Source organism: Phalacrocorax carbo, chromosome 8, assembly GCF_963921805.1.
Source record: "Phalacrocorax carbo chromosome 8, bPhaCar2.1, whole genome shotgun sequence".
Taxonomy (NCBI): domain Eukaryota; kingdom Metazoa; phylum Chordata; class Aves; order Suliformes; family Phalacrocoracidae; genus Phalacrocorax; species Phalacrocorax carbo.
The window spans coordinates 61696-305488 of record NC_087520.1 but is presented as its reverse complement, the minus strand read 5'-3'; the positions used below and the strand labels follow the sequence as shown (position 1 = coordinate 305488).

The 243793-nt window shown below is 44.5% G+C and overlaps 5 protein-coding genes and 2 long non-coding RNA genes across 16 annotated transcripts; 5 read left to right on the top strand and 2 right to left on the bottom strand.

The window, feature by feature from the left end:
* Positions 1-1175: 1175 nt before the first annotated feature.
* Positions 1176-13016, bottom strand: GFRA3 (GDNF family receptor alpha 3). The gene is made up of 8 exons (XM_064458193.1): positions 12893-13016; positions 9184-9459; positions 8368-8460; positions 7595-7940; positions 7410-7519; positions 6199-6333; positions 5094-5224; positions 1176-4791 (listed from the first exon to the last, which is right to left on the bottom strand). The coding sequence occupies exons 1-8, from the start codon at positions 12933-12935 to the stop codon at positions 4657-4659; spliced, it is 1269 nt and encodes a 422-aa protein (XP_064314263.1). The 5' UTR covers positions 12936-13016; the 3' UTR covers positions 1176-4656.
* An 8982-nt stretch (positions 13017-21998) lies between these two features.
* On the bottom strand, positions 21999-24706 carry LOC135314624 (uncharacterized). Of its 3 annotated transcripts, none has more exons than XR_010374118.1 (4): positions 24316-24706; positions 23612-23723; positions 22760-22840; positions 21999-22616 (listed from the first exon to the last, which is right to left on the bottom strand). It is a non-coding gene; the product is annotated as an uncharacterized LOC135314624 (long non-coding RNA). The 3 variants fall into 3 exon arrangements; XR_010374117.1 differs by having other exon boundaries at positions 24330-24704; XR_010374119.1 differs by lacking the exon at positions 23612-23723 and having other exon boundaries at positions 24330-24694.
* Positions 24707-24934: 228 nt separating this feature from the next.
* On the top strand, positions 24935-42625 carry LOC104044146 (C-terminal-binding protein 2). Of its 6 annotated transcripts, none has more exons than XM_064458189.1 (11): positions 24935-25107; positions 29371-29562; positions 29970-30717; positions 31413-31567; positions 31660-31804; positions 34282-34488; positions 35112-35326; positions 36107-36237; positions 36434-36561; positions 37113-37233; positions 41927-42625. In XM_064458189.1, exons 3-11 carry the CDS (start codon positions 30129-30131, stop codon positions 41928-41930), a joined length of 1695 nt encoding a protein of 564 aa, XP_064314259.1. In that variant the 5' UTR covers positions 24935-25107; positions 29371-29562; positions 29970-30128; the 3' UTR covers positions 41931-42625. The 6 variants fall into 6 exon arrangements, with proteins under 6 accessions (XP_064314259.1, XP_064314257.1, XP_064314260.1 ...); XM_064458187.1 differs by lacking the exon at positions 41927-42625 and adding an exon at positions 38296-41712 and having other exon boundaries at positions 24936-25107; XM_064458190.1 differs by lacking the exon at positions 41927-42625 and adding an exon at positions 38296-41712 and having other exon boundaries at positions 24942-25107; positions 30643-30717.
* A 1257-nt stretch (positions 42626-43882) lies between these two features.
* On the top strand, positions 43883-119011 carry KDM3B (lysine demethylase 3B). 2 transcript variants are annotated; one of them, XM_064458186.1, is made up of 24 exons: positions 43885-44200; positions 64833-65000; positions 72210-72323; positions 72780-72885; positions 74451-74575; positions 76012-76080; positions 77007-77585; positions 80063-81308; positions 81695-81896; positions 83254-83468; positions 84314-84466; positions 86978-87085; positions 89902-90029; positions 90677-90956; positions 91963-92219; positions 94997-95263; positions 105458-105629; positions 108736-108826; positions 108914-109044; positions 113751-113870; positions 114375-114514; positions 114853-115029; positions 115567-115701; positions 117664-119011. In XM_064458186.1, the coding sequence occupies exons 1-24, from the start codon at positions 44030-44032 to the stop codon at positions 117742-117744; spliced, it is 5235 nt and encodes a 1744-aa protein (XP_064314256.1). In that variant the 5' UTR covers positions 43885-44029; the 3' UTR covers positions 117745-119011. The 2 variants fall into 2 exon arrangements, 1 of the variants encoding a protein (XP_064314256.1); XR_010374116.1 differs by lacking the exons at positions 105458-105629; positions 113751-113870; positions 114375-114514; ... (1 more) ...; positions 115567-115701; positions 117664-119011 and having other exon boundaries at positions 43883-44200; positions 108914-109043.
* A 5980-nt stretch (positions 119012-124991) lies between these two features.
* On the top strand, positions 124992-155287 carry REEP2 (receptor accessory protein 2). 2 transcript variants are annotated; one of them, XM_064458184.1, is made up of 9 exons: positions 124992-125199; positions 125547-125619; positions 132790-132866; positions 134064-134132; positions 134339-134459; positions 135023-135136; positions 135518-135665; positions 135968-136125; positions 141167-155287. In XM_064458184.1, exons 1-9 carry the CDS (start codon positions 125009-125011, stop codon positions 141239-141241), a joined length of 1026 nt encoding a protein of 341 aa, XP_064314254.1. In that variant the 5' UTR covers positions 124992-125008; the 3' UTR covers positions 141242-155287. The 2 variants fall into 2 exon arrangements, with proteins under 2 accessions (XP_064314254.1, XP_064314255.1); XM_064458185.1 differs by lacking the exon at positions 134064-134132.
* A 29208-nt stretch (positions 155288-184495) lies between these two features.
* Positions 184496-187533, top strand: EGR1 (early growth response 1). Its single transcript, XM_064458183.1, has 2 exons — positions 184496-184934; positions 185245-187533. Exons 1-2 carry the CDS (start codon positions 184700-184702, stop codon positions 186540-186542), a joined length of 1533 nt encoding a protein of 510 aa, XP_064314253.1. The 5' UTR covers positions 184496-184699; the 3' UTR covers positions 186543-187533.
* A 35060-nt stretch (positions 187534-222593) lies between these two features.
* Positions 222594-229595, top strand: LOC135314623 (uncharacterized). The gene is made up of 5 exons (XR_010374113.1): positions 222594-223603; positions 223862-223975; positions 224555-226814; positions 227062-227122; positions 227368-229595. It is a non-coding gene; the product is annotated as an uncharacterized LOC135314623 (long non-coding RNA).
* The last annotated feature ends 14198 nt before the right edge of the window (positions 229596-243793 follow it).

Here is a 243793-nt window from a genome sequence, read left to right as displayed (position 1 = left end):
TTGCTCTAAAAGCTTTAGCTCCAGAGCTCTAATATTAGGCTTTTGGCATTCATCCCTGTGTGTGAAAAGCAGTCGGTTTGTTTACCAGGAATTTAGATTCACATTACTGGGGGAATTAGCAGTGAGCTATTAGTCTGATACAAGCACTTAACAATTGCTGATCATCTCCTCCTAGCCTGGGGATAATGGAGGTGATCAGCTGTAAATGGAAAGCATGTGGGGCTATTTTCATGAAGGCACTTGGAGAAAGTGCTGCATCCCCTGACCTCTGCTAACCCTGGGGTTTGCAAGAAACCCAAACACCAAGTCACTTCCTGGAGGAGAGCTAATCACCTATAAGAAGAGCTTCCATTAGAGACTAAACCAAGCTCAGCCTCAACCGACCCTCCCTCATCTGAAAGAAGGTTTGGCCACAGAATCCCTGAGGTAGAAGCGATTAGCCTGCAATCGTATTTACCAGTATCTGTTTTGAAGGGGGAAGCAACTTGAGAATAGTGGCTGGTTTTGGTTCTGTAGCAGTGCTGAATGATCCTGTTGAGCTCAGTAGTGCTGGTTGGTTTCCTGCTTCTCCACTGTTGGCCCCAAAAGCTTTGGCTGGTTCATGGAGACCTCCAAGATTACTTTGAAAGTTTTCTTTCTTGTTCTTGTGCAAAGTTGCCTACCATTTTAGCAAATAGAGTGACTTTTGATTTTTAGGATGTATTGAAAAAGATCCTTTCATTTTTTATAGGTGCTGAACCTGTAGTGTTGTGTTGTGAACTCGAAGTTACCTTTTATTGTCGGCAGATTTTAAGAGGCATGCTAGGGATCTGTAGCCAGGAATTACCATTTGAAGGAAAGCTTAGCTTTTCTTCATCTGCAATGCATATTGTGCCCTCCTTTAAAAGGAAAACTTGCAGCCACTTGATTCTTAATGGAACATATGCGTTTCTTGGAGGCAGTAGGAATGATTTTAATGAGGCAAGGACACAATAATTTTGGATTTCCAAATTCAGGGCCACATCTGAAGTACCTGACAGTGGGCGATGTCTGTAAAAGTTGTTAAGATTGCTTTGTAAGAGATTCTGTCTAACTCTGTTCTTTAAATTTCTTTCCCATAATGCCTCCGGCAGTAGGAGACGACGAGTGTAGCTTCTGTTAAATGCAAAGGAAGGCAGGAGACTTTTAGAGTTGCAAGATAAATTTTATTAGAGAGATTTGGCATTATCTTACACTTTTAAAAATAATCTACATTACAACAATCAGAAGGTTCTCTCCTTGTATATGCTTGCTGAGAGCTCAATCATAAGACTGTTGGGATAGAGAATTTTTATTAGATACATTTTTGTATTTAGACCAAAGGTACTCATGGGATTTTATGTTCTAGTTTCTGGGGAATAGAAGCTGAGGGTTTCTTGTAAATTGATCTGCAATTTGGTTAGTTAAAACTGTTCTGAATGGGTTTACATAACTGTGCCAGTCTTCGAACATCGGTGGTGCTAACAGAACTGAACTGATACTGATAGTAGCATAACATTTCTAGCATAATTACACTTATGTGTGCCTGTATGCTGTGCAGTTGAATAACTGTGATACTTGGAGACCAAGCGTTACAAAAGGCTAGGTGAAAATGGGTTTGTACACATGGCAGTGTGAGTGCCTGTCAATGCAGGTGTATTTAGAGGTGAATTTTGTTTGCAGTTATTGATGCACAAGCCTGAGAGGCAGCCATGTATTAAAGGTGCGTATGTACATGCAAAAGGGACAGAAGACACTTGGAGAAAAACCCAAACTGAGATGTTTTGCTTTAATTTCAGTCTAGAGCTGGATTTTTCAGACTGTCAGGCATTTTCCTGTGTAATCCAGGACATGACAGGAGGCTGCAATCGCAATCAATAACCTTGTTAGTAGGGGTAAGGGGCTAAAGGTCTACTGTGCCCTGAATATGAACCACAAAATTCTAATACCTTTTTCCATATCAACCTGTCTTAGAGCACTGAAGTGGGGAAAGAAGAAGGATTGCAGTGCAGATGGGTGGAAGAGGAATGCAGTACAGTGTGTGTGTGGTATAGCCCGCTCAGGGAAACCTGCTCCATTTTCTCACAAATATCCTCACTGATTTGTGGAATATGGGAAAGAACAACATTTTTTTCTTCCCTGTCACTCTCCACTGAATTCTGGAGAGGTGCTGTTACACTACAGTCAAGAGTCTGACATGTTTCTAGTCCCACCATATGAAGGATGATGGTTGAATATAGATATTAGAATATAGTAACATGGACTCTGCTTTCATTAAAGAATGGTAGCAAACATATGGGAACAGTGCCGTCTCTTGATCCAAGTAGCCGTATTTCAGTAGGTAATCGGAAATACCGGCATTCATACTCCCCTTTATTAAAAAGACATTATATTTGTTCCTACTGCATGGAAATAAGATGTTGCTTCTCTGTGTGACAGAGGAGATGGTTCTGCTCCATGCAGCGATTTCCCTGCCCTACCTGCCCAGGAAGTAAAGAGAAGGCTGGAGTTTGAAATGGAAATATTACCACTGCAGAAGGACAGTTACCCTAATACACATGACTATGTGAGATTCTGTAATAAGGTGTCTGACAGTGACTGGGAGCCACAGCATATGACCTAGCTGGTGCTTCCCTGGCAATGGATAAAGCACAGGGTAAAAAGAAATACCCACCTGTTCTATGCATGGAGGAGCTGTTTTGAGCTGAGTTTCTAGCTATCCTGAAAGCGTAGGATGGCTGATGAGGCAACACTTGCACACAATTGATTGTAGACTATTAACCTGTGCTCAGAAATCGATATTCACTTAACACCACATTTTAACAGGCAAAGGCAGTACAAAATAACAGCAGTTACACAGTGCACACATTTAAATTCAGAATAAAAAGGTCATGAAATAGAGCTTGGCAGAAGAGATTGGGCAGGCAGGGTGGAAGGGGACAATGACAACCTGAATATGTGGAGAGGTACAAGGTAGTTGCAGCTCCCAGAGATTTGTGCAACTGACTATCCCAGTGGTTTTGTGGTCAATACAGCTTCAATGAGCTATATGCATTCTCTAAGCATCACTTAGAAGGTTCCTCCTGCGGCCAGGCAAGGTTATCCTTTGCTTGATAAGACCAAATTTACTGGGGTTGAGCACAGAAATCCATCTTAACCCACAAAACCCAAGTCTGTTGCTAGCCACGATAATGGATGATATTTGTATCTACCTATTTTGCAAGGGGCAAAACAGAAAGAAACAAGAATATATACATTGTAGTATCGTGGCCTTGATCTGGGATGGTTATTTTTCATATACATGCAAGAATGGATTTGAAAAGGGAACTGAAAGTAATCCAGAACTGGTGTTTACCAGGAACTTTATGTGTATGTTTATTGAGCTTTACTTGCAACCCACCCTGGAGTATGGACTTCCAGACTTCAGGATGGTATGTTGTACTCAATGTCTTGATAGGCTTGAGGAGTGGACCCATGTGACCCTCATGAAGTTCAACCAGGCCAAGTGCACCTGGGTTGGGACAATCCCTAAGATCAATACAGACAGAGGGATGAAGGCATTGAGAGCATCCCTGTGGAAAAGGACTTGGGGTTACTGATGGATGAAAAATTAGGTATGAGCCAGCAATGCACACCTGCAGCCCAGAAAGCCGTACCATATCCTGGGCTACATAAACAGAAGCGTGGTCAGCAGGTCAAGGGAGGTGATTCTCCCCCTCTACCCTACCCCACCCCACCTGGAGTCCTGCATCCAGCCCTGGGGTGCCCAGCACAAGACAGGCATGGCCCTGATGGAGAGGGTCCAGAGGAGGGTCATGAAAATGGTGAGAGGGCTGGAACACCTCTCCTATGAAGAAAGGCTGAGGCAGTTGGGCTTGTTCAGCCAGGAGAAGAGAAGGCTCCAGGGAGACCTTATTGTGGCCTTTCTATATATAAAGGGGGATTGTGAGAAAGACAGTGAGAGACTTTTTACCAGGGCCTGTAATGACAGGACAAGGAGCAACGGGTCTAAACTGAAAGAGGGTAGGTTTAGATTGGACATAAGGAAGAAATTCTTTACTCTGAGGCTGGTGAGACACTGGAACAGGTTGCCCAGAGAAGTTGTGGATGCCCCAACCCTATAAGTGTTGAAGGTCAGGTGGGATGAGGCTTTGAGGAACCTGGTCTAGTGAAAGATGTCCCTGTCAATGGCAGGGGGGTTGGAGTAGACAATCTTTAAAGGTCCCCTCCAACCCAAGCCATTCAATGATTGAGGCTGAGGCATATGCCTGAGGAAGGGTTCCAGAACATGGGGTGGTAGGACACACTGTGGCAGGTCCCCCCCTGCAGTCAGAAACAGAACCCTGTACAAGTTCTGACAGAACTTGGATCCTTGTTTTAAAATATTGTTCTGGACTATCAGCCTGACGCTTACTCAAAATGCTGACATGGCGGAAGCAGTGGTGGGTACCATATCTGCAGAGCCCAGGGCAAACCAACTGGGGCAAAGTGGGGCACAAGTTGCAGGGAGGTTTTCGGTGACTGCCATTCTGGGTTAAGGCTGTTCCATTCATCTTTTCGGGAAGTCTTCTGTTTCCCAAAGGTAAGCCATTAGTGGGAGGTGCCTGGATATGGAATTAGATTAATAATATGGGAAGGAAAGATGCCATTTGCACCAAGTTAACACGGGCTCAACAACAGGGGCAGGAACAGAGCCAGAGACGGCCAAGAAATAGCAGCTCCAGAATATACAGAGGAGGCCATAGGCATACTGCTGTGTTCGGAGATGTCTCGCTGTGTCTTCCCTTCAGCCACCTAGGAAACGAAAAAGAGGAAAAAATCCCAGTTAGACACATTTATGCTCAAACGTCTGGATGCAGAGCCTCCAGTTCTGAGCACTAATGTGAGACTATACAAAACTCCTGTGGCCAGGCAGCACAGCCTCTTATTTCTGCTTGTCTCTCAAAGGAATAGCTCAAAGCGGTCCAGGATTCCACATGCACGTGATATCCCTCACTTTGATGTCCAAAATCGCCCATCCAGATCCAAGGTTCTTCAACTGCTGTCTCTAGGCCGTGTGACTTGCTGCTTTGCAAAGGCAGCAAAGCAGTGCATACCTGGGACATTTCTGAAGCCAGAGATGTGCTGGCACTGTCTCCTTGGAAGCTTAGGGAGGATGAATAAAATAAGTCTTCCTGTCTCTCTAGAGTTGTCTGCTTCAGGTGCATTTGAGACCAAATGGTATTTTCTGCAAACAAAAGTAAAGCAAAAGTCTTACTGCGCTTTTCTTGTGCACACCTTGGAATCTAGTGAGCAGAAGCCCAGGGAAGCTATTTTAGGAAATGCACTCACAGGCTGTGTGACTTTGATTTAGAAAATACATATTCTGTGCTCAGTGACTGGCCTGTTAGTTTCTGGGTTTACTGGTGAGGTTCAGCAGACTGCAAAGCCAATTTGCACGGTACTTCAGGATCTTTGGGTCCCTCTGGGACTTTCACAGTTGTTTATTTTGTAAGGGACAGGTATGTAGTATCTCAGACGGGATGTTTAGGTTGTAAGTGTATCTATACTGCTGGGTGTAAGGCTTATCTATACAGCAGGAGGTAGGTTTAAATATTAATCGTTTATCTAATGATGCTGGTTTCTTTGATACCCTTTGGAAGCTTTTACAAGCATAAAATATTTAAATCTTATTAAGGTCTGTTGCTAAAATGCTAGGGAGATGAAAGAAATACAGACTTAGGATTGATTACATAGTTGTATGTAACAGGATTTTTGTAACTGCTATGCTGCTGAGTCTAATAACAGGGGCTGTGTCAGGAGCTGCTTTATCCTGCCCGAGTGAGGGCCAAAGGTGAGGGGAGGTGGGCAACCCAAACCCCATAACCCTGGTGCAGTGATGTGCTTACTCAGCAGCCTATGGCTACAGCATACCTGACCTCCCCTTGTGAGTGGTGTTTTTTTTTTTTTTTTTGCAACCCCCTTCATTTGAATGTTCTTTGGAAATAACTTCGTGGTGTTTGAGGTGAACAGAAGTGTTGGCAGAAAATACAGAAACACTTCTGAGAGCAGATCCAGGCTGGTCCCAGAGGTTGGACAGGCGATCACGGAGACACTGCAGAAGAACTATACGCAAGAGCAATGTAAAGTAGGCCCTCGAAATCAACAGGATATGAATTTCCCTACCCTGAGCTGTTTCTCTGTGGTATGATGGATGCTTACCAAGGCATTTGTTGTTCTCAAACATGCCGAGTATCTGGTCACACTTCTCCTTCTGGTTGCCGCTGCTCTCACACGTACACCACAGGGAGACCTCCACGCTGGCATTACTGACATAGTTAGGTGTCATGGGTGTGCCTGTCCCAAACCCCCAGAAACTGGAATCAGGATTTACTTCATCAGATGAAAGAAGCATCACGAGTCCTGTTATACTTAAGGGAATGCTGCCCTAGAGGCAGAAGCCTTCCGTTGTGATATGCATGTTACACAGAAGAGGTCAGGAGCCCTGCAAGGTGACGCAGGCCTGGTGAATCTATGTAAAGTCTGCTGAGCTGTGAGAAAGTGTGGAGATTGCTACCCCGACTCAGGAAATCTGATGGTGAGGTATACTGATAACTGAAGCTGGTGCAAGCATTAGATTGAAGGATGTGCAGCATCTGCAAGGACTCAACTGCAGTACTTGCATACGGCAGCAAAAGGCACTCTTCTTGTGTAGCTGCAACACTGTACGGCCAAATACCTTTTGCCAAACACATACTGCACACCTGTAGTGTGCCACTTGGTCAGAGTTCATTTAGCATAAAACCAGCAAAGACACCTGGAAAACGAGAAAGTATAGTGTAGATCTACAGCTTCTGAGCTATTGCTGCTCTTTACAGCTCTTCTTCTGAGCTACTCTGAAAAAGTATTAGCAGGCTGGCAGTGAATGTCTAAAACCAAGGACAACCTCCATTCTAATAGCTGGCAGTGCCAGGTTCTGGCTGGCTCTGAGAAGATAGTGTGTACAACAGTAACAAACCATCAGGAGTCTAAAAGGCAGAGAGGGAATGTCAGGTTTAACCGCTGCTGTGATGAGAGATAACTCCTGCAGCAGGGATGACTTAGTTCATACAGGCCCAGAGTGCCCTGTTGGTCAGGTATTTAGAGCACTTTGCAACAGCTGATGATGCAAACAGGCGTTCAGAAATCTCAGGCAAGTGCTGCTGATTTGACAGCAGAAGATGGGACAAAGTAGAGGGGTAAATGCCATGGAAGAGCTCCCTTTGGGCTTCATTAACCTCAGAAGCAAGAGGGAGCACTAGAGTCATATTCATTGGTATACTGAGCACTGCCTCCTGCAGGAGAGCAAGATGGTCCTTCACAGCATCAGAGTGTGCCTGCAAGTTTGTGGCCTGAAAGCATCCACCCTGTGTATTCCTGTGGATATCACTTACCAATCATGCCCATGTAAGCCTGCAGGCATGCAGCGTGGCTGTGCTGAGAGCAACCATCTGGAGACATATCTGCAGGTTGACAATTTTGCTGGAAGTCAGCCAGTCGGGATCTGTAGGAAGGAAAATGAGACTATCAGTGTCTATGCTGTTCTCTTCTCTTGGCTAATTGCTGCTGCTGGACCTACTTGCAGATATGGTCTTCTAAGCAGGAGTCCAGAAGCAAGAGGCAATTGGGTTTGACGTTAGATTGGAAGGAACAGTCGGGGACAATAGTCTTCCGGCGCCGTTCTCCACAAAGTTCATCTTGACATGGACAGAACAGGATCCTTTTGGTGAAATCCTCAGGGACTTTCTCAAAGAAATTCCTTAGCCCTCTGTGGCATTTGCGACGGTCACACATGTCCTCGCTTCCCGCTCCTTTGGTGCAGATAGAGGCGTAGTCTGTGCGCAGACGAACACACTTCTTGCTCAGATTACACACATGAGTTGCTTTCAGGCATGGATTTGTTGCATCTCCTGCTAACTGTGAGCCTATAAAGCCAAAAGAAACCCAGGAACAATGATGCAAGTCTCCAGAAGACTTTCTGTGTGGAAATAGGGGTAGCCCTTATTTGATGATCAGATTGGGAACATCAAAAAGAACAAAGAAAATTAGTCCTGCTACGTGCCTGTAGTATGTCATTGCAGTTATACTACTTAGAAAATCAGGGGTTTTTTCTGTTTATGTTAGGGACTTTGCTTCAGAAAATGCATCATTGTGGGTTACTCCCTGTTTCATGGGCCTCAATCTGTGGCTGTATTTACACTTGGTAGGGGAGACAAATTTAGGCAGGTATCCAGAGCAGGCATTCCTCTGATTAAATGGGCCATTACCGCAAATTGTTCTTCTTAATAATTTTCAGCCCACGAAAAGATAAGAAAGGGCAGCATTATATCATGTAATCATTACAATCCTTACCTGATAACAGAGCTGCCAGTTTATTATAATCTGTCTTCCAGTGTTCTTCATTTGCTGGATTCTCATAGGGAGAGGCCTCCAAATTGAAATAACCTAGGCAAGATACAAGATATTTTATGCAGTGAGAGAAACGTTTTGTGAACAGCTTTTTTTTTATTATTATTATTTTTTTCTCTTATTTGTCCCTGGCTGTTTCCTCAGGCTGGAGTTCAGAGATGCCCTGTCCTGCTCAAAGCCAAATGCCAAGAATGGTTCTGCTGGAGATGCAAAGGTGTTACTGTGTAAAAACAGCAATTACATTTTGTCATCAAATTTTCACTGGCTGGAATTTGGTCTATGTTGTCATTTGATTTTTCCTTTTTTTTTCCTGCCTCAATACTAGTGAGGAGATGTGTAGCACGGGCAGTCTTTAGCGGGAAGCCAAGTAGAAGCATCCCACTAATGCTGGAAAGAAGCAGCGTGCTCAAGGATGCCATTGCAGTGTGTGTCATAATCACACATCCATTCTCAGTAATGGACAGACATTGACCATTTTGAGGTGATTTTCACAGCAGTCTCTCCTCACAGCACTAAATCTAACTGCCTCAGAGTAGCTACCTTTGTCTCTCAGGGTCCCTGGTGATTCTGAAGGCACTGTCCCAGACCAGATCAGTTTTCTCTGCTTATCGAGCAGAGCAATAATGAATTCTCTTCTAGGAGCTGTGGTTCCAAAGCGATACCTGCAGTGTTGGGAAGTGGCCTTTTGCAGTTGTTTTCCAATGTGGGGCAGGGGTAAGCCTTACCAGTACCTTGTAAACTCATATTATTTCATCTCACCATCTGCCATGCTGGAGTGAACGGTCCAGAAAACACGTAAGCAGTGCTCCTGTCTCTTCATGCGCCGGTGACACTTGCAGTGCAGCAGAGAGCTGTTTCCGAGGTCTAGCTCTGCGTTTAGACACCTGACCCTACTATCATGATCCAGCGGAAGAAAGCGGGTCTGAGCCAGGGCGCAGTTTTCCAGGATCCTGTAGGTGGCATTGCAGGTAGAGTCCAAGAGGCACAACTGTTCTGCTGCTATGCAGTCGCTCCTCGGCAGAGCCAGGAGGTCTCCTGGACAGGTAGGGAAAAGATTGTTAGGATCGCAGCCCTGATGAATGCCACACAAGCACCTTGTCATTGCTCTGTGGGCATCCAATATTCAGTAAGGACTCCTCTCAGGAGGCAGAACTGCTGCGGGTCTTTCATATGGAGTAGTAAGGAACAAGAGCTGTCTCCATTTAGAAACAAAAGGATAAGTATTAATGTATGAAAGAGGTAACAAAAGGTTAAAGAAAAGTCTCAAACATAATTTTGTTTAATAAAACCTTTTTTTAAATCACCCTTAACTCTTTCAACTTGGCCAGGATCCGGGATGGCTCTGTATTTTATGGAGTAGTAAATCCCTGTGGAAACCTCAGGGTTGCTGAGCCTGCTTTGAAGAAGCTCTTCTATCTGGGTAATGAAAACCGCAGTGCAATAAGCACATAGTAACACCATACTGTGTGCTGTGAGTCAGCGCTGCTGCCATCGCTAAAGTATATGCTGGTCATTAAGCGATGAACTGAGAAAGCCATTTGTAGGGTGTAAAAACAACTACTTTACCGAGCTTGGAAACTTAAGAATGCGTATTTTTTTGCACAATAGAATAAATCCTTAATGTAAGATGCAAGTAGCTTCATATAGAAGTGCTGATATGCAATAAGTTTAAGTATTTAGAACCCAGTCTCTGAAATAGCTGCCAAAAAATGCTGGGATGCAGGCTTGGTCTGCCAGCTTTCATCTGCCGGTTGATTGTGAACTCTGACTATATCTGTGTCTGTCTGTATTTGTGTAACACATGCAATGATTTTATATATATATATACACACACACACATATACATATGCACCACCTAGAGGAAGTACTAAATAGTCTCACTTTAACAATATAATCTTTGAAACTAGACTTCTTTTTCAGCTTTTTAAATTTTTATATGGACTGTTGTCTCCTAAGGGTAATATGGGGGCAATACTTAGCATTATGCTGTCACAGGTAGGTGGATTCAGTGTGTACTCTTCCTTAATTTCTGTAGTGTTTGAATCTGTGTTTACAGTACAAGTACAGTGAAGACCTGGAACAAGACTGGTAATAATATTTATATATAGGCTAGTCTGTTTCTTTCCTTTAGGACAATATTGCTTGGCTGATTTTAGGAAATGACTGTACTGAGCCTTACATCTACCTTCAGTGTTCTCTGGGTACATGATCTTACCGATCATTCTCTTATTCAGCAGGTGCAGTAGTAGTATTTCAGTCTGCCTTCACTAGAGATCAGAAAAAAAATCTTGGTACAGGTCACACGACCTGGTATACCACCTTCTCCATCGAATTTGTTCTCTCACTTCCTTCACTTCTGCTGCCTTCATCAGTTTATCTCCTGTAAGCAGTAGGCTGCATAATTCTATGTTAGTCTGCTTCTCAAACTTTCTACTTTTCCTACAGTCCAGTAATACTATCTAGGCATGCCTGTCTCACTTGTACAAATTTCTTTGCTTCTCTAGCAACTTACTGTACTTTCTTGTTCATCTGGCTGTTATGTAGAGACCATATGACTTTGTAAGCTCCCTGAAAAGCAGGTATCTCATCAGAAATGCTTTGACCCTAGCACAGTGGGTTTTGGTTAGGCATTACACTTAGGCACAACCTTAATGAACATTACGAGTGTGATCACATACTGTAGGGTTGCAATCAGTGCAAATTCCCAATAGCAAATTGGTCCGTTCTCTCCAGTAGCTTTTGGAACCCTAAACCGTGTGAACTGATCTGCTCTACCAGGCCAGACCAAATTACCATCTCCCCCAGCATCCCACCTCCAACAGTGGCTTGCAGTAGCTGTTGTGGGAAGTTCATAAAAGGACAGGATGCTCTTTCTTAGCCTTAAGACTTACTTCTGCTCAGCAAGCACCTGAGCTTGAAGTGACATTTTAAAAGCTTTAAAGTGATATGATAGTTGCCAGGGTAAAGCAGAGCTGGGTGTAAGCGGATAGACTGTGTTTCTACCACAGGCCTGTACCAGATGCTTCAGGCAAAGATGCTGTAAACCTCAAATTTAACACAGTCCTCCTCTACAGACATCATTTAATAGCTATCCATTGTCTGAAGCCCTAATACTTGACAAGTTGTTTCATTTTTTAAAACCCATCTTAGTATTCCAGATAATAATGTGAACAAATGAGAAAGCTAATTCTTTCTTAGACCTATGGTCTAGGTTGCAGAACATGTTAAAGACGCACGTGTATGGGAGTCCTTCTGTAGTTTATTACGTTTTAACTTTTTTTTTAATCAAGTCACAGACTATGATTATTTATACCTTAGAAAAAAGTGATAAGTAATACAATATCCCTTTCATCTTCCTTTTCGCTCCACATCCTGTCATATACATACATGTATTATTTTTATGCCCCTGGTGCACCATGCTGTTGAAAGAGAGGAGGATTGCAGAAGGAAATACCTTTCCTTTATTAAGCACAGTTATCAAAGAAGCACTGGTATTTGGATATGGAAAATCATGGGAAATCTGCTGCAAGTGCCACTGAGGTCTCAGCGCAACAGCCTGTTTTTATAGAAGTCATTGTAATATTCAGCAGCTGCAGCTTTTTCTGAGTGTGAAGCACTGACATCCCATAGCCAGGGTCTGGGAATGCTTCAGAGCAGTTCCATAATTTCTGTGTTTCTAGTCACATCAGCCATGAAGACTGCATAAGAGATGAACTGGAAAGAGGAATAATACTTTCTATCCTCGGCTTTTGTGACTTGGCAGTAGTAGAAGGCAGAGTAGAACAGCTGCATCTCTGCAGGAGCTCCTCGGACTGGTCTTTGCAAACTAAGCCTCATCTCAGAAAACTATCGGCTTGAAGCATTTCAGAGAGGGAGCGCGTGGAGGGCAGGTATCAAGAAAAGCGCTACGCAGAGTCAGCGTGAGAGAGGTACAGCAAGGATCTGTTAAGGCAGGTCCAGCTAGAGCAGAAGCTCGCTTTGCCTGTCCTGCCGCGTTGAGGGATCGGCCCCTGGCGTGAGAGAGCCCGGCGCCCGCCGTCCCCCCGCCTCGAGCCTTGCCTCCGGGACAACCGTTTCCCCCCCCAGCGCGTCCCTCCACAGCCGCATTCGCAATTCACGTTTCAGCTCAAAGAAGCAGCGCGCCTTTCACGGTCTGAAAAGCGGGGTGCTCCGCGCCGCGTGTGCCCGGGGCCGCCGGAGCCGGCGGTCGGGGAAAGGAGAGGCGGGCAGCGGCCGGCAGCGCCGGGCTCGGGGGGCGCCGGCCGCCCGAACGCGAGCAGCGAGGGTACCCGGCGCCGCCGCAGCCGCCCGCGGCGGGCGCGGGACGCGGGTGGCCCCCGGCGCGGCGGCGCGGACCCGCTCGCCGACGGGGGGACCGGGGACGCGCCGCCCTGCCCCGCCACGCTCCGCAGCCCGACCGAGCCCGGCGCCCGCCCCGCCCGCCGCCCCGCGCTCCGGGCGCTGTTACCGGCTCGGGAGAGGAGCAGCCCCAGGAGCAGGGCGAGCCCCATGCTGCCGCCCGGCGCCGGCGGTGGTCGCTCCGAGCGCTGGGGCCGCAGCTCACATGCTGCGCACAGCCCGCCCGGCCCCGAGCGGCCCGCCCCGTCGCGCAGCGGGCGGCGAGCGCCGCCCCGCGGCCCGGCCCGGCGCGGGGGGCGGCCGTCGGGCGGGGCGGGCGGAGCGGCGGGGCAGCGCCTTGCAGCCGCCCCCGGGGCGGCCGGGGGAGCTGCTGGGGCCCGCGGCGCGGGCAGTGCGGGGACGCGCTTCCCGGGCGAGGCCTGCGAGGACGTTACGAAAGGGGCGCTTTTGAAAGGGGTTGTGGAAGACCTGCTTGGTTTTCGATTCGCAGTACAACCCAGGACTGAGGGTGAAGCTGCGATTGCTCAGGGCGGAGCGCCCACGGGGGTGTGCTTTGATAAAAGAAAGTAAGTCTTAAACAGAGGGAGTGTTCTTGGAGGGGACGGGCGCCGGCTACCTTTTGAATAAGTGATCTCGGTGCTTCTTCGGTCTGCAGGAGAGATGGGCGAACCTCTGGCTACTTCCTTTTGGCTTTATCGCGAAGGGTCTTGTTTCAGTATCTTACCCGTTGCTGGCTCTGCCTAGATTGAGCTATATGTCTGTGTCCAGGCTAAGCAACGCATTTCTGAGACTCTGCCTGGCGTTTAGGCAGCTGTGCTTCTTTTTTGAACAGATCCATCTTTTTAGTTAGCACCCTCAGGACAAATTAACCAATGCAAAAAAGTAACAATCCAACATGTGCGCATCAAACGTTACTATATGAAAATGAGGCAAACCTTTTGTAGGTTGATCGCTTGCACAAGTAGAGAGACCTACCGCATCTTCCCCAAAAGCCCAACAGAAAGAGCAGTAATTGTGCAAACACATCAAGTATTCACAATCCAATTCAGTGGTGCCTTCCTCCTCCTGGGTTTTGGAAAAGATTAGTCCTGCTTACTGCAGGGAGCTGCTGTGAGAAAATTCTTCTGAATGTGAACAAGTTGTCCACAACCACTGGAGGAATGAAAAATCATTCTCACCACGGCTCAAAGGCTAATCAAAGTCTAATGGTTGGAGGAGCTTGGAGAAAATGGTGGGTGGGACAGAGTGTTCTTAGCTTTGTAGTGAGCTGTTTGCAGTTACCATTCAGGAGGAGGAAGCAGAGAAGTTAGACTGAACTAAAGCCAGGAGCAAAGAGGTTTACTTATAATGACAACATGTGAAAAAAACAAGTGGGTTGGTCCTGTGAAATTCTCTATGGTTTTCGTGAGAAATTATAAGAATAAACAAGTGGAGCTGAAAGTTTTTAATCATGATCTCCGTTGTAACTGTGGCACGGTAGGGACCTGTTTGGATGATTACTATGGCTGGAATATTAATACAGTGGTCTGCAACTTGTGAGGAGTAACAGGCAGGAGAAGAACAGGAGAGGTTGCCCTCTATTTCAAGGATTTGTATACTTGCTTTGAGACTGTAGGAGAATCTTCTCTAAGCAATTTGACTGATTGTTAAAATGGAATGAAACTACACTACCATTTATGTTCCAGGATGCCTGGCTGTAAAACTACGCAGAATCATCCAGTGCACAGCAGCGGGAGGTTGTAGCTGCCCAGGCATCCATTACAGCAGTGCCGGTGGCACAGGAAGTTTGTGGAACATGTTACCTTCTTGGTACAGAAGGTGATGACAACTACAGGAGAGGAAGCTCTGCTGGACCTGATTGTAGCTGACAGGTACAGCTTTTTTGAGAATGTGAATGTAAAGGGAAATTTGGATGGTAGTGGTTGTCAGTCTTTGATCTTTAGTCTGTTGTTTCTATTTTGCTGTTTTTACACTTCTAAGCAAAGGCAGATTTCAGTAAACTCAGTGAATTGATAGTCAACATCTCACGGGAAAAAAAGCCTGAAAAAGATTAAACAGCGTATGTGCCTTGAGAAACGAAAGAACATAAACAATTAAACTTAACTACAAGCTCTAAGAAAATTCTGGAACACATAAACAATCTGTTAGTGTGTGGAAAATAACAGCCTTGCTATTTGTCTCCCAGATGGATTTGTCAAAGACCAATACAATTTCTTCTCCAACAGGATAACAACTTTTGTGGGGAGGGAAAAAAAAGAAGAGATAGTATGTACTGGGGATCTTTAGGAACACCTCTAGACAGCTCAGTCAGCTTGGTACAAGAGAATGCTTCAGAGGATCTTTCAAGTTGCTTTACAGATTGTTTCTCTGATTCTGTGATTACAAATCTTCACCAAAAGCCCACTGAAATGATTCATTAACTCAGCTTTGAATTATGCTTTGCAGTAGATAAAAAGGCAAAGGGAAAATTCTTCTTTCCATGTTAAAGCTGAACGCTGTAGCAGTGTTTTCAAGTTTGCCTTGGCAAGTGGCCAAGTAGAGGAACCTGACTCAATGTCTGGTGAAGGGCTGGCCAATTCACTACACTTCACTAGTCAGCACAGCCTATGACTGCAGCGAAATGGTCCCTGTCTTGATTTTTGCATACTTACATGTGTCTTTGCCTGGGACCCATGACGGACAAGGTTATTTGGTTATTCCCCTGCTGCACATGTGCAGAGCAGCACTGTAACCTCATTACAGGTCTCAGAGAGTTGGATAATTACCAATCTCTCATGACCAGAGCTTTCATCGCTCTTTCCTTTTGAAATTCTATAGGCCAACTCTGACCTATGGGGGTCATCTACCAGTGTAATGTATAATATCTCAAGAATCACTTTCTCTAATTCCATGCAAGGTCCAGGCCTTTGACCTTCTCAAAGAGCTGCAAGAACAGTGATCAGCTCTGATCTGATTGCTTCAGCTTTCAGCATGAGTTCCCTGGTTTATGTTATCTTTGTTGATCTTTGCAGGTTCATAAGGGTCCTGGGCTGATTTGGGGATAGCGATGTCAGCAGGTCCTGTGATGAAACAGGTATGTGACTAAGGCTTATAGCAAGTAAAGTCTTGTCAGATCTTCGCCAGTGTTTTGTTTTACCCAAAACTGAAATGTTAACCTTGTGCATCAAGGTTGCACAGGGGTTAAACACATGCAAAAACTGGACATCTTGTTCATTTCCCCCTTGCCCTGGCAGATTTGTCCATAGCGTCTTGTCAACACCTACTGCAGTAAGCACCATTCTGTTCATAAGGCTAAGCAGTACCTGGACAGTGTATGATCACTTAAGTAGTTAAACACATTCATTTAAACATAAGCTCGTGAAAATTGTTGCCATTTAACCATGAGCCCTGGAGGCACAGAGTTGCCCAAACTCCTCAAGGAAGCCAATTTGCATGCGAATTCCTTGAGTCCAGAGGTATGCAGTCACATTCATGTGGTCACACTCTTTTCATAGCCTGTAAAGAGAGCTTGCTTCTCAGCAGCTGATTGGAGGGTGTCATCCCTGCACATATATGAGTGATGAGCTGTTACTTCAAAAGAGCCGAGGGAAACATTCAGTGAAGTAGCCCCTCATGGTCAGGTAGGCAATCAGTTACCTTACAGAACCAGAGCCAACGTTATTACAGAGCTGCAGTTCATTTCTGCTGAATCTCATGAAGACAGAATTTGCGCTCTGAGTCTGGAGTGAACCATCTTCTGCTTTTATTCTCCGAGGTAAATGCTGCTCTTCCTGATGTGCACCGAGATTGAAGACAACAGCTGTATGCAAGGTGATCCGACATCAGGTTTGCATTGCCTGTTTCATCCTTATTTCATCCTCATGGAGGTTGTATGGTTTTGACTGTTACACTGAAATTCATCAGCCAAAGAGAGCAACCGCTTTTACAGCAGTTGTAGGCACTTTCTCTCCAAGCCAGTACACTACAGGCAGCAGGACCAGTATAGCTTTGCACATTTCCTCCCTTTACCACCCCATCGCCACTCCCTGGAATACTGCCTTACTTTGCTTTTCATTTTTGTTTTATCATTCATGAGTCTGGATCCTCTGGTCCTTGCAGTGCAGATCACAATCCATCTGCCTCTAATGGGAAATATTAGCACCAAACCGCATATTCCTGACATTCATTGGAGCCATCACAATTCATCATCTTCATATTGCTTTCAGGCTATGAAGTACTTGATACAGTGCATGCAAGTTTTTCCTTTAACACATTAAGAACTCATTCAGCAGATCTGGACACATGGCAGGCCACATCTATCTTATGTCTTATCATAGACTGTGTGAGGTGCACACAGTGGAACAAAGATTCCATTCACCATGCCGGTGCTGTTCCTTCGTTAGTTATTCCTCTCTTTGGTGGCAGGGAGATCCCTACAGTATCTGCAGGAGGGTAGTTTCTGTTTCCTCTTCTGTTCAAATTAACAGCAATGGACAGTCGTTTCCATTACTGGGGAGCCCTTCTGAACAAACCAGGAGCACAAATCATTAGCTTCCCTCTGAAATGACTGTATATCACTACATTAAAGCAAGCAGCATCTCCAGTGACATGCTAGGCGTTTCTTCTCTACATCTGCAACTGCCAGAGCCAGTGAAGTGTGGGTTTGACCCAGCAAATATTTTGTTTGCAGTATGTGCCGAGTTACTTAGATGTACCTTATTTTGTGTAGTACTCATGAAGATACAGCACACTGGTGCTTCTGCTGCATTTTGCAGGATTTGACCACTACAACCCTTCTCGAGTCAAGGCCAGAGCATGTTACTGCACAATACAGAAAATGCTGACGCTCTGACAGCTGAGCCTGGGGCATCTGTAAGGAGTACTATCAGAGTACTGCTGCAGGAGGCAGCACAGAGGAGGGCTGTGCAAACACTTCTCTGCCTGGGCTAATATTTACAGCACCACACTCCGCTCTTTACAGGGCTAGAGACAGACAGCAGACACAGCTCGTATTAACACCTGTACACTACAGAAATATTAACCTAATGCAAACAGCCCAGCAGAAGTTAATGTCTATATTCATAGAAAACCAAATAAAAACCCCTTTCATTTCCTAGCATGACTGCTAGTGGCCTAAACAGTCCTGGCTGCTCATTGCCGAAGAAGTTTCAGGAGTCTGACATCCAAAGCAGCTACCCATAGTTTTCTGCTTCAGTGTCCGTGGTATTTGGCCACTTCTGGCTCAGATAGTTTTATCCTTTTGTTCCTGTGAATAAAGCACTCAAAGCTGCTCCTGTATTTTAGCCTCAGTGTGGTTCACAGCAGGAAGATCAGAGACATTTAGGTGTCTGTCTGGATAGGGACGAAGTTATATAGCTTAATGGATAGACTCTGTCTTTGGTGAGAATAACTGTCTATAAGTCATCCTACAGGAAAAAGGAACTAGCAAATTTACGACGACAACTGTTTAGGCTGAGGAATTGACAAGCAGAACAACAGAGCTTCAATCCAGAGGGATGCTGAGAAATGAGCAGGCTGGGTCAAGAGGCACCTAGTGAAGGAGAGTGGTGGTCTGCAAGAGGGCACAGTTACCCCATGCGCCTGTTCCGGGTGGGGACTGACTGGCTGAGGAGCAGCCCCTCCGAAAGGACCTGGAAGTTGCCATGGATACCAGTAAACTCTGATCCTGAATAAGACAACCCACGCACCACACTGTATTTGGAAGAACATGACCAGAGACTGAAATAAACTATTCCTGTCTGCTTAGCAGTGGTGTGGCCACACCTGGACTGCTGTGTACAGTCCCCTACCCCTGAAGTTCAAGAGAGCTGTGGAGGAACAGGAGAGAATGTCTTGGAGGGCTCCCAAGATGGATCATCTGACCTGGAAAGAGGTTAACAGAGCTGGGCTTGTTTGCTTGGCAGAGGAGCTTCAGAGGCAATCTGTTATCGGCCTACAGCTACTTGAATGTGAGTTGCAAAGGCAGCAAACCCAAACTCATGTTGGCAATGGCAGGCGATATAAGAAGTGATGATGGCCCCAATTTGTAGCTTGGGTTGTTCAGGCTGGATACGATGAAAACTATTTTGCTAAGAAGTTGGTGCAGTTCTAGAACAGGTTATCCAGAGATGTGTTGGAGTCTGTATCCAAACTTGCAGAAAAAGCCACAGCGGACTTGGTCTTGCGTTGGTGGTAGTACTGCCTAGCACGCAGGTTTTGGATTAGAATTCCCTTCCCACCAACTAGAAAAGGCAATGGTTAGCGTGTGCATGCTTGGATGACAGATTCAGAAGCAATCCAAGTCATGAGCAGCTCAGAAGAAAAATTATTTGCAAAAGGAAAGCCGAAGTATTTCTTCAAGAAAAGAAAGGAGGAGCTCCTTGGAACAGCACTGCTCTATTACATTAAGTCTACATTTTTTCAGAGGCAAGAACATAGAAAAAGTAAGTAGCTTTAATAATGCATTACACTAGATTTTGATTCAAAGATATTTAAGGGATGCACTGTGAGCTCATTGTCCTGATCCTGATATATCTGTGATGCGTATTGTCAGAGCAGCTACTTGCTCTCTCCTTGTCTCAAGTGAAGCGAAATTAGGATGTGGATCGGGCAGTGGCAAGACAGACCCAGGCCTTCAGGGGTAGCAGCTGTTCAGGGGCATGTACTATATTGAACATGATAACAGACAGAAAAATAATGGAACTGAAAGCAAGATTTTACTGCTCTGTAGGCTGGCAAGGTACTTAAACAGGTATGAGAGCAATCAAGTTACCGAACATAAAATAGATTATTTCTCCTTGATTCAGTAGCAGCCTTGCAGCTGCCTTCCACTGTGAAATGGACTTGGTTTCCATTCATTCAAGCCATGAGACGGAGGACTTCCAAGGCACGTTACGCAGCAAAGATCAGCAGTCCCACCCTGTTGCCACCTTCGCTGCCTTTCAGTGCTGTGGAAGACAGAACCGGAGGCAGCAGGCTCCAGCTGCTTGCAGTGGGTTTTTATTTTAATCACTCCTGTACATTTTCTCCTCCTTGCTTGTAAAAGAGATGGGCACATCGCAAGGCAGCAGCACAGGGGCTGTTTACTTGGGATCTTATCAGCAGCATTAGGTGCTTTAGAGACTACCAGGAAAGACCCAGATACGAGCCGCTCCCACATGGCAGGACTTTGGACCACAACATAGAGCTGCTATGTCCAGATGGATGAGGCTTTCTCTACTGGGTCTGCCCCTGGCAACGAGGTTTCTAGGATATCTAATTTATTTGCCTGTCCTCAGAAACCCCCCTCTTCCCTCCTGTACCTCCTGTTCCTTTTAAGCATCCAGCAAAGTCCTTGCCTTAAGAGCTATCAGCAAAGATACTGTTGGCAGTACAGGAGGATACCTCACTCTGCTCAAAGAGGTTTTAACTGAGTTTTTTTTTATACAGAGGTGAAGGTCAGTCAGCATAAATGTAGAGGGAGACTCCATGTGCCATACGCAATGTGCTCCAGAACAATAAGGCTGTTTGGATAATAGGTGAGAAGGTGAGGCTTGCCTCTTGAGAGTCTGCATGCAAGCCAAACCGGTAAAGCTGTGCAATTTTTTTTTTTATTTTTAGTAGCAGTATATAGACACTGTTGTGTTGTTGTTGTTTTTATTTTAACTAACCCATGCTGAAGGGAAGCTGTGCCAATAGCTGAGGCACTATCACAGGTACGCTCATGCACCTCTTTCACCCCAACAATCTAGCTAATTTGTAATAAAATGGAATATGTTCTAGCTAGATCCCCAGGGCCCTGCTCGGTAGAAGGTCGCATGGTTGAGGAGGCAGGATAGCTGGGAGTAACACAAAGGAGTACAGCACCATCTCTTCTCAATGAACACACATCACAGGGGCTGCTATGCTGGAGTCTGTGGCCCACCTAATGCCCCGGGATGACAAAAAAAAAAATCCCCTCATGCAGGTCTAAGGCAGCTCAGGAACATTAGATATTCTGCAGGGCTCTGTGGTTTATGTTTGTGCTCTCTCTCAGGAGAGACCAATCCTGATCCCCTTTTCCTGGGAGCGAGATGTACTGGAAAAAGCCATTGGCTGCACCAGGCTGTGGCCGGGGTCCCTGGTGGTGCTGCAGGAGTGCCACCTGGTGGGTCCTGTCTTCACACCATGCCCAGAAGCCTGGGACAGAGCCTCACCAGTGCACGGCAGGGGTGCACTGTCGGTCACCTCACCTCTTATGCAGACACTGAGCAGTGTCTAGAAAACACGGCTAGGGACAGTGCTGTGTTTATTTCTACTATCTCCAGAGGACGTGCAGAAAAGGTGACATTCTTCCTAGCGAGCATGATCTTCAGGCTCTCTTGCTCTCAGGTTGGTTTTGTTAGCTAAGAACTGATAAATGGCCACAACTTATGAGCATCATAGCCGCCAAATTATTACTTCAAAGCGCAGGAGAAAGTTAGAACATACAAGGTTGGCAGATATCAATTCATTTTACTCTGGCAGCTAATAGAATTCTAACAGAAAAGCGGTATTTTCTTTTTTCACTATACTGTCATCACCCCCATTTCATGCCTTTTTAATTGTCAGGACCTCTGGTGACAGCTTAGCTGTAAAGCAGACAATACAAGCTCATTGTGTATGATGATTAACTCTCTATTGGCATCAGTATTTCTTTACCTTGATAATTCTCTTTCTTCTTACATACAGCCTCAGAACCCATGCCAAACTGCTGGCGTGGCAGAAAGTAGCAGGATAGAGTTCATCCTAGCCCTGGTCGCTCTCTGAAAACAGCCACCCTCAGCTGCCATAAAAACGTCCAAAAGGGAGAATTTGAGTAGCCTTCCCTTACAGAGAGCTATCTGCTAACTTCATCTGTTGGCTGGTGCTATATAAATGTATGTAAACCTATCAGATTTTCAGACTTGTCATCCCCACCTAGAGTCTAAACAGAGATACCAGCAATTCAATTACGCTGGACCAGTACTCAAGAAAAAAATTGTAGTTTAAAAGCTGCAGCTTGGGAAGACCATGGCTGACATGTCAGTAAGGGCTTAACAGACATGCGACAGAGAAGTTAACCTTCCGCAGTTCTCACTGTTGATCTTTATGGAAGCATAAAGACTTACTTGCTGGAGACTTATTTGCTGGGCATACCTGATCCTGCCTGGTGATAGGCTGAGAAATCATAGTTTTAGGTATCCATTAGCACCTGCATGCTTTACTTTCTTAACACTGAATTGCCATTGGGAAGAAGGTCCAGTGCTCAAACACTTTGGCCTGCTCCAACTCTTTATTTTACCAGTCAGAAGTGACAATTAACAACAAAATCCACAGCAATGTTTAGTACTGAAGAAAAACACGGAGACTCCTGTCTGAAGCAGGAGGGATGAGAGCTCAACCAATGACATATGCCGCCTTGCAGTCTTTAGGCAAGACAGCTTAAAAGCTGGTTTAGTCTTTAGTTAAAAAAGCCTGTTCTTTCCCTAGGCAGCTACAGTACTCTTTTATTTGTGGCTTTATGCTCAGCCAGTGTCTTGCAGAGGCAGTGCCAAGAATTTTTAAACAGACTTCCTAATTTGTCCTAGCAGTCTCAGCAGAACAAGGCAGGTTCCCGTTCTCTTTCTTTCGCCATCACAGTCTAGCTGTCATCAGGGAGTTGAACTCTGCTCTGGAAGACACAACTCTTTTAAGTGGTTTCTACTCCAGATATTGCTTTGGTTCTCACAGTTTCATGAGGCAAGTAATCTGGTCCTGCTTCCTTCACTCCAGTCTATGACTTGCTCTCGGTGCGGAATTTCAGCAGCTCTACTCTGAAGTAGAGCTGTAGTAGTCCAAAGGTGCATTGAACAATAGCTCAGAGGTTCACAGAGCTCCTGGTAAAGAGAGGGAAAATGCATAATGTCAAGTAGTTAATATTGGGAGAAGCTGGGCATGAAAGTAGATAGTTTATCGCAGGAGCCAGTATCACAGAATCATAGAATGCGCACAATCATTTTTTATCCATGCCAGAACTTACAGGTGAGACAGAAGCACAGTCCACTGGCTGAAACAAATTAGGAGTCAGGCAGTCCATGACTGTCTTTAGCCATGTCAGCTCCTGTGAGGAGAAAACAATCTTAGCTTTAGATAAAAAAATTATCAGCTTTCACAGACTAATTGGGAGGAAGGTCTTGGGAGCTCCACAGAACTGCCTATTATGTTATCAGTTCTCATGAGCTCAGTAATGGCCAAACCCAAAACTAAAACCTAATCAAACATGAAGAATAAACAACAAAACAGAGAAGAGCATTCTGCAAAGTCCTTCTAGGCCCTCTATGTCAAAGAATAGAACAGAGATGGAAGAGATACAGAGAACGGTGGCAAGGCTGATCAAAGTGTGAAATGGCTTCCTAGCAAGGAAGAGCTAAATACACTGACATTCTTCCGTCAAGAAGAAATGACGAGGAGGATCTGACAGAGGTCTGTGAAACCCTGAATGCCTTGGAGAGCATGAAATGGAAAGCTACACAGTTGCTTAATACAATACTGTAGGCACCAAAAGAAAACAAGTGTCAGGTTCGGAACGCATGAGATATGATGAAGCTTAGGAAGTCTTTCATGGGGCAGTATGAATGCTGTAAAATTTACATAGATTTGAAAAAAAAATTAAAGATGGAAACACTTATAGAAGAAGATCTTATCAAGGGTTATTACATACACAGATGCCACAGGCTGCTAAATGATGGAGAATTCTCTGGGGAAATACAAGTCCACGTTTCCCACCATTTTATACTCTTCCATAACGGATAGGAACTGGCTATACTGTGCCAGAGTATTCTAATGGTATTTTCTCTAATCCCTGCATCTTGCCCAGAGGTCTTCCTCTTACCTTCTACTCAGGAAAAAATTCTTTATAGCCTCCCTTCAGGACATACAGCTAAGGATAATGGAGCGCAAGGCAATAATTCGTGGCATGATTTTCTTCCCTAAGATAGCAGCACCTTTGAATGCCAAAAGAGCAGTCAGGGAAGGAATAACACTGTGGCATGAACAATTGTCCTTGCATTTTCTTTCTTTCCACCCCCAGAAATAGTCAACGTTAGGATTCACATGTTGGGACCCTGCTCGGAGGAGAATTCACAGTGGAGCACAAGGATCAGGCGCTTCCGTGGTATGGAAGGGAGGTGAAGCATCTCCAGGAAAAAGATGTGGACCGGAGCAGAACAAGTCACAAAAGGGTGCCACACTGGGACAGCAGCACCCATCTGAGAGACAGCGGGAATAATTCCTGGCTGGTGCTGGGGCCAGAAAGACGTACATGTCAGTGACTAAAACCCAACTCACACCAGCCGCCTGCTTGGAGTCGTTTGTAGGGTTGAGCTGTGGAGCAGAAGGATTGCCTGAAACCATGTCTTACAGAGTCCGCCCAAAAGGCCGTGCACTTGCAACAGATTTTTACGAAAGCGCAGGGAAAGCAGAGCTCAGACAGTGAACCGTCCTAAGGGGCACAACCCTTGCAGATCATAACCTGCACAGTGAAAAACTGTCCCCGTCAGGCACCGGGAGAGGAAGCCCGGCTGCCCGCTGGCTCACCGCGCCAGGCTCACCTGTGCTCCCGTCTCCCACCTTACATTTCAGGCTCTTAGAGAGACCGCTGGACCGCAGGCTGCGCGCAGGGGCAAAGCCAGGCTCCCTCGGGCGGGAGCAGGGACGGCAGCCCGGTGCCCGTCGCTCCAGCGGCGACACCTCCCCCCCCCCCCGCGGAGAGTCCGCCCAGCCCGCCGGGAGAGAGGGGAGACGTCAGGCGGCGGTCCCGGGACGGCGGCCCCCAGCCATGACCCGGGCACGGCGCTGGGGACTGCCCGGCGGCGCGGGGGGGGGGGCGAAGGCCGGCGGCCTCAGCAGCGGCCCGCACCGGCCGCGCGGGCTGAGGCGGGCGCCGCCTCGCGGTGGTTGGGCCGGCCGAGGGGCACGGTCGGAGAGTCACGTTCGGACTGGGTCGCAACCACGTCACTCAAGAGGGGCTTAGGCTCGTGGGCGGGACGTTGCCCTTACCAGAAGGGGCGGTGTATTTAGCGGGCCAATCACGCCCTAGTCGTAGGGGGCGGGGCCTGCGGCCGGTAGAGTGTGACCGCCCGCAGGCGCGGCACGGGGCGCGTCTGCGGGAGGGAGCTCGAGGAGACGCCCCGCCCCGCCCCGCCCCGCCCCGCCCCGCCCCGCCCCGCCCCGCCCCGCGGTGGTTCTGCCCGTGGGGCGCCTGCAATTCCTCCAGCACTTTTGGTAATCAATCACTCAATCTGCAGAGCCTCTTCAGTGAATAGACTTATTTCCTTTCACCTGTGACCGCCCTTGCTGTTGGAGCCCTCTTCCTCTGGTGTGGACGTGGTGAGGGTCCGTACGAGGACAGGCATGCCGCTGCAGGACCTCCCAAATTGGAGGTGTTTAGCAGTCCTGAGTGGACTTTTCTGTTGTGAATGTGATGGCTGGGTGGGGCTCTTTTTTTTGTTTTTCAATCATTGTAAACTGGTTGCATCCCTAGCGATGAGTTCCACTGTACAACTTGTTGGGGAGGGGATAAGCATTTGCTTGCCACTTGTTTGGAACCTGCCAGTTCTGTTTGATACTCATCCTTTGTTCTTCATTCAGTCTTTCCAGGCAATTCAAGATGCTGTAGAACTCTGTCTGCCCTGCCTCACTGTCTTTTCCAAACTTAATTAACTGTCTTAATCAATTTCACTGCTTTTTGGACAGAGCTGTTCCACAGCTTTCCTCATTCTCAGTGCCTTCTGTAGTGTTGTGAGTGTGCACATGCGCTTACAGAAGGTGATTGGGTGGTGTAACACCTGTTCTTATGCTTGCTTTCTGCATTGTTGGCAACTGACATTTGGGGGGACAGGGATGGGGGAAGAATGGTTGGTTCTTCTGTCATCTTTTATCTGCTACAGAGCCTTCAGAGATTGCTGGAGGTAGCAAACCTCTGCCTGCTGACTTAATGGGCTTTGGGTCAGGATCTGTACTTGTAGAGAAATAGAGCTAGGGGGAACAGGTAGAGGTCCTCTGGTCTATCATCCTCTGCCAAGGAAGACCAGAAGTTCTCCTGTTGTCAACCTGAGATACTCTCACTGTGTGAAAACAGCCGTACTGGGTCAAATGAAAATCCTTCTAACCAATATGCTGTTTCTGAAGGCACCTGTAAAATAGTTTTCATTTTCAGCACTTCCCTTTACTGTATTTGTTTGTTTAACGTATGTTCTTATTTGAATTCTCCCTAGTTGATGTGTGCTCCCAACACCTCTGGATAGCTTATGTTTTAAGCATTGTCTGTAGTTCATTCTTATGGATGATGTTCAGCAGTGGATGACCTGGGAAGAATAAAAGACAGCCTATGTAATGACACTACCCTAAAATGCTGCCCCAGCAGCTTGCCACTGAGAAGTATTAATTGCAAAGACCTTCACAGTGGTTTAATCCAGGTCGTGATTCCCTGACTTGACTACGATATCACATGAAGCAGCTTCGGAAGGCTCGCTAGAGTCAGGACAGATGATCTTTTCTGCTTCTCCCGTATAGATAAGGGCTGTTACTCTGAAAGAGAAAATAGATTAACTCTTGACAAACTGTGTTGGAGATGGTTAGTAGTCTTATTGACTTCCACAAACAACTTACATGTACCAGATTATTATTTTTTAAATTACAGGCAAATTCATTGGTTCATAACCCTTAGCCTGTCTTCTTGTCTGTTTCCAGTTAGGTAGGTTTGGGCCTCTTTCATGCTTCTGGTGTCTGACTCACCCTTCACAAATCTGTCATTGAGATATTTAAGGGTCATCAGACCCACAGAGCCTGAAAATACCACATTTTTCTAAGCACTTTCTACGCTTTTGTTGCTTTTAACTTTGCCGAACATTCTTACCTTGTTATTGTTTAACTGCCCTAGTCACCAGCTCAAAGTTCCCATTATTGCCACATTGCCTTTTGCTCACCAAACCCCAATGCACAGCAGGAGAAAGGCATGCAGATTTGTTAAAACAGACAGTGGTATATCTGAATGGAATTTGGGGACTATTGAAGAAAAGGGCCATGTTAAAAGTAGATCAATTGTGTGGACTTCAGATCAGGAACGAGGAATGTCTGTATAATAAATTTCTTGAATCTGTTCTTCAATAAACTAGCATCACTTTGCTTAGTGATGCTACTTCCCCTGTGCTTGTGCTAAGTTACGTAGTGGATTGTTGGGGTGAGTGACTTTTTCTCCTTTACCTGGAGCGATCCTAAAGTTAACATGTACTAGGATGTGGTAAAAGATCCATTTAGTTGATTAAGATTTTCCTCTACATTGGCTGGGGAGGAGGGTAGAAATAACTCATGATTTTGGGGCTTTCAGAGAGGCAAAGCTGGATCTTGTGTTGAAACTGGCTGTAGTCAGCAAACGTGTTTTCTTACACTGTGGTCAGGCGCAGCAAGGGATGTGTCTCTCTTGATCAGACTCTGCCAGAGACTCTGGAGTTTCCAGTGAACACAGTAAACAGTAAGAGCTGCAAGGGAGGCCGGGACAGACACTTCACTTAGTGCTGACCATGCTGATTCTGTGGATTTAAATTTTCTCATTTTCTGAAGCTACACTTGCTTGTGCTTGCTGTGCTTTTCTGACAAAAGGTATGTGATCTGGGATTTGTGGAAGGTACAGCCATGACATGCAAAGATGGGTCCCTGGGCATTAGGGGATTATGTGGGAGGAGGATATAAAAAGGGCTGTATTTTGCATCGCTGTTTCTACAGACAAAGAAGTAGGAGTGGCAGTGCCCCGAATAGCCAAGAGCAGGGGAGGCAAATGAATGACGGCTATATGTGAGATACTGGTAGTCATCCATGTTATTTTTCTTCCCCTGCTCCTTCATGGAGGTCACAAGAGAGGGAAAAAGCTTGCTTGTTGGGCAGGAGTTGGTTGACTAGAAGGTTACTTGTAGGCTAAGGGCTTGCTCTCCAGTTAGAAGACTGGCTTGAGCAAGTACTGAGTGGAGCAGAAATCTGCTCTTCCACAGCAGGCTGTGGTGACAATTGGCATGGCATGCTTCACTTACGGGCTCTGGGGCTGGCCATTGCTACTGTGTGGGACAGTGCAAGGGTTTTGGTCCTTCCTGAGATGTGCTGACTCTGTTTCTCTCCATAGCCTTTCCCTGATCACCTAAATGTGGCCTGTGATGGCAGCTCCTCCAACTCGTGACTGTTAATTTGTCTACATGGATTTTATCTGTTGTACCCACATCAGTCTTTTCCCACCCCCAACTCTTTTGTGTTTTTTTTTTGTTGTTGTTGTTTGGTTGGTTTTGGTTTTTTTACTGGTTTAAATAGTTATCAGAGATAAGGTCAATACAAACGTGCAATGGACTTGATCAGAGGTTAGTTTGCAAAGTGGATGTGTAAGTTTATGGAGTAAGGAGAAGTGCTGAGACCCTTTTCTGGCTGTAGGAAGCACAAGACTGAGACTTTCCTCTTGTTTCTTTTGTCTCAAGACTGTGTTTCACCGTATGTGTAGTCTTAACTCTCCTTGTCCCACCATGCATGATTTTGGCTTTTCTGTGGCATCAAACTTAGCTGCTGGACTATTTGCTATGTGACAGCTCTTCAAGGTGGCTCCTGTTGTTCCACAGCACAGGCATGTATGTCTTATGCTCTCATCTGTCACCCATATCCGGAACTGCAGCTTGCTCATCTTTGTCCAGCTGAGGGTTTGGTGATGTTAGCAGGCAGCCGAGATCATCGGCTTTTCAGCATGTTGCTGAAATAGGCTTCTTTAAAAACTGATGGTGCAGCAGAGAGGCTTTGTGAATTCTGGGAGTTGGGCAGAGCCTGTGGCATCTGCTGCACTTCGGTTTGGTGCATTCAGACTTGTGTCTTAGTAAAGTTCTTTGTGCGCAGTTTCATTTTTGAAGGAAAAAAGGGTAATGAAGGACGTGATCGCATCTCCTCTTTCACCTCCAAACTCTAAGTGGCATATATTAATGCTCTGCTAAGGGAAAAGCCAGTGAGTTTTGGATATCCAGAATGTAGGCTGGAGTGAGAAAGACTCGTCTGGTCTGTGTCCTCACCCACTTTGTCCCACCTGCTGAGGCTTGCTCCCTTTGTGTAATGCCCTTTGCTGCCTCACCTATCTCACAATGACTGCATCCTTTCTTGCTTGGTCATAAGGAAACTGTACCTGTTTAGGGCAATTTGTGTGAACAAGACAGACTCTGGGACCCATTTCTAAAAATAAATAGCTCCAGCTCTTCGTGGGCATTGGGTAACAGTAGTAACACAGTCTGTTGTGGGGGTAGCTGGTAACCTAGGAAAATAGCCTTCTCTGTGGTATTGTGCAGCTTGTTCGTACAAGTGTGAGCAATTGGGGTGACTAGCTAAGGGAGTTAACTCTGATGTCAGTCAGCACCCACTTGGGGTCAAACCTTTCTCCAGGAAAGGCAGTCAGCATGACGTACTCAGTGACAAGGTAAGTGCAGGATTACTAGATGGGATGCAAATATGCTGGAGGGGGTATTGTAGTGCTGATCCACTCACAGGACCATTGGACAAGTGTGGGAGATATGGCTGCGAAGGTGGCAAGACAGAAGTTGAGCTGTTTTGAATAGCTCCCTGTTTTGTCTCATGCAGAGCGAGCTTCCTGGGAAGACCTGAAGCCATATCCCAGGATCCACCTTCCAGGCAATGCAGGCTTTTGTAACCACCCTTCCTGGTTGACTCGTTGCAGCTAAGACACTGCTCTCCAAACGGCAAACTTGCATCTCAAACATCTGCTGAGGACTCTTTTACTTTGGAGGAGACTTTAGCTCCCTTTTCCAAGAGGTACCGCAGAGGCAGAGCAGAGCCAGGCTCAAAAAGCCTGTGTTCTCAGCTTTGGCGAGGCCCACAGTGTCTCTTTTCTGTGTGCACAAAGCAGTAGAACAGTCCCCCTTCCTTTAGCCTGGGCCTATGCTGGGAATCCCCTGTGGTCAAGTTTCGCAGAGTTGGAGACACCTTGGACCTTCACAGACTGCACTGCTGCTTTTCATTGCTGCTTTTCACTCTTACCCTTCCAAGACAGTTCGTGTGCCTCCATACCAGAAGTGGTGATACCAGTGACCTTAAGGGCACACAAGAGCATGTCACAGGTCCCTGCTGAACTTACAGTGGATGATCCACATGAGGTGGTGGGAGAGGGCTAAAGGGGCAGAAGCAGCAGGGTACTCTAGCTGCACTTTCTGTCTTCTCAGGAAGGCACAAGAAGCCATGTAGCTTCTCCCTTTTTTGTGAGCGTTCTGGTTGTCTGAAAGGATTTTTGGGGTTGCAGACCACCTCACCAATTCCCCGAGCAGCCGGGGCTGCTCTCTGCAGCGGTAGGTCTCTCCCCGCCCAGCATTCGCGCACCCCAAATGGCTGCGATGACCGAGAGCCCCGCCGCGCTCTGCCCCGGTCCGCACCCCCTCGCTACCCGGCGGCCCTCCGGAGGAGGGCAGCTCCCCGGGCGGGCTCGCAGCCCGGGCGGCCGCGGCGCTGCTTCCCGGCCCGCAGGGGCACGCCGCTCCTGCAGTACCCCGACGGCCCGGGGCCGGCTGTGGCCAAGAGCCAGGGCCCGGCGGCCCACGGGAGGACCGAGGGCCCCAGAGCAGCGGCGACCCGTTCGCTCCTGCCCTGCCCCGCCCCGCCGGGCCGGGCCAGCCCAGCGGCCGCCGCCGCACCTCCCTCCCTGCCGCGCCGCGAAGGTCTGTGGGGCGGCCGCGGGCCGGAAGCGGAAGCGAGCTGCGCCCGAAGCTGCGGCGCCTCTGTGGCGGCTGGGGCGCGGGGCTGCGGTCCGGCCCTTCCGCTTCCTCCCGGGAGCCGGCGGCGGGCGCGTCTGCGCGGGCGGCGGGAGCCGGCGGCGGCGAGTGACGGCGTGTCCCTCCGCAGCGCTGAGGGGCGGAGCGGCGCGGCCCATGGACCGGCACAAAGTGAAGCGGCAGAGGCTGGACCGCATCTGCGAAGGTGAGGCGGGGCGGGCACCCCCCCGGCGGCGCCGCGTGGGGCCACGCCCGGAGCGGCCCAGCGTCCGGGCGGCGGGCCCTCGTGCGGCGGGGACGCGGGCCCGGCCGCTGCTCTCGGGCTGAGGTGCCCGGCCCGGCGGCGGCGAGCGGAGCTGCCGGAGGCGGGCCTGGGCCATGCTGCTTGGGGTGGACTTCCACCTAGCGCTTGTGCAGCACTCCGCCTGCGGCCCTGCTGCTGGGGGGCGTCCGTGCCTCATCCTTGTAGAAGGGGGTGGGTGCTAGTGGCTGCTAGAGGCTCCGCGAACCTACGAGTCCTTCTGCTCGCTTAAGGAGGAAATAGACTTGGTGGCTCGGCGTGCTGAGGTGGGAGAGGGGGCAGGTTAACGGGGAGTAGGCCCGAGGTGGCTTTATAACTAGTTTCAGAAGCCTAGAGTAAGATGGCATGCTTCTGAGTAGACCATCTGTGTTATCTCATTAATGATAAAACACGTTTTATTTTTCTTTATATAGTGGTGGCAGAGGCATTTTTTCCCCCTAGCTTCATTTCCCCATGTTCGTTTCTTATTTATTTCTTGCTTTGACTAACGCCTTCCTAAATACTATAGAACTCTGACAGAACTAGTGACTTGTTGGACTAGCAAATGAGAGTTCCAGAATTCTTGTCTTTCATATAATCGTTTCTGACTTCCTTAATAGGCATACGGCCTCCTATTGTGAATGGCCCAATGCCAGCACGGCCACTGGTTGCGCTCCTGGATGGACGAGACTGCACGGTGGAGATGCCCATCTTGAAGGATGTTGCTACAGTGGCATTTTGTGATGCTCAGTCAACTCAGGAAATCCATGAAAAGGTGGGCAAGATGATGTGCAAGCATTTGGACATAGAGCTCTGCCTCTTAGAGTAACGAAAACAGAGATTGATTTGGACTGTTTTTTGTTGTAGGTGCTGAATGAGGCTGTAGGTGCACTGATGTATCACACCATTACCCTTTCTCGTCAGGATCTGGAGAAATTCAAAGCCCTCAGGGTCATTGTGCGTATTGGCAGTGGCTATGACAATGTTGACATCAAATCCGCTGCAGAATTAGGTATGATGACAGCATTAGGGCTCTGTTGCGATCAGAACTGAATGTGAAGTGGAACACTACTCATGTATTTCTGTTTCATAGCTGAGTGCATTTAAAACCTTTTATGTAAAAAGATTTGGAGCTGCTTAGTATCAGGCATCTTTAGGAAGCTGACCAATATTGCTGGTAGGTGGCTTGAAAGAAAGATTCTCAGTTCTCAGATTGCTCTGCTGTATGTGTCAGTGCCTTTGCTGTTGTTTGGGATTCAGAAACCTGAATACGGTGTCTAGATACTTCTGGTGAGGTGGCTTTGCGTTGTTTGTGGGGAAAGAATTGGGCAAACTCTGATGTCTGAAAATAGCGTACGAATGCTGACGCAGGATAAACCCACTATAAATGCTTGATTAGTCAGTTCTCCTGTTAATTTTTTACATGCAGGTAGGTTCTGATTCAACACTTCATTACTGATCCCTTGAGAGCCCTAGGTGTGAGATCACTGTGATCTCTGGATTAGGTGACGAAAAGCTGCTATTCATTAAACATACAGCAGTGAGACTGCTGGACCTCGTAGTCTCCTAGGTGAGGTGGATCATCTAAGTACCTGCCCCTTCTTTTTTACATTTTTCTCTGTGATTTGAAACCTTTCTTCATGTAATGCAGATCTGATTAAGGGTAAATCAAATGCAGGCATTAATATATAAAATTAAAACAGGCATTACAGTTTCCAGATCTCTAAAAACAGATGAATTGCAAGTAAATGAAGAATGCATATTTGTCTAGTGCTTGAATTAGGTCTAAAGAATATTCTTATTTGAATGATTCAGCTGAATAGTCTCAAGCGTACCTGGCAAGGTCTTTGGCTCTCATCCAGCCATTAAGTTTTTTGGGCTGAGTTTGGAACCTAATCTACTCTTAGGGTTCTCTGCTTAAAGTCACCATCCATATCTTTGGTTCATTCAGATTCAAAGCTTTCCCTTTCCGCCCCAACTCCACACTCATTAACCCAAGGAGAAATGGGTCAAAGTTCTTCCATCATCAGACTGCTGCTTGCCACTTTTGCTTTGGAGTGATAGTACGATGACCCTTACACATGGCCAGATTTGCTTTTTCGTGGACAATTAATGATTATTTTCATGCTTAGCCAGGCCCTTTAATTCATTCTGAGGTAAGATACTGTTCCTGATGTGTTCTGAACCTTCAAATCAGACCAAAGGGCGGTGTTTGCGTTTTCTTACATCTAGGTATAATATTGCATGTAAACACAAATTTGTGTCTGGCTGTGTAAGAGATGAATGCACGTGGCTTGTCTGAGTTGGTTGAATGAGATGGTAACCAGTGAGATGAAAAGAAGTTGGGCTTCCCTATTTCCTCTTCTCACGTCCTCCAAGCCGTGTGGCATTATGGCACAATTGCAAATGATTTGATAGAGAAAAGGAATCAGATATCTGGGATTGTGTGTGGCCATTGCTCTCCTAGCTCTCTCGGGAGAGCGTGGTTTGAGTTAAGTCTAATGTCTCCTCTGTTACTACAAAAGAGTGATGCATTGCTGAATTTTATGTGCCTCCAATCATTGCCTAGATTTTATTCTTAGTTTTTAGGTAGGTGGTGGAGTTTTGAGGAGGGAGTTTCCTTTCCTTGGTTTGGCAGGTGGCTAGGGTTACGTTTGGGAAGAGACCATTTTTTCATCTAGTTATTTCATCTAGTTATTTCTTGGCTGGTTTGTTGAATGAAGGATAGTGGTACATTGCCAGCCCACCCTGCCTTTTTTTTTTTTAATAGACTGCTCACATTTTACTACAGTGTTCCGTCTTTCCCTTTCCTGACAGTAATTTGTGCTTCCAGGACTTTAACTCTGTTTGCATTAGTAATCTACCTGACAGTTCTAGCCATGGGTTTTATGGTCCCTTGTGGTTGTATGCTATTCTAGAGTTGGGAGTGTTATGTGTTGTTATTTTTAAGTGTAACTTCAAATGGATTTAGAGAGGCTCCTGTGGCTTCTCTCTGTGTTTAATGAGTTAGTTAACTTATTGTTGCTCCTGGAGAAGCTGATGCTTGCAGTGAGCATCTGGACTGTGAGGCATGAAAAAGCTCAACAATCTGTCTTAATGCTTCTACAGTCTGCCTGTTAATCTGTCAGGAGTACCTCTGGAACAAGTGCATCTTTTTGGATGCTGATCTTCTAAAACAGTTTCTTGCATCACTTTTATGACCCAGTTTTCTCATTTCAGCCTGTTTTTGGTTTTTTTTTTTTTCTTTTTTTTCTGGTGAGTGTGTCAACCAAATGGATATTTGTAAGGGAGGAATGGTATTTCCTTGGGGTTACAGAGCTGGCTGGTCACAGCTATGTTGCTGTAGAATGAGTTGCTGAAATGAATCCTGTGATTCTTGGCAGTAGTTCTAGAGCACTGAATTATCTTTCAGCACTTAAGCCTGAAGAGCTCTGTGTTGGTTTATTGTTGCGATGCTAAAAATCTTATATGACCTCTATGGCTTTGTAGGCATTGCAGTTTGCAACATCCCTTCCTCCTCAGTAGAGGAGACTGCTGACTCCACCCTCTGCCACATCTTGAACCTCTATCGCCGTGTTACTTGGCTACATCAGGCTATGCGAGAAGGGAATCGAGCCTCGAGTGTAGAACAGATTAGAGAGGTGGCTGGAGGCGCTGTGCGTATCCGTGGGGAGACTTTGGGCATCATTGGACTAGGTAAGTAATGGGAATTGTTAGATTGAAAAGTGAAGTGTGAAAGTTTTTGGGAACCTAAGAGTCACAGGCTGAAAAAAAAGATAATTTTACAGCTGTTCATTGTGAAACACTGACTCATAAGGAATGCTAGTGCCCTATTCTGTGATGCTGGATATCTTCAAGAGTGGGGTCTATGTCATGGGATTGGGAATTTTTTTTTTTTTTTTGGTATTCAAATGGCTAGAAGAATTGGAACATTCAGGCAGCTCTTCTCTGTGACTGTTTCCCTGTGTGCTAGGCTCTGTATCAGTAACAAGGCCACTTGAAAGCTACCAATTCCTTCTCCAAGTTCTTGTAATCAGATTATTACTGCCTCTGACTCAGAGTGCAGATTTGGTTTGAAAAACAGAGTTCCTTCTAGGCTAAGCTCTGGCTATTGCATGGGGAAGGACTAGAATTGGCCACATGGGATCAGCACTGAATAACCTCCTCTGGATCCTTATGGCAATCCTAGGGGTTTCCAGGGCTGCAGTACCTTGGGCCCTGGCAGTAAACTCCAGCGTAGGCTCCCAGTCTACCCCAGTATCTTGTCTTTAAAGTTTGTTTTACCTTTCCTTGATGATTGTGGGTTTTCTTTTGTGAAGGCCGAGTTGGACAGGCAGTGGCTCTGCGAGCCAAGTCCTTTGGCTTCAACGTGATTTTCTATGATCCCTATCTGCCGGATGGAGTGGAGCGATCCTTGGGTTTACAACGAGTAGGAACCCTGCAGGATCTACTAATGCACAGCGATTGCATCACATTGCACTGCAGCCTGAATGAACATAACCATCACCTCATCAATGACTTCACTATTAAACAGGTGCAGCAGGAGCTTGATTTCCCCCACAGAGCACTGTGGAAATGAATGCAAACAGAAACTGCTGCTTTCACAGAGGCTGAGAGCGTGTGAATCCTGCTGCCTCTGTCGTGTGCCTCCTGCTGCCTTTGGAGGCTGGGAGCGTGTGGATCCGGGTGCCTGTGCTTTGTGCTGTATAGCATTTCATGTTAAGAGAAGAATAGGGTTGGCTTTTTCTGCCAAGTAGTTTAATTTATAAAGAGTGTTTTAGGTGATTCAATAATTTCAAATTATCTTTAAAATGCATAATTGACTGGGCCAGTTAGAGCCAGGTGTGGTGTGGCTGGGACTGTGTAAGTTTCTTTACACAGCTCTGCCAAAGCCTCTCTGTCCAAGCCCACTGCAAAGTCAGTCTCGGGCTCTACTCCACTAGTCTATGGATTCTTTTCAGTCCTTTCATGAGAAACACCTGGACCTTGTCCAGTTTTGTATAGCTGGATATTTGATTCATGTCCTTTTTCTTTTTTTAATGTAGTAGGATGAATATGGAGTGCAGAACTTGAGAGTTCCACTTTTGCCCTTGTTGTCTTGTGGTTTTGTTTGTTCATTTTTAAAGCAAATTTCACAAGCATTGCTTGCAGGCATTTCCCCTGTGGTTAGCTTTGCAGTGAGAGCACTCCTAGTTCGTCCAGGTCTCATCTAATCACTGCAGGCTCCTGCTCATTTCCAGTAGACTTCCCAAGATTCACTTAGCTTCCATGAAAATGCTCATTCTCAATCCACTTAATATTTTTCTTCTTCCAGATGCGCCAGGGCTGCTTCTTAGTGAACACAGCCCGGGGAGGGCTAGTAGATGAGAAGGCCTTAGCGCAAGCCTTGAAAGAGGGGAGAATCAGAGGGACAGCTTTGGACGTGCATGAGTCTGAGCCTTTCAGGTAATGTTGTACATGCATGCCTGCTGTTATCCTGTGACTCACCTGTGCTGGATGATTCCTCCGGGATTTTTTGTTACTTGAGTTACAGTGATACCTGAGAGGACAGATGGGGTTATCACTTCTGGAGACTGGCAAGAAACCACTCTCTTTTTTTTTTTTTTTTTCTTTTTTTTTTTTTTTTCTTCACCCCCTACAGCTTTGCTCAGGGGCCCTTAAAAGATGCACCCAATGTGATCTGCACCCCTCACACTGCCTGGTACAGTGAGCAGGCTTCCATTGAATCCAGAGAAGATGCAGCTAAAGAGATCCGCAGAGCCATTACAGGTAATGACAAAGACTGTGTGCTCTGCAGCTGCTGTTGAATTAGTATTCTTTTGTTAGTTCACTGCAAGGATTTTGCTGATTTATTCTGAAAACCTAGACTCTGGAACTGGTTTCTGGAACTGGAGTGTAATTTGATAATTGTCTTTTTGCCTTCTGAGAATCTTGTAACTAATGCTGGAGTGGCACTGTCCCTCCTGGGAAAGCCCCTTGTACCTCTCCCAAGTCCTTCACAAAAATTCCTTGGACAGTTGTACTGTACACCTTTTTTCTGGAGTAGTACATATGTCTCTTGGGGCAGGTGAGGCTTGGCAATTGCAGTTTGTGGCCAGTAATTTCCACAAGATCACAGAAGTGAGAAGGAAGGATCAGTTTCTTGTCTTTTCCAGAGACCAGTTGTTCAGACAAGAGTCTCCTCTACCCAGTGTTGTTCTGTGGAGGTAGATGGAAAAGATGTTGTGCATTTCCTTTCTACTTTCCTTTGTAAATGCTTCAGCGAATGAGTCCCTCCTACTTCTGTCCTGTTTTTTTTGTCATTCTTGGTGCTCTTGCAGGTCACATACCTGATGCTTTGAGGAACTGTGTTAATAAGGAGTACTTGCTGTTAGCAGCTCAGTGGTCCAGTATTGATCCTGCAGCTGTCCACCCAGAACTCAATGGAGCTGCAGCTTACAGGTGAGATATGTAGGTTGTCCAGGTTACTGCTTCCAAGCATATCTTCCTACTGAAGCAGGCCAACATCCCTCTTTGGGTTTGAGAACTGCTTGTACCTGGAAGCAGGTATGTTTCTGTTCCTATATACTCTATCTATGAGCTCTTTCCAGAAACTTACAGCAGCACTTCTGAAGCTGTACCAAGATTTAACATTAACTTGGTCATACTGAGTTCCAGCTGCATACTGGTTAATTTTTCCAAATACTTGCAAGACCTGCCCAAGAGATATCTTAATATAAGAAAGCCTGCTGGGTGTCTGAAAAGAGGTCTGGATCTTAACATTTAGAAGTCATGCGTATATCATCAGGGCTGTATAACTTATCTGTAGCCTAAATATAGACTATTAAAGAGACATTGTCCAGTGGATTTGGGCAGTGGCCTAAATGGAGTGTATTTCAGTTTGTCTGTTACAGACCTGCCAAGTGATTGTGGGCAGATTGCTTCCCTTTTGTTTTTCTCCCATCTGCAAAGTAGGAAATAGTCTCTTCCCCTCTCTTGAGAGATCTACAGAGGTTTGGATATATTTATAGAGAAGGTACAGGGATGCAGAATGAAAGTAATGGAAGAATGTTTCATTAGCAATTCATAAGTATCACTCTCTTATTTCTCATCTTAAGTCTAGTTGTTTAATTAGTTCAGCTCCTTACTTCTATCTTAGATCTCAGTGAAGGATAACTGTCAGCTTGCGCTCCTCATGCTGATGGGGAGAGAACTTCCAGCCCTTCAGGGTACCTTCATACAGTGCCTCACGGTATTTTCCACTGGAGATAAACTTTGTACCTGTTTTCCAAATGTTTAGTATGTGACCTGAGACTGTGTCTGCCTGCCTGAGAACAGGTGTCATTTGGTATTAGGATATAACTGCTACTCTTCAGCTCTGCAGACTTTTCCTATGTTCTATCTCAGAGCGTTTCTGGTAGGAGGAGGGACTTCTATTCAGCAGGTGCCTGAGGGCACGGTTCCTTCCCCCTTGCGTAAGTCTGTTGGACAAGCTTGTAATTTCTATGTTTCTGTTGGTTTCAGGTTTCCTCCAGGAGTAGTGGGAGTAGCCACCCCTGGGCTACCAGAACCACCAGTAGTGGAAGGGATTGTAGCTCACGGGATCCCTTCTGTTTCTCACTCTGCACCGCGTACCCCTTCCCCAGGAGAGACGAGCAAACTGGAGGCAGACAGAGAGATTCCTGCTGACCAATAGCAGCATCTTTCTCTCCTGTCCTCTGGCAGTAGAAAAATGTAGGAGGGTAAAGGACCTTCTTTAACACCCTACAGAGACTGTTTCCTGTTCATACAGGATGGAAGAATGCATTTCATTACCGGCAAACTTTAGCTCTTGCCTTTATTTTGTAACCCTTTAGTTTTAATCTCAGTGAATCTTTCTCCTTCTCTGGGGCAGGGCAGCAGTGACCTTGCCTCCCCTCAGAAATACTTGGTTTAACCAGTGATTTTTCCTATATATCTGCCTCTGTTGTCTGTGTCAGGGAACTGTCCTTGTGCACTTGAAAATAGAAGTGGAGCTGCTTGATCAGGGATGGCCTTCAGTGTTCCTAACACCAAACTTCAGTGCACACTTTTCAGTTGTGACTTGTAGCTTAAATTTAATTTGGCTGAACCTCTGTAAGTGTAGCTATGGGGAATATTAGGAAAATACTAGTGAATTGGAGAAGTTGTGACTATTGTCTTTATTATGCCCTTGGTAGGATGCAGCCCAAGCTCAGCTCCGTGTGTTACTTTGCTTGTTTTAATTAAGGTTTCCTGTGAGAACAGACACAGCACAGGCGTTGCTAGTTCTTGACAATACAAAGTTTTGTCTATGCAGTACTAGGCCTGAAGTTAAAATAACAGTATCAAAGCCAGCCTTGTAAATAATTTGAAAGGGACTGAAATGCCATCATATGTGTTCTGGTAGCCACTGTGTTTGTGAGGCTTCAGAACAGTTTACCCTGGAGCCTGTGTAACTTGGGAGAAGGCAAGAGAATGCAGAAATGGGAAAAACTTGCACAGGGAGACAGCATGTAGCAATAACTTGCAGCTGCAGTTGCTGGTTCCTCACACACACGTACCTCGCAGTCTAACGGTGGTGTTTATTCACAAGGTACCTATCATGTTAGAATTCTAAGCTTTGTGCTACAGGTTTGGGTTTGTTTTTTTTTTTTTTTTCATAACTGCATGAACTAGAAGTAACGTACCAGTTCAGTGACACTTGCCTCTATGCTGATGGAGAAGGCAGCTTGTAAGAGTTGACCAAATTACTCTACTTTAGCTCTGCTATCATATACTGCATCTCCAATGGTGGGCAGGGCAAGACAGTGGTTTTTTTTACGTGCATAAGCTTTGTGATACTAAAGGAGAAAGAACAGTCTTAGCTTGTCACGTGAAGCCAAGGCAGGATTGTTGCTTTCAAGTCTTCTCCTGTTTCCCAAATGACTGAATATGAATCACTTCTTTGAGGGGTACGGAGTCTTCAGCAAAACAGGTTCCACAGGAGATTTTTCCTTAATTCCAAATCTTTCTTTAACTTAATCTTGTTACACTTTAGTTATAGCCTTTCTGGGCACCAGATGTAACAATTCCTGATTCATTTGTTCATGTTCTGTGGGTATATTAAAGTAGGTGCTATATGGGAGGCATGCCCTATGTCTGGGTTTGTCTGCCTCCCTTGATTCTTCCCTCTGTTGTGTGTTTGTGACTGGAAGCTGAACAGCTGGGAACAGACTGGAACTACACCTTGGGGTGTGGACAAATTCCTCTGTTTAAGCTGTTTATAGTTTGGGAAGCTGAGGAAAGCTTTTGGAGTCAATAAGCTTTCAGATATTTTTCCTTGGTTTTATTTTTTTCTCCAATACTGCCTTCATATAATGGCTTACTACTGATACAGTAAAGTGAATCATTCCTTCCCCCCCACCAATTCTAGACAGGAAAATAGGCAAGAAGTAAACTTCAGGTGTTTTCTTACAGATTTTACACTTTAACTGTTTAGCATTAGTGAGATTATGTTAGTTCTCTAGTCCTGAGTGTCTTTTTTGGTAAGGTATTTGTCTTGGTGAAGGTTCTTGGTTTCTGTGTTTTCATGGACAATGCTGATTCTACTTAAAATTCAAATACCTCCGTGGCTGCTCAGGTTTAGCAGATCAGACTGGGACTGGTGGTAGGCACAAGTTAGAGGAGAACTCTTCTGAGCAAAAGCCTAGAGCTCAGAAGCACTTTGATTACAGCTGTACCTAAAAATAACCAGCAGCACTTTCCTGACTTCTCTAATCTCTAGGAAATCTAAATTTTATAAGCTATTAGCTCAGAAAGCTGTTCTTCTGACAGGCAGATGGGGAAAAGTTTTCAGGGACTGAGAGCTCATCTTCTGTCTATTACTACATTAGGGAAGCAGTCTGTCAGTAACTTCTCTTTCCTTATTTTCTGCTGAAAATTCCAGCCCTGCTTAGAAGTTCAGGTCTGAGACTATTTTGTGGTAAGGGGCTGCTAGCTATGAGCTTTGTGAATACAGAGGATCAGAGTACGTTGACCTTGACTCCTCTAAAGCACAATGCAAAATAGATTTATTTTTTAAAAGAGGCAGTAATTTTTTTTCTTCTTAAATGCAAGTATCTCTCTAGACCAGGCAAATAACTGAGCAGAGGAAGTGAGGAAAGAGCTCATTTGGGGACAGTTGAGTTTCTCAAATCTTATTTTGGTGCCTAGATATACTGGTGACTAGTAAGCATAGGAATTAAATAACCGATGTCATGAGAAATATTTCCAGTTATGGGTACTGAGGAGTTGAAGCTGACAGCACTGATAGTGGCTCTGTTTTATCCAACACTATGTAGGCTTGTGATTGGATATGGAGGCAATTTTCCCTGATTAAAGCCACAGTAGAAAATGTTGAGATAAAAATGAACAGAACCCTTATCATGACCTCAAAGAAGGACTCTCTTTGTGCTTATAGGATTACTCTGCTTGTATGCCATTTGTACCTCTGCTTATAGACTGAACCTATTATCACCAGACGAAGGCTGTTCTGAACAGATAGCTCAAAGAAAAATTTACCAATACTTAAAGTACCCTGTGGTCTTCTCCATCCCGAGTGCCAAGCCCTTTGTTAGCACTCTCTCCTGTGTGATAGATGATTTGCAGCTCTCCCTCCCAAGCTTAGTGCAGTACACAGAAGTGGAAGGATTTTTGTTTTGTTTTGTTTTTTAATGCCTTCCTTCAGAACTAGCACAGAGCTTTAATCCCAAAGAACAGAGTCTCCCAGGGTGAGGCAGGAGTGCCCTAGCTGCACTAATCTGCTTACAGGAGGTGCTCACACTGTCCCAAGGTACATTGTTTGTCAGGGTCACTGCTGCTGACCAGCTTTTTTTATAGAGGACTCAGAGTTTCAGAAATATATTTTTGTAGACAATGACTAAACTGTGAAACATTGAAATAAAGCATGTAAAGAAAAACTTACAGCACTGTCCTCTGTACGGATGTTTTTCTCACTTCCGTTCTCTCCTGACTCATTAGAAAATGTTTGATTACTTCTTGGATATATTTTAATAAAGTTCTCTAAAGAACATGGCTGCTGTCTATGGAAGGGGTGGCCTTAGATAAAATATTGAAGGGGAGGGTTGAAAACCTGTACAGGTAGGTGTCTGTATCAGTCCCACTTTTCTCAAATTAGGTAAGTTGGATCTTCTACACAATCACGCCCTGGATCAGCCACTCTGGCAAATGACTTTCTTTGGATTCTGGAGCGTTGACCATCCATCAAGACTGTGAAGGTGGCAGACTGGTGAAGAAGCCATCTTCAATGGTTAAGGGACAGCTTTGAATGTAGCCTGATGTTTGCTTACGTTGACTTCTCACACACTGAAGTTGTGGTAACTAGTTCTGCAGCACTTTAAGTGTAACTTAAATATACACGTGTGAACAGCAGTAGCTGTCTTCACCCTTTTACAGTAAAACAGTCTTTGAAATTAATACACAAAATTAGCCCTTGAAACTAGTTTTTCTAACATACTATAAAAGTCAGTGCAACAGAATTAGCATAGAAAAGTCATTAGGTATTTCATAAATTTAACTTCATGTTTTATGGCCTATGCTCCCTGTGTTGATCATTAAGGAAAGTTAGGAACCCTCTTCCTATTCTGGGTGGTTTATATCACTATTTGTCTAGCTGGTGCTGTGTGTCTGCAATATTCAGCACCATGCTCAGGAGATGGGATATGGAAAATGCTGGCCTGTTCTATCATGGCATTTTCAGTGTTGGAGCTGGTGCAATGGGAAGGGGACATAGGACCACGTGGAATCTTTCACGTGGTGGTACTATTTCTAATATGTAGCTGACAATCTTACTGTTTCAGTAAAGAAACTTAAGGCATGAGGGCAAAGCCTGGTCTTCAACGAATGTAGTACTGATCTTGGAGTTACCACGGTGATTGCTTGGACACAAGACACAATGGCTCTGCTACCCTTCAGTAATGTTTTGTGTGTATTGGCTCCCAAGTTCTATGTCGTTGTTCAAAATACCAAAGGCAGACCCTGCCTCCAAAAAAAAAAAAAAAAAAAAAGTGTTTTAAAGCTTGTCTTGTCTTGCCAAATTGGGACTGAAATCACAATCTAAAGAGTACAGATAATGGGATGAAATTATGAAATACATTTCTGAGGATAGGCACATTGTACAAGCTGGTTTGGGCCTCATGTTACCCATTTCCCAGTACAGTAAACTGCATCTCTCTAACCAGAAAGTAATGGAGAAGGTCTGTCACCTACTTAGAACAACCTGGCACAATCCTTTTGAATGAATGAAAGTGAAAGCAAGGAGCCTGCCTTTGCTGCTGCTAATTCAGTGTCAAATGTGACTCTCCCAAAGTGATGAAACAGTACATGCACAAGAAGAAAATTACTTATTTCCACAAGAATATCCTTGTTCTGGTATGGAGTATAGCATCTGCGCCTCATTCCAGTTTCTACCAGTGCTACTGTGTCTTTACTGCACAAGCAGAAAAAAGATGTAAAGTTGCACATAATTTCTTTAACAGTTAAGGATTCTGAAATATTTTGTGGCTCAAGTATGTTGAAAAGGAGCAGGCTGAGGGCATTGGACTATTCTACATGAGAACCGTCCCAATGTATCAGCTAGTTATGACAGCCGCGCCCCGCCCGTCCTCATCGCACCCTAAATAAACGCCTTTTCAAAATCTGCCTCGCTGAAAAGCAAAGCCCTGTGAAGCGCTACTGCTGTTCTGGGGCCAACAGCTTTTACTCACGCCCACCTGAAACATTCAAAACGCGACTCGGATCCCCCATCTCACACTGTCATTGTACTGGTTTTTGTGCGCATTTACCTCGAAATTTAGGCAAGAACTCCTTAATTTCTGTGATAATTTCAGATTTTGACCTCGGCGTTACGGAGAGGCCCTGCCGCGGGAAGGCCCCTGCCCGGCTCCCCTGCGCGCCCGCCGCCGCCGAGCCCCCGCGCGGCGCCAGCACCCCGCCCGCCCGGCCGGCCGCGCCCCCGCCCCCGCCCCGCCCCGCCGCCCCCCGCGCCCGCCAGGGGCCCCGCGCGGGGGGCGGCGGGGCGGGGCGGGGCGGGGCGGCGCAGCGCGGGGCACTGTGGGGCAGAGGAAGCGGGGGGAGGCTGTGCGAGCGAGGTGCATGCCGGGATCGGGGCGGGCGGCGCTCGGAGGCCCAACGCGGGGCAGTCGCTTGCTCGGTGTCTCGGGGTGTCGGCGGCGACCGGTGGGCTCGGGCCGGCGGCGGAGGAGGCTCCTGCCCGTCGGGGATGGCGGACGCGGCGTCCTCCCCCGTGGGGAAGCGGCTCCTGCTGTTGCTGGCGGCGGGGCCGGGCGAGGGCGAGGCGGTGGGGCCGGAGCCGGGGCCTGCGCTGCCCTCCCGGGCCTGGCGGAGCGGCACGGTGCGGGCCATGAGTGGAGCCGTGCCCCAGGACCTGGCGGTGAGGCCCTGGCGGCGGGGGGGCTGGGGCGGCGGGCGGGGACGCCGCGGGTCGGGCCGCCCGCGTGGGCCGCGGCCTCCCGCCGCCGGCGCGGGCCGCTGCGGGGCCAGGGCTGCGGGGCGCCGCCTCCCCCGGGCGGGTCGCGGCGGCGCCGTGCTGGCGACCCGCGCCCTCCGCGCAGCACTGCCTGCCGCTCCCCGCCCGGCCTGCCGGTGCGCGCTCGGGGCCTGCGGCGGCGGAGCGGCCCTGCGCGCTGGCGGGGCGCGGGGCTGCTCGGGGTGGAGAGGGTCCCGCAGGTGCGGTGGCTGGGAGTCACTTACGGGCGGAACAGGCGTGCCCGGACGTCTGTGCTTTCTGATGCTGATCCGGCTGCGTGTAACTTCTAAGCGTTGTTTTTGTTGGGTTTTCTTGTTTGCTTCCCCCGCCTCCCCCACTCCCCCCGCGAAGGTATTAAGTATTCTCGATCATCCTTGTTCGAAGGTGTAATTTTGAGCAGATATTGTTTTATTCTGTCTTAGACTTTGTTTTCAGCTGAAGGAATGTATGCTTCGTGTAATGTGTGCGAACACTAGCGTTTGTTTGGTTTATTTCTAGTATAGCTCAGTGAGACCCTTGGGTGGAGGTCTTAAAAAGCGCTCTTAAAAGATATCCGTGCTGTTTTGCTTTGCACGTGTCAGTTCTGCAAGTATTTGCTGTAAGCGATGGTATGCTTCTGAGAACTGTGGCTAACTAATGTTAGGGGGAATGAGGCTCTGTGTCTGTGAAGAATTTTCTTAGCTCTCTTTGCTGAGCTTTTTTTAAAATTTGTTGTTGCTAAGGTAAGTTCTTTGGGTTTCTTTGCAGAGGTCCAACTTTGAGAAGTTTCTGTGGCTTCCTACAGTGATGCTCCTTTCTTTGGGCTTGTTTTAGAGCTGCAGCTAGGCTATCAGTAGGAAGTTTGAGCTGGTTTTAGCTTTGCAAAGCCAGGTGGCCTGGCAGCCTGTGTCTGTAGTTGAGAGCTGTAGTGATGCACTCTGGTTGCTCTCTTATTTGTTTAAGGAGAAGATAAAAAAAACATGGAGAAAGGGGATCTTCAAAAGGAAGATGGAGCAAGTGTTTAAGACTGAAATGTGAAAATGTATTGGGGCTAACTGAGACTGGTCTGGAGGGCTACTCTTGTAGTAGACTGAATGTGACCAGTGTATTGTCAGGTCTCTTGTATTATGGAATCATCCAGCCCAAATATGAGTATGATGTGGAGTGTTGCCTTTTTTTTTTTAAATCTCTGTACAACAAAAGGTAGTCACTTGCCTCCCGGTTAGTCATTGCTGTCCAACCATGTGACACCTGTTAGACTACCGTAACAAAGTAATAATTAACTTCTGTGCTTGATAGTATGGGAAGAATAGGGTTTTTTGGTGTGTGAATTCATTACTTTCATTGAGCACTGCAGTTCTCACCCAAATTCATTTCATCAATAACCTTCCACTTAGCACAGTTTCAGTGATGCAGCTGTCTCTAAACAGTATATTCTCCAAATCTGTACAAGAACTCTTCAATGTGAACTGTGTAAAATACTTGAGGCAGATTTTTTTGAGTTCTGTAATGTGGGATATTTAGTGTTGTCATGGAACCTTCCATGCATAATGAATACCGCTTTGACAACGATAATCATGTACCATCAGAAAAATAAGTCGTCTTTCTAAACTCATTCTGCCAGAAGAAGTGGCAAGTTGGCACCAAGCAGTTGACCGCAGTTCAGGAAATACTCATCTAACGTAAAGTAATAATGCGGACTAGGTTTGAGAAAGACTAGAAGAAAATCTCTTCTATTCTTTGGGCTACTTAAGTCTGTGCTTTCTCGTGGTATTCTGTAAGGATCGTTTCACTTACTAGCCTGTAGTCTGATCTTGAGCTTTTAGAAACACAACACTGCAGTTGAACATCTATACCTTTCCAAGGCAGAAAACTCAGGAATAGACAAGAACTTAAAGCATTTCAGAAAGCAAAGCAGCTGAAATAGCTGCCTTTTTTTTTTTTTAAAATACTGGAATTTCAGGAAACTTTTTTCTGGTGGGGTAAAGCCTCCGAAAAGGTTTTGCTTTTTTCCACTGAATAAATTTGGTTGTAAAGAGTAGCTCTTAAATAATCTTACTTTGATAAAATATGGAATAATCTAATTATTGTTAGTCCACAAAAAGATATATATAATGGTCAGTCCTAGTTGTGCCATCTTCAGAACACCCAGAACAAATCCTGAGGAAAAAATGTGCTGCTATTAGAAAAGAGATTTGCCTCTTCTAACTGGAAACCGGTCTTTACCTTTTTTCTCAAAATGTCTATTAGGACAGAATCATAAAAGAACTGTCAAGTTCTAGCTCAGTATTTTCCTAATGTTGTAAAAGGACATATTACATGTTAAAAGCAAAATAGCTCAATGTGTCATATGCAGGACAGTCCTGCTTATGCCTGTGTGGAAAACAAAAGTGCGAGATGACTATTTTAATGCATAGACAAGCTATTCAAATACTGTATAAGTAGGAGGCCTAGGACATAAGGTGTTTTGAGTAGGCCTGTTTTGGAATAATCCACATATGCTTCTTATGGTAGATGGTGGAGAAAGGGGTGGGTTTCCCCCATCCCTTTATGGATAGTAAGGTTATATCTTGCACAAGTTTTTTTTTTGTCTGAGTTTTTACTCTATTTACTGCACTAATCTGCACATATAGTTGAATGTATTCTGAAGACATTTTCATTTGTACATGATACATAGATGATACAGCTTAACGAAAACATGTAGTAATCTAAAGTATCTTATTCATAAGGGATTTCATGGAATATAGTTGATATTTAGAAATCATCTGAATTGTGGAATAAGCTTAATTTACTTTGCAAGTATCAGAACTGTTTGAGTTAACCATAAATACCAGGGTATTTCAACTAATCTTTCTAACAAGGTAACACTTGGAAAAAACATTGTCCTGTCTGGAGGCTGTATGTAGTAGGTGAGGGATGCTGGAACCCTACAATACTGGATTTAGGTTTATGGGCTCTCAAGCAGTTTTCAGATGCTACTTGAAAGTAATCTTGACAGTAGAGAAGCATGTGGGAAAATGCGTGTACACTGTTTGAAATCGGGCGTGTGGGGAGGTTCTTGCCAGCTGTGCGTATGTGTCTGCTGCGGGATTTCAGTTGTCTCTGATTGGGACTGAATGGGAAGTTTGTAGAGGCTTTCAAATGGCATTAGATATGGAAAGAGGAGTTTTCAGAAGGGGGTTGAAAGTGGGACTCCATGGAAGTGGTGTGAAGGTTTGCAACAAGCTGGGATTGTATAGTCTGGGATATCCAGATGGCTTTCTGTGCAACTGTACTCGTCTTCATTTCCCTCTGTCCTGCAGAGGTAATCATACTCCTGCATCATTCTTCCTGTCAGCAAGATTCTTGCATGAGTTTGTGTATTGAAAGAGTATATGAGGGGAATGGACTACAGAAAGTGGTCTAGGCTTTGTCTCACTCGTGAAGTAATGTCTCCTATTGCTGCTGTTGAAGGCAGAATACCAGGCCAGGTGGATGTTGGTAACACCAGTAGGCACATCTTTAATGCTTCCTGTTGTAAAAGAGATGTTTAAGAACCAACAGGATGTTGAATGTTTTTTCAAATAAATTTTTACTTCAAAGCAAGTAAAATAGAGTTATTTGAAGGGGAGCTGACTGCAGAAGTAGAGGATGTACATTTTCTCCAGTTACTCTGTGATACTTTATGGATGGCCTAAGTCCAAAGTACTATGAAAGCTTGTTATGCCACATTTTTTTTTTTTTTCTTCTGGTAGCCTTTCTGCCTTCCCGTGTGTGAAAGATAGACATGCACACTGAAAATTTTGCATTCATAAGGTGAGCAATGTCTTCTATGGCTCCACTGATTACATTTCTCAGGGCTCAGTAGGGTCATGAGGGATTCTATAACCATTTATACTACTGAAATGCAAGAGGAAGGAATGATACAAGGAGGGTGGAATACTTTTATATTTGTAGCTTATGTAAGTATAAGTTTACGTGATTTATTTCACACATAAAAAAAATCTTGGCTTCTTTGGCAGTGTAACTGCAGTAGAGGAAGCTCAGTGTGACTTGCAAAAATCTCAAAAGGATCTTGGCATATCTGAAGTGGTTATCAAGTTATAGATGAGGAATGGGTGGAGAGTCAAGCTAATGAGCCTTTCCAGTCTTGTGCCATCTCTGGTGTCGGTGTGTCATGCTCACTGAATAGCAAGGGGCAGGACAGATGGTGGCTGTGGGTGGAATTGGGAGGACTGATCTTGGCAGCGGTGTTATCAGGGCTGGCAGTGGGACTGGGATGTGAAGGGCTGTTCCTCCAAAATAAAAGTTCTGGAGAAGTAACAGTAACAAAATTTGTGTGGCATGGTATAAGAGTGGCTTATTAGCCTGTGCGCCTTTGGTTAAACCCTTTGCAGACTTGTCCTTACACAACACTAATTCCATGTCTACTGGGGCACCTTCTCACACTGTCCACCTTATCACCCTGCTGTCTTCCATGTTTCTGTTAATCAAGGCACTCTAAGTTCCTGTCTGTCTTTTTTCCTCCTCTTTTCCTTATTTGAGGATGCTTGTTAGAATTTCTTGACACCTGGTAGCAATTGTACATGTGCAGGAGTTTCAGTTGAATTGCTTTATTCCTGGGGATTATGGAAATGCCCACTTTGAATGTTTGCTGTCCTTATGTGGTGTTTTTGCAGTATTTCTGATATTTTAGGAAGTGTCACACTACTGAACATGTTCTATGCTGATCTGCAGTGTGCAGTAATTTCAATACATTTTAAACCTATTGGACTTCCACAAAATAAATATGTTTGAGGAAGTCTAGGCAGAAATCTGGAAGCTCTGCATGGAGAAGGTAAGCTTCTAAGACAGAGAAATGCTGCCTTTAATACAGCAGTCTTGAGTATTTTACATTTGTGTCAATGAAAGAGCAGCTGTACTGGGCAAGGTCAAAGGTCCACCTAGTCCCCTGGCCTATCCTGTCTTGCACTAGTCAGACGTGGGTGTCCCTGCGCAGCTGTGGAAGGAATTGAAATTGTTAAGCCTTCCATGAATAGGCTGCCAGGTGGGAGTTTTCTGAAATGGTGCTTAGCTGTAAAATCACACACAGCATGACTGCTATGTATATACATGTCACTGAAGGGCTATAAGGTAAGGTTTTTCCCGTCTGATAGTGGATGCTCACTGGCTTGTAAATACTGGATTGACTTTGGAGGGTCGGTCTCTTCTTCCTCCTGCATGGTGTTTGTTGCAGCAGAGTCAAAGATTTCAGAGTCCATAGTTCTGACTTAGTGAACCATGATTACTTGACTTGGGAAAATTGCCGCTCAAACAGGCTTACTGCTTAAAATGTATATTGAAGGAATCTCCTACTAGAGTTCATCCATCTTCTTTGTTTAGCGGTAATTGCATCTACAAGTTTTATTTATACTGATATAAGCGATACGAAAAATTTAGTGTTGTTGCATGTTAAATTCATAGGAGTATTCAGATCCAGCTTTTGCAGGTGAAAGCTGGAAAGCAACTGTGTACTGGCAAAGTCTGTCTGCAGGAAGTCCCTTATAAGTGTTTGCATTTGCAGATGAAGCTGTTTGCCTTTGAAGTTGAATGTTCCAAAATCAGACAGAAGAGATTTAGAGATTTCATGAAAATTATTTGCTTTGACCTTTTTGAATACTGTTTTGTAGTGTTGAAGTATAACAACAGAAACAAAGAAAAAAGGCTAGAAAAATAAAATATACTTTGGCAAGACGTTAGATTTTTCTTTTTTCCCCCCCATCATTGTCAAAACACAGCATATTTTTCCTGTGGCAGCTTATTTTCTTGGGTGGACAGCATTGACATAGTAAGTACAGTGCTTGCTTTTTACCAAATAAAATGCCATAAGCTGGGAAAGGAGAAACTATGTTTTATGCTCCATTTGGTGAATATATAGTCACTTCATTTAGCAGAATTCTTAGTTATGGCTACAGAAAGCAGTAGACTCGGTAAGAGCTGTGCGAATAGAGTAAAATTTAGCAAGTTGAATACTAGTCCATCTAATCATAGTTTAGGCCCCTCTCGACATGTTATTTTGATATGTTTTTCTCTAAGGCGACTGTATATGTCACACTTCAAATATAAGTAAAGGACTGAATCATGCATTTGTAATGGCAGTGGTTCAGCACTGTAACTGGTGAGGTTTTTGAGCTACCGGTTGGCAGCTGGGAGTCTGTTTTGCCATTCAAATGCCTGCAGAAAGTCGGGTTTCTGTAATGTCCATATGAAGATCTTTTCTCAGTTTGCAGCAGAGATACTAGAAGTTTGAAAGGCTGCTTTTGTTTGTGCTTCTAGGTGTGACTGCAGTGCACTGCCTGATGCAGGAATTCCTGTGGAATACTAGCAGTTGCACAGTTATTTCTGTCAGGTTTCCAGTGGAAGACTGATTGTTTCGTAGGAGGTGAAAACACACGGACTTGTGGATATGGAGCAACTTGTACTTGAAATGCAAGCGATTATGACAAAGTTGTTTGGGGTTTTTGTCTTAAGTTATTACTGTGTAATATCTCTCTGCTTTGATGGCAGTCTCTTTCCTAAACACTTTGGATGAAAAAGGTAGGATGGTTTTTAACTGAGCAACTGCTTCAAGAAATCTGTTTTGTAGTTTTAACTCCATACGGTACAAGGAATTTTTTTTTTCTGTAGGAAAACAATCTTCTCTGTGTAGTACGTATATACTTATTCCCTGGGCAACTTGTGTGTGCTGAGTAGCTGTTTTCTTTTGGCTGATGTTGTTCTGTGCTTCAGTGAATTCCTTGATTATTAATTAGACTGACCATTCTTGTTTTCCTTCAAGGTCTGTCTTGTGATTGTTCGCATTTCTAAGATTTTTCCAGGCACATATTTTGACCTCTCTCTGTTGCCACTATGTGCCTGATGTTTTTACAGAGCTCTGACTTTTTTAACCAACTTCCTAGCTGATGGTGGCTTCAAAAATATTTCTATATAGCCACATCATGTTCTTGCAGAAACATTTGGAGAAAAGCCTTTCCAAGAAGACTTAGCCAATGTAATGAAAGTTTGTGTATCATGTTTGTGTTTGTTTGTTGAATAGCTTTTTAACGCAGTCATAAAATACATTTGCTCGTACAGTAACTTCTCCCGATAGTGTTAGTGCTCTCTAAGTAGTCTTAATGCTTCCAGTTTCAACTGCTGATTACAGAACCAAAACAACACTCGGTTTTACCTCCATATAGTTGTTGTTCTGAGGTCACTGTACTTGTGACTCCAGTTACTCGTGCAATATCTCGTGCTTTCCTTGTGAAGCCACCAGTGTCTGCATCTAATAATTTGTGCTACCTCCTTTTGATTAGATGCTCTGTTTTTATCAAGGCAGCCAACTTCTCAATCAGTGCCAGACTTATATTCTTCTGTAGTTTCTAAGTATGTTTTATTTTGAAATTGTTCTTACTACAAGCTTATCTGTAGTTGGAAAAAGATCTTACCTTCTGTCGTCTTATCGATTAACTGGTCATGCTCTTCTGAGGTACTGCTGCTCGGTAGTGACTGCCATGTTGCCAGTACTCGCTGTTGGGAGTCCATTTTTAGTACCTCACCTGCGCTAGATGCTCTGTTTGCAAAGGACAAAGATGGGGAGGTTTTCTTGTATAGTCAAGGGGGTTTTCTGCAGTTTTTGCATGCTTGGGAGACCTTTTGCCTTCTTTCTGAAATTCCTCTAAAAAGCCACGGTTTTGTTGATATCCACCTTGTTCATTTTGACATCAGTAACTGTATTCAGAGATGAGTTTCATTTGTTAGAGTTGCTTAGGATGCTAAATGACATTGAGGTGGGTGTTTCTGGAGAGAGGCTGACAGTGTCTTAGACATGCTGCTAAAGAATAGCATCATTTTTTACTTAAGAAGAATAGCTTTGGTGTCTTATCTTCAGATTGTTGAGAATGTGGCATTAAGCTCCAGGCCAAAGCTTTTCTTTGAAATTGGGTTTCTTTTAACTATAGTCATGTGGCGTATCATCTAATAACCTAAAATAAATTTTTACTTTATCCAGTTTAATCTATAAAACACAGTAAAAATGAGATGTACTACTACTTTATCACTAATATTTTTTCAAGGAAAATGCCAAACTTGGAAAGCAAAGGAAAAAGAGTGAGGCAAACCAGAATTAGCAATTGGAATAGGACATTTTTAGAGGCTGTGATTGTGAGAACTTCCAAAAGCTCCTCAGCTTCTTCTCGGGCCTGCATAAGGTACCACTAGAGTTGAGGCCAGGAATGTGTGTAAAGAATTTGGATACTTTTTATGCCAGCTTTATTAGTGACATTATTACCTCTCTGCTTCAGTACTTGCCATTTTAAGGCTAATAGTTTTCATCCTGCTTTTACCATTCCCTTCACACTACTATAAATCCCAGCTTTCTTCATTTTCAGCTCAGTGCCGTTTAACACTTTGGATACTCTAGGTTAGATGCAGTAAGAGAAAGCCCTTCATATCATATGTAAGCTATGTACTTAAAACATTCTCTAACTTTTAACTCCTTCCATTTATTGCTGTTCTTTTTTTTTGCAGTCCCCTCCCCCAGCCCTCACCTGAAACTTATTCTAATATTTGGCAAACTGCTGGTATTGCCTTAATAGACTAATAGTTATCAAGTTCTTTCTTCTATTTTTAAATACAGGTTCTGTATTTACTCCTTGCCAATCATACAGGTACCAATTTTAAATTGTTTAAAAAAAAAAATCTTTCTATCAGACCTGCAATTCAAGGTGTTGCTTTTCCTTCAGAGTTCTGAGCTGGAGGTCCTCATTCTTTTCTTGCTGATAATTGGGTTGTAGAATACTTGGTATTAGGAACAGCCTCCTTGGATTTCTAGATGATTTGTTTTGCAAAATAGAAGATAACATCATCTCTACAGTCCAAATAGCTGCAGGAAGAAACAGTAATCAAAAAAGGTTGTCGAGCTATTGTTTCACTGAAATCAGTTTTTTGTGATATTTTGACTGGTATGCTGGCAGACATCAGCTAAAGATTCATTTTAGAAGAAAGAGCAGCAAAAAGCAGAGTGTTTGACAAAATGTATACATGTTTCCAAAGCAAATTTATTCTGTGAAACTCACACTTTCCAATAGCTCAAGTATTTCAAGTTACTAAGAGCAGAGGAAATTCAGAACTGTAGATTTTAGTATAAATTAAGGAAAAAAGGTGTCACCGTTTAAGGATAGGCCTGGGGCGTGGTGAATGAGTTCTTAGTGTACAAAATGGGTGGGTGCTGCTTCAAAAGGCAGTCTGTCTCTGGCAAGGAGGTCTCCAATGGCAGGAAGTTTCTGTAGGAATGCAAACATTTTCTGAAATAAAGTTCCTCTTAAAAAGCAAAGCATAGTGATTAACATATTTGGCTCTGATTTGGTATAAAATACACCACAATTACTGGATTCATTTCAGAGTGTGAGGGATGTTACATAAGGGGCTTGAGACATGGCCCGCATAAAGTGGTACTGTGGCCAGTGTGCATGGTGTGGAGTTTTGATTCAGTTGGCTTGATAGGCTCGTGTTGACCATGCAGCCACAGGGCTACAAGGTTAGATCCCAAATCTGACTTGGATAGCGTTTGTTATCCAAGAGGTACCTGGCACAGTCATTTTTCTTGTTTGGCGTGAACCAAAACTGTCCAAATCAGCTCGTATCTGGAAGCGTTCAGCTGCTTGACAGTTGTTGTGAGTCTTACCGGATAAAGTGGAAAAAAGCAGTGCAGCATGTGGGAGGGATAATAGTCTGGTACTTTATGTTCCTGCTCTTAATGTGTAAGACAAAACTTGTCGATGAAGACTTCAGTGGAAGTTTGGTCTGATGTTAAGTCAATAGAGTAGCTACCTACTATTAAAAAAAAAAAAGTAATTACCCTTCCTCTCTCTTGTGCGTGGTATTTCATTGGACCCTTAAGCAAACAGCATGAAGGAAGATTGCAGGAAATTAACAGTTCCTTGTGTGTGCTTAGTTTCCAGGCCACATGCTTCCTAAATGTACACACCATGGAGTCAACTGGGTTGCTTGTTCAAGGGGAAACAATGGGACTGTGCAGTGACAGTGGTGAGGCAATGTCCTGGCAATTGGAGTAACAGCAAGCTGCTAGAGTGTGAATTGATATTCATCTAAGTTGGTCTAAGGGTTTTTGCCCATCTAAATTTCTAAAGCACATGAACTACGTAAACTGACTACAAAGAACCTCCAGCATTTTTTCAAACCGCTGTTTTGAAAGTAACATCTTGAAGACACTTTGCATACAGAATTATAAATGCATGTGTTTGTTACTTGCTGTGTATCAGGAGAATAAAGCACTATGCTACTTGAAGACTTTTTCAGTTTTGAATTTTACACAACTGCTTTGCTTTGACTAATGTTCCAGTTTGTATGGTGGCTCAATCTCACAGGGAGGGGACAGAAGTATTGAGGCCACCCTCAAGCTTTTGCATTTAGATTGTATTAAGTGGGGTCTTTGGAGTTCCAGGATCAATGTAACTCTGCTTGTACTTCACCTTGTGTTGTAAACAAAATTGTACTTCAGTTTTGAGTAGTGTCTTGTTAAAACTATGAGGTACATGGGTTGAGGCCAAACAGATTGCTGTCACGTTCATATCTCTGATAGTTAAGGTGTGGACTGTCTCTGTCGCAGAGGCACTGACTGGGCTGATTGTACAGGGCTGTGAGTGTTGCTCGTTTTTGTTCAACAGGAGTGTGGTTAGTTGCAGCATGCTCTAAAATGACTGTGAACTGATGGTGGCACAGAGGGCCTTTCTGAAGATAGGGCCTTTCTGAAGATGAGGCTTCTTCCCTTGCATTTTGTGGTTTCTGTGTAGTTTCCAGCACTGATTTTGAGCTATAATATTCACGTTACTCAACACTTTCCTCCATATGTGTGGTCAGTGTTAGGGTCCTTACTAAGGACCTACTGAGTGATGCTCAAGCTGGAAATGCTATAATACTGAAAGAAATGAGATGCTGGGATACTGACAGAGTGCTGTGGTGGATTCTGTTTGTTTTGGCACTTTGTCATTCGTTCTTTCCTACCTACTTAACCTGACTCATCTAAATACATACCTTTTTGAGTCACATAAAGAGGTACTAGAAGACCAGTATTTTCAGGAATGGTTTTCTGTACTGTTTTTGCTGAAATATGTTTTGTGGGGTGTGGTGGTTTGGGGGTTTGGTTTTGTTTTTTTCCTTCTTTTAAAGCGCTTATCAAACCAGGTCCTGCCTGGAACTGTGTGGGGTTTTAGAATAATTACAGAATTTAACTATGGCATTCGTGTTTTGCAGTTGCTCCTAATTCCCCCTATCATTCTGTTACTTATTAGTCTTGAAATGTTTCTTTTTCTCCTTTGTTAAATTAAAGTTTTAAAAAAAACCAAACCCAAAGCAAAACATGCTCACTTCCCCCCCCACCCCCCCACCCCCCACCCCCCCCCCCCCCCCAAAAAAAAAAAAAAAGGAGAAAAACCAGAAAGGGAAACATTATCATCATTGTAGTGTCAAATGAACGAGTAAATATAGCATATCTGATAAATATGAGTTTATTTGGGTACTTTAAGATCTAAATTTTACTGTGGAGTTTGCCGTATGTTAATGTGGTGTCAGACCATTGTTCAGACTTCAGATATAATAGTCATAATGCCAGCCAAGAGAGATTTAAATTCTAGGAAGCTCTTTTGATTCAGTAGTTGTTTGAAATGGCTGCACAATTAATTATTTCTGTATTGGCATCAACAACTTGCTTGTAGGATGCCCTTCTGGAACGCTCTTTCAATGTTGATTTGGTTATCTGTCATTGTGTCGTGTCACTTTTTACTCTTATTTGTGTAAGTGATCATCTTTGAATAATAATGACGTCCCCCCATCTCTCTCATTCCATCCTGTTGCATCAAACCACCATTAATTCTACCAGTGCCATTCCTGACATGTTTCTGTAGCCTCTTTTTTTCCATCTCCACTGTACAGAGGTCTTTACAGTGTCCCTACATAGTCTTTTTATTGGTTCTGTTCTTGCAATCTGTCATTCAAGAAAGTTTTCTTACCAAAGTATTTCTAGTTCAATCTTAATCCAAATATTGTTTCATCTTTATAGTGACAGGCCAGATAGGATTATTTATTCTTTTTGGCAGGCCTTTAATGAAAAAAAGTGCTATTAATTCCCCTTTCAGTTGTCTTTTTTACTTACTAAAGCAACCTAGTTTAACCACTCCAAAGTTTGCTTTTCTAGACCTTTGATTGGTTTTGCTTTCTTTTGCTCTCTCCTGTCGTTGTGACCCAAACTCATCGTAAGTATTTTAGCAGAGGACTTACCGAGGATGAGTAGAGATAACTACTTCAGGTGTATTGTGCACTATACACCTGTTTATGTATGTGTCTATCCTTTTTTGAAACAGCATGAACGTATGTTTTGAAACAGCTGAACATATACCACCTCATGATCTATTATAATCTGCCCACTTCCCTCCCCCCCCCCCCCCCCCCCCCCCCCAAATAAAACTGATACCTGTCCTTTTGCTGGTAGTTTCTGCCTTCGTTTAGCACCTCATGCTTATATTTGGGACTGTGTTGTGCTCTGATCTGAGGCGGTTCCTCGAGTTTGTCAAGATAACTGAATTCTGTCTTCAAGTGTGCTTGCCGAGCTTTCCAGCATGTGATTGCACAAGCGACAGGACAAGACAAAATGGCCTCAAGCTGCGCCAGGGGAAGTTTAGGTTGGATATTAGGAAAAAATTCTTCACCGAAAGGGTTGTCAGGCATTGGCACAGGCTGCCCAGGGAGGTGGTGGAGTCTCCATCCCTGGAGGTATTTAAAAGATGGGTAGATGTGGTGCTTGAGGATATGGTTTAGTGGTGGACTTGGCAGTGATAGGTTAGCGGTTGGACTCGATGATCTTAAGGGTCTTTTCCAACCTTAATGATTCCATGATTCTATTATCCTTCTGCTGAATTTTGCTATCCTGGTGTCAGTTACTATGTTCAATGTCTGCTCTCAAACAATTTCATTTTTGGAACTAGAACAGATTCCTATGAAGACCCTCAGTCAAATGCTACCATTTTATCACAGAATAGTTGATTTTTGTACTCAGTGTATAGGTGAAATATTATAGGGGAGTGTTCCAAAGCCTGAAGTCAAGGTATAGACCTGGATTTCTCCACTTGGAAGACCTGGTGATCTTCAAGCAGAGAATGACAGGTCTTTAAGTATCTAATCTGTATCTACCTGTGAATGTGTTTAACTTTTATATGGGAAAATTACTGTTCGTTCTTTTGTAGCAATGGATAAACACAGCTTTTTCATATTTCTTTGGGAAGTCTTCAATAGCAAAGTGAGACAAAATTGTTTTGTGTCATATGTAACCGAAGATTATAAAAACTACATTTTGCAAAAAAGAAAGTGAATCACTCGCATCTGTTGAATACTCCAGATGCATTTGCTTCTCAGGATGCCATGCTTCATTGTGACTCTGTCCAACATCTTATAACAAAGAAATAGGCTACTAATTTCTGACTGGCAGCACTAAAAATGTATTTTGTGATGCCATCAGCTGACCAGAAAAAGTGAGGTAGGACAGTATGGTTGTCCTTGTTGTTTCATTTGGAAGTTTCTAAATAAGCTGCCAGCTTTGTCATTGGTAATATGTTTCTGGGTCATCGGTGCATCAAAACTAGGTGATACAGGACCAAATATCAAAGTCTGTTGAAATTCCCGTGAAGTACTCCTTTTCAGTGTTTGAGATCCATTAGGTTCACAGTTTTTGTGTGTTTAGCTTGCACTCTTGTAGGTATTTAATACAATGTGATATTAATATCTTATAGAAGTTAAAAAGTGAGAAAAGTTTGATTATTCAACAAAACATTTTATCAAATCAGATATGAGACAGACCTGTCATTTTAATAGTTTTGGTTTCATTTTCATGCTGTCTTCTCTATTTTGGCCAGCACTGCACTGAGGCTAGTAATCAGGTTAATTCCATGCCCTTTTTTATACCTGGCTCCTTAACTGTTGAAATTCTTGAAAGAAACACTTTTCTTTCCTAAGAAAATATTAAAAAGAAGTAAACTCTTTAAAAAAAACTCTAAAGTACTTGAAGGCAGGTATTTTGTTAAGGTCTTGCAGGGAAAAAAAAAAGTTACGGTTACCCGGAACCTGTTGATTCATAACCATGTTCATCTTTATTGGAGATTAAGTACTGTTGTAGATTACTGTGTACATTAAGTGATGACTCAGTTGATACCAATACTCATCTTCAGTTGCAAAACAGAAACACGGTAAATATTTGTGGCCATTTATTATCAGCTTGCTATGCTGTAAGGTAAGGGCCCTAGTAGAGTTATGATTTCTCTAGCTCCCGCTGTGTTAATACTATTTCTGCCCTAGATCCTGTCAAAAGCGTGTTTGTTTTTTTTTTGCTTAATTATCGTTGTGTTATAAGCATAGGAAAGTGCCAAGGATATATAAAAACTATATTTTCTAATTTTAGTAACACATTTAGTGTCTTCACTAAATATGTAGTGTTTTAGTATCAGCCTTGGAGCATAATTGTTATGTCTAATTGTGGCTTCTTTGTTATATGATAATATCTACTTTTTGTCTGGCTCGATACAAATTATTTCTGAGGAGGATTTTTCTCCTTAGGTGTTTTTATGTAACTTTCCTGGCTTTGGAAATTGGCTGCAATAAAACACCTAGTATGTGTATATATATATTTCAGATCGGGGTTTTTTTTTTTTTGCCTTTGCTTGTAAGAAATAGTTTGAAGCATGATTACTGAACTGGAAGCTAAAAGTTTTCTAAGCATCAGTGTGTAAATCATCTTTGTCTCACAGAATGGATTCTGAAATAATACTTTGATTGCATTGGAAAACTATTAGAAAACCACTGTAGTTTAATTTTTTAAATCTCATTTAATGGTGATACTAGCTGCATGAGATCTCGGGTGTGTTTCCCAAGTCGAATCCTCAGTATCTACCTTCCCTTCTTTCCTCTCCATATGTTGACAAGGTTGTTCCTTCTGCATCATGAGTAAGAGATCATGGACCAACTTGTTACCCAGTTTTACTTGGTAGTCTGCAACAGATTCCTACCAGTGCCTCCTTTCTGGGTATAAGTACTATTATTCCAATTTACAGATGGGGAAACTCAGCCAGTGAGACTAAATGGCTTGACCAAGGTCATGCAGGAAGCCTCTGATGAAGCAGGGAATTGAACCTGGGTCTCTGGCTACTGTCTAGCAACTGATGGACCATCCTTCCTTTCAAAACTAGGTAAAATTTAAGACCATTTTAAGGGATTTTTGAGCTTGTTTTTTTTTTTGCCATCTGCTTTTTATAACATATAAAACACTAAAATGTGAATATTTTGTTTTTCATAGATGGCATCTACATTAGAGCTTTGTGCAAATTCTAATGCAGTAAGCTGCAGTATTTTTTCTACTATAAATCATGTTTACAGCCTGTGTGTCATGTGATGAAAAAGACCAATATATGTCTTACCCACACTATGGTCTTCCTATTGGTGCTGCTTTTATAGTGGAACTGATGTTGGAAAACTTTAGTCTGATTCAAGTGGAATTTCCCCTATAGTTCTCCGTAGTGTATTAAGGCCTGATTGTTAGGGTCGTAGCTAGACGAGAATGTGTCTTCTGGAAGAAAAATGCTTTGGGGCAGTCTTTGTATCTCAGATAAAGCGGAGTGACAGTACTGCCTTCTAGTGTCACTTTTTATTGGGACAGGCAAAAAAAGGAGAGGTGGGGGAGGACTACAGGTGTGTATGTACCCTCTGTTTTTTGTGGTGGGGGGAAAAACCCTGCTTTTGTAGATAAAAAAAACAACAACCACCAAACCACAAACTGGCAAAACATGAAAATCTTTGATTTTCAAGTAGGTATTGCTTAGGGAACACATTTTTCCCTGTAGGAGAACTTGGGAAATCCCGCAGGTGGATTTTTGTCAAAGAAGCACCTTTTTGTTTTTTTGTTTTGTTTTGTTTTTTAAAAACCATGATACAGACATATCTGCAGTAATTGTATATCTAGTTGCTGTCATCAATACCACTGTTCAAAAGCACTGCTATTAACAAAGCACCATGGCTGTTTTTATCAATGGCTTGTCTAAACTGATTGTGAACAGAGTTAGGAGAGTCGGCAGAAGATACTGTCGGTAGATGTGACCATGTGAATTGTAGGGCCATTGATATATTTAAGAGGTAATTTATTCTGAAGAGCCAGGGCTTTAGCATACAGATGTTTCCCTCTTGACTTAGAGCTACACAATTTTCAAATTAAGATGAAGAAAAACACAGGAAATTCTCAGTTATAATGCAGCTGCTTTGCTTAAGGCTTCTGGGTTTTTAACAAAGATAGAATATTTCTGTTTACCGCTTTAAATATCAAAAGGAAATATGTTTAACCACTTGCAAGTCTGTCTCATCTGTCCTTGCTTTCCTTGCTTTAGGCATCTTTTTCTGGAATCCCTTAGTGTTTTTCTCCTAGAATCTAAGCATACTGGGCATCAGGTTATGAATATGCTGTAGTTATTTTCTGTAGTAATACAAAGTGGTATATGCACAAACACTTGGTGTGCTGTGCAAGTCAGCTTCTGTTTCTTGTGCACCCACTACACAAAGCAATTGCTGTTGCAGATTCTGGAAGCAGAAACTGAGAACACAGCTGCCTATATCAAGGCTTTCATCATTTTTGTTGCTGTGTGATCTGTTGGAAACTACTGACAATACCGATATCATGTGTGGTGTTGCATGGATCTGGAATGGCTGCCCTCTCTATCTGTGTAGGAAAACACTCTGCTGGGTATTGTCTTAGAAGTAGTAACACCTTTTCTTAATGGTTGTAAGTCAAAGTTTGTCAAGACTCCATTGCTTATGTTGATTATGCAAATATCGAAGTCATCACTATACAAGATAAAAAGACGGAAGAAAACTGAATGCTGAATGTAAAACATGTAAAACAAACTTGGCATGTCTTCTGTGTTTTGCAGGGGAGAGAGATGATCTTAATATGATAATATTGTCTTTTCTCTCCTTTTGACCCTGCTAGTGGGTCTGGGGTTTTAGAAAGGAAAACTATAAGGTGGGTTTTCTGGGTTAAGTGATGGAACAGAATAGTTCAGTTGGAAGGGACCTACAGTGATCGTCTGGTCCAACACCTGACCACTGCAGGGCTGACCAAAAGGTAAAGCCTGTTATTAAAGCCATTGTCCAAATGCCCCTTAAACAGTGACAGGCGTGGGGCACTGACCACCTCTCTAGGAAGCCTGTTCCAGTGTTTGACCACCCTCTCAGGAAAGAAGTGCTTCCTAATGTCCAGTCTAAACTTCCCCTGATGCAGCTTTGAGCCGTTCCCAGGCGTCCCGTCCCTGGGTCCCAGGGAGAAGAAAGAGCTCAGCACCTCCCTCTGCACGTGCCCTCCTTGGCAAGCTGCAGAGGGCGATGAGGTCGCCCCTCAGCCTCCTTCTCTCCAAACTAGACAAACCCAGAGTCCTCTGCCATTCCTCCCAGGACAGGCCTTCCAGCCCTTCAGCTGCTTTGTTGCCTTCCTCTGGCTGCAAGCGAGGACCTCCGCATCCTTCTCAAAAGGTGGGTCCCAGAAGGGCACGCAGTGCTCGGGGTGAGGCCGCACCAGTGCTAGGTGCAGCGGGATACTCCCTTCTCTGGGGTGGCTGGCTATGCTGTGTGTGGTGCTCCCCGGGATGCAGGTTGCCCTCTGGGCTGCCGGGGCACAGCGCTGGCTCCTGTGGAGCCTGCTGCTGACCAGCACCCCCAGATCCTGTTCTGCAGGGCGGCTCTCCAGCCACTCCTCTCCCAGTTCATACTTGTGTCAGGCATTATTCCTTCCCAGGGGCAGAATCCAGCATTTGTTCATGTTACATTTCATGCCACTGATGATTGCCTAGTGCTCCAATCTATCTAGATCCCTCTGCAAGGTTTCTTGTCCCTTAAGAGAGTCAGCAGCACCTCCCGGTTTGGTATCATCAACAAACTTGCTAATGGTGCATTAAACTCCTGCATCCAGATCGTTGATAAAAATAAACAGCGCTGGCCCTAGGATTGAGCCCTGAGGAGCAATGCTGATAACTGGTCACCAGCCAGATGTAGTCACTACAATCCTTTGAGCCCAGCTGTTCAGCCAGTTCTTCACCCAGCGCACTGTGAACCCGCTTATCTCGCAGTTGGACAACTTGTCCAGAAGGATGCTGTGAGGGACAGTATCTAAAGCCTTATTAAAATCCAGAAAAACTACCTCCACTGCATTCCTTAGTGGATGAAAGTGCCTGATCTTGTTGAAGGGCATAAATTAGTTAAACAGGACTTTCCCTTTGTGAACCCATGTTGACTGTGCCTGATGATTGCATTGTCCTCTAAATGTGTTTCGATAGCACCTGTGCAGTTATTCTCAATTTTTCCAGGTACTGTTGTTAGACTAACAGGTCTGTAGTTCCCTGGGTCTTCCCTCATGCCCTTCTTGTAAATTGGAGTAACATTGGCTAGCTCCCAGTCAGTGGGGACCTCTCCAGACTCCCAAGACCTTTGGTAGATGACTGGGAGTGTCCTGCTTTAACATCTGCTAGGATGTTACAGATGGCATTGCTAGTGCTTTGTATGATGGGTATGCAGTATTTGTCAGAATATTTAGTGAGCCTCTTAAATGTGGAACACCCATCTTGAAGTTCATCACAGGCTATTTCTTGTAGTATTTTTCCTTTTGCTTTATTTTTTTTTTTATTCTAAGACCAGGGAGTAATGTGTTAAATTTGCACCTAAAAGTACAGCTGTTTCACTTCCTCAATTTATAATGATTCGTAGAAATGTGAGGTGGCTTACAGGTTAAGACTGGAAGAAATATTTTTAGAGTCTTACTTCATGTGTGTCAGAAGGTAAACTGGCTTTTTTAAGTATCTGACTTGTTTAACCTAACAGGTATCCTTATTTATTTGGGACAGAGTGGTAAGCTGCACTTCATTGCTTGTTTGGATTTGCCTGCCTTTAGTGATCCTTGCCATCTAGTTTAAGGGGACGTGGTAGTGAGAGGTCCTGTCTGTGTAGGTACTTATAAAATCTCCCATCCTTTTCATCAAATTTTTAAATATCTTGTGAAAAGGCATATATTCCAAAGTCAGTATTATTCTAATAGTTCTTCTCGACAACCTTTTTTATATAACCTTTATGAGAATTATAACAAGATGATTACCTCACTAACAGTGTACATATAAACAATCCCATTTTGTTATTCTTACATGATAATCTTGTCTTTATGACACATTCTACTGGCAAAGTACCACAAATATAATAATAAGAAAGGTACAGGCTCACTGAAACTGAAAAGATGTTCAGTCCAATTTTCACTATATTGCTGGTTTGTTGAATTGAAGGAAGGATGTCTTGAAAGGTCTAGTCTTCTTTCTCTGCAGGGCAGCTTAAGCAGTAATGGAGTTCAAGTATTCATCAAGTGAGTTGCTTCATATCCTCTCCCTTTCCCCTTGGAGTTTGAGTTTTTGAGTCTGGGGGGAGGTACAGGGAAGAAGAATGTATGAGTGGTCTCCAATACCTCCTTTTAATAAGGATTACTGGTAAAGCAGAGCTGTCTGTCTCTGGTTAGTTCCCTGTTACCCACAGTGATCTCTTAATTATTATAAAACTCTGTTTTGACTGTCCAGCTTAAGGTGTTTCGTAACCGATTGGGAATTTCTTGCGGTTCATCTGACGTATTTGATTATATTTGTGTATATAAGTTCTGTTGATGAAAGATTGGAAGGTGACTGTTTTAACATGTAATACCCCTAGTTGTTAGGATGTGAAACGAGACTTGTAACCCACATTCCTGTTCTTAGCATTCTTGCCATGTAGTTTCTTATGGCTTTAACGTTCGTCCTTTGTGATGGGGGGAAAAAAAGAGGATGATATCTCAGAATAGTGATTTAAAATTGTAGTGCAGTTTATATTGTCACACTTGTAAGGAAAAGAAAAATCTAGTGAGTAGATCTTTCTGGATAATCTCATGCCATCCAAGATATTTGCATTTGGTTCCGAGGGCTTAATAGTATACAAGGCAACATAAACCTTCTCATCTAGAGTGGATTTCATAAACACAGACTTTCCTGGCTGAAGGATTTAATTATCTGAATTAAACATCGTTTAATTCACATAGTTAACCATAATGATTCAGGCTGTCTGTTGAAGTGCCAAGTAAGAGTCTAAATTCTTTAAAAAATCCCTGCATGAAAGAGGCTTACATTGGTCATCTGTTGTATTTTGAGATGAACAATTTTCACATCTTTAACTTTGTATGGGGAAATGCAGCATTCAGTGCCAGTGGTGTGTGTTTGGGGGTAAATAATTTTTCATCGCTTAGTAGTTGCTGTGAATTTGATTCCCATTTCTTTTGTAATGTTTGATGGCTATGTAGATCTGATGTTCTCAGTGTTCTCATTACAATACTTACCCTGATTTTTCTGACTAAAGCTGCTGTCTCCTTATCCATAGGGATTGTAGGAATCTACTTTTTTTCTATTTGGTGTCTGAAAAGAGCTGAAATGCCTTCTAAATTTTTTTTTTTAATCAGATCTTTGTGGAATTCGATGGCTGTAACTGGAAGCAACATGCCTGGGTGAAAGTCCATGCTGAAGAAGTTATAGTGTTGTTGCTGGAAGGATCATTGGTTTGGGCACCTCGAAATGATCCAGCTATGCTTCAGGGGACTCGAGTCTCACTGGCACAGTGGCCTGCACTGGTGAGTATTTGGCCAAAAGCTCTAATACCCTCAGAGGTTTGCATCAACGCTACTGTGAAATACAAGGCGTGAATATCATACAGGGCATCATTATGCAGGTACCAAAAATTGCTTGGGATGGATTTTTTTAAATGGTACATGGAAGAGCAGTAAACTGGGAGTGATAGTGCCTTTGGAAAGGCATGTGAGAGGCAGTATACTTCCAGTTCCTGCCGCAGAAACTGAAAGCTGTTACCTCACATAAATGAGGTGTTGTTTACCAGTGGGTCTCTGAAGAAATATGGTACATATCTGAAAATATTTTTCCATATTTTAGAACTTTGAGTGTCTTAGCCTTTTCTGAATTGTGAGAATAAGCCTCTTGGTCTTACTCTCTGGAGCTCTGTATGGTAAAGGTTGCTGCATTATTTTAGTAGATATTCCTGAAGGCACTTTGGGGAAGAGAATAGAGTGTGGGCTGTGCCTGACCTGTAAGCCATAAGTTGGGCACTCCTGATCCAAACTCAAAATTTTATTTCAGTGCTATTGTTAGCATTAGCTAACATGTCATGCAAAATTTTCTTCTGTTTCTTGAAGTGGTTGTCCTTATTGCTGTTTACATGGCGGTTACATGTCATGACACTCGAGAGCAAAGCCAGTGTGTTTTAGCTAGTATATCTGAATATACCCATTCTGCGAACATCCTGATGAGTAGCATATAGTGAAGAGCATTACTTACATCCTTCTTTCTTCTCTTAGTGGCTTCTGAGGAGGAAAGGTCATTATACGTGAGAACCCTACTGTCTAATTTTTATTACTTTGTCCTCCTTTTGTTTCTTTTCTCTTCCTGCAGTGCTTGGACTGCCTGGTATCCTACTCTCTGCTTTTTAATACTACATTTTGTGCATGGCCACCTTGAAATGTTTTTTTCTAGTCAAAGACTTTGTGCCTTGGTAGAATGTGAATTTAGTGTTTTAAATTGACACATGGGCTCAAAGCAACAGTTCAGCACTGCATCTTTCCCTGAGGGTTCCTTTATTGGAGTTGTCTTAAGGCAGAAGAAAACATGGCCTTTAGAGCAGAGATTCTGTATATAGTTTCTCCCATAGGTGGAGTTTTCCTTTCAGTGTATTTCCAACTTGTCTCCAAGAGTGAACTCCAGTTTAATTTAATCTGGGAAACTGTTTATACAGGATCGGTTTCTTCCAGATGATTCGCAGTTATCTTGCTATCTGAGTGATTTGGGGGTGCTACTGTAGTCCTCACACTGATTTTGTAATGAGTTGTGTCAGAACCTGTTAGAAGACTGTTACAAGCAAATATGGGTCCCACTAAGATCTGAGAGTGTTTCTGCTATAACTCAAGCCGTATCTGTAGACTTGCTGAAAAAATGTTTACATCCCCTGTACTCTGGACAGCCATGTGAGCACTCAAGCTTTCGCTAAGTACTAGAGTCCTATGCAAGTAACTGCATGGGTCATCCTTAGGGTTGTCAGGCCCCTGTGCTGGGAGATGGAGATGGACTTCATTCTGCATACTCAGTTGTTGAAGAGGTGGCAGTCACTGACCTGCTCCTTCACCTGGATGTTCACAAGTCCATGGCGCCAGATGGGATCCACACGAGGATACTGAGGGAGCTGGCAGAGGAGCTCGCCAAGCCACTCTCCATCATTTATCAGCAGCCCTGGTCAACCGGGGAGGTCCCAGATGACTGGAAGCTAGCGAATGTGACGCCCCTCTACAAGAAGGGTCGGAAGGAGGATCTGGGCAACTACAGGCCTGTCAGCCTGACCTTGGTGCCGGGAAAGGTCATGGAGCAGATCATCTTGAATGCCATTACGCAGCACATGCGGGACAACCAGGGGATCGGGCCCAGCCAGCATGGGTTTATGAAAGGGAGGTCCTGCCTCACTAACCTGGTCTCCTTCTATGATAAGGTGACCTGCTCAGTGGATGAGGGGAAGGCTGCGGACGTTGTCTCCTTGGACTTTAGTAAGGCCTTTGACACTGTCTCCCACAGCATTCTCCTGGAGCAGCTGGGTGCTGATGGCTTGGACAAGTGCACTCTGCGCTGGGTTAAACACTGGCTGGACCTGCTGGACTGCTGGGTCCTGCCCTTGGGTCACACCAACCCCAGGCAACGCTCCAGGCCTGGGGCAGAGGGGCTGGGAAGTGCCCGGCGGAGAAGGCCCTGGGGGTGCTGGCTGACAGCCGGCTGGGCATGAGCCAGCAGTGCCCGGGTGGCCAAGGAGGCCACCAGCCCCCGGGCTTGTGTCAGCCCTGGTGTGGCCAGCAGGAGCAGAGCAGCGATGGGGCCCCTGTGCTTGACACTGGTGAGGCCGCACCTTGAATACTGGGCTCAGGTTTGGGCCCCTCAATACAAGGACATCGAGGCACTGGAGCATGTCCAGAGAAGGGCAGCGAAGTTGGTGAAGGGTCTAGAGAACAAGTCTTATGAGGAGCGGCTGAGGGAGCTGTGATTGTTTAGTCTGGAGAAGAGGAGGCTGAGGGGAGACCTTATCGCTCTCTACAGCTATCTGAAAGGAGGTTGTAGCGAGGCGAGGGTCGGTCTCTTCTCCCTAGTAACAAGCGATAGGACGAGAGGAAATGGCCTCAAGCTGTGCCAGGGGAAGTTTAGGTTGGATATTAGGAAAAAATTCTTCACCGAAAGGGTTGTCAGGCATTGGCACAGGCTGCCCAGGGAGGTGGTGGAGTCTCCATCCCTGGAGGTATTTAAAAGATGGGTAGATGTGGTGCTTGAGGATATGGTTTAGTGGTGGACTTGGCAGTGATAGGTTAGTGGTTGGACTCGATCTTCAGGGTCTTTTCCAACCTTAATGATTCTATGATTCTATGAATACAGACTGGAGTTAGCCAAAGCACCAGAGTACATATGTGCAATGTGGACAATTCTGGGATGCCAACTACTTAGCTTTACAAAGTGGATGGCTTTTTTGCGGGTTTTGGTGTGGTTTTTTTGACATGTATCACTTATGAATGTTTATTCATCCTTCATTGTCTCTTTTGTAGTCCAGTTCACTTCTAGGAAATAGTTTTACATAAACCGAGAAAATAAAATTTTTATTCATACTGTTACATACAGGAGAATGGAGTGTGAACAACCTTGAGAGCTGTTAAGGAAAAATGTCATGAATACTTGTGTTAAAATCATGTAAGTGTGAGCGTGAGACAGGTAACACTTCTCAAAGACTCCAGTGGTTGGCAACTTCCTCCTCCATCAGCAAGTTACGTTAGAACGTTATCATTCTGATTCTCTCAGGTATTTTTAGCCATTTTTTGCCTGCAGCTTGAATATCAGTAGTACACCTGTTACGAACTTCAGTTTTGCACAAAACAGTAGCAAAAAAATCTCCCCTTTATTAATAAGCCTAAAAATTACTTAGACCTGACTTCTATATGGGAATAAGAATGCTCCTTTCAGGAGGCTGTACCCGAACTACATAGCGTGGTTTGAATCATTAACCAAAGCACTTTTTTTGGTGGGTTGGGTGTTTTTTTTTTTTTTAACCTGACCATCTGTCCTGGTTTTGGTGGGGATAGAGTTAATTTTTTTCCCTAGTAGCTGGTATAGTGCTGTGCTTTGGATTTAGCGTGAGAATGGTGTTGATAACATGCTGATGTTTTAGTTGTTGCTAAGTAGTGCTTATGCTAGTCAAGGATTTTTCGGTTTCTCATGCTCTACTGACTGAGAAAGCTGGCAATGAACAAGAAACTGGGAGCTGACCCAAACTGGCCAAAGAGATATTCCATAACATATGATGTCATGCTCAGCATATAAACTGGGGGAGTTGGCAGGGGGCTGGACTGCTGCTTAGGAACTGCCTGGGCATCGGTGGGCAAGTGGTGAGCAATTGCATTATGCATCACTTACTTTTATTATTATTTTAATTATTATTCCTTTCCTGTCCTATTAAACTGTCTTTACCTCAACTCATGATTTTTACTTTTTTTTTTTTTTTCTTCCCCCCATGATTCTCTCCCCCATCCCACTGGGTGGGGAGTGAGCGAGCAGGCTGTGTGGTGTTCAGCGGCCTCCCACATTAAACCACAAACATCCTTTTGGTGCTTTTGGGGCTTGAAGGGTTCGAGATAATGACAGATCTGACCAGAGCGTGTTAAAATTTATTATAAGCCTTCATTATATTACTTTAATAATTGCTGGTCACAATATTCATTCATTTGCTCTTGGAGCTGTTGTGCTTGTTCTCAAAGTTGTATAATGTAATACCTTGCCATATGCCCTCCTCTTGGTGCTGTTTATGACCTCTGGGAGTTGGATTGAAGTTACTGCTTTTCTGTACTGTGTAATGCTGGTTTATGATACTGTAAAATTATTATTCATGAGATTGTACTGAACACTGCTGTCATCCCCATACTTTGGGAGCCACCTCTTGGAAATTATTAGTAATTACACTTTTTAACTCTTCTCCTTGGAGAACCAGTCTATGGGGGAGACGGGGGGAGGACATGCTTTCGTCTGCTTCCTCACCTTCCCTTTCTCCTTCAGGCTAGTTACACCAGCTCCTGAGAATTCTGAATATCCTTGGGATGTCCAAACCAGCGCGATCCTATTGCTATGTCTCTTGAATATGGTTCAGGCCTTCTTCAGGGTTAAACATCTATTTAAGAATACCATCCAAATACTTACCCCCATGACGAGCAGTGCAGCTATTCCAACCCCAGCAACAGGCACTGTGGCTGAACCAGAGAACCAGTTTGTGCTGGTATCAGTAGCCCCGATACACAAGAAGAAATACACAAGAAAATTGCCTCGTTTATAAGGGATGAGGATGAACCAGGGCCATCACAAAAACAGGAGCAGGAAGAGGCAGAACCCGTAAATGAGGTGATAACCACCCGATCTATATCCCTGAGTGATATGCAAAAGGATTTCAGCCATCATCCAGGTGAGCGCATTGTCACCTGGGGATAACGGGACTAGTAGCCAGGAATTAAAGGGTAGGGAAGTCAAGCAGCTGGGATCCCTTTCTAGGGAAGGGGGCATTGACAAAGCAGTTGGAAAAGGGGCACAAGTCCTCAGCTTCTGGACGTGACTCTTGTCAGGCATGAAGGAAAGGTATGTCTTCAAGGAAGATGTTATATGTCAGCCAGGCAAGTGGACCACCATGGAGAGAGGTATCCAGTACCTGAGGGAATTGGCTGTGCTGGAGGTGATTTATGATGATGTGGACAACAAGCAGTTATCCAAAGACCCAGATGAAGTCAAGTGCACGCAACCCATGTGGCAGAAGTTTGTATGGAGCACACCATTTTCGTGTGCCAACTCACTGGCAGTAATGACCTGGAAAGACGGAGAGGGACCAACGGTGGATGAATTGGCTGGCCAACTCCAGCAATACAAAGAAAGTCTCCTCTTTTCCCTACAGGCCTGCATCACAGCTGTGGAAAGACTGTCCAAAAAACTATCCCGGGAATTCCATCAACTCAAAGAGGATATGTCCTTCTATCCACCTGTATGAACTGGTATCGCAGCCATTAGGAGTAAGCATTCTGCTACTCAAGAGAAAGAATATAGTAGATACAGGGTGGCCCACGGTGTGTGGTTTTACCTACGTGACCATGGAGAGGACATGAGGAAGTGGGATGGAAAAATATACCTCAACCCTAGAGGCCCAAGTTTGTGAGTTGCCAGGAAAAACAGTCACAAAAGGGGGTTCTCCCAGGAAAGTTGCTGCTCCAGTTTCCAGTGGGCAGTTCCCCAGACAGAGTAGAACAGCTGATCTTACTTCCAATCTTAATAAAGGGACTTTTGATTCGCATTCACAAGACAGTAACAAATACTATGACCAGGACTAGAGGGGCCCTGACTCCAGCCAGGTGGATGAAAGGGACAGCTGCTTTGCTGGACTGTGTGGATCTGATGGCCTGGCACATCAGACACACAGGAGTATGAGTGTCTAGTGAGTACCGGGTGCACAGTGCACCCTAATGCCATCAAGCTATACAGGGGCAGAACCCATCTGTATTTCTGGAGTGATGGGGGATCCCGAGGCCAGTGAGCCTAACTGGGAATGAGTGGCAAAAACACCCCATTGTGACTGCCCCAGAGGCTCCGTGCATGCTTGGCATAGACTATTTCACGAGAGGGTATTTCAAGGACCCGAAAGGGTACTGGGGGGCTTTTGGTATAGCTGCCTTGGAGATGGAGAGAATTAAACAGCTGTCCACCTTGCCTGGTCTCCCAAAGGACCCTTCTGTTGTGGGGCCACTGAAGGTCAAAGAACAACATGTGCCGATCACCACCATGACAGTGCACCGGTGGCAATATTGCATCAACCGAGACTCCCTGATTCCCATCCATGAGCTCATTGATCAACTGGAGAGCCAAGGAGTCATCAAGCAAGACCAGCTCACCCTTTAACAGTCCCATATGGCCAGTGCAGAAGTCTCATGAAGAGTGGAGGCTAACAGTAGACTATCGTGGCCTGAATGAAGTCACTCCACCATTGAGTGCTGCTGTGCCAGACATGCTAGGGCTTTGATACAGACTGGAGTCCAAGGCAGCCAAGTGGTATGCCACAACTGATATAGCTAATGCATTCTTCTCAATTCTTCTGGCAGCAGAGTGCAGGCCACAGTTTGCTTTCACTTGGTGCATCCAGTACACCTGGAATCGACTGCCCCAGGGGTGGAAATACAGCCCTGCCATTTGCCGTGGGCTGATCCAGACTGCACTGGGACAGGGTGGAGCTCCAGGACACCTGACACCATCATGTGGGGCAACACAGCAGAAGAGGTTTTTGAGAATGGGAAGAAAATAGTCCAAATCCTTCTGAAGGCTGCTTTTGCTATAAAGCAAAGTCAGGTTAAGGGACTGGCACAGGCCTACACAGGCTGTGTGGTGTTTAGCTGCATGCTGGATTAAACCACAACAGCATCAGAAGGCACTTGCCTGTGAGAAAACAAATACCGCACAAGGTGTTTTCAGTTCTGCTTTAAGTTCTAATGAAGAATTGGAGCCAATTTACTGTAATTCCTTCTTATAATATGCTACACTTGCATGAATTATTGGCTTAGACATAGTAAGTAATAATTTGCATTAAAACTCAGGCACTAGGTTGTGCAAGTTGAGATAGGAAACTTTTTCTTTTTTGTGATGCTTAAATAGCATGTGAAAACAACTATTGTTGGCCTGTATGTGTGCTCAGTCATTTTTATAACCTTTGGTTTTTTTGTTGTTCATCACAGACCTTCACTCCTCTAGTAGATAAGCTGGGTTTAGGCTCTGTGGTCCCAGTGGAGTTTCTTCTGGACAGACATTTACGTTTCCTGTCTGATGCTAGTGGATTACGTTTGTTTCAGGTATTTGAACTGTGTTCAGTTAAAATGCAAATTTAACTTTGTGCTGTGATTGTCAGACTTTTCTTTTTTTTTTTTACTGTTCCACTTCCCTATTCCTGTCTTCCTCCTTTAACTGCTCTGTCATGTATTTGCATTTGTTTCTCTGCTTTTCCAGGTGCTTACACTAACCTCCATCTGCATTCAAAAAGTCCTAGTTCCTCTCTGTACTGGGCAGTCGGAGAGCTAGCTGTCAGGCATTCTGTAGCTGATAATTGCAATGAAAGTTTTGCAACAGCTTTGCATAGCTAGTCCTTTTTTCTCTCCTGGCATGTTCAGTGATGCTTTTCTTTCTTTTACTTTTTTTATTGGTTTGTCAGTCTCTGAGAGCAGACCAAAAAGAGCTGTCCCTTAAAAAACTAATGATTCTATTACCTTAAAAGACTATACTTTCATGTTAAAACTGTATGTTGTTGGCAGATGGGAACAGAGAGTCAAAATCAGATTCTGCAGGAACAGCCTTCCCTAAGAGAATCTGTCAATGCATTGATCAGTGACCAGAAGCTTCAGGAGATATTTAGTAGAGGTGAGACTGTGGTTTTCTGTCTTAGAGCTACTTTGTTGTGGAACAGTTAGACTGTGCTGGGATTTGTAAGGAGAATAGTTAATAGTATCTGTTATGGTTTGATTTGGAAAGTCAATTTTCTGTTGTGTGGGTTTTTTTTGGTGTTTTGATGTGTTTTTTTTTTCCCCCAAGTTCTTTACAAAGATACATTATTTTGTCATGGATACAGGTAAGCAGTTGCTGAGATACAACCAGAAATACCTACTGGGAATGATGACTGAAGGTGTAGTTAAAGTAGGACGACATATTTTTGATAATGACCATGTATTTACAATTTCCCTTATTTTAAGTTTCAGTTTTCAATTTTTAAAATCTCTTGGTCTGTTCTATGGTTCTGTTCTGTGATTCTGGAAATTTAGAAGTGAAGTTACTCTGTAGTTGCTGAGCTTTAAAAAATTTATTTTGTTATGCCAAATTCAAATTTTGCCATTTTGATAATTAATACATGAATTGTTTAAGTTGAAAACATGGTGTGCCCATGGCTGCTCAGCGTAGAGTAAATACCTTAACTGTTGTCTGGATGGTGTATTAGGGTTAAGCCTGATACCAGCTTTTGTCGTTAGATGGGGATCTTCTAGTTCAAATGCTAAAATGATTTTCTACCCAGAGTTTGGGTTCATGGGCCAATTGGCCACCCTAGACATAGGCCCCTGTCTTACATTTGAAGGATGATGTAATTCTTAATGGGGATTTGGTGCCTTTTGGTTAAATAAAATGTTTTTTTGAAAAAAAAAAAAAAAAAAAAGGCTATGAGGATAATACTACTTACATGACCAAGTAGCTTCAGAATTGTCCAGTTTGAGCCTTCTTTTGAAGCACCTAGTTCAGGTTGTATCAGATACAGGCTGTTGGATCATGTGGATTTTGATGATCTGATATTAACTAAGTTTTTTTTTCTCTGGACTCTAGGGTAGGAGGAAAGCCCTGCATGCTGATGTGGAGAGTGAGGGCAGGATCAAAGGAAACCTTTCTGTAGATGATCCATTACCCATGCCCAAGAGCTAGGACTAGTTGGTTTAGAGACATCGGATACTTGTGCAGTTATATTAAATTTTCCACAGTTACAAATATGTTTCTACTCCAAACTGCATGCAGTTTATACTGGGATTTGATGCATCTGGACTGAGTCAGAATGCTATGACTGTCCTCTGGATTGATGCTTTATAATTACTGACCTGTAGGTTAGAAAATAGAAGAGTTTAGTTAGCAATGAGCCCATGTCTAGCTTGATTTTGTCAAAAGAGTGAGTTTGTTTAACCTTTCACTTTTTTACTTGTAAACTGTATGATTTTTTTCTTTACAATAGTTTTGAGTTACAGCAATGAGGGCTTATTGACTTTTTACAGGAGAATGCTTGGCTTATGCAGGATTTGCAGCAGAAGCCCTAGCATTTTTATTTCTTTCCAGCTGAAAGATGACACTTCAAGCCCCAATTATGTGCACAGAACTCTTCTTTATTGTATGGGTCTTCGTTAGTATGACTCAAAGCTTGTCTGGAAAATGTACTCAAGGTCCTTCTTTTCTAGGTCCTTACAGTGTCCAAGGCCAAAGAGTTAAGGTTTACCAACCAGAGGATGAAAATAGCTGGCTCTGTGGTGTTGTGAGCCATCAAGATCCAATAACTCGTCTTATGGAGGTGTCTGTGACTGAGGTAAAAATACAAAGCACTGCTTTGGTGTTTCTAAAATGCAGTTCCTCAATATCTATGGGAGAATGTCAGCTTTACCAAAACTTGTATTTTTGGTTCTTTGTTTCTTGCTTTAAAAGATGAGTAGTTATCCATGTTGCAATTCACAGAGCTTTTTTTTTTCCTGTTATGATGACTTTCCACAATAAATGGTGATGCACACTTCTATAAAGGAAGCTGTAAGAATTTCTTTGGAATTGAGTGCTATATGAAAGAATATTGGAAGTGGCTTTCTGGATGGGAGAGCGTGCTGATGTACGGAAACCTATCTTCCGGGTCTCTTATGTTGTGGTCTTCCTATGCCTTCTCTCAGCTTCTATATGACAGGCTGTACAAGTGGTTTGAAACAAGTGTAGCATAGAGGATGAAGTCTTAGTCTAAACAAAATTGATGTATTTTAGCTTAGGCTGTTTACTTTTGCCCTGTTCCTATCAGTAAACCTAGTAAGTGTTATAAACAGCACAGAAAGCTTGTGCACTGCTAAAGTTATCTGGTTTCTATTATACACTTCTGTGCAGTGTGACAGGTAGTTCAGTTTTACCAGCAGCCTGCTCCTAATGGCTTCCTTTTTCAGGAGCAACTGGGAACTGATCTGTGGTGCTGTGTGTAAATTACTGTAGCAGCAGCAATCGTCCTGGTTTTTTTGGTCCTGTCCCATGCCCCCCCACCCCTGTAGCCTTTTCCATGTACAGTAAAATACATGTGCAGAATGAATGCACTGAACATGCCCAGTAAGTCCTTTGTACACATACAGTAATCCTGTGTGCTGACTACTAGATCTATTGCTGTTGCACAGGAAAAAAAAGTATGCTATGTATGGTAAATAAGTACAGTACTTTGGAGAAGCACTGAAACTGTGGGGTATATGCTTTCAGCAGATACATGCCAGGAAACACCCAACTTACTGCATATCTACTATGAAATGAAAAGGTAGCCTCTGAGCACTGTTATAGAGATTGGTTATTCATTGCCTCTTTTGGGGAAAGGCTGGTGAGGATAGTTAGCATAAATTGATGTGCTTCCTTCCAGTAGTCTTCTCTACATCTGGCAGAGTGAATGTCCAGAAGGCTAGAACAATACTAATTCAAATTTGAGAGAGCTGTGTTTAATGCAATGAATGACTCTAGAGATACTCAGTAGAGTAAATATGCAAGGAAACAGCAGTAGGAATCAAATCTGGAAGTTTTTGAAATAGAGGAGGAGCAAAAGGATAGAAGGTAAACTGGAAGGCTGTAATATTACTAAGGAAGTGGGACAGAAAGAAAAGGCAAATAGGGGAGGGGCTGCAGAGTAACCCTATGTTTAAGGTCTCTTGTGTTGATACTCTATACTCTGATTTAAAAACTAACCTCCTCTTTTCTTCCTCCTACCTCCTCAATATCAATCTGCATAAAAACTAGAGTGGTGAAATAAAGTCGGTGGATCCTCGACTGATTCATGTGGTGATGGATAACACTTCTCCAAGTGAGGTACTGCAACAGTTCAGGTCTAGTATATACAGTGTGAAACTTCATGGAGATTTAGATATAAAACGTCTAAAACACGGAAGGAACTGAAAGCTGGTGCTGTGTTCATTGTGGGCTTTTGATGATGTAATTGGAAGAGGAAAATTTTCTTTACTGCTTTGAGAGATGGTCATAGCTTTCTTTAAACATTCTATTTTCTTTTCATTCAGGCCTGTTTTACTAAGGTCAGCATGGATCTTGGGGGATGTTCAATAAACATGGTGGTTGTGCTCCATTTTAAAGGGTAGTGCTCTGATAAAGGAGATCTCTGTGTACACTCCCTTTTTTTTTCTAACAGGATCACTCTGTGCTTCTTCACAGACCTTTTTAGGCATTTCTAAAAATTACTGCTTCTCTGAAGCAGGCTTGTATGCCTGTGGCATTTCATTGCTTCAGTTGAGAGGTTCCATGATTGGCGTTTGAACCTGTGTTTTTACCCTAGGCTAAACGGCAAGCTATCTCCTGTAGTTAAATATTGTAGGCCTTGGGTAGTAGACAGAAAGCGTGCCCTTCAAAAGAACTGTGGGGATTAGACTTGTAGCAAAAATCAGCATGCAGATAGCTTTCATACAGTAGCAAGAACTGTGTTGGAGTATGGCCCTGTTGCATGTTTCCCAACACTTGCCATGATGGGGTACAGCAAAGTATTTCAGCTAAAAATCTTATTGTGAAGATCCTGTTCTAGTACAAAAAAGACTAGGCTGCACTAATGCTTGTGTTCTGTGTTCACATAGTATCTTTCCTTAGATATCCCAAGATGTGATTAAAAGAAACGTTCCTTAGCTTAAGAGCAGTGTAATATAGTCTTTGTTCTAACAGAAAAAAAATGTTATTTGAACGGGCATTCCTGATTGTTCTCTTTAGTGTTTGTATGGTTTTGTCTATTATAGGGAGGGGGCCTAAAAGCAGCTAAATCGTCTAAAGGGAAAAAGAAGAAAGAAACTCTGGAGGGAAAGGATGGACGGAGGAGGAAAAACGCTTCAGATTCTGGGTGTGATCCTGCCACAAAGAAGCTAAAGGAGAGGGGTGAGGTGGATAGCAATGGTAGTGATGGAGGTGAGGCAAGCAGAGGTCCTTGGAAAGGAAGCTCCAATAGCGAAACGGGACTGGATCCAAGGGCCAAACAGTTGCCTTCATTCATTCCTCAGATTAATCGCAATATTCGCTTTGCCACTTACACCAAAGAGAATGGCCGAACACTAGTAGTCCAAGATGAGCCGGTTGGTGGTGACACACCACTGCCCTTCGCTCCATTTTCCTCTGTGGCTGGACAAGCATTACTAGTTGGATCTGGATGTAAAGAGGCAGGAAAATCTCTGGAACAAGTTGGACAAGGCACAGTGACTTCTGCAACTGCAGTTACTACAACTGCTTTGACACCGACGACTGTGAGAATCTCTGATACCAGTTTGCCAACTGTTACTGGACAGGAGAAATTGAAAACGGGCCGATCTCAAGCCCAGGGAGAGGTGAGTAGCTCATGATCCAGCACATTCAAGAAAGACGTACATATTTGCAACAGATATTTCGCAACATATTCCTGTTACAAAGTGTGTCCATGGAACTGAGAAAACTACCTTTTCTCTGATGAATCCCTCCCCTCACAAAGGAAACCCTTCTATTTCTGATCTAAAAAAAGAACTCAAAAGAAAAATAAGGTGTTTGGAGGAGGAGTTGTAAGAGAACTTCTTAGCACTCTTCCCTTTATTCAGCCTTAATTTGAGAAATGCAGCCTTAAAGTCACTTCAAGCACTGCACTTAATGTAATTAATTTTGTTTTGTCATACGGAAGATAACCTACTTAATCTTTCTTGCCTTTATATAAACAAATATGCATGAGAATGTGCACTGAGCTGAAAAATGTTCAGTTATTTTTAAGTTACTTTGGAGAGGGGGTGGAGGAGAAGCCTCAAAACCAGAAAAACAATTAGACTACTTTTAGAGGACCTTTTATAGATGCACAGCTTGTCTGTTACAGCGGTGGTATCTCCGTAGTAGAAAAATGAGCCAGTTGCATCATATACTATCTAGGGCTGAAAACGAAAATGATTAAAACATTTGAGGTGGGTAACTTTAGAATAAATTTTAATAAAGAGCTCAGTCTGGAAGTAGCTTGAAGACCTTTTAGTTGTGTCTGTCTTTTCGGGGTTGGGGGAGAAGTGGAAAAGTAGAAGGGAAACCCTGTGAAAAACAAAATAGGATGACTTTAAGTGATCAAATCAAATGAAGGCTTATAAAACAAAACAAAAATGAAACCTCACCTCAGTAAGTAGAGCAAAAATGAAGAAAGTTGTAGCCTACTGTATGAAAAAGGAGATACATTAGAGAGTCCAAGGTGATTACCAGGAGGTTAAATGGATTACTTTCATCTCTGTCTTTTGTATTAGCTAATGGAATGGGGGGAAAGGCGAGATGTTTACCTTGGGATAGAGAGTCCTAGATGGTAAGGTATAGTGGAGAATTAGAATTGTAGAAGACAGGAGTGTCACATAATTGAACAGTTATATAACAATATAATCTGCTTTCTTTTCTACCCCACCCACCTCACCCCAAAAATTCAGACTCAGGAGCAACTACAAATTGTGGAGATGAACAGCCAAAATTGTATATATCATCAATGGTATTATCATTTGGTTTAAATCACTATTAATAATCTGGCTTCAGAATTTCAGGTAGACCACTAGTCCATTTCAAACTGCGTTTTCCTTGAGGGAGGGAACCTGACGTAAATCAGTAAGAGTGTTGTAGATAGTTCACATGTGTTATTGCTTCAGATTGTCCACTTTTATCATAGTGTGATTTGGTCCCTGAGATTATGTAATAAGCTTGGTTTGCATTCATATTAATATGCTTTTTAAAACTGTTAGAACTCAGTTTGTGAAAATTACTTCAGCTCTAAAATGAAATATCTGAAAATCTAATATCTGGAAGAACTGTCATGGGGGATATTAATATGTTATTAAAGTTATTACAGCTGGAGTTTGACAATGAAGGACAAGCTAAACATTAGTTTGCAGTGACACTAATGACCAGAAAGATGTGTTGCGCAGAGGCTGTGGTTGTATTTAACATGGCCTTGGAAGAAAAGTGTATTAATCATTAATATTCCTCATGAGAAGATTTCTAAGTGGAAACTCAGAGAAAAGGAATAGAACTGATGAGTGAGTTGCAGAATATAATCAGTTACAGTAGGACTGTGCGAGTGGGAAAATCTGAATAAGTTGGGAAGAGAGCAAGTGAATATTCCGTATCACAGTTATGGGTCTAGTATAAATCTGCAAGTCAAAAAACTTCCCAGTATTTGAAGATTATAAAAATTAAGCCCTTTGTGCTTAACCTCTATTGAGTAATCCCCTGGAAGGCACCACTTCATAGGCATCTATCTACCTGTCAGCAGATGTGGCTTGCTATGAGCAGGAACAGTTTGTTCACTAACTTCTAGAGCACTTTCTTCATTTACTTAACTTTGCAAGCTAAGTTAATTGTTTCAAGGGTGCTGGTTAAGTAGGAGAAGCTTCTCAGGATGATCTTAGGGGAGGGTGAAAGATGGGAGATGATTGAAAAGCAGCTTCAATTAAGGTTCCCTTCTTGCTGATTTGAATTAAAACAATTAGCATTTTAAATAACTTGCTTTTCTGTGAATTAGTTCACCTTGTCTTGTGTCTCACTTTTGTCCTAAAGTGTGATAAGATATTAAGTGTTCACTTTCTCAATGTGTCTTTAGTATGTAATGGATATTGTTAGCTCATTAGTTTCAATAGCTGGTAAGCAGGAAAAATTAGTCTAGCAGAAGCTTTAAAGAAGTTTCTTTATTGTAAATAATTCTACTGGAAGTTTCTATTACAGGTGGATAAGTAGAATGCTAATTGTACAATTAGATGCACAAAAGTACTGCTGAATCAAATAAGAATCCTTAACAGGCTAATGCTTTTTCATTTTGTTTCAGAATTCCCGAAATTCACTTTTGGCTTCTTCTGGATTTGGAGTCTCTCTCCCAAGTGCTTCCCAGTCCTCGGTATTTGGGGGTGGAAGGAGCCAATCAAATGGAGTGGTGACTACAGAAAGCAAGCCTTCTGGATTTCCTTTTGGCTGTAGTACTGGACAAGAGGCTCAGAAAGATTCTGATCTGTCCAAGAACTTGTTTTTTCAATGCATGTCCCAAAATCTACCTTCCAGTAACTACTTCACAGTCATTTCAGAGAGCTTGACTGAAGATAACTCTAGTCGGGACTCATTCAAGCAGTGCACAGAGAGTGTGGGTGCTGGGATCTGTAAGGGTAAAATTCTTTCAGCGGACACTAAACCAGGAGCCCAGTCTGGCAGTTCTGTGGAGCGGAAGCTGCCTGTGGAATCTATGCCTACCCTTACTCCAGCCTTTTCACGAAGTCTGTTGAATGCTCGCACCCCAGATAGTCATGAAAACCTATTTTTACAGCCCCCCAAGCTATCAAGAGAGGAACCCTCAAACCCTTTCCTGGCATTTGCTGAGAAAGCAGAACTTAGTCCTTTCAGTGGCTTTGCATCTTCATCTCAGACAGGCGTTTCTGCTCCCTCTACACCTGTGGGCCATAAGGCCACTTCTGGCTGGCCAGAATCACTCACCTCTGCAGACTCATCTTTAGCTAAGAAGAAAACCTTGTTTATAACAACTGACTCCTCAAACATGATCTCCAGTACTCCTGGTTCAACAGTTGCTGCTGGTGTTCAGAGCCCTTCCACTGTAGGGAATGGCCGTTCCAGCTCACCAACCAGCAACCTGACACAGCCTATTGAGATGCCCACACTTTCCTCCAGTCCAACAGAAGAAAAACCAGCTGTTGGGCCTGGGCAGCAGGACAATCCTCTTCTGAAAACTTTTTCTAATGTGTTTGGCAGACATCCGCCTGGCTTTTTCTCTTCACAGGCAGAGTTTCCACAGGAGAACAAAGCACCTTTTGAAGCTGTGAAAAGGTTTTCTCTAGACGAGCGGAGCTTGACATCCAAACAGGACTCAGACTCCAGTACCAATAGTGACCTGTCAGATTTGAGTGACTCTGAAGACCAGTTGCAGGCCAAGGCTTGTATGAAGGGAATCCCGGACCACTTGATGGCAAAGCTAGGCCCCAATGCAGAGCGCAATGCTGAATTGCTGCTGGGGAAAGGAAAAGGGAAGCAAGCCCCAAAGGGCCGACCTCGCACCGCTCCCCTAAAAGGTGATGACTTGAACACAGGGTGTCTTGGAAGCACAAGGAGGTGGGATACTGGGATATCTCCTGTGCAATGAACTATGTGAACTAACCACAGGTGTAAACCTCATTTATGCTTAATAGGCAACACACAGGATATTTACAAGGCTAAAGCTTAATGCTTCCTTTACGTGAGTTAACATGTTCACTTTGAGAAATGTGTAAGCATATATTTGACAGGACAAAAGTGTGGTATGCTGGAGACTTGAACAATCTTACTGGTTTTGCATGGGAATGAGCGTACAGATCTCTGAAAATGCATATCCTTTTCAGGGGGGTCGGTATCATGTGGGGCCAGTATCACTTTTCTGTTGCAGTTAACTAATGGACTTTTACTTCTTTGCCTCACCCAGTTGGACAGTCTGTGCTGAAAGATATGAGTAAGGTGAGGAAGCTGAAGCAGTCAGGTGAGCCTTTTCTCCAGGATGGCTCTTGCATCAATGTAGCTCCACATCTGCACAAGTGCCGGGAGTGCCGTCTGGAGCGGTACCGCAAATTTAAGGAGCAAGAGCAGGATGACTCAACTGTGGCATGTCGCTTCTTCCATTTCCGGAGGTGCTCAAATTCTTCCTTCCTTCATATGTAGTCTATGTGCAGAGCTCGGACAGTGTCCAAGCACAAAGTAGTTCTGTTTTACTTATTTAATGTGCTTGGGTACAATAATGAAGATTTTGAGTGGTTTGCATTTCCCTGCATCACCTGACTGGAATTCCCTCGCTGGGGCGGGAAGAGCTACTGTTGGAAGATAAAGCTATATGATACTAAGTGAGCCTCCAGGTCCAGCCTGAGAAGGCTGAATTTGCTTTATTGGGTAGAATTTTCCTGTTGGATAGCAGTTTGTGTGTAATAATGGTTCTTTCCCTCTTTCATAAGGAGTTCAGAACAGAGAGAAAATTTTGGTTTGGTCCACAAGTAACTAAATGTTGCAGGCATGAGGCTAATGTTTGACTAAATTTTGCTGAGTACAGAACTGATTTTAGGAGTGGAATACTGCCTGTGTTTTATCCCTGTGTTTTGCGCACATCTTACGGTTCTCTGACCTGTCATGCTTTTCTTTGTCTTCCTTAGCACTTGCTAGAATAGGCAGTTATGCCTCTTTTTCTAAAAAGATGTTTGTTCACGTTCTTGGCATATAAAGGATGAAGTGATTTGTAGTATGTGCCACCCATCCAGTAAGGATTATAGCTGCTCCTTTTCCTGAACTTGTTAAAAATTAATCTAGCATTGAGATTAAAGACAAGATTGTTTTTGCTTGAAAATGAAGTTACGTTTAACATTGGCAGGGGACGTTCAGGGTTCTGTACCTTATGCTGTTATACCTGTTACCATACAAAGACTAGGAGAGACAACAGCTACTGATAAAACACTGTGACTCATCTTTGTGGGGAGCAGTGGCAAGAATAGTAGGCACGATAAAGATTTTTGGATGTCTTGTAATGTGAACTATTAGAACAGTTGCCAAGTGCTAGTGGCCCTATTCAGAACTGGAATACTGGTTTCCCAAAAGTTAGGAAATAACTTTCTCCTGAGTTAAAATAGAGAATGAGAACCATGCACAATTTTACAAGCAGTATTATGCTGCAGCCCAAATAAATTGAATTTTGTCAGCTCTTTCTATTAATAGTATATAGAACTGTGACATACCAAGCTGTAGTGATTTCCTGTATGTGGAATTTTGCAGCAACGCTTACTGGGACCTGGGGATTCATTGTAGTGGGTTTTGCAGCCATTGCCTTTGTGTGCCTTACTGTCTGTGTTATTTGGATTTGCATAATAATTGTACTGGCTGTAGAGTATAGCACTCTAGCTCAAGCCTTTTCTCCACTTTCTGGGTTTATGTTCTGACACAGATGGCATTGGAAGTTAAAGGTGGTTGAGCAGCTTCTCAATTACTCCATCCTGTTTTCTGCAGGCTGATATTTACACGGAAAGGTATTCTACGAGTAGAGGGTTTCTTGAATCCACAACAGAGTGACCCTGATGCCATGAGCCTATGGATTCCTTCCTCCTCCCCTGCAGAGGGGATTGATCTGGAAACTTCCAAATACATCCTGGCCAACGTTGGGGACCAGTTCTGCCAGCTTGTTATGTCAGAGAAGGAGGCAATGATGATGGTGGAGCCACATCGTAAGCTGGGCTTTTGACGTGTTTTTTGTCCATCATCTTTGTGTAATGTGTGTACAATGCAGTGGAATAGAGTTGGAAGTGTTACATAATTTTTGTTAAAATGCTTCTCCTTTTCTTCCAAAAAGAAGGCTACATTCACTTCTTTGGGGTGTGTGTAATTGTGGGACCAGCATTTGGGATTTTTCTTTTGGATCATTGCAACATTGCTACCAAGGAAGCTAACAGTAATTCTCCCAGACATCATTAAATTATTTTTTTCAATAAATAAATGCAGAAATCAACTGACACATGCTCCTAAGAAAATAGAAGTTAAGTCCAGAACACTTATCGTACTGAGCAGCTATGCTTTAATGAGCAGCTTGCCTTACACATTCCTATCCTGTTATGCTCCAGGGACATCACATAAAAGCTCAGGGTATTCTAGGGAGGGACCAGCACCTGTGTTCAGTCTGCAAGGACTCAGCTGAGCACCTAGTTGACAGTATAAGTTCATGTTATTTGTTCATAAAACCAGCAGAAGTTTTATAATCTTGCTGGAAGTTCTATAAGTGCTCCTTGAAATTATGTTACTACAGAACTCTTAAGTTGCTCCGTTTGCTTGTACTGTGTGCATTTTGGGACTTGACCTTAGCTGCTCTTAGAAATGGGGATTTTAATAGTGTCACAAGACTAGCAACTCAAAGAATGTGTCTCTGGATGTAAAAAGTATGTGTTTCTATACTCTGCCCTCAAATCATGTTTCTGTGAATTATTTCTTTTTTTAACGTTACTGTGATATTCTCAAATTAGGTGGGAGAAATGCAAAATGTCAAAGCAATTATTCCTAATGTTCCTTCTCTTTATAGAGAAAGTGGCATGGAAGCGAGCAGTACGTGGCGTGAGGGAAATGTGTGATGTATGTGAGACAACACTCTTCAATATTCATTGGGTTTGTCGCAAGTGTGGTTTTGGTGTCTGTTTGGACTGTTACCGGCTGAGGAAGAATCGTCCACGTAGTGGTGAGTACTGGGTTTTTTACCCCGCACTGTAATCTTTGAACTGGCTGGCTTTCAGTGGGGATAGCTTCTGGGAAGTTGCTGAAGGTTTTGTGGGAGAGTTAGTGAGTATCAGCCTGGGAGGCTGGAGGTTTGGAATTTTGGCACTACTGTCTTACATGCTGCTGGTCCATTCTTCATTTCCTTAGATACCTGTCTTTTATCTATTTGGTTAGAATTTGTTTATTAAAATTATAACATCAGCAGGCATAGGCCATGTACTGAAACAGACTACTATATAGTTCCAGCTTTTCCTTGGAGAGTATAAAAGAAAAATTAAGTAACATCCTAACAGTTCAGAACTATCACAAGATGAACTAGTAAGCAGACGTTGCAGAGAACTCTTTTCTGTAACAAGGAGTTAGACTGGAAAGTTTTCTTCTGTGTTTGATTCCTGGACACACTAGGGTTTGTAATTCAGGAAAGTTCAGTAAGTTCAATTTCTAACAAATAGAGGCACACTGTGTTTACAAAAGTGAATACCTGGTTGCTTTTCTGTGTATTTTACTGTATTGAGACTGCTTTGGTAGTGTGGATGCTCACAATGGACGATCTTAAGGGTAAGGCTATTACTGACGGTTGCATTGGCATACAGAGGAGATGTAGAAAATACTGGATGTGAGTGTGAGTACCACTGTTTGTTTATTCATGATAAAGGTGCCAGAGAACAGCGAATGCATTATAAAAGTAATGCATTTTTTAAAATAGATAAAAGTAATCTTTTTTTATACCACTGTTGCGGCTTAACCCCAGTAGGCAGCTAAGCACCATGCAGCTACTTGCTCACTCCCTTACGGCACTGGGACTGGGGAAGAGTAAAAGCAAGAGAGCTTGTGGGTCTAGATAAAAGTTCCTTAATAAGCAAAGGAGAAATAGAGAAAAATAAAACAGAACAAAGCAAGTGGTGCAAAGGCAATTACTCACCACCTCCCACAGGTTGACCTGTGCCCAGCAGTTTACCAAGCAAAAGATGTCTGGCTCCCTTAAACCCCCTCCTCTCTGTTTTTATTGCTGAGTGTGACATTGTATGGCATGGAACATCCCTTTGCTTAGTTTGGGTCATCTACCTGGTGGTGTTCCATCCTAAGCTCTTGTGCACCCCCAATCTCTACTCACTGGAGGAGGGTAGAGTGAGAAACAGAAGACCTAGACATTGTGCAAACACTGTTCAGCAACAGCTAAAACATTACCGTGTTATCAGCATTGTTTTGGTCACAAGTCTAAAACACAGCACCACACAAGCTGCTATGAATAAAATCAAGTCCATTCGAGCCAGACCCAGTATAATAATGAAGGCCATGAAATTCCTGCCAGAATACACCAGAAGACAACATAACAATCTTTATGATGTGGTTAACCAGGGTACAGTGGAAATAGTTGAAACTAGGTAGAATAGGGTTTATTGTGTCTGGCACTATACATGTTTGGAAGAAGCATTTAGGACTTAATGTGTCACTGACAGAATGTGGTATAAAGATGTCCATGATTCAAGGGCAATAGTCTCTTAACCCCTTTTCTTCTCACATCAGGGAAATAAATATGATAACCTTACCTGTGGCGGGTTAAAATGAAGAGATGTCCAGGGCGTATGAGAAGTTTTTACTCACTGGTGTACGGAGCGGGGTCAGCATTGAAAAGATGGATATTTTACAACATCAAATGATAGTGTGGGGGGTGGTGGTGTGTGTATGTGTGTGTATATATTATTGCTTATCAGTGATGTCTTCCTGAAAACAGTACTTTAATTATGGATTATTAATCAAGTCTGAAGTTTTGGAATGGACCAAAACGTAGAACCAAGGCATTACTTAAATACAATTACTTTTCTCAAGAGACTTCTGAAGTCCTATGCTGTAGAAACAACCTGTGCAGATGCCAGGTCTAAAGGACACTGAAATGAAGTTATATTGGATCCTTCTCATGTTCTACCCCACTCACCCTTTCCCCACTTCCATTTTTAAAGGAAGAGAATGGCATGCAGTTTATTAAGAGTTAGAAATTTGTCAGACTATTTTTCAAATTATTACTTTGCTACTTGTTAGCTTCTTAAGTAGATATACTGACAGGAGAACTTGGTTTCCTCTTCGTGGAACTGATCTGCAGGTACTTTTTGTTGAAAAATCTTGGTAAATGATGACAAGAAAAGATAAAATTATTCTGTAACTTAGGAAAGCATAACAAGAACGAGGGTATGATATTAAAAAACTAAGGCTAGAAGCCACAATTTTCAGGTGATTGACAATAACAAGCTACTAGGGATGAAAGGAATATTACTGTGGTAGTTTTACAGCAACTTCTTTGCCTCTTCAGATTGTATCTAATGGTCTGTATTTATAGCTTATTTCGGAGATCACCAGGTTAATCTCCTGCACTATAAAGAATCTAAAGAAACAACATTGATGTAGAAACATTCTGTATTGTAAAATTTTAGTAACTTTAGTACAAAATTTTACTTTTTTTGTGTGTTTATTCCAGAGACAGAGGAGATTGGTGATGAGGAAGTCTTCTCATGGCTGAAGTGTGCAAAGGGTCAGTCTCATGAACCAGAGAATCTTATGCCAACGCAGATCATTCCTGGTACAGGTAATGATTTAAGCCTAAAAGGAAGAATTCAAACTTTTTTCTCAATCCTGAGCAAGTAAGTGGAAAACATACTAAGATGGTTGATATTCTGGCTGTTACCTTTTCTAGCATGGATTCAGAGGAGACTTTCACTTGCTACAGCAGAAGGGTTATAGGGAAGGTAACCCAAGTAAGAGTAAGCTGTGGGTTTGAAGTGAACATGCTTCTGAAACTAGCTGTGCCGCCTTATGCTCAGCTGTTTTTAGTTGTATCAGTAAATTTGGTTAACTTGCAAGAAATACCTTTTCCTTTTGTTGCAGGGAGGGGAAAGTAAATGGTCAGTGCTGACCATTTATTTGACTGTTTACATAGCTGGTCCTAAAAAATCATAGAATCAAAGAATGGGTGGAAAGGACCTTTAAAGATCCACTAGTCCAAACACCCCTCCCCCACCCCCCCCACCCCCCAATATGCAGGGACATCTTTCACTAGACCAGGTTGCTCAAAGCCTTATCCCACCTGACCTTCCAACACTTGCAGGGTTGGGGCATCCACAACTTCTCTGGGCAACCTGTTCCAGTGTCTCACCAGCCTCATTGTAAAAAAAAATATTTCTTTTGTCCAATCTAAACCTACCCTCTCAGTTTAGAACCGTTGCTCCTTGTCCTGTCATTACAGGCCCTGGTAAAAGGTCTCTCTGTCTTTCTCACAATCCCCCTTTATATATAGAAAGGCCACAATAAGGTCTCCCTGGAGCCTTCTCTTCTCCTGGCTGAACAAGCCCAACTGCCTCAGCCTTTCTTCATAGGAGAGGTGTTCCAGCCCTCTCACCATTTTCATGACCCTCCTCTGGACCCTCTCCATCAGGGCCATGCCTGTCTTGTGCTGGGCACCCCAGGGCTGGATGCAGGACTCCAGGTGGGGTGGGGTAGGGTAGAGGGGGAGAATCACCTCCCTTGACCTGCTGACCACGCTTCTGTTTATGTAGCCCAGGATATGGTACGGCTTTCTGGGCTGCAAGTGCACATTACTGGCTCGTATCTAAATTTTCACCTACCAGTGTCCCCAGGTCCTTTTCCGCTGGGCTGCTCTCAATGCCTTCATCCCTCCGTCTGTATTGATCTTAGGGATTGTCCCAACCCAGGTGTGGGACCTGGTTTGTTGAACTTTGAGGTTGGCTTTTCTGATCCCATTCCTACACATCCAGGCAGCATCCCTATATTCTTCCCAGGGTACACGTTCCTGGTTCCACTGCCTATGCATTTTCTTTTTACATTTTAGTTTGACCAGGAGGTCCTTAATGACCCATGCCGCTCTGCTGCCTTCCTTGCTTGAGGTTTTGTTTTTTTTACACATGGGCATTGAGAGCTCTTGCACTCTTCTGAAAAATATTCTTAAAGAGTAGCAAGCTCTGTTCTGCTCCTTTGTCCCTGAGGGCAGTTTTCCAGGGGGTCCCATACACTAATTCATTAAGCAACTGAAAGTTTGATCTCCTAAAATTCAGCATCCGGACTCTAACTCTTCACCTGGCCCATATCCCTCAAGACTGTGAATTCTACCAGGGCATGTTCACTGCAGCCCAGGCTGCCACCAGTCTTGACATCTCTAATTAGCTCTTCCATTTTGGTGAGCAACAGGACCAATAACACTTCTCCTCTGCTCAGGCTGTCTTCTGGATTAAGAAATTATCCTTAACACACTGCAAAAGTCTCCTTGACTGCTTACAGCTTGCTGTGCTGCTTTTCCAGCAGGTGTCAAGGTGATGTAATTTCCCCATCAGAATCAGAGCCTGTGAGCATGATGGTTCCTGTAGTGGAAGTAAGAACACTTTGTCAATAGGCTCTCCTTGGTCAGGCAGTAAACACCAACAGAGAGGTTTCCTTTGTTGTCTTGGCCCCTAAATTTTACCCATAAGTGCTCAGCCTGTTCATCACTGTTTTTCAAAGACAGCTCTGTGTAGTCAATCCATTCTGTTACTCACCCCCCACCCCACCATGCTCCAGCTGTGCGATTTGTCCTGTCATGTTTCAGTGATACTGATTAGGTCATAGCTTTCTAATTTGCAACAGTGACTTCCACCTCCTCCTGCTTGTTACCCATGCTGCATGCATTGATATATAGAGGCACTTCAGCTGGGCTATCAACCTTGTCACCTCTTGAGAGGAACATGCCCAAATGCCTTTGAGGCGCCTCAACAGGCATTTCCCTGTTGGTTCCTAATACGTCAGCATCCCCTGGCTCTTCTCTGTTGCTCAAATCTCTGTCCCCTTCCCCCACTAAATCTAGTTTAAAGCTGTCCATGGAAGTCTGGCCAACTTGTTGGCAAAGACTCTCTTGCCCTGCTTGGGCAGGTGAATCTCATCAGCTCCCAAGAAACCTGGCTTCTCAAAGATTCATGATCATAAAAGCCAAAATTTTGAGTATGGCAGTGGCCACACAGCCAGGGATTCAGCTGTTCAATTCATCACCTCCTTGCTCTTGCTGGGAGGATCAAGGAGAGCACCACCTGTGCTCCAGATCCTTTTAACATTGCTCCATTGCTGGTTTTAAGTTGCCTCATTGCAGTGTCATTGGACAGTACATGGAACAGTAGGAGCAAATGATAACCTGTATGATTTGCCAGGTTTGACAGCCTCTGTGACATCATGAAGCTAGTATTAGCACAATTCTCCACACTACTCAGAGACAAGTGTCTTGTTATGGCTTGTGATCTTGAGGATACTTAGCAGTAACACCAAAAAAAACCAAAACCCACCCCTCTGAATATATATTATAGTTAAGGCCTTGTTTTTAGATTTCATTGTATGTGCTATTAAAGATTTTAACTTTATTTCCAGCGCTTTACAATATTGGAGACATGGTTCATGCAGCACGAGGCAAATGGGGTATTAAAGCCAATTGTCCATGTATTAACCGGCAGAATAAATCGGTGTTGAGACCGGCTGTCACTAATGGAATATCACAGGTATGTAATTTGAGGCTGAAATTACCTTGTTTGACATTACATTTTTAAGATCTATTAAAATGTTAGATCCTTTAGACTAATCTGTTGTAAAACACAAACTTTTTCTCCATGTGTATTCTGAGTGTTTTAGCTGAATAAAAATCACCTGGGATGTTTTTCAGGGATGTGTGCTGCAACTGTTATTTACCAAGTGACTATTTGGGCTAATACTCTTACATAGAAGTTGGGCAGGAAGCCATTTGTATTGATGCTGGATCTTAAACAGCAATGAGTAGCTTGCAACGTGTGTGTTTATTTTATTATGATTCCTGAATGTTACGCTGAATCTAGACTAGTTCTGTTACTGTTGACACAAAAAATCCTCCTGTTTTGGAAAAAAAGAGAGAAAGAAAAAAAAAGGCGTGCCTGGGCTTGTGTTAAAAGTTGACATGGAAAGAATTCACACCGCAATTCAAGTTCTGTTATACACAGAGAAGCTCCTGTACTCTGCTGCTACATAAACATAAAGGAACTCCACTGTGCGCTTAAAGCAAATGAACAAACAAAACCAACAAATACAATCTAATGCACTGGATAACTAAAATGTCTCTGAAGTTGAAGTCTTCCTTTCGTTCAACATTTAGCAGTTGTTTATATTTTTGTTTTAGCTTCCAACGGTAAATCCTAGTGCATCAGTCTCTGGAAACGAGAGCACCTTTTCCACTGGAGCAGGGACAACAGGAGTGGGGCAACTAGAAATGGACACTGTTCCAAAATCTGAAGCAACTGATAGTAGGATAGAAGAATCTGCAAAAACAGAGACATTACCAACCAGTAACACTGGTGAAATAAAGACTAACAGACCACTTTGTCCAGAAACAGCACCATCGTCAGCCTTACACTGGCTTGCAGATTTAGCAACGCAAAAAGCAAAAGAAGAAACAAAAGGTAAGCAGAAGACATGCCCTCTGGGGTTGGAATTAAAAGATAAATGATAACGTACTGCTTGGTTGCTATTCTTTGTGAAAGTCCCTAGCCCTAAATAGAAAAGAACGTGGTAATTTTTCTTCATTTGCCTCTTAGAACCAGTTTTCTTTTACAGGCTTAGGAATATGCAAAGCTGAAGGATGATATGGTTGAAGATGAAAATACTGTCTTGTCACTCCCAGTTTATTTCCGTGCTAGTTCTTGTATTTATTTTCCAAGTAATAAGCATCTGGCATCCTGATGTAAAGTGATAGTAATTAATTTCAGATGCAGCTCCATCACTCTATAACTATTGAAGTAAATAAAGCTGTTTTGTGTGCTATGTGCTATTTCCAAAGAATTGAGAGAATAGAGCCTACTTGGAGGGTCAGATGAAAACTTATAACTTCTTTAATACTCAACAGTTGGAGTGTGATTCTCAATGTGAAATAACTGTTTGCAGAATACACCTCCCATTTGTCAGAGGCAGCATGAATAACACAGGATTTATTCCTGTTCGTATGTCTAGCAGGAGCTACTTTATATGTCAACGTTAAATGTTTATGACACTCTCACTAGTTTTGCAGGGCTTAGCCACTGTAATATTTTGACTACAGTTAAAGTTTATTAAATATTTCATATTGAAACATTAATTCAAAAAGTCAAGAAAATGTCTTTTAATTCTCTTACAAAGCTGTGGTTTCTTGTGTATCAGACTTTCAGATCAGATCTACTGTGCTATTCAAAACCTTAACTAACAGCATATTATGGGTAAAATCTATCTGAAGTACATGACGTCTTTGATTCTCTTTGAGGTACCTCATTCACTGTTGCAGTAATAATTTACCTTTACCACAAGATTCCGTCAATATCCTATTTAATGCAAGAGCAAATAACTTCAGATAACTTTGTCATCATTTGAACTTTGCCTTTTTTCTTCCCTGTTTGTTTTTTTTTTTTTACCCCAATGTTGATATTTATCTTGCAGAATCAGGATCACTGAGGTCAGTGCTTAATAAAGAATCCCATTCACCCTTTGGATTGGATTCCTTCAACTCCAGTACAAAGGTTTCCCCACTAACCCCAAAGCTGTTTAATAGCCTCTTGTTGGGCCCAGTGACATCTAGCAACAAAGCTGAAGGCTCCAGCCTCAGAGATCTGCTACACACAGGCCCAGGAAAGCTTCCTCAGGTCCCATTAGACACAGGAATCCCCTTTCCTCCGGTCTTTTCTGCAGCTTCTACGGTAAATAATTTTATATTCCTTCAATAATGCCTGTTCTAGGAAACAACTTCATTATGATCTAACAGTTTTCATCTAAATGTTTTTATAGTATCTTATTCTTAAATGTTGAAACAAATACAGTATCTTACCACCCCGTAAAGTTCTAAAGAATTTTGATGTTAATTGTTAGTTTGTGGTTTGGCTTATTACTGCTGTGGAGAAGCTATTCCTTGCAAGAGACCAAGAGAGTGAGTTAAATATAGTCTTTACATTGTTTAATTGATACTCAGCATCCCTATAAAAGCTCACTTTAAATTCCGCATCTTTAAAAATATTGCAAGAGCATACCACAGAAAAAGACAAAAACCTATGAGCAAACCAGTTCCTTAAAAAAACCTTATGTATACTTGAAAGGCATTTAACATAGAATAAGAATTTAAGGTGTAGTTGCTATCTCTGAATGCTTATTCTGGAATAAGGATACTTTGTTTCTTGTTAACCTGTTTTGGAGGAAATAACCTTAGGAAAAAAAAAAACCTGAACAAATCAGTGATATTTGAAATGATTAAAAGCATTTAGATTGAGAAGGATAGATTCTATGGAATTTATCAAGGCTTAGCTCTTCTTGAAGAATACATTCTCCAAAAGCTGAGGCAGATAGAATGAGGAAGATGATGAAATGGCTTGTCTCATAGCAGAACCTTATTTCCCCCCCTCCCCTGCCCGTAGCAGGCTGGAAGGATGGAATCTTAATAGTTCATGTTGTTTGTTTTTGGTAGAGGGAACTGTACAGCTATATGGGAAAATTATGTCGCTGCTACAGGAGAGTGAATCCAACAATATTTACCCCCCACCCCCCCTCATCACTGAGTACAGGCAAACTTTTGATCACTTGTTTTAAAGCAAGTTATTCCCTCAAGGCTTGAGAGGGCCTGTCTCAACTTGTATCTCTGTCCCCGAAACTCTATGCATTCTCTCACCATGTCATATCAGATCTGTTGGGTAATTTTTCACTTTCTTGACTTCTGGTCTTCACAGAGTAATTTAGATTTGAAAGAATTTGTGGGGAAATCTGGTCTAACCCCACCACTTGAATGCCTGGATGCTTAATATAGAATGTATATGAACGAAACATACCCGAGAAACAACAGTGTTGTTGGTCAAATTGAGAGGAATAATAGCTGAACATCAGTCAGCATTGTGCCCTTGCAAACTGCCCTGGGCCACATCAGGAAGCTGGAGCTGGAGCACATCAAGGAACATGATTACTTCACTCAGCACTTGTTAGGCCACACCTGGAACAGTTTCCAGGTTTGGTCTCCCCAGTTGGAGAATGACACTGAAAAATTGGAGAGGGCCCAGTGGAGGACTGTGGAGAATGATTAAAATGCTGGAGAGCTTGACACATGAAGGGTTGAAGAAACTGGTTCTCTTCATCTTAGAGAAGAGAATGCTTTGGGGATCTTACCAATCTTACCATATTTAAAAGGTTGTTGTAGAGAATATGGAGGTATTCCTTTCACAAGGATGTACGGTAACAAGAGGCAATGAACACAAGTTGCTTCAGGGGAAATTCTATCTGGATATAAGAAAAAAGCCTTACTTTACATTCAAGCAGTGGAATAGGCTACCCAGAGAAGTGATATAATCTTCCCTGAGAAGTTATGGTTTGGCTTGACCCAGCCCAGGGTAACTTAACCTGATTTCAACAGAAAGTTATACTAAAGGGTCTCTAGGTCTTCCTTCTGACCTAGACTCTTCTATAATTCCATGAATATTTTTTACTGCATTAATATCGTCAGTTACAAATAGTGTTACCTTTTAGATTGATAGCTCTGCACATGGTTAATTTTCTGACTATTGAACTTTGGTTTTAAAGAAGATGGCAAAATTGTTCCAGTATTAGCTTTTTGCTGTTACTGTTCACTCAGCTTCCAGTCCATGGTTTTGTTTTGGGGTTTGGGGTTTTTTTGGGTTTTTTGGGGGGGGGCGGGGGGCAGGGCAGGGAGGTTTTTTTGGCAAGAATGAGAAGCTCTTTGCTACCAGAAACCTATCACACCCCTGCCCTCTCCCATAGATGTCTTGCAAATAATGGTCCAGCTAGTGTTTATCTTCTGCTGAATATATGAAATATATTTAGTGTCTTAAGTATCTTGCTACAGGCAAGGCCTATAGGCAAGCTTTCTTTTTTTTTTTTTTTTTTAGTTAAGAACACATTTTAAGGTTATGTTGTTAATATCTTCCAAATTTTAAATATCCATTGAGGGGTTTCAAATGTCTCTTGAGGAGCATGGACACCACAACCAGATAGGCTGCCTACTAATGGTTCTAATAACATTATACATACAGGAAGCACTTTCTCCTCTCTGTCAGTGTTTAATGTTCCTGTATTCATCAGCTTACCTGTGCCAGGGTTCAATTCACTTTCTCAGTAATGGAATGAGGAAAATGGGGAAATAGACTTGAGATATTAATGAAGTTAAGAAAAATATGAACCATTTTTACCATCAAAGTAGCAGCGTTTAGATCACTTAAGTTTTCTATTCCATGATTGTTTGCTGTAATATTTTTTTCTAGATAACCTGTAGCAGGTTATTTTACGTTATACTATCATAAAATAGGGGCATAGCTGTTTTTGTTCTTACTGGATACATGCCTGTCTCTGAGCTGATTTGTTTACTGTTGCCTGTGTTTCTTATAGCTTGGATATCTGTGATTAAAATCTGAATGAGAGCAGATATGCATTAATATGTATGCTGCTGCAGGACCAAACTTACCTCTGGATTTACATCTTCTAGGGGGCCAAAGGTAAAGCCAGCCTGCCTAACTTCTTAGACCATATCATTGCTTCTGTGGTGGAAAATAAGAAGACATCTGATGCTGCAAAACGAGCTAGTAATTTAGCTGACACACAGAGAGAGGTGAAGGAAATGGTAATGGGCTTAAATGTGCTGGATCCACACACTTCCCACTCTTGGCTGTGTGATGGCAGACTCCTTTGCCTTCATGATCCTAGCAACAAAAACAACTGGAAGATCTTCAGGGAGTGCTGGAAACAAGGCCAGGTGGGTGATAACAAATAGCCAGCCCTTATTGCTTATAAGTATCCTGAAATTTTAGCCTGTACATTAGTTATTGACAAGTCCATTCAAACTTTGGCTAATTGCTCCTGAGTGAATATGATGAATGAAGATTTCAACTGTAGCACTGTAAACAGGGGATACAGAGGCCCTGTCCCCCCTCCATGCTGTACTGACTCAAGCCCATGTGCCCTTGCACACTGAGCTTTTCTCAGCTTACCAGTAGGAGGGTGTTTGCTGTGACAGCCTTCTCAGTTGTGGTGTGGTTTGTGCTGAACATGCTCTACTACAGCCCAGTAGTGAATCCACTATGATTTCCTGAATGCATCCTAGTATCTACCCTGTACTTGATGCTTTATAGCCGTAGTAAAAGGTCCGTTCCTTCCAGTTGCAGCACATACAAGAACAAAAGTGCTGCATGTAGTACAGCCTACAGCCTGTGTGAACCCAAGTATTGTTTTGAACTCAGCATCTCACATATTGAGCACTCTCCTGAGTTGTCGGAGGGGTCATCAACCAGTTAGGCCTTCAGTCGAGACTCAACCTTAGACCTGCTGCCAGCATAGCTGCTTTTTCAGATCTCAATCCATAGTGCTACATCTTAGACTTCTCCAGAGAGTCATAAAGATTGGCCTGGTAAAACAAGATGAATCTTAAAAAATAGATGAGTGGCTGCTGCTGAAGAGGAAGTGCACCCATAGCTCTAACAGAATATGGTGTCCATCAGTGTTCAAACTGCGTTCTTGGCTCTTGGTTCTGCAGCTACTGGTGACACTGTTACCTTAAGCAACTACTCGGAATTGAGGCCATTGATGCTAGGCAGTTATGTTCCTCATCATCTTTTCTGGAGATGTCCTTGTTGTCAGCTGTTCTGTTGTTATTGTGCTAATGCTCTTGGCACTCACATTCCATACTTACTTGTGGTTGCTCACAAGACATGCATACTGCTGAGCTGTAGCGGACGAACAGATCAGGATGCATGTTCCTCTTTTGGCATCAGGGTCCATTCCTGCCAGAAGTACAGTACTTTTAAGCTCAACTTAACTGCACATTCTCTGGATCCCCTGGGCCTAACTAGCACGTAGCCACGAGAACTGCAGAGATTGTGGCACCACCAACCACAGAGTTACCAGTTCCTGTTTCTGACTCCCCTAGCCAGCTCTTAATAGGTGGAAGAGGCTACTGTGCAGCATACCCTTGCCTGTGTGACTAGAAACTTAGCTTGCTGCTGGTATTGCCAGCTTTCCCCCCAGCTGCAGTAGTCTTCCTGTCCTGATTTTTTAGAGTGCGCAGGGGTCTTGTCTTTTTTTTTTTTTAAACTGGTTGCCTCTTCCTGATTTATGAAGAATTTCAGATCATTCTTTTGCAGTGGTGTGGTGCCAGTCATCTGCCCAACTTGGCGAAGAGCTCCTTAGTTTCTAGTCAGTATACTCTCAAAATTTTCTCAGTCCTCTCTGTCAGCAAATACTGTCCCTCTGAGGAGGATCCTAAATATTTTGGGAGCTACTTAAAGAAGATGTGGTTGTCAGTTTCTCTGCAAGTGAGACTAGTTAATCACCAGGTGCAAGATGCTACACTTGGCTATGGGGTTCTTGACTATTAATGAGTCCTGAGAAATTACTTACAGAGTCTAGAGATGTGATTACCAATCTTCTGGCAGATGTGTAGCTTGCAGTGTGCATCACCTTCCAAGCTGGTACACACTCTGAGGCTCTGGCCGCAACTGTCATGCTCATGTACTATTTGTGACCCTCTATTTTAGACTTTGCCCCAAGATGTCTTACTGATGCTTTTGGATGCCTTTATTGTTCAGAGGACCCCTTGTATAGAATCATAGAATCATTAAGGTTGGAAAAGACCTCTGAGATCATCAAGTCCGACCATCAAACCAAAACCACCATGTCTCCGAAACCATGTCCCAAAGTGCCATGTCTACATGTTTTTTTTTTAACACCTCCAGGGATGGTGACTCCCCCACCTCTCTGGGCAGCCTGTTCCAATGCCTGACCGCTCTTCCAGTAAAGAAATTTTTCTTAATAGCCAATCTAAACCTCCCCTGATGCAAGCTGAGGCCATTTTCTCTCATCATATTCCTAGTTACTTTGGAGAAGAGACTAACACCCACCTCACTACAGCCCCTTTCAGATAGTTGCGGAGAGCGATAAGGTCTCCCTTCAGCCTCCTCTTCCCCAGACTAAACAACCCCAGCTCCCTCAGCCGCTCCTCATAAGACTTGCTCCCCAGACCCTTCCCCAGCTCCGTTGCCCTTCTCTGGACACGCTCCAGCACCTCGATGTCCTTCTTGTCCCAAGGGGCCCAAAACTGAACGCAGTATTCAAGGTGTGGCCTCACCAGTGCCGAGCACAGGGGGACCATCACCTCCCTGCTCCTACTGGCCACACCAGTGCTGACACAAGCCCGGGGGCTGGTGGCCTCCTTGGCCACCTGGGCACTCCTGGCTCATGTTCAGCCAGCTGTCAGCCAGCACCCCCAGGGCCTTCTCCGCCGGGCACTTTCCAGCCCCTCTGCCCCAGGCCTGGAGCGTTGCCTGCGATTGTTGTGACCCAAGTGCATGACCTGGCCCTTGGCCTTGTTGAAACCCATACAGCTGACCTCAACCCATTGATCCTGTCCAGACCCCTTGTCGTGGTTCAGCCTCAGCTGGCAACTAAACAGCACGCAGCCGCTCGCTCACTCCCCTCCACCCCTGTGGGATGGGGAAGAGAATCCGGAGAGCAAAAGAACTTGTGGGTTGAGATAAGCACAGTTTAATAATTACAATAAAATAATTATGTTAATATAATAAAATGGAAAAGGAAGGGAAAGAAAAAAAAGGAAAAAAACCACAAACACGAACGATACAACCGCTTACTACCCGCTGACCGATGCTGCCCCTCCCCGACCCACGATGGCTGCCTTCCTCCCTCAGCCAGCTCCTCCTAGTTAACATACTAGGCATGATGTTACATGATATGGAATATCCCTTTGGTCAGTTTGAATCCGCTCTATTAGCTGTGCCCCCTCCCCTCCTGGCTCCTTGTGCCCCCGGCAGAGCTTGGGAAGCTGGAAGTGTCCTTAAGTAGTACAAGCACTGCCCAGCAACAGCCAAAACATCTGTGTGTTATCTCAGCATGAAAACAATGTTAAGTTCAAAGCACAGCACTATGCCAGCTAAAGTGAAGAAAACTAACTCTATCCCAGCTAAAACCATGACACCCCTCTGCAGAGCCTTCCTGCCCTCAAACAGATCAACACTTCTACCCAATTTAGTGTCATCCGCAAATTTACTGAGGGTTCCCTCAATCCCCTCATCCAGATCATTGATGAAGATATTGAAGAGGACCGGCCCCAACACCGAGCCCTGGGGAACCCTGCTCATGACAGGCCATCAACTGGATTTAACTCTCTTCACTACTACTCTCTGGGCTTGGCCTTCCAGCCAGTTTTTTACGCAGTGAAGAGTCCACCCGTTCAAGCCATGAGCCGCCAGCTTCTCTAGGAGGATGCTGTGGGAGGCAGTGCCAAAGGCTTTGCTAAAGTCCAGGTAGACACATCCACAGCCTTTTCCTCACCCACTAGGTGGGTCACCCTGTCATAGAAGGAGATCAAGTTGGTCAGGTAGGACCTGCCTTTCATGAAGCCATGCTGGGTGGGCCTGACCCCCTGGCTGTCCTGCACAGGCATGGTGAGTGCACTCAAGATGAACCGTTCCATAACCTTCCCTGGTACCAAGGTCAGGCTGACAGGCCTGTAGTTCCCCGTATCCTCCTTTCCGGCCCTTCTTGTAGATGGGTGTCACATTGGCAACCCTCCAGTCATCTGGGACCTTCCCTGTTAAGCAGGACTGCTGAGAAATGGTGGAGAGCAGCTTGCCGAGCTCCTCCATCAGCTCTCTTGGTACTCTTGGGTGGATCCTATCTGGACCCATAGACTTGTGAGTGTCCAGGAGGCTCATCAGGTCATAAACTGCTTCCTCCTGGATTATTCTGTGATCAATCCCGGTCTTCCAGCTCAGGGGCCTGAATACCCTGTGGATAACTGGTCTGACTGCTAAAGACTGAAGCAAAGAAGTCATTGAGTACCTCAGCCTAGGCGAGTCCCTTGCTCATTCAAGGATTCTCCAGTGATATTGCCCTTACTTGAGTTTCCTGCTGAAATGTGGAAAGCAATCCAACTGAACTACTCCCACTACTGCATGAGGGAGAGCAGGTGACCCAGGCAGGCATTCCTGTCTTGACAAGGCATTTCTTCAAGCAGAGATTCTCTCAATAAACTCTGTGCTGTGACAGTTCTCCCTTGGCTGACATCCTCCTGTACATCCCAGTTGCACTTTAAAAAGTGAAGTCAAAGAATATTAATTCTACCATCATCCCCCAAATCATCTTCCCCTTCCCATTTTGTAGGCTGGAAAAGGTTAGTTGGAAAAAACCTTTTATCTACCGTCCCCAGCACAATAAATGTACACTGGACACTAGATCTGAGTGATATGAAGATCTTAACCATGGTAGCATCCCAAATTGTTAAAAGAGAAAATTATTTTTCCTTTAATAATTGGATAAAGAATGGCACTCTTACAGTATCATGCAGAAAAAGCAACATTTTTCAACTCCTCTGTCTTAGAAATTGTCAGAAATAAGTTAGAGTCTGTCTTATCCCAGAATTCACTGGCAGACCATAGGATTATTTCTTTCAGGAGCTGTTTTTCAAGGCCATTTTGCCTTCCTGAACATGGTGGTTGCTCATCTGGGGATACTGTCAGGATTCTCATTCAATAGCAGCCTGTTCTTTTCTGAGATTTCATACTAGGCTTTCTCTTTTTTGAGATACTGAGGATTTGGGGTGGTGTTAGGGGAAAACAAATAATAGCCTCCTGTAGTCAGAGAGCAGATCTATCAGGAAATGTCTACCAACCAAGTCCACTATCCTTTTTTCTCTTGCAACCCTACCTGTGCTCTTCACTAGAGAGAGCATTTTCTTTCTTCCATGAGAAATTCTTTCCTTAATAGCTGGAAGGGTTCTACTACGTTAAGTGGATTTTTTTTTTTTTTTTTTTAATTTTTGCATTCAAGTGGTCAAGTGAATACAACAGGGGTCAAATTTTGTCATTATTTTCCTGGACTGTAGAAGACTAATTTATCTATCAGCTTAAAGTCTACCTGGCTGCAGTTTCTGCCCATCTTGTGAAAGGTACTGTCATTTTACTCCTCATCCGTGATCCCTAGGTTATTGTAGAATATGATTAAAACCTTTCCATTGCCTTAATGTTATAATTCCTGCTGAGATCAGGGAATATATTTAAACTTGGTATCAGTATGTCTGCTCTGTCATCTTAGGGAGGTTTGCTGCTTGTCAGGGCCTCACATTTGGAACATAGTGGAAAGACTGCCAAAGCTTGTCTGTCCCTCAGACATTTATCCTCTGTTGCTCATCTGTATTGGCACGAACAATACTACTGGGGAGACTTGGACAGTATCAGAGTAGTGGTCAAGGTTATGGAGCCCAGGTGGTTTTCTTACTTCTGCCAGTGACGGGTAGAGGGGTGTGGACCAATTCTGCTTGTCAACCGTTGTTTGCGCAGCTGGTTTTAACAATCAGGAGTTTGGGTTTTATGAACATGGGAACCTCTTTGAAGATTGAGGACTGCTTGGAAGAGTGGGATCCATCTAAGCGGGGCAAAGCATCTTTGCCAACAGGCTGGCCAACCTGATTAGGAGAGTTATAAGCTAGGAACAGTAAGGGAGGGAGAGTATGGCCAGTGATCAAGAAAGGAGTTAGTTGATTGGGTTAACATGCAAGCAACGTGGGGTGATGTGGACAGGAGAAATCTCATAATCAAGAAAACAGGGATGAAAGATGTCTACCTCAAGCATATGCACATAAATAAGGATCTGTGTATGTCACAGAATTGTGAGGAAAGATCTCATACCATTTCTGGGAAATGAGCATGACTAGGTGCCTTTCTGAAGTGCCTGTACACTAATGCATACAGCACAAGAAAATAAACAGAAGGAATTAATGTGCAGTTGCACAGCCACAGTCTCATTGGTATGATGAAGAAGTGGTGGGATAGCTTGTGCTACTGTAGTATGGCAAGGGATAGGTACAGGCTGCTCAGGAAGGACAGTTCAGGAATGACAGGCTGGGAAGGTGAGGAGGAAGCATTGCTGGTTTTGTGAGGGAGCAGCTGGAATGCATGAAATGTCATAGGAATGGATGATGAGCCATTTGAGAACTTTAGGGCCAGGATTAGCAAGCAGGTTACAGTGGGCAACGTGGCAAGTATCTGCCACAGACCACCTGATCAAGAAGAAGCGATAAGGCCTTCTTCAGACACTGGAGGAGGCCCTGTGTTCACATTTCCTGGGCCTCATGGGGCCACCCTGATACCTGCTGGAGGAGCAACATAACAGGTCACAAGGACTCCTGAAGTTTTCTGGAGTGCATTGATGACAAGGTTCTGACACAGCCGATCAAAGAGCCAGCTAGGAAAGGGCACTCTGCTGGACCTCACACTTACACATAAAGAAGAACTGATTGTTAATGTGAAGGTAAGGGGCAGTTTTGGCTGCAGTGGTGGTGGGGTTTGTCTCAAGATCCTGAGAGGAGGGAGCAAAGCAAAAAAGCAAGATCACAAGCCTGGGGGGCTTCAGGAGAACAGACTTTCACCTTTTCAGTTATCTGCTTGGAAAACATGGGATATGGTCCTGAAGAGAAGAGGTGCTCAGGAATGCTGGTTGAATCATATTTAACCTGCCTCATAGCCTTCTGTGATGAGATGACTGGCTTGGTGGATGAGGGGAGAACACCGGATGCTTTTTTATCTTAACTTTAATAAGGCTTTTCACACTGTCATAATGTCATCAGACAAACTGTTGAAGTACAGACTAGATAAATGGACAGTGTGGTGGATTTAAAACTGACTGAAATGCCATGCTCAGAGGGTTGTGATCACTAGCATGAAGTCTAGCTGGAGGCCAGTCAGAAGTGGTATACCTTAGGGGATCAGTATTTGGTTGAGAACTATTTAACATTGTCATTAATGACCTAAAGGGCCCTGAGTTAATGCATGCTCAGCAAGTTTACAGACAATGCGAAACTGGGAGGAATGGCTGATACGCCAGATGGTTGTGCTGCTATTCAGAGGGACCTGGACAGGCTGGAGAGTTGGACCAAGAGGAATCTCATGATGTTCAGCAAGGGAAAACGTAAAGTCCTGCACCTCAGGAGGAATAACACCCTGCAGCAGTACATGCTGGGGGTCAGCCAGCTGGAAAGTAGCTTTGCCTGGAAGGACCTTGGGCTCCTAGTGGCCAAGGAGGTGACTGAGCCAAGAATGCGTCCTTGCTGCAAAGGGCAGCGGCATCCTGGGCTGCGTTAGGAAGAGTGTTGTCAGCAGGTCAAGGAAGCGCTCCTTCCCCTCTGCACTGGTAGAGGCTACACCTGGAGTACTGTCTCCAGTTCCGGGCTCCCCAGTACGAGAAGGATGTGGACTTACTGGAGTGAGTCCAGAGAAGGGCCACAAAGATGATTAAGGGACTGGAGCATCTGTCACATGAAGAGAGGCTGGGCGAGCTGGGACTGTTCAGCCTAGAGAAGAGAAGGCTTGGGGAAGTGTGGGGAGGAGATCCTGTCAATGTGTATAAATACCTGATGAGAGGGAATGAGGAAGAGGAAGGCAGACTCTTCTCAGCAGTGCCCACTGACAGGACAAGAGGCAATGGGCACAAATTAAAAACCAGAAAGTTCAACTTGAACACACGAAAACACTGCTTTTAGTGTGAGGGTGGTTCCTTCCAGCCTAAATGTTTCCATGGTTCTGTAGGGGTGTTTTGCCTTTTTGGTTTTTTTTGGGGTTTTTTTGTCCCCTGAAGTTGACAGGAGTAAAGTAACAACCCTTTTTTGTTTTCTTAAATCTCACTCTTCTGGAGTGAGGTTTCATTGCTGCCTTCTAGAACTTAAGGGCTATGTTGTGTTATATTTGAAAACCAAGGCCATTTCTGTTATCCCCAAAGTTGTTTGTTTGTTTGTTTGTTTTTCCCTCCATTCATTTCTGAATGAATACTTGTCCTCACTTAGGGAGTAAAATGGATACTAATCCTGTTAGAGGCCATCAGGGAATCTAAGTGTAGCAGTGGTTAATTACTGCAGTGTTTGTAAGCAATATAACTTTGGAGTTGCTTGTCTATAGCTCTGTAGGTATCTTTGCCTAATGCACTGATACTACAAGAACATCTAGGGGCATTTGTGGTGCCCAGAGTTGTACTGTGAATAAACCCAAGATCCACCTTCAGATCATTGTTAATGTATAGGGCACAGCTTGGATTTGATTCAAACTTGCATAGAAACGTGAACTGTCATTTGAACATAGGCAGCAGTTACCAAACCTAGAGTTCTTCAGGTGGCATAGGCCATGTGCAGGCTCACTTCATACCCTCTTTTCCTTTTCTCTTAAGTCTTGTAACTTTGGAGATGGTAGGATGAGAGGAACTGACAAGGTCTTGGCCAGTGTTGGGAGGATTGTCTGGTATACCTTTTCCTAGTATTGCTAGTTTAGCAAATGCCTTGAGCATTTATGAGAAGCAGCCACTTGGATCTCGGTGTGGAATGTATGTATATACGTGGTTAGCCTAAACATCTTAAAATCCCTTTTGCAAGTGGCCAGCCACTTTTCTACTACTTGGTTTTGTACTCAGGAATTAATGATGATCCATGATTATACATAAAGAATGAGCAAAATAGTTAAAAAATTCATATCAGGATATGAAAAATTCGTATGAGAAGGCTTTACTACAAATGCTGTTTCTAGTGGTAGCTGCATTTGTGCTTAAAAATAGGAGAGGTGGTGGGAATCAACACCCGCTGTACTTCTACAGGTGAATTGACCTTGGCTGGCTGCCAGACCCCTACCCAGCCACTCTCTCACTCCCCCTTCTCAACAGGATGGGGAGGAAATAAGGTGGAAAAGTTTGTGGGTCATGATAAAGACAGGGAGATCGCTTAGCGATTGCTGTCATGGGCAAAACAAATTCAACTCATGAAAAGGTAACTTAATTTATTGACAATTAAAAATAGAGTAGGATGGTGGGGAGCAAGGACAAACCTAAAAACACCTTACCCCCAGCCACCCCTCCTTCTTCCTAAAGGCTCAGCTTTATTCCATCATCCTTGACTTTTTGACCTCCTTGCCCCCTGGAGTGGCCCGGGGAGGGGGTGGAGAATAATGATGGTCGTGGTCAGTTCATAACACTTCATCTCCGCTGCTCCTTCCTCCTCACACCTTTCCCCTGCTTCAGTGTGGAGTCCCTCCCACAGGATACCATCCTTCACAAACTGCTCCAGCACGGGCCCTCTCCATGGGCTGCAGTCCTTCAGGAATAGACTGCTCCAGTGTGGGTCCCCAACGGGCCACAGTTTCTGCCAGAAAACTTGCTCCTGCATGGGCTTCTCTCCAAGGGCCACAGCTCCTGCTAGGAGCCTGTCCAGCATGAGCTCTCCATGGGCTGCAGCTTCCTTCAGGGCATCTCCCTGTGCTGCAGTGTGGGGTCCTCCATGGGCTGCAGTGTGGATATCTGCTCCATTGTGGTCCTCCAGAGGCTGCAGGGGGGGGATACCTGCTTTCACCATGGTCTCTTCCACAGACTGCAAGGGAATCTCTGGAGCACCTCCTCCCCCTCCTTCTTCACTGACCTTGCTGTCTGCAGAGCTTTCTCTTGCTTCCTTCCCCCTCTCCCTCCCCCCACCCCCTAGCAGCTGCAGAGCATTTTTTTACTCTTTCTTGTTATCACAGAGGTGCCACCAATGTCAGTTATGGGCTCAGCTTTGGCCAGTGATGGGTCTGTTGGAGCCAGGGGGAACCATACGTGTCCAGCATGGGGCAGCTCCCAGCCTCATCTCACAGAGCCCACCCCTGCTGCCAACACCTTGCTGTGTAGACGTAATACACTTGCCTTAGTAAGTCTAATACAATACCACTTCTAAGGCAACTGCACATGGCCGGGAACTCAAGTTTGCTTTGACTCTGGTTATTTGTTTGATGCACAAAAACCAGACATGGATGAAAATAGATTTGTGGTGTCTTTTGTATGATAGTAGCCAGGAGTCTCAGCTCTTAAGAAAGTTTGGCTGCATGTGTAAGAAATTTGGTTATGGTGGAGTAAGCATTCATCTTTGTATTCTCAGCCCGTGCTGGTATCTGGTGTCCATAAGAAGTTGAAGTCAGAGCTTTGGAAACCAGAAGCTTTCAGCCTGGAATTTGGAGATCAAGATGTAGATTTGGTGAACTGCAGGAACTGTGCCATAATTTCAGACGTGAAAGTGCGTGACTTCTGGGATGGCTTTGAGATAATATCTAGTAAGTAATATCTATGGCTGAATAGTTTAACTGAGCAGTCTGATTTGCTACCTTCATCTCCTCCTTTTCCACCTATTTTCTTAAAAACAAGCAAACAAAAAAATCCAAATAGCTCTCAGTCTCATCCAAAGAAGCCATTGCTCCTTAGATGTAGCACACCCTAGAAAATATTGGTGAAGATTAGGGCAGAGCTGCCCAAGAAAACTTCATCTGTACTACAGCGTGTTGGTGTGTCATCCCTTCATGTGTAAAAAGATGATCCATTTCGTGGGAAACTATTCTTTTTTTTTTAAAAAAAACTTTCCTCAGTGAAATTAATGCTCAGTTACCATTATTGAGACAGTAAGCGATTTGACTACCCTTACTTTCCTTCTAACCTCAACATTTCTTGTAAACTAAAGGGAACCTGCAGAGCTAAAACAGACTGAGGCTTTTGGTGATGAAATTCAGACTTGGTGGAATAAGTCAACTAAGTAAACTTGACATTGCAAGTTATTTTTATTGTAGATCATCTGTGAGTACAAATACACGTTTGAATGTATTATGAATAGCAATGCTATACGCATACCTCATGCGATAACACATTACTTAATGCTTGAGTTCTTCTTTGAGAAAATCTTTTGTCAAGGGTGGATGTGGAAGCTAACCAGTTAAAATTCCTGGGGGTATAACTGTTCAGATAAAGAGCTTCTGAGAAGCAGAGTGCTCTGTTTTAGATTGTATGTATTTAGGTCAGAGTGGTCTTATATTTACAGATGTTAGTTGAAACGGTTCGTTGCAACTTTGCTGATTTTAGTGTTGTGTATAAAAATGTTTTCTGTATTTATTGCTATGTGCACATAGCAGGAATGGTGAACTATTGGATGACTTAATGCAATGTTTGCTCAACAGCGAACAAAAGGATTTGTAGACCCAAGAATATTCCCTTCCCTAGTCATTTTCCAGTCAAAGATCTCCCAACTTTTGACTTGTTTTTATATGGTTCCAAGTACAGTCTTGTATTTTGTACTGTTAAATTTCATACTATTTCTGTTATTACTCAGAAATAAATGGCCTAGAAGGATATAATGATGTGGTCTTTCTGTGTATTAACGGTAATTGGGAAACTTCACAAACCTTCACTTTTGTGCTAGGGTCATTCATGAAAATAGTAAATTAGTGTGGGTTGATTTATCTTTGAGAAATGCAGTTTGATTCCAGCCAGATATGGTCCTTCCAGCAAAATCAGCTGCTGCCTTTCTTTTAGACAATGCCTTTACCACACTTTATATGAGAAATATTAGTGGTCTAGGTCAGAAAACCTGGTCACTTCTGCTAGCTTCTTTTAAATACATTTTATTTAGTGTTTTTCAGCCATGTGCAATCCCAAATTTAGAAGAGTATTATTTGCTACTAGTCCAGAGATTTCACCCACTAATTCATGAAAACTGCTTGCAAATTATACAATGACTCTGACTTCTCTGCATTACGTGAATTTTAGATTTCTCAATCTAAATCCGATTCTGGTTTTCTGCCCACCCCACTCTACATTAAGTTATTGAAGAGATGTAGAACAGCCACTGAATTTGGAGGTGGTGTTGAGATAACCCCTTAATTATTCTATATTATACTTTAGTTAATTTTTATTTTGTGCTGTTTACTTTTAATATCTTTTAGTTCTAAGTGGACTTTTGGCAGGTCTAACCCTTTGTTTTGATCCTTCTTAGACCTGCTTTTCTTTGCTGATCAGATGTTTTCTGGGCTTTGTCCAGTTTAGTGTAATTTGTCAGATCCGTATGTATTTCTCCAGGTAGCTCTGTCCTTCCTGAATAGCCTTTCTACAAGTTTCTTCTCCTTATTTGGAACAAAGTACCTTGATGAGTTCAAAATCTTGAATCCAGGAAGTTCTGAAACATCCTTAAATTCAAGTCCTTGAGCTTTTCAGTTCACTTGCACTCTAAAATCCATAGATCATCAAAATGTAGTTTTCTTTAAATGAGTCACTTTGGTTTACATATCTGCAGTTCTTAATTCCTTTTAATTTCAGTAAAATTTTTTATATTGCGAACTAAGGCTGTCTTCTGTAGCCTGTTGATATATAACACAGATGTGATTCACAGGTCTGCAAGCCCTAGTTTCTTAGATATGCTTGCTTTTGGTGCTGTCGGAAGCTTTGCCAGGTCTGGGTAAGATCAGTTGCTTTTTGTTTGGCTGACAGTCCTTCGTAAGGTAGGAAGTGGTGAAGGATGTCACTTTCTGAGGAAAAGGGGACGTGACAGTGTCAGACTGCAGTACCTCCTGTTTTCCAGCTGATGACTTCATGTAGAGTTGTGAACAATCTGGTAGAAGTGAGCTTTGTTTCTCTCTAAACATTATGCTGAGTCTTCTAAGCTGCTGCTTGTACCCCATCCAGACATACCCTTTTAGCCGTTGTAACGTCTGAGGCAAACCAGTAGTTGATGTGGTCAGTGCTGTCATATCATACATCCACTGTTGCGTACGTAGTGTCATCTTTCTGTGCTACCAGCTTTCTCTGTTGCCACTCAGGACTCACATACAATTCCTGAAGCGAAGAGCAAATGTTTGAATTCGGCACTTTGCGAATTTGAGTGCCTCCAGCAAACAATAATTTTTAAAAAACCTAAAGGCTGTTTTCTTCAGTAACTACCTGCCATTTAGCTTTTTTGAGTGTGGTGTACCATGGTTTCTTGCTTTATACGGAGGTTAGGGTTGATTTCAGTGCATGAACTAATAACTTTAATTTTATAGAATCATAGAAGTGCCACTCCTCTTGAAATGAAAGATACAACTCCTTTAGACTTCGGTAAAAGTAGTAAGGCAGAATGCTTTGGAAAGGCATGTTTTCGAAGTTGAATAAAAACTATTGTAAAACTTAGCAGCTGTGCAAGATCTGTCAAATTTCTGCTTTAGGTAATGATAAATGTATCTAATTGTTAAACTGTTGTTTGGTCATACTATGATAATGCTTGGAAGCCCAAAGAAAAATCAAGATCCATTTTGCTGTGCAATGTAAGAGGTCTTTGCACAAAAAACTTACAGCTTAAGCAAGGTAATGGGCTGTGGTAAAAAGATATTACATGAAGAAATGTTCATTTGTTTTTTGCAGAACGGCTCAGGTCAGAAGATGGTCAGCCAATGGTACTAAAGCTAAAGGATTGGCCTCCAGGGGAGGACTTTAGAGATATGATGCCTACAAGGTAAGTAAACCTTGGTATCAATGCCTACAGGACTGCTCTAGGCACTACAGGAGGAAAACATGCCTGTGTTCTCTCTTTGCACTCTAGGTTTGAGGACTTGATGGAAAATCTTCCTCTTCCTGAATACACCAAGAGGGATGGCAGACTGAATTTGGCCTCTAGGCTGCCAAGCTATTTTGTCCGTCCCGACCTGGGTCCCAAAATGTACAATGCCTATGGTATGTGAGAATAGTTCGCAGATGTTGATTTTTGTGACTCATTATTATACTCTTTATTATACTTAGGGCATATGCAAGGCTGTGGCATTACTCAAAATTCAGTGCTTATCCTAGAGCAAGCTGTCATTTCTTTTTTTTTAATTGGCCCTGCAGTCTATTCCTACACTACTACTCTCTTTGTCAGATGTGCCCTTTTTTGCCTTGTGGTTTCCAAGAGATGTACATGTGATCAGTTTGCAAACAATTATTATTAATAAATATAATAAGTGAAATACTAATACAGGGTTCCAGGAGAAGTTGATATTTCTTTGAGACAAACTGATACATTTGAGAGGAAAATAAGCCAGCTTCTGACACTTGGATCCATGCGTTCATGTTTCTGACCGGGGTTGTAGTTATCTTCATCCATGCTTAACAACACAGACCACAGACAACATGCAAGACAAAACTGTCACCATGTTCAGCTACCTGAATTGGGTAGTTCTCTCCTCTTCAAACTGTAATTATCTAGTAGATAAATATCATACAAATGGAGGAAACCTTTGTCTGAACGTATACCCTGCATGGGGCTGTGAAGCATTAAGTTTTCAAATGATTGTCCGTATAGCAGAGTATGGAGTATATATGAAAAATTAATGCATGTTGTATCAGCTTGAATTTTTTCAGTTCCTGAATGTACTGACCTTGAGGTCGCGGCCAAAAGCAGGTTTTGGAGACCTCTAATTTAAAACAAATTGTTGTTAACGTTCCAGGATTCTTTTAAATAACTGATTGAATTAGAAGTATGTACTTCTGCAACTTTAGAGTAAGAAAAGTAAAGCAGTTGCTCTTTGTATACACTGAAAAATGATACTACTAAGGAAAAGGTTGCAGCCATCTTGCAAAGCAAGTATGTGGAAGCAAACTTACACTAATGTAACTTCTGTAGTTCTCTGAGTATGTATGAATCCCAGAATCCCAGGTTGGAAGGGACCTCAGGGATCATCTAGTGCAACCTTTCCAGGAAGAGCACAGTCTGGACAAGATGGCCCAGCACCCTGTCCAGACAACTCTTGAAGGTGTCCAACGTGGCCGAGTCAACCCCTTCCCTGGGGAGATTATTCCAATGGTGACTGTCCTCACTGTGAAAAATTTCCCTCTGGTGTCCAATCAGAATCTCCTCAGGAGCAACTTGTGTCCATCCCCCTTGTCCTCTCCATGGGACTCTGTGTGAAAAGGGAGTCTCCCATCTTCTTTGTAGCTGCCCCTTAAGTACTGGTACATGGGGATGAGATCCCCTTTAAGCCTCCTTTTCCCAAGGCTGAACAAACCCAGCTCTCCCAGCCTATCCTCGTATGGCAGCTTCCCAGTCTTCTGACCATCTTGGTGGCCCTTCTCTGGGCCCCTTCCAGCCTGTCCACACCTTTTTTGTAGAGCAGGGACCAGAACTGCACACAGCACTCCAGGTGTGGCCTGACAAGCACTGAGTAGAGTGGGATAATGACTTTCTCTCTGCTGGTGGTGCCCTTTTTGATGCAACCCAGCATCCTGTTGGCCTTCTTGGCTGCAGCAGCCACTGTTCGCTCCTGTTGAGCTTCCCCCCACCAGGACCCCCAGGTCCCTTCCCACAGAGCTGCTCTCCAGCCAGGTGGATCCCAGTCTGTGCTGCACTCCTGGATTATGTTTTCCCAGGTGCATGATCTTACACTTGTCCTTGTTGAACTTCATATGGTTCTTGCTGGCCCACTGCTCCAGCCTACCCAGATCTTCCTGCAGACCAGCTCTCCCTTCTGGAGCGTCTGCTTCCCCACTCAGCTTGGTGTCATCAGCAAACTTCATCAGGATACACTTGAGCCCGTTATCCAGATCACTTATAAAAGTGTTGAATAACATTGGGCCCAATATCAACCCCAGGGGGACTCCATGAGAAGGTGTGCAGGGTTTTCTAAGGTTTTGCATTCCAATTATCATCATACCTACAGTAAAAACCTGAGAACATGAAAGATTTGTCATTGTTTCATCTTTTTTAAAAAATGTTTTGGCTCAGTAACTAAATGTGGCATAGACTTAAGCTATAAACCAACATATTGCATTTCTGAGAAAGTGTTTTTGGGGTTATTTTGGTGGGTTTTTTAGCAGTATGACATCACAAATAAGAGTTAAAAAATAGGCGTTAGTGAACTTAGGCAAATTGAGCATATTCAGCATTTAATGATGTTCAATGTTTCGGTTTATGTATTACTTGACATGTAAGTTGAGCGAAGAGGGCTGTACACCAAAGAGCTTACAATGTAATCAAGCAATATATATATATATATGAGTGCAGCAAGAAGCAAGGTAATTCGTGATGGCTAACTTGTCTTTGTGTATTGCTAGTAATGGAAGGAATGGATTCATTTTGTTGAATTTATCTTAAATGTTGAAGTTTTGTTTTCCTTTGTGGAGGGAGTGTTGACAGTATTTTTTTAGCACAGAAAGTAACCCTCTACTATTTGATCATTCTTAGATGGATAGGTCTTAGAATCATAGAATAGTTTGGGTTGGGAGGGACCCTTAGAGGCCATCTAGTCCAACTCCCCTGCAGTGAGCAGGGACATCTTCAACTAGATCAGGTTGCTCAGAGCCCCGTCCAGCCTGACCGTGAATGTTTCCAGGGATGGGGCATCCACAACCTCTCTGGGAAACCTGTTCCAGTGCTTCACCAACTTCATTGTAAAAAATGTTTTCCTTATATCCTAAATCTACCCTCCTTTAGTTTAAAACCATTACCCCTTGTCCTGTCACAACAGGCCTTGCTAAAAAGATTGCCTCATCCTTCCTCTAGTCCCCCTTTAAGCACTGGAAGGCCACAATAAGGTCTCCCTGGAGCCTTCTCTTCTCCAGGCTGAACAACCCCAACGCTTTCAGCCTGTCCTCATAGCAGAGGGGCTCCAGTCCTCGGAGCATTTTTGTGGCATCCTCTGGACCTGCTGCAACAGTTCCAGATCCTTCCAACAGTTCTTGGTCTGAAGAGAGGAAGTTTTACACTTTATTAACTTTCAAGATAAAAAATTTAGCTAGGTCTGTCTTCAAAAATGTTTTTTTATCATCTTGCTCTTAGCTGTTTTACAGACAAATTAAATGGTGGACCTAGGTATAAAAAGAGTAATTCTGTCTATGGTGAATGAGCGTAACTTTTCTAGCATATTACATGTATTTTGACTCTAAATATATGGCTTTGTTTTCTGAGTATGTGGTGGAATTAAGGTCTCAATAGTGAGATAAAGTCTTTTATGTGCTTAGCATTTTGAAGCATTAACATAGAAAAATTGTGACTGAAGCTTGATTCTTAGCGATACTCTGTTACCTAAATAAAAGGACTGTTCACAGAAGTTAACTGTGAAGAAATCTTATTCTCTTCAACAGGACCCTTAAATATTGACGAATTTCTATATATATAAATACCTGAACTGTTTAACTTAAGACTTGCCATTGATGATGTATTTGTATTTCCCAGCATACTCTGTGTGACTTAGACCACTAGCAAATAATTAAGGAAAGAATGACACTTCTTAAATTATGTCCTGCTGCATCTGATAAAGCACAGCTTTGGGGTGGAGGTTGTAAGGGCCCTTGGTTGAGGACAATAATTAAACTATCTTCTGTGAATTTGTCTGGCCTGGTTTTTCAACCTATATGTTATGTTTATCCATATTTGTATTTTAGTTATGCTTTCTTAAAGTTCATGTTACAAACAGCCTGAATTAGCTACTACTGTTTCTGGTCTGTTACAATAGGTACTGTACAGTGAGTTGAGTTCCTGTCCCAGAAGTTACATTTTAAATAGAAAAGAGATCAATATGATGTTGATCCTAAAACATAACCAGTGGTCTTGTGGTCATGCTTACATTAGTGTTTGCTGATAAAAAGATTTTTTAATGTTTTAATTTTTTTCCCCATGTTACTTGCTAGAGGAAATGGTAAAGCAAAAGTAGAGAGAGAGTGCTATTGAAGGGTCAGAGGAAGAGAGAAGAATGGTGTTATGAAAAGGTGAAAGAATTAAGCAGCAAACATTTGAAATCTCTTTCTCCATTACTCATAGCCACTTGAGAGGGGTAAGATCATCCAGTGTATAAAGGTACAAGCACCTGAGAGTCTGCAGGTGTTTTTCCTTACTCAGTTGTAATCTGAATTGTTAATTATGAGTTAGACAAAAACTCCTGTGAATTCAACTGATCACATGGATTTTACAGCTGAGTATGAGAAAACAATGAACTGCTGGAGGCTTGTAACAGTCCAATGACTTGCTGCACACAGTATGATGCTAGTGCCCCTTACAGCAGTCGGGGTTTCTCTTGTACCTCCAAGCAAAGGAAAACAGTGCCAAAGAATGCCTACTGACTTTGTATTACAAAAGCTAAGTTCCCTACTACAGACTGTATAAATGACCTTCAGAGAGACAAAATTGTAAAGTACAAGTTCAGGCGTTGTTTTTAAAATGCTTGTTTTCTCGTGGCTTGGGTGAACTATATTTGTTACTTGTATTTCCTGTAAAATGAAAACACTATTTATCAGTAAACTTTTTACTTATGCCACACATGACGTGAAAAAAACTACTTCAGCTTCCCTTTGACATTGGTTTCTGCTCTCATTGCCATGTAAAGTTAGCATTCTAGAAAGATCTTTCAGGCAGGTTATTTCTATAAGAGCTTAAATAGAATTTCATTTTATTTTACACTCTATTGTAGGCTTAATTACGGCAGAAGACAGACGAGTTGGCACCACAAACCTGCACTTGGATGTGTCTGATGCTGTTAATGTCATGGTGTATGTTGGGATTCCCATTGGGGAAGGGACCCATGATGATGGTAATGTTTGAGGAAAGCTGTTTTCTGTCCATTAAAAACCAATTGTGTGTGTGAGAAAGTCTGTACCTTTTACTGTTTTAGCTTGTCATATCTATGAGATATAACCCAAATACACAAGGCAGTTTCCTACATCTATGCAGCACATCTTCAGAAGTGCAGTAATGCTTCATTGGTTCCCAACTGTGGAAGTAGCAGAGTTTTCTTAGAAATTGGATATCACCAGGAGGAAGGGTGATAAGTTACTCTTCCTTTTCCTTGTATTTGAATAATTACAGTTAGCTCAGTCTGAATTCAAGACTGAGCTTTGTGATTAGCTGTCAACCGACACGTTTCCTGAATTTTGTTGCGGTGAAGCTTGATGTCCTTAGAAAGGGCACTGTATGATAAAGCAGTTGCAGTAGCAGTGTGACTGGGTTTAGCGGCTCAAAGTGTTCCTTCCTCTTCTATATGTCAAAAATCAGAAGCTTTGTAACCATATCGCTTTCATGTGGATTCCCCTTTCAGAGGTTCTGAAAACAATTGATGAGGGAGATGCTGATGATGTAACAAAGCAGCGAATCCATGAAGGAAGAGAGAAACCTGGAGCATTGTGGCACATCTATGCTGCCAAGGATGCTGAAAAGATACGGGAGCTTCTCCGGAAGGTATGTTGGTTACAAAGGATGATTGAGCCTACAGGATTCCTTGACTGGCTTGCTTACAGCAGCTGAAATGATACAAATTGCTATCAATATCAAGTGCATAAGTCTTCTGACGCTGTCTTTGAGGACATTAATAGTCATTACATCCCCAGGTTTTCTGCCTGGTCTGGAATCTTCATACTAATGCACATGTCACTACTTAAGACCTAAACGAGCTTGGTGAAAGTAATCTCGTACCTTGAAATAGTTTGTTATGTTTTTTGGTACAGAGCTTTTTGTGAGCCAGCAATATCAAGGTGCTGTGTCATGGTTTTCCCCTCCACCCCATATCTTGGCCCTAGGTTGGAGAAGAACAAGGCCAAGAAAATCCCCCAGATCATGACCCCATTCATGACCAAAGCTGGTACTTGGACCAGACCTTACGTAAGCGACTCTATGAGGAGTATGGTGTACAAGGCTGGGCAATAGTGCAGTTCCTTGGAGATGCTGTGTTCATTCCTGCAGGTGCTCCCCATCAGGTAAGTATGCCAACTCTAGGCCATAATGACAAACGGAACTGAATTTGAGGCACAACAGATAACTGCTACTTAATATTACTGACTTAGGTTCCTTTTTCTACATAAGCAGTTCTTGCAGGAACGATTTGAATTGGATCTTAGTCATTATATTAATAAAAATTACATAAATACCTGAATGATGTGTACAGTACTGGGATGGAATTAAGAAAAAAAAAATTAGGTTGAATGGTGGGAAAATATTTCTGTGTGGTGAAACTTCAGCCAAGGGAACAGAATTCAAAAGAAGTGTGGAGAAAGTAGAAAACTTGCTTTAGGAAACACTAGTGTATGTGGGAGAGTAGGGAACATGTGAGGTGTCATGTATTTTGTTTGGTTTTTACCATTAGACACAACTCTGTGTGAGATCAAGTGGGCTTCAGTCCTGTTTCTGATAAGTAAATGTGGAAGAACCTAACATACGTGGTGGGGGTGTTTTGGGGGTTTTGTATGGTTCACTCAGTCTTGATGTATCTCTCATTTGATATGGGGTTTTTTTAGGTCCATAATTTGTACAGCTGCATTAAAGTGGCAGAAGATTTTGTATCTCCAGAACATGTGAAGCACTGCTTCCGCCTGACCCAGGAGTTTAGGCACCTGTCTAATACTCATACAAACCATGAGGATAAACTGCAGGTAACCATTTTATGACAGCGGTCACTAAATATATGCGGTGTTTTGCCAGCTTTGTTCAGTACTAGAAACATGTGGCTAATGATTTAAGAAAAAGAAACAACTTTCCACAAACTTGGAGGTTCTCATTTGATAAGTATTTAAAAAATAATGCACCTATGTCTACAGTATTATGTAAACAAAAATCAGTAGTAAACTTTTGGAACGACAGAGAACTTTCCCACTATTGGACTAGTGCATGTGTCAGTATTAATAAGTTTTTAAATGGCTGAATTCTGAATGATGGTGAAGCATAGCAGGGGAAAAAAAAGAAAAAAAAACTATTAAAAAGGAAAAAGCAGTGCTTTGTTTTGAAGAGATAGGTTTATTTGAACCAGGACACTTCTATTTGCGTCTTCATTTCCTAAGGAATATCGCTCTGGAAGTGAAGTCTTGCTTATTTAAATCAGGGATATGGTTTAGTGGTGGACTTGGCAGGGTTAGGTTTACAGTTGGACCTGATGATCTTAAAGGTCTTTCCAGCCTAAATGATTCTGTGATTCTAAATTAGTCCCAAACAGGAAAATTAAATATGGTTTTGTCTGAAGAAATGTGACTGCTTAAACTAATAATTACGCACAGAATGTATTATGCACCAAAACAGTACATCGTGTACAAGACAGTAAGTTCCAGAGAGAGGAGACCATAAGAGACTTTTTTGATTTCACCTCTGTATGCGTCTGAAGAGGTAGTATCTGTTTAGTTTGCAAAATTTGTGGTCAGCATTTTGTGTATTAGTAATCTCACGCATGTAAAATGAAGGAGGTGGAGAGCTGAAGAATGGCCGTTCCCACAGACCTGAGTACTCAATATATAGCCATTCTCCAGTATGTGACCTAAGAACGTCAGCACTTTACATGTTAATTCTCTCAAACAGTTCGGTCAAAAATTGCTATAAATTTCTATGTGGATTTGCACGGGATTTTAAAGGAAAACAGAAGCAGGATCAACTCTCATTGTGGGGATCCAGCTTCTAACACTGTACCTCTTCAGCTGTAGTGATAAGTGTTTCTGTAAATTAATAGGTTGCAAACAAATAATGCTTATTATTAAAAAAAGAAAAGAAAAAAGTAACTGCTGGCAAAGTGGAACTCAGTACCCCTGTGAAAAGGAATACTGTTTGTATTTGTGGCTCACAGCCAAACTTTAGCATTTTCTTTGTAATTTTTCGTGCATATTTTTATATAAACATCTGTCTCTGTTTTTCTTATATATACACATATTAAAAAAACATACTTGCATAAATGATCAGGAAAAAATGATAGTGCTTGGCAGTTGAGCAAGTGCAATTAAGGTACTCACTTAGAGGTGAAACTGTTCAGTATCTAGAAACTGAGTTCAAATAAACAGATCAGAAAAATCAGAAACAAGGTAGAGCTTTGATGTTAAATAGCTAAGTGTGGAACAGATTGCTGTGAGTACAAGTGGATTCTTCATCTCTGATCTTGCTTGCCTTTCTGGAAGAATTTCTAGCCTCCATACAAAGACAACAGGATGATTTGTTGCTTTGTCTTAAGTTGCATAGGGTTAAACCATATGATTTTCCTGTTCCTTTTGGATTTGATTCATGCGAATCTGTAAGTGACTGGGATCACAAGGACTTTTTCAAAATAAACTCATACATGTGACTTCATAGTGCATTTCCTCCTAGCTCTTATGAAAGACAGACTACCTTACAATAACATAAGTAAATATATGTTGCTGTGTGACCAGAAAATTAGTTAATAAATCAGTGCAGGTGTCTAAAATATTTTTCGTCTAACTGTGACAGTTAAAATTTGTGCTGTTGATATCCTCAAGCAGTGGTAGTATATACTTTGTGTAGACTTGCCAACTGTTACGGATTCAGCTAAGTTGATGGCATAGGTATGTAAAAGTCTCCTTGTTAGTCTGTAGTAGTTGATTTTTTTTTTTTTCCTTTTACAGGTGAAGAACATTATCTACCATGCAGTGAAAGATGCTGTTGGCACACTGAAAGCTCATGAATCCAAACTAGCTAGATCATAGGAATTGCTAATTCCAAACGCCCTGTGAAGTTAGCGTTTTGCTCACAGCATATACAGGGACTGCACATGACTGCCTCTGCAGGAGCAGAGGCTTCTCACTAAGAGCTGGTGTGGTCAGTATTACACACACTCTTCAGCCACTGTTTTCTACGCTGCCTCAACACTGAAGGTCTAACGGAAGGTCGCACTGTTACATGCAGAATTACAGAATCTGATGAAAGGTGCCATGTCCCTTTCCTGTGGCCTTTTGCAAATTGGAAGAACATGGAAACCACTTGGTGTTCCTGCATATTATGATTAGAAATGGTATAAAGAGTGTGGATGTTTTTTTTCCTCATGCCTAGTTAGTCTCCACGAAGTTAGAAGGAATGTGCTGGAGGTGGGTTGTCCTACTGCAGACTTAGTTGATAACTGCTGAAGGAGTGTGACCAACAGTAGCCCAACTGCAGAAATTTAAGCAAACTTCCCATGTGAGATACAGGCCAAGGAAAAGAATAAAGCTATTCTCTGCACTCCCCTTCTTGTAGCCGTTTCTCTATACACTGTAGAGTTGCAGAAATAAAGGGAGAACCCACTTTTTTTTCCCCAGGAGACTCCAGAAATAGGAGAATTGTGTATTTAGTGAAAAACTAGGTTTGTAGTGAAACAGTTAATATTTCATGAAAGTAGATATTTTTAGTATTTTTAAAGTACCACAACTGTTCCTGGATTTTCAAGGAAAGGCGCATTACATTTAGTCTTCCTTTCAATAAAATCAAGAAGTGATTTTTAGAAAACAGTCCAAAATAGCACAAAAACAGCCAAAGGAGAGTGAATAGAAATTGACGCCCCACCTCCCTTGCCCAGATTCCTCACCTGTCTTCCCCCATCTCCCTACGCCGCCCTGCTTCCTCAGAATGAGAGTATAAAGGAGTATAAACTCTGTTCTCATGTGGAGATGTTGTACATCTCTCCCTGCACTGGTGACTGCAGGCAATAGTTCACCCAATACCAGTGCTAGGTGAAAACATCTATCCTTTCCAACGTGAAGGAAAAGTTAACTTTCAGTGTCAGCTTTGTCCAGAACTATTTTAAGTAAAATGTTCCTGCTTGATAGAACTGTATTCAGAATTTACTAATGTCAGCATTGACGCAATGGATTTCATTGTTCGGGTACATGGGGAAATGTATCTACCTTATATCCAGCTGTACTGTAGTGCCACCTGCAGGCCTGTTAATATGTTCACGGTTATTTCATTTTTTAAAAAAATAAAAGTCATTTACTGTAACAGCCTGGGCAGTTTCTTTCAGACTTGTGCACTGATATTCCCGCTTTGCGTTTGTCTCAGCTTCTGCCTCTGGTAGGGTAGGCTCCCTGTTAACTCCTTGCCCTGTGTCTGACCAGAAGGCTTGGGTGTTTTATGCCTGGCATCCCAGGTATGTGCTGGGAGCATACCAAGCTACCTGCAGATTCCTGATTCTCAGAGGTAAGTTTGGGTAGAGGGCCGTCTTGTCATAATGTCATGGTTTAGCCCCAGTCAGCGACTGAGCCCCACGCAGCCACTCGCTCACTCCCCCCTGGTGGGATGGAGGAGAGAACCAGAAGATCAAAAGTGAGAAAATTCATGGGTTGGGATAAAGACAGTTTAACAGGTAAAGCAAAAGCTGCGTGCGGAAGCAAAGCAAAGCAAAAAAAGGAATTCATTTACCCCTTCCCACGGGCAGGCGGGTGCTCAGCCATCCCCAGGACAGCAGGGCTCCTTCATGCCTAACGGTTACTTGGGAGGACAAATGCCGTAACACTGAATGTCATGTTTCCCCCCCTTCCTCCTTATTCCCCCAGCTTTCTATGCTGAGCATGATGTCATATGGTGTGGAATATCCCTGTGGTCAGCTGGGATCAGCTATTGCAGCTGTGTTCCCTCCCAGCTTTTCTGCACCTGGCAGAGCATGGGGAGCTGGAAAAGTCCTTGGCTAGTGTAAGCACGACTTAGCAACAACTAGAACACCCCTATGTTATCAACACTGTTTTTAGCACAAACGCAAAACGTAGTAGCTAGTATGGTGCTATGAAGAAAATTAACTCTATCCCAGCCGGAACCAGGGCACATAAACAGCATCTCTTGTGCTGTGCTTCCCTACCTCTTGCTGTCTTCCTAGCAGGTTGGGGTTCAGAGCTGCCCTCTCCACTGGAGCTATGGATGGGGTGGTAAACCTTCCCCGGTTTCTGACCTCGGAGGTTGTGATGGCAGCAGCAGTTTGGTTCACTGGCATGTGGCATGCTGGCAGCTTCTTAGGTTCCTTATTGAGTGCAAGCAGTTCGCTCCTGGGCTTTTGCTGCCTTCATACCTTTGCAGCTATCCTGTGAATGTGGGCTAATTTGGTCTGCTGCTGCTGAAAAGTATTATCCCAGACCCGTGGGCCATTCAGCTTCCCTATATTCCTATTGTGCAGAATTTCTTGTACACTTCTGTTGTACTCTGTGCACAAAACCCATTCTGAATGGTTAACTACAGCTGTTTCCCTCATTTGCGTGCATGTGTGCATATCAGCAATTAAAATTAAAGATCAAAAAGGCAAAGATTTGGCTATGTGTAATGCAGTAGCTTCAGTCATTGCCAGTGCAGTGATCTACACTGAGTTCTGCATCTCACGCTGGACGTTTGTTTGGTTTGAGTCTATCAAACACGGTTTCTGTCCCTTGAATTTCCTCTTTTATTAATCATAGAGTACAACCAACCTAAAACAATATTCAGCCAAAATCAGAGGAATGATTTGCACAAAAGTTACACATGGAAAATTAAGAAATACGTAGCAACCCAGATTTTAGTCTAGATGAAGACAGGAAGAATTTGTAAGTTGATCTGGTAAATCTGTTCCAGTAACATATTTGAAAACTTCTATCCTTCACGTGGATTGTATGCATCAGGAGATGGAGAATACCACTTCTTTTGGCACGTTTTTTTCCAAGTAGATAGGTTTTTTTTTATACGGGGCACAAATGTTCTTTCAAGTAGATTCAGAAGCCACTTAGAAATTCTTGCTTGTTCGCCACCAAGAGAAGGTCTTCAGCTGATTAAAAGCTGTAATTGTCAGCTCTTAAAATGTACAGCAATTTCAGAATTTCTGAAATAGAATTTTAATGTATTGTGTATCTGCAAACACATAGGTTTTTATTTATACTAATCAGATATATAAATATATAGATCATATATGACATTCCTATATTTGTGGATGTATATATTGTACATTACATATATATTACATTTTATATATAAATATATATATATATAACCCAGACAGCTGCAGGGGTTTGTTTTGCTTTCATTTTCTTTCAAACATGCTTAGCTTCTGCTTTCTACTGTAGCCTTACACGGTCGAGTATATTTTATGGTATTTGTAATTAGGCTGTGACGCTCACTGCAAGTCTATCATGTTGATGCTGGAAGTAATTGTATTTAGAGCTTCTACTACATCGTTTGACAGAGTTGCAAAATTTAGTTATGCTTTGTTTGAAAGTATGTACCTTTGTTAGCTTAGTAATCTAACTGGGCTCCAGATCCTTCTTCCCCAAGTGTTTCTCCTCTGTTTACCCCTTTGACTATTTTCATAGCTTCATATTTATGTGCCATTTCACTCTCCCAGTGCATCTGTCTTCCAAGATGAGCAGTTTTGGACTGTACAATCTTTGCCTAGTACCTGCTTAGTGCCTCTTATTTGTTCTCGTTGACTCTCTTGTGCCTCCTTTGTGTTCAGCTAGCCCATTTTTGAGGGAAGATGATTCAAGCTATGTGCAGGGTTTTAAAAGTTTGTTCACCATGCATTTCTGTGGTGAGATAATGGTGTTCATTATCTATTTCTGAACCACTCCTGTTGCTGCATTTCTTACTAATGCTACGCGTTGAGATTTCCAGTAGTGATGACTGTGCAAGCTTTCCTGAGTAATGACAGCTGCTCTGGGGCCTGTCAAATACACATTTGCATGTGTATGGTCAGGGTACTCTCAAGAGCATGTGTTATGATGCTCCCTGAACAGGGTTTGTGTGAAGAGTCGGTATAAACACCTTCCAGTACCCACCGCTAGTTCTATCATACTTCATATAGAGCTTATAGCAAAAGTAGCCAGCCAAAGTGATTATAAAATTGCTAAAGATGTACAATCAGTAGTTTTTATCACAGTATTTTCCAGTTACAAATTTTAAGGGGCAGCTGATATGGAATGCAAGCAGATTAAATCGGAAATTTTTGAGCAGAGGGAAAATAAAAACTTCAGTTGCGTCTCTTAAGATTTAGTTCACTGCAGTCATGACATTTGTTCTACTGAATGCTCTCTTGCCATTACTAAATGGAGCTGCACAAGACAGTGGGCAGGCACCATTTTTGAATATTGGCTCTAAGCTCTGTCTGTCTTTTAGCCAATGTCCTGCGGAACTACAGACAAGCAGGAATTCAGGATTATATGGCTATTGGCCTGCCTAAGTTGAATTTGGATTGCATTCGCAATACTGACGCTTGGTTTGTGCTCAGCCATGCAAGGGCACACTCAGCTCTGTCATTCAACAGTTTCAGAGAGCCTTCAAAATGTTACAAAGGACACATTCATCTTTTTCTCTCAGTCTCAGGTGAAGAGGAAGAAATAATGGCCCCAGCCAAAAGATTTCACTTTTCAACCCAACAACTCCTTCCCTTTCTTGATAGTGATTAATAATGTAACAGTCTGCAAGGGCTAATTTTACAACACTTAATCTTTCCTCTGTTTATAAACTGTACTCTGAGGCAACTGAATCAGACAATGTAAATATGGGAAAAAATTAAGTACTTAATACATCAAAGGTTGTGATCCAGAAAGATTCTGAGACACCCGCTTGTAGAACCTAAGGATGTGGAATCAGAATTGGAGCAGAGGAGTTAGATGTCAAGCTGTAGCTTGAATTTACCTGCAATACAAATAAGATGAAAGAAGTTACCAGGCATGGATATTCTTCAAAATTATTGCTTCTGTGTACGTATTGACTTCCCTCTCCTTCCTCACTTCTGATAGCTCTCTGAGCTCCTGCAGTTAAGAGGGTATTGGTTGAGCTGTATGGCACACGCTAGTAACTTAGTCATGCATCAACCGTATCTTTTAAGTATTGCTTTGGTGGAAAAGGAGTGTGAATCGACACAGTGTGAGTGAAGCACAGCATGGAAGCACCTGTGGACAATGCATCTTACAGACTCTGGTTATGAGTAAGTATCTTATCTTCTGATCATCAGCTTCAATGTTTTCCCAAACTTATCCCCTGTCTATCTGGGATGCATAGATGTGCTTGTGCTCACTCTCTCCCAGTGCATCTCAGAATCTGAAATCAGCCTGCAGCTTACTGGGTAGGTCTTAGGGTCTTAATTACATGGTACTATACAATATTACTAATAATTAATACCACTAATAAATCATTCTATTTTAATTTGACCTGCAGCTGGCTTTTGATCCAAAAATAGCCCTTCAGAACCAGTAGTTTCTCCTTGTGGGAAGGTAAGTTACTGAATTAATTTCTCATTCTTCTTTATAATATGGAAAGAAATTGAGCTACTTAATGCTAACTGTAAACTGCTAACTTAAAATACCTTTCCTGAAGTTGCTCTAAAGCTCAATGTGCTGCTTAACAATGAGCTGCCACTTAAGACATTCACAAGACCACCTGCTCTACTAATGTTGGTGTTCATATGCTATTCTTCTTACCACCATTTATTTCTAATGCACTGTAAATCCTCATACTGCTCCTTGGCACGTTAAACAGTTTAAAACCCTAAGGCACATTTTATTCAGGTGCAACTTACCCATCCTGCAGTTAGTTAGTTAGCACTTGCACACGCTTTATGCATTGTACTTGCCAGGTCTCTGACTATTTGCATTTTCCACCCACCTGAGTATGAACGCATTATTCAAGTACCAGAGCTGTTGCCATCCTTATCCCTGATATGAAACAGGTGTGGTTAGAAATCTAATTGCTTTGGTGAAGGTGTATGTTTTTTAGTTACTTGGATGTGTGAGACCAGATTCCTTGTATCCTATTTGTGGGTCAGTTATGCTATCAATGGTGTAAATTGTGCAGTCCCTTATGCAACCTTTTTGTGACCATTCATACCCAAAAGACTATGACAAAATGTTCACTGTCTGTAGAGGCATTTGTGTTTTCAACTCTTACATGCAATGGAAAGTTGATAATGTTTTGTATTTTTCATCATTGCTCATTATACTGAAGTTCATGTATTCGTGAGAGAATTCTTCCCTAGCAGCTCTTTGTTTTTGCTCTGACTCTTTCTTTGGTCTCTTTCCTTTTCCTAAACACTATTTGGCAAGTAATTAGACATTGCTATAGTGCCTTTGTTCAGGGTTTGGTTTTTTATTTTTTTTGTTAGCTGAAGAACCACAACAGTTTTCTAGCAAATCTTTTTTTTTTTTTTAATTAAAAACAGCTTATATAATGGTTGTCATAGTGCGCTTCAGAGATCTGTGTACTGGGCCTTATCAATCCTTGAGTGTGATGCATACGTACAGGCTGCCAGGTGCAGGCAAAAGGAGCCACTAAGTAACTCTGGCATTGACTGAGGAGGAAGATTCTCTTAACAGTGTTCCTTGGCGAGTTGTTAAAATATAACAATTTCTGGTACTCTGGTATGCTTCACCATATGCCTTCCCAGCCTACAACACGGCTATTTCCCTCCCCACGCCCCCCGTTCAGCCTTGTCTGAGAGTTAAGCACCCCTTGGCCTCTCAGCTGAAGCGTCTATGAATAGGAGCACTAGGCGATGCCGAATTGTCCTGGAAGCTGCGAGTAACATCCTTCATCCCTTCGGTTTGATAATCCCGACTTCCGTGTCGGCAAGTTAGTTTTGTTTTATATCTGGTTTGGGGTGAAACTGGGAGCCGTGGGACTTTGAAATGCTTTTAAACTTCACTAATCTCTTTGTTTGCAGCATTTAATCGCTGTTGTCTTGAGCTGCCTTGGGAAGGCAACTTCCCGGAAGATGGCTTCTCCTGCGGTCTGTATTACTGTCTCCCGAAGCATCCGCGGGCTGAATTCAGCACTTTCTCTTCTGTAATTTTCTTACATTGCACATTTTACTCTCCACCATCTTCCCAGGAGGTCCCTTTCCCGCTGCGCTGCCGTCAGCCTTCCCGCCCCCGGGGGCGGCGGCTCCCCCCCCCCGGCGCTGGCCGGGCCCCGGCTCTCCCCGGGGCGCGTCCCCCCGTGCGGGGCGGGCGGCCGGAGCCGCCGGGCCTCCGCAGCGGCGCGGGCGGGATGTTCAGGGCGCGCTGCGGCCCGTCGCCTCCGACGCGTCGGCTCCTCCCCTTCAAGTACCCGGGCGGGGCTGCGCTTGCTGCAGGAACCTGCCCTTTCGGAGCCGCCTCTCGCCGCCGCCGGGCCCCGAGCCGCCGCCCGAGCCCGCCCGGCGCCGCCATGGTCTCCTGGATCATCTCCCGCCTCGTGGTGTGAGTGCGGGCGGCTGGGGCGGGGGGATGCGCGGGCCACCGCGTAGGGCGTTCCTGCGGCGTGGCCCAGGGACGCGGCCGCCGCCCGGAGCGGGGCTGCAGCGCACCGGGGGGGCGGCGGCTGTGGGGGGGGGGCCGCCTCGCAGCCGGCCGCGTACCGGCGGGTCGGCGCCGACTGTGGTGGCCCAAGGGCGGTGCCGCGGCGGGGGCGGCCGAGCCCCGCCTGGGGCGGTCACGGGAGAGCGGGGTCCCGCCGGGAGCCGCCTGGGAGTCCCCCGTGGCGGCGGGCGGAGGCTGCTGGCAGCGCGGGGCGCCGCGAAGCGCTGAGGGGTCTGTTCTTCTCGCAGGCTCATCTTCGGCACCCTCTACCCTGCGTACTCCTCCTACAAGGCCGTGAAGACGAAAAACGTGAAGGAATACGTGAGTACGCGCTCGGCGTGCCGGCGCAGCGGCCGCCTGGCCCCGGGGAGGGGGCTCACCGGCTCCTGGGGCGCCGGGACAGCCGGGCTGCCCGAGCAGCAGCCCCGGCAGCCCCCGGAGGAGTTGCCGAGGAAGGGCGCTTACTGACACGGGAGGTTTCAAACCGTAAACGCCAGCTGTTTTTCCTCAGGAGATGCTGAGTGAGGAAGGGAGAGCGGGGGAAAACACTGTAGTCTGGAAGCATCTGAAACAAGTTCTTTCCTCTAACTTTATCCTTACTCCGTGTCCTTATGCTCCTTCTCCAGTATTGCTTTTGCTTTCTTCTGAAAGGCTGAGTAATTCTGCTTGGCTTGTGTCTTCCTATCCACCTTGCTTGTGATCGGTGTTTTCTGTTGGTACAGGCTTCGTCCTCCTCCCTTTCTGGAGTCATTTCCCCTTCTCTGTCTTTGTCTACACCGTTGTTCCAATTACTGTATTTAAAATACTAGATGCTTTTTAGTGATGTGACGCGTTGCCTTCTTACAGAAGGGGTGTTTCTAAGTGGCCCAGTGGAGACAGCTGTTTCGGCTTATAGGTGGGCTGAGTTTCTGTTTATCTAGGGTGAGAAATAACCTGATGGAGAAGAGAGGTGACATGAATGAACAGGGTATAATTTGTCAATATTGCTCTGTGGCGCAGTTTGAGACTCCTCATCCAACTGGCTCTGTGCCTTACAAAATGGTATGTCAAAAATAAATATTGCAGGATATAGTCAGGTTTTTTTGTCTCATGTTGCTTTCAGTCCTCTAGAATTGCCTAGACCTTTCCTATGTATTGGATTAAAATTCAGCGACTGGTTTTTGAAGGAGGTGCCTGCTGAGGTGAGAGTCTCGCTCGCAGCCGACAGCTTTACAAACCACAACATCTGGTTGAGATATTTTGGGTTTTGGTTGGTTTGTTGTTGTGTTTCTGGTTTGTGTTGGTTTTTTTTAAAATACTGGTCTCAGCAGAGAAGTTAAAATGTGAACGTTCAGGAGGCATTGACCACCGATACAGTGTTTTAAGTGAGTATTAGAGATATAGTCATAAATACGATGCTGAACCTTACTGAACTTTGAAGTTTATTAACAATATCATTAGAAACTGAAAGAAAGCATGAAAGAAGCTATCTGAATAATCACATGATCCTGTGACTTCACAGTTACCTTTGAAGTTATGTATAAAGTAGTATCATATTACTATTGTCTTCTCTGCCCTTCCTCTCCTCTTTCCTTCCAGCTGCCTACGACCTTCATTTGTGGCATGAAATGTGTATTTTTTTAATGCAGAATTTTATTCTGGCTCACGAGTGTGTCTCACGGCATGATTGTGTTAAAGTTAACACAGATACTGTAACTGGAAGACAGACTCAGATTTTGAAGCTTTAAATTGTTATGTTGATAACTTGAGGGGGAAGAAGAAAACCACCTCACTTTTTAAAACAGTCTGTAGTACGGTTGTTCCGGAGCTCAAAGAACCGGTAAATATGGAGCCTTTGAATTTGTAGGCATTCTCTACAGTAAAAACCTGCTTATTTTCTGTGGGTAGGTTAGCTGTTGAGGTACGTAAAGGCTGTGTTTCCTTGCAGAATTTAAATATTCTGTTGATCTGATTTTCTTTTGGTAGATGTTATCTAAATTGCTGTAAGACTTCCCTAATCTGATGGTGAAAAAGAAATAAGATCCAGTACCCGAGTATCATGAAGTTGTCCTAACAATAATATTGACTAATCGCCTGGTTGTAAGCCCCACCAGGGCTGATGTGGAAAAATATGGCATTCATTTTTGCCATACTGGCAAAATGCTTCATTGATATAGCTTTTGTGAAGGAGGTAGTTCTGGATTGCTGCAGCAGAAAATTTTTTCTTGTTTTTATTTTCAGTAAAAACACTGAAGTTGGTTGAAGGAACTGTATTTGAACTGCTGAAACTGATCTTGTATATAAATTATTTGTCCTTCAGAAATAAGCATTTAGATGTTAAACTGCCATCTGCCTAATTCACTTCTCTTTGGAGGGCTTCTTCCTTCTCAACATAAGAGGAAAGACAGGGAAAAAACAATTTTGTTAAACGCAGGAAAGGGGGCCGATATCTGTCCAAACTTTCTTTGTGTGAAAAGTCATTGGAAAACTTGAATGCTGTGCTGCACATTTTCAAAGCCAGCTGTGTCTATGTACTGCCACTTGTGTATAGGGCTTAAGAGCCAACACTGGCGAGGAAATAAAGATCTTGCAGATCTGTCTGTGCTAGAGAGTGTGGTGTATTGAAGACTGAGTTGACACAGACCAAGCTACCACAAGCAGTCCATCAGTGGCATCAGAGCACAGCGCAAACTTACTCTTCTCCCCCACCATGACATAAATTTGTGGTAAGTCCGTGAGCAGCTGTGGCAAACTGCTTCTAGCAGCTCAGACTGTTTTAAAAGTAATTTCTTTCTACATGCCATCTTCAGCTTTGGTGAAATCTACATTCCAGTTATGCCTTTGCATTTATTGAATTTATTTAGATGCTTGGTGCAAGTTGGGGAGATTACATATGTGCAGTTAGCTGAAGTTGGTGGTCATCAGTTTGAGCAGCAAAGACCTGACTCCTTTTTAAGCTGGCAGATCTTTAGGGACACTTTCCACAGAGTGCAAGATGTCTTGATACCCAGATGTAAGAAATCAGGAAAGAAAGGGAAGAGACTGTCATAGATGAGTCAAGACCTGCTGGTCAAACTAAAGGTCAAGCAGGAAATGCACAGGCAGCGGAAGCAGGGACAGGTATCCTGGGAAGAGTGTAGGGACGTTGCCAGGCTTTGTAGGGATGGGGTCAGGAAGGCAAAGGCACAGCTGAAGCTGACCTTGGCAAGGAATGCAAAGAACAAGAAGGGCTTCTACAGGTATGTCAGCCAGAAAAGGAAGGTCACAGAAAGCGTACCCCCTGAAGAACAAGACTGGTAAACTGGTACTGATGAACAAGGAGAAGGCTGAGGTGCTCAACAACTTTTTTGCCTCGGTCTTCACTGGCAACCTCTCTTCCCACACCTCTCAAGTGGATGGACTGCAAGATGGGGACTGGGGAAGCAAAGTCCTTCCCCCTGTAAGAGAAGATCAGGTTTGTGACCACCTGAGGAACCTGACCATACATAAGCCTATGGGACCTGACAAGATGCATCCCAGAGTTCCTCAGAACTATGCAATCAGCAGTTGGCTGGTGTAGTTGCCAAGCCACTCCCCATGATAACTGGGAAGTCATGGCAGTCAGGTGAAGTCCCTGGTGACTGGAAAAAGGGAAACATTGCACCCATTTTTAAAAAGGACAGCGAGGAGGACACTAGGAACTACCGACCTGTTGGCCTCGCCTCTGTGCCTGGAAAGATCATGGAACAGATCCTCCTAGAAGCTATGCTAAGGCACTTGGAGGACAGGGAGGTGATTCAAGACAGCCAGCATGGCTTCACCGAGGATAAGTGCTGCCTGACCAACATAATGGCCTTCTGTGGTGGAGTGACTACATCAGTAGACCAGGGAAGAGCTATGGATGTTGTCTGTCTGGACTTCTGTAAGGCTTTTGATATGGTCCCCCACAACATCCTTCTCTCTAAATTGGAGAGGTACGGATTTGATGGGTGGACTGTTCAGTGGATGAGGAATTGGTTGGATGGTGGCATCCAGAGGGTAGTGGTCAATGGCTCAATGTCCAGATGGAGATCAGTGGCAAGTGGTGTCCCTCAGGGGTCTGTACTGGGACCAGTACTGTTTAATATCTTCATCAGTGACATAGTGGGATTGAGTGCACCCTCGGCAGGTTTGCGGATGACACCATGCTGAGTGGTGCATTTGACGTGCCTGAGGGATGGTATGTCATCCAGAGGGACCTGGACAAGCTCAAGAAGTAGACCCATGTGAACTTCACAAAGTTCAACAAGACCATGTGTAGGGTCCTGCACCTGGGTGGGGGCAACCCCCAGATACCAACAGAGGCGGGGGGATGAAGGGATGGAGAGCAGCCCTGCGGGGAAGGACTTTGGGAGTACTGGTGAATGAAAAGTGGGACACTAGCCAACAACGTGCACTCACAGCCCAGAAAGCCAACCATATCCTGGACTGCATCAAAAGAAGAAGGAGCTGAAATGGAGTGCTGCATGGCTCCCGAGAAGGAAGTGAGGCAGCTGAAATCCCAGGTGCAGCAGCTCCAGACTGAGAAGGCAGATCTGCTGGCCATCATTTCAGAACTGCAGGTCAAGCTGAACAGCTCAGCAGAGGATTCCTTTGTGGAGATTGGGATGAATATAAGTGAGGGGAAGAAAAGCAGCACAGCGACCTGTGGCCAGAAACCTTGGTTCCAGCTTGGTGGTCCTTTTTTTTTTTTTTTTTAATCTGAATATTCTTCTACCAGGCTAAATAATGAGGAAGTCATGTCTGAGTGTAATTATGGTGACAGTGTTTACTTGATGACATTGTACAGTGAGTTATTTAGCACCCTGTTTTCCTTTGGTAGAAAGGGTGACTCTATACCCATGTCAATGAAGAGTCTTTATGTCTCTTTGAGAGGGAACAGCAAACTGCCAGCAACAGTAGTTAACACAAGATATGGGCATGGTGGATTTGGGAGAAGAGTTGCATGGTTGGACTCAATGATCTTAAAGGTCTTTTCCAACCTAACTGATTCTATGATTATGTAAGTGAGGCCAGCAGGTCCAGTGAGGTAATTCTGCCTCTATGCCGCTCTGATGAGACCCCACCTGGAGTTCTGGGTCCAGCCCTGGGGTGCCCAGCACAAGACAGGCATGGCCCTGATGGAGAGGGTCCAGAGGAGGGTCATGAAAATGATGAGAGGGCTGGAACACCTCTCCTATGAAGAAAGGCTGAGGCAGTTGGGCTTGTTCAGCCAGGAGAAGAGAAGGCTCCAGGGAGACCTTACTGCAGCCTTCCAGTCCTTAAAAGGGGCTTATAGGAAAGACGGGGACAAACTTGTTAGTAGGGCCTGCAGCAACAGGACAAGGGGTAATGGTTTTAAACTAAAAGAGGGCAGATTCAGACTAGATATAACAAAGACATTTTTTACAATGAGGGTAGTGAAGAACAGGTTGCCCAGAGGGGTTGTGGATGCCCCATCCTGGAAACATTTCAGGTCAGGTTGGATGGGGCTCTGAGCAACCTGATCTAGTTGAAGACGTACCTTCCAACCCAAAGTGTTCTAAGATTCTATGATTATAATGGATTAAAAAAAAAAAATAGCCTGGTTTGACCCTGTCATGGTTTAAACCCAGTCAGCAGCTAAGCACCACACAGCCACTTGCTTACCCTCTCCCCTGCCCTGGTGGGATGGGGGAGAGAATTGGAGAAAAAAAAGAAGTAAAACATGTGGGTTGAGCTAAAGATAGTTTAATAGGACAGCATAGGAAGATATAATAATAATAACTGATAATATTCAAAACAAGTGATGCACAATGCAATAGCTCACCACCCATTGACCAATACCCAGCCCATCCTCGAGCAGCGATGGCTGCCCCCTGACCAGCTCCACCCAGTTTATATACCAAGCATGACATCACATGGTCAGGAATATCCTTTCGGCCAGTTTGAGTCAGGTGTCCTGGCTGTCCTTCCTCCTGGCTTCTTGTGCATGTGGCAGAGCATGAGAAGCTGAAAAGTCCCTGACTAGTGTAAGCACTACTTAGCAAAAACTGAAACATCAGTGTGCTACCAACATTATTATACTAAATCCAAACCAAAGTACTATATCAGCTACTAGGAAGAAAATTAACTATCCCAGCCAAAACCAGGCCAGACCCACAGTTTTTGAAGGCATCTGTAATCTGTGGATTGCAAACATCAAAAGAGGAAAAAAAAAAACCATTTTTGAGTATTCTCTGCTTTCTGCTCTTCTAGTTTCTGGGCATCTGCACTTAAGCGACTTCTGGAAGTTGATCCTGCTGGTTTATTTAAGAGCTATATTTGTTCTTGTCTTTGGCTGTAGAGCCTAGGGTGGAGGGTGGTAGGAGGCAACAGAGGGCAAGAGACCTGTGTGCAGTATCAAAGATGTGAACACGCAGTTTATTTAAAGAGTAACAAAGCAATGTTTTCTGTTCTTCTCATTTCCTCTTCTAATACTCCTAAGCATTCTTTTAAGCAGAATGAAAAATTCTAGTGAGCACTGAGCTTATGGTTTTGTCAGGCTGTCTACAGTGGCTACTCCTGAGTGGCATGAGCTAATTCATGTAACCGCAGTAGTTTTCACTAGGAAAAAGTAGATACTGTCAGTTCATTCCTTTGTGTTTAATGACGTTAAGCAACAAACTGCCAACTGGACATCAGTCAGTATAGATCCCTTTCTGAATTCTTTAGTCAACTCATACCTTGTCCCCTGGATGGAAAAGTATCTTCTGCACATTTGTCATCTTATTATTTGCAACCTTTTCCAGGTCTTTTGTGAAGATGAGCAGCACAGATCTTAACGCTGATTCCTGTGGCATTCCACCGCTAACTTTCCTCAATGTGAAAAATTGCCATTTATTTTTTATCTTTTGTTTCCTCTCTTTTAACCAATAGTTAATCCTCAAGAGTCCCTTCCTTTTTATGCTTGACAATTTAGTTTCTTTGAGAGTTTATTTAAGCCTGTTGGAAACTTTGTAGAAACTCCATACACCCTACCTGTAAGGGAAACGCTATGGCAAGACCTTATGGAAACCTTGTAAGAATTCAGCTACATTTGTGAGATTAATTTTTTTCTGCAAAAAACATATTCTTCATTACATTATCTATATCTGTGTATCTGCTAATTGTTTTTATTATTATTGTCTTTATTTTGCCTAATACTGAAGTAATATTTACTGGTATGTAGCTTCTCTGAAATATCTTGGCCACTGGGATCCCCGTTGCTACTGTTGATTTTTTGTTATTCACACACTTCTTCATAAAAGAGCTGATTGATGTTGCTGCATTGATGAGCTAACCATTTGTTTCATAGAGTTGCTTTAGAAGTAAAGTGAATGATACCTGGTCCTGTCCAAACTGATGATACAAGGGAAAAAAAAAAGGGCAGGATTAGATACTGATTAGATATGCCTTCTTGTTGTTGAATTCCTCTTAATGTGTGGAGATGATGCGTCAGTTTTACTGAGGAGATTTCGCTTTTTCCTGGAATCTGATGGATGTGCTCTTTTGCAGGTGAAGTGGATGATGTACTGGATTGTGTTTGCCTTTTTCACCACTGCAGAAACACTCACAGACATTGTTCTTTCTTGGTGAGTTCCTTGGTTGTTTTGGTTTTGTTTGTTTTTGTTGTTTTGTTTTTTTTTTTAAAGAAGAAAGGAGTAGTGTTAGGATCCTAAGAATAAACTCTCTCTCCTTTAGGAGTTTTCCCTATGAAGAGTCTGCAAGTTTGTAAATATTGTGGGTAGCAGCTGCTGTCCTAGCTGTTTCATCTCCTATACTTGCAAACAGTTAGAATAAATACATGGTATCTGTAAGAGGATCTTCATCCATTCATAACAAAGTATTTTGGAGAAGCTGTTAACATGAACTGGTAAAGTTTGAGACATGGTGGGCTGAGACACTTAAAAAAAACAAAAAAAAAACCAAAAAAAACCAAAAAAAACCCACCCCAAAAGACAGTAGAAGGAAGGGAGCTGGTTTGCTTTGTGAGCCTGTTGTGTGGAGGAGCAGATCAGATGCATGTCTGTGCTCTGAGTGGTGTTTTGTGTGATAACATTCTCTTCCACCAGCGGGGGGTGGGGTGGAGCGGAGTCAGGGGAAGCAGGTTTTTAATCCTTTCAGTGCTGTGTGTCATGCTTGGCAATATGGAGGCCTCCAAAAATGACAAGTCATCGCTACTTGTCTTCAACTGAACCTTTGGGACAGGATATCATCAGTTTCCTCACTGCTTTAGTGCTTGAGCTTTGCATACATCTCTGAAAGAATACTAGGCAAAAGTTGCACCTTTTAAAGACACATGAAATGGCTACATGCCTTCCAAAAGTGCTCAGCAGTTTTGCATCTTCCTGCATAGACTTTGAGAAGCAGACAAAGATCTGAAAAGTATAAGCGCATTGGTTTGTTCACGTGCTCAAAATGGACCACTGAAAACAGAAGTCTTCTACTACTAATAGAAACAGTAGAAAGTTTGCATTCACTTGTTTCAGTCTCTGCTCCTGTATCTTCCCAGAGGCTTTACTGGGTAAGGGTTAGTGATGAAAGACTTACATGCTGCCTGCTTTTTTTTGTTTACACTGATCCTGCTTTTGTGTCTTATCTGAGGAGTACCTACTGGAAGTTTCAGACACTGAACCTTAGCAGGATCTTGAGATTTATTGAGAAACATAGTTGAAAATTTTGGAAAATGAGAGGGAAACTAATATAATATTAACATCCAGTGGATACTCTCTGAACGAACTTCAAAATGATGAGAGTAGCTATCAGATTTTAATTTGGTGTGTTTGCAGGGCTGAGAGATGCCCTGTTTATGGAGTTTTCATGGCTATGGATGAAAGACTAAATGAGACTCGAAGAAGGTATGTCCTAGGATTTCAGAGGGTTCTGCTATTCTGACCTGATATACCGATTCTTTTGTTTCTGAGCCTTTGTCTTGCCTTTGCTCTTCCTGCCTATGCTGCTCTCTACCGGTTACCTCCATCTGTCTCTGTGCTGATCTGGATTCCAGTTCTCCCATCTTTCTCTCTCTCTCTCTTTTGTTTTTTTTTTCCCCTCTTTCTCTCAGGTTTCCCTTTTATTTCGAGCTGAAAATCGCATTTGTGATTTGGCTGCTCTCCCCTTACACCAAGGGCTCCAGTGTCCTCTACAGGAAGTTTGTGCACCCAACGCTCTCCAATAAGGAGAAGGTACTTGCTTGTTGTTAGAAGATACTGACCTGTCTGGGAGCTGACTGACTTCTGATTCAGTTATGCCACAATAAAAACTGAAATGTGCGAATCATGCTTGTGCTGACATTAGTGGATGTAGAATGATTCTGTGTCTGACAATGATGTCATACTGCAGCTTACTGAAGATCATCATGTGGCCAGTAGTTTGCCTAATGCTTAGAAAGCACGTTTGGCTCACCCAGTGTCATGAGCCCTTATAGTCACTGTCTGTAGTTAAGCTCTTTGAATCACAGTAGGAGCAGCATGTTCTGTAGCCATGCTGTTTTTTCACATTGTCAGTATAAGCAACTGCTTTGTTTCAGTTGTTACGATTCAGAGATGGCATACTTTAAGTAAAAGTTGCATTTGTGAGCTTTCTATAAGCAGCAGAGAAACTGCAGTTACATGGTCAATGACAGCTGATGGTGGTAGCCTGGAAAAAATGTCCAGATGAGCTTTGGGTTTTTAAGGGTAATGGTGGGGAGTCTTTGATCATGTTTGTAACGAGGAGCTAAATGCCATGTTCCACATTGCCTCCCTAGGAAATTGATGAATACATTACTCAGGCTCGTGACAAGAGCTATGAAACCATGATGCGAGTTGGCAAGAGAGGGTTAAACCTTGCTGCCAATGCAGCAGTTACTGCAGCTGCAAAGGTAATGCAACACCTTCCGTAACATTCAGGAATTCCCCAGCAGTTTAGTTTTGTGTGCCTGCCAATAGTGCTGTGGGTCTGTTAGGGATGCTGGTACTTGTTGGCACCAATCTACTTTTCCTTTCCTCCAGTTTGCCTTGCAGTTAATCCCATCCTTCATTTTCTTTTTCCACTTACGGAAAAGTAGAGGGAGAGTGGAATGGATTTTGCTTTAACCTCTTCTCTGTTGGTCTTGGGAGCATACTTTTCTTTTTCCCCTTTCTCTGTTTTTTCAGAGTACCCTAATGGCAAATAGGGCACCTTTCCTCTTCTGAATGATCCCACGCGAGATGATCTTGGTGAAGATGAAGTGCCCTTGACCCTAATTTTTATGTCCTCTTAGGGCCAGGGAGTTCTGTCTGAGAAGCTGCGAAGTTTCAGCATGCAGGATCTCACTCTGATCCGAGATGAAGATACTGTACATATGCGAAGCCATGAGCCACAGCTGCACCCCTCTGGTGGGAGTCTTCTTGAAACGATTGAGGATTCAGGTACAGAACACCCCTGCTGGGCCATTATGAGGCCTCATATGGTGGGCCAGGAGGGGAGGAGGAGTTCCCTGGACTTTTCATGCATTGGGTCTCAGGCGGACTACAAGATTCGAGGTTATCTGGGAGAAGTTGCATTGTCTTCCCTAGTCCCTTCCCATCTACTAGCACATCCCTGTACTTTTTGGATTATCCTCCTTAAGGATTGTTGACGACTCCCTTTCATGTGGTCCAGGGTGGGCCATTTTACACTTCCTGTGATTTTTTCAAAAGTATTTGCTAAAACTTTCTCTCTTATTCCTTAGCTTCCTGTTACTCCTCAGGAGAGGAGAGCAGTGTGGCACAGAGGTCTAATGGAACCCCATCGGAGGCTAGAACAGACCCATCAGATGAAGATGCAGGAGACAAACTTCCTAAACGTACCCAGAGTCTCAAAGCTCCTAAGAAGATGATGAAAGCTGAGGTGAGATGGTGTGTAAATATTCCCAGCACACTGTTGATTTGTGAGCTTTGTTGGAAGGCTCTGGCTTCATAATCTTGGTGCATTTAGAAGCTGTTTGTATAAACTTTGTTAGACTACATCAGAGGACTTGCTGTCTACTTGCTATACTAGTCTCTAGCTTTTGTATTTTTAACATGCCTGTAAGATTCTGTCATAAGCCAGGACCCAGCTTTGCTTTCATTCAGATTTTGTGTTGAAGGGTGGGGCTTTAGATATTTTTAACATGTTTTGTTGACTATATCCTCTCTCCTGTCTGTTACAGTCTGAATATATAATACTACTGTGACATTTATCTCTGGGACGCCACTTTCTCCTCATCTAAAATGCAACAGTTCTGTACCCACTTAGGGGTTCCTGGACTTCTGCGTATTAGATATGGAGAAAATGTAATTTCCTCCACCACACCATTCCCCATCTCCACCACTCCCCCCAACCCCAGGGTTTTGTCTTGAAGTTTAGGTAACTGGTCATTGTTGAGCTGTCCCCTCCATATGACCATGTGATGATTCAAGATATTTACAGCCATTCAGATGGGACATGAGTTGCCTGTATTCTTATTATTAAAGCAAACCATACGTGAAAATAAATGCAGTTGTGTCCAAGAGACATTTTAGCTTAACAATCTTTTTTTTTTTCAGCTGTTGGTGTGTTTTGTAGAATATGCTTTCTGAGGTGCTGCTTTCCAGGTTTTGACTCTTACTTGAACATTTCTTGTGGTTTGATTTATACATGATAAAATGCTTCTCCGTTTTTGTGAAGTTGGGGTTCTATTTGCCTGATTCAGCTTGGACTCCTAATTTTATTTTTAATTTTTATTTAAGATAGAGTGCTATATGACTGGCTCACATTGTTGAGCTTTTCAGGCTAAATATTAAATGATTTGGAGGAAACTAATTGCTTAGAGCATCATTATAAGTCATCCTGTTAACCTGATTTTACAGTGTACAGGACACCTTTGCACGTGATTAATTTTTGTTACAGAATCACAGAATAATTGGGGTTGGAGGGGACCTCTGGAGATCATGTGGTCCATCCCCACTGCTTGAACAATGCCATCTAGAGCTGGTTTCCCAGGACCATGGCTTTTGAACATATCTGAGGATGGACATGCATGTCTAAAGATGCATTTAAAATGAGCCTGGATCTTTTTTAAATTCCCAAGGCTTATTTCTGAGCTGACCCCTCTGCTCTCTCTGTAGCATATTAGACAGGAGTAGGGAAACAAGATAACAAAAATTTGATTCCAGGCTTCCTAGTGAGGAATTTTTAAAGTGAAATCATTAAAAGACAATAACGACTCTTCTATGCTGTTTATTGTGAATACAGAAATCCTGATTAAGCCCTTTGCAGGCATATTGGTTTATATGCTCAGTCTGTTTGGACATTTGGTTCAGATGTAGGAATTGTAGCAGGCCTTTGACTGAGATGTGAAGTAGCCTCACAATCACAGGCCTTGGTCCTTGTGGGGGACTTCAACCACCCTGATATTTGCTGGAAAAGCAACACAGCAAGCCATGCACGATCCAGAAGGTTCCTGAGAGCATTGAGAACAACTTTCTGATGCAAGTGGTGGAGGAACCAACAAGGCGAGATGTTCTGCTCAACCTTATACTAACAAACAAGGAAGGGCTGGTTGAGGATGCGAGAGTTGGGGGTAGCCTTGGCTGCAGTGACCATGAGATGGTCGAGTTCAGGATACTGAGTGGTAGAACCTGGGCGACAAGTAGGATTACAACCTTCAACTTCAAGAGGGCCAACTTTGGCCTCCTCAAAGACTTGCTTGGAGGAATCCCATGGGTTAGGGCTGTAGCAGGCAGGGGTGTCCAAGAGAGCTGGTCAGTATTCAAGGACCATTTCCTCCGAGCTCAAGATTGGTGCATCCTTAGCAGGAAGAAGTCAGGCAGAAGAGCAGTAAAAGGAAGTCTGGGGGTACAGTGGGCCCACTGCTGAACAAGGAAGGGGACCTGGTGAAGCAGGATGCAGAGAAGGCAGAGTTATTGAATGCCTTCTTTGCCTTGGTCTTTACTGCTAAGGCTGGTGCTCGGGCATCCCTGCCCCCAGAGGAGAGAGAAAAAAATCTGGAGAAGGGAGAACTTTCCCTTGGTTGAGGAAGATTGGGTCAAAGATCACCTACGCAAACTGGATCCTCGCAAATCTATGGGCCCTGATGGGATGCACCCATGAGTGCTGAAGGAGTGGCGGCTGTTCTTGCTGAGCCACTTTCCCGTCATCTTTGAAAGGTGGTGGAGGACAGGAGAGGTGCCCGAGGACTGGAGGACAGCAAATGTCACTCCAATCTTCAAAAAGGGCAAGAAGAAGGACCCAAGAAACTATAGGCCAGTCAGCCTCACCTCCATCCCCAGAAAGGTGATGGAGCAGTTCGTCCTGGAGATCATCTCCAGGCATGTAGAGGAAAGGAAGGTTATCAGAAGTAGTCAACATGGATTCACCAAGAGAAGATCATGCTTGACCAACCTGATAGCTTTCTATCATGGTGTGACTGGCTGGGTCGACGAAGGGAGAGCAGTGGTTGTTGTCTGTCTCAACTTCAGCAAGGCATTCAACAGTCTTTCCCATGGCATCCTCATAGACAAGCTAAGGAAGTATGGGTTGGATGAGTGGACAGTGAGATGGATAGAGAACTGGTTCAACAATGCTCAGAGTTGTGATCAACGGGGCAGAGTCTGGTTGGAGGCCCATAACTAGTGTTGTTCCCCAGGGGTCTGTACTGGGTCCAGCCCCGTTCAATATATTCATCAATGACCTGGACGATGGGATAGAGTGTAACCTCAGCAAGTTCGCTGATGATACCAAGCTGGGAGGAGTGGCTGATACACCAGAGGGCTGTGCTGCCACCCAGAGAGACCTGGACAGGCTGCAGAGCTGGGCCGAGAGGAACCTCATGAAATTCAGCAAGCGCAAGTGCAAGGCTCTGTACCTGGGGAGGATCAAGCCCCTGCACCAGTACAGGCTGGGGGCTGACCTGCTGCAAAGCAGCTCTGTTGAGAAGGAGCTGGAAGCGCTGGTGGACAGCAAGATGACCCTGAGCCAGCAACATGCCCTGGTGGCCAAGAAGGCCAATAGTATCCTGGAGTGCATTAAAAGGAGTGTGGCCAGCAGGTTGAGGGAGGCTATCGTCCCTGTCTACTCTACCCTAGTGAGACAGAATTTGGAGTAGTGTGTCCAGTTTTGGGCCTCGAGTTTAAGACCGACAGAGAACTGCTTGAGCAAGTCCAGCAGAGAGCTACTGAGATGATCGGGGGACTGGAGCATCCCCTGTATGAGGAAAGGCTGAAAGACATGTTTGTTCAGCCTGGAGAAGGGAAGACTGAGGGGGGATCTCATCAATACTTGTAAATACCTGAAGGGCAGGTGTCAGGATGATGAGACTAGACTCTTTTCAGCGGTGCCCCATGACAGGACAAGAGGCAGCGGGCACAAGTTGGAACACAGGAAGTTCCCATTAAATATGAGAAAAAACTTGTTTACTGTGAGGGTGGCAGAGCAGTGGCACAGGCTGCCCAGAGAGGGTGTGGAGTCTCTTTCCCTGGAGACACTCAAAACCCTCCTGGACACAGTCCTGGGCACCCTGCTCTAGGTGTGCCTGCTCAAGCAGAGGGATTGGACGAGATGATCTCCAGAGGTCCCTTCCAACCCCTGCCTTTCTGTGATTCTGAGATCTCCAAGATTGCCCGGAAGGGCTGAATGCATTGTAGATCATAAATTCACTCTTCTTGCCAATATCTAGAATGAAAGACAGTGCAGTAAAGTGTGCAAAATAGTTCAAGATGTTTCTACATCTTTCAGAGAACAGCATTTGGCATGGCAGTCAAGAAGCAGAAAAATTACAGCAGTGAGGCATTATATGAATGTTGCCAATTAGAAATATCGCTATGTCTGATCTTGTGTTGAGACAGCTGATTTCAATTTTATTATTACACTTGTCTTGTTTCAGAATGTCTTCCTCTTCTGCTTGCTATTTGATGGATATGCTCAGAGTGAATTGTTTACTAACCAAAAACAAATGGAATGATTAGAATCATAGAATAGTTTGGGTTGGAAGGGACCTTTAAAGGTCACCTAGTCCAACCCCCCTGCAATGAGCAGGGATGTCTTCAACTAGATCAGGTTGCTCAGAGCCCCATCCAACCTGACCTGAAATGTTTCCAGGATGGGGCATTCACAACCCCTCTGGGCAACCTGTTCTTCACTACCCTCATTGTAAAAAATGTCTTTGTTATATCTAGTCTGAATCTGCCCTCTTTTAGTTTAAAACCATTACCCCTTGTCCTGTTGCTGCAGGCCCTACTAACAAGTTTGTCCCCGTCTTTCTTATAAGCCCCTTTTAAGGACTGGAAGGCTGCAGTAAGGTCTCCCTGGAGCCTTCTCTTCTCCTGGCTGAACAAGCCCAACTGCCTTAGCCTTTCTTCATAGGAGAGGTGTTCCAGCCCTCTCATCATTTTCATGACCCTCCTCTGGACCCTCTCCATCAGGGCCATGCCTGTCTTGTGCTGGGCACCCCAGGGCTGGACCCAGAACTCCAGGTGGGGTCTCATCAGAGCGGCGTAGAGGCAGAATCACCTCCCTTGACCTGCTGGCCTCACTTCTTTTGATGCAGCCCAGAATATGGTTGGCCTTCTGGGCTGCGAGCGCACCTTGTTAGCTCATGTCCAGCTTTTCATCAACCAGTACCCCCAAGTCCTTCTCCACAGGGCTGCTCCCAATCCTTTCATCCCCAGCCTATATTGATACTGGGGGTTGCCCCCACCCAGGTGCAGGACCCTGCACTTGGTCTTGTTGAACCTCATGCTGTTCACATGGGCCCACTTCTCGAGCTTATATAGCTTCTTGAGTTAAATAGCCTTTCTGAAACAGTGGATGACATGAATGGGGTCATCGTGTTGTAGTGTCCTATTTTTACTCTGCATTCCTGTATCTTTCTGTTATAGATTTAGGTGTTAAAGTAAACTAACCTAATATGCCTCTTTCTCTTTCTCCTCAGCTTCCAGTAAGGAGTGTGAAAGCCCGCCCCAAGAAGAAAGCTGCAGGCTCTCTTGCTTCTGGCGAGTCATCCTAAGGAGACCTCCCCCTCCCCAGCACCTGTCTCTGTCCCAGGATTTGCCTGTTACTTTTGAGGGGAAACTCCCCAAAGGAAGGGAGCTGAGATTCATGTACATAACAGATACTGCTTTGTAGAGCTCATTCCAAGGCAAGGGGGAGGCTGGGATTCAGAAAACGGAGTAGAGGATACACATCCTCAGGAATTTTCTCCTTTTCATCTCTCTGTTGGAGGGAATGCTGATATGTCTGTACATAGCCTGTAGCCTTGGAATTCCCACTGTATAACCCTAGTCGGGGAGAATCTTTGCTGGAAGAACTGACTAGGGTTACAGGCATCCATTGCACAGAAGCTGGAAAAATAGTAGACACTGGAGTTCCACAGGGTGGGTGGCTCCCTAAAATGTCTTATCTTGCTCTGGGTATTCTTCTGCAGCTGCATGTTGTTAAGAAGTGCCCACCATGGTTCATCTTCCTTAAGAATGGACTGTACCTGTCATGTCCATCCCCTTTGAGAAAGTGACTTGAAATGATGTGTGGTGAGTGCTCTTGAACATAAAGGACTAGCTTATGGGAGGTGTATGCTAGATTCCTGCTACTAGTACTTGAAGATGAAGAGGTTGGGTTTTATTTTATTTTTTCTGGAAGGTGAAAGGAGATGATTGAAAAACTGAGTAATGAAGAAAATGTGCTGCTATATGCACATGTGATACAGGTGATACATGGATACAGGTATCTCCAAGAGTTAACTATTGAGAAGGAAAGTTGGGCATCTGTAAGATTTTGGCTCTTTTTGAAGCTGCTTGAATTTTTTTTCAGGTTCTGTTGTTCACTTTGATTCCTGTGAGGGTGAGGCGAGTCCCATGCAGTGGGAAAGTTGGCAGGGAGACTGTTGCTTTGCCATTTAGTGGTTGAACTCCATGTCATCCTGATCCTTTTTACTACAGACAAATTCTTTCATTCTAGCAGACGACTGGGGAAAATCTGGCTCAATACAGTCTGCAGGCATACTTGAGAATTTCAGAAGCCCTTATCTCTCAGCTTTAGGAGATCCAATCCTCAGGGCATAAGAACTGACAAATAGCTGATGTATGAATTTCACTAATTCCAGGATTCCATTTACAGGGGATAAAAAGCAGAGAGTAGGGCACAATACTGTGATTAATCAATCCTCTTGCTTTATCCTACTGCAGCCCTTGCACAAATTTTCTGTCTGACCCTGTGCCATGTTTATCAAGGTCCTGAGACTTGAGCAATATGTAACACTTGGGACAGAACTACACTTAATGTAGAATATGTATCATGGGAGTGAAATTGCAGTGCTGCAGAGAAAACTTGCATCATGCCAAGCCATGTTGGATTCTAATCTGTTGAACATTAAGGGCAGATTTCCCCCGTACACATGCGAGCACAGTCTATAGGAATTTGAGATGAGTAGGGTTCCTGTTGTTGAGATCTATAATGGGGGAGTACCATTATAGACATGGTTGTCTGCAGGAATACTTGATGGTCTTAATCTTTACTGAAACTAGTCATCAAACGAACCTGGCTCCTCCTTCCCTACTGAAGACCATTCTTAGCTCTAGGTACAGGCATTTCTGTTTGCCCATGTCTTTTACTGTCACATTTCTGAAATTACAGTGGATTCTTCATGGAGCCCAGTATTTTGCTGTTGACAATGCATAGAAGCACTTCTGCAATTAACGTTCCACAAATATTTCTGTCCTAGGGAATAGCCCTTCAAAAGTTTTTGAAGTTGAAGATTAGGACTGATTTTTCTTTTCTAGTTTCCCATTGTCTTGGTGGCAAATTGTTATGAATTGACTATTTTTTTAGGAAACAAGTTGGTTTTACTTTTATTTGTAGCTTTTAAAAATTGAAATCTTGACAGACCGTGTCAGAAACTTGCATCTTGTCAGAAGTACTTGTCCCAAACTATCCACAAGGCCTTATCCAGAAGCCAGTAGAAAAAAATATTTGGTTTTGAGTTTCACAAAAAACAAACACACACACACAGGTATTTTGTTCTTTTTGGTTTGTTAGCAAACATTGTATACGTGTCTCACTAGTATGTGCAAAGGCATGTCCTGAAGCAGGAATTCTTTCTGTTTCCAAAGGAAATTTCTCCCTCCAAATGAGGGATAAAAGTCTTTACTGATTATGTAGAAGATTCAGTTGTGAGGGATTGCTAGCCTAGATTTTACTGTGCTGAACAGGATAGAAACATTATTCTCTATATACCAAATATCTCTATGACCACATTTCTTGGAAAAAAAAAAATTAACTAAAAATTTCCATAGCAAATTATTTATGTAAATCATTGTGAGAGACTTGATTTGGAAGACAAGGATTGGTTAGTCTCCCCTTACGTTGATCTTCATGCCCTTCCCTTGTGCATGCGTTATGATAGTCTCGGATTACTCGGTTTTCATACAGTGACTTTCCAAAATGTTTTCTAGAACCAGTTCATTTGTAGCACCTCTTCCTGCCTTGAAGCACAGAAAGAATTTCTGAAGACTCAGTTTTGGCATTTGGATTTACCTTTGTCTTCCTGAGCTAGGTCCTGTGCTAAGTATCTTTTACTTAGCATTGATGCTTGATGTCATTAGCCTATGGGTACGTACAGGTCAGTCTTACTCTGGCTTTTGTTGTACAAGGGAATTAAATGATGTCTGGTTGTAAGGGAGAGTCTGGAATAGAGTCAGGGACCATTAGCTAGTGTGTGATACGAAGCTGATGATGTCAAGTGGCAGAACTTACCCAGAGCAAGAACAGTGTCTTAGCACGGACACTATTTTCTTCTTCCAGTACAAATGTGACAGCTAGATTGTGCTCTGCTTGATCAAAGCCTCTGCAGATCTGCCACCACCCAGGTGACCTCTTAGTGAGTTCTATAGTTCTGCATTGGATGGCATGGTCTTACATAGAAATTCTCTTGTTAATGAGAACGCTGAATGTGCTCTTTTGGTAAAATGCTTTTATCAGCTGTTGTTCAGCGTTTTCAGCAGGAAATGCTGGAATGTAGTTTCTCCTCAGTATCATCTGTGGGCTTCGTTGTGCAAATAAGCAACTCGTTAAATCTTCACCTAGCAATAGAACTAGAAGTGTTGTGTTGAGTAAGTGTTTACACCCCTTCCCTAATATGCCTGGGCACAGAAACGCAGCAACAGAAAATGATACCTGAAGTTGGGGTGTGGGGTGTGGCGGGGGGTGGTGTGCGTGTGTCAAACTTTGTGTGCCTAAAAATTACCCTAAAATACCTGTACCGTGAGATACAAAGTGAAGCCATGACTGCCTTTTGGAAAGAAATGTACATCCAGCTTTATAATACCATGAATAAGTGTTCTGCTGTTAGAAAAGAAAATAGTGAAATGTGGTTTCCCTTCTGAGAAACTTCATGTTTTGCTGCGTAAAAGGGAAAAATGTTTTCTTGCCTGGCAGTATCTTCCATGGTGGGCAAGAAATAGGAAAATACAGGGGAGGCTACTGTCAGGTTTTAAACCCTACACTTCAACTAAAAATCTTAATTTCTTACTGTTCTTTATTGAGTTTCTGATTCTCCAGCATTATGTTTCTGAGTCTGGGGGACTGATTTCTGTTAGACTAGATTAACTTGCTTGGCAGGTGGAGGGTGTATTAGAGAGGAGGACACTGGTGTTTTTAAAATTGCAAAGCTTGTTCTGGGGAAGCTATGCCTTCCCCCTTTAGGGAATTGAGTTCCGTTCATTGGCCTTTTGCAGTGCAGTGCTTTCGTTTTTATACATTCCTCTTGGAAGTATGACTCCCTCACAATATAGTAATTTCTGCCTTGAAAAGCAAGATTTCTAGAGAACTCTGACTTTCCAGAAATTGTTCTTTATTCTTTGCCATCTTAAACAGCAGGAAATGCAGTGCCTTAGGAGGAAAGTGGGCTAACTGTGGAATACTTTGCTGGTTCTCTGATCTGCACATAACATGCAAGCCTCCTTGATACAGTGCTAACTGTGAAATGTCAGCGTATGCTTGAGAGCAGCCATTGAATCGAGCTGAGTTTTCCTGTCTGTCTTCCAAACTCGCATATAATGCTAGAAAGTGTGGCTTATTGCCTAAGAGAGAAATCAAAGGGGAAAAAAAAAAAACATTCTTGACCTTCTTTCTGACGGGGGCACTGTATTGTCACATTATTGTGCTACTTGCGAGATGCTGAATCATATCTATGGAACTGGTCAGTACTATAGCTTTTCTTGCTTTACCCACTGAGAATTTGTGATGTGCCACCTGGCTGAAGCATCTTGTGGTGCTGCTTTCTGAGTTGCCCTGTAAAGTCAGATATGTGGAAAACCAGCAAAGTATTTTGAAGCTATATGAGCTCACAGAATCATAGTCATTGGAGTTCGAAGGGGCCGCTGGAGGTCAGCTGGTTCAACCTTCCTGCTCAAGCAGGGCCACCTAGAGCCAAAGCCCAGGAGCTCCTGTGTGTTATTTGTGGTTATATTTGTGGTTATTTGTTATATGTGGTCCGGACCCTACTGAATTTAGTATTTAAGAGCTGGTATGTGCAGAAATGCATAAGCTGTATGGAGATGGGCTTTATTGTTACTGAGGAGAAAGAATTCCTGGTCAACTTTTGTCTGGAATTTGGCACTATTACAAGACAGTATAAACATAGAATCATTAAGGTTGGAAAAGACCTCTAAGATCATCAAGTCCAACTATCGACCCAACGCTACCATGTCTCCTAAACCATGTCCTGAAGTGCCACGTCTACACGTCTTTTAAATACCCTCAGGGCTGGTGACTCCCCCACCTCTCCGGGCAGCCTGTTCCAATGCCTGACCACTCTTCCAGTAAAGAAATTTTTCGTAATATCCAATCTAAGCCTCCCCTGATGCAGCTTGAGGCTGTTTCCTCTCATTCTGTTGCTAGTGACCTGGGAGAAGGGACCAATACCCACATCACTACAACCTCCTTTCAGGTAGTTGCAGAGAGCGATAAGGTCTCCCTTCAGCCTCCCCTTCTCCAGACTAAACCCCAGCTCCCTCAGCCGCTCCTCATAAGACTTGTGCTCCAGACCCTTCACCAACTTCCTTGCCCTTCTCTGGACACACTCCAGCACCTCAATGTCCTTCTGGTAGTGAGGGGCCCAAAACGGAACACAGTATTCAAGGTATGACCTCACCGGTGCTGAGTACAGAGACACAATTACTTCCCTACTCCTGCTGGCCACACTATTCCTGATACAACATAACTCAGTCTTACATTATTTATAGGTATCGTTAAGAAGCCTAGAGGCTTCAGAAGAGGTCTTAAGAGGTGTGCAGAGTAACTTGTGAGAACAATTGGTTTGAACATTAAATGAAGACAATGAACTTGCATAGCAACTAAGAACACGTCTTGTGAGATAGAGTAGAAAATGGGCTGTGTACAGTAGAGAGTTGTCCAGGAAATATTGCTGACTTTCTGATCCTCAAGCAATACCTAAACTGTGCTCTACAGATTAGAGCCTGGTTTCTCTCTTACAGCACCTCGCTGTCTGTGTCTTAACCTTTCTAAGCTGGACTTGAGCTACATGCATTGAGATTCTTCAACATTTCATTGCTTCAGAACAATGAAGTTTAAATTTTACCTCAGCAGGCAGCTGACCTGCAGGGAGGACCAGATGAATATCAAGTATCTTGCATCACTTTGTAGTCGATGTGCTATGCTGGGGAAGCGCGAGCAGGGAGCTGCAGAAGATACATTCATCTGGGAAACTACCCACCCCCACCCCCTGCCCAAAGCCTACATTTCTGGATGAGCCAAATGCTGGCCTTTGCTACACTCATATACACAGCTAGTGGTAGAATCCTAAAATTAAATATCGGAATTGCCAGCGCTCTGTTTCTGATGAGAAATGGAATCAAAATAATATGAAGGTAAAAGAAACAGTGGCAAATTGGCGGGTTTTTTCCATGCAATTTTACAGGTAAATTTAGGGCTTTGCTGCTTCTTTGCTTAAAACCTTTCCATAAACCCCTTAAAAAAACCCGGATACTTCCTTGCTCTGTTTCTCAGCTCCTATCCTTTCACGACTCGGTTTTGTTTCTTATGTTTTCTCTTATTAAGCAAAGGACTACTTCCATTTTGCTAACTATGGAGACATGAAAAATACTGTCTTTTAGAGCTCAAATTTAGCCTTTTTCCATTATTTAATCCTATGACCTAGAATCATACAGTGACTTGGCCTAAGGCTGGATTCCCAGGTGAAATCTGAGCATCTACTGCCGATAGCATAGTTTGAGGTATGTCCCTTTTCTTGCAGTGGGTTCTGGCTGAAATATGCTTACTGCAGACCCTTTGGACAAGAGCGTTCTGTCTGCATTTAGCCAAATAATGTTAAAAGTCTTCTCTAATGTATATCTGAGACAGTCTGAGACTACCTGAAAGATTTGTGGCAGCAGTAGAAATGCATTGCTATGCTGACTTGCCAAAGATGGGGAATTCAATCGTGTTCTTTGCAGCAGGTCAGGGAGGAAAGTCAGGCTGGATGGGAAGCATACAAAATTTTTACATACAAGGGAACTAAGTTTTTATCATAAGTAATGCTTAGAAACTTAACAAAAAGAAAGCAAGGTGAAAATCATTGGTGACTTTATAAAATCAGGAGGTGAATTATCCTGATCGTCAAACCTAGTATTGAATACAAACCTTTTTGTATTCATGCTGCTGCCTGTTTAGGAAAGCCCTGAGTTGATGGACTCCTCACTTTTGACTCCTCTGTTAGATTATTTCTCAAATGTTGTGAATGTCACATAGAGATAAATGAAATTTTTATTTTGATCTGTGACCATGAATTAATGTAGAAATTTAGGCATGCTGAGCTGTGTATGAGAGAGTGTTGGTTGAATGAAAGCCCAATTGAAAAAATGGAGAAGCTGAGACAGATCTAGCCAGGTAAAGATGCCTGAAGGACCTTCCTTGAAGTGCAGAAATTAGAGACTATGTAGCAATGCCTGTTTTTGATTCAACATTTTCATGACAAGGTTCTGGTTAGCACAGTGCTGCTCTAAAGGCAGTAAGGCACAGGGAGGGTTGTGTATTGCTTTTTGTCCACCAGAGGGTATAAGCATAACATGCAATCACTGAAAATGAGAGAGCAGAGACTTGTCTGAAAACAGTTGAATTATGACAGGTTGAACATCAGTATTTCCTCTGTAAGAGAGTGAAGGTGCTGCTTAGAAAGGGGTGGGGAGAGGGAACAAACTGGGGTTCTAGTGGAGAAATATGAAGTAATACTGCAGTTAACCCCTGACTAAAAAGGCTATTTAAGCTTGCTGGGCTTTCTAATTGAGCCACTTTGCAGTGAGGCTTGCTGAGATAATAGTTTTAGAGAATAACTGTCCTCAAATCATTTCGTTGCCCATTCAAACTATTTTCTAGCTGCAGGCAACAGCTCTGTAAATGCCAATGTTTGTGATGTATCCCGCCCAGCCTTTTGCAATTAACCAGTTTCTCTGTCTTTATGTACTTCAGTAGTGTTGCCCTAATTTATACTCTGAATTTTGTAGGATTTCCTGGTCAGAATGAGTAGTTGCTTTCAATTGGATCTGTATTCTGTGAAAATAGAAGCAATTTTATTCTAAAAATACAGATGTTTCTAATGGTTACTATGGTAATTTGTGACCATGGCAACAGAGAGTTAGCATTCTGAAGAACAGACGGGTTCTTTGGGGTTTTGTTTGCTTGCTTGGTTTTTTTTGTTCTGGGTTTTTTTTTTAGTCAACAACCTAATTAACAATGCAAACACTGATTTTTTTTTTATTTATTTTTTTTATTTCTTAACCATCCAAGATCACATGGGTACAAGGGATTTTGACATTGTCTCACATAAGATTTTTATAGAAAAGCTGATGAAGTACAGGCTGGATGAGCAGACAGTGAGGTGGATAAAAGACTGGCTGAATGACCAGGCCCAGAGGGTAGTGATCAGTCCCAGGAAGTCTAACTGGGGGCTGACAGCTAGCCAGTGTAGCCCAGGGCTCAATGCTGAGTTCTAGTCTTGTTGAACATCATCATTAATGATCTAGACGACAGGGCAGAGTGTACCGTCAGCAAAGTTTGTTGATGAGACTGGGAGCGGTGGCTGATATGCAGGAAGCAGCAAGAGGTATATAGAGTATCTGACCTTACATCTCAAAATATATGGAAATCGTAATAGGAACACAACAAGACAGTCTGAGATTCTTTCTGATGGTGAGAAAGAGGTGGTCTTTTATCTGCAACATCACAGATGGAGACTTACAGACTGAAGAAAGGTCCAGGACATACAAGCAGGTTTCTGTAGGAAAAAGAAATAGAATAGGGCTGGGGATTCTTTATTGTCAGACTTGGTAAAAAAAAAAATAATCTATACGTTTATGTTCTACTTTTCCATTATATGATCAGAGTTAAATAAACAACATAGTGCTTTCAGGCAGGTGCTAATTTCAGCTACAAGTTGTGGATTGCCCTGATGTAGCTGAGACTGCAAGAGCATGTATGGCATTATAGGAAACACTTAGTAATGATTTAAAGAGTTAAATTTATAAGAAATCAGTATATTCTTGAGGGAGGTAGGAATGGGCTCTTATGGCTAAGCCTTGTATTTAGGGAATGGCTATCTCTGCCAGCATAGAGCTAATGTAAAGGCTCTCTACTAGCAATGCTCAATGTCAGTTTTATAGGGAAATGTGCTGGATATAAGTTAGCCAAAGGCAAATCACAGATTTTTTTTCCAAGCTTTCTCTTTTTCCTAGGCCCTGTTGGGGAATCTAGCAACTGAATGGAAATTACAGCATTGCTGCTGTCACTAGCTAATTTGGGGCAATTAATGTCTTGAATTAAATTGAATCTAAACTGCACTTAAAAGCCAGTTTTTGTAAAGGTCAGCTGTTGTGACCATGCTGTATTGGCCACAGGAATACAGTAACTGATCACTGAAGCCACTGTGGTGCTCAGAAGATGGAAAACAGAGAGAAGGCCACCCCAGACTGAATTGGTTCAGCTAGTCCAGTCTTCTGTCTCTGATACTGCTCAGTCTATTTGATGACGAGCGGCCAGTCTGGAACTAACACACACACACGCTGGAAAAGCGTCTTCCTGACACTGTCGCCTTTTTACCTATGCTCTGAAGCATGATGATGGTAAATGATTGGGTTACTGGGAATTTTTTATTTCTTTTGTGGAGGGGGGGAGGGAGTTGTTTGAATTTTTTCACTAGTTTTTTTTGTACAGTCATCAAAAGTTTGGTCACTTGCTGCAGTATAATGACTTACACGTAGAAACCCTAAGGCATCCTAATCTTGTGTTGTGCTGGCTTTGTTACCTAGACTCTTTCTAGGTATCTTTTTACATTCTCTTTTGTGAAGACCGTTAAAGAAAATTGTGTATTATCTCTTTGATATCTTGACCTTTTGTTCTCATTTATTTTCTCCTATCTCAAAGGACTCATTGTTTTTCTTCCATTTCTCGCCAGAGTATGATACTAAATGTTTTATTGATGCAGCTGTGCTTTCATTCCACAGGGTGGCAGCTAATCTGTATTTCACTTCTCGATTATTTTGACATTTCTGCTAGAAGCAGCTTTCCTGGTCGAGTTCCCTTCCGAGTCATAAGGGTCATGAACCTTTAAATGTAGCCCTTCTGTTGGGGTTAAAGAGTGTTTGGAAAAGCTTATTATATTGTGTCTGTTCAGGCTGTATCAACTTGCTCAAGATTGTAGTGGCTGACAAGATAAAAAAAAGCATCATTCAAGGACTGAATTTTGAATATCATATATATTGCTACTGTTTTATGTGGGTCTCTCTTGTAAGTGGTGCTCCAGGCATAACTGAACACAAGTATGTGGCAGCACCTCTAGACAAAAGTTGCTTTGATAGAGGCTTAGTTATTGATGTGGGTGGGGGAGAGAGGTTCTGGAAGTTATTTTTTCACTTTTTGCTTCCAGTTTATTTTAACAGATAAATGTCTCAGATAATTTGAATTGAGATTCCCATGTGTTATTAGAATAGGTTTGTAGGTTTATGAGTTGCAGGTATGGCTCTTTGTTCTTTGCTATTCAGTTTACATAGTTTCCTCCCACCCCCTGCCCCAGTTTCTTATTATTGATGCATCTGAATATTTTTCTTTGAAAGGCTGCTGTTTTGTTATCTTCTCAAACTGCGCTCTGACATTGTTTTAATTTATCTCCATGTCTTTTTCTTGTGTATTTAGTCTCTTGCCTTTCCCCCTCTCCATTGTTAAATAAAGAAATGGAAATTAATACAGAGTCCTGCTATTTCTGCCATGTAAAAAGTAAGGCAAGTTTTAAGAATCTGGTTTGTCTTGGCTTTGTTTTCTCACTTAAGATGTTGCCTTTCAGTTAGGTTGTGTCCACTTCCCAGCTATTAACTGAGGACTTGGATTCATATCACAACTGTATTTGTTAAGTGGCCTTTTCATTCCTGCAGGTCCAGATCACTGTGGAATCAAATACTATTACTGTTATGCATCCAGGAGACCTACCTAAATTGCAACTGCAAATAACTTCTGGGGGGGACAGAGGGTGGAAAGAATTTATATGTGCAAAGTTAGAGAATGAGTATCTGTTTCTGTGTGCATGTGCAGAAGCACAAATATTTAGTCAATACTGCATAGCTACTATACCTAGGCATGAAATATTAGATGGGTGAAGAAATAATTGCAGCCTTGCAGGGCAGGTGGCAAGAACTCAGCTTACTTACTGAGAAGCCTGTGGTGTAGACAGCAGATGCAAAGGGTGTGTCAGATTATGAGGGAAAAAAATAGGCTGTGAGAAGAATTCTCTGTGGTTATCATCAACAGTTGGTCCTCCACAGGCCCTGCTAGTGAGTAAAGTGGGTAGTCAGTGCTAGCAGTTGTAGTGACTGGGATAAGAGAGGAATGCAGCTAGCGGGATTCTACTGGCATTTCTTGGCTTGTTGTTTTGGGTAGTACTGAGGTCTCAAGCTGATGGGCTGTGGTCTCCAGCTGGAACTTAATAACAGAAGTAATGGACTGAGTCGCTGGTTTTGATTGAGTTGCAATCCTTTCTGACTTTGAAATTCAGCCTAGATTTTGGTTCTTTTTTCTCTCTTCCCCGCCTTCCCCCCCCACCCCCCGGTACAGTTTTCCTTTGGGACCCTCACGTAGGTGGAGGATTTCTCTTTTGTCCCCTTGCTGTCAGTTTTTCCTGCCAATGCTATGAATGTCAAACCTGCCAGCCTTCCGCCTCCGTGGATGTCCTTATGAAGGAGGTGGATTTGCTGCTGCTTCTGTTTCAGCCAGCTCAGAGTTGACATTCCCAATCCCAGCAGTCAGAAGCTGAAATGTTTATGCAGTAAATAGAAGGTGTTTGTCTGTATTTCTGGGCATATGCAAAAAATATTATGTGGTTATTTTGCTCTCTGTATATGTCTGTGACATTTTGTATCCCCACTTTTCCCAGAGGACAAGTGTGTATTCACGTATTTGTTGTACACTCAAAATATGGTTCAAGAGCACTTGACCTATGCAGAGTGATTACAGGAGCAGTTAATGAGTTGCACAGGTTTGGACCTTGAGTTTGCCTGTTTGTTAGAACACTGGCAACTATTGAATTTCAACCTCTTCTCCTCTTGGGCTAGCAGCCTCAGGTAGAAAGTACCACTGAATTTGTGAGTTGAAGGTAATTGGTTAGAGATGATTGGCAAACAGCTGAGTCTGCTAGCACAGGAATGGAAGTAATCCTTTTGGATCTTAGAGATTATTATCTGGTCAGGATCATTCGTCCCTGTTTATGATGTTGACTCACTAGACCTGTCATGATTTAATAATGTGGATAACCATGAGACTTTGGAACCATTCTGTGCATTCACTAGGAAATCTGTGCAATTTTCATCAGCCTGACTTCCCATGGAATGAGAGTAAAATTTCCTGTCCTGAGCTGGCATGATTTTCTTTCTACCAGTTGGAGGAGGGTTGCTTTGTGTTCTTCCCAGCATATAGAAACCATTAGAATTGTTTCTAAATCATAAATGTCATTTGGCTACATAAGACAGGGTTCAAAATGAAAACAAGCATACAAAGCAATGAAGTGTCTTCAGTGTGATGTCTTTGTGCTTCTGCCTTTTATTTGACATGTGAAACCAGGCCTCACGTTCTTTCTAATGGACCATGCTACGCGTGTTGATCAGCGAAACGCTGAGCTTCATTTTAGAGCCTCTTAGTCTACTGGCTCCAAGCAGTAGTATCGGGTACAACGGTATATCCATGGTGTTCTGGTTTTAGCCTTAAAAATGCGTATTAGTTGTTATCTTTTGTATACTTGTGCCCAGGCATTTGGCTGCTTTTTATCTAATCTGTTTTGGTTTGCTTGTGTGTACTTTATAAAAAGCTTTTCTTGGACAGTGTTAAGTGGGTAAAGACCCTTTTGAAATGGGTATATATGAAGAAAAGGATCAGAGATTCTACAAAAGAAATGAAGAATTATTTCAGGGAATCTCTGTTTAAACCCTCCAGATGGCTTTTGCACATGTTTGTATATTAGTGAATTACAGGTAAAGGAAGGTTCCAATTCCTTAGCACCAAATAAGTATTGTCACTCTAAACTCCAAGGAAGCTGGAAGAGTGAAACCTGTGCTAACTGTGGACAGATAACCACAGCTTTTTAGTTAAAACTTTGTTTCTTAATCAGAATAAATTCTTCCGCACACAACCTAAATAACTGTGATTATACATATCAGAACAGTTTTCCTGATAGACGGTACAGAAACAATGTGGTTCCGGTAGGAATACAAACATGCTGTTGCTATGGAGCTTCTGCCATCATCATAGTAAAAGACACTGCCAATGCTGCCATACTCAGCTTGTGGGAAAGGCAGTCATAACCTTAATTGATTTTTACAGAGCTCAATTATATATTCTAGCAATGAAATAGGAGAAACAGTCCTACCAAAGTAATCTGGATTCTTTTCAGAAAGTGAGATAACTCATGTGCCAGGATTTATGGTAAATTTCCATGCAACAAGAAAGCAAAAGCCAGAAGCAGGGAAAGAAGACCGTATCAATCAGTATGTAGGTGCAACAAAGTCAGTGACCAAGAGGAACATACATCAGTTGGACGAAGTTACTGTACACAGATGTACACATCTGTGGTAGAAGAAAACACCTGTCCTGAAGAAGCAACTCGAAGGAAAATGTTAAACACAAACAATTAGAACTATGAAGTCTGGGAATCCTGGCCTGTTTAGAACTACTCAAAGAAGAAATTGAATACATTGTTTAGTTTAAGTTAGTAATTTAATCCTAATTTGACACTATCATCGCTATAGTGCATGCATCTCCACAAATCCAACTGAGAGGCATGGTTGACATAGAAGATGGTATTTTACTAAACTTTACATACCTAAACCTTTAAATGCTGTCTCATAAAATACACCCTGATTTGAATTCTGTGCATTTTGCGTGAGTCCTTTTTTTGTGCAGAAGTGTTCAGTAATGAACATAGACTCCTTAAAAGTTGAATGACCTCTGCACATGTGAGGTTATGCAAATGAAAAATGCGTAGAGTGATCGTTTCTTGCTACCTAATATATATAAAATATTGATCCAACGATTTCTTGTTCAGTACATCTTGTTTTCTAGTGTTCTTTCCAGGTGATTTAAAGACATTGTGTCTTCTTGAAAGACAGTCCTTTCAAGTTGCTTTTTAATTTTTTTCTTTTTTTGTTTAATTCATTTATTGCCTTTACTTTCATTTAACCCTCTAATGATGTCATCCTGTACCCCTCAAATCAAAAGGAACTTAGCCGTTAGATATTGTAGATTCCTTTTGGTTTTCATATCTATGTTCAACAGCTTTTACAATGCATTTTAGCTTGCATTATTTGTGGATTTAATATGTGACTTACTAATGAGACTGAAGTGTATTGGGTTTTAAAGTATTCTCCTGGGTTCCTTTTCAACAACACTTCCGTTATCTTTGTAGGTCTTTCTCAACATAATTGTTATCTCAGAAAATTAAAAATCTGGATATATAATTAAATGCAGTAAAAGTTCTTAATAAAATTGCTCTGTTCCTTTCCTTCTGAAATTGCCTGTGAGGGAGCTTAAAGTATATAATTTCATGATGTATGTAATATGCATACAGTGCGCTTATCCCAGCATTCCCAGAAATAATTTTCCTTCATGTAGCGGGTGCTTAGTTTGTGACTAAAGCTTTAAAGTCAATCCTGTGTCTTCCTCAGTGTCTGCGAGGGCGCTGCTGGCCTCTCATGCAGTAAATTCTGCCAAGTTGTTGTTGTTTGCCTATATTGAATGCAGAGGGCTTTGATTCCCCCGCTCTAGTTACTTTCATAACTATGTTTAAAATATGTTTACAAAGAAACAGCTTGTGTGGGAAGAATGTTTGTAAGGTCCTTGGCTGCTGCTTACCAGTGGATCCCATGATTGTTTTTTGTCTTTGCCCCTGTTCTATTTTACTCTGAATCAAAGGATGACTTATAGCAGAATTGCTTACGGGACCCAGGTTGGTACATTCCTCCTGTCTGTAGGCCTGGGGGGACAGTTGCTGGATTTTGAGAAGTATGAGGAGGCATTCATTTTCTTGAAATGGATCTTTTCCATTGAATACCATTTAATTTGTGGTGAGGCTAGTCTCTAAACTCTGCAGTGTTGTGAAAACCAAAATTAGTCTGTGGTTTTATACTTGTTCTGAGACTTCCAGTTCTTTCACATGTCTTTTGCCAGTTACTAGCCCTGTTCTAAACACAGCTCTTTCCTTGATCTGCTTGATGAAACTATGACAAGCAAGGAACAAACCTCATCAAACTGGCCCTACAGAGATCTTAACTGCATGCTCCGTTAGTCTGAGTGTTACTCACTATGCACCTTAAAATATGGCATTATTTTTTTTCGAACTGCAGAAAAAAAAAAAGAATTAAACATGGGAGATTCTTTTCATGCTGCTTTTGAAAATGCAGCTTCCTCTTTCCAGTGAGCTGCCTAGTACATTGTGCTGTGAAATTTCCATCCTTCCCCTCGTTATTGCACACAAAGCAATTATTTTCAGTTTAGCTTGACAGGCTGGTAAAAGGAAGCCATTTGAGAAGTGAGGAGGGCTGAAGTTTCGTAGAAATTCCAAGCAGCTCTGCACTGAATCATCAGTCCCAAGAGCACGGAGACATTCCATAGAAATGTCACACAGACCTTCTGGCATATTAATCAGGAGGCAGCAGTGAGCTCTCAGGTTGATTTTAGAGTTCTTCCTCAGCTTGGGATAAAAACTCTTAGCATGCAGTAATAGAACAGTTCAAGCAAGCCCAAGATCAAGATAAGGATACAGTCCAGACTTGGGCTATTTTAGTCATGAGGCAGAGGGGAACCTTGCCTCTAGTGACATGTTCGTCTGGTATTTTAGTTGTATTGCAATCACACTTCTTTCCTCAGCTTTTACAAGCTGGACTTAATAAAACCTGCAAGTCTACCACTATTCGAAGTACTGTAAGGCTTTTTTTTATCTGGAGGTGGTGATTTTTTAACTTACTGTATATGTAATCATTGGTTTACCTTTTCATATTCTGAAGTAATTTTTGCCTTCAAATTTTCTTTGAAGTAAGACTTGTGCTTTATTTTGGAATTTTAGACACAGATCAACCTTGAGAAATAACCAAAAGGTAAATAATAGACATTCAGGAACAATAACCTGGTGAGAGGTCAGGCAGGAGATTAACTAGGTGAAATATCTGTAGCATTTATTTTTCAAAGAACTTAAAATGTTATTGAATGCAGTGGAAAAAAAAAACAGCAACAAACAACCACCAAAAAAAACCCCAACCTCCTGTTCACGTACCATTGAAGCTGAGTATCTAAAAATGAAAGTCAGGAAATGCGAATGGGAGATTAACAGAGCGAGGGCAATATAGCCCCATTTTATTTCCTCCTGTTCTACTACCTAAAAAGTACAAGAGGAGGTATTGTTAAACTCTTATATAACATGAAAATTAATTCCTTGGGCTTACTCTGGGAATAAGAAAAAAGTGAATTTAGCTCCTTTCATTGTAACAACCTAAAGTTTGTTTCTCATACATGGAAGTTAACACTATAATTGTTAACTTGTGGAATTCCTTGCTGCAACACATCTAAAATTAAGGGGGTAACCAGATTTCAATTAAAATATCAGATTTGTTTTATTTATAGCATACATGATAATTCAAAGTAAAATATTATGGTAAATGATAAAGCAAAAAAAATCCCAGGACCCAACAACTACTGTTCTTCCCTCCCCCACCCAGCTGCAAGAATTGTAGAAACAACGTTACTCAGACTAGAGCACAGGCCAGGCCCAGTGTGCACTTCGTGCTCTGCAGATGCATAACTGCATATTTATACTCTAGAAATACATAACCCAACATTTGCCCCAAAGCACTTATCATAGAAGGATTTAGGTTGGAAGGGACCTTTAAAGATCCTCAAGTCCAAACCCCCCACCTCTGCCGTAGACAGGGACATCTTTCACTAGACCAGGTTCCTCAAAGCCTCATCCCACCTGACCTTCCAACACTTGCAGGGTTGGGGCATCCACAACTTCTCTGGGCAACCTGTTCCAGTGTCTCACCAGCCTCATTGTAAAAAAAATTATTTCTCTTGTCCAATCTAAACCTACCCTCTCAGTTTAGAACCGTTGCTCCTTGTCCTGTCATTACAGGCCCTGGTAAAAGGTCTCTCTGTCTTTCTCACAATCCCCCTTTATATATAGAAAGGCCACAATAAGGTCTCCCTGGAGCCTTCTCTTCTCCTGGCTGAACAAGCCCAACTGCCTCAGCCTTTCTTCATAGGAGAGGTGTTCCAGCCCTCTCACCATTTTCATGACCCTCCTCTGGACCCTCTCCATCAGGGCCATGCCTGTCTTGTGCTGGGCACCCCAGGGCTGGACGCAGGACTCCAGGTGGGGTGGGGTAGGGTAGAGGGGGAGAATCACCTCCCTTGACCTGCTGACCACGCTTCTGTTTATGTAGCCCAGGATATGGTACGGCTTTCTGGGCTGCAAGTGCACATTACTGGCTCGTATCTAAATTTTCACCTACCAGTGTCCCCAGGTCCTTTTCCGCTGGGCTGCTCTCAATGCCTTCATCCCTCCGTCTGTATTGATCTTAGGGATTGTCCCAACCCAGGTGTGGGACCTGGCCTTGTTGAACTTCATGTGGGCCCACTCCTTAGGCCTGCCACGGTCCCGCTAGGTGGCATCCCTTCCCTCTAGCATATCAGCTGCTAGACGCACCTCAGCTTGGTCCCATCCGCTGAGGGTGCACTCAATCCCACTGTCTACATTTATTAATAAAGATACTGGAGAGTACTGGTCCCAGTAAGGACCCTTGAGGGGTACTGCTTGTTACTGATTTCCACTTGACATAGAGCCATTGACTGTAACTCTTTGGATGCAGCCATCCAGCCAGTTCTTTATCCATTGAATAGTCCATCCATCAAATCCTTATCCCTCCACTTTAGAGACAAGGATGTTATGTGGGACTGTGTCAAAGGTATCAAGCAGGAGCAAGTGCAGTAAAATTGTGAGGTCGCCACCAGTATGAGCAGAATGACGGTTTTCTGAAGACTATTGCAGAGAGCCGAGTAATGTTTTCTACCCATTTGCCACCCAGGAACCAGAAATAACACAGTGTTAACTGAGGTGAATGGGAGATCTGAGGGCAGATATTTAAGAAGGTTTTGATATGGTTTAGATACAGCTACAGTGTAATAGGCCGTGAACTATTCTGGCCTCAGAGGACACCAACTTGCTAATCAAAAGCATGAGAAAGACTACTTCTGTAGCAGATTATTCCATAATGAAAGAGTGCCTTGAATCTTCCTTTCGCCAGCATTGCAATTGCTGTGGACAAGGACAGGATTATCCCGGCCTTATTTAAAAAAAAAAAAAAAAAAAGCCCAAATCTAACTTCAGTCAAAAATTAAACTCTGTACTTACTGCTTGCTATCCAAGCTGCATAGCTACAATTTCATTGTTGCTTTGATGTCTGGATCTCTGGATTGTCTAGTTTTGGCTTCGTCCTTTAATTGTGGGAGAAACTGAAGCTGAGCCAAAGGAACAATGTACATTAATAGAAGAGACCTTCTAGTTACCTTTTTTTCAAGGTAACTTGCCATGTAGGACTTGGAAAGAAGTGCAAAGCTGCTCTGTTTTTATTTGTGTATGGCTTACTAGAAAACAAACTCTGATGTCAAATGTAAGCTTGAACAAGACTCAACGGTAAGAGAAAGAAGAATTTATTTTTCCCCATCTGTCTTCCTGCACACTAAGAAAATTACCCTTTTTGTTAGGAATTAGGTCTCATAATTTATTTTATTTTTCATACAGCATAACTGTTCAAATCTAATTTCCTTTTTACAGTGACACCAAGTGTAGGCTCTAGCTCTTTGAACATAAATAAATATAATGATCTCTTTTTACTAAGAAAATAAGTCTGTTTATTTGGTGTTTTGAGTGTGTGTCAACACTAAATTAATTTGGAACTCTCAGGGCAAATCAGTCCATTGGCCTATACTATGATTTGTGTATGTAATATGAAACTTTAACTGCAAGATCATATCAGTCTAATAAAGCACTGGGTAATATAATAAATCCTCTACACTACTGAGAAGTATAGACATGAACTCTTTCTGTACATCTTAAAAACTTAGCGGTAGGCAACAATAGGCACATCATTATATATTGGAGACAGATGTTGCATCTGTTCTTCTCCGAAGGTTACCGAAGCGGTTAGCAGATTAATTTAAAAGTCCTGTGCTATCCAAGAGTAATATGCTGCTATCTGAAGAGACAAGAAAGCTTATATGAACGCTTATATGTTAATCCCTTAGAATTCCTTTCATTCAACCATACTGAATGTAAAGTCAAGCATATCTGATTAGCAAGAAACAGCTTTTGGAATATTTAGCAAGTTATTTTTTAAAAAAGTAAAATATCTGGAGAATTTAGAATACGCTAGAATCAGAAGGGCGCTGATAGCCTCTGGAAACTAGCAATAACATTTAGGACTGCTGCAGGTTCAAATCTAACTCAAAGCAGCTGTGCTTGAACGTAGTTACCTGGTTTTTGAACCTGAGAAGTGAGCTAGAGCTAACTGACCAAGTGTTTACATTGCCAAGTGCAAATACACTAAGACAGGTATATTTTAAAGATGTGCAAGAAAAACTGGAAAAATAAATGTCAGTTAAATGTCACATATAAATATCACTTATAATTAAATATATTAAATCATTGCTAAAGGTATTTTTAAATCTTCCTGAAAGACAGGAAACCATTATTTTGCCCATTACTTTGTGGCATTGTTTTTGTTAATTGTATTCTTGTGCTCCATTATTCTCTTTTGTATAGATCAGCTGCATCTTCACGAGGCAAAACTTTGCCAAACTGAAAATAACAGCAGTATAGAAAGACCTGAAAGGGCAAGGCAGGGGCCTGACTGCTTCCCTGTAGCAGGGGAGGAGAAATGTGCTGCATTTCCAGTTTCAGTCGCTGAGTATCAATGCACTTCTATATCCTCTAAGTCCTGTAGTTTAAATATTTTTCTCAATAAGAAAGCTGAAATGGAAGCTGTTGATCTTTAGCTGGGTGGGTTTTGGTTTGGTTTGTGGTGGGGTTTTTTTTGCATTCACAGTTCATTCTGTGAAAGGATGGATGGAGTAAGCTTTTCGGTCTAACAAAAGTAGGAAAATACTGGTACATATATTCTGAAACAGTCATTGTATCCTATTCTTATTTATAAAGGAAATCTGAGGACCTACTCCAAACTTGACAGGCTTAATTGAATTGCTGGTATTAGCTCTAACAAAACTATTGTAAGAAACCAGAGCTGACCTGTTCTGGACTTCCTTCTCTAAAGGGCTGCACCATTCCCTGCATTAGCAGAAACTTCTATTCCAAAACAAATAATTCCCCATGCAAAAATTCGCCCCTCATTCCCCATCTCCAATACATTAAACTCTGATTAAATTGCCCTTCAGGAAAGCCACAAAAGCAGAAACAGAGATATTGTGCTTCACAGACTGGAAAAATGTGATTTTTCTCACTTCAGTGGCTTTTGTGGAGTTGTGCAGTGGAGAAAACGTGTTTACAAGCAGAGGAAAATTAGTAGCACTCTTCTTGCTGCTTTTGGGAGATCCTGAATTATTTTGGGTCCTTTCCCCACTGTAGGTCACAAAGATTCTTTCTGAAACTCATGCAAAATTCTGAGAAGAGTAGATGTTTGATTCTTCAGATAAAGAGGATGAGTATGAGACTAAGAAATGCCTGCCAAAATAACATCTCATTTACTAAAGTTAGGGGAAAAACCAAGATAATTAATAACATTGAGACTTAGGTTTTAGCTGCTAGATTAGCGGCTGAGGAATCATTGCTTCTCCTGTCCCTTTTCAGACGTTGCTTCCTTTGGTGCAGCATTTTCACTCACAACATTGCAAATATAGAGAGAAACAAGCTGCGGGGCAGGGGGAGGGGCAGGGTGGAAGCTGCAGTGATACAGAGAAAATGTTGAATAGCATTGGTAGAACTGCTACATTACACCCCTTGCTACACCAAAACATTTCCAAGCAAAGGCAAATTATTGTCCCGTGTGTCTGGGTAGAAGCTGCTAAAAGGCTGTAGAGAAGTAAAAAATGAAAGCCTAAAGAGGCGATACAGGACGAGGCAGGTTGAAGCATAAAGATTGTTTATAAAAGATCTGAAGGGCAGAAGGAACTTCACTGATAACATTATCTGACCTACCAGATAAATACAGGTAAATAGAGCACCTGAATAGTGCCTGGATTTGAACTGGTGCATACCTTTTTGAGAAACAGTAAATTTTGTCATCTTAAGGGCAGCAAAGAAAGGAAAATGAACGTAGAAACGAGGGGGTTTGGCAATACCTGATTTACATACAAGAACTGTAACTGCTTGTGGGAAACAAGCCCAGCAGAATGCTGTGTATAATATGTAGCAGCAGTAAGAATTTCTTGTTAGCATTTCAGGTTTGAAGATAGTGGTTTGAAATTTCTGTCATAATGGAACAGGATTGTCTTTTTCGCTTCTTCTTAAGGCCCTTATATAAAAATGATTGATTAAATTACCCTTTGATCTGAAATACACAAAATTTACATTTCCTGTTGTTCCTGTGGCAAACTTTAAGCCCTTCCCAAAACAACTCAGGACACAACTGCAAAATTACCTCAGATATCTGGTCTAGCCAACCCAGGTTGATATCTCCAGTGGTACTGAGTGATTCATAGGTAGATGATGGCAAGGAACGTAAGCTGTCTTGACCTGGTTAATGGTGTTTCTGTTTACTAGTTACCAAGCTTTAATTTGGATTATGCTATGAAGGAGCAGTGATGGTGGGAGGGGGAAGAGTCTCTCTTTAAAATAAATCCAGGTTGAAACAGGTTGTTAAACAGATGTAGTGCTCGATGTGTTCTGCATCTGCTGAATGTATGTCTCTGTGGTATTTCATGACAGCTCCATGGGTTCGGTACTGTGCAAAAATATATTTCCTTTTTGTTTTGTGGCATTCCTACTCTTATATTCTAAGACATTATATATTTAGCCCTCTTTTTTTTTCTTTATAGTTGTGTTGCATCTTAACTGTTCCTTTTGTAAAAGCAAGATTTTTTACATTTTTGAGATTTTTTTTTTAGATTTTTCCTGTACTTTATTGAGCTTTGCTTTTGCAAAAACTGACAGATCAGGTCTCCTTAACCCATCTGATTTTTGGCTATGCTTTTCCAATAGTGGGTGCTGATAATATATAATAAACAAAGCAAGCACAGAGGGATTTTTCTTTCTCCTGCCCCCATTGTCCAATAGACCAGAAAGTGATTCCTGAGACAGAGGCTGCTTCTCAACTTTACGTTTAATAGCCACCAATAGATCTATCCTTCATTAGTCTGTGTAGTCCATTTTGTAATTGCTCATACTTATGGCCTGTGCAGCATTATCCAGTATTGAGTTCCATTGTGTATTACTACAGAAAAGTGCTTTTGCTTATTTGTTCTAGACTTGCTGCCTCATTGCTTCATTGTGTTCACCCTCTCATTCTAAGCTCACATCAAATTGTATTTACTAGCTTCACCTTTTTTCAAGGTTCTTTTTGAAGTCTAAGTAGCCCAAACTGAGTGAAGAAAGACAGAAGAGGTTGTATAATGAATTTGTCTTTTTTTCACTATGGTTTCTGTCAGCACTGTTTTAGAGTAAAACAACTGGTATTCTTACTGCAGCTGAACATAAAGCAGGTGTTTTCACTGAAGTGTTTCTTCATTCCAGGCTTTTAGACTCACAGCACCTGGTGGTCTTTACTGATGGGAGGAGAAAGAGGAAGGAAGTACAAGTGAGTTGGTGTTTTTACAGTGGGAGAAGAGGAACATAGAGAAGGTCTAGCTTTGCTATGGGTGGGAAGTAGGTGCTTGCCTACTAATTTCTCTTTTCCCTGGAAGTCTACGTTTGGCTAACTCTTATCTCTGACAGCATTTGGCTCCCTAGCTGCCTGAAGAGTCTCATTCTGGGAAATTGCAGCCTGAGATTGAAGAGTGGTTAATCACAGGTGGCGTTCTCAGTCCCGGTGGTGAGTAGCAATGTAACACAACATGAAATTTCTAAATCCAGCTAGAAGGAAAAATTATTTCCCTTAAAAATACTGATGTCCTTGTACTCTAGTATGGTCTTTCACTGGCCTATGGCATTTCTTCATCCTCCTAAGTATTTGTCTAATGTGACTTAAGTTGTAACTAAGTCAGCTCAAAATGTTACTTCTGCTTTTCCCCTGCCTACCTTTACCAGTCAGAGAAAAGAGTGCTGCTTAGCTTTGTCCATGAATCCAAAACTATCCTGCAGTAAGGATATGCAGCTTTTGCAGCAACTGGGATTACAGCTTGAGACCAATCAGTTTCTTCTCATAGACTGTCAATGTTTGAGATGTAACAGAGCAACACAGCATAACTTCTGGGATCTAATCCAAGGACTGTATGATCGGTCTATGATAACATCCCTGCCATCTTTCCTGCAATAATGTTCCTTGAACAGTCCACATCTGTGGGAGGGACTGTATCTCAGTAGTGCAACCTAGAGATGGAGAGGGACAATTGACTGAAGGATACCGGCTGACATAAGAAATTGCCATTTCCTGGCTCACACACAAAATATGTAAGACTCCGAACAAAACTCCCCTGTGTACAGGACACTAAATGTCAGCTCAAGCAGCATCTCTGGTGTTTAATGAGATCCAATTCCTCAGATAGTCGTGAGATCCTTTGCTGACATGATGATGTAGTTGTCATGGTTACAAAAGGACCAGATGCTAAATACAAAGTACCAGACAGATGAAAACAGAGAAAATCAATGTCCAAGCAGAAAAGATGGAGAGTAGTTAAGATGATTTGGAGGTCAGGGAGAAATAAAGGGAATGGGGACAGCAACTAGGGAATTGAGCAGGAAATAAAAGCAAGAGGAAAGAAAGTTCAAAGGTAGATATCTAGAGATGGGAGATCCAGGAGTAGACCCTGTGGGAACTTAGCGTGCTTATGTTTGTAATTAATTAAAAACCTTCAAAGAAAAGTCTGGAAACAATATTCCCTAGCAGAAGTCCCCTTTGGCTTATTGTCTTTGAAGCTTTGCACATTATATCCTAGGTCAGAATGAACCGTGGAAGAGGAAGGTATGTTCATATACTGAAGAATGGATAGTGACTTTCTCCCCCCAGATAATCCAGCTAGCTGCATAGGTAAAAAAAATAGAGATTAGTATATGGCGCGGTAAAGGGGATTTTCATAGATCACTCCCAACTGCGTGCCATCTCCTGTTGTTGTCATTTTGGCCAAGCTCCATTTGAAATCACTGTTTTCCAAGATGTAGCCTCTATTTGCTGTGCCCTAATTTTGAGGAGGTAAAGATTTAGATGGCCTTTTTTTGTTCAGTTGGTGAAAGCTAATTCAACCTTTTGTTCTGACAATAAGTAAAGAAAAGAGTACCTGAGACAATAAAGTGAGACTGATAGCCTGATGTAAATTAATATTGTAGTGATTCCCTGAGCAAGTGGGTTGGAATCTTCAATTAATTCCTGCAGCAGGATGGGAAAACAGGTTTCCATGGATACTGAGCCAGAAGGAGCACTGACACTTACAGGAAATGCAAGCTTAGTTTTGTTACAGCTTGCTTCCTAAGGAGGGTTCTCTCGCACTTTCTCTCTCTCCCCCTTCTCCCGCCTCCTCCAGCCCTCTCTATTCTGTATTTTTAAAGGAAAAGAGGCACACGGGCATTTGAAGAATGGGTGGAGAAAAAAACACTGTCCCCTTTACCTAGAAAATTGTGTACAAGAAATGAAAGGGATTTGCACAATTTTAAGCTACAATTAGGAATAAAACAAAGCACACTAAAACTAGGGGAGGAAAAAGGCTGTAGCCTACTGAGCTTCTGACAATCGCTGAGGATGCCAGCAAGGCCTCTGGAAGCACAGATTTATAAGCAAGGACGTAGTAAGAGCAGAGTACCTATTCTAGTGCAGGGCTGAAGGTGGTTTCAACATAGCTGTTGTTCACCCAGCTGATTGCAGCAATGTGTGTATTAGCACTCATGAAGGCAAACTGGGAAAAAAAGTGTTATATCAGCCAATTAAAAATATAATACAGAAAAGCCAAATTATAATTCTTACTTAGAAGTTAATTGCCAGACATAGTGACAGGTGGTGGACTCTCATCAAAAACACATGAGAGGAAGAAAGGTGTTTGGCGATTATGTGCATTTTTAAATCTCTCTTGATTCAAAGTAGAATCTAGCGCTGTGTTTTTAATAGAAATCTGGGAAGACTCACCACCTTATTTACTCCAGGTACCAGTCCATCAAATACAGGATGAACACTGATAACATCCACAAAGAAAGGCAGTATAACTGGGCACGTTTCTGAACAATATAGTCTTCAATACTTGATCTGTGACCTGTTGCTCCTACTCAAGAAATCTGTAAAATGTGTATTCATATCGATTTTCATTTAAACTCCCCTTTAACCTCTCATACTGACTTATTTAAAATGGTCTTTATACATCCTGACCAGCTCCATAGGCAAACACGGCAACATAAAGACCACATTTGCTTTGGCAAGAGGAAAAAAATTAAGGAAAAAATGCTATTTTCAGGAATTGAGAGCAACTATTCTCTAAGTGACAGAGGTGCACATTAGTAAATGCATCCAGGAACTCTAAATGGATTAAGAAATCATTCGTCCTCTTCACTTTTTAGATATTACAAATAAAACCATAGTACTGCTGTATGGTTAAGACAATTATTAGCTGGGTCGTGCCTTGGCACAGCTCCATGACTTTCCACACCTCTGAGTTAGCTTGCTCCTCAGAGTGTTCCTGTGGGTCCAAGCACAGTTCGGGTGAGTCAAGCAGCCCAGGGACTGGTCTCTGTAACAGTCTGGACAAATCCATCTTGTTTTGTTTTAGAGGGAGAACAGAGGGCAGAGGTGGAAGAAGCATGTACGCATACCAAATGCCATGCCACTCACTCTCCAGAGAGAAGAGGGGCCTTGGCCTACTTTATTTGCCAGGGTGACTGGGGCCATTGCGGTAACTGCATGGTGTTCTGCAGTTTTCTGCTGCCTTTTGCCACCGCAGACTGAGTAGGTTGGACATCTGTCTGTGAATTGTTCATGTGCTTTGGCTATGTTTAGTCAATTAAATATATATGTAGTGATATACTGTGGTCTATGTACATGTGTGCATGATTATACCTTCAACACTCGAGCCTGTGCTAGCCTGAGATAGGAAGCTGACTAATGGAAAAGATACGACACCTGTGCACAAGTACAAGAGACCATTTTCAAACCCAAGTGCGTGTGGGAGTGTACTGTGTCTGTGGCTGGGGGTGTTGCTGTTATGAAGTGGTAGCCAATTAATTGTCTCTGCAGAAGGAGGTAGAATCTCCCTTCAGTACTATGATTTGGTTATCAGCCAATGTCACCCAAGAAGAAACTCCCACCTCCTGAATTATTGCTACAGGCTGGAGAGAATATGAGATAGATTGCTGTAATAACACAATCATTTTTTCAAGCTACTGCCTATCCAGCACTGTGCGGGGGGGAGATGGGGCAGGGACAGACACAATGACACACACCAAACAAACCCATGGGGTTTGAGAATTATAAGACAAATCATCAGAACAATAAGCCACTCTCCTTGCTATAACACCCTGAGCACGCAGCAGCAGATTGGTTTTGTTCTGTTAGTGAATGATCATAGCAAGTGGGAGAGTATTCTGCATAGATATTCCAGGTTAAGCAGAAAAGCATGATACTTAAGAGCGTATAGGTAATTCCATTATGAACTCCTAGTGTTTTGGTGTCAAACTCCCAATCCTTTTGCTGTCAGGCTGGTTTGCCTCTGTATTCTTGTGATATCTTGTAAATAAACACAACTTGTAGCACTGCGTGTGCTACAGAAAGTAGGAAATGTAATTTAAAACTGCATTGTCAAATCACTAAATTTCACAGCTGGAGTACTGAAGCCCATGGAAGAACAAGATTAGGCATGCTCTTCTTTTGTTGTCCCTTTCACTTCAGGCTACAAATTCTTACTGCCCATGTGCTGCCATTTCGCAGAGACACTTGCTTTAGTGCAAAAGAGAGAAACAGTCCACAGATAGCACTTAGTTAAAACCACCAAGTGAAGCAGGGTCTTACGTTAATTAAGTCCTTTCTAAGCAATGTAAGTAGTGAGGTCTCTCTCACAGCTTTGTGTCTTGGCTGAACCACAGGACTTCAATATTTGCATGACAGATAGTAACTGTCCTCATGCAAGTCCCCTTTGCCTTTCTGTTATGTTATTTAAAAATAAAGGCTGCAAACTTGCCTTGTACAGGCTATAGTTTAGATTATACTTCAGTTTAATATGAATTGATATATTATTAGCCCATACCCTGAAGAAATCAGAATGCAAAAAACCCAGTATGACTAATATCTAAAAGCACACACATCCAAGGACCCTGCTGTATTAGGATCCCACTTTCTAAATGTGGCAACACAAGGCAGGATTTTTGAAAAGAACATTTAATTAGGTAGGCTTATAACAGTGCTTGGCTACATAACAATGCAGCTGAGGTACAATTAAGCTCATCTGCCTTTGGACAGAGGCAATCTAGGTGTATAACCTGAACTGTTCATCAGGGCCTTGCTCACAGTGACAGATAGGTTCCACTGGGGGCAATTCAGCCCCCTGGTAATAGCGGGTGCCTGCACCTAGCAGCATTTCAAACTATTTCTTACTCAGCTATTCATAAAGTTGCTAAAAGTTCAGTTATAACCAGCTGGCAAAATAATTACATCTTCACCTTTGCTGCTTACAGCCGAATTTAGGAATAAGTAAGGCCATGTTTTCTTGTTTGTCTAATCATTTAGTGAAATGTTCATGCCTTTTTTTTTCATGCCAACCCATTTTTAATAGGTGCTTGGACTATTATGTTTTGATTACAGCCTTAATATGAAGGATCACCATTTTTCCCATCTACCTAATAAAGAGGTTTGTAAAGCTGTTTGACTGTAGCTCTTTCCTGGAGGGTGCCCATAGCCTACTGCTTGCTTTTAGTCATTTTAGGTCTTTATTGAGCTTGTTAGCTTTATGTTAAGTCAGATAAAAGCAATGTCTTTTACAAATAACTCCTGGAAAGGACCTGTAAGTCGCATTGGCTATGTATCTCAAAGAGGGGGTGGGGGAAAGAAATACAGCCATTGTGAGGTGAAGTTGCAAATTTAAAATACTTATTCACTTCAAACATTCTGCTGTGGTCTACTGCACTTGCTCCAAAAGCTGACTGTTCAAAAGGACTTGTAAAAATCATCCTCATTATTTCAATTATTTGTAGTAGACTAGTATCTAGAAGCCATTGAACGCAAAAGGCTTTCTGCATATCTTAAGATATTCAGCTATTGAATGTAACTATTAATGTGAAGGAACTGACTTGAGAGGGAAACGATAAAGGTGATTCTTAGGGTGACCAGGCTCCTACCCTACACGTTTATCACAGACTGTTACTACCCAACACTTCATTTTGTTGGTGTTCATCAGTACAACAGTAACAGCAACGATGTAACCATAAGGTGGTTTTCAGTGCCTCAAAAATGGTTTCTGCTCTGAGAAACACGCAACTAAGAAATTACCAGCAGCGTCTAGTGACCATTGTGGCATTTTATTAATGATACTACTAAGAAGTCTGGAGAGAAAATACCCTAGATTTTATTTTCAGTAACTTAAAACATCTTGAGAGAAAATAAGTTCTTTGTGGCTGAAGTTTCATAAAAGCTCATATAGTTGTGTTTCATTTATCCAAATCATAATACAAGTTCTACTTGTTTAACTGTAAAATCTTTTAAGTTCCTCCACCATGACCACTGAAAAATAAGATTTTTTTGTAAACTTCTAATATTTTATGGATTTGGAACTTAGTATGAGTTAATTAAATAAACTTGAATGAAAGAGTGGGTTTCCCAAGTTTAAAAATCTTCCAATTTACAAATTAAAAGTGCAACTTAACTTAATGATGCAGTGCTGATCTGTCAAAGCAGCAAGTTTTGAGGCCGAATAAATCACCCAACAGAATGAAATACCTCATGGCATTTTTTAAAATAACTCGCTTAGGAGAAATTGTCTAAACTTTACCGTGTTTGATACTAGTGGCAGCTGCACTACTGGAGAAGGCCATGTTTAAAATAGGCATCAGTTGACTAGCCAATGCCATCGTTATGGAAACAAATGTATTTCTTAATTCTTTAAGTAGGGGACTAGAAAAAAATAAATCAGAAGGTGGGCTTAATTCTGTATGCAGAATTAATGAGCTTGTGGTGGGATTGTGTGTTGAGTTTTAGGCTCCAAACTTCAAAATAGGTGCTGAAAAATTGGAAAGGACATGGAGAAAAGCTGTGAGGTTGATTCAAAGACAAGATAACCTGCTGTATTTTAAGCTGCTTATGTAGATATAGCTAAGGAATGGTCTGTAAGGCACCTCTAAGGTACTTCTAAAGGAAAGAGGACTTTGGGAACAGATGGTTTATTACTCCAGCAAAAGATGTAATGATACTGATTAGTTGAAAGCTGACTCTAGAACTATTTAGACTACTGAAGCACTGAAAAGTTTTAAATATTGAGACTGTTTGTTGAGAGAAGAGTTGTATTCTCCAGCATTAGAAGTCTTGGAGTCAGGAATCGCTATTCTTCTGAAATATATGCTGCTGTTTGAATGGCCTTTGTGGGCTTCACAGCTGACCTTGCTTGGTGATATTCTTTGCCTTTCGTTATGAGGAGCAGAAAGGGGAGGGGTGTGTAGTGTCAGAAGAGATGACAATAGAGTGATCCTTCTGACCTTTAGTGGCGTGACCCAGAACTTAACTTTACGTGACTGAGCTTACTTCTTTATCGTTTAAGATGCTCTGACTCAGCCAGATAAGCAGAGAGACACAACCATTTTCTCTGGGGCTTCCCACACTCTTCTAAATATTTTTAAAGCACTATTAATAGCTATGAGTATCAGGAGATTAATTATTTTGTTGCCCCTCTTCTAATCTGGAAAACCACTCTGACTTCTACTCTGGGCCATAAACCCACTCATCATTGAGGTTTAGTGAAATATCTCCCTAAACATGCACATTCACTTATAAATGCCTAGTATGAGGAGGATCTTGTTCAAATCCCACTTGCCCAAAAAATAAAAGAGGTAAAAAAAAAAAAAAGATAAATAAACCTGCAAAAAGAGGCGAGATCCTAAAACAGGTAACTTGACAGTGGAAGCAACTGCAACAGGCCTGGCTGTAATTTATAGACTGGGAAACATTCGGGATACAGTGCAGCAGAGTTACCAGGCACTGCTCCAACGGTAGGTGTTGCAGGATCTCTCAGTACCAGTACGTCGCTTGAGGGTGTGCTGAGGATGTGTGTTCGTTGCCGAACTGGATAGCATGTGTCTCTAAGTCACTGTAACTTTGCAAATCTATATCTGTGCAGTCACACACTTTCAGGGACTGCTGCGTGCATCAGTGAGCACAACCCCATGGATTAGTAAGTGAAAAAGGGAAACAGATTGTCAGTACTGTCATTGTGAAGCCAGTATAGTTTAGTGCTGTAGCAAAACAGGGCTGTCAGAGGTTCCAGCTATCTTCTGTATACACCTGTGTGTGTGGTGATGTGTGGTTTGGCGCTGCTGAAGGCTGAGATGCCACTGCTAGCTCCTCACTCTTTCATACTTTGAAGCACACTCTTCCTTTGATGGCCACCTCCTGCTCTGGTCAGCTATGATTGGATGTTCCAGCAGGCATCTCCTCTACTCATTTTGTTGACACACGCATCTCCTCACATCCCCTTATCCCTACACAAAGCTTTTCTTTCAGCTAAGAGTTCTTCACTTAATCTTTTGTTGCCTCCCCAGAAGGTGTTTCTACACTTCAGTAACTGTTTCTTTCCAAGCAGCATTTCGGGCCTGGATGCTACCACAGAGTTGTCCAGAATACCATGTTTGGGAACCCCAGGGCCGCAGCTATCCAAGAAAGTGCTTGCAGCCCTTCTGTTCCAGTGCATCTGTATCTGACTTCATATATGGCAGCCCAAGAAGGAAAGAACTATTAGATTCCTGTTGGAAACAAGGGTTGAAATTACTTGTAAGAGGACCAAACAAGATGACAAATAAGAAAAATGGCTAACAAAAGCCTTGTTTCTACAGTGATCTATTGTGATGTTCTTTATCTTATGTTCTGTCTGTTGGGCTGAGCACGCTAAGCCTTTATATCCTTCTAACTTACAGAAAATGTGACAGAAATATTTCCTGTGCTGTACTGGCTGAGATACAAGAAGCAGCCACAATACTTATTTTTGGTAGTGAAATGACAAAATAGAAAAAAAAAAATTGTTGCAAAGAGCAAATTCTGTAAGAAAAAAAATTGCAATAATCTCAACTGCATTTACAGATATAGCTGAATGGGTGTTCTTTTGTACATGCAGGTGCCTTACTTAGCCTGTAAAGTCAGCACTAGCGTTCTGTGTGTAGCAAGGAGAAGCAGATGTTCAGAAGTTGCAGTTCAGGTGTAATCTTAGGGAGATTTATGTACTTATTCTGAGCCTTGTAGAAAGGCAGAGCAGCACTGTGGCATACACCAGTTGACTCTGTGGACAAGTAGAAGCACATTCAGATCCAGCATCACTGGGCACAGGTTCTATTTTAATCATATGAGCATCATACATACTCTCTGCGTGGCAAGTTTCCTTATAAGAATAGTCAATATTTACAGAATCACACATTGCTTAGGTTGGAAGGGACCATTTGAGATCATCTAGTCCAACTTCCCTGCTGTGCATAAGCAGGGTCAGCCACAGCAGGTTGCCCAGGACCACATCCAGCTAGGCTTTGGGAAGACTCCACAAACTCTCTGGGCAACCAGTTCGTGTTTGACCACCCTCACACTAAAAGCAGTGTTTTCGTGTGTTCAAGTTGAACTTTCTGGTTTTTAATTTGTGCCCATTGCCTCTTGTCCTGTCAGTGGGCACTGCTGAGAAGAGTCTGCCTTCCTCTTCCTCATTCCCTCTCATCAGGTATTTATACACATTGACAGGATCTCCTCCCCACACTTCCCCAAGCCTTCTCTTCTCTAGGCTGAACAGTCCCAGCTCGCCCAGCCTCTCTTCATGTGACAGGTGCTCCAGTCCCTTAATCATCTTTGTGGCCCTTCTCTGGACTCACTCCAGTAAGTCCACATCCTTCTCGTACTGGGGAGCCCGGAACTGGAGACAGTACTCCAGGTGTAGCCTCTACCAGTGCAGAGGGGAAGGAGCGCTTCCTTGACCTGCTGACAACACTCTTCCTAACGCAGCCCAGGATGCCGCTGCCCTTTGCAGCAAGGACGCATTCTTGGCTCAGTCACCTCCTTGGCCACTAGGAGCCCAAGGTCCTTCCAGGCAAAGCTACTTTCCAGCTGGCTGACCCCCAGCATGTACTGCTGCAGGGTGTTATTCCTCCTGAGGTGCAGGACTTTACGTTTTCCCTTGCTGAACATCATGAGATTCCTTTGGTCCAACTCTCCAGCCTGTCCAGGTCCCTCTGAATAGCAGCACAACCATCTGGCGTATCAGCCATTCCTCCCAGTTTCGCATTGTCTGTAAACTTGCTGAGAGCGCAGTCTAAGCTATTAATGAAGAGGTTACCTTACTGAAGTAAAGGTAAACAACATCAACTGCTCTCCCCTCATCCATCAAGCTAGTTACCTAATTATAAAAGGCTAGCAGGTTGGTTAAGCATGATTTTCCCTTCATAAATCCACCACAGACTACTCTCAACCTTCTGCTCCTTCATGTGTTTGAAAATGCTTTACAAGAGGATTTTTCCCATCACTTTCTCAGGGTTTGAGGTGAAGGTGACTTGCCTGTAGTTCCCCAGCTCTTCCTTCTTGCCCTTCTTGAAGATAGAATTGACATTTGCTCTCTTCCATTCTTCAGAAAACTCTCCTGATTGCCATCACCTAAACAAGAATGGCCTCACAGTGACATCAGCCAGCTCCCTCAGTACCCACAGGTGCAGCCCATCAGGCCCTATCATCTTATGTACGTCCAGTTTAAGTGCTCTCTAACCTGATGCTTATCCACCACAGGTAAGTCTTCCTTGTTCCAGACTTTCCCTCTACTCTCAAGGTTCCAACAAATAGCTCAGAGCAAATAGTTCCCTATTCAGATTAGGTTTTTAATAAACAAAGCCTGGTTTAGAAAAAAAATATGAGAGAAGCTCCTTGTGCCAGTGATTGTGGCCAACATCAGTGTGAATGAGTTTACACTGCTGCCAGAAACCCTTGGCTGTCTTTGTTCTCCAGAAGAATCCTGGACAGGCCTCTTGCGCTTTGCTTTGCTGTACAGGTATTCACCCTTTTCTTACAGAAAATGCCTCTGGAAGGCTGCCAAGCAGTCCTTCCTTATCTTTCACTTGCATATACATGTTGCCAGAAGCAATGGGAAGCCACCAAGAACAGACACAGAAGGGCAGAGGACTTCCAGCTCATTGTCAAAGTACTTAAGGCAGCAGAATGGCTTTTTCTGGAGCTCATTTTTTGTCTTAACATATTTACAACCTGCCTGTCTCACTCTACTCCACAGAAAATGAGGTGAGGCAGTCTGGGCTGAACAGCGGCCCCCTGATCATAGCACAGGAGCATGCACATGGCTTCTAGGAATCACCACTTTCCCAAGCATTGGCAGATGGCTCGTTACACAGTCCATACCTCCTGCCCCACTAGGCAGACCATCTGCAATGGGAGGACTTTCAAAATGGTACAGTATTTATATTTGGAGTACAAACTTTTTGTGGAGTCTTAGAAACATGGTAGGCATGATTCCTATTGTTTTTTCTTCCGTGACAAGAGGGAACCTTTACTTCCTCTTGCTGTCCCAACCCATACCTGGTTCTCCCCTGTGTTGTATCCCTTGATTCTGTCCCTTTTGCTAAAGTCGCTGATTTGCTAAGTCACAGGGATACTGCATTCCACCCACATCCCTCATTCCTCTGTCTGTTGGAAGTATGCACGCTCAGCGCTAGTCAAACTCAACTCTGGTTTTACAATCCATAGATAGGTCATTTGCAGGAAATGCTCTACTAAGCAGTGAATCTAGACTATGTATCTACATAAAAGTGTGAAATGTGCTGTTAGAGTCCAGATGTCTTAGCAGGCTGAGTCTGACCAATAGTTTCGTATCTTCAGTTACATATATTCTGTTACATATCTTGAGACACTGCCAGATCTTCAGTTGCTTAGGATTTTTATTTCTGGGCTCTACAGCGTCATCTGAGGGAGAGTCCTATATCCTGGCTGTTACCAACACTTATGCCTTGATCAGTACTTCATCTGCCAGCCTGCAGCAAGGTGAAGATGCTATGAGTAAGTGTAAAATTTAGAAAAAGAAAAGAGGACCTCCTATGTAAACACAGGAGTGTGGCACAGTGTATCCAAGCTATTTTGAAAAGGGAGAATTAGCATTCACCAAGGGTTTACAGGGCCTGTAGATAGTTTGGACCCTTGCCTACAAGCATCTGCCATCATGGCATGTATTTCAGGAGCACAGGAGGAGCTCTGAAGAGCCACTCAGTATCTCCTGCCAAACAATCTTGAGCCAGAGTAGCAAGGTGGAGTTGCACTGCTGAATTCAAAAGGGGTCACTGGGGCACATAGAGGCAAACATGACATGTATGGACAGAGATGCTGTATCAGGTTTGAGTTAACCAAGGCAGTATCAGCTTGAGCTCTGCCACATGCATCAGGCCACAGTTCAAAGTACACAGGCATTGTATGAAAAATTAATTGCCAATGAAGTAGAGCGCTGTGTGATGTTAAGCACCTGGGTGCAAAGAAGGTGCAACATGGCTGTGCAGGTATCTGCTGTCTTGATAGCTTGGAGATAGCAGTGTTGTCACAGGAATAGTTTGTCTAAAGGGGTATGTGGCAGCTCCACAATGCTGAATATGTTTTTGCCAAAAAAAGTTTTTGGGGATAATAGACAATAAAATTTTGTGTTGTGCGCAACACGAAAAGGTCAGTCTATGTAATTTCATGGTCTTTTCTAGTACTGTGGTACAAACATAGAACAAAATTGCTCTTTCACAACTCTTTTTTTCTGTCGCTAGCACCAGCCCAGCTTCCCCTGCACAAGGCCTACATCAGAGGCTACAGGTTCATCTGGGCAGTAGTTGTTAATGACAAAGTGCTGGGGTACGGTAACCTAGACAACCCATCAAACTGAGCTAATCCAGAATAGCTCAGATTCAAGTAGGACTTCCTGTCTATTGGTCTCCCTGAAAATCAGTCTCCTCTGTCATTAAAGCTATGAGGTGTTTAAGTGTCACATGCCTTGATATTAGCTATCCTCGCTGATATCTTGATGCAGACAACAAATCTTGAGAGAAGGCACAATGCTCTTGCTTATTTTCTTGATCCCTTCCTTCCAAAGAACATATCCAGTCGTTTTTTACATCCCTTAAACTGCATTCAGTTAATCTTTATAGTGCAGTTCATATCAGTGTATAAAGTTTACATTTCTTTTGTAACTCCTGGATAAAGATTGCTAGCTTCTGGCTCGCAAGGGTCTGATTACAGAATCATAACAGTCTGTCCAATCTGGCTTTGAAATCAGTGTTGGTGGTTGTTTTTTTTTTTTTTATTTTTCCACACTAAGTCAAACTACATAGGCAGGATTTGTTCAGAAAGTAACTGTAATGTCTTGGAAAGTAAGTTGTTTATAGTCCTCCTGAGTAATAACCCCCCCATGGTCTTTTATTTCATGTGAATAGCGATTCCACATATATGTTCATCCAGGGTGCTATGGTACAGATGTCGATGGTCTTGCTAGGCCTCAGTCATCTTTGGCAAGACAATATCTGCTTATAATTTATATTTCCTTTTTTTTTTTTTCCTCCAAAAAACCTGAAATGTTAGTCTAATGTCAGAAGCTTTCCTTAGCTTTAGTGCACTGAGTCTGAGTAGCATCTTAACCCTTCATCTCTAAAGACACATACATATACAGTAGATGGCATCAGTGATATTTGTCCTGAAGAAGAATGTGAACACGTGAAATTATTACCGCTGATGGAGGAAAATGAGTGTTTGTGTCACAGTAGCAGTGAGATCCCAGCACTGGTAGAGGCATCTGTCGTCTTTGTTCACTGATGACACCTGTTGAACGCTCACAACTGTTACCTGCTTTGCCTTTCTTCCACTACTTACCTCTGCCTTTCTAATATTTCTTGTATAATAATTCTGCAAGGACAATAGAGAACAGCCTTATATATGGTTAATTGTCTTATCCTGATACCGTAGGAGACCTAATACCATTTGTCACAGGGCTAACAATGGATCCAGGTAAGCACTGTCTCTTAGCAACCACAGCCCAATTATCTAAACTGGAGATGAGAGTTCACCAGAGCAGAGGTGCTCTTAGGCACCAGGGGAAATGTTTGAATACTTCAAGCAGTGCTTCAAGTAGTGTATAGCAACTTTTTTCTGTGATGACACAACCTTTACAGGCTTTTGAAGTCTAAAGTCATGCATCCCAAATGAACTATTTTTAAAGGATTTGTTTAAATCATAGCATGAAAGCCTGAGGCAAAAAACCTCGGCTGCTTTGGATTTCTGAGGAAAATCGGTGACATCACCTTTCTGCTCATCTACAATGTCTGAGATCAAGAAAAAGACAAGCAAGCAACCTGATTCTTACACAACCCATGCTCTATTTAATCTTTGTAGACCACGCCCAGCTCCTGCAGTAATCCCAGGGAAGAGTTCCCTCTCGCGGTTAGACAGTACCGCTACAGACGGCGCGTGTAACGCCTTTCGGGCCTTTTACAGAACGAAGGGAGTCACGTACCGGAATGGGTAAGAATTTTGCAGCAAACACCGGGACGTCCATCTCAGACATCAGCGCGAAGCCATGCATTCAAAAAGTGCTGATAGAAATCTGTTTCTCGCTCCTCATAGGACTGAAAAGGCCGCTTTAAATTTAAGCATTTCTTCTCTTTGAATTATAAGTGCATTTATATTTGTTCCCTCTGTGCCTCCATCTACAAGCAATAGACTTATATTGTAATGAACGTAACTGCACAGAAAGAAAAATTAATGATAAGTAAGTTTAAAATATCTGCAGAATGCCCTACAGTGCAATACATAAAAATGTCACAGCTTTTTAAATCAGATGACTTGGTGCTGGGGGGTGAGAGGGAAGAAACAACTCTACAGCATTTCTTTAAAAATCTGGAATACCCCCTCTTGTTTCTAACTCTTCAGCCTTATAGAATAATACAATATAATGAATAGAGAATGATAAAATTAGAGAATAATAAACCTTTTTAAAAGGATATCTCTGTAAACTTGTTTTACAGTCTGAAATATTAAAAACGGTACCCAGGGGAAATACAGTAGGGAACAGAATGAGGTAATCGGAGGTTTGGGATAAAGACAATCGAAGGCATGTGTATTTGAACAACTAGCGAGAGACCTAGAGAAATTATGATTGCTGCTGTTGTTACTACATATCCAGGCAAAGCCACCATCTCTGAAAGAAAATTACTGGATTTTGCCAAAAAGTCAATAGGCATTCCAGACACAGGGAAACTCTGTTTGTGGATAAAGTGAAATGTCCATCTAATTTTAAAAAATTGATATTAGAACACTAGGCAAATTACAAATACAGGAAAGTCGGTTAACTTTTCTTGCATTCAGAGCTGAACTCAGTTATATCCGGTGCCAACAGTAACAGCGGCTACTTTTAGTCACAGTATAGGTTGGCAAGACCTGGAAGTAAGCTGCAGTCATGAAAGCAGCAGTTGAACTGAGAGACGAAGCTGCAACTGTGTGGAAGTATATTTTGTAAAGGCATTATGATGTTTTTACTAGCACAATAACACAACAAATCAGTTTGAATGAAAAAACAGTTAAAAAAATTAAACACTGAAAATTACACTAGAGCTGAATATAAAATAGTTTGTATCAGCGTCTACTAAGACAGCAAGCAAAACAAAATTCAGGATTCATCTCAGCTAATTTTTAACCATCAAAAAGATTACATATGGATGCAGAAAAAAATATGCAGAATCTTTCTGTAGTTATCTGTGAGACACGTCTGCAGAGAGGGATGCAGCTCATTCAGGGCAGGTATATAAATGAGGTAGGATTAATTGGCTTCTGCAGGTCCTGCCTTGCCCCATTGACAATAGTGAGAACCTCAGATATTGCCTTATTCACGATGTCTAAATATCAGCCAAACTCAGACCATGTGATGCCCGCACACACTTTCTCTTCACCTTCTAGTAGAATAAACAGGCTGCTTCCCCCCCCACACACACCTTCAGTCAGGCATAAGATGAACCACTGTTGACATTCTTTAATAACAGAGCTGACTAAAGAACAGCTATCTACTGAACTCTAATTTTCTTCCTAATTTCAGTTCTGTATACCACTTTTAATGGAAATGTTTGCCCTGTATCTTAAGAATGCTAAACTGATGAGTACCACTCATTCAGGAAGAGCAATATAGATAGAAGAGCTGGATCTCAACGTGTTCAGCCTATCAGAGAAAATAAGTGCTACCCGTTACTTGTTGTAGCATGACTGGTGGCTGATGTGAATGATCTTGAATGGCTGTGGATTAGTGTGGTACCCAGTAAAGACTCGGGCAAGATAACAACAGTGTGCAAGGTCTACTAAGGCAACTGTCAAACAAACAAAAAGGAATAAATTGTTCTTTAATCTCATACCTGTAGTGAATGGAATTTTGTGTAAGCATGGACAGGTACAGCTCTGATCTGAACACGGGGCTGTGCAGTCATGTAGGCGCTGCGCATCATACTGCAACGGGCATTTTGCCTGAGGTGGTGCCTGTAGACAGAAAGGTCAGAGCTCATTTGATCTCTCTGCTAAAGCTGCATCTGGAGTTATCATTGAGCCCAATTCAGGAAGTCTCATGCTGCCAGTACTTAAAACTACTAAAATTTAAAGGTGTCACTGTTTGTTTGTTTCTTTGTTTTTAAGATAAAAGATAATGTACTCCACAGGTGAATGTCCTTGTGCCGAGGGGAGACAAGAACTTTACCTGCAGGAGCTGGACTTCCACGGTTACTTAGGGATCGTGACCAGATTACAGTTAGTATGAGCAAGCAGAAATCAGACTTATTCAGCAACATGACTGGTGCCTCAAAAACCAGGAATTATTTCCTGGCACTGAAGAAAATAGTTTGTAGTATTTAAGAGGAAGGCAAAGTTTAGACACAGAAAAGTGAATGAAAATTGAAAGTTATCTCAAAAAAAGGTTACCAGATAGCAAAAAGTAATGATAGAAAAGGACTACTGTGGCTAAAACCTCATCCTATTTAAGAAAATAAATAAAATCACTATTAAAAATAACAATAAAAAGAGAAAAGCAGTTAAATGTGTTGGCCGGCTTTCAATTATTTTTTATGTTAGAAGAAAAAAAAATTACAACTAGACAAACAAACTCTGTGGCTGGAGAGTAACTTAGGAAGACACATTTAAATGCACCAATACAAAAGACATTCTAATCATGGTATGGGTCCATCACTAGCTGAAGCTAATATTTTATTAATACAATGCAGAAAAGGCATAAAAGCCCAATGAATATGTTTGCTGTGAATTTGCAAAGAAGCAGGTTGAAGTTGTTTCTGAAAGCATGATGTAGTGCTTTCTAGACTATTAGGAGGTGAGAAAGATGATAGAAAACATCTATTACGAATAGGTAGTTTTAAACAAACTGTCATAAGTAACTTGCATGCAAGAATCTTAAAATGATTGGCTACTGCATATGCTGATATGATACATATTAGAGCAAAAGAGAGAAAACGTGCTTGAACAAATAGGCAGAAAAAAAATGAGCCTTGCAATAACTTTTGTTATTAACTGGGGAATTTTAATCTGTCAAATTGGCTGATAGCACTGCCATAGCATTATTCGTGTAACTGTATTAGCAATAATTTCTTGTTTAAGTGCAGAAATGAAATGTTGCTGAAAAAAGTTATCTAAGAATCAGAAAATAGAAGAGAACACTAGTACTCATTCCATCAAATAATAATAATAAAAAGATAAATCTACTAGTGTAGATTTTTTGTACTGTTCTGTAAATTTGAAGCAGACACTGGCATTTTCTGGTGAGATGGGTGGTTTATTCATGAAGCTTAATACCCCATTCTCTCTTCTCTTTCTCTCACCCCATAGCATTCTTCACTTATCACTGGACACTTCACTGTCCTTGGAATACAAGGAACTTAAATGTATTAAGAGACAATAAGTACATTTGATGACGATGGACTTCCAGGGAGACTCAGAGTTTCACACGTATTTATTAATTAGACAATCATAACTGAAATTATTAAACTTTCAAATAAAATTGTGACTGATCCAGTGGCAGTGTCTTACATTACACTTCTGTGCTTTCACTAGGAGCAGTAAGTGAAGTGTTACAAATTTGTTATCATATTTCCTTTTTGCAAAGATACTATTTTAAAATACTGATCTATAGTAGCAAATTCTTTGGACATTCAAATTACGCTACATAGAAAACAAAACACAGATGTTACCTTATTCTAATAACTTGAGGCTCCACTTCACTACCAAAGCTTTCATTCACAGCTTCCAGTCTGACCACAACATCCCTCAGGCCAACAAATGGCTGGCTGAACTGAACAGATCTTGGATTTTCAGCAGTTAAAAGTCTAACTCTTTTAATATAGCTCCTACAGACCTAATGTTGTATTCAGAAAAGGAAAATTAAACACAGAACATGAGTTCAGAAAACTAGGAAGTGTTGCCTGTCCCAGTGCATGAATGACAACAGGTGATTTCCTAGCTCAGTGTCCAGGTTGTAACTCATCTGTGTACATTGGTGCCTCCCCAGCACTTCACAGAAGCCAGGAAGCCTCACCAGAATGGCGGAGGATGTGTTGCGAAACAGTCTTTATTACTCTATATGCAGCGCAAGTTAGTTGCAACTGCAACTCGAAGTCTATTGCTTTCTCTTATATGAATTGTTAAATTAGAATTATGTTGATAAAAATTAAGGTAATGGAAAAGAAAGCAAACAATAGATTTTTCCATCTCCTTGTGATTTCAGATTTTGGAGGGGAAAAAAAGCATTTTTTCTGAATTATTTATGTACTTCAGTTAAAAAGAAATATTGGTACTAACATATGCAGGGTGTATGAGTGAAATTCTCTGGGAATCAGGCACTAGTTGAAATAAAGTTCCTTCTGGCCTTGAAAGAGAAGGGAAAAGAGGAAAAGGAGGGTGGAATGGCATCTGCAATGTCAGTAAGATGCTCAGGAGCCAAAAGGAACTACAGTGTTTGTAGAAAAAGTCTGGTTCTGCTACTTTGCCCTTTCTAACAGGCCTCTGAACTTTGACAGGCTGGTGAAAATCAGAAACTAGCTGTAATCATAATGTATGGGACTTTCTCAAAACCTGCAGCAGATATTTGAATTTGTTAAAAACCGAAAAGCATCGAATTGCATTTTCAAAATACAGCTTTGGCCTAGTACACTGACATTTGAAAAGCAGTATGATTTCTCTCCATAAATACCAAAGAACAGACGTATATTAGCTGCCATTGACTAACAAAGGCTGCACATACGCTGGAGCTTTCTACATTTTTCCTGGAGTCATTGTGTGGGTGCAACCTGTAACTGATTTTAGGGTGGAAATGCAGCGGTGCAGGAGGCGCTGCACAGTGCTACTGACAAGACACGGCCCTAAATATAGCAACTCAGTTAAAACAATACACATGACAGAGGCTTAAATCTATAAAAGTGGGCAGACCAAGCCCTGCTGTTGCTCGCAACTCGAATACGAATCACAAAGGCGGCTGAGCGTAGTACTGTCATTTATACAGCTGCCTTCCCACGGCAGAAGAGGACTGCCTGGCACCCGACGATTTCTGCGGATTAAGGCCAGCTCTGAAGCCGACTGCGAGGCGCGGAAGCTGCGGGCAGGGCTGCGTGCCTCTGCCCAGACGCGGGCAGTGGCCTGAGCGAACGGCTGCGTGCGGGGCCGGCCAGAAGACCGCGCCGTAAACAGGAACGAAGGCGCCCGTTGTTCCCTTCCACCGCTGCGGCGCGGGGAGCGCCGTCCGCGGCAGAGCACGGAGGCGCGGGCCGCCGCCACTCCGTCCAGCTCCGCGCCGCAGCCGAGTAGGGGCGGCCGTGCGCCGCGGGGCTCCGGACCCGGCTCAAGCAGATCGGGCCCGCCGGTACACGTGGCCGCAGAGGCCCCGGCGGAGCCCCGGCACGGCCCACGCAGGGCGCCCCCGCCAGCGTCGCGCAGCCGGACGTCACGGCGGCCCCGCGCCGCGGCGGGGCCTACGGCTCCTGCTCCCGGCACCGCCCACGGAGCCCCGCGCACTGCGGGGGAAGCCCTCGCCGCGGCGGCCGCGCACGCGCACTGCGGCCGCACTGCGTCGCCGGTGCTGTCTGGCCCGGCGCCAGGGGAGCCCCGCGCCGCGGCGCGCCGGCAGTGGGGCCGTCCGGGCGGGGCGGGGCGGTGGCTGCGTCGAGCGCCTATTTATAGCGCGGGAGGCTCCCCCCTGGCCCGGGAGGTGCTCTCCCGCGGCTCCGGGCTGTGCGTGCTGCCTCGGCCGGCCGGGGCTCCCGGCCCTTCCGCGCACAGCCCTCGGCTCTGTGCGGAGCCGATGCTGAGAGCATCCCGCATCTGTGGGGAGGGTTAGGCAGGCAGGAGGTGCGGCTGCGTCAAGGGACAGTCCTAAGGGCGCGGTGGCAGAGCCCCGGGGCACTGCCACTTTCCGGCGTGCCGAGGTCAAGGGCGGCGCGGCCGTGCGGTACCCGCGGCTCTGGTTTAGCAGTGTCCCGTTCTCCGCTGCGTGAGGGAGGCGCGCAGGGCCTGCGTCTGACCCGGTCTGGCGCTGCGGGCAGCGCTCCTCTGCTCTCGGCGGGAGCGGGCGGAGCAGGGCGCTCCCGGCAGACCTCCGGAGTCCCAGAGATTCCCCTGTTCCGGGAGGAGGCAGCCCCCGCCCGGGGCGCGCTGCCAGCGCCCAGAAAACAACTGCGCAGCGAGGCCGCCGAGCGCGCGGCCCCTCCTCGGAGGCAGGGGGATGCGAGCAGCGCAAGCCAAGCAAACGTGTGTGTGAAGTGGGAGCTCTGCCCGCGAGACCGCGGCGGCAGCGTTGGGGGGGGGGGGGGGGGGGGTCTGCCGGGGCCTCCGCGACCCCCGTGCCGCCTGCACGGGCAGCAGCCTCGCGCTCCCCTGGCCAAGGGCCTCCGCGCGCTCCCGCAGCCCGGGGGCGGGCGCGCGGCCCGGCGGCAACCTGGCTCCCGCGCCCGGGCTCCCCGCGCCCCCCCAACCCGGGGCCGGAATCGCCATATAAGGAGCGGGAAGCCTCCGCCGGAACCGAGACTTATAAGGTTGTTTCCTAATATGGAATGTGCGGCGGCGGCTTCCGGCGGGCTGACCGGGGCGGGCGGGGGCCGGGGACCCCGCGTCCCGCGGCCGGCGACGCTGCGGCGGCGCTGCCCATGGCGGGGGGCAGGCCCGCAACGGGCGCGGGGCTCCCAGCCCGGGGCGGGCGGGGACCCCGCGGCCCGGCTTTCCTCGGTGCCAGGCGCTGACGCCAGGCGGGGTCCTCCAGTCCGCATCCATATTAGGGCTTCCTGCTTTCCATATATGGCCATGTACGTCAGGGCCGGGGCGGGCCGCCGCCGGTGGGACCCGATATATAGAGGCGGCTCCGAGGCGGGCGGGGAGCCGAGCGCTACCAGCGGGCAGAGCCGAGGGGAGCCCCGGGCGGGCGGGCGGGGAGCCGAGCACTTTCAGCGGGCAGCGCCGGGGCGGCCGCGGCGCAGGGCACGCAGCAGGCGACGGCCGCCTCGCCGCAGCCGGCCCGTCCGCCGGGCCCGCGGCGGCGGCGCCACCACCCGTCAGAGCCCGAGCCCGGCGCCCTCATGGCCGCGGCCAAGGCAGAGATGCAGCTCCTGCCCCCGCTGCAGATCTCCGATCCCTTCGGCACCTTCCCGCACTCGCCCCCCGCCATGGACACTCACTATCCTAAGCTGGAGGAGATGATGCTGCTCAGCGGCGGGGGCCCGCAGTTCCTTGCCCCACCCGGGGCGCCCGAGAGCGCGGGCTTCGCCGCCGCCGGGGAGCCCGGGGAGCAGCACTTCGAGCACCTCGCGGCAGGTAAGCGCGCTGGCGTCCCCCGCCCGGGCGGGCGGGGAGTCCCGGTCCGCCGCGGGGGCAGCGGCGCTTGCGGGGCTCCGCGCTGCAGCGGCGCCCCGTCCCGGCGGCTGCGCGGGGGATTCTCCTGTGTGCGTCAGCGGCTCCGGGCTAGCTGCTGTTGGAGACCTGCCAGCGGCGCTGCGATATGTTACGCTCAATTATTAATTAACCAGAAGCAAGGATCTGGGGCTGCGCTGTGTGGGGATGGCTCGCGAAGCACTGGCAGCAGCTGCAGTGACTGCTGTAGTAATCGCTCTTCCTCTCTTTCCAGACACTTTTCCTGAGATCTCCCTGAACAACGAGAAAACCCTGCCAGAAACTAGCTATCCCAACCAAACAACACGACTGCCACCGATAACCTACACGGGGCGCTTCTCCCTAGAGCCAGCCCCCAACAGTAGCAACACCTTATGGCCAGAGCCCCTCTTCAGCCTGGTCAGTGGGCTGGTGGGCATGGCTAATGCACCTCCCACCTCTACGCCTTCGTCATCATCACCATCCTCCTCCTCGCAGAGCCCCCCCCTGAGCTGTTCTGTCCAAGCCAGTGAGAACAGTCCAATTTATTCAGCTGCACCAACTTTTCCCAACTCCAGCTCTGATATTTTCCCTGAACCGCAGAGCCAGTCCTTTCCCAACCCCTCCGGAGCCCCCATCCAGTATCCACCTCCAGCTTATCCTACTGCTAAGACCAACTTTCAGGTGCCAATGATCCCGGATTACCTGTTCCCTCAGCAACAGGGTGAGCTCAGTCTTGTTCCAGCTGATCAAAAGCCCTTCCCAGCTCTTGAGACCAGAGCACAGCAGCCTTCCCTCACGCCGCTGTCCACTATTAAGGCGTTTGCTACTCAGACTGGCTCCCAAGAGTTGAAGACCCTCAACACTAACTATCAGTCCCAGCTGATCAAGCCCAGCAGGATGAGGAAATACCCAAACCGTCCCAGCAAGACCCCTCCTCATGAGCGACCCTATGCCTGCCCAGTGGAGTCCTGTGACCGGCGGTTTTCACGGTCCGACGAGCTAACGCGGCACATCCGCATCCACACAGGACAGAAACCTTTCCAGTGTCGCATTTGCATGCGGAACTTCAGCAGGAGTGACCACTTGACTACACACATCCGTACACACACAGGAGAGAAGCCATTTGCCTGTGACATTTGTGGCAGAAAGTTTGCCAGAAGTGATGAGAGGAAGAGACACACTAAAATCCACCTTAGGCAGAAGGACAAGAAAGTGGAAAAGGCAGCTCCAGTCTCAACTGCTTCCCCAATTCCTGCATACTCATCCTCTGTGACTACATCTTACCCTTCCTCCATTGCCACCACTTATCCCTCGCCAGTGCGCACAGTGTACTCCTCCCCTGCTCCCTCTTCCTACCCCTCCCCTGCACACACCACATTCCCATCTCCTTCTATAGCAACGACTTACCCCTCTGGCAGTGCCACTTTTCAGACACAAGTGGCCACCTCCTTCTCATCGCCAGGGGTCACCAACAATTTCAGCTCACAGGTGACCTCAGCACTTTCAGACATGACATCAACCTTTTCTCCAAGGACAATTGAGATTTGCTGAGATTACCTTCTGGAACAGGAGAATTCACCTTTTCCATTGGTACTAGCAGACATGGAGTCTCCAATTACTCCCCTGACACCATATGTTGCAAGGCTATTTAACTTTTCTTTAAACTTCAGCTGCCTGAAACAACTGCCGTTTAAGTTTTCCACCTCTGTTGAATGACTTAATTTGCATGGACTGTGGATATAAGTTCAGTATAATTTTCCCCGTAAACAATAGTCTTTTAATAGGAAGAAAGGACTTTTGATTAAGTATGTAGCTGATGTAAATTGTACATGTGCCATGGTTTTGCTTTCCTTTAGGTACTATTGATGTGAAAAACCTTTGCATACCCATATTGTATTATTTGGCGTTTGCAGGGCCATATTTTGTAAATGTTAATTCTATTTCAGTGACAATGCTGTAATGAGTTTCAAACTTCTTTGGGAACAGCACTTACTGTGTTTGAGCATGTTAGAGTGATGCTATGTAAATATCACCTGATGAGACACTCACATGTGGCAGAAGTTTTGTTTTTAAAGTTAAAAGTCTTGGTGCCTTTTTTGTGAAGCCTTGCTGACATCATTCGTTTGTGTGAATGGATGCTTTGCATCTTGCCTTAAAGTGAAAAGGATGTTACTCAAAGAATGTAAGGGAGAGCAGGGAATGGGTGGGGCGGGGAGCACAAGAAAGCCCTGGGGGACAGAATGTAAGCAAAAAAACCCCCCACACCTCTCAAAGTCTATTTTTGTTACAAAAATGTAAATTTATATATGTGTGTATATATATTCAGGAGTTGGAATGTTGTAGTTACCTACTGAGTAGGCAGCAATTTTTGTATGTTATGAACATGCTGTTCATTATTTTGTGGTTTATTTTTACTTTGTAATTGTGTTTGTTAAAATGAAAGTGGCTGTCAGGCTTCTAAACACATCGAATGCGCTTTCCTGCCAATGGGATATTTGGTGTACAATACCCTTCAGAAAAAAATAAATAAAATATCAAATTGTGTGGACTTCCACATTTCCTTAAGTTGCTACATAGGAAGATGGGAACCCTGACTCCTTGAGTGGCTGAGAAGTAACAAGTGCTGCTCGTCTCCTGGAGAAATACCTGCTTAAAGGAAGGAGGGAAGACCAAGCACGCCTAAGGCCAGTTGCTCGCAAAAGCATGGATGCAGCATGCACATCCTTGCATTAGGTGTATCACTTGCTTTCTTGAAGTAACGATGATTCCTATTTTCTGCCTTCTCCAGAAGCAGGTGAGCTCATCTTAGGAAGAAAAACAATTCTCTCAGTGCTGGAAATGAGGTTTGAAAATTAGAATCTCAACCATGTGTTTAGAGTTAGACAGAAATCTTACTGGATGGCAAGATAATAGAGCAGTTTCTAGGCTGGAAATACAACAAGCTCAGTCCAAATGGCTAGTTGAGGGAAGGTAGCCCTGCTCAGCTGAGGGCTGGCATAAGTTTCTTCTTGACACAACATAGGGCATATAAGTGTGTGGGCCTGATAGCCTTTAGTACAGATGTTTCAGCATTTATAGGAGGAAAGCAATTCCTTACATGGTGGTTTGAAATACATCTTAGTGGGTATGTAAACTCTCTACAGCGTGAATTCAGAGGAGTTTGCATCTGTGAAAACTGGTGGTGCAGGAACAGAGGAGAGTTCTGGTGTCAGTCCTTTCAGGTGGGCTTTCTACAAATCAGTAATGTTTAGGGTTGTGACAAGCTGGGATGCAGATATAGGCCTTGGTGAATGCACCTGGCACAGTGTAAACTGGCAAGCAGTCTCTGTTGGATGCAGGACGCCCTACTTACTGCTTGCCAAAATTGACTGGGTAGGAAGGGCGACCTGCTGAAGCCCCCGGGCAAGCTCTTGGGAATGCAGCCCACCCCGGCAAATGACAGCAATTCTGGAAGATACCTAAGAGCTGGGTAAATCCCAGCCTGTTGTCTCTCAGGTAGGACTGGCCTCAGTGGGTTGGGACAAGCTGTGGGGAAGGCCCTGTGCTGCTTTTTCTCTGTGCTGGTTTGTGCCTGCAGTGCCAGGTGTGGTCTGCAAGCTGCTAACAGTGACTTTACAGCTGGGCCTGCTGGGCCTTTTCAGAGACAAGCACTTGCTCTTTTCAACCTGAGGGGCTCCAGCCTCCAGCCAAGGCAGATTGACTTGAGTAAGCTGAATATGTGTGGCTTCACACTGTCTGAGCTTGTAACCCATGTCAGAAGCCACACAAATCCATGTATGGGAGATGAGACAATGAAGAAGGGCCTTCAATGTGATGCTTCAAAGAAGGAAGCAAATAATGTTATGTAAAGATAATCACAAATTATTTTCCCACCTCAGGTTCCCAAAGTCAACAGCACAATAAGCGCTGGAGTCAGCCCAAGCCCATTCTGATCTGTGGGCACTGCTCTGTTCACTGATCAAAAGTTAAAGTATGCTATTAAGGGCATTATCCAAATGCCTCTTAAACGGTGACAGTCATGGGGCACTGACCTCCTCGCTGGGAAGCCCATTTTATTTGACCACCTTCTTGGTTAAAGAAGTATTTCCTAATGTCAAGTCCAAACATCCCTGATGCAGCTTTGACCCATTCCTGCATATCCTGTCCTGTCATTGGATACCAGGGAGAACGGATCATCGTCCCCCCCCTCCTTTACACTTCCCCTCCTCCGGAAGCCATAGGTGTTGCTGTCTTTTCAAGCTAGTCCCTGCTAACTCCTGGTCTAGCCTTCTGGCATTGTGATTGTGCTAAACATTGCCAAAATGGGCTCTCAAGCAATGCCTGATGAGCCTGAGGGTTCTCCAGAGCACTTTGTACAGCAATGAGCAGTGATGGTAATTGCCACGTGTAAAGAGGCAGCAAAGACAGGTGCTCTTTGGTGCATCGTGTGCTAAGTGGACTGAGTCAGGTGGTGTTGCAGGGCTGTACAGGAATGAAGATCAATGCACCCTTTCTAGCAGCAGGACATGTCTCTGAGGTCTGGCCAGCCACCTCTGCACACAAGACTGGCCTGTGGGTGCCAAGGCAGCAGCGCAAGGGAGATGATGGGACCTGCAAGGCCTCTCTAGGTCAAAGAAATGCCGGTCCTGCTTGTCCCATGTTTTTTCCCTTTGTGATGTTAGATCCTTTCAACTTGTGAAGGCCTCCAGAAGTCCACCCTAACCCTCTCCCCACCCCCTCAGTCACCTCCTTAGGTATTCTCTCAAGGGTGCTGCCGTCTCCCTTTAGATGGTCAAACTCTGGCCTCCCACAACTGTGGGCATTGGTCACAGGCACGCCACAGGTAGCAGTGTCCAACTGCAGGGCTGTTCAGAGGCACTGAACCAGATGTATAGGGTTACCATTGGCCCCATGTTAACCCTGACTCAAAAAGCAGTATAGCGGAGTAGTGCAAGCTAGCAGTCTTCTGAGGGAAGGGTTCAGTATCTGTGCACTGTAGCTTGCCTGTAATGGCCTGTAAGCTGGCAAATGACACTTCTTGTCCAGCTGGGAAGTCACTTGTCTGAATTGCATCTCATTGCAGGAAGCTCCCCAGTACCATGGAGCCTCTGGTTTGGGGGAAAAAACAAAATATTGTACCTGTTGGCATATGCCAGCCAGGGTCACTTTCATGCAGATACCCTTTGGTGTAACCTCCTAGAAAGTACTTATAATTTAAGCTTTGGCATTTGGTCTACATTGTGGCGGCTCAAGCTCTGCATTTGCCATCCCTGTTTATAACACTAAGGAAAGAAACTGCATGGGATGTTTTGCTCCTCCTCTTTCCATGGCCTTCATCCCATAAAATGAAAGTGTATTTCAGGGTTGACAAAACATTGACTGTACATTTTCTGCAAGATCTTTTTGTTCACTGTTGGTCTGAAGAAGACAAAATTTCTGATTCTTTGAAATTTGCTCCTAGTCTAATTGGGAGGGTAAGTCAGTCTCAGGGAGGCTGTTCCCAGGGAATCAGCAGGTGTTGCCACGGGCTGGGGAAACCCCTCGCCTTCCGAGCAGTTAAAGGCCCGAAGCCGAGCAGGAAGTGCAGCCGGTGGGGGGGGGGGGGAAGGGGGAAGGAGAAGAGGGAAGGGGGAAGGGGGAAGGGGGAAGGGGGAAGGGGGAAGGGGGAGGAGAGGAGAAGAGAGGAGAGGAGAAGGAGAGGAGGGAGCGAGAGAGAGTGGGAAGGAAGGGTAGGTCTCTCGCTTTTCCAGTCACTGGCAGAAAAATCCATTTGCCTGAATTAAACCTCAGCTGTTTGTGATTTAAAGCCTAGCTTCGGACATGACCACTAGCAACAGGAAAGGCCGTGCGTCACCGCTGGCGGGAGCCCAACTGGTCTCGGGAGGGGGGGGGCACCGCGGAGACACGCCGCCGCGGCTCGGAGAGCGCCCGCGGGGCCGCGCGGCACCGCGCCAACGCCGGGAGCGCGCCGGCGGGCGGGGCCCCGTCACGCGGCCGCAGGGCGGCCAAGGCCGAACGGAAACTCCGCTCCCGCGGTGGCCGGAACCGTGCTGACCAAATTTGGAGTTTCCTCCGCGCCTTTTATGGCACTTCCGCGGCCCAAAAAAGTCGTTTCCTGCGCACGCCTTCCTGAGGCAGCGCCGCGGAGCTGCTGGGAGCCCGGCGCAGACCTGCACACCCCCGCCCCCCCCCCCCCCCCCCCCGCTCTCTCTGGAGTGCCCTGGCGGGTCTCTCACTAGCCACGGGCGGGCCCGGTTGGCGCCTCCGGCCAAGGGAAGCCTCCGCGCCGCCCCGGGCCAAGCGGCGGGCCCGGGGCCTTTCCGGCACCCGCTCGAAGCGCGGCCCCGGGCCGCCGCAGCTGGGCACCGCCGTCTGAGTGCCCGCGCCCCGGGGGCTGTTGGGGGGGCACGCAGGCCGCCAGCGTTTCCTCGCTGCTGGTTGACGGGGCGATTTCTTTCCTAGGGACTGAGTCGCTCCGTCTACGCGCCTGCGAAATAGGTAGGATGGAGTTTAATCTGGGGAATACTGATCAGGCCAGTGCCCTCGTCCTCGGTAGAGCCTTTCTCTAAGCTGCTGTTCACGTGGGAAGGTGGGGACGCTCCTTGCCTTGGTGGCTGTTTTGTGCTTTAATTACGGTAGAAAAACTGATTCTTTGTTTTTCTTTCCCTTTAGAAGTAAGGAGATAAAAATTAGCTCGAACACACTCAGAGCCTGGTATCCCCTGGTGGTGTGCTGTGTGTCCTGCTGTATTCTGGAAATGCTATCGGAGAATCCTTATGAAACTGGTGAAATGCAACCGTTAAAGCTATTACTCTTGCAACTCCGAATTGCTGTTACCAAGTGGGTCATGGGCACTGGCTGACTGAAGAGATGAGACTTAACAGGGAGAATAGAGAGCTGTAGGCAGACTTTGGAGTGAAGAGGTATGTGATCATGGGTCCTTCTTTCCTCTGGGGCTTTCACTGGTACATGTCTGGACCACAGGAACTGATTTTGTGTGTCTGAGCAAGACCTCAAGTAACCCCAAAAACAATAACTGGTGGCTGGGGACAGAAGGTGATCTTAGCTGCAGTAGGTGCCCTTAGAAGAGTTGTCCCCAACCTCATGCTCACCCTTGTCGAGTCTGAGTAAAGCTGGGTGGCGTGTTTGAAGGCTGGCTCATGAAGAATGTCTTTGACCCCTTCTAAAGTAAACTGCTAACTAGGGCTAGGGTATTTGTTGACCTTTTTGGTATAAGTGGCTGTTCTCTTCAAAATTTTTCTGTTTGTGAAAAACATTCCATGTTTTTACCTGTGTACATTACCTGAACATAGCCCTAAGGAGTACTAGTAGACCTAAAAGGAATGTTACATGTTTTAAAGTGCATTGAGACTCTAGGATGAAATATGAGCGATAGCTAAAGAACAAGAACTTTTAAAATAGTTCAGTTGTTCAGCTATAGTCAGAGTGACTTTGTTCTTAAAAATCCAACCTTGACTGATAGACTTTAATGATTTATGGTCTTGACTCGATTAATAAAACTCCTCCTAAATAACAGAGGCTGATGCTTATACATAGTGTCTAGCACTTTGCGGGCTTCAATTTCCGATCATTCTTTGGCACTGCCATAATGAAAATTATAGATGGTTAGCCAGCAGTATTTTCAACATGTGCATTTCAATTCCTTACCTATGAAAAGCATTATTAAAGCATGCTGCTTGAACTTTTTTAAAATTAGCATATAGGCTTTTTTTTTTTGTGGGCTTTTCATGCTACTTTTTTGTATCTGTAAACACAAATGGTAATACACAATGACACTACCAGTAAAAATGTCAATAGCTAAAAGTTTTGCTATCCAGTGTCCTCTGTAAGTTTGACCTGAGTAACATGACCTGACTTCTGTTATCCCAACTACTGTGATAGTGGGCTTACCCAGTAAAACTATTGATCACGGATAGACTTGTGAACATCAGAGTTGGAGGGGCAGGGAGACAGAAGTTTGATCTGACCTTTAAAATGTGGCAAATGGCTTCAGCCTCTTGCAAAGATGCAGTTAAAACTTTTAAGTAGACTGAGCATTGCTTCTTACCTGACGGTGGCTATTCTTCAATCTGACAAGTTTCCAGTCCTGGAAAATGAACACTCTGGAGTAAATGAGTTTTAAGTTTTACCACTTTTAATACCTTTGACAATGTTTGTTTTTGAAATATCTGAAAGAACACTGGAGCATAAGGAAATGAAGGGACTGACTTGATGAGTAAATCTTAATGCAAATTTCCTAGAACAAAATGTTAATAGTGGTTCTTAGAATACTGTCTAAAAGGTTTCTTCCTGACTAGCTGGAGAACTGGGCTTGGAAATATCTTTACATACAGTTCGAAATTGAACACAAAGCTGAAGGGAATGTACGGCAGCATCATTTTGATCTGGAGATACTTGTGATTGAAGGTCTTGGCCATGAATCTTCTGTTTGTGTAAATAAGCTTGAGAATGACAAGAAACTCCAGATGGATTCAAATGATCTGGAAAGCAGCTGCGAGGCATTAAATTTAATGGAGAAGCTGTCTCCACATAGCTCGTGTTTTTCCTCAAGGAGGGCCTTTTGTGGACAAAACCAGGCAGTCTGAGGTAGTGTAACTGTGGTTGTAAGATGTCAGAGATCTCTGGGGTCATAAAGTGAACACGTGATGATTTTTCTTAGAAAACATGCCTACGTTAAAATACAGTAGTTAATAAGCAAGGAAGCCTTAATGATGTTTATTAAAGGAACGGTCATACTTAACCAAAAGAAGTTCAATCTCTGGTCCATTGTCTGAGGTAGCCCTGGAATATTCATGTGGTGATTTTGACCCATGGCTGATACATTTCATATGTTAGAGCCTGTGTCTTTGCATGTTTCATCTAACTTTGTCCAAGTGATGTTTATTAAGCTATAGAAAGTTTTAGCATTTACAGTCTGACAGAAACGTGAATTCCAGGTGCTGCATGAAGAGAGTGAGTGGCGTGTGTTTAAACTTGCCACTTCATAACTTCATTTGACACCTCTTAAGACTTCTGTAATAGAAGGTGGTAAATAACTTCCACAATAGCTATGGAAATCTGTCTTGCCTTTCCCAGTTTGTTCTTTTTCTGCTTGAAAAAGCAGAGTCTGTTTTATACAGGAGATGACTTGTATCTCATATCATCCTTTTATGTACCTTTTGTCTTACCCTCTCTTGTTTTATGAGAGGTAGAGGCCTGCACCATGTACCCTAATCAAGATGGAGGAATTATGTGGATTGATTGTGATGTAAATTTCCCCCCTCCCCCTGCCCTGTGTTTTTTCTTCTTTCCTAAGAATTTCCAGACCTTCTATCTGTCTTTTGAGCAATGAGCTTTTAAACCTGTTAATTATCAAGGTCTTCTTTTGGTCATAACAGTTTTTTGAGACCATCATACAATGTATAATGTTCAAACTTTGAACCCCCATCCCCTATGCCTGTTTGGTTTTGGGTTTCGTTTTGTTTCTTTTTTTTTTTTTTTTTTTTGCATTATCCACACTGAAATTCAACTACAGCTTTGCTCTCTGTTCCCACAATATTGTTAGCCCCTGTAGCAACTCTGTAGGGGCATTTTTTTAATTTTAACTACGCAGAGGACTTTGTTAGAAATCTCTGTTGCCTCACTATTCACCTGCCTATTTCAAATCCTCTGTAAGTATGGTTTCCTAGGGCTAAGCAGAGATCTCTGCATGAGTCTGCTGGCAGTTTTTGCCTGACTATGAACTGGTCATTTATTCCAGTTCTCTCAGCCTTTTAATGAGTTACTTCTATGGGGGAGAGCTGCTCCTGCGCTCCTATGCAACATATACTAAGAGCCTTTGGCTCTTAACTGAACAGTTCCAGAAACTGAACAGTTTCTGGAAATCTAAATACAGTACATCGGGTGAAGTTCTCATGTCCACATGCTCATTCATTATTCCAAATAATTCTGAAGGATTTGTCAGGCATGAATTTCCTTCACAAAAACTGTGCTGATTTTTTTAATCTACATTTACTATTTACTCATGTACCCACTAATTCTAGCTAGCTTCTACTAGCATGCTTGGAATGGACATAGGGATTTATAAGCCTGAAGTTTTCTGAAACCTTTATAAAAAATCATGTTATATATGGTAGCATCCAGGCCCTGGTACCAAGGTAGAACAGCACAGCTATTATGCTTGTTATTTCATCCTCAAGTCGAGTATTTGAAGGGATACCATATGGTGTAATGACTTGTTGTTATGCATTTTGATGGTTTAATCCCTTCTGTAATCTATCCTACAGACTCTTCAGTTTAAAATATTCTGTAATGCAACTCCTGTAAAGGAAATTTTTGGTGCGGGAACTTTTCCAAGTTTGTCTGAAACAAAATGGGTACAAAAATTGGTGCCCTCCTTATGTTTTGACCATCAGATGGGCTTATGAACTCTCAGATAGTCTCAGTTCCCAATACGGCTGAGAAAGGAGCCATTGGTTCTCCTGTCTTAAAGTTATTTTCCCCAAGCCATATTTCTGACCTGCCATACTGTGTTTTAAAATGCCAGTTTGTGACCATGTCTATTTTCTGCATTTCAGCATAACTTCCACTTTTTGAGGGAATATTTATTTTGGATTGGTTCTTAGCCTTTCCTAACAGGCAACAAAGCACGATTGCTGATACCATGTATTTAAATAATTTTCCTGTCACTAGAAAATATTTTTACTTTTCTAGCTGCACTGCTACTTTCTCTTTATTTAAAAATGAAGTTTGTTAACTTCCTTTTTGAAGCTATGCCCCACTGTAGCAGATATCTGGATTTAATTGCTCTTGCAAGGACATTGGACTGTTGTGTTTTGATGAATGCTGTTCTATGACTTACTTAGGAAAATACAAAGGTTTGTGCATATCACCTCAAACATGTGTTTTTTTAACACTTGTTGGCTTTTCCGTGATTCTTCGGTTAAACTCTCCCATGCTGTTTTTTTTTTTTTTTTTTTACTAAATGTCAGCATCCTGACTGCATGTGGCTTATGATGAAGGGCATGGCTCCTTTATTGGGTCTTTCTGTTTTTAAAGATTCCCATAGTTCCTAGTGATTCTGAATCCCCCTTCCTCACTTCATTTTTCTAGCCATGCGTGGTCACTCTGCATTTCTGGTCCTGCATTTGGTACTGAGAGCATTAAAAAAAAAAACAAAACCCAAAGAGAAACTGTCAGGGAAGCCTCAGCCAAAATGTGAAATTGAAGACGAAGGCCTCTCTGACAGTTTGGTGGGGCTTTTTGTTGTTGTTTGGTTGGTTTTTGTAACAGACTAAGCTTTCCTTCTAGAAACTCGCCCCTTTTTATCCACCTGTTTGTATCTACACAAATAGAGACCCGTATAGCTTTCCCAGCATTTCCAAAAAGCCTGTCCAAACTCACCCTCAGTTCCTCTTTTCTGCACTTGGCTGACAAGTGATAATCTTAGGTAGTCATATGGCTGATAATCACACTACATGTCACTACAGCCTACCTCTGTCTCCCTATGATAGCATCCCTGCTCTCAGGTGGTATCCTTAGCAACGAAGGATGTGCCCCAGAATTGTTCCCTGTCCACTTGCACTTTCTTACCTCAAGACTTTCTTCCTTTTTCACAGTACAGGTGTTTCCAGCTTAAGTTGCTGTCACCGAAGGTGTTATTGAGCAGTCTCCTGGTGCTCCTTGGCCTCCAGGTCCAGACTTTTTCCATGAGGATCCTGCACTGCCTGTGTCCTGTGCCACTGGGGCTGGTAATTGAACAACCATTGTTGTAATGGATTTGGAATCCATTTGCTTGATGCGGTGGTGGTGATACTGGGAGTTGTAATAACCATTTATTTCCCCATTGCACGGGTGTCTGTCGTGCATCAAATAATTTAGATGGTCAAGCTGTGATAACAGAATTTTGTCAGCACAGCTAAGGTTTTGCCAATAGTCATCAAAGAAGGTGGATGGTTTTATAAAATTTTTAAAATTATTTTTATATATATATATTTTTAACAGAAATCAGCTCCAGAAGAGAACAAAACTGGCTCTACCTGAAATGAGTACAGTAAGCTAGAAGATATATTCAAAACTGAATGCTTCCTCCAATTAGCTAGCTACACATTTTGCCATTTTGTTTCTTGATCTACCAGAGGATGTTCTTTTGCCTAAACAGAATTTGACAGCATATAAATGCAGCTAGGTTCCATTAGACATATCAAACCACACGGTATTCTTGCAAGCTGGGTTTTATAAGCTCTTTTGTCTGAAGGAGACAAATGCTCAGAAGCAGGGACCGTGCTTCCTTTTCTGAAGCAGGAATGCTAGACAGAAAGAAAGGTGTTCCATGGGGTTTTTCTTAGGGCTACTTTTTATGCCTTTTCTAGTAGGGGCTGATGCAATTCTAAGAGAGGAGAAGGAAAGTTGCTCTACCTGACTGCAGTGACTGGCAGGAGAGGAAGTGACAGGGGTTTTGCAGTTTTCCTTGAGGACAGTGGTAGCGTACGATTGCTTTTGAGGGCAGGCATAGCCAAGTGGTAGTAGATGAAAGAATTATGCTCAAAGTTCTTTTGTGCAGGCTTTAGAGAGTTCTAATAATGTCTCAACTTTAGAGAGAGCAGCATGTGTCATGCTCCTGTAACCCAGCTGTTTGGCTTTCTCAGAGATGGTGCTAATAGGTGTAGAGACTAGTGTCTGTATGCTGCCACCGTTATGTTTAGAAACAAAACCAACTTGGATGTTCTCACTAGGAAGTACCTGTGTTAATGATGCTTAAGTGACATTGTAACTAGGTCTAGTCTTGAGTATGAAAACAATCATGTCAAGTTATGCAGTTTGGGTTCCTCTGCTTTCCTTTAGGAATCTGAGACTAAGGCTCCTGGTTGTTTTTTGGGTTTGTTTGAGTTTTTTTTTGTCATTCCCTCTTCCCCTGACCCTGGGTGCCTGGAGACAAGTGTTGGAATGCATATCTTTGGAGTGTAACATAAAAGAGCACGACTTAAATCTAGAAGTTTATTACTTCTATTTCTTGACACTGCTTTTCATGGTTCATTCCTGCTGTCAGTTGGCAACAGCCAGAAGAGCCAAGAATGCCCTGTGAGGCACTGTGCAAACTCCATGCTTCTAGATTCTTGTTTTAAGGAGTACTAGCCAAGCTGCTTCCAGTATCTGGGAAAGGCACAAAGCAACACTAAAAAACCTTCACTGTGCATTGGAGTCTGTGATACCCATTCTATCTCTAATGGGGCTAGGTAGGACAAAAAGTGCTTTTATTGTCCCTTCATCTGCACACTTGTGTGCACCAGCTGGGTGCATCTGAGAGTCAAAATTGCTCAGTGCCTTTTGGAACACACTTGGTATTATATAGGTCTTTTCAACACCTGAAAGAAGTCCAGTGGAAGAAACTTGGATTGGAAAGGCTATCTTTAAACAAGAGTCTGCCTTCTGGCAGCAGTGAGGATATGTGAACAGACCTGGCTATCTCTATGTATTTGAAAGCATAATGAAAAATTGGCTGCTGAATTCCCATATGGTTTCTGAAAGGTGACAATCTAAGCCTTAGCTAGGTTTCTAAGTGGTGTGAAGGACAAAACTGGAAAAAAGAGTGTGCGAGTTAAACAAAACTATGATTGCAGATGGTCCCTCTGCAGTGGAGGCATTTCCCGCGCGCCCCCCCCCCCCCCCCCCCCCTTTAAATTGCTCCAGATATGAAGTGCTGTATGATCTTACCACATTTGCTACAACTTCCTGTGATGTGTTGCCAGATGTTCTATCTGTCCTGTAATGAAAGCTTACCCTGAATGATGGAATCCATTTTGGGGTAAAGGAAGACAAGCCTGCACAGGGTTTATGCACCACCTAAACTGTTACAAAGTAAAATAGGGCTGCTGTTATTGTAGGGTATGAATTTAATCTGTAGCACTTAAGAATTTACCTGGATTTCTCTGAATTCCTTCTGCTAGATGATTTTAACATTTGCAATGGACGAACTAATAACTGGTTCTGTTTCAGGCAGAACTGCTGAGTGGTGAACTGTATACATATGTGCTTACTGCACATGGACAATGCTAAATATTAGTCCAGTTTCTGTAAAGAAAAATTGTATTCAGAGTCTTGATTTTTAGGTGAAAGCTGTGAATTTTAATCCTAGAAAATGGAAAAGGGAATGAAAACTTCAGATTTTTTTTTTAATTTCTTCATTTTGTGCAGGGTACTAGATCTCAGTGCATTAAGCATGTTCTTATCATGCAGTGGAGAAAACATGAGGGCATTCATAGAAGCTTTTCTCGATGTTGAACTGCATATATACATAACGATAGCTCTGCATATAATGATAAAGATTTGCTACCAGGTGAAAATTAGTAGGAAGACCAGGATTTTTTTTAATCATATTTTAATTTGATATGACAAGTTATCTATGTGTTTTTTAAAGTTTGAGTTTTCAGCAATTTATAGCAAAATGATCTAGTAATTCAAAATGTGGTATTGCTGTTTGTCTTCCCCAAGCCAGCCGTGGTGCTTTAGAGCCCTGTCATAAGACTTCCAAACCGAGGAGCTAATATTGCTGACAGTGGTGCTACAACAAGTCCTCCTGTAGTAGCAGGGCAGCAAAGTTAGAGAAAGGGGTGGGGGGAAGGTTAAAAATAAACTGTTTTACTCTATTTTGCAGGTAGTGTCTGTGAAGGGAACAGCTCTTGAAGAGGTAACAGCTCTGTATAGAGCCCTGGTTCTGTGCTTAGAAGCTTTGGTAGTGCTATGGTGTATGGAAGCCCTAACTGTGACACAGAACACCACTGTACAACGTGTTGTATGGAAACATTATTTTTAAAAAAGGTTGGGTACAGGCAGTAAACTTTCATCCTCCTGTTTTCACTGACAAATCTGTAGCATGGCTGGGGAAGGAGGAAAACAATTTGTGTTTTTTCGAATGCCAAAGAACTTTGGTGATGCCTGTTGACATTTGGAAGTAGTTCAAAACAATGAATTATCACTTGTGAGCACCTTTTCCAAACAAATAAATGATGTTAGCATCATCATTTGGTGGCTGTTTACTGTTTGGTCTGCTGTCAGTTACAATCATAAAATCATAGAATAGTTTGGGTTGGGAGGGACCCTTAGAGGCCATCTAGTCCAACACCCCTGCAGTGAGCAGGGACATCTTCAACTAGATCAGGTTGCTCAGAGCCCCATCCAACCTGACCTGGGATGTTTCTAGGGATGGGGCATCCACAACCTCTCTGGGCAGCCTGTGCCAGTGTTTCACTGCACTCAATGTAAAAAATTTCTTCGTTATATCTAGTCTGAATCTGCCCTCTTTTAGTTTAAAACCATTACCCCTTGTCCTGTTGCGACAGGCCCTACTAACAAGTTCGTCCCCATCTTTCTTATAAGCCCCCTTTAAGTACTGAAAGGCTGCAGTAAGGTCTCCCTGGAGCCGCCTTTTCTCCAGGCTGAACAACCCCAGCTGTCTCAGCCTTTCTTCATAGGAGAGGTGTTCCAGCCCTCAGATCATTTTTGCGGCCTCCTCTGGACCCTCTCCAATAGGTCCATGTCTTTCTGGTGCTTCCCAGGTTGAATTATTCTATGCATTTCTCAATCAGCTTCATTCTTCAAAGCATAATTAGCATATGAATTTTTAATAATGTATTCCTTTTAGGAAGTAGTTCAAAACAATGAATTAATACTTGTGAGCACCTTTTCCAAACAAATAAAACACAAAATGAATGTATGGTGCCTGGTGGCAGGTCTGTCCCTAAATTGCTGCTTTTGGGGCACATGGAATTTTTTTCTGCATGCTTAGTGATGGAGCATGTGTGCACACAACAGTTTATAAGTTAACAGCCACCCTGACAAACACAGCAGTTTTGAATGTCCTGATGTATGTGTACAGAAATAACTTCTACTGAGCCACATAATGCTGCTATAGGAGTCCAGAGAAAGGTGAGACGGTAAACTTCTAATGCTGGCACAATTTGGCATGATGAGGACACTTTTTGTTCTAAGTGCTCAGTTGGGATGGCCATCACTTTTGGTTAACATGTTACATGTAGTATCTATATAAAACCATTGCCTCACTAGAACAGTCTCAATGACACTGAGGTGCAAGATTTCAGCAGTCCTTTTATGCAGCAGGGTGTCCTGCGATGTGCTCTGCATGTGTGCTTTCTCATAATGAGTTGGCCATGTAACACTGGGATGTCATTTCTTCTAAGCAGAAGAAAAAAATTTGACCTTGCTTACCAGGGCAGGGAACCAGTGTAGGGATCAATGACTCTGAGGGAGAGAGAAGGTGCCAGGAAGTTGGTAAGAGTGCTGGCCAAAATCAGAACACAAAGATGTATGCAGGTGTATGTGCTGGAGGTGGGTGAAGGTAAGGGAGTGGAGCACTGGGGTAGGCCATCAGGGAATCAGGGTGAGAACAAGACCCCTGTGCAGCTAAGGATGAGGAGTGTAGACAGATCTGGTGGAAAGGGGAGCCTATGACCTTGCAGCAGGTGTTGACTGTGCCTCAGTACTGAATTTGTGAGGTAGCTTTTGATCTGTAAATGGATTCTACTTATGTGCTTTAAACTATGTTTAAAAACAGAAGGTTCAGTATTTTTCACTTACAGTTTGTTTGTGAAGGCTTCTCACTCAGGAGTGGTGGCTTATTACTTTATTTTGTGGGGCTCATTATTTACCAGTCAGGGTTTGCAGTTTACTCATTTACTGATCTGGGCGCAGGTTTTAAAATCTAACCTCACCTGTAAACTTCAAATCCCCATTGACCAGTGAGTTCCAAGGTTTGATACAGTGGAAGTGCGACCTCTTCAGTTAGACTGCTGGAATGGCAGGTGACTAAGCTGTGAAAGTTTCTTGCAGGGCTCTAGCCTTAGGCGTGGGGCAAAAGCAGACATGTGAGAGCAGACTTTTCCTCTCAAACAAAAGATCTGAATCCCATTCCTGAAGGAAAAAGCAGAGGGAGGCTGGCAGCTTCTCAGTGACTTGCTATTTTAAGGGCAGCAGCAGGAGTCAGCGCTTTCCCACTGGATTAATGAATGCTGGTCTGGTAATGACTCTTAAGGTCTTACAAGAGAAGAGGGCGTGTATTAGCATTGAGCCCCACTGTAGACTTGCTGCCAGGTGGCTTTTCTTATGTGCATTAAATAATAAACAATTGCATTTTTCTTTGGACTCTTGGTTGTGGTTCCTGCAGTCCCTTTAGACTTGATGGGAACTGTCTTCTGACACTTTCTAAGAGAAGGAGGTATCCATTGCGTCTGAAGGGGTGGGAGCTGATGTCTAGGTCTCTTGGACCTGTTTGAGGTCCCTGGGGATTCCTAGAGAGCCCCAGTGCCATTCACACAGTTGTGGGGGATTTTCTTTGCATTGCCATGACTGCTCAGGGCTCCTGGTGGTATTTCCCATCACTGTGGGGTAACCAGGGCCCCTCCAGGCCTGTGTGAGGTCTGTAGGCTGTCCTTGTGTTGTGGCAACCTGAGATGGCCCCAGTGTGCCTGGAGCTCTGAGGCCTACGTGTGTGGCACTGAGAGAGGTGGGTTTCTATGGGGACAGGGTTGTGTCTGCTCTCAGCTTCCTATTAGCCATGTAGATCCTTGCAGCATGCTTTATTTCCCTTTTGGTGTTCTCTAGAGCCTCCGAAGCCCTCAATCTGCATTTTGGGTTGCCCCCAAGGCCACTGTGTGCTTTTCTATGTGCCCTTGGGCCATAGGTTTGTCTTGCAGTATGCCACAAAGCTTTCCATTCAGCTTTCTCCCATCTCAGGAGTTTTCCAGGTGCTTTTTGGTGTGCCCCAGAGAGCCTAGCACACCTCAGCTACCTAGGTAGCCCCAGCTGGCCCCAGTGGGCCTAATGGCAGTGGCTCTGATTCCCATGGGCTACAGCTGCGGGTGACATGGCAGGTGGGAGGTGTTGTGGCTGAGGGTGGAAGGCTATGCTGCTCACGGAGGGTCTGCTGGAGGGGCCTGTGGAGCCTCCTCTGCTGAGCATCACTGACCAGAACTGAGACTGTGGCTGGAGTCGTGGAGAAGGTCAGTGGGGAATGGCGGAGGTCTGTGCGTAGGGCTGCAGGCCTTGCACATGCCCGGGCATCCCACCAGGGTGATGCTCGAGGACAGGAGAGATGCATCTGGTTGGTGGGTGGCTCGGAGCTGTGGTGGGGGAAGGTGGTGCACTGGGGCCATGTGGATGCTGCTCCCAGGCGTGCAGGGCTGCCCGGGCAGAGGGTGTCGAGGGGCTGTAGTAGTGCTGCAGAGCAATTCGTGTCAGATTGTGGACGTGCCATGGCGGGTGAATCCCTGGAGAAAGGTAGCCCTAGGGTGGTGTCCAGATAGGGTTAAAGCTCCCAGAATGCTGCGGCCCCCTGCTGGGAAGCGAAGTCTTCTGTCACTCAACTTCCAGGCAGACATATCCGCAGGGCGTGCTGGGACCCGTAGTCTTCTGGCACTGAGTCGCCATAAGGCCCTCTTGTTTTGCCGGGCTTCCCGGAGGTTGTGGTTTTCCGTCCCTGGGCTGCTGGCTAGTTGTGCCTTGCAATGTGCCAGGAGTTGTAGTTTTCTGCTAGCAGAGTGCAGGTGGGCTCTCTTGTACTTTCCAGCAAGGGAAGTGGGAAAAATCCCTGGCCAGTATAAGCATCACTTCGCACCACTTAGCGCCTACTTAGCAACAATGAAAACATCAGTGTACCATCCGCACCATTCTCACACTAAATCCAAAACACACCACACTAGCTACACTGAAGAAAACTAACTCCCTCCCAGCCAAAACCATGACAAGTGGAAATGGCAATACCAACTCTTTTACTACATCTATTGCATCAGCAACGTGACTGGGTAGGGAATTAAACTTCATTTTTCTGGGATGTAGAAGAAAAAGATAGATGTCCTACTAAGTGTGGTAGGAAAGCAGCTTATTAAATGCAGTAACAGTATTACTACCCAAAATGATGTGCTTTACTTTCCTATTAAAAAAAAAAAAAACCAAACCACAAAAAAACCCCACCCCAAAACGAATGCTGTGGGGTTACACTTAATTTCTAGCAAGACCACCCATGCTACCTAATTTTGACTAGAGCTACATTCAGGATAGGACTGAATGACACAGCAGAATTATATCCCATAAGAACCCCTTCTCAAAAATATCTCTGGTTGCAAAATCAAATTATTTACTGTGAATCACAGATGGTTCAAAGTCACCTCGGCAGCCTCTCCAACTGAATCCCCTTAACAGAGCTAGCTGAGTCCCAATGGACAGAAAGCATGAAAAAAACCATGGAAATACAGGAAATATATTGGAAGCTGAATGAACCAGCCAAATTAAACACCTACGTAGCTAAAACAAAAATAAATTGCAAAGCACAACAAAAACCACACAGAGAGTTTTGCAGGTAAAAATAGATGAAGGCTTTTGCACCTTTCCCGGTCACCTGCAGAGTACTGTGTTGTCCCTAGAACCTTTACAGCTGTGGCAGGCCACTCATGGATTACAGCGTCAGGATGTCAGTTATCTTGTGGGCCTGTAGCAGAGCCTGGAGACTGTGGGAAGCTGGAAGACAGGAGGTGCCCTCAGAATGCAGGACACAGCTCAGAAGGGCAGCTCCCGAGGAGTGGCAGAGTCAGGGGCTCCAGGCCTACCAGGACAGGGCAGGAGCTGTTGGGAAGGGCTGGGGTTCCTTCCGTGACCATTCAGGAGAAGAGAAGGGGTTTCTAAAGTTTTCAGACCGCAGGATGGTTGGGAAAGGGAGGGGGCTCCTCAGTCTTTCTCAGAGGGGTTTTTGCCCTTGGATTTGGGTGTCGGTGAGGCCTATTCTGTTTTGGTCTCTCGGCAGCCAGCGTGAGGTCATGATAAAGTCATGAGAGTCGTGGCGTAAACTGTCCAGCCTCCGCACTGCAATGTGCAGGGCTGAGTGTCAGATGAGTCTCATCTCAGGATGCATGAGGTATGTTAAAGTACATTAAAATGTATGCTCCGGAACTCTGAGGCCTCCGCTCTTTTGTGCCTTTTGTGTGCTTCATTCCTTGACTTAATTTTTGCATCCATCTCTTCATGGTCCATCTGGGTTTCACAGTCGTTGTCACTTAAAGGCATTGACTAGTCAGTTGTTTCCAGCGCAGGCTTGTGTCGCTGTCTTCCCTGGAACTTGCTGGAGAAGGGGATGTGTGTTCTTTGTGCTCGTGACAATCTCCAGCCAGGTGTCTGTCTCTTATTGCAGTCCCAGGTGCACAAGCTTTTTCTGCGATTCCCTTTTTGCCTTTTCCCTTAAGTCTCCAGTGAGGTTTACGCTAGTATTGGTGATGGCAGTTATATTCTCTTGTTCATCTATTGTGTGTTTAGCTCCAGTTTCTGTAGTCATAAGGTGTCCATTTTAGATGTCTTGAGTCGCTCTGATACGTGGTCATGGTTTTTCCATCGGCCGAGGTCTGCTGTAATTGTCTAAGGGGCTTTGTTAGTGATTTGGATGCAAGGTAATGAAGTAGAGTCCTTATGAGTTGTGTTTGATTTTCATTGAGGGGTCGGGGAGGGGCTGGGACATGCAAAACATGGTCCCAGGCAGGGGAGGTGTCTATGATGTGGGAGGCCGTGAGAGAGATCACAGAAACCGGACAAGCATTAGAACCAGGTGCTCAGGTTGGACCGACCTGGCAGAACCATCCCACTATCTGAAGTAATGCATGCTCCTGTACTGAGATTTTAATAGTTCCCCCTGCATCACCTTTGGCTTTTCCTCATCAGGCTTGTATTTTGGCAAGAAGCATCTCTCATCAAGCGTTTGGGTCTGAGGGGTGTCCATGACACTATGATGTGCCTGTCTCCATGAACTTTTGTGACCATCAGGTGATATTCACCATCCATCTGTACTCAGGTCTTCTGTAACTACTCTGCAGTTTTGGCTTAAGACTTTATAATGCAGCGTTAGCTAAGAGTAGTATTCTGTATGCAAGCAGGTTCCGGCAGGCCAGTCTCACGTCCTGTTTATGTTGGCACTCTTGTTTGAGCTGGCTGTCTACCAAGGTGTTCTCCATGCTGCAGTTCATGAAGTCATTTAGGGAGTTATTTATCCATAAAGGAAGAGTCTGTCGTTACACGAGCCAAGGTCATTTGCTACCCGTACCTCTTCTGGAGTTTGCTGGCCTGACTTTTTGAGCTCTGTTGGTCTCTGCCTGTATTTGAGTCATCTGGCAGTAACTAATTTTTGTGTGTCAGTGGGTAGTTTGACTTATTCTTACAGTTCAAGTAAATAGGTCTAGGCTAAGCAGGACAGTCAAGTGAGGCATGACAGCAAAGGCGAGCGGATGGCATTGTGGGCTCTGATGGCTCATTTGGGTTTTTTGCTTTTGGGGTCTCTGTTGCCCAGTTAACTCAGCCAAAGGGAGTTGTTAGTCTGATTTGCATGGTGGGCTCTCTCTTTTAGGAGGAGTATTATTATAACATCTGTGCCTCTCCACATTTTCCCGAGGTGGGCCTGGCATTGAAGGTTATGGTTCCTGTGACGTCAGAGGTGGACTGAGTATACAAGCAGGCACTCGATGCATCTGCTGACCCCAGAGCTGCGGCAAGGGAGGTGAGCAGAGCCACGTTAGCCTGTTGGGGGAAAGAGCGAGTCTGGGATGTGGCTATTGGGATGGGGGGAAGGACAGGTGTGTACTTAAGGGTACTACTTTTTTTTTCTATTTTGTGAACTTGCTGATGGAGCTGACTTAGCATGGCGTATCAGAGTGTGACGCACAGATCGACAAGGGTAGTGGAGCAAAGAAGTCAGAATGGGGACAGTTTACTGTTTGTTAGGGTATTTGTCAGTATCTGGTTGACTTACTTAGCTTTTATTTTGTTGCTGTGGGTGCACGGCAGGGAGTTGACACTGAAGGAAGATGGCGAGTGGAGCACCTGAAGAAGGTCGGTCGGCACCCAATAATGGAGGGAACAGTTAACATTGTGTTCTGAAGGTGCAAAACAACTCAGGAAATCACATGCATAGGAGGGTGTCCATCCCCGAGTGTTGGGGCAAGGTGCGACACCAGATGGTAGCGGTGGTTTGTGAGCAGGTGACCGCTTTGATGCACAATGGTCACTTTGTCTCTGGTTTTCTAGGTGCCACAGGTGATGCTGGCCACTACATCTAGTGTTAGACTGGGGGCGAGCGAGCGGAACATCACTTGTTCTGTATTGCTTTTGCTGCCCCCTTGTCAAATGATAACTGTTTTTTGGAGATAGATAATCCAATAGTGTGCATTAATATCCGTGCAAGTTAAATTAATGCAAAAGAAAAATCAAACACTTGTATAGCATCTTTACTGGATATGTACAAACATGCACACCTTTTTAGCGTAAAGTGAACTACTGAGATTTGTTCTTTATATGTTATTTTACTCTTGAAAGTTTGACACTTCACTTTCCGTTTTATTGAGGAAGCAAGATGTGCAGCAGCAGCACTGCAAAGGCTGTAGCTGTAGTGGTAGATCTATAAGTGTAGATTCTGATTACAGTGCAACTTTGCCCTGCAGCCTCACGGGGTTATCTCCCCGCAGCAGCGCTGTAAGGAAGGGATGAGACATTTTCCAACACCAGCAAGAGTGTTTACTCTTATGCAAAGAATCTGTTCAAAATCATATGAATTAGTCCTAATACAGATTTTAACTGCTGAAATCAGGCTAGCTTTTAAAGGATGTGTTGTATTTTGAGACGACCCACTTCCCTAGAATCCACCTATGGCTCAACTACTACACTATCCTTTATTCTGACTGAATTCCTCCATTTTCTTCTGCACTATTTTTTTAATATGCTGAAATATAGTTTGGGATTTTTGTGTTTTAGATGTCTTGTTGTTAGTGTCACTGTGGGGCCAATGATGCAGTGGAGAAGCAGGTGAGCGGGGGAGTCACAGGGGGGTTCCCCCCCAAAATGGGAGGTCACAGCCTAAAAATGCATGAAAATTCATGAGGGGGTTAAAAAAATATTACAGACTGTAAATAGGGGTGTAAGGCATAGAAATAGAGAAAAATCTCTTTACATATATAAAAAATAATATTAATTTAGAAATAAAAGGACTTCAAAATAAAACCTATATCTACTATATCATGTAAAGCATTTTAGAATATGAAAGAAATCTCAATAGAGATAGGTAGGGTTTTAAAAAACAAAAAGAACTTGTATAGATATAAATTAAAAAATTAAAGGAGTTTAAAATTTAAAAAAGATGATATATATGAAGGAATTTAAAATAGAAAAAAGTCAGATGAGATAAAGCTATCTACACTTACTGTGTTCCATAGTAAGTCTAAGCAGATATTATGTACGAGTGTAAATATATGTCTAAGCAGATATTAGGTATAAGTGTAAATAGGTAATATATAAAAAACATATGTATTCCCTATATATGTGTGTGTAAGCAGATACATAATTGTAAATCTCTCTGCTATATACAGTTTTTAAAATGCAAAGGAACCCAATTTATAGAAAGGATTTAAAAACTCTCACACCCCCAAGCTCTATTGAGGATAGAAAAGCACTTTCAAAAGCTGCCCCTTCCCCCTTCTTTTCCCGTCCTGATTTGGGTCCTGTTTCTCCCACATGGGGACTCCAGAGTGGAAGCAGCTGCCACAGCAGAAAAAAACCCCAACCCCACTGATTCTGGGTCGGGGGGGGGGGGGGGGGGGGGGAAGGGGGAGATTTGGGAGGAAGAAGAGAATTTGGAGCTCTTAGGAAAGGTAAATCCACCTGGATTTGTGGAGCTGGAAATAAATAAAAAAAACCCCACCCAACCCAACACAAAACTCCAAACTCCTTATCAAACAACAAAAAACCCAACCAAAACCCACCAACCATTTTCTGGCACAAAACCAACACCAAAAATCACCAGTTTTTATGTGGTGGAAAAACACCAAAACACCCCAGAATTGACTATTTTGGAAAAGCAAAAAACCCCAATTTTTATATTGTGGAAAAGCACAACAGATAAACAAACAAGCAAAACCCCTCAAACCAACAAACCCCAACGTGGGCAAAATGTGGCATGAAGCACTAGGGGTTAGCTGGAGTGGATTACCTTAAGTGGGTCAGTTACCCAGAGTGGATCATCTGCTGCAGATTATCCCAGGTGGGATATCTGCTACAGATGATCCTGGGTGCACCCCCTGGTGTCAGTCGTGCCCAGGCACGTCTGCCCAAACATGCCCCCTGTTCACCATGTCTGTATCCTCCCCACCGTCCCTCTGTGCATGTCTATGCCCTCTGAAATCCTTTCCATCAAAATATCTCCCTGCATGAGGTTTTCTCTTGTGAGTTTTTTCCTGGTGACATGCCCCCACTTCCCCTGCTCTCCCGTTTTGTGCTCGCTGAAGCCTTGTGCATGTGCAGGATGAGCAGAGCAGTGTCCTGATAGTGCAGAGGCGAGGCGAGGTGCTGACAACCCAGCAAAGCCCAAGGATCAGCAGCGCACAACTCCTTTGCAGGTCAGCCACTGGCATCTGGTCTGCGTGGCTGCCCTGTGTCCTGACACACAGCTGCCCCTGTCACCCCAAGCAGCCTGCCTTGAGGAGGCCAACTAGGTTGCCTCGTGTGTTCTTTCCTGCCATTAGCGACAGGCCCCGCCACCTGGTGATGGTTCCAGGGGGGCGGTGCCAGCTCCCCTCTCTTAGTGACAGGCCCTGCCGCCTGTTGATGGCCTGTGGGGGCATTGCAGGTGCCCCCTGGCCTCACCCCCTTAGCGACAGGCCCCTGTGACAGTTCTGGTGGGTGGGTCTGGTGCCCCTCTGGCCACACCTCTCAGCAATAGGCCCCGCTCCCAGTGACAGCTCAAGATGGGCAGTGCTGGTGCCATCTTGCCCCTCCCACCTCAGCGACAGGCCCTGCCCCTGGTGATAACCTTGGGGGGGCAGTGCTGACTCCCTCCCCTTAGCGATGGGCCTGCCCCATGGTGATGGCCTAGGGAGGGTGGTGCTGTGCCTCATGCCCCCCACCGATTAGTGACAGGCCCCGCCCCCTGGCAATGGCTCGGCGGGGCGGTGCTGGCATAACCCCCTAATCGCAGGCCCTGGCCCTGGTCATGGCCTGCGGGATGTTGCTGGCGTACCTTTGGCCACACCTCCCTTAGCAACAGGCCCCTCCTCCTGTCGATGAACTGGGGGGCGGTGCCACATGCCACTGTCCCACCCATTAGCAACAAGCCCTCCCCCCTGCTGATGGCCTGCAGAGGTGTTGCTGGTGCCACCTACCCCACCCACCGTAGCAACAGGCCCCGCCCTTGGAGATGACTCAGGGAGGGTGGCGCAATGTCCCGCACCCAGCCCTTAGTGACAGACCCCACCCCATGGTGAAGCCCTGGGGAGGGCGGTGCTTGTACCTCTAATCCTCCCCTTAGTGATAGGCCCCGCCCCCTGCCAACAGACCCGCGGGGGCAGTGCTGGCTCCCTTTGGCCCCCCCAGTGACAAGCACTGTCCCCTCGTGACAGGCTCGGGGGGCAGTGTCGGACCGCCTTGGCCCCACCCTTAGCGACAGGCTCCACCACTGCAAAGCCCCAGGTAGGCAGTGCCAGCGCCCCCCCTTAGAGACAGTACCCGCCCCCTGGCGACATTTCCAGGGGGTGGTGCTGGTGCCCCTCTGGCCACAGCTCTCGTAGCAACAGGCCCCGCCCCCGGCGACGGTTCCAGGGGGAGGTGCCGGTGCCCCTCTGGCCACACCTCTGGCCCCTGCACCAGATGGGCAGAGCTGGTATTCCAAACCCCCTCCCTTAGCACTGGTCTCTCCCATTACTGACAGGCCGTGAGACCTGGCAATGACCCCGGCGGGAGCGGTGCCATGCGCTGCTGGTCGTGTGTCATTTCCCCCCCACCCCACCCGCGGTTAGCAACAGGACTTGCCCCCTGGAGTCGACCTGGGGAAGGCAAGGATGTACCTCATGCTAACACCGTAGCGACAGGCCCCGCCCCCTGGCAACAGCCCAAGCCTTTGTTTCTTCGCTTGGGGTGCTTGGTTTCGGTGTTTTCTCTCCCCACTCCCTTCCATGCCGTGACCTTCACGTAGCTCTCGTACAACTCCCGGCAGCTCTTCCGGCCACCTTTACCCCTCGGGGGGCTCGGCCCGCCCCTTTCGCGGGGCGCTGTGGGAAGGGCGGGGGCGGGGCCCGGGGGTTGAAGAGCCCCAGCCGGGGCTCGGGCAGCTCTCGCTGTCCCCGGGCTCCTCTGGCGCCGGGGCTCCCGTGTTCCCTCGGGCGGTCGCAGCTCCGGGGCTGTCTCAGCTCCCCGGGCAGGCGTGCTCTGGCGTTTAGAGAAGCGGAGGCGTTGCCTGAGGTAAGGATTTCAGAGCTTGGCACTCTTTGGCAGCATCTGTACTCGAAAGTTCCCTTGTGTCCTGCTTTTCTTTTATTCTCATGGGATGTTGTTTTGGGCGCTTAGGAGGTGGTAAGACAGTTTAATGGTATGGTGTTCTGTTTAGGGTTTGATTTTTTGCTGTTTTTTTTTTTTCCTTGTAAGTGCATTTTATTGTGCTGGAACTCCTGTTGTTACTGAAGCTGGAACCTTGGGGTTTTTCACTAGTTGCGCTGTTTACTGTTTCAGGTGTTGACTTGGCCTCTCAACAGGCCTGCTGGTGAGATGCTATGGTAGGGGCTAGGGTGAGTATGTTGCTTGCGTCTGGGTATGGATCTTTAGTGTTTCTCAGGAGAGTAGGTGGGATGTCAGGCACAGTGTCTCTCAGGGTAGAGAGCAGCTCCTGGCTTTTGTTTATTGCCCACAGGTTTTGGTGTTGTCCCTAGAACCTTTGCAGCTGTGGGAGGCCCCTCGCAGGTGATGAGTATCAGGGCTTCCCTTATTTTGTGGGCCTGTAGCGCAGCCCGGTGCCTATGAGAGGATGGAAGAGAGGAGTTGCTCGCAGAAGGCAGGGCAGACCTTGGAAGAATAGTAACAGAGCCAGGGGCTGCAGGCCTGCCAGTACAGGGCAGGAGCTGTCGGAAAGGGCTGGGGTTCCTTCCCTGACCGCTCAGGAGAAGAGAAGAGGTTTCTAAAGTTTTCAGACAACAGGATGGTTGGGAAAGAGAGGTGGGTTCTGCAGTCTTTGTCAGAGAGGTTTTTTGCCCTTGGATTTGGGTGTCGGTGAGGCCTATTCTGTTTTGGTCTCTCAGCAGCCGGCGTGAGGTCGTGAGGGTGTTGTGGGTTGTGGTGGAGGAGGACGGTTGGTCATTTTGTTTTAGTGTTTTTTGGGGTATCTGTGTTGCAGAATGCACACATGTGACTAGTTAATGCTCTGTTTTGAAGGTGCGAAGGGACTCCCACAACTACATGCAAAGCACGATGTCTGCCCTGGGCTTGTCAGGCAAGGTGAGCGATGAACAGCAAACCATAGCAGCAGTTATTTTTGAGGTGTGGAATTGTTTGTGAGCAGGTGACTGCTTCTAGGCGCAATGGTCGCTTTGTCTATCTGGTTCTTTAGGCACCATAGGTGGTGGTGGCCATGACATCCAGCTGTAAGAGTGGCAGCAAGTGGATGTTCATGGTGCTCCCAAGGAGGGTGTCGTTGCGGAAGAGGCCAGTGTTCAGTGGTGTGACACCGACTGATGGCGCTCCATGTTTGGAGGTGATGAAGAGTATCCGTGTGACCGCAGCCCCATCCTACGTAGCCTGTGTGGCCTTTTTAAAGGATGGCTTTTGAGCCCCTGGATTTTGAAAGGGAAGTCGAGGGGCCGATGCGGTCTTTGTGCAGGTGGCTGGTTGGCTGGGGGGAAGTGCAGGTGGGGCAGGCAGGGATTGTAAAAACAGCGTAACAGAGTGATCAGAGATCTACCCGAGAGAGCTTATAGGGTCCTTTCTACAAATCATGAGTGTCTGCTGGGCAGGGTGGTCTCAGGCTTAGTCTGTGCTACCGTGTGGTTTTGTAGTTTGTCTTCTGTGTCCCTTACCGCACCTTACTCAGGTCTCGATGTCTCTATTGTTTGACCTGTCTGTCAGGCACACTGGTAGCAATATTGAGGGTCTCGTGAGCCTTGGCTCATCAGCATAACGCTAACTGAGAGCTTCCTTGCCTGCATTATTTGTCTAATGCACAGATCTGTCTTGTGTGTCTATAATATTAGAACTTCATAGATGGTCATCTTTTTGTGGTGGTGATTAAGGCAGCCTCAGCACTGCTGCAGAAGAGCAGTCTGATTACCCGGAGCCCGTTTCTGGGATGTGTTCCCTGCGTCTTAATGTTCTTAGGTCTTTAAGCCTGGCTTGTTGTGCATCCGTCTGTCTTCCCAGTTTTGGACTTGCTGTTTACTCACAGGCAATTATGTGCAACTTCTCTGTGGATGCTGTAGATTCTTCATCGCGGCCCCATTGATCTTCTCACCTGATGGCATCTCCAGGGGTCAGTCTTCTTGGGGACAGTTTTTTTAGGTCTCTGGGTTACAAGGTTTGTAGTTTGTTTGCAGTGTTGGTCTGTGCTCCAGGTGGGGGTGGTAGCAATGCTAGAGTGGGGGTAAGAAATAGCAATAAGAGCATATGGCTAGCGTTAATATGCATAGACTGTTTTGGCAAAGCCCGTATAACCCTTCTTGGACCGAGTAGCCATTGGTGGTGGGTGAGGGCAGTGATTTCCGGAGCGTTTTGTGGGTGCCGAGGGGATGACCGTAGCTGGGAGAGGCAGCTAGAGTGCTAGCTGAGCAGAGTGCATCTCACAGCTGTTCTGGCTTGTATGTGCATAGGTCTTAACATTTGATTTAATGTATTTCCTTTAACGGCAGGCTGTAGCTGGGCTCTAGATGGTACCCCTACATGGAAGCAAGACCTGTGGAATGGTTAAGCTGTTGCTGTGCCTCCAGGTGACTTGTTCAGTAACACTATTTTTCCAGGTGCAGATGGATGAGTCGTGCAGGGCAACGGAGGAGAGCCTAGGGGAGCGCTGTAAGAAGGTGAGTTTGTGGGTGGTACTGGAGGGAAGAAGTGACTGATGGCCATATGACTCCAATATGGGTTTTAGGGTTTTTTTTTGATTTGAGGGTACTAAGTGACGAGCCGAGCGTGATCTGCACCCTGGAGGTGAGTCAGGCAAGGTGTGCAGTGATTGGTGGGCTGGAATAGGGGTTGTTTCTCAGGTGTGGCATTGTTGGTAATGTTATAAGCAACCCATGTTATTTGGGTCTTATAGCTGGTATGCAAGCCTGAAGTCAGCAAGCTGAACTGACGGGGGCCGGGTGGGCGAGGTGTTGAGGGAAAGGAGTGTGAGATGGGGATGGGTGTGGGTAACTTGAGACTTCTGGAATACGTCAGCGTGTGCCTTTTTGCTTCGGTTTTTGCAGGTGCCGCACCAGACTTGAAGGGGTGGTGCCGCATGGCGATGAGAGATTGGAGGATGTGAGGCAGTTGTGGTCCAGCCTGTTGTTTAATAGCAAGGTGTGACAGGGCAACTCAATTGAAGCATTTCTCTTTGGTTTTGCAGGTCCTGTCCCGCTGCCTTTGGAACTGGATGAGTGTTTGTGGTGAGCTGTGTCGCAGAGAGGAGGCGTGTGGAGGTGATAATTTCTTGCATGCGCAATGGTCATTCTGTGTCTCTTGGTATCCTACGTAGGCGCTCCAAGCAACGACAAGAATGGTGGCCGATTCTGGAATTGTTGTGGAGTACGGCGAGGAACACTGTGGTGTGTGTGAGGTGGGGAATGTTGCGGGAAGTGTCTGCAATGTGATGCTGACTGACAGTTCTCTTCAGCATTGTTTTAGGTTGTGTGCGTGTTTTTTTTCCTGGATGATGAAGAGGCACCTGGGAACTGCAGGGTTTATTTGTTGGACTGACTGTGCTTATTTTTGTTGAGGATGGATTGAGACTTCTGGCCCTGTGAAAGCTAAGTTGAGGCAGGGGTGCTGGGGGAGGGAGGGGACAAGGTTGGCCATGGCAGGAAGGGGTTTTAAAGATAGCCTAGGGAAGAGGGCTGTCCAGGAACTAGTCCCCTTTGGGCAGGTAAAGGGAGCGGGTTCCTCTTGAGTGTAAGGCTAGTTTGTGTCAGGCAGGGCGGTTCCAGGCTGTGTGTGTTGTTGTGTAGTTTGTGTGTTCTGTCTTGTGTGTCTTAGACCTTTCTCAGGTCACGATGTTCTCTTTGCTCTCAAGGAGCACAGCATGCACCTCCAGCACAATCCCTCGGCCCGGAACAGCTGTACTCGTTGCACAGTGCCCACTGGCTTCCTCTTTTTCTGCATTAGAAGCTTAAAGTGTGGATTGCTCTGATGTCTCAGATGTTTCCCGATAGTCGTCTTGTGCAGTGTTGTTCCTGGCTGTGTGAGCAGCTGTGCTCTGTAGCTGTCCATTTTCAGGGAGCAGGAATCCTTACGTTCTTAGGTCTTGAAGCTGGGCTTCTTGTGCATCCATCTCCTCTATTTGGAGAGGAATTTTTTGTTACGGGCCGTGACACTCTGCAATTTTTCTGGAGTTGCCTTAGGGTCTCCTTGCATCACCATCAGGGTCCTGCAGGTGGTCTTGCTGGACGGGGTTTTCATCTGGGTGCCGTTGTTCTTGTTGAGATTTTTCTGTTGTAGTTGAGGTGCATTGTTTGCAGTGTTCTGTGTAGTGTTGACCTCTGTGTGTTTGGTTTGGAGCCACCCTGCCTGGGGGTGTAGAGTCAGGGGTAAGTGGCATAGTGATGAGAGTGTATGGTTGAATTGTTGATATGCCTAGGTTCTTGAGGCAAAGTGTGTGCAGTCATTTTGGATCGAGTAGGTGTACGCAGTGGGAGAGGACAGTCATTTCCGTAGTATTTTGGGGGTTTGAGGGGATGATCAGAGCCGTCTGGGAGAGGCAGGTAGAGTGCTAGCTGAGCAGAGTGCATCTCAAAGCTGTTCAAGCTGGTATGTGTGTAGGGCTTACTGTTTCATTGTACTTCTTTTAATGAAGAGCCCTAGCTGGGCTCTAGATGGTATTTGTAAATGGGAAGACGACCTGTGGAATTTGTTACGCTGTCTATGTGTCTACATTTAGGTGACTTGTTTGATCGTTCTGTTTTTGCAGATGCCGCAGGATGAGCTGTGTGGGCTGTCAGAGCAGAGCCGAGTAGAGCACTGTAAAAAGGTGAGTTGTTGTGTATATAGAGGGAAGATGTGAGTGATGGCTCTGTCTCCATGATGGTATTTTTATTTGAGGGTGCCATGTGATGAGCCAAGCATGATCTGGGCACCAGAAGAGAGTAGGGCAAGGTGAGCGGTGATGGGTGGGCTGAAGCAGTGGCTCTTTCTGAGGTATTGCGCTGCTGGTGAAGTTATGAGCAACCCATGCTTGGGTCTTGCAGGTGGTGGGCAAGGCTTAACATGGCAGTCGGAGCTGATGGAGGCCAGGCAGGTGAGCTGTTGGGGTAAATTTATGTGAGATGGGGATCAGTGCGGATATTCTGAGAGTTCTGCAGTATCTCAGCAGGTGCCTTTTCGCTTGGGTTTTTGTAGGTGCTCTGCAGAGGCTTCAGAGAGGAGATGTGGCATGCCTCAGAAGTCTGAGAAGGTGAGGCAGTTGTGGGCCAGGCGGTTGTTTATAACAAGGTTGTATATGACAATTCCGTTGAAGTGTTTCTCTTTGGTTTTGCAGGTTGTGTGCAGGTTGCTTTTGGAATTGCATTAGCGTTTGTGGTGAGCTGGGTCATGGAGAGAAGGATGGTGCTGGCGATTTCTCAGAAGTGCAATGGTAGTTTTCTGGTTTTTGGTATCCTTGTGCCACAAGTGATGATGGCTGCAGTGTGTGATGCTGGAATCTGTGCAGAGCAGGTGAGCAGAGCCCTTGTCCTTTTTGACGAGGGAGGTTTTGTGGAAGAGGTCTGTGTTGACCCAAGTGGTACTTATTCCTGCACTGTGTTTTTTTGCAGATGCTTAAGAGGAACCTGGGAACTGCAGGAATATCCTGGTTAGCTGTTTTTTATTGTGAAAGGATTCAGAACCTGAGCTGTTTGAAAAGCACCATAGTGTGTAACTGTGACTTTGGTTAGAAAGAGATTTTGAAAAATTGAGATATTTCTTATTCAAGGAAGTTGCATTCTATGAACTTAACATCAGAGTGGAGCTTTGGAGATGATGTCTTTGGCAGTAGAATTGATCACCACAAGACTTAATTTTTTTTGTTTGTTTAAGTTAAAAAGTAAAGTTCCTTGCAGAGATCCAAGCACAGCATATATTCCAAATGATGGCATTGGTAGTGTTTAGGTTCTCAGTTGTAACAGTCGTGATACGATAAAATGGTAGTCCTCTGCATGCTTCATACAATCAAATGCATTGGCGTATCTGCCAGTCCTTTTTGTTACCCTTATGTATTGCAACACTGGGGATTTGATCCCCCGCTCCCCCAAGTAAAACCATATGGGGGATCCTTAACTCACTGATTCTTCTATCATAAATGCAACTTTTAAATCATACAATGTTAGCTTTTTTACAAACTGACTTGCGTTGTTTAAACTGTAACTGCCAAGTAGATGTAGTGTATGATTTATTAGGTGTATTTAGGAGTTCGTTATTTCTTGTAAATCTTTTAACAGGAGAGGCAACTGAATGTTTTGGGGTTTTTCCCCCTGATATTTTGAGAGAGTGGTCTTTATTTTATTTCCATCTCTCTTTTGATGTGCATTTCCCTGGCAGTTCAGCAGCATCTCTTGGGCAGGGCAGCTGGGCAGATGTCCCTCCTGACTCCATAACATGCAAAAACCCCCTAGTCAGATCACTGCTGTGTATTTTGGAGATAGATAATCTAATTGTGTGCATGAAGAGCCGTGCAAGTTACATTAACGCAGAAGGAAAATTGAATGATTTTATAGCCTAGACATTCGTATTGGATGTGCATAAACACACACACACCTTTTCAGCATAAAGTGAAATACTGAGATTTATTCTTAAATTTTTATTTTACTCTTTGAAGTTTTCTTTAATTTTACTCTTTAAAGGCTTCATTGATCAAGCAAGAAAGATGTGCAGTGGCAGGGCGAGGGCTGTAGCTGTTGTAGCGGATCTGTAAGCAGAGGTTCTGGTTACGGTACAACTTTGCCCCACAGCCTCACGGGGTTATCTCCCCACAGCGGTGCCGTAAGGAAGGGATGAGATGTTTTCCAACACCAGCCAGAGCATTCAGTGTTACAAGAAGAATCTGTTCAAAATGGTATTGGTTAGTCTTAATACTGTTTTAAACTGTTCCAATCACTCTAGCTTTTAAAGGATGTGTTGTGTTTTGACATGACCCGTTTACCTAGAATCTTGCTGTGGCTCAGTTTACTTCCTATCCCTTGTGCTGACTGAGTTCCTCCATTTTCTTCTGTGCTATTTTTTTAATATGCTGAAATATAGTTTGGGATTTCTGTTTTTCAGAAGTCTTCTAAGTGTCTTGTGATGCTCAAGAGATGCCCCCCGGCCCAGGTTTGCCTGCTGGTCGTTAAGCGCGGTGAAGGTAAGGGGCCATCCCTCTGCCTGGAGGCTCCTGGCTCTGTCTCCAGCGGGTGCCCCGCAGGTGCGGCCGCGAGGGCTGCCTGGTGGGGAGAACTGGGGCCCCCAGGGACCGGGGCTGTTTGTCGCCCCGGAGAGCCCGTCCCAGCGCGGGAACAGAGCGGGAGCATGGCTGAGCAGAGCCTGAGAGAGATGTGACACTGTCCTCTGGCACGCTCCCGCTCTGCTGCGGGGCGGCCGCCAGCCTGCGGACAGGGGCTGGGGGGGCTGCAGCTGTCTGGGGGCTGCCCCACCTTTTAGTTTTTAGCAGAGCTCCCCTTTTTTTGGGGGGTGGGGTGGGAGGGGTGGGGGTGTGTGTACCTTTGTAAATGACACTATTAAAGCAATGAGCTGCAGGTTGAAGCAGATTCTCTTGTTTAGTGCCCTCCTTTGGGGTGAATAAAATTGGGGGAGTCCTGGGGGGGTGTGATGATGTCATCTGGGGCACCCTGTTGTCACTGGGGGAGCTGATAATGCATCAGAGGAGCGGGTGAGTGTGTGTGGGTCATCTAGGGGTTCCCCCCCAAAAAGGGGGTTTGCAGCCCCAAAATGCCTGAAAATTCAGGGGGCTATTATGAAAAATATTTTAAGAAGTAAACATGGGTGTGAGGCACTGAATTAGAGAAAACCTCTTATTTTATATATATTGAAATATAATATTACTTTATAGATGTATAAAGGGATTTTAAAATAAGAACTTATCTCTCCTATATTATATAATGGTTTTCAGGATAGAAAGAATTCTACATTGAGATACAGAATTTAAAATACAAAAGTAACTCAACTGTCTACATATATCTAAAATAAAAAATAAATGAGTTTAAAATGAAGAAAAAGGATAGATGAAGGAATTCAAAATAGAAGGAAGTCTGACTAGAGCGAGCATCTACACTTAGTGTGTGTTACATAGTCTAAGTAGATGTGTAATCTAAATAGAGGTTATATAGAGTGAAATAAATACGTCTAGATATAATTGTAAGTAGATGTTTAAATAGAGAAGTTGAAAAAGATGAAAGTGTCAAAAAAGTATAAGTAAGCAGATAGCTAGTCTAAATAGGTGTTCTATATATGTATTGATATGTAAGTCTAAACAGGTATGTGTAACTAGATATTCTGTTTAAGTGTAAATAGTCTAAATAGATGTAAGTGTAAATATAATACCTAAGTCTAAACATATCTAAATAGATATGTGTAAAATATATATGTATTCCATAAGCATATGTATGTGTAAGTAGACACATTAGTGTAAATGTCTATGCTATATAAGGTTTTTAACATGCAAAGAAACCCTATTTATACACAGGATTTATAAATTAGATAACCCCCCTCAACTCCCCCCATCAACTGAAGTTACAAATGTGCTTTCAAATGATCCCTCTCTCGCCTTCTCCTTTTCCTATCCCAGTGTGGGGCTGATTCCCCCAAATAGGGACTTTCCCCTATGGGGCCGCATATGCAGAGTGGGAGCTGCTGCCAGGGTACAAAAGAACCCCAAACCTTTTGAGTCTGGGTCTGCAGTGGTGGGGGGTAGGGGAACCAAAACAGAAAAAACTAAACAAAAACCCAAACAGTTTTGGGGGAAAGAAAACTGGAAGAGTCAACTCCAGGTGGATTTGTGCAGCTGGAAAGCAAGAAAATGGCTGGGGGTTATGAAAGGGGGCAGGGGCTTTTAAGATGCAAAACCAGAAGTTAACTGTTCTATCTCTGAATGCTTATCCAGCTGAAAGTTAATTGTTGCGGAACGCTTATCTAGCCGCTGTGTAAAATAATTAGCAAGGAGGCCTGGAATCCACTTGCGAAGGACAAATTCCTGATAAGGATAGAAAATTGTCTAAAGAACCAGCTAAAACAGTAGTTTGGACAAGTGTCAAGAGAAGTGAGTCTGCGCAAAACCAAAAGGTTACTCGCGGTGATGAAGAGGAGCCAGCAGCCTTCATCTTTACTACCCCCGATCACCACCACGAGGAGGCACTGCGCAAGCTCATTTGGGAAAGATTTATGGAAACTACTTTTTTGGCTAATTTTAATACGACATGGGGAAAGGTCATGCATATCTATAGGTGTATTGGGAAATTGTATGTATCTGTAATGCTTTACTATATAAATAGAAGACAAACTATCACACAGGCGCGCATGACTTTGGTGGGACTACCCCCCGTGCTGCCCAGCGCTGAATAAACATACCTACTTTACAATCTTACAGATTGTGGAGTACGCTTTCCGCACGTCAGGTAGGTGGGCTGGGGAGTGACAAAACAAACATGCACCACCAAAAATACTACAAAAAAAACTCCAAATGAAGAAACCCATGGACCAGCCACTCTCATCCACAAAACATAAACTGTAAATCACCAATTTTTGTGGTTCAAAAATGCAAAACCCCCCACTTTTTCCAAAATATTGTATAAACAACCCCGATTTTTTTGTTATGGAAAACAAAAAAAGGACCCCAAACCCAAAAAACAAATCCCCAAGAAACCCAGCAAAATGGAAAACCAACACAACCAAAAGATAACAAAAAAACCCAAAACCCCAAAGCAATAATTGACCAACCCAAGCCTATAAAAAAAAAACCACCATGAAAATCCTAATTTGGGGATTACTAGGTGTGAAACACCTGCAGTTTGAAGGGTGTTACTGAGGCTTGTCTGGAATGTATTTTCTGCAGTGGGTCAGTTATCTGGAGCAAATCATCTGCTGCAGGTTATCCCAGGTGAGTTGCCTGTTGTGGATTATCCTGGGGGACCCCTTGGTGTCAGTCATCCCTGTGCATGTTCCCTGTGGCGTGTCTTCCCAGACATTTCCCTGTCCATCAGTGTCTGTTTCCTCCCCCACCCTCCCTCTGTGTGTGTCTGTGCCCTCCCTTCCACTGAAATGGGCCTCCTGCATAAGGTTTTTCTCCTGTGTGGTTTTTTTCTTGGTGATGTGCCCTCACCCTGGCATCCCGTTCTGTGCTCGCTGAAGCCTTGTGCTTGTGCAGGATGAGCAGAGCAGGGTCCTGGCAGTGCAGAGGCGAGGCGAGGCGCTGCCAAGCCAACGAAGCCCAAGGCTCAGCAGCGCACAACTCCTTTGCAGGTCAGCCGCTGGCATCTGGTCTGCCTGGCTGCCCTGTGCCCCGACCCACAGCTGCCCCCCTCACCCCAGGCAGCCTGCCTTCAGAAGGGCAGCTGTGTTCCCTTGATTTATTTTCTTCTTTAATTGTCTAGCACCTGTTGAGTTGCTGCTCTCCCTGTCACAGCCCTGATGCCACATGCCTACAGCAACTGATGGGGGTTACTCCGGGGGGGTGGGGAAGGGGACCTTGTTCCCCAGGGTGTTTGTGCTGCTTGTCCTCCCTAGGGTGTGGGGCGGGGGTGAGTGGGGCAGGGGTGTGGACAGCAACAAACGTCTTAACTTGTACTGACTCCCCCTTCTTGCCGCAGCTGTGTGTGCTGAGCATGATGTCAAATGGTATGGAATATCCCTTTGGTCAGTTAGCTGGGAAAGCTTTCCCAGCTGTCCCAGCCTACTTGCTGGTGGGGCACTGAGAGAACCAGAAGAGGCCCTGACTCTGGAAGCAGTGCTCAGCAAGAACCAAAACATCTCTACATTATTAACGCTGTTTTGAGCATAAATCCAAAACTTATGCCTTCCTAGCTACTGTGGAGAAAATGAGCACTATCCCAGCCACCACCATCTCCGTGCGGCTGCGGCAACGGCGGCCGAGGTGGCCTTGGGGCAGGGGGAGCGTTGGGGACCCTGAGCCACGAATCGCTCCTGGGACTTGTTACGTGCGCGCCTGCACCAACACCTGCCCTCTCCTTTGGCCTGAGGGCTGCGTTTGCGCTCCCTTGGCGTGGGGCAAGGGGCTGTGATGGAGCCCAGGGGAGGAGGTGGTGCACTGTGGGGGTGAGGGGAGGGGGCCCCCCGTTGCTGCTGCGCCTCAGCTGTGGGCGGGGTCTGGCTGGAGGAGCCCCAGGTGCGGGCAGTGGGGCTGGCGGTGCCGGCTCCTCCCTGGAAAAGGGGTGGTGCCCTGCTCCGGGGGGCCAGTGTGAGCCGAGGGCGGGGCGGAGCGGAGCTGTGGCCGAGCGTCAGCGGGCTGCGAGTGTAGCGAGGGGGGAGGTGAGCGGGGGCTGGGTAAAGCCCCGGGAAGGGCTGGGCGGACCCAAGCCGTGGGTCTGTGCTGGGTCAGAGCCAGGCGGCGGGGGCTGCCGGGAGCCGGGCGGTGCGGCTGCGCCCGGTTGGAGGCGGCGGTGGGGGCTGCCCGCAGCTGGGCGGTGGCGAGAGTGAGGTTGTGCTGAGGGCTCGGTAGGGGTTCCGGGTGCGTGGACGGGGAGAACGGTGCCCCGCAGAGTTCGACAGCGGGAAGGCTGCTTCTCACGGCATGCTGGGAGCTGTAGTCGTGGGGTAGGGGGCTGCCGGCCTGCGATGTTGTTCCCCGGAGCTTACCGGGAGGCGTAGTGTTCCGGCACTCGGTGGTCGGCTAGCCATGCTGTGCGTGTGCCACTGCATGTTGGGAGCTGTAGTTCTTTGCAGACTCGGGTTCTAGAAGCCGTGTTTATTTCGGGCGCGTGTGTGTGGTGCAGTTTTTGCTATTGGTGCAGCCCCCGCGGCGGGGCACGAGGTGTGTTTTTATTGCTGGGTTCGTGTGGATTTCTGGGGGCTTGCAGGTGTGGCCATTCCTTTATAATTGGTGAGTTACTCAAGAGCTGATAGAAGGGAAGAGGGAAAGGAGGAGCAGTCGTTCTACCTCTGCCCAGGACACTGATGGTGGCCGCCTCCCCGGCTCACCAGAGCTCCCCCTGAGCCTCCCCTGGCCCCCCTTGCCCCGTGCGCCTGCCCCCAGCCCCGGCACCTCCCCTGAAGCGTGCTGCGTAGCCCTTGGCCGCCCCCAGGCCCTGTCGTGAAGGCAGCGAGCCGGCCCTCGAGCGCACTGGATTCCCCCTCGGCGCAGGGGCCCTTAGCAGTAGCGCGGGGAAGGGGCGGTGTGTCCAGAAGCCCCTGCGCAAGGAGGGGCTTTGGCCAGGGTCGATCGACGGTAATGACGGTCGCTGTTTCTTCTTTCCCTCTCCCAGAGACCGTGCTGAGGACGTGGTTGTCTGTCCTTCCCCCGGGGATGCCGTTGACTGCGGCCGTCTCAGGCTTGCGTGGCTTCTCTCTGCCCGGCGTTGCCATCCTCGCAGCGCGGGGGCGAAAAGGGACACACAGAGCCCTTCCCGGCTGTGGACAGGAGCTGCCTCGGCTGAAGCTGGAGACGCCAACGAAAGGTAAAGCAGAAGAAACTGAAGGCGCTCTGGCTGCCAGCTGCCTTCCTGCCGCAGGCAAGAGAGAGCCTGTCCCTGCAGGTGAGGGAGGGAGGATCCCCCTTCGTAGCCCGCAGCGGGCCAGGCCACCAACGTGCACCGCAGGGTCTGTACGCGTAACCGGGAGTTGGGTACGGGCGTGTAGTGCACGAGCGAGCTAGGCTACGTGCCTAGGAAGCCTCATCTCGTAAGAGCAGTAAGACACCCATGTATTCTCTTTAGGCGGAGGACAGCCAAGTGACTGGTGTTGCAGAAGAGGAAGCGGGGGAGGAGAGAAGGGAAGAGAAGCATTTGAACCGCTAAATTCTCCTAGTGGCACTGAGAGCGAGAGTCGCGGTGAGTCCTGGGCCATCAGGCTCTCCCTTCCCTTTTCCTGGCTCCCTCTCGTTCCAATGCTGTTGTGAAGTTTTTTTTTCTACTCCCCTGTACCTCTTTTCTCTTGACTCTTCTGTTGTGCTATGTTGTCTTCTCTCCCTTTATTCTTCTTGTTCTATCATTCCCTTTTCTTTTTCTCTCTGTGGTTTTGTCTTGCTTCCTCTTCCTCCGTTTTTTTTCATCCTTCATCTCTGTTTCACCCAGGGCTGTTTTTTTGTTTTCTATCTCTGTCATGAACTGATTCCATTTTTTTCCCCACAATTTCTCTGGCCTGTTTCCTGGTGTCGTTTACGTCTCTATGTCTGTGTGTGCTGCTCCCTGTTGCTGCCTTCCTATATCTACTTTTCCCTCCTTCCTTTTCTGTTTTTCTCTATCACGTTGTCTTGGTCGCTGTTGCTGGTTTTTTTTTTTTTTTTTTCATTCTGTATCTCACTGTTCTTGTCCTTAGTCCTGTTTATCTTGTACTCCCTGTATTCCTTTGCACTGGTCTGTCTCCCTATTATTTATTGTTTCATCTCTTTGAACATATTTATTCCCAAGGTTTTCCTGTGATGGGAGCGGCAGAGCAAGGAGCAGAGCGTTGGGGCATCCGTGGAGGGAGCATCGGGCACCCTCCTGTGTTTGCAGGGTGACCCTGAGGAAGCGTTATCTGTGGGTCAGTTGTGTGACTATATTTTGTGGGTGTGCTAATCTCTTTCAGAGTATGTCTAAGGGTAAGGATATCGTTGTGTTCAGTGTAAATTTTGTTCCATTTGGTGTATTTGTCAGAGATGCAAGTTTAGTGTGGGGGGAAGCCAGCTCTCTGACTGCATTGAGGATAAGGTGGGCTATACGTGTTTGTAGGTCGTATCTTACCTGTGAGATGTTTTGAAGTAGTTGTCTCTGGTTTTCTTAGCGACTCACAAAGGGGTTTGGGGCTCCCCGGTGGCGGGTGCTTTGGCCAAAAGAAAAAGCAGGGTCGTAGTGAAGCGTTCCATTTACAGGGCTGGCCTCAGCCATCTCCTGCACAAACTTCTGTTATGTAGCGATCGGGATTCGATTTCCTGAAGGAGGAGAGGATGATGGAGCTTGTTATAAGAGCATAACAATTTTGTCTTGCCCCTGCATCGCCTTTGGCTTTTCCTCGTTGAGCTTGTATTTTGGTGAGAAGCGTCTCTCGTTAGGCATTTGGGTCTGAGGGGTGTCCATGAGGCTACCTGGTGGCCATCCCCCTGAGATTTTGTGACCATCAAGTGATATTCAGCATCCATCTTATGCCCATCTCCTGTAACTACTCTGCAGTTTTCGCTTAAGGCTTGATAGCGCAGCGTTAGCTGAGGGCGGCATTTCCCGCGCTGGCCCCGCCACGCCGACGGCGTTTCCCCTGCCGGCCGCTGTCCGTTCCCTGTAACTGTGACTCTTGTCCTGTCAGAGCCTTTGCCGAAGCCACCTTTGTGCTCCACAGCAGTCTGTTTTCTGTCTCGAGTATGTTTCTTTTCGGTATCGGATACCCCAAAGCTGCGTACCGTTGGCTCAGGTCTCTTCTTGAGCTTCTGTGAGAAGAGAGAGCCTTCATCTGTGTTTATCGATGCGTCTCCTGGGGTGTTTTTTTGTTGTCCTTTGCAATTTAGTTTTGTCCCAGCTGCTTCGTACGGTTCCTGATATGCTTGTGTATTTCCAGGTTTCTTTTCATGTTTTTTGTCCTTTGAGACTGATCAAGTTCCATTAAGGGACTGAGCGAGAGAGAGCGTTGAGGTGACTCTGAATGGTTGATGATTTTATAGTAAATGATTTACTTTACAACCAGAGATATTTTTGAGAAGGGGTTCTTAAAAGATTTGAATCTGCTGGGACATTCAGTCTTACCCAGAATGTAGTTCTCAGAGATGTTCGGTAGCGTGGGCGGTCTTGCTAGAAATTAAGAATCACCCCATAGCATTTTGAGTTTATTGTAACTGGGAAGTAAAGCCCGTAGTTTTTGATAATAATACTGTTATTGCATTTAATGAGCTGCTTTCCTACATAGTTTAATATGACATCTATCTTTGTCTCTCTGTGTGCCAGAAAAAATGAAGTTTAAATCTCTACGTCGTCACGTTGCTGATGCAAAAGATGTAGTTGTAGCAGAAGAGCTGGTATTGTCGTATCCAGGAAGGCTTTCTGTGTGTGTTCGGCACTTGGCATGCTGTAAAGGTCAGGCAGTTGAGAAAACTCCGTGCTCTTCCTATTCGGGCCACCTTTACACCCTGTGTGGGCTTGGCCTGCCCCTTTCCAGGGGTTTGTGGGAAGGGTGGGGCAGGGCGAGGGGTAGATGAGCCCCAGCCTTTTTTCAGGAGGCTCATTCTGCAACCTGGGCTTCTCTGGTACTGTTCCTTGAGTTGGTTGCAGCTTTTCAGCTGTATAAGCTCTTTGGTAGGTGTGTTTTGACATTTAGGGAGGGGGAGGTTTCTGGTTAAGGTAAGAGATTAAGGAGCAGTCAGGGTTGAGCAGCATATATATTAGAAAGGACACTTGTGTGCAGCTTTTTTTTTTTCCTCGGGTCAGTAACTTTGTGTTGGGTGTTCAGGAGTAGCAAGGTGGTTTAATAGTGTGTTTTCATTGTTTGATCGATGTTGGTTTTGGTTGTTTCTGTTTGTTTTATTATCCAGGACTTTACTGAAGGTAGAAGTGTACAACGGTGTACAACATCTGTGTGCCTCTCTGTATTTTCCTGGAAGTGGGCCCTGGATTCAAGGTGACGGCTCCGGAGCCATCGAAGACGGACTGAGTACACGCGCAGGCGCCTGATGCATCCACTGACCCGGGAGGCACGTAGTGGGAGGTGAGGGGACTCCTGTTAGGGGAAAGGATGTGTCTGGAATATGGCTGTTGGGGTACGGGGAAGAAGAGGGCAGGGTGTTACTGTTTGTCGTCTTTTTGAAGTCTCTGTTGCTGGCTCAGCATGGCAGATGAGAGTGAAAAGTATGGATCGGCAAGGTTTGCGGAGCAGAGAAGGGAGAATGGGGAAGGTTTGTTGTTAGTTAAGGTTTTGTCAGCATCCTATTGATCTTGTTTTCTTGTTCCTGCAGATGCACAGTAGGGAGCCGGATGCGGAAGAGAGGAGGCGAACAGAACATCATGAGAAGTTAGGTCAGTATGTGATGACAGGGGTCGTGCCAGTGTGAGCAGCTATGTGACTAGTTAATGCTCCGTTTTGAAGGTGTAAAGCAACTCACAAAATCATAAGTGAAGCAGGATGTCGGCCTCAAGCTTGTCGGGCAATGTGAGCGATGAACAGCAAACCATAGCGGTAGTAATTTTTGAGGTGTGGAGTTGTTTGTGAGCGGGCAACGGCTTCCAGGCACAACAGTCACCTTGTCTCTCTGGTTCTCTAGGCGCCATAAGAGGAGGTGGCCACCGCATCCAGGCTTACTAGAGTGGAGCCAGTGGAAGTTCACGGCGCTTCCGAGAAGGGTGTAGTTGCAGAAGAAGTCAGCATTGAGTGTTGTGACACTGACTGATGGAGCTCTGTGTTCGGAGATGATGAAGAGGATCTGTGTGATTACAGCAGCATATTAGGTAGCCTATGTGTTATTTTCTAAAGGCCTCTTTCTGAGCATCTGCCACGCAGAGCGGCTCCAGCTTGTGTCTGTGTTGTGTGGATTTTGTAAACTGTCGTCATCCTGTACCACACTTAGGTCTCGATGTCTCTATCGTTGTCTGTGCTCAGCACGTGCACAGGTAGCAATATTGAGGGTTTCATGAGCCTCAGCTTGTCGGCGTAATGGTAACTGAGAGTTTCCTTTCTCGAATTGTAAGTCTAATGTGCAGATCTGTCTTGCGTATCTCAAATATTAGAACCTCGCAGGTGGTCATCTTTTTGCGGCGGTGATTTAGGCGGCCTCAGTACTGCTGCTGAAGAGCAGTCTGCTTACCCGGAGCCCTTTTCTGGGACCTGTTCCCTGCACCTTAACGTTCTGAGGTCTTTAAGAGTGGCTTGTCGCTCGTGCATCGTCCTAGTTGTGGGTATATGGCTTTATCACAGGTGGTGGTGTGTGACTTCTCTGCGGGTGCTATAGCTTCTTCCTCGCTGCCGTATAGATCTTCTCGCCTGGTGGCATCTCTGGGCAGGAAGTCCTTCGTCTTGGTGAGAATTTTCTTAGGTCTCTCGATCACGTCGCTTGTAGTATTTGTGAGCAGTGTTGGTCCGTGCACGTCGATGCCTGTGTCAGAGCTGCTCTGCCTGGGGGTGTAGCAATGGTAGAGCGGGGGAAAGAATAACAGTAAGAATATATGGTTAATGTTAATATGCATAGACTGTTTTGGGAACGCCCGTGCAACCTTTGTCGGAGCAAGTGGCTGTTGGCAGCGGACAAGGACGATAATTTCCGGGGCGTTTTGTGGGTGCCGAGGGGATGACCGTAGCCGTCTGGGAGAGGCAGCTAGAGTGCTAGCTGAGCAGAGTGCACCTCACAGCTGTTCAAGGTTGTATGTGCGTGGGGCTTAAAGTTTGATTGAAGGTATTTCCTTTAACGGCAGGAAATAGTTGGGCTCTAGATGGTATTCCTACGTGGAAGCAAGACCTGTGGAATGGTTAAGCCGTTGCTGTGCCTCCAGGTGACTTGTTCTGTCATGCTGTTCTTGCAGAGGATGAAGATGGAGCTGTGCAGGGTGATAGAGCAGAGCTGAGTAGAGCACAACTAAGGTGGCGGGTCCGTGTGCAGGATTAAAGGGAAGATGCGACTGAAGGCTATTTGAAGAGCATTTCAGGTGAGCTGGGTCACAGCGAGGAGGCGCATGGGGCTGGTGATTTCTTCCAAGGAGAGCGGTGATTTTGTGTCTTCTGGTATCTCTAGGGACTGCAAGTGATGATGACTGTCTTAGTCTGGAAGGGGCACGGAGCAGGTGAGGGGAGTGCCAGGTGGCATCTGTGATGATGGATGTTGCAGAAAAGGTCTGTGTTGACTGATGCGATGCTAACTGGTAAGACTGTTCTCTGTGGGTTGTGTGTTGGTTTGGGGTTTTTTTCAGGTAATGAATAGGCATCTGTCAACTGCAGGATGGATCTAGTGGGCTGGTGGTGCTCTTCCTTGTTGAGGATGGACTGAGCTTCTAGCTCTCTGAAAACTAAGTTGAAGCAGTGGTCGTGGAGGAGGGGTCAGGGGAGTAGAGGGCACAAGCTTGGTTGTCGCAGGAAGCGGTTAACCTTTGGGGAGGTTAAAAGGTAGGATTCGTCTTCAGCGTGATGCTAGGTTGCGGAGGGCTGGGCAGTTCAGGCCGTGTGTGGTGCTGTGTACTTTGTGTGGTCTGTGTTCCGTGTCTTAGACCTTCCTAAGGTTTTTATGTTCTTTTTGCTCCTGGGAGCAGCAAGACTCGTGCCTCAGGAACCATCTTTAGGGCCTGGCTAGGCTCTAATTGTTGGCCCTGCGCCCATCGGGCACTTCTTTCTTCACCTTATGAGTTTCAAGCGTGGATCTTTTTGGAGCCTCAGAAGTTTCTGGGCGGTCATCTTGTGCAGTGTCATTCCAAGGTGCACAAGGATATCTGCTTATGAGCTGTCCATTTTCAGGGAGCAGTCGGGGGAGGGTGGGGACGCAGTCGGCCGTGGGAGGAAGGGGTTTTAAAGGTGGCGTAGCGACGAGGGCCGCCCAGGAAGCGGTCGCCTTTGGGCAGGTAAGGGGAGTGGGTTCCTCTTCAGCGTGATGCTAGCTTGCGCCGGGCAGGGCGGTTCTGGGCTGTGGGTGTTGTCGTGTAGTTTGTGCAGTGCGTGTTTGGCGTCTTGGACCTTCATCCTGTCTCGATGGTCTCCTTGCTCTCTTGGAGCGAGGCCCGTGCTTCGGGCGCCGTCCCTAGGGCCTGGCAAGGCTCTAAGGGGGGGACGCGGCACCCATCGGGCGCTTTCTTTTTTTTGGCGTCCCATGTTTAAAGCATGGATCGTTCTGTTGTCGTGGGAGTCTCTGCGCAGTCGTCTTGTGCGTTGTCGTTCCTCGCTGCGCGAGCAGCTCTGCTCTGTAGCTCTCCGTTTTCGGGGAGCGGTAGCTCTTGCCTGCATCGTTAGGTCTCGAAGCCGGGCTTCTTGCGTGTCCATCTCGTCACGGTCGAGCGGGTGTTCTTGTCGCGGGCTGTAACGGCCTGCTGTTTTTCTGGAGTAGCCTCAGGGCCTCCTCACGGCGACGTGAGGGTCCTGTGGGTGTCTCTTCTGTCCGGCTGTTGTCGTTCTTGCCGAGAGATTTTTCTTGTCTTGGAGTTGCGTCGTTTGTAGCGTTCTGCATAGCGTGGGTGTGCGCTGTGGGCGTTTGGCTAGGATCCACCCTGGCCCGGGGTGTAGAGGGAGCGGTGGGGGGGGGCTAGTGGCGATAGCTTGCGGTTCGTCTGTTGCTGTGCCCAGGCTCTTGTGGGAAAGGTCGGATCGAGTGGCCATAGCCAGCGGGCGAGGACAGTCACTTCCATAGCGTTTTGTGGGCTCGGAGGGGATGACGGGAGCTGTCCGGGAGAAGGGCGCTAGGGTTCTGTCTGGGCGGATTGCCTCCGAAGGGCGTTCGAGGTTTCGTACGTGCGTAGGGCTGAACGTGTGATTTCCCGTCTTGCTTTCAAGAACAGGGTGTAATGGGGCTCCAGATGGGATCACCACGTGGGAACAAAACCTGTGGAATGGTAAAGCTCTATTGTGGTGCATCCAGGTGACTGGCTCGATGTTGTTTTTTAGATGCTGGGGGAGGAGTTGTGCAGGGCGACGGAGGAGAGCCGACGACTGCTCTGCAAGCCGTCGAGTTGGTGCGTGGTGTATCTAGAGGGAAGATGCGAGTGATGGCTCTATGATTCTGTTGTGTTTTAATTATTCAGCTGTGATTTCGTTTTGGTGTGTCTTTGGTTTTTTTTTTTTCCTTCAATTTGAAGCCTGTAAAGCAAGGAGCAATGGGCGCTTTGGGCACCGGAGGCGAGTCGGGCAAGGCGAGCGGCGATCGGTGGGCTGAAGCAGCGGTTCTTTTTGATGCGGAGCATCGCTGGTGAAGGTAAAAGGAGCTCATGTTGTTTGGGTGTTATGGGTGGCGGGCGAGCCCACCGCAGCAACTGGAAGTGACGGAGGCCGGGCAGGCGAGCCGTCGAGGTGGAGGAGCGCGCGGTGGCGGTCGGTCCGTGTCGGCCGCGTTTTCGGGTGGTATTTCGGCAGGTGCCTTTTAGGTTGCTTTTTCTCCAGGCATTCCACGGAGGCTTGGAGCAGCGCTGTTGCGTGCCCGTGGGAGGTCTGAGAGGGTGAGGCAGCGGTTGGCGTCTAAGGTTGGAGGTTGCTGCGGTCCATCGTTAAGCCTGTAAGTTTTGCAGGCAGCGTCTGGGCAGTATTTGGAACGGCGTCACGAGTGTTTGAAGCGAGCCGGGTAGCGATGGAGAAGTCCACGGGGCTGGTGGTTTATCACGAGTGTTAACGGTAGCTTGGTGTGTTTCGGTATATCGGGGGCCAGAAGCGATGACGGGTGCGGCGCGTGATGCCGGCATCGGTGCAGAGCAGGTAAGCCGATAGACGTTGTCCTTTTGAGGAGGGTGACGTTCTGGAAGAGATGTGCATTGACCCGCGCGATACTTACGGCTGGCGCTGTGTTTTTCCTTTTTTCAGAAGCTGGAGAGGCACCTGGGACCTGCAGGATCGATCCAGCAGGCCGACTGTTTTCCTTTTACAGGCCGGATTGCGACTTCTAGCCCTATGGAAGCTAAGTCGAGGCAGGGGTGCCGGAGGAGGGGTCGGGGGAGGGTGGGGACGCAGTCGGCTGTGGGAGGAAGGGGTTTTAAAGGTGGCGTAGCGGCGAGGGCTGCCCAGGAAGCGGTCGCCTTTGGGCAGGTAAGGGGAGCGGGTTCCTCTTCAGCGTGATGCTAGCTTGCGCCGGGCAGGTGCAAACTCCCAGCTTCTCCCCCTGAAAGTATAACCATGTGGGTGATATCTTACCTCTATGATTTTTCTATTATCAATGATACTTAAAAAAAAAACCCAACCCTAAAATTGTATGATTTATTGACTTGTTTTGTTTAAACTCTAAGTGCCAAATAGCTATAGCTTCAGATTTATTAGGCGTATTTAAGCAGGTAGGTATTTGTTGGAAATGTTTATTAAGAGAGGCAACTGCATGTTCTGGCTTTTTTCACTTGATATTTTGAGGGAGTGTTACAAACCACTTAATTTCCCCTTTGTTTTCAAGGGCACTTCTCAATGGCAGTTAAGCAGTAAGTCTCTAAGGCAGTGCAGCTGGCTACATGTCCCTCCTAATTCCATAACACACAAAACCCTCCCAGTCAAATTTTTACTGTGTATTTTGGAGATAGAGTATTGACACCATTACATTAACAAACGTGGAAGAGTAACGCAGAAGGAAAATGGAACGCTTTTATAGCATAAGTATTTTTACTGGATTTGTAGGAACACACTCACACCTTCTTAGCATCAAGTGAATTATTGAGATTTGTTCTTTGTGTTTTATTTTACTCTTTTAGGTTTGATACTTTTGGCTTCACTGAGTAAGCACAATGTGCAGCAGCAACCGTGGAAGAGCTGTAGCGGTGAATTGGTAACCATAGATTATTGTTAAGCTATAGCATTGCCCTGCAGTCCCATAGGGTTATCTCCCTGCAGCAGCGCTGTACGGAAGGGATGAGACTTTTTCCGACACCAGCAAGAATGTTTAGTCTGATACCATTTTGATCAAATTTTTAATATAAATAGCTGTTAATAGTGTTTTTAAGTGTTCTACTCACTCAAACTTTAAAGGATGTGTTGTGTTTCAAGCTGTTCATTTACTTAGAAACCTTCTTTGACTGAACTGATACACTATGCCTTAGGCTGAGAACAGTTTGTATTGTCATCTGCTGTAATTTTTTTAATATGCTGAAATACAGTTACAGGTTTTTTTTTGTTCTTCCAACATTTTGATGACAGCATCTTGGTATGTTCAGTAAATACCTCGCCACCTATGCTTGGTTCCTGTTACTTGGGGCACGCTAATGTCACTTTGTGTGGGGGCAGTGATGCAGCAGAGGAGCAGGTGAAGGGTTTTAGATGATGGCCTGTGTAGGGCCACTGTGGAAAAATTACAAGCTGCACACAGCTGTGAGAACGCAACCTCAAAGAAGGGAACGGGGACAAATGTTATTGAACAATGTCATTGCAATCCCAGAACTGCTGTTAGCTGGCAGAGCATGTACCCGGCAGGCCTTTTTGCGTGTGGTAACGCCTAGGCGGTACTTCTTGAATCAGCTGAGGGTATAAAAAGCGGCGGCTCAAAGCAGAGAGAGAGGGGAGACAGAGGACGCTCTGTGAACCACCGGGGCCGTCATGAAGGGGCCGCGCCTACCTCCCTTCTCTGCGAGGACCCCCGTCACGGTCACCATACTGCTTGGCCGTGTCTCAGCCATAGTCGGGTTGGTAAGACTCTGACGAGGGGAAAACAACATGCTAGTAACTGCTTATGCAAGGCTATAACCTGCTACATAAATAGGCAACAAGGATGGAATTCCTGCAGTACAGATGACCCAGGGAGCGGAGAGGGCTCCATCAGCAGAGCGTAGAGCTGCACCGAGAGTAAGGTGTCCTCCCTATGGGGAGGGGCAAGGAGCCCTCAGCCTTTGGAGTTTGGAGCCTCCGTGATAGAGATTGTCTCTCCTTTGTGTTGGCGTTGTCATGCTTTTGTTACTGCTCAGCGGTGTTGGCGTGGCCATAAGCTAAGTCCAGCTGATTTATCTTTTGGTTATAGTTCTGTATTCTGGTGCGTGCGGTGTCACAGGTTGATGCTGTTGGAAAAATTGATACATCCAGTTTGGTCTTGTTGCCGTGTGAGGTGCTGTGACATTGGTGGATGTGACTGGACGAGGTCCCCTTTGTCTCAGCACCGCGACTCCCCAGAATCCGTTCACAATGTGCTCGGTGGGAGTACCCCTCACAGATAAGTGAGTTCAATGATACAGGTAACCACATGCTGCCTGGAGTGCTGCGCAAAGGTGTACCCATAGAACAGTGGGACAGCTGGCTGCCACATCTGGGTAAATGACCCGCATTACCCCCACAAGAACTTCAAAAATTGGGAACATTGAACACAGACTATTGAAATGGGTACAATTATAGTAGTCGAAAGAATGATAAGGTTTGGTGGTGAGTAAATGCTATATTGCATTGGTATTGCAACCATACCCAATGGGGCAGTTCTAGGGGAACAGACATTAGTACCACCTATAATACATACGTGACTCTACCACCTGGACTCGTTTTGATATGTGGGGTCCATGTAGGGCCAGGACTCCCCAAAGCCATAAAGAGTGGGCCTTGCACCCTAAGATGACCGACATTTTTCACAGCCAACATTCCCGTAGTGGTATGGTCGCAATAAAATTGGTCACATTGCTGAGCCACCCCCGACATCTGTGCATTTTCTCCCAAGTGTAAGGAGACGGTGGAAATCTGGGACTTGGCAACAACCATCACCGTATCTTTTTTGGCTCTGGGCGGTGCCGGCGCACAAGCCGTGACGCCACTAAGCTGTTTTGGATGCTGGTTAGCAAAATTTAGTAATGATACCGGTAGAGGTCTTTCTGATTTGTTACTTCATGTAGATAGTATATGCCACGCTACACTTAAAAATCACGCCGCTATTGACTTTTTACGGTAAGCTCATGGAGCTGCATGTGAAGACTCTTACGATTCACAGTGCATGAACCTGAGTGACCAAAGTTCATCTGTGCACAATCGCAAGAGAGACACTGATATAAACCAGCAATTAGCGGAAGCAACCCGTTTACTGTATGGACCTAGGGGCAGGTTTGGTTAAAATAGTTATTATCAATCTTGTGCCTAGGTGGCATTTGTTTGCTATGCCTGGTTTGCTGTATATGACGTCTAGTTGGTATCATTTGTACTATTGTCGATACAGCTTTACATGGCACAATGGTACGGGTTGTGGAATACCACTGTATTCCAGCTACAGAATACGCAGTGGCACTTGTGAGGGATTTTAGGTGGTTGTCCATGTAGGGCTGCTGTGGAAAAATTACAAGCTGAACTCAGCTGTGAGAACACAACCCTGAAGAAGGGAACCTGGAGGATTGTTATCGAACAATATGTTGTTGCAATCCCAGAACCGCAGTTAGCTGGCAGGCCTCGGTGCATGCACCAACGCCTAGTCAGTACTTTTCCATTGAATCTGCTGCAGGTGTAAAAAGCAGCAGCTCAAAACAGAGAGAGAGGGGAGACAGAGCATGCTCTGTGAACCATGGGACGCCCTGAAGATGCTACGATGACCGCACTCACAGTCACCCTCCCGCTCAGCCATGTCTCGGGTGTAGCAGGGTTGGTAAGACTCTCTTGAGGGGAAAACAATACGCTAGTAACTGCTAATGCAAGGCTATAACAGGGCAATAAATACTGCTGTTCTTTGTAAGTATCACATGTTGGGTGTATTTTGTGCATAGGAATCCTGCTAATCTGTTACAGATGGGGCTGTAATGGGGGGTGCCTCCCCTAAGAGTCACAGTGGGATTATTAAATCTTATAAACTATAAGTCTGGGTGTGTGGTATTAAGATAGAGGAATAGTGGTTTTTTTCTATTTTGAATTCCTTCCTCTAGATAGAGTTTAAAAAGCACAAAAAATTTTTTATTTTATGTCTATACATTGTTTATATTTTAAGAACCTGTACCTGTTTCTACTCAGAATATAAAAAATTTCAAGTTCTTTATACTATACAGTAGGTAAAAGGTTTATTTTAAAGGTGGTGGTTTTTTTACTTATAAGTTAATAGTGGTTTTCAAAATACATAAAAGGAAGTTGGACCGGATCAAGCTATCTGAATTTAGTGTGTGTTCTATAACAAGCCTACCACAGGGTCACAGGTTGGAAGGTTCTCGGGGATCATCTAGTCCAGGCCTTGTGGTAGATGTTCTATGTAATCTAAATAAAGACAATAAATTAAGCGTAAACAGATATAGATATCTACTTATATCTAAGTCTAAATAGAGAAGTGTAAAAAGATTGGTGTCAAAATAGTTAAGTTTAAATGGATAGTTAATCTAAATAGAAGTTCTGATAGAAGTGTTAATCGGTATGTCTAAATAGATGTGTAAATTTTCTATGGACGTATATAGCTATAGTCACAATAGATAGTGTAAATAGATATTAAGTTATAAAACATCTATATATATAAGTAGATACCTAAGTGTAAATACCTCCACTGTATAGGGGTTTTATAGCAATAAGAAAACCGCTATTTGCAACAAGGTTTCTCAAGCTCAACCCCTCCTTTCATATCTACCAAAGTTGTAAAAGCGCTTTCTAAAGCTGCCCCTTATCCCTTTTCCTCTCCCAAGCCAGGGCCCATTTTCCCAATTGGTGACTTGCTCCCACAGGGCTGTGGTTGCAGAGCAGGAGCTGCTGCCACAGCACTAATACACTCCCAAAACCCCGATTCTGGTCCACCTACGTCTCTAGCACCCCAAAAGTTGTTGCTCTTTTGCCAGTTCTGCCCCGTACGCTTCACCCTCTTCCTCTCTTGTTCCCGTGTCCCTTGTTCTGGCTCTTTTCTCTTCCTCCCTATTTGTTCTTTTTCCTCTGTCACACTGCCTTTGGGGGCCGAGCCTGATAGCCAGCTCACCGCCTCAATTTCTGATGTGCATGGAGGAATGAGGCTTCGCTGCTTCCTGTGCGTTCCCGGATGCGTTTGCAGCCCCTGGACTTCGGGGTGAGTGGCTGCAGCTGGGTCCAAGGGAGATGATGATGTGCTGTGGAGTGCAGCCAGTGAGGCTGAGGACACAGGGCTGGCTGAGGAGAGGGCTGCCTGGACACTCCTGCCTGCAGGAGCTGGCTGAGGAGTGAAAGGAAGGAGGTTCCACAGGCAGCTGCCTGCAGCAGGTAACAGCCTGTCATTGAGCCAGAAAGGATCCGCCCCGGACAGAGAACACCAGCAGAAGGTATCGGGATATCGGTACCTCTGTTAGCTGTATGTGTCAGCCCCCATGCGTCCAGGAAACATCACCGGAGAGGAGCGTCGGGGCACCCGCCACCTGCTCCTGGGGGGGCACGGTTTGGGCAGCCAGCGCTGCGGAAGAGGAAGGGGCAGAGGTAGACAGAGAAACCTCAGGGCTGTGAAGGTGTCCTGCCCACAACAGGAGCTGCAGTGAGTCATACGGCTCCTCCCATGCATCTGGGACCATACCCGCTATGCTTTTCCCAGTCTCTGCCTGCCTCCTTGCCTGTCCCTGCCTGTCTCCTTCTCAGGCTGCACAGCTCACCAAAGCTTTTTGGCTTTCTGCCAACATCTCCCTGCACCCATCGCCTTCAACATTTCCTTCTTATGCCCGTCCTTTTCTGGCTCCACAGCCGCTATTATTTCTTTTTTTCCCACGCTGCCTTCTTCCCCAGTAGTTGTGAAAATTGCATTTCTAGGTCTGCCTCTATCCATCAAGCTATCTCCGTTGTCAGCAAGTCCCCCTGCTCTGCACCCGGTTGCTCTTCCTACATCCTTTCTCTGCAGCCATCTTTCTATCTCCCTCTTTTGATATTTACCTTCTTACCCACGTGGCCAGAATGCTGTTGATTTTTACATTTGGTCTATTTGTCTACTTTTATTCAGTTCCGCACCCACGTTTGTTTCTTCCTGCCTGTCCTCAGACAAATCACTTTTTCAATTTTGTTTCTACGTCTTCATCGAGTTAGGTAGAGGACCCTATTTCTTATTTTTTCTCATCTGTCCCTTACCCCATCAGTTCAAATTCTCTTTCTAGGTCTAGTTTTACAAAGCTGCCAATCCCTCTTTTTAAGGGTTATGTTGGTCGCATACCCTGTTGCTTTCCAAATATTTTATCAGTGTCCTGTTTGTATTTTTCCATACAATCAATCAGGTTTGAAGAGACCTCTGAGCTCATGGAGTCCAATCGTCAACCCAATGCTACCACGCCTCCTAAAGTGCCACATATAGACGTCTTTTGAATGCTTCCAGAGAGGGCGACAGCACCACCTCTCTGGGCAGCCTGTTCCAATGCTTGACGACTCTTTTGGTAAAGAAGTTTTTTCCTATTATCCTATCTGAACGTCCCCGACGCAACTTGATGCCATTTCCTCTCATCCAATCCTTAGCTCACTGGGAGAAGGAACTTACACCCAGTTCATTCCAACCTCCTTTGAGCCTCCTCCAGAATAAAAAAAGGTGAGGGCCCACTTTGGCCTCTTCAAAGACCTGCTAGGAGGAATCCCATGGGCTAGGGCGCTGGAAGGCAGGAGGGTCCAAAAGAGCCGGACAGTATTCAAAGACCACTTTCTCTGAGCTCAAGATAGGTTCGTCCCCAGGAGGGAGAAGTCAGGCAGAAGAGCCGGGATGCCTGCATGGATAAGCAAAGAGCTTCTAGAGAAACTCAAATGGAAGGACATGGTTCACAGTATGTGAAAAAAGGGACCGGTCACTTGGGAGGAATATAGGAATGTTGTCGGGGTATGCAGAGATGCAGTAAGGAAGGCCAAGGCCTGCTTGGAGTTCAATCTGGCAATGCACATCCAAGATCATGAGAAGGGCTTTTTAAAATATATCAGCAGTGCAAGGAAGACTGGGGATACAGTGGGCCCGCTGCTGAACAAGGAAGGGGCCCTGGTAACACAAGATGCAGAGAAGGTGGAGTTAACGAATGCCTTCTTTGCCTCGGTCTTTACTGCTAAGGGTGGCCATCAGGCATCCCAGCCCCCAGAGGAGAGAGGATAAATCAGGAGAAAGGAAGAGTCACCGTCAGTTGAGAAGGATTGTGTCAGAGATCTCCTATGCAAACTGGATCATCACAAATTCATAGGCCCCCATGGGATGCACCTGCGAGTGCCGAGGGAGCTGGTGGCTGTTCTTGCCAAGTCGCTCTCCATCTTTGAAAGGTCGTGGAGGACAGGAGAGGTGCCCAAGGCCTGAAGGAAAGCAAATGTCCCTGCAATCTTCAAAAAGGGCAAGGAGGACCACCTGGGGAACTATAGGCCAGTCAGCCTCACCACCGTCGCCGGAAAGGTGATGGAGCAGTTCATCCTGGAGGTCATTTCGAGGCATGTAGAGTACAAGAAGGTTATCAGAAGTAGTCAACATGCATTCACCAAGGGGAGATGATGCCTGGCCAACCTGATGGCCTTCTATACTGGCTGGGTTGACAAAGGGAAAGCAGTGACTGTTGTCTATCTTGATTTCAGTAAGGCATTCGACACTGTCTCCCATAGCATCCTCATAGACAGGATAAGGAAGCGTGGGCTGGATGAGCAGACAGCGAAGTGGATAGAGAACTGGCTCAACAACAGAACTGAGAGGGTCGTGATCAACAGAGCAGGGTCTGGTTGGAGGCCTGTAACTAGAGGTGTTCCCCAGGGGTCGGTGCTGTGTTCAGTGCTGTTCAACATATTCATCAGTGACCTGGACGATGGGATAGAGTGTATCCTCAGCAAGTTCATTGATGGTACCAGGCTGGGAGGAGTGGCTGATATACCAGAAGGCCGTGGTGCCATCCAGTGAGACCTGGACAGGCTGCAGAGCTGGGCCAAGGGAAACCTGATCAAATTCAACAAGAGCAAGTGCGAGGTCCCGCACCTGGGGAGGATCAACCGCAAGCACCAGTACAGGCTGGGGGCTGAACTACCAGAAAGTGGCTCTGTTGAGAAGCACCTGGGAGTGCCGGTGGACAACAAGGTGACCACGAGCCGGCAACGTGCCCTTGTGGCCAAGAAGGGCAACGCTATCCTGGGATGCATTAAAAGGAGCACGGCCAGCAGATCGAGAGCAGTTAGCCTCCCCCTCTACTCAGCCCTAATGAGAACATATTGGGATTACTGTGTCCAGTTTTGGGCCCCCCAGTTTAAGAAGGATCTGGATCTGCCTAAGCAAGTCTAGTAGAGAGCTACCAAGGTGATCAGGGGACTGGACCGTCTCCCTTGTGAGGAAAGGCTGAGTGACCTAGGTTCGTTCAGCCTGGAGAAGACCGAGGGGGGATTTCATCAATGCCTGTAAATATCTAGAGGGTGGGTGTCAGGACTATGGGGCCAGGCTCTTTTCAATAGTGCCCAATGACAGGACAGGGGGCAGTGGGCACAAGTTGGAACACAGGAACTTCCACTTAAATATGAGGAAAAAAACCTCTTTGCTGTGAGGGTGATAGAGCAGCAGAACAGGCTGCCCAGGGAGGTTGTCGAGTCTCCTTCCCAGGAGACAGTCAAAACCCACCTGGATGCGTTCCCATGCCCCTGCTCTAGCGGGGGGGGTGGGGGTGGCGGGGTGTGGTGGACAAGATGATCTCCAGAGGTCCCTTCCAACCCATATCATTCTGTTAAAAAAAAAAAACCAAACCAAAAACACCAACCCCAGTTCCCTCAGGTGTTCAGCATAAGCCTTGTTCTCCAGACCCTTCTCCAGCTTTGCTGCCTTTCTCTGGACATGATCCAACCACTCAACATCTCTTTTGTACTGAGGGGCCCGAAAGGGAACACGATACTGGTGTGGCCTCGCTTGTGCCAAGTATGGGGGTACGATCCCTTCCCTACTCCTGCTGGCCACGCTATTCCTGATACAGGTCAGTATGCCATCAGCTTTCTCGGTGACCCAGGCACACCGCCTGCTCATGTTCAGCTGTCTATCTTCCCCAGGCCGGTAGCATCACGTGGGGTCGTTGTGACCCGAGCACAGGACCCAGCCCTCGACCTTGTTAAGTCTCATAGAGTTGACGTCAGGCCATGGGTCCAGCCTGTCCATATCCCTCTGCAGAGCCTTCCTACCCTCAAGCAGATCAACAGTCCCATCCAACTTGGTGTCATCTGCAAACTTACTGAAGGTACACTGTCTCCTCGTTCAGATCATTGATAAAGATATGGAACAAGACTGGTCCCAAAACTGTCCCCTGGGGAACAGTGCTCATGACCAGCCACGAATTGGATTTAACTCCTGTCACCGCAACTCTTTGGGCTCGGCCATCCAGCCAGTTTTGTACCCGGCAAAGCGTACACCTGTCCAAGCTAGGAACCGCCAGCGTCTCCAGGAGAATACTGTGGGAGACAGCGTCAAAGGCTTTACTGAAGTACAGGTAGATAACATCCACAGTTTTTCCCTTATGCAGTAGGTCAATCACCCGGTCACAGAAGGAGACTGCGTCGGTCAGGCAGAACCTGACTTACAGGAACCTGTGGTATCCAGCCCTGATCCCTTGGTCATCCCACACATGCCTGGTGAGCACACTGAAGGTGAACCATTGTTACCCTGGCAATAAACAGCCTGACTACTAGAGACTGAGGTCGAGAAGGCATCAAGTACATCACCTTTTCCTCAGTAGCAGCAGCGTTCCCCCCGCAATAGAGGACGGGGTTTCTTCTTGGTTCTCTTTCTGCTGTTAGCATATTTGTAAAAGCATGTTTTATCTCTAACAACAGCAGCCAGTTGAGTTCTAGCTGGGTTTTTGCCTTCCTGGTTTGCTCTGATTGGCCTAAGAAGCTCTGTGTTCTGTTCTTGACTTGCCTACCTGTTCTGCAAAAGCTGTAAACTCTCCTTCCCCCCTGCCCCCCGCCCCGAGCCACACCAAAAGCTTCCTGTTCAGCCAGGCCTGTCATCTTGCCTGCCTGTTTCTTGTACTGCACACAGGGACAACCTCATCCTGCACCTTCCAGACTTCCTTCCTGAAGGATGTCCCACCTTCCAGGACTCCTTAGCCCCTCAGGACTTCCTCCCAAGGAACTCTTTCAACCAGCGTCCTGAAGAGTCCCAAGCCTGCCCTCCGCAAGTCCACGGTAAAGATTTTGCTGGCCCCCTTCCTTAATTTGGAAAGCCTTGGGAATTCCATCACATTTCAGTCGCTAAGTGCAAGAGGGCTTCCAACCTCCGCATCTCCCACCGGTCCTTCTCTGTAACCAGGTCTGTTGAGGCATCTCCCCTGGTAGGCTCATTTACTAGCTGCATCAGGAAGTTACCTTCCAAGCGCTCCACAAATCTCCTAGACAGTTTCCTCTCTGCTGCTTTTTTTTCCCAGCAGACATCTGGTAAGTGCAAATCCCCTGTGGGAATAAGGGGTAGCGATAGCAAGAGTTCTGCCAGACACCTGTAGAATTCTTCATCTACCTCTTCATTGTGGTTGGGTGGCCTACCACAGACCCCCAGCTGGATATCTGCCTCGTTGGCCTTTCTCCTCATCCTTACCTATAAGCCATCAACTTCATCCTCCGAATCACTGAGCTCTCTACAACCAAAACAATACCTAACATACAGACCACCCCCCCATCTCCTTCCTTGCCTAACCCTTCCTAAGAGATCATAGCCATCCATCGCAGCACTTGAATTGTACGATGCATCTCACCGCATCTGGAGGGAAACCGTACGGTGAAAAAGAGTATTAAACAGTGCTAAAGTCACTTGGTTCATTAAGCATAGAGAAAGGGAGATCTCATCTCAGTATACAGCTTCCTCACAATGGGCGGAGGAGGCAGAGGTGCTGATCATTTTTCTCCCGGTGACCAACGATAGGACCCAAGGGAATGGCAGGAAGATGGGCCAGGGGAGGTTTAGGTTGGACATTAGGAAAAGGTCCTTCACCCAGAGGGCAACAGAACACCGGAACACGCTCCCCAGGGAGGCAGTCACAGCCCCAAGCCCGATGATATTCAAGAAACACTAGTACAGCACCCTCAAAGACACGGTGTGATTTTGGGATTGTCCTGTGCAGGGAAAGGAGTTGGACTCTAAGCCTCGTGGGTCCCTTCTGACCCAGGATGTTCTATGATTCCACGATGTCTGCGATGGCAACGAAGTCACAGCTATCCCTCTGCACAACAGCTTCTATCTCCTGCCCTACGGCATCTGTGCCGCATGCATCGGCGCAGACACGCTTAAGCTGGGATATCGATTTCACCCGAGCTTGGCATGCCACCCTAGGCTTCTCTTTAGCGAGCCTGGCTATATCCCTTCCCCTTCAAATCTCCCTTAAAGCCCTCTCCATGAACCCCACAAACTCACAAGGAAGAACGCTTTCCCCTTTTGAGATAGCTGAACTCCTTATTCAATCACTCGTAATTTTTTTTCCCCTCGTTATCCTAACCACTGATGCTTTTATCGTGTTCTTTTTGTCAACTATTATCACCTTTACTGGGCTAATAGTAATCCTTAATAGTTTCCTTAACACCACCGCTTTTTAGATTTTATGTCTGTGTTTTAATTCCCCATTACTATTTTTTAGTTATTATTGTCTCTTAATCCCTTGGCTTTTAAAGTTTGCCACTTTTGTCTCGTACACCGGTGTTACTTCTCAACTTTTTTCTTTTTCGTAGCCGTCTTGCTTTTTACATTTCCTTTTCATGTCTGTTTCAGTTTGCTGACCTTATTTCATAACATTGCCTTTATTTCCTCGTACTCGCTGCCACCTAAGCGTTCTTTCTACCGCAACTTCAATTCCCTTTGCTGTTTTTGTGAAATTATTTTTTACCTCTTTAGCACCCTCGCTTTTACCATTTTCTTTCTACCTCCCTTATAGGTTGCTGTCGCTACGTTGTATTTTTTCCTTTTATTTCTCTATAATCCTTCCCTTTTAAAAATGTTATTTCCAAGGTAATTTTTAAAAACATTCAAAGGAATGAAAGTTATTTCCTCTATTTCACTAACTACCTTGCTTTTCCACTTTCTTCTAATTTCCTTTTTACCCCATCTTTCCTATTTTTAACATTTTTTCCTCTCGTTTCCTTAATCCCATTTGCCTCTAAAATTTTGTTTACTCTAATTTTATTTGCCATCTTTATGTTTTAGAGTTATTTCTTGGCTTTAGTAGCAGTACCTTTGCTTTTCTAATAGTCCTCTATTTTACCATCCC

Excerpts from the sequence above, each read along its gene's own strand:
- EGR1 (XM_064458183.1), top strand. The coding sequence starts at position 184,700 with ATGGCCGCGGCCAAGGCAGAGATGCAGCTCCTGCCCCCGCTGCAGATC. Across the intron at positions 184,935-185,244 it reads CTTCGAGCACCTCGCGGCAG|ACACTTTTCCTGAGATCTCC; the intron begins GTAAGCGCGCTG and ends CTCTCTTTCCAG.
- GFRA3 (XM_064458193.1), bottom strand. The coding sequence starts at position 12,935 with ATGGGGCTCGCCCTGCTCCTGGGGCTGCTCCTCTCCCGAGCCG. Across the intron at positions 8,461-9,183 it reads TCACTCCAGCATGGCAGATG|GTTATTTCAATTTGGAGGCC; the intron begins GTGAGATGAAAT and ends TATCTTGCCTAG. Across the intron at positions 4,792-5,093 it reads TGGCTTCAGAAATGTCCCAG|GTGGCTGAAGGGAAGACACA; the intron begins GTATGCACTGCT and ends TTCGTTTCCTAG.
- REEP2 (XM_064458184.1), top strand. The coding sequence starts at position 125,009 with ATGTTCAGGGCGCGCTGCGGCCCGTCGCCTCCGACGCGTCGGCTCCTC. Across the intron at positions 125,200-125,546 it reads ATCATCTCCCGCCTCGTGGT|GCTCATCTTCGGCACCCTCT; the intron begins GTGAGTGCGGGC and ends TTCTTCTCGCAG. Across the intron at positions 132,867-134,063 it reads ACAGACATTGTTCTTTCTTG|GGCTGAGAGATGCCCTGTTT; the intron begins GTGAGTTCCTTG and ends GTGTGTTTGCAG.
- KDM3B (XM_064458186.1), top strand. The coding sequence starts at position 44,030 with ATGGCGGACGCGGCGTCCTCCCCCGTGGGGAAGCGGCTCCTGCTGTTG. Across the intron at positions 72,324-72,779 it reads GTGGATTACGTTTGTTTCAG|ATGGGAACAGAGAGTCAAAA; the intron begins GTATTTGAACTG and ends TGTTGTTGGCAG. Across the intron at positions 76,081-77,006 it reads ATAACACTTCTCCAAGTGAG|GGAGGGGGCCTAAAAGCAGC; the intron begins GTACTGCAACAG and ends TGTCTATTATAG.
- LOC104044146 (XM_064458187.1), top strand. The coding sequence starts at position 30,129 with ATGGCTGCGATGACCGAGAGCCCCGCCGCGCTCTGCCCCGGTCCGCAC. Across the intron at positions 35,327-36,106 it reads ATGACTTCACTATTAAACAG|ATGCGCCAGGGCTGCTTCTT; the intron begins GTGCAGCAGGAG and ends TTCTTCTTCCAG. Across the intron at positions 36,562-37,112 it reads GATCCGCAGAGCCATTACAG|GTCACATACCTGATGCTTTG; the intron begins GTAATGACAAAG and ends GTGCTCTTGCAG.